This window comes from Acanthochromis polyacanthus, chromosome 11, assembly GCF_021347895.1.
Source record: "Acanthochromis polyacanthus isolate Apoly-LR-REF ecotype Palm Island chromosome 11, KAUST_Apoly_ChrSc, whole genome shotgun sequence".
Classification (NCBI taxonomy): domain Eukaryota; kingdom Metazoa; phylum Chordata; class Actinopteri; family Pomacentridae; genus Acanthochromis; species Acanthochromis polyacanthus.
The window spans coordinates 33,668,137-33,907,794 of record NC_067123.1 but is presented as its reverse complement, the minus strand read 5'-3'; the positions used below and the strand labels follow the sequence as shown (position 1 = coordinate 33,907,794).

The following is a 239,658-nucleotide window of genomic DNA, read 5'->3' as shown; positions in this document are numbered from 1 at the left end:
CATAGTTTCGTATGTCATCCGAAAATGATTTTAAAAAACGCCATTTTTCATCTGAAAATGGAAAAAAAATACCATAGTTTAGCATGTCGTCCGAGAATTGACAAAAAAAGTCATAATTCAGTATGTAGTCCGAAAATGGAAAAATACGTCATAGTTTAGTATGTCGTTCAACAAAATAAAGGCGAGTCACCCAGGTAGTGTAACTGGTTGAGAAGACAGTTTATCAACTGAATTGGATCGGAGACCCTGGTTCAAATTCTGCTCATGGCCTTCTATTAAACAGTTAGATTCTAGTGTGGGAAAGAAATTGTAGCTTAGTATGTCACAGGAAAATGGACAAAAAATGTCATAGATTAGTGTGTCATCCGAAAAATGATAAAAAAACATCATTTTTTGTCCAAAAATGGACAAAATTGTCATAGTTTAGTATGTTGTCCGAGAGTTGACAAAAAACGTCATAGTTTAGTATGTCGTCCGAAAATGGACAAAAAACATCATAATTCAGTATGTAGTCCATAAATGGAAAAATACGTCATAGTTTAGTATGTCGTTCAACAAAACAAAGGAAAGTCACCCAGGTAGCGTAACTGGTTGAGAAGGTGGTTCATAAACTGAATTGGGTCAGAGACCCTGGATCGAATCCTGCTCATGGCCTTCTATTAAACAGTCAGATTCTAGTGTGGGAAAGAAGTCACAGCTTAGTATGTTGTTCAAAATGTAGGGAAAAAAACATCATAGTTTAGTATGCCGTCTGAAAATGGACAAAAAACGTCATACATTTTCGGATGGCATACTAAAGAATGACATTTTTTTTCCATTTTCGAACGACATACCTTCGTATGTCGTTCGAAAATGGGAAAAAAATGTCATTGTTTAGTATGCTGTCCGAAAATGGACAAAAATGGCATAGTTTAGTATGTCATAAGAAAATGGACAAAAAAACATCATAGTTTAGTATGTCGTCCGAAAATGGACAAAAAAACGTCAGTTTAGTATGTCATCCGAAAATGATACAAAAAACTGCATTTTTCATCCGAAAATGGACAAAATTACCATAGTTTAGTATGTCGTCCAAGAATTGACAAAAAACGTCATAGTTTAGTATGCCGTCCGAAAATGGACAAAAAACGTCATAGTTTAGTCTGTCGTCTGAAAATGAAGAAAAATGTCTTAGTTTAGTATGTCGTCCGAAAATGGACAAAAAACATCATAGTTTAGTATGTCATCCAAAAATGATAAAAAAAACTGCATTTTTCGTCCAAAAATGGACAAAATACGTCATAGTTTAGTATGTCGTCCGAAAAAGGACAAAAAACGTCATTGTTTAGTATGCCGTCCGAAAATGGACAAAAAACGTCATAGTTTAGTATGTCATCCGAAAATGGACAAAAAACGTCATAGTTTAGTATGTCATCCGAAAATGATAAAATAACAGCATTTTTCGTCCGAAAATGGACAAAATTACCATAGTTTAGTATGTCTTCCGAGAATTGACAAAAAACGTCATAGCTTAGTGTGCCGTCCAAAAATGGACAAAAAACGTCATAGTATAGTGTGTCATCTGAAAATGAAGAAAAACATCATAGTTTAGTATGTCGTCCGAAAATGGACAAAAAACATCATAGTTTAGTATGTTGTTCAACAAAACAAAGGCAAATCACCCAGATAGCGTAACTGGTTGAGAAGGTGGTTCATAAACTGAATTGAGTCAGAGACCCAGGATCGAATCCTGCTCATGGCCTTCTATTAAACAGTCAGAATCTAGTGTGGGAAGGAAGTTGTAGTTTAGTATGTAGGGAAAAAAATGTCATAGTTTAGTTTTTGTCCAAAAATGGACAAAATTACCATAGTTTAGTATGTCATCCGAGAATTGACAAAAACCTCATAGTTTAGCATGTCGTTCGAAAATGGACAAAAAAGGGTTTTTGTCCAATTTCGGATGACATGCTCAACTATGATGTTTTTTGTCCATTTTCGGACAAAAAAATAACGGTTGTTGTCCATTTTCAGATGACATACGTAACTATGACGTTTTTGGTCCATTTTCAGACAACATGCTAAACTATGATTTTTTTGTCCATTTTCGGACGACATACTAAACAATGACGTTTTTTGTCCATTTTCGGACGACGTGCTAAATTATGACCTTTTTTGTCCATTTTCGGATGACATACTAAACTATGGCATTTTTTCAACAAAAAACGTCATAGTATAGTCTGTCGTCTGAAAATGAAGAAAAACGTCATAGTTTAGGATGTCATCCGAAAATGAACAAAAAACGTCATTGTTTAGTATGCCGTCCGAAAACGGACAAAAACGTCATAGTTTAGTATGTCATCTGAAAATGATTAAAAAACGTCATTTTTTGTCCAAAAATGGACAAAATTGCCATAGTTTAGTATGTCGTCCGAAAATGGACAAAAAAACGTCAGAGTTTAGTATGTTGTCTGAAAATGGACAAAAAAGGTCACAATTCAGTATGTAGTCGTTCAACAAAACAAAGACAAGTCACCCAGGTAGCGTAACTGGTTGAGAAGATGGTTTATCAACTGAATTGGATTGGAGACCCTGGTTCAAATCCTGCTCAGGGCCTTCTATTAAACAGTCAGATTCTAGTGTGGGAAAGAAATTGTAATTTAGTATGTCGTCCGAAAATGGACAAAAACCGTCATAGTTTAGTACGTCATCCGAAAATGGACAAAATTGTCATAGTTTAGTACGTCGTCTGAAAATGGACAAAAAACGTCATAATTCAGTATGTAGTCCGTAAATGGAAAAATACGTCAGTTTAGTATGTCGTTCAACAAAACAAAGGAAAGTCGCCCAGGTAGCGTAGTATGTAGTGAAAAAAATGTCAGTTTATTTTTTTCGTCCGAAAATGGACAAAATTACCATAGTTTAGTATGTCGTCAGAGAATTGACAAAAACCTCATAGTTTAGAATGTCGTTCGAAAACGGACAAAAAAGGGTTTTTGTCCAATTTCGGATGACATGCTAAACTATGACGTTTTTTGTCCATTTTCGGACAAAAAATAACGGTTGTTGTCCATTTTCGGATGACATACTAAACTATGACGTTTTTGGTCCGTTTTCGGATGACATACGTATTTGGTCCATTTTCGGATGACATACTAAACTATGGCGTTTTTTTGTCTATTTTCGGACAACACGCTAAACTATGACGTTTTTTGTCATTTTCGGACGACATACTAAACTATGGCGTTTTTTTGTCCATTTTCGGACGACATACTAAACTATGACGTTTTTGGTCCGTTTTCGGATGACATACGTATTTGGTCCATTTTCGGATGACATACTAAACTATGGCGTTTTTTTGTCTATTTTCGGACAACACGCTAAACTATGACGTTTTTTGTCCATTTTCGGATGACATGCTAAACGATGACTTTTTTGTCCATTTTCGGATGACATGCTAAACCAGTGCTTCTCAACCCTGTTCCTCAGGACCCACTGTCCTGCATGTTTTAGATGCTTTCCTGCTCCAACACACCTGATTCAAATGATCAGCTCGTCATCAAGCCTCTGCAGAAGCCTGATGACGACCTCTCAACAGGGTTGAGAACCACTGGGCTAAACTATGACGTTTTTTGTTCATTTTCAGACAAAAAGTAACGGTTGTTGTCCATTTTCGGATGACATACGTAACTATGACGTTTTTGGTCCATTTTCGGACAAAAAATAAGGGTTGTTGTCAATTTTCGGATGACATAAGTAACTATGAAGTTTTTGTCCATTTTCGGACGACATACTAAACTATGACGTTTTTGATCCATTTTCGGACGACATGCTCAACTATTACGTTTTTTGTCCATTTTCGGATGACATACTAAACTATGACCTTTTTGTCTATTTTCGAAGGACGTGCTAAACGATGAGGTTTTTGTCCAATTTCGGACGACATGTTAAACTATGACGTTTTTTGTCCATTTTCGGACAACATACTAAACTATGACGTTTTTGGTCCGTTCTCGGACGACAAACTAACCTATGACGTTTTTGTCCATTTTCGGACGACATGCTAAACAATGATGTGACATGTCATGGAAGACTGGATGGTAAAACAAATTTGGTCTATTACACATCTAATGGATGGGACTGGAGAAATACTTGGATTGGATGATTTTAATGCAAAATATAACACTAATTGCTCAATTGACACCCACAAGAAAGTCATACAAAACATCCCAAAATCCTCCTTCATTCAATAAAGAACATGTTAAACATACCAACTCCCAATCTACACAAAATTAAAATAGAGGATTTGGACCTTGTTAATAAAAAATGTAACAATAAATTTTAAGGCAGTACTTAATTAACACTTTCTATCCAAGCATAGCCAAAAGCACACTTACTCTTAAAGATTATGATAAATCTAAAATATCAGCTATTCGTACAAAATGCCTAAAATTCCCAGTTCCTCTAGCCTAGCCGCGCCTGACAACCCACGGCAACGAATTTAATTCTCTGCCAGGGTTGGTCTAGTTACCCTCCATAAGGCTCGAGGTTGGATGCTCCTAAAACTGGCCGGACGAATCACCATGAAGTGTAGAGTCAGAAGGCAGGCGTAACTAAGTGACGACAGAGGTGCGACGATTCTGACAGAAACAACCGGAAACAACTAGCCTAGCCACGCTAGACAACCCACGGCAACAAATTTAATTTTCTGCCAGGGTCGACAACAAAAACGACAACAGTCGTTGAGCTCCATTAGCACCGACTCTGAATAATCTTTCTGTTAACATGTCTGTAATATACTTGAGCTTCACCCATTGACTGTATAAATAAGGCTTCACCGAACCCCCGCATCCTCTGATTTCCGGCGCTCTAGGAGCCTATTCGTTGCGCTGATTGGTTGTATACCTACCCAATTGCTGCAGAGTGATTTGACAGACAGCCTTTTAGCCCGCCTCCCTCCCTGTCGAGCGTGACTAAACCCTTGCGTCTTCAGAGCATGGGTCTAGCGCGGCTAGGCTACAGTTCCTCCCAAATATAAAGAAATACATTTTAAGACCATCAACAATATTTATCCCTCAAATGAATTCATTAACAAAAGATTTAAATTAGTGGTAGATAACTGTTCTGTTTGTAAAACGAATGTAGAAACGACAGAGCACCTGTTTTTTGGATGTGAGTTCATTCAAGATATATAGAAGTCGCTTCATGATTTAATATCGTCCAGCTCCATCAACATAGATTTCTGGTCCTTTCAAAATATTCAAGTTGGTGGAATTCTTAAGAATAAAAAAAAGATTTTTAGTGAATAATTTGATCACACTATATTCACAAGTGTCGCTACGCTAAGGCCCCCCCCCCCCCTTTCATGGACTGCTCTTTAAAATGAAATTTCTTTATTTCAACAGTGTCTTAAACACATAAACACTCCCCTTGCAGTCAAACTGTATAATCTCATTACAACTGTTAATTTATCCTGAACCCCTTGTATTAGTTAATATAACCTCCCTTCCTTATTCACTATTTATTTATTTATTCTTTTTTCATTCAATTATTCATCCGTCATTCATTATAATTTTTTATTATTATTTTATTTTCTTTTTCCTCTATGCAATCTCAATTTAATAGGTGGTGTGATTGTTCTAAATTTTTGATGTACTTATGTATACATTTGAGTTTGTCATGTTCTTGTTAAATAAAGTTAAAAAAAACTTTAAAAAAAAACAACAAAACTTGCTGATGACCACTTCCGGTCTCAGAAAATGAAGAAACTGACTTTTTTTTTTTCCATTTCTGTCTCTTACTTATTTTACTTTTTTTATTCTAAATGTAAAATGAAAATCGAAGCATTTTTAAAATTTCGTATTTCCATTTTTGATCATGAAAAGTAAGAACGTTTGTATTTCAATTTTAATTTTTGTATTTTAAAACAAAAATCAAATAACCACCCGATTTTTGTTTGTCATTAGCCGTTTCAGAATGGAAAATCCAACTGCCAAAATATACACGGACCTTGCTGTCTAGTAAAGGATGCTTCTAAACTTAGAAGCAGCTGGAATGGAGACAAGCTCTGACAGTGTTTCCTGAAGAAAGGAGTGAAGGACAGAAAGGTGAATTTGTGTTCAAAATAAGGTTGACGGTTGAACTCAACGTGTCTGGTTGGGGTTTGCTCCATACTTGACCTAAATATGTAGTGAGACTCAGAAACACCCCACAGTTTAATCATTTGTTCCTTGTATCATTTCCAACTGATAAATCACAGTCAATTTGTAGTAGGATTGCAATCATGTGATTGTCAGCAGGTCACTGACACAGTGTTCAGTTGTTGTCATGGTTACAGTGACACCGTGGCGGTAGCTATATTTCGCAATAGGAAATCCTTAACAAAGCCATGGATCCAAACTATAAGCTGCATCACTGTGAAAATTTAATGAGGTGGTCCCTGTGTCATTTCTGACTTTACCTGAAAATGTAATCCAAATCTGTTGGTCCGTTTTTGAGTAATGTTTCACACAGACAGACAAACAGACAGATTCACAGACAAACGTACATCGATCATCACATAACTCCGCTGTTCCTTAGTGGAGTAATAAATAACTGAAATTCTTTGGATTTTTCGAGGCACTGGCTGAAAACTTCAGACTGCACTGCTGCTTTTCTAAGTCAGAGTCAGTGGTGACTTTTACTCTGTATATAAATGCAGAGAGGACAACAGTTTCAAATGTAGGGACTCACATGCATCAACAGGGGTGTTTTAATTCTCTCCTGAGGACACCATTTCCCCACTGTATCTTTACACAGCAAATAGTTGTTTGGCTCAATGTTAATGTTAAAAAATCGAAGGGTTAAAATAAAAAACAACATGAAGGCCCTATATATATATATATAGGGCGTCAAAAGTGACCCATATTGAATGAAATATTCACTGGAATACGGGTTATTTTTGACCCATATTGCATATCAAAGGGTTAAGCAAATAATATGAAATGTCAATACAGTATTTGTTCTCTGAATATTTTGATCTGGAAAACTGTACTGGATATTTTTTCCTTTATGTTTTACATAGAAGTAATTTTTTTCATCAAGAAAATAACAGTCAGTTTTATCTGTAATGAAAACAATTGTTAGTTATGGCACTAATTTAGCCCTGCTGACCTCACTGTAACTGTCTGTATTGAGACTATCTACAACAGTTGTTGTTCCATTTAAAACTGACAGCAGTGATTTCTCGTGTACTGTTCAGAAAAAACAGAACACCTTTTCTCAGCAAAGATGCATTCATGTTAAATATTTTATAACTTTGCAGTGAACACTATAAACAAGATTTCATGCATCCCACTGTGTTCAGGTGGAGGTAAAAGCCCTAAAAGCATTTAAAGCTACAGTGTGGGACTTTTACATTTGAGCTCTTACCAAACAAGTTCACACAGTAATGCTGATTAAGTCTATCAGCACCATGCAAATCTGTCTGTATTTGAGGGTATAGCAGAGTTTTAAATTTGTAGTTACGTTATTACACATTGGTGATGATATGTTTAACACCAGAGCTGAGAACTAAAGGAACCATAGCAACAGAGATGGAGTAGACTTCAGCAACTAGTGGTGGAACAACTTAGGAAATATTTAAGAAAAGGTTTGGATGTTCCAGGTAAACCAACAAACAAACCTCAGCATACAGAAGAAGAATTACATTTTAAAAACAAAACAACAGATAGTGAGGACCACTTTGTACTGTATCTGTGTAACTACTCGGGCTGCCAAAGGGGGGAGACAAAAGTTCTGTGCTGGAGGTTTAAATGCAGCGGAAATAAAAGCCAAACCACCTGTGTCTGCATTGATAGATGAGTGCAACATGAAGGAAATGAGAAAACATGGGATTTATGTAAAGAGACTCTTTCATGACAACACAAATGTCAAGAGACTACAGTGAGTGTTTTTATACGCAAAAGCTGTGAAGGGTCCTCCTCGCCAAGGCATTATGCTGTTCTATAATTAGAAGGAGAATGAGATGTCCTTTTCTGTTCAATTAACACAGACCTTCTCACTGTACTCACACAATGTATCGACCCTGCAGCTCTTCACAACCTTGAGTAAAGTGCACTGGAACAACTATTTCCTATTTATTTTTCCTATCCGTTTACTCTCAGTGTGGCACTAGTATGTCTTTTCCTCAACTTTTAATTAAAAAAAAAAAACTGTAAGTATAATAACGAATATATATATATGTAAATGGTAAAATATTTTCCCCAAAACAAAATTCCTGTATTTCAGCTCTCCCCCCCCCCCCCCCCCCCCCCCCCCCTCCTTGTGGTGTCCACTTTGCATTTGTTTGGTGCTCAGGCTGTAAATAAAGAACAAGTGGCTGTTAACAAGTTAAACCTTTAACTCTGCTCACATTTCATTCTTGTAGCTGCTCCTGAAATGCTTAAGATGAAAATTAAACAGCACTGGGGGAAAAACATTTATTACCAATGAGTCAGAAATTGTAGGCAGAGGAAAACGAGAGTAATGCTGTCACATCGCACAAATGTCAACAATTCCTGACAAAAAGGTCTGAATACAGTTAAACCTTCCGGCCTTTGTCCAGTGCATAGCACACAGTCCACAACAGGGATTTGGTCCTTGTTCAAAAGGAGAAGTTCACCCAAATATTACTGATCAAAGGAATGGCAAAGGGTCACTCTCCTGCCTGTGTGTGTGTGTGTGTGTGTGTGTGTGTGTGTGTGTGTGTGTGTGTGTGTGTGTGTGTGTGTGTGTGTGTGTGTGTGTGTGTGTGTGTGTGTCATTGAAATCATTATACCTGAACTTCATCAGTGTGTCTAGCTATACAGTACTGTGTCAAACAACCCACTGCCAGGTGGCTGCCAGCTGTTACACCCTGTGTATCACTGCCGATGGCACAAAAGTAGGAAACTGGTCGTTCATTATTCAAATATTCTAGAATCTAGCTCACCAACCAGTAAAAATAATGTTTTTTGAGTTTCATTTTATTCACAAAATTATCAAAGTTTCACCTTTTTGACCGCTGCAGATCATCTGTCAAGCACCCTCTATTAACTATTTTGCATTTACTGTATTAAATCGCCAATTCACCCATATTATGAAAATAGTTTTTAGAAGCCCACGTTTTGAGATATCAAAGAAATAGTTTCTGTGGCATCTGCTGACAGAGAAGCTTGTAAATTATTCAACACCATCAGGATGCTTTTTTTCCCCTTTTTCCCAGGAAGACAAGTTACAAAGATTTAATGTCATGTTTCAAAGCTGTAAGCACAAAAAGATCTCTCAGAGGGGTTGCAGTTGAAATCTCTAAGTACATATATCTGAAAATCCGAAGATGTTAGTGGAGGTACACTAAAAAAACAACTACTTTTTGGGTGAATTTGGGTGATAACATGAAGTCCAAAAAGTCTTACTTCTAATGATTAACAACTTATTCCACCTGCACTAATATTTTGTAATGCTGACAGAGCTGGTGATTGCCTCTTAATCTCTGCAAGCAGTTAAAAACATCAAGTTCCAGCAATCTCCAGCACAAGTATATGCAACACATAGAACAGTTGTGGTCTATGAGCATAGCAAATGCTAACATTTTAGCATGGAGCGTGAAAGGAAACTACCTCAAGGGGTCATATGGAAGATTTTAGTGTATATTTATGTCCTCATCACTTACTGTATCGGGCTTCTCCCAGTCTCAACATGCACTTAAAACAGAAACACAACATTAGAGTCTTTTCTGAAAATATTCCTGTGCATGTTAAGCCATTCAGTGCCATTACGCTAAAGGGAACTCAAACCTGTTTACAAGATTCAATTCAAATTGAAAACGTCAGTGGTCTTTTAAGGCAAGGTCATATGGCAGTTAGTGCAACCTCAACGTATCTTCTACTGTATGTATGAAAGGAATACAAGAACGAAGCCAATACTTGTTATATATCAGTTTGATTTGGCAGCTGTGGGTGTTTGAATCCAGTCCTCAAACCTTCGCCCTGCTCTCCTCACAGTCTTTGCTGGTCTGCTCCTCCTGATCCGCCCTGTCCACCAACGCTGTGTCGGGCTGCACCTCCTCTTCATCCAGGGTCACTACCACCGGGGGTCTTCTCCTCCTCACTCCTCCTCCCATTCCTCCAACACCTCTACTTCCTCCTCCTTGCTCAGTCTCCTCCTCTTCGTCATCTTCGTCGTCCTCCCCTGCTTCCGTGTCCTGGCTGGCCGAGTCGGTGCAGGTGGACGACAAGGAGGACAGCTTGTGTCGTAGCTCGGCCTGGGTGGGAACCTGGAGGCTGATCTCTGTGGTGAAGGACTCGACATCTGGACCTGAGAAGAACAGTAGATGGAGAGCTTCAGACTCTGCATTAAAAATATATATGCTCAAGGTTGACAGGGTGAAAGGTGGATAGAAAATAATGCTCCTTTTCAGTGTTTGTACAAGTCCATGGGGAACTGTGCTCCTTTTCTCCTGAAAAACCCAAACGATTCTATTATTTATTAGTCTTCAATATTTATGTGCTATCTCAGGGAGGGGCTGCAAATAAAAGGAGGGCAATGTTCAACTGTTTGGAATTACTTCATAGGTTTAGCTATAAATCAACCGAGCTCAGTCATCTACAGACAAAAAAAAGTAGTAGATTCACTTGATTCAAATTATTTTTAGATGAAGATGAGCTGTCAGACGCTCTAGAAACAACAAGAAGTTTCCTGAGCAGATATGAACAGATGCTGCTGGTGCATCATGTCTAAATAATGTGCTTGTCCATCTTCTGAGTCATATATTTCTGCTTCAGTGATTTGGAAATGAATTAACTTTAGCAAGTTGTTTACACTGAACAAAAATATGGACGCAGTGTGCAAATGGTCTTCTTTATTGAGGTAGGGAAGAAGTTAAAAATAACACTTCAATCGTTGTGATTAAAAAAGGCTTAAATTTAGCCAAATGTCTCCACAAAAAACTACTGAGCTGCTCAACTGGTGACAAATTGACAGTTAAGCCACACCCTATACAATTATCAGATGGGTCTATATATAACTGATGAACTTTTGAAGTCCGTGGGAAAGATCTTGCATACATAAAAGTAAAATATAATGTTTTTCGTGTTCATTATGATCATCCATCCATCCATTCTCTATACACCGCTTTATCCTACTAGGGTTGCGGGGGGTGCTGGAGCCTATCTCAGCTGACTCGGGCGAAGGCAGGGGACACCCTGGACAGGTCACCAGTCTGTCGCAGGGCTAAATATACAGACAAACAATCACACTCACGGGCAATTTAGAGTACCGGTAATATTTTTGGACTGTGGGAGGAAGCCAGAGTACTGGGAGAAAACCCACACATGTACAGGGAGAACATGCAAACTCCATGCAGAAAGATCCCAGGCCCACCCTGAGATTTGAACCAGGGATCTTCTTGCTGCAAGCCGAAAGTGCTAACCACTACCCCAGTACATATTCCATCATTATTTATTATGGAAACAAGGAGGAGGTTACTTTGAAGAAAGCAAAGTCTAAGCAAGAAAAACCCAAATACTTGACAACAGAAGTAAAAAGATATTCTGATGAGTGACTCTTTATATAATAATCATGCTTATTTTGTTTCACAGTATGCCAATGAAACAATGCTGTTTTTATACAAATTTGATCTCGCTTCCAAACTTTTGGTGTGTAGCGTTCATGTGTTTTTCCTGTGCTGTTTCCTACCTGCGACAGGTGACGCAGCGCTGTTGTCCTCTCCCCCAGAGTGCAGAAACACATCCAGAGCCTCGTGGTCAGACATGTCCATCAGATCCATCTGCTCCAGCATGTCCACATTCACCTCCATTGACGACATGCTACCTATTGGCTCTGGACACAACATGGGATATTGAGATGTTAGCAAACACCCACAAATCCAGATTGGTGTGGCAAGAGGCTGAGTCCAGGAAAAGTTTTTTTTTTTTTTTTTTGTCCTCTCCAAAAACAAAAGCAGAAGCAAATGAGCACAATCAAGCTGGATGGCATTTGAAATGGGTAAGCTTGTGCACAATGCAAACAAAGAATTTTGTTTTTACCTTTAAATCCAAAGCATTAGTGTGGCAAAGAATGGATTCGCATGTATCACTATTTGAGGGAAGCTGTATATGAAGAGGACAAGCAACACCTACAAAGCAAGCAATTTGTAACATGGGAAAAAGCTAACCTGGCACTGTTCGGACCAGAGGCAACAAAATCTGCCTTCAGCACCTGTAAAGCCTGAACATTAGAGTCTCAAGCTGAAGCAGTAATTTCCTGAAGTCTTGTTGTGGCTGCAAGGTTTCCAGGGAATCAGCGTCGACTCCAGGATGTGACTACTCCTGGACAAGATGTAGTCCAGCTTAGAAGCTCATCTGTAAAACCAGGCTAATCTTTAACTGTTAAACAGAGCCAGGGCTGCTGTTTCCTTATTACCGGCTGTTCTAAGCTAATCTACCTGGCTGCTGGCTGATGCCTTGGGAAATCATGAGAATGGTGACAATGTTCTTACCAAAAAAGCAAATAATATTTCTCCAAATTTTCATCTCTTGCTTTAAGGCAGGGGTGTCAAACATGCGTCCCGTAGGCCAAAACTGGCCTGTCAGAGTGTCCAATCTGACCCACGGGATGGCTTTGTAAAGTGTAAAAAATTCAAAGACAAATGCAAACACATAAACTGAAATTTGCTAATTTCTAAAACTATACATTAAAATAATTTTGAGACCCTAACAAGTTGCTTTAATCATAAAGTAAAATACTAGATTTTTTTTATTGTTCTTTTGTATCTCATTTTTGTAATATTTAGTCTTCTTCGTGGTGTTTTGTGTCTTTTTGTGTCTGACTTTTGACATGTCTCCTGTTTTTGTCAATTTGTTTTTCCGTTTTGTCTCACTTGTGTTTTTTGTCTTATTTTTGTCATTTTGTATTTCGCTTTATTCGTTTTGTGCACTGTTTTTGACATTTTGTGTTTTTTTGTAGGCTTGTGTTGTTGTTTTTTTGTCATTTTGTGTCTAGCTTTTATAATTTTGCATCTCATTATTGCAATATTTTGTCTTGTTTTTGTTGTTTCGATCATGAAGTAAAATACTACATCATTCCATTCCAGATACTAGTGATGAAATGTTTTGTGTCTTTGTAGACACTTTCTGATCTGTAAGTTGTAATGTGAGAATGATAAACTGAGGCATAAAGTTGCTGGAACTGAATTAATTTTTCTCAAGAAATTTCATTTTATTCATAATTTTCTGTAAAAAGATCAGAATGCACTTTTTTGCACTAAAACAAAGGAAAATTTTGGAGTTGTCATTAATTGTAGGTTATTATGCTCCGATTTTACTGGTCCGACCAACTTGAAATCAAACTGAGTTGAGCGTGGCCGCTGAACTGAGATGAGCTTGACATCCCTGCTTCAAGGTACATTAGTAGACAACTTGCAATTAACCACCAAACAATATGTTGATTTAAACTGACAGCTGACAAATTTAAGACATCAATTAAGATTCCTGTCTGTTCAACATAAATGTACGGCTGATTTTACGCTGTCCACAATTCAGGATTTGACTGTTTTGCTAATAAGGAGGCACATCAGGATGCTTTGTTCAGCTATTTTGTGTAATATGTAGCTGAAACAGCATTAAAACTGGCATCCTATTCAACATAGACACTATATTAGTACATATTTGAATCAATGGAAATTCCTCTTGCACACCAGCTAAGTCGCTCCTGGATTCACCACCTTGCAGGGGAGCGAACCCCCCCGTTTACTATCATGATGTGCTGCATGCGTCACAAACAGCCAGTCAGTGCATTGAAGGGATGGCAGGGGAGGGCAGGGGGAGGAGGGGGGTTGCGAGTTGTGAGCACGAGAGGAAGAAGCGACATGATTGGTCATCACAGAGCAGTGAGAGAAGATGCCATTGGCTACCGTACCTCAAGGAAATGAGGAGAGCAGGAGAGCAGAAGAGGGCGGCACAGGGAGGGAGAGCAGAATAGAGAGTGAAGAGAGAAAGGGGAATGTTATTTCCCGTGGAGACCGGCCCAAAGTCTCCCTGTCCTTTAAATAGTCACACAAATAGAAAAAAAAAAGATCACACACAAACACACGTGAGAGTTTTCAGATGCCTCTACTTTGGCAATTCATCTGAATGTCCACACATGTGCATTAAACATACATGTAAACTGACTCCAAAGACACATGTACACTGACAAATGGACACACGGTGAATTTGTCAGACTTATAGGAATCACTGTTGCACGCACATTGTTTTTTCTTTCTCAGGAGTACTTTCTGTGACGCAATTTAGAGGTTTAAATCTCCCTAATGACTCCACAGTATGCAGCTACTCAACCCCATAAAACATAGTATGGAGGATGCTGATTCAGTTTTCAGCCGCAGATGGAGCAGCACGTAAAGCTAACAACACACCGCCTCTGTGGTTGTGTTGTGAGAGTCTTGCTCCAGGAAGCACTGCATTGAGAACATCATTTTCGTGTGACTGCCTGCAACATGTTCCTCTTTTAGCCCCACTGTGACCTTGCCTAAAAGGTTCCCCTGCTGGGAATTACAGTTGTTTTTTTTTTTTGTTTTTTTTTGCCAGCAGTGAGATTGTAGAGAGTACATGTGTGTGTGAGAGAGAGTGAGTATAAGATCTTTGAGACTAACATTTTGATGGCTCAGTGGCTTATGACATTCACAGCTCTTTCTCTCCTTTCCTTCAGTAGCTTCTTGCAGATTATTCCCCCATATCTCTCTCTTGGTGGCTCTTCAGTGGCGCCGCCCTGCTGCAGGGATTTACAGCTGCATCGAGGGTAATAAGTCGCAGTGTGTTGGCTTCTGACACAGCAGATTCACGTGGTTCACCAGAGCCTAAATGCAAATATCTCCACTGTCTTTATTCATCGTGAATGGATCTACACTGTTCTAACTAGCCCCTGGATAATGGGCTGTGAATATTTCACTCAATCTGGCTTTGTTTTTGTTTTTAAGGCTTAATAAAAACAAACACTGCATTGATAAAATAAAAGCCATTTTGAGTGACAGCGAAAACATAAGCTTCCCACATTCTCTCCCTCTCCCATCCTTAAAGGGGAACTTCGGTTTTTTTCAACCTGGGGTCTGTTTTCATATGTCATTTCATACATGTGAGTGATGGAGAAATGAATTTTCAACATAGCTCCAGTATTTAGCCAGGCAGGCAGCTAGCAGCTCAGCTAGCAGCTCGGCTAGCGAAATCGCGCGATAGCTAGCACCAAAACTGGCGTTTTGGCGCGAGCTATCGCGCGATTTCGGAACGAGATTTGCTTTCTAGCGCCCTGAGCTTTGGATACAGACCACAACAAAGAGCGATCGCCAGGTAATGTGGAGGTTTTCGTTCACTTCTCGTCTCTAGTATGTTGTGGGACACTCGTTGAGACTATCTGAGCCGGTCGGTGTGGGGGAAAAAAGCACGTTAGGGTGGACTTTGACACGGGGGGGGCCACTTGCCCCATACTTTTCGCTAGCTGAGCTGCTAACTGAGCTGCTAAGCTGCCTGCCTGGCTAAATACTGGAGCTATGTCGAAAATTCATTTCTCCATCACTCACATGTATGAAATTACATATGGAAACAGACCCCAGGTTGAAAAAAACCAAAGTTCCCCTTTAAGTCTCTTTCTTTTCACTCCGTCTCTCCCTCCTTCCTCGCTGCTCCAGAATCGTCTCTAATAAGCCATTTCCAGGGGATTAAGAGAGAGGGATAGATGAGTAAAAGAAGAAGAAAAATCACATTACAAACACTGCCCTGCAGAGTCCATAACATCTTCTCGCGGTGGGGCGTATTTCTCATGCAGTCCCTCATCCCAGCACATCCTTTGGGTATTTTAGCAGACTTTTGGCAGCAATATATGGGATAAACTCCAGCAGGATTGTACTATAATCCCAGGGGAAGAGTACATTTATATGGCATGGTGGCATTTTTCAAAGTAATGACTCTACTTGTGTGCTAAGCAACAGGCACTTGGAGTGTGGAGCCTCACTGGAGAAAGCTATTACGGCTCAATCTTATGATATGCAGTTGAAGTGTGAAGGTTTCAGCTGATAGTTTCGGGAAATGAATTCATTTGAATGCTGGATGGTTTTGCATTCACCCTCGAATAAACTACACAAACACAACACTACCTGAACCTCAACCCCTCAACATTGTCCCTTTTGCTCTGCAGGCACCAGAACACAAGAAAGGATAAATTGGAGCTGCTTGAATGTCATCACAGAGCACTCCGGGATCCATGAGGAACTTTCAACCTCTCTCTCACCTCTCCTCTCAGCGATCTGCAGGTAGCCAGTGGACAGATATTGCTCCATGTCTTGCTGAAAGGCCTCCTCAAAGAACTTCTGCCTTTCTTTCAGCTTGACCTGGGGCGGTGGGACCCCTCCCTGTTCGGCCCCAGGGACCCTCTGTGCGTGCTCTGCATCCAGCTCCACTGGAAACACAAGAGAGTAAAGTTTTCAAAGTGAGAATTTTACAGCAATTAAGGATACAGACTATGTTAACAAGATCAGGGCAAATGATTATATTACAGTATATAACTTAGCACAAGCAGCAAACAAGGTGCTTCTTCAGTTCTGACTGGTGGAGAGCTCCAGGTAAATACTGTCATTCTAAAATTACATGGCTAATGGTTCATAAACAAGAAGATTCACATGTCTCAAAGTGTGAATAGTTGTGAAATTGGCAGTTAAGAGGTGTTAATGATGAGGAATCTTTGTAGAGACGAGATCTCAAGACTGCATTACAAATACCTGATAAGTGGTGCTGTATCGGATTAGAGGTGGGTTTCTAATTTTAAACACAGATGGCCTCCTTTACTTGTCTCTTCAACCATCCCTCTTCTCCTTCCAGGTTGCTAATGGACCATTAGCCTATTATTTCAGGGTGACAACATGTACCTGGGACTCCGTATGAGTCAGTTAGAACTGAAGAGCATCTCTGGGGAGAAGTGAAACATCTTCAAGAGCCAAAAAAAAATAAAAAATCTTCTACTGCTCTCCACTTAATTTCCCATAAATCTGCTCAAAAATATTTCACTAACAGCAATGGGCAATTTAAAAATGTGAAAAAAAGCATCCTTTCAATTCTGTGAAAGGAATAGTGATCTTATATTAATGACTAGTCAGACAGGAAGAACTCATCCTCCACTGGCTGAGGTCAGTCTTTACTGAAGCAGAACGACATCGAGCTCGGTGCTCCTGAAGCATTCACACACATTCCCCAATTTACAGCACTCTCTGTAACACAATACTCTGTCTCCTGGGTTGTACAGGAGGGACCGCACTCTCTGAAGTCTCACACATAAAACCCCCAGTGAAGCTCATGTCAGTAAACCAAGACTCATCCCCTGCCGTCTGTATCCTCAGTGGTGCTGTGGCATCAAAGGAAGGTTCAGGATGAGAATCTATCACTGCTGTGGAGGAGAACAATGACTGCTGCCTTACATATATTAAGGTGTAGATGAAAAGGGTCTGTCATATAGATGAAAAACAAAATAGAGCTGTAATTTTATGGATTTTTTCATTTTTATTTCACATATTTTATGTATATTCTTGAAATACAATAAAATATTAAACAAAACAGACTGTAAATGTCCATGTCTACTGTAAAATAACAAAACTTAGAAGTGTGAATAACCACAAAACTGACATTTGAGGATTTGTGTTTTTCTTTTTTTGACATTAAAAAAGGTTCAACGACATTAGAAAATGTATTGTAATTATTGTTAAATTCAACTTCACTATATTTCTAAAATTACATACAATTTGTGACAGTGAACATGAAATCTAAGAATATAGTTTTACCTAGATTTGTTTGTTAAATGAGATACATTCTGTACAATATGTTTTATATGCACTATAGCTTATATAAGTATATAAAAACACTAAAACGCAACAAGATCCTCCTGATATATGGAGGATCTCTTGTAAAATTAGGTCTAGTCAAAGCAATTTAGTACAAACAGTAATCACTGAAAATTATTATACTTTTTGGAAAATACTTTTAACTTTGTACAGTATTTTTGGTGCCTTGGATGCTCGTTTTTCCTTCATATAGCTGGTTCTCCCAACAGCAGCATCAAAATGATTTTTTCCCCCCAAGTAGAATAGACATTTTTGTTCATCTAATTGTCAGAATTGTCTTGAAAAATGCATCAATTTTTAGGCAATTGTACAGACTGATCTAACATTTGTGTGCAACTGCAGCCCAAAATCACAGCCAGGAAAACCTCACTTAGCCTTCTGATTGGTCCAGGTACATTATGGGGACCCGCCTTCCTCTTGGGGACAACAAGCAAGTCCCCGCCAGTTCAATCATTACATTTCAGTATCAAGGATAAAGAAAGTGTAAGGGTTAACTTCAAGCAACTAGTATTAACTACAACTTTGAGTGAGTAAGTCTCCAGGAGACAAATGCAAATGACTGTAATGTCCTCTGAAGTGGTGGAGACATGACTGTGTGTTTGTTTGTGTGTGTGGGCACTGCTGCAGCCTGGAGTCTCGGACAGCTTGTCTCTTTAGCTCTCTCGTCTCCCCCTGGTAGATGACAGCATTATATAAATCCACCCACTAACTACTGAGGAAAGAGCCAGGTCACTACATGCAAAATGTCTGATGTGACCCTTATCGTGATCCTAGTTTAACATGCTAAAAAACATCCTATTTAGGAAATGATGGGTTAAAAAGAAGCCTTGTCTTGAATTCACTCTTGTTCATTTTGTTTATTAGTCCACAACGAGATCAATCGATAATGCTGCAGTCTCTCTTCTACTGCTCAAAGAAAGCTCACTGTGGAAGTCTATAATGAATATCTGAAGCCTGGCTTTTGCCACACTGCCAATTACGAGATGATTTGCAGGATTTCATGTTACCAAGGCACTCCCTGGGAGCTGCACATTGAAGTGAAGTGTATTTCCATATATATAATTCTACCCAGGCGGTCTCCCTACTGCAGGATCTGGGATTGGGCACCTTCACACAGGCCAGAGCTCCGATAAAAGCATCAGCAGATGGACACAGAGAAAGAACAATGAGATCCCAGCAGAGCTCACACACAGCGACAGTCCTCAGAGGCTCGGAGAAGAATAGCTCCATCTCTCTCCCTGTCATTCCTCACTCAGCGTCCAATCTATCTCATTTATCTGATGACTCGTCTTTGTCCCATTACTCCCTCATCTTTCCCCCTCCAGACTCCGTTCCTTCCCTTAGCTGCTGGCTGTCCTGTAAGTGTGTGGGGATGTCTTGTAGAGACTGCTCTATTAGATTACGGGGCCTCGGGGAAGCTTTGTTAAGTTTGTGAAGCATTGTGTAGGGAAAGGGGACTAAGGGAGACGAAGGGCAATGTGTTTAGTTATAATTAGGGCTTGTGGACAGACAGCATCAACGATGGAGCTGGATCCTGTTTTTTCTCAGTGTAATCCAATTCTCATTCCATTATTAGCCTGCGTGGACTATTTATTTACATCATCCATGTACCTGCTGACTGAATGCATCTATCTGTTAGACTGTCTGCCAGTCTCAACACTTTCTTCCTTTTTTTCCCATCAAATATACATACGAACAGTTGTTAGAGTTGCCAAGAGGACGACAAATATATAAAATATCAACAAAAATCTAGTAGTGTCTAATACATTCCAAATGACACATTTCTAAAACAAAAAACTCAACTTCTTAACCTAAGAAAGACATGAAGTATAGATAGAAACTGTGTATGCCAGTTTCCCCCTTTTTTTCTGTTTAATGGTGAACTTTTTATCTATCTTTCCAGGCTTCTTTAGAACAAAAAAAAAAATCACCTTTCGTATAATTCTATCTTATTATTCTTAGTCTTTTCTTTCCGTTTTTTTATCTCCCCTTTATTCTCTTGGCCTTTTCATCACCTTATATCAACCAATCGTATCTTGCTATGCACAGGAAGTATTTTCAGCTCTCACTGCTTTAGCCTGCAGCGTTAAGTTTGTGCCGATACATTTAGAGTAATGAACACAAATCATTTTAGTCCAACAAATACGGTTTCAAACAGACATACCTTCCGAATACATGAATGCAGAAGTGGAGTTGTAACTGCGTCAGTATAGAACTGCTCCAGTCAGAAACACCCTCATGTGGTTTGATTCACACGTACAACGATGAACGCACACTCACCAAGACATACACATCTGGGGATGATTCATAAGAGCTAAGCCAACTGCGTTATGTTAGTCACAGCAGATGATGTCAAATGAAAGAACATCACTTGATCCTATTAAAAAGACAGATGATTCTTAACTGCGCTCGGGTAAGAATAGCAGAACCACCCCTTCTGAAATTCACACTCAGAGCAATTTCCTTCTTGAGAAAAAGACTTAATCAATGCACGAATAAAAGTCACTAATTCCTAAATAATAGATTTACTATTGACTATCTATGATAGTAGATGACGGAATAGATAAATGGAAAAATCTGTTGTACTACCTGAGTTTGTCTTTGCCTCATTACATGATGCGTCTGTTCCCACAATCATTTTGCTCAGCATGCAAACATATACATCAGGAGCTGTCCACTCTCGAAAAAGTAATGACGTAAACAACATAAAACAGCCTTGGTGAGATAGCTATTTGTGCAGATGACATGAGACTTTTAATATCGTGTCTGTTCAACGGTAGAGAAACATCTGCTATGAGGTCTACAAATGCAGGAAGCAGAACAGGAAGAGAGGCTGCTGTGTGTCTGAGGCTGTGTGGGTGATCGTGCACCTGTTTGTGTTTTTTTTATGTAGCCATTTTATTGACGATAAAAACAACTATTTACCTGCACTGCCATCTATTCACTCCATAAGCATGCAGTCTGTTTTTGATTTGCCTTACAAGTGTGTGAGTTTGTTGGATCTGTGAATGTTGTTTTTTTTCATGTAAATGTGTATCCATATATAGAAGCGCAGAGACCAAACCTCACTAGCTCTGCCCTTCATTTGCAGCTACAGTGTGAGAAGTTGCTACAAACTGTCTGCAGGTGAAAGTAAAGAGGAAGCACGCCATCAAGGGCAATTCAAATCTTTAGGATCAACTCGAGCTTTAGATTTGACAAAATTGAGTCATTTTCTCACATCTTGGCTCGCACGGCTAAATGCAAATCGTTGTGTTAAGTGTTCATCGTACAAACTTGGCCACCACATCTCTTTTGTGTGGGCAATGCTAAATTGAGCTCACATTTCATCAAGGACATTTGAGGGCCCTTTTCAGCAGGATTTTTGAAGCTGTAAACTCAATTAGAGCGCTTTCAGATTTTTGTTTGGTAAGATTCCTTCCTTCGGTTTAAAGAATATTTAGTTAGAGCACTAACAGGCTCCATTTAAGTGGCTGCGGCAGCAATGATAAGTAACACAGACAGACCGCTTTTCAAATGGAAATATATCTTTTTATAGAATAAGTCATCAGCAGCCAATTCAAGTGACTGCTGAGCCACTCGTTTACACTTTGTAGTGTGGTTCACATATCAGGTGCCGCTACAAGCTGTGCCAGTGGAGGGAAGTTGTGTTTGAAGCCTGGATGGACAAATGGATGGATGGATGGATGGATGGATGGGTAGGTAAATAGTTGAAAGTGTCAGTGGACTTGCTGCCCTTTAATTTCTGCCAAAGGCCTGGGAATAGAGCCATCGTTTTTGTACCTGTGTGAACACAAAGTATTAACTAAGAGCCTGAGGCTATTCTCAGAATAAATTTCAGTATCTGTACTTTTATGCTCTCATCTTGGTCACTACAGGGACTCCTCATACATGCTGTGTCTTGTTTGTCTGGGCTATCCAGACCTTTCACAATGTGAAATGATAATGCTTGCATACTTTATTTAGTCTCCATCACGGACATTTTTTACATTGTGAAATGCTTTTACATGTGTTTTACAATAAAATGCTGTCAGTTTTCATAACTGTGTAGTGAAGACTGCCTGGAGTCTGCCAAGACAGTATCACGATGAGATACAGAGATACGGTTTGAAACAGGGCAAAAACACATGCTTACCCTACAATACCCAACAAAGGGCCCCTAATGGCTACTTTGCCTCAGGCCCACCAGAATCTAGGATCAACTCTGCCTTCCAGCACACAGGCTCATCTTTTGACCTCAACTTTTAAATCAATGCAGCACAAATCCATTGCTCTGTATTTATTTTTCACATGAAATAGGATATAATGTCAGTCCTCTGTTGGACACAATGCAGATATCTGCTGGGATTTCAAAACCAGATTACTCTTTTGAGACACAACTCACTTATCAGAAAGGATAAGTTTCTGTGTTTGGGCTGATATATGGCACACTTACTTTATGAAACAATACGGACTTTGTGACTTTGTTCTATATAGCAGCAGGAGTGTGAAAATGTGTGAAGAAATTAGTAAAGATATCACTGCATGTGGTGTGATTTTAACACATCATGGGAGTCTAAACCAAAGTAACGAGCACTGAGTCGTACATCAAGTGCATCACCAAGCTGCTAACAACAGCTAATACTGCTTGAAAGGAAAGTCATGTGGTTTCATTTTATATGTCCTACACTTAAACGAAAAAAAATATTTCAACCGAGAAGAAGAGATGTGAATCTAGACAAGTTCTGAGGGTTCAACTTGCAATTCTCCTCTGAGGCCTTTCTATGTATTTGTATATATGTTGAGGACAAACAGAGCACGACACTGACAGACAGAGACAGAAAGTGGGAGTGGCGGTAAGATGCATGATGTGTGGACAGTTAATGTTTTCATCTTTGTGTTCCATCTTTTCTTCGAGAAACGAGATGACAAGAAAACAGGGACACGGCCACAGGGCATGACCTTCAAATCAATGCTGGAGAAAATTCAAGAGACACTCTGAAAGGCTTATGTGACGCTGAAAACAGTTTCATAAAAGAGTCTGTTGAGAGACGTTACAGACATGAAAAAAAATCCCTGCATTTTAATTATTTTTAATTTGTCATAACAAAGTGTTTGTGGCATCACTTCAAGCATGGATGAAACTCTAATATCTATTCTTTATGAGCTCATATGATCTATTTTTTTCTGTTTTGATGAACACTCAAACAATCCATCCACAATCTCATTATAGCTGTTTCACACACTTTACATCACAACGAATCGCTAAACAGATCAAACGTTCAATATCTGATATAAAAATCCCTCTTGTTCCATCTGTCACTTTAAATTAGCTGTCTGGTCTCAGATGGATTTGTTTCTGTTTGCCTATAAAGGCCTAATATTTCATTCTGAGACAGCAACGTGCAGCCTGAAGACCAGGAGGCAGGGCTGACAGTAGACAGCCACTGCCTCTTCTTCTCCTTCTTCTTCTTAAGCCCTGCTCACTCAGCCGTGGTATTTTTAGATTCTGTCCGCCTCGCTATATCTCGCAAGTGCTCAGGTTTCTGCTAAAGGCAGCCCCCATGCTGTAAATAACATAATCACTTCATTCTCTTTCCTGCACGCTCACACACCCATCAAAATGCTAAACAAATACGCATGATAGAGAAACTGTGCATTCCAGATGGACTGGATGAACTCCATTGTGTGTATAATAGAAGAACACTCCAACATGCACCACTGACCAGGCGCATTGCAAACAAACAAATAGTGAGTCATTATTGTGACTAAAGTGTGACTTCACTGTGTATTTTCTAGCATAAATCATCCACTCATTTATCTGTGCTCCTAAGCAGTGTTACGTAACTGCTTTATTGGCTGCTGATAGTCTGACTTACTTTGCTGGATGAGCCACACATGCACGCCGTACAGTGAATTCTTTCATCTTCAAACAGATCATCCTCACATTTTGTGGCTCACCAACACAAGCTGCACGGTGCCCGTTTGCCGCCCCAGCCTCCCCCACATCTACATGGGAGTATCAGTCTCATTTCTACAGGTCTATCTCCTCTTTCCTGTCAGCAACACCAGCTTGCTGTCACTCTGTTAAACGGCAGCAGTGGCAGCTTCATGAGCTTTCTGTCCGGTGTCTGCAGGCTGCAATGCATCAGCTGCTGCCTTCACACACTCACTCAACCACAAACGTCTGTGAAGCTAACAGAAGCCTTTGTACTGTTTATTTTAAAAAAAATAAAAATAACATGGTGTCATCATGATTAAATTATCAGAGCTCAGGAACGACAAAACCATTATGTTATTATATGCGTCGGGTTCCTTGCACATTGCTAGCACATTTTAAATCTAATTTTAAGCCTCCCACAGCCTTCAATCATTCCAGTGTTATTCCTGAATAAATTGTTTTCTTAAAGAACTATTGCCTTGGGGATGCGGGATTTTAAATTGCAACTACAACTCTTTTGCTTTCTCTGTTGAATATGGTGACATTTCTAGGAACAAACCTGTACAGTAGCTTTCTGCAATATTAAAAGGCTTTTGTCAAAATGTTACACAGTAGCTGCTGGCTTTACTTTGTTTCCAATTTCCAGGGAAACAAGAAACCTATCTGGACTTTATTGTAGGTTTCCGACTGAAATTGTGTGTAAACAAAAAGAAGACTGATGACTGTGGCTCCTACTATCATTCAGTTCAAAACAATTAGAGTAGAATATGATTTAGTCTATGTGGCTACTGTGGCACATCAACATTTGTATGTGTGGCTTTATATTTATATGTGTGTGTTGCTGCAATTAAAATTGTAAAATTGTTTTACAATTGTGATTCAAACAGCAGCAGTGAAGATGCAGTGTTGGGCTGTGTTGTTGACAGGGCTACAGCATGCACTACACGCAGTGTGGGTGTCAAACAGAGCTACCACGCAGTTTTCATGCTTTTTTTTGACCTTACAGCAGCAGAGGGCAATTGATTTCTTCTTGGTTTGTGTTTTTTCATCTTTCCCAACTGTGTCAGCACAAAACAACCATTAGATTTAGTATTTAGATATCTAAAAAGAGACAAATGTTCATTTTAAAAGAGATAAATGTTAGGCTACGCACACAATAAACTTAACTTTGAATAGAAACTGCATAGTGGAATTATAAAGAGAGTATTTATAACTTGGTATATAAATAATTACTGGTTCACTTAGAAACATCTTGATTGTAGGTGTTGTGTGTAAACTAACTCAGAGTGTCAGCTGGGAGTGTTATGGTGAATGAAAGTACAACAAAACATAAAGTAATATCCTTTTAATAACTTACTACTGAAGATCAACAGCTCACAATGCCTCTGCATTTAGTCATTTTATAAAATTTGGGACAGAAGTCTTATTTAAGTTGTTCCCTTCACCAGAACACACCAGTCTCCACCGCAGACTCTGCAAATATTCACAGTCAATTTGTCTCCACTAATGTGGCAGTGCAGTGGCGTACAAACAAGCACAATTGTTATTTTATTTATCAAGCATCCGCAGCTGGCGAGCATGCAGAAACTAGTTTTTGCTGGTTTGTAATCAAATGAGTGTTTGCAATGATGCAGCAGCCACAGTCAATGATGGGTGTCTAATGAGGGGCCTCATCTGAGAGGAAATGAACACAATAAAAACACTGAGCATACTGCAGGGACATATTGAGTTGGAGATTTTTCCGCCACTTCTGCTGATCTATGTGCCACATTATAACATGTTGCAGAGCCATATTCCTGTCTAGAATCATGAGTTATGTTAGAAATAGCGAGTGGCACCACGTACTTACACTTCAAACACTTTTTTATGCTTGAAGCTATGTTTTGAAGGTAAAGACGCAGGCACTTCTTCTAGAAAACAGGGGAACTTGTTACACATATTTATTATCTACATTCATGATAGAACAAATTATAATCCTTCTCTCTTTTTATATCAGTAACCATCATCTAATTTGAGTGAAATCAGTTTTCCTAACTACACATGTAACCAAGCAACTGCACACCAACATGTAAGGCAAAGCTCTGTAGGAGGGCTTCTTGCGTGCTGCTTAGTCACTCGCAGTGTGAACACAACCAGAGGATAGAGCATTTTTCATCACAAATAATGCCTTATTATATGTGAAAAGGTACCACACAGCTTCAGAGACCCGACACCAACTGTAGCTCTGAGTGATCTCATTAATTCCTTTTGACTCATTCCACATGAGCACATCGAACTAATGTGGCAAAACAACAAGCTGCCACTATCATTTACCTGGTTTGCTGTCTGTAAATTAGCGACACATAAAGAACAGATGAACAGAGAGAGATGAATTGCTTAGACAGGCTGTGAACGTGTGCAGATATCCACCGGAGCACACACACATCAACAGACAGAGTGAACGGGTCACGACTAGGCCTAGCAGCAAATCAGAGGTGTCAGCTACTGTCGCAGCCGGACTGTTCACAGCACAAGGCTGCACACTGGAATTAGGAATGTACCAATTACATTCGAGAGGGGTGAAGGTCACATCTGTAGCTGTGAGTCTAACCTTGCAGAGTGTATTTGGAAAAGGCTCAACATGTGCTCCTCAAAACATCCTTTAATTTATTCTAAGTTACAACCTTGTGTGATTACATGCTCTAATAAAACTCAAAAACCTCCTAAACAAAACAATGAAAGCTTTCAAATCACCATATTAGTTATAATTTGTGAGTGAGCACTCATATCTGTCATTATGTGAGACTTTAGACCTTATTTATTATGTCAACAATAAAACATTTGTGGTTGTCTGTGCTGCCCTGTCCTCTCCTCGGCTCTAATGCTGCTCATGCTTGCTGGATAATTTCTGGCAATTTTACAGTGAATGCACTGCGGGGGATTTAAAACCAGCCTCGTTCTCCAACATCTAAGGAGCTTAAAGCCAGATTTGATGAAAATGCAGGTGGCTAATAAAGTATTTCAGCTCTGAAGCAATCAAACCATCAGCAATATCAACTGCTTCAGGTTAAGGAGCATTAAAATAAATCCAGTCTTGGTGAAAAATTAGGCCTAAAATGACCACTTTGACTATAAATGAACAATTGCCTCTGACTTAAACTGTGTAGTATACCTGCTCTAAGAAAGATGCATATGCCAGTCAGTTACATAATATTGCAACACACACAGCCACAATTACATAATGTGACACATTAAGGCACATTTATTATTTTGCCACATTTAATCTGACTTGACACAGCAGTGAAGCAAGAGAATCTGTATTAGGCTTTTATATGATGTGAAATATGCAACCTGGAGGGATATTCAATCACCTTTTTGTGTACAAATCTCTGTTGTTGCTACAAAGCCACACAGTCAGCAGCTGCCTTTGTGCTTTTTCAGCTCTGTCTGCATGTGTGTTTTGTTCTGTGAACATGAAGAACATGAAGTGAATGAGTTCAAAATCTAAATGTTGTGGGTGAAAAAAAAAAGAGCCTGAAGCAGCAGTGGTGGATATGAGCAAATGTGCTTTGTGGATGAAATTTGAATATACTTTTTTTTAGCTTTTTGCCTCCCCCTGCCAGCTGACATTCCCATTGCTGCAAGGCATTTGGCCTTTTAAGTGTATATAAATGTGTATTTTCAATACCACATGTGTATGTTAGCCTGCAGCCACAAAACAGACAGGTTGGAAGAAACAAGTTTACATCAGCAGGGGTCAGATGGGTAGAAGGGTTGTCAGGGAGGAGGAGACAAACACTGAAGGACATATCTAGGGGATACATTTACAGATTGTCTAAGTGCACATGAACATGAAGCAATAAATTAAGGATGGAAAAAAGATTGTACATACTGTCTTATTGTTAAAAAAAATACATCCTAAAGTTGCCAATAGTGATCAATATCAGTCAAAATATTGGTCAACCAATATATCAGTTGGCTCTAATGATAACAATTTCAATACACATGGACACCTCTTGGCCGAATGGATGCTGACTAATATAATCTAAAAACAAGCTATCAAGCATTAGAATATTCACTTCATCTTTCATTTCTATGATCAAATGGCTTTCTTCTTCTAAACAAAACCAAGTTAACATACGTGTGACCTTCAGTACCAAGTGGCCCATTCCCCATTCTGTGTTTACAAAGGTACTGTGGCCTTGAACCAGTCTTGATAACTGGTGACACAGAAAGGCACTGAGAGACTGTGACTGGGCTGTTTTTATCTGGCAGCACTTAACAGCACATTGTCAAACAGAGGGTGCATCCATCAAGAACAGAGAGGAGGGGGAAGGGAAGTCTACATCTTCTCATAGGTCTATCAGCTCTTCAAAAGCCTGTCAAACTACCCACCTTGCACAATCTGTTCAAAAAACAACTTTCTCATTTGCCAACAAAATGTACTGCCCACACGAACCCTCTTAATGCTCACTGATGCAGTTTCAGCTGACTGCGTCTGACTGCAATTGGTGATTCCTACAAGGACACTGAACACTGTTACACTCAAACCCCAGTGTAACTAATGTCTGAGGCATGGGTGATAAATGATGTTACCTAATATGTGGAAATTGAATTCTTGGCCTAATCTAAATTTTGCAGTTCCAGTTTTGCTTCATTTGCCTCTCAAATGCAGCTACACACATCCTTTTCGATAGGGATTAAATGTCTGTTAATGAATAATAAAAATGACATTTTTCATACTCTTCCCTGTGCTCAGAGATAAATATGGGAGAAAGAGACTTCCCGGCCTGCCAAATAAATCAGTGATCAGCCAATGGGACTGTAAGCAACTGACAAAGAGGAAGCAAACTACAGTGGAGCTGAATACAAATGATTACCTTCACAAAGGCTTTACCCGTACACACATACAGTACAGCTATGTCACGCTGTACTGTTGGAAATAGATAAAACAAAATGCTGCTCCCCAGGAGACAATTAAAAATGCTTACATCACAGCAAGCTCTGAACTCCTAATAGAAGCTGAACGAGCTGTCGAAAAAAAGGAGGAGAGGACGAAAAACCGTGGATAAGAGGCATTTTCTAACAGGTTAATTGCTTGCCTTGAAGGGAGCTTTACTCACACCGATAAGGATGTGTTATTTAATGATGCTAACATGGTAATGACTGGGTGTTGGCCTCTAAATTAGGAATCCTAGCCAGTGTGATCCTCACAACAAGAAGGGGCAAGAAGACCGCAGTGACTGAAATACACTAGAAACACACTCTGAGTGCAAACACGCCCTCCAGCATTTTATACAACCTGAAATACTGCAGGCAGGAAAAAGCTGGAATATTAAGATGGCACTGCAGATGAGTTAAAATACTCAGTCTGTAAATAAACATCCATCCATCATCTATACACTGCTTAAGTCTCATTAGTGGGGTAGGGGGCTGGAGTCTACCCCAGCTGACTTAGAGCGAAGACAGGGAACACCTTGAACAGGTTGCAATACATATACAATCACATTTGCATTCACACCTACGGACAATTTAGAATCACTAATTAACCTCAGCATGTTTTTGGACTATCAGAGTAAGCCGGAGTACCCGGGGAAAACCAACACATGCACAGGAAGTACATGCAAACTCCATGCAGAAAGATCCTGGGAAGGCAAGGATGCGAACCAAGGATCTCCTAGCAGCAAAGTGCTAACCACTGAGCCACTGTATAGCCTGTAAGTAAACATGACATTTGAAAATGAAGACCTGAATGCATGTAGATACTCACATCCAAAATGCACATGTATTGAAGAGCCGTGCACACACAATGTTTGTTTTGGGAGGAAGAAAATGTGGCAATATTCCAGATTTCGAGAACATTTATGCAGGCTTTGATGCATTATGCAGGATTCTCCTCTTTTCCCTGCACCGCAACAAATACAGCCTTACATCAGCAAAACTCACCCGCTAGTCTTCGGTGAAGACGCCACTCAAAAATGGCCTATTCACTCTTTCCTTTTTTATTAAAAAATGACAAGAGGGATGTAGGAGACAGAGATGTGGGATGACATGCACCTGCGGCTATGAGGCAAACTTAGAGAAATTCAGTTTCCTCGCTGCTACATCGACAACCTAAGAAGTGGCCTGCACACGGTATGCTGTATGTGATAAATAACAGCTCGACAGCGAAGGCCTTAGCGTATCACCTTGTTAGTACCCCCGATAAGACAAAAACACGTTCAGCTACGAATAGTAGCATGTGCTGTAACACAAGTTTTATAACAATCAGTTGCGAGACAGTGGAGCACTACGGAGCTACACGAGCATGGCAAAGCCAGCAACAAACGGCACAAGATCAGTGAAGCAAACGCACACTGTGGGATGACATAAGCATAAAGATGTAAAAAAAATCTCCTTGGAAAAAGAAAATCCCAAGAGGAGATACTGCATTTTAATAACTCTGAAAAGTAAAAAATTACCTGTCTTTAAACAAACGTCTACTTCCAATATAATTTAACAGGAGGCATCTAAGAAGAAAATCTGCCCTGCACTAAATTTTGAGTCTCCTTCACCATGAAGACGCCATTTTCTCAGAACATGTGTTTTTATACATAACACAGATGCTACACCGTGCGTTACAGGCTCACACACATGTTCCCTTTGATAAATTTTTCATCAGCACTCATGTCAGAGCTCGAGTCAAAATGGGTGTACAAGCATTGTATGCAGGAGTTTTCATTTAGGGAAGATGATAAATGATAGATTCGTTTAAACACAGAAAGTCTTGCTGAACCAGACTAAGAAATCTCAAGCAGGTGTTGCGACATATGTGCAACAAGGTTGTTGTATTATTTAAAGTGTATCTGATGAAGGGGATTGTTTTGCAGATGAATTTACTGGCATCGCTGACTGATGTGTGGTTGGAATTAACGTTGTGATCTGTATGTTTTCAGTGTTGCATTTGTTCATGGATTGAGTGAAAGTGTCTGAGATTTCATGATGTCAAAACATTTTACAGAGGAACTAGTGAATTTGACATTTCATTGAAGTTGATGTTAGAGTAGTACGTATTTTCTCTAAGAATTTCTCTGTACTGTTCCTAAAATGTGCAAAATGACATGTTCATTTTTTAAATTTCACACCAATAAAGCATTTCAAAAAGCAGTTTTCTTCTCAGAATATATGTATATATATATTTATTATGTGTAAAATTGATGCACTTAATATCCAACAAAATATACAAATAAATGTTTACTTTTAATTTAAAATATTGATCAGTTAGACATCTTAATTCCTACATTTGAATCTAAAGATGACTTATTTCTTTCGCTTGCCATCTGAAGGTGGAATGCTTCTCTTCATATCCAGGTTGCTAGTATAAACATTAGAACTGTCTCTTGTTTGAACCATCCCCAACCTTTGCATTTATTTATCTACCTCACTGCCTTTTTGCACAGATCAACAACAATATGGGAGAATCCAGCTGCGAGGCGGTTGTGGTGGGAATGTGTGTGCACAGATTTAGGTTAAGAGGCACCCAAGGGGGATAATGTAACCATTGTAGGAATCTATACAAATGTGATTCCCTGATAGCTGTTCTACTATCATCCTGTGATGACAGAATAAAACCAGAGGCAGAGACAGAGATAATCTATGTGTGTGTGTTTCATGTATGTGTGTTGATGTGAGTGTGGGAGCAGCAAGAAAGTGATTAAAACTCTCATTCTATTGATTTCTTCAACTTAGAATAAATAAATTAGGGTATCATGTAATTTCATCTCAAATGCATGCCAGTCTCTTTTGAAAAATGTCAAGAAGTTCATCATAAAGCGTTGGATACATCCAGACTGGCTGATGCCTGGTTGGTATGATGTTTAGTTACTGATATCATTACATTAACCTCATTACATTACTGTGAAGTATCCACAGAAGCTCAATCACCACCACTGAAGTCAAGATTGAGCAAACTCTGTGACCAGGTACTTACCACAATTGAAGGAAACACCAAAAATAGTCAAAACTAAATATGCTTGGGGTGTAAACAGCCTGTAGTTGATCTATGATCTTTACTTGATCCACATTTAAGGTTCAACACACGTATGAGCAGCAGACTAATTGCATTTGATATGTGGGAAATGCTAGTTTGTCGCCCAATCCTGCTTAGAAATGGTTTTGACAGCATAACTTGGCTACATGTGTTCACATGAATGGGGCACAATATAAGCAGTTTACAGTGACAATCATGGAAGAATCTTTTGGTGTTTTTTTTGCTGATCTGATTAAATAATCTGATCGAAAGAATTGATTCAATCTGAACTATGAGTATTGAGATCTGTTGCATCCTGACATCATGCTGTGGATGACTTATGAGGATGAAGGTGTACAGAAATGCTTATGTTGTCAACTGATGTTGCCATAAAAAGGTTCTGTACTCTTTTTATATTTTAGAAAACATGTAGACATACCAGGCTCTGTACACTGCTCTGACATTTCCGTATCAATGACACTCAAATGATATTGTAAACAAGCGTTGTATGCACATCCCTGAGCAAAAAAAAAGTAGGTCCTGCACAAAACGTTTCTCGCTCACCCTGAAGGGGTGCCATTCTTGTCCAGATACTGACATTAAGGTGTCATAATAATGTTCTGAAACTAAAAACACCAACGTGTCACACTGATTCTTTTTCTAAAAAGGCAACACTGTCAGATATCTGAGTGAACATCTGGGCAGAGAGCTTGTTCTTCTCATCTGCACTTAAGTCTCACTAAATATTTCAAGGGTGTTTTCCTTATACCCTGACAGAGATTTCAAAAGCTATCAGCAACATCTCTTTGGTTATGTCAAGCTCCAGTTCCTCTCTGTCACTGCAAATTTTTCACATATTCTGCTCTTCAACCCCGTTTTGTTGCTCTCCTCTGTCTTCCACACCCTCACTCATCTGCAGCCGTGGTTTGCCCTCCTGTTAGCCCCAGCATGAACTGCAAAAACCCAATCTTTTGGAAAGAACATTGCAAAGAGTATTTGCGCTGTAATGATGCAACATCACAAACAAGCACACTCTCACTCACAGATCTCCCTTCAGCATGAGCTTCTTCATACTGTACTCCCTATTTTGTTTATCTTCCCTTGATTATTTCACTACTTCGCTTTCTTTTGCTCCAGGCTCATCGTATACTCAGTTCAGTATGTCCTGGGGTGGTAGAGTGCAGCTGCTTCGTCATGACCATGAAATGGAAGCCTGTGTCCTTGTAGCTCCGTGTTGAACATATTTTTACAGCTCACAGGATATTTTCAAAGTTCTGGGCAGAGAATATTTCACTCAGCTAAACTTTGGAGCCAGAAATGTGGCAGCTTAACCAATATGAAGAATGACAAATTACTGAATTACAATTAGATCTTTGTAATGCGATAAGTGTAGTTTTGATACGTGCAACAAAGATTTCTAATATTTAACAGTCAGTGTGAGGTGATGTGTTCTGTTTTCTTTGCTTGTGGCGAGTAGGTTTTAGCAATGGAATCACACCTTGGGATGAAACACTTGATTAGCGGCCCAGTGACTATGCTGTGTTGTCGATCCATCTGTTGTTTTGTTGTATCTGACATCCAGTTGGGCCTTGCACAGTCACCTGGTGCACAGTGAGAAAGCCTTTCCTCCCCCACACAAACCTGTCTTGCAGTCTCCTATTGTTTTTTGTGTGTCATACTAACACACACAAACTAATTACAAATGATAAGTCTGCCAAGATGCAATATTAGGAAAAGACATATTCACTGGTATCTGCATCTGTTCTGTACATGTATACACATAGACACAGTGCAAATGGCCTAATGCTAATGTAAGGAAGGTACAGAGCCGCAGAGATGAGAAGAGAGGAAGCAAGAGGAGGGAAAAAGATGTGTTCTGTGACCCCAGTCCAAATGAGAGGTTTGTCTGTGGCTGACCTGAGTTATACACCCTTACGTAAGGCAGCAGGTGGGGGTGGGAGGGTTGGAGGAGAGAGGGAGAGTGCAGCAAAAGGAAAGCCTTGGAAAGAGGCTGAACTGCAAGACACAGAATTACGGATTCCCTCAGCATGTTGATGAGAGGAGAGAAACCTGACTTCAGAGGATACGCAGAGCAGAAATACAGCTGGTCAGACCCTAACAGACACAGTAAAGTGTCAATGGTGCAGGAACACATGCAAAAAAGGTCAACAGAGATACTATCAACCCCCAGGAAAATAGAGGAGAAACACCATAACAGACTCCCCCTTCATATGAGCCTACAAATACTGTTGGTTCAAGCATGGACCTAATTGGAGCTTCTCTAGCTGTCTGACCACACCATCATTTTCTCTCCATCCTCTTTCTCTCCATTCCCCAGAGGAGTGGGAGGAGAGGAAGGAAAAAAGTGATAACCCACCTGCTGAGGTACATCACGCAGGGATGAAAAATGCAATTTCTAAGCCATCTGTGACTAGGATTGGAGACAAAAAACACTGGTTGTATCGGCTTCTGTTTTGGATGAGACAATAGATTTTACATTTTGAGACGCAGTATGAGAACGCATGGTGGTCTTTGTTCGTCTTTGTGTAGAATATAATTCAAGGCAGGCTGTCATCTTCGTCCCTCAGTTTTACATCATCCTTAGGCACAAATGAGAGAGAGTTTGAAATCATCTGACAGCTTAAATTCAGATTCATCCCTCTCGCTCTGACTTCACCGCCGATGTAACGGGGCCCACCCTTAAAACAAAACAACTGCCATAACTCTGTGTGCAAAATTATACATCAGTCACTATTGTCCCTTTAATTACAGTCATTATTCTCCTTGTGGAACTGTCCAAGTATTTATTCTTTTGTTATGCCACACAGCTCGCGGTATAATTTCTCAGCATGATTAGCAGAGGGAGATTATTTGTTGCTGTGAAAAATAAAGCAAAGCAAACAGATTCTACAACTTCTTCATTATGGTCATTAACTCATACATGATCAGGTGGAAGTCTTTCTGGTCTACTTTGATATGTGGATTTTATACATTACGACGAAAATCTAACCTAAATTTCAGGTGCTGATTTCACTTCAAAAACTGTGGGTGAACTTAGACGTCTTCAGCATCCAATTCACATCGGAGATGAGGGGAGATTGTCTGAATCGTGTCTCAAGCTTCCTGCCACAGTAGACCTTCACTGACTAAGTTCCCCATTACAAAAACACCTCACAAGGAAGTGTGTTAATTCCAGATCACATGACCTGCTCCACATGATGTCATTTCCTCCTGAAGAAAAGACTGGAAGACTCCAAGGCTTTCTGAATTATTTAACATAAAGTAGTGTGTTAGTCAAGAGTGGATTTATGGCATGTCAACAGGTTTACTACAATATCTTTATAAATAACTTTCAATTTCACTCAATTGTATATATAATATTTAGAAGAATCTTTCTGTAAAAACGCCATGTGCTGTTTGGTTATAGGCAGCCGTGTTGATTTTAAGCCTGAAAACAGCAAAAATATCAACTATCATACCTGTTAACTATGTCACAAAAGTCCTGAAATTATATGTTGACCCAAATAGTACTCAGCTTAAAAGTCTGCATTGATGACAACCTAATCATACAGGGGGTATATAACATTAATGTAACTGTTGTCTAGTGAAACTAAAACGTCTCTGTAACAATGCTGGTAAGCTATGATTAGACATCGTAAATGATCACCTCTAGTAGTCCTTATCATTGTGTATTGTGTACACATAAATAAGCCTCATGTATCTGTCTTCATACCCGTCTACAGGTCCACTTGATGATACGCTGTAATTAAAGGTAAGATTTGTTATTGCACAGATTATTTGCCAGCTAACATAGAGCACTTGCAAAAGGGCTGAGATATTGAAAATATTAAATGTGTTAATCTGCACTCAGGAAGCACACAAAGCCAAACGCTCTGACAATATGTTACAGCTGAAGTAATCGTAGCACTTATTGTATGTGACAAAATCCTAGCCTTTTTCATTTTCTACTGTCATTAACTTTTTTTTTTTTTTTAAAGGATGAGGCATCCTGAGAGATCCTCCATTCCTGCAGCCTGTGATCTCTGTGCAACCTCCGTGCCGCCACCACAACCGGCGCCAATTAGAAGACTTCTAGATAGTGTGGAGGCCTGTCTTTCTCTCCTACGTCTTTTTATTATTCGTTTTCATTATCTCTAAGTGTTTCTGGATCTGGCTCAGTCTTTTAAAAATCCTCCTCTACCAGTTTTCTCTTTCTATTATGCTCAAGTCATTCTCTTTACCCGCCTCCTCACCCACTCTCCTTCACCATCCACCTGTCCTCCATTTATCCTCCTCTGTTCCTCTCTGCTCTCTTCTTCCTCTGCTGTCTCAGTCGTCCTCTTTCCCTGTTCTCTGTTCATCTCATTTCTGTCCCCTCTTTTTACCTCTTTCTTCCAGCCAACTATATCCTCTCCCTCCCTACTGCCAACACCACCTGTTAAGCCAGGTGGACACGGCTTGGAAAGAAGCGAGGTGGAAACGAGTGACAGACAGGGGGAGGGAGGAGGAGAGAGAGGACAGTAAACATGAAATCATCATTGTCTGACAGGCGAGGAAGAGGCAGAGATGCACTTCCTACAACAATCTAAAACATTCAGGGACATAAAGAACATACATCTTAACTACCTCAACCACTACATTTCAGATTATAACCCTCTTAAAATTAGAAATGCATGGCTTGTTGCCCAGTATATGCAAACATGCCACAACCTGAGGGACAGTGAATGACCTCGACACACACATCGTACATAATAATTTATATCAAACTTAATGTTGCATTCATGTTTGACATTTTTGGACAAATTATGCTTTGATGCCTTGGCATACTGTTTCAACTTTCATGCAAACAAAGCTCTCTGAATAAAACTGAATTAATGAGCTATCCATCATATTTCACTGTCAGCTCCTGATTGACAGCTGATATGTCTGTGACCCCGGAGAACAAGTAGATAACAAAAATAAATGGAGGGAACATTAGCATCATTGCAAAATAACTGATGTATGTTCGCGTTGCCAACTGCAGTCTGTGAATACCAAGCATTGTGAGGGTGCTATACACAGGCGAGGAAATGTCACTTTTTCATGTCATTCGGCACAAAAATAGAAAACATAAAGGGGAGTCAGTCAAGGGTAAAATGTGATAATTAAGGCTTATCTAAATCAAGCCATTCTCTATCCCAAGTTTAATTTTTAACAGCACAGATTCTTTCATCTCCTAAACAAAATCCATCTATTAAGGCGATTAATCCCTTTATTCCTAGCGTTAACCTTCAGGTGCCTCAAAAGGAACAAGACCTCCTTGAAAATGACAAATTAAGACACGTTTGTCTGAGTGCACAGCTTCCACGTTTACATGGTATTTGAGTAGCAATTGTACACGCTAATTAGCGAGATGATTGCTTATCGTTTCTGTGTGACAGAGGTGCATGGGGGAAATATATGCACGCACAGATGTCAGCTTACTCACACACAGATCTGTCACAAGAGACGCTGGAGACACACCTGAGTCAACGCAATACTCAAACAGCAACTGTGTCAGTTTTAGTGTTTAACACAAGCAAATATTTGGTTGAACTTCTACAACTTCTGCGCTGCCGTCTGCTCAGTGCCACTTCTCAGAAAACTGCTTTTGTTTGTCAGTTTCTCACCAAAATGTGTGGACTCCAAGCTCATTAGCATTGTAAATGTCAGTCAAAAACAATTCTCTTGAAACATCATTACCCTGTCAACATACACATACAGCACATACTGTATGTTGATATTTTTAACAAGCTCCTTTGAAATCTACCCAAAATTACTTTGACAAGATTTTCATGCTGTGAGAAGGAAGACCAAATCTTTAAAACTAAGCCCAACTGAAGACACCAGAAATATAATAGTTTTGCATTAATACTGAATACTTAACTTCAAAAAGTGTCTCTTCATTCAGCATTAAAAGTTGGGTTTGCCTCGTGGCTTTAGCCATCGGAGACAGTACAGGTGTCATACAATGAGCGAGTTGGACCCGAGCAGAGAACCACGTCTCCAAGACCAGAGGAGATGTAAAGGATTTATTGGAGGGGATGAATAATGGTGGGTGGGAAAAGCCAGGGAGCAGAAGCAGGGGGGTTCCAGGCAGGAGTGAGGCTCCAGGCAGGAGTGGGGGTCCAGGCAGGAGTGGGGGTCCAGGCAGGAGTGGGGTATCCAGGCAGGAGCGGGGTATCCAGGCAGGAGTGGAGGATCCAGGCAGGAGTGGGGAATCCAGGCAGGAGTGAGGGATCCAGGCAGGAGTGAGGGATCCAGGCAGGAGTGGGGGGTCCAGGCAGGCGTAACTGGTGAAGGTTTGTTGGGGAAGCCGGAGGGGAAGGAGGATGGCGTGGGATCCCGGACAGCTGATCTGAGGGAGGCAGGAGAAAGCAAGGTCAGAAGTTGGCAGAAACTTAACAAACAGATCATGAAGGGGGCTAGAGAGCAAACCGAACTGCGTGGTTCTTGTTTAACGCTCTGGCAGGGAGTGGAAGGCTGAGCCGGTCTTTATTGCAGGGGTGAGTCGTTAGTGAATGATCGTCAGCTGTCCGGGAGCCGTGCAGGTAGTTGATTGCCTGAGTGGAGTCAGCTGAGGAGCTAGACTCCACTCAGGCACCGAGCTGTAGGGGAAAGACAGGGCAGAAGAGCGGATGGGAGACAAACAGACAGAGACAGACAGGACAGAGGAGCGGATTGTGACAGTACCCCCCCCTCAACGGGCGCCTCCCGGCGCCCCATGGACCCAACCAAACCCACCGGGGCAAACAAGGAGCAGACAGAGACACGCATACAAACAGGGACCAGACCGAGCGGAAGGAACCAAAAAGGACAGGAAGAGCAGAAAAAACGACAGGAGGGATGGGAGGGAGGGAAAGACGGGGGGGACGGGAGGGACAGGAAGGAGAGAAACGAGAGAGGGACTGAAGGAAACTCAAGGCTGGGACTGGACCTGGCACAACTGGACTGGGAGAGGAAATGAACATGGACAGGACTAAAGACTAGACTGAGGACAGGACTGAACTGAACTGAGGGCAGGACTGGCCTGGACTGAGTTGAGCGAAGGAAAGGACTGAACTGGACTGAGCTGAGCGAAGGAAAGGACTGGACTGGACTGAGCTGAGCGAAGGAAAGGACTGGACTGGACTGAGCTGAGCGAAGGAAAGGACTGGACTGGACTGAGCTGAGCGAAGGAAAGGACTGGACTGGACTGAGCTGAGCGAAGGAAAGGACTGGACTGGACTGAGCTGAGCGAAGGAAAGGACTGGACTGGACTGAGCTGAGCGAAGGAAAGGACTGGGCTGGACTGAGCTGAGCGAAGGAAAGGACTGGGCTGGACTGAGCTGAGCGAAGGAAAGGACTGGGCTGGACTGAGCTGAGCGAAGGAAAGGACTGGACTGGACTGAGCTGGACAGAGACTGAGCTGATCGAAGCTGAGGACTGGACCGGACTGAACTGAGAACAGGGCAGGACAGGGACTGGACCGGACTGAACTGAGAACAGGGCAGGACAGGGACTGGACCGGACTGAACTGAGAACAGGGCAGGCCGGGGATGGACAGGGCGGAGGGTCCGCTCCGGAGGACGGACCGTAGGCTGGACAGGCCGGGGATGGACAGGGCGGAGGGTCCTCTCCGGAGGACGGACCGTAGGCTGGACAGGCCGGGGATGGACAGGGCGGAGGGTCCTCTCCGGAGGACGGACCGTGGGTCGGACTGGCTGAGGATGAGTGGGCCGATGAGTCCGTTCCGGTCGGCGGAGGGTCCGTTCCGGCGGGCGGACCGTGGGCCGGACTGGCTGGGGATAAGTAGGCCTGAGGGTCCGTTCCGATGGGCGGAGGATCCGTTCCGGCGGACGGACCGTGGGTCGGACTGACTGGGGATGAGTAGGCCTGAGGGTCCGTTCCGATGGGCGGAGGATCCGTTCCGGCGGACGGACCGTGGGTCGGACTGGCTGGGGATGAGTAGGCCTGAGGGTCCGTTCCGATGGGCGGAGGATCCGTTCCGGCGGACGGACCGTGGGCCGGACTGGCTGGGGATGAGTAGGCCTGAGGGTCCGTTCCGATGGGCGGAGGATCCGTTCCGGCGGACGGACCGTGGGCCGGACTGGCCGGGGATGGGCAGGACGGAGAGTCCGTTCCGGTGGACGGCCTGGGGGTCGGACTGGACGTGGACGGGCAGGGCAGAGAGTCCGTTCCGGTGGACGGCCTGGTCGAGGCTGGGCAAGCCGGTGGGTCCGTCTTGGGGAACGGCCCGAAAGCGGGACGGTTTGAGAAAGGTCAGGGCGGAGGGCACGCTTCAGAGGGGGGCCTGGAGGCGGGGCCGGCCAAAGCCGGACTCGCCGGAGGGTCCTCCTCCGAGGACGGCCCGGGGTCCGGACAGACAGGCGGGGCCGCTCCGGCGGGCGGCCCGGGGGCCGGACAGGGCAGAGGGACCGCTCCGGCGGGCGGCCCGGGGGCCGGACAGGGCAGAGGGACCGCTCCGGCGGGCGGCCCGGGGGCCGGACAGGGCAGAGGGACCGCTCCGGCGGGCGGCCCGGGGGCCGGACAAACAACTGGGTTGGAGGTGGGTCCTCCGGGGGCGGAGCAGGATGGGAAGCGCAAGGCCTCTTCATGGACTTGGGGAAGGCTCCAGGGAGCGGAGGCGGGGCGTCGATGGCCTCCTCGGGGAGCGGAGGTGGGGCGTCGACGGCCTCCTCGGGGAGCGGAGGCGGGGCAGGATCCAGGGGCCCCTCCGGGGGCGGCGCAGGATCCAGGGGCCCCTCCGGGGGCGGCGCAGGATCCAGGGGCCCCTCCGGGGGCGGCGCAGGATCCAGGGGCCCCTCCGGGGGCGGTGCAGAAGGGAAGGCACAGAGCCTCCTAAGGGGCTCAGGGATGGCCTTATGCCCTTCTAAGGCCGCTGAGGTCGCGGGGACTGGAGGCGGAGCGTCGTCGACCTCCGCGGGGACTGGAGGCGGGGCGTCGTCGACCTCCGCGGGGACTGGAGGCGGGGCGTCGTCGACCTCCGCGGGGACCGGAGGCGGGGCGTCGTCGACCTCCGCGGGAACCGGAGGCGGGGCGTCGTCGACCTCCGCGGGAACAGGAGGCGGGGCGTCGTCGACCTCCGCGGGAACAGGAGGCGGGGCGTCGTCGACCTCCGCGGGAACAGGAGGCGGGGCGTCGTCGACCTCCGCGGGAACAGGAGGCGGGGCGTCGTCGACCTCCGCGGGAACAGGAGGCGGCGTCGTCGACCTCCGCGGGAACAGGAGGCGGGGCGTCGTCGACCTCCGCGGGAACAGGAGGCGGGGCGTCGTCGACCTCCGCGGAAACAGGAGGCGGGGCGTCGTCGACCTCCGCGGAAACAGGAGGCGGGGCGTCGTCGACCTCCGCGGAAACAGGAGGCGGGGCGTCGTCGACCTCTGCGGAGACTGGAGCCGGGGGGCCACGATGCCTCCTGGCCTCACGTCTTCGACGGCCCGGCCGCTTGGCAGGTGGTTCTAAGGACGGCAGGGAGACAGGGCCCGGTTGGCTGCTTGGGGAGCCAGTAGGCGGCTCGCTCAGAGGAGCACTCAGGAAGTCACAGATGTAAGCAGGTAAGTGGTTGGCTAATCCGGGTCGCTGGCCTGCTAGCTTGCGGCCCAGGGTTATGGTTGCGTCTTGGGGATCCTCCCTCCACTTCTCCCACAACTCGTATAACGTGTTGAAATAAACGCTGTGCTCATCGCAGGAGGAGAAGATGTCCCAAGGCGTGTCTAGGGGTTGGGTCTGATTGAGAGGAACGGAGGTCCGGTTCTGGAGAGCAGAGGTCGGGGTCGGGGTCCGGTTCTGGGGAGCCGAGGTCAGGAGGATGGACGACATGTGGACAACGGGTGGGGGGTCAGAGAGGGGCGGTGATGGGGCAAGATCGCGGGAGCCACGGCACCTCCTGGTATGGTGTCCTAGGCAGCCAGGTCGTTCAATGACCGGCTCCACGATTGGCGGGGACTGGGTGTCTCCTCTCCGGGGAACATGCTGCTTCCTAGATGGTGGTTTGAGAGCTAGTCGGGTTCCCCAGAAGGGAGAGGAGGTGTCGTCGGTTAGGGTCTGGGTGTTGGCTGGGCCTGGGGCTGGTGGGGGGGAAGATGGCGCGGGTTGGGCTGCAGATGAGGAAACTTGAGTGAGCAGGGCGATGTTTTGGTTCAATTGTGCCTTAGTGGCGGCAACATCCTGAAAGGCTTGGTTGTATTGAACCAACAGGGCAGGGTCGGGAGCTACCTGGGATACCTGGCCAGTTAAAACAGTGAGTTTACTGAGTATCTTCTGGTACTTGACCGTGAGCTGACGAAAGGTTTGGTGGACTTGCCTGATGTCGGGTGGAGTGAGCCAGTCCGGCTTTGACAGCGAGTTCTCCGGGTCCATGTCTGGCCAGAGCGTTCTGTCATACAATGAGCGAGTTGGACCCGAGCAGAGAACCACGTCTCCAAGACCAGAGGAGATGTAAAGGATTTATTGGAGGGGATGAATAATGGTGGGTGGGAAAAGCCAGGGAGCAGAAGCAGGGGGGTTCCAGGCAGGAGTGAGGCTCCAGGCAGGAGTGGGGGTCCAGGCAGGAGTGGGGGTCCAGGCAGGAGTGGGGTATCCAGGCAGGAGCGGGGTATCCAGGCAGGAGTGGAGGATCCAGGCAGGAGTGGGGAATCCAGGCAGGAGTGAGGGATCCAGGCAGGAGTGAGGGATCCAGGCAGGAGTGGGGGGTCCAGGCAGGCGTAACTGGTGAAGGTTTGTTGGGGAAGCCGGAGGGGAAGGAGGATGGCGTGGGATCCCGGACAGCTGATCTGAGGGAGGCAGGAGAAAGCAAGGTCAGAAGTTGGCAGAAACTTAACAAACAGATCATGAAGGGGGCTAGAGAGCAAACCGAACTGCGTGGTTCTTGTTTAACGCTCTGGCAGGGAGTGGAAGGCTGAGCCGGTCTTTATTGCAGGGGTGAGTCGTTAGTGAATGATCGTCAGCTGTCCGGGAGCCGTGCAGGTAGTTGATTGCCTGAGTGGAGTCAGCTGAGGAGCTAGACTCCACTCAGGCACCGAGCTGTAGGGGAAAGACAGGGCAGAAGAGCGGATGGGAGACAAACAGACAGAGACAGACAGGACAGAGGAGCGGATTGTGACAACAGGAGCGAGCTGCTCTGCCATATTTCAATAGTCCAGACCCTCTTATTAAAGCAGCACAAAAGACTAATTATATCTGCAGTGCTTTGATTTACATGCAATTAAAGTTTCATGTGAACCTAGATAAAGCAGAGATGGGGGGCAGGAGGAAAGGAGAGGAGAGGAGAGGAGAGGAGAGGAGAGGAGAGGAGAGGAGAGGAGAGGGTGTTGATGAGAGAAGATTAAAGAGCAGATGAGACACCAGCAGAGAGGAGAGCAGATGTGTACAGCAACTGGGCCCAAAGAGAAAGAAAGGTGGGGCCAGAGAGGGGAGCTGAGGAGGGGAGATAGACGGGGAGAAGAGAGGAGAGGAGAGGTGAGGCAAACCATCATTTGGCAGGGGAAGTGATGACACAGCACATCCATCTCAGTGGCAGGTGCCTGCTGTTGCTCCTTTACAGAGGACACAAGCTAACAGGGAAAGCGAGAGCTGCACCAGGACTACACTGTGAAAACACCACACTGAGTCAGGCTGCTGGAACAAAGATTAAAATGCTGCTGATTTTCTCGTCTAAAAATATTTCTGCCTTGCAAAAAAAAAAAAAAAAAAAAGAGTGGAGGGCGCTTCAAACACAAATCCATAAATAGTCCATAACTATCCTCTGCCTCTGTATTATTGCTGATCATTACGGAATTATAGTACATACTGCAATTTGTTTGCAAAACCGGTAAAATAAGCCCAGTAAGCATTTAATTTGGTGGTTTAATGGGTTTGTATCATACATTATTCTAGCTAATCTTGCACTGTTTGGGCATGCTCCTTTGATATTTACACCAAAGTACTATTGTATTTTTACAGCTTGTGATGTGGTAACAAGATAAAAAAAATGTTCCTCTGTTTGATTAAATATTTTCTTCACTTGTTTAATCTTCAACTAATCTTTAATCTCTATTTTTCCTGACTTGTGACTTGTTTTCTCAGACGCAGCATTTGGTTATGTAACATTTTGGTTAGTAAATCAGTAATCACAGCCTGGAGCCACTTGATATTTCCATTTGAAGGAGCTGCTGTATAAGATAGTAATGTGATGGATGTGTACTGACAAGGAACAAACTGGTTATGTGCAATGCAAAGCAGCCAAGAAGTAGAGCTAAATATGTGAGTCAAAGGGCATTTTTTTACACAATAATAAGTTAGAGCATTACTCAGTCAAATAATTGAACACACAGCGACGTTATTATATAAAGAAATAGCCCACAGTCACAAACACACAATAGGTATGAGGGTAGGTGTGTCATTGTGTGATCATTAACACATCACCCTGACACACAAATGGTTTCCAGGCCTGTTATATGCGAGGTTGGGCAGTAAATAACATCCTGAAAATAACAGAGGGGAGAAGGGGAATGAAAGCGAGAAGAGGGGGGGATGGTGCAATAATAATGAAAGCAATAAAAGGAGACCCATTTTCCCAGCTGTGATCTGTGCCTCAGTCAATGTCTATGTCTGTGCATGTGTGCATCTGTGTGTGTGGATGTGTTTGAGAGGGAGATTTTCTGTGTGTATGTTCCCACTGAGCTCTCAAATGAGTCAAAATGACTCACATCATCTTATCAATCACCCACTTACAGTACAGCAATCCTTTAGTTTTGTGTGTGCGAGTGAGTGAGTGAGTGAGTGAGTGAGTGAGTGAGTGAGTGAGTGAGTGAGTGAGCGAGCGAGTGAGGGAGCGAGCGAGGGAGAGAGAGAGAGAGAGAGAGAAAGAGAGTGTTGCTTGAGGCCAGAATGAAGTCAAACATTAAAACTGCAGAGGAGGCCCACACACACCCACTGAATAACACAATGGCTTTATTCCTTTATCATAATCCCAAAGTTACTCCTACAGATACAGTACAAACATACAGTCAGTGCACACACTCCTAGTGCAGCGTTCCACTCTTAGTCAATAATTAATTTAGCATTACAGAAACCAAAAAAAGAACAACTAATCCTCACAGACTGATGTGTGTTTCTTTTTTTGGTTATGATTAAACCAAACGTGTGCTGTGCTGTTTTCCGGGATAAAAATACTCGTGAGTTTGACAGTAGTGAATGACATCAGCATGTCATCTGGTCCTTCCTGTGACTGAAAAGATGCAGCTGGCTTGGTTGTCAATTGATGCACGGCACCTTCCCAATAGATCGACAGCTGGAGGTGCTCCAGGGAATGTGTAAACACACTCACGCATGCACCCACACACTCCCACATCGCACACCTCTCTGCACGCTCTGTCCATCATGTAAACATGTACCAGTATGCACACATTACACGCCTTTACTACTGTACATCGACCTAAATGCACACTGTACTGGGTTACACAATGAAACTCTTGGCATTTTCAGGCTGCTGCGTTTCTTCTGTCACACACATTCTAGACTTTACATACTGCTTGTAAAAAAAGAAAGTGCATTCTTTATTTCTCTATTGTATATTTTCTGGTTAACAATTGCCTTGAGCTACATGTTCTGCTTCTCTCTTGGCCCTGCAAGCCCCTCTTTAAAATCAGATCCTCTATTTGGATGGACAAACAGACGACTGGTTTCAAACAAAACCATCACCACAGACCTCAGTTACAAAAGATGAAAAAAAAAGTCACTTACAAGAGTTCCTTTGGCTCCCGTCTTTTGCACCAGGGGAGGTGGACATCCTGGCAGGATGCTTTTTGTCCTCACAAAATAATCAAATTGGAGGAAGGGGAGGGCAGACAGCACAACGATACACCAAAAACTCCACCGATCACGACAACACCTGCCCACCATGCATCCTCTCACTGTCTCTCAGTCTGCACACATGCTCCTCCATACAAAAGAAGCTCCAGAAACGTTCACACGCTCATTCTCATGCAGATCAACTCGCACACTTTTGCGCGCTCGAACGTTGAGCGTTCTCGAGAAGCTGGCACCCACAAAGCGCACACGTGCATGTATGGATTGGCGCTGCACCAGTGTCTAGCTCCGGTGTGAGGACTGCTGAGGCTGACAGTGGAGAGAGAGAGAGAGAGAGAGAGAGAGAGAGAGAGAGAGAGAGAGAGAGAGAGAGAGAGAGAGAGAGAGAGAGAGAGAGAGAGGAGCAAAGATGATTGGAGCATACCACTGGCTGCTGCCGAGCGAGGGAGGAGGGGGACTGGAGTAGAGAGGAGAGGGCGAAGAGGGGGTGGGAAGGAGGGTGTATGTGAGGAGGGAAGGAAATAAGGAGCACAGATGATTCTGAGTTTGTGTGTGTGTTGCTGCACATGCTTCCATAACTCTGACCTTTACACACACACACTAACTCCTCTTAACCTGATCTGCATACTTCATACACTTTCTTTGTTTGTATGACTCAGTGGCGACAGAAGCTATTTTCATAAATAGATCTGAGTGTCTAATAAAGTGGAGACGAAGTAAAGATGTCAGGCAACAAAACAGAAACGCTTTCAAAAGGTTAGGTTTCTTTATTCTGCTATTGTCCAGGCACTCACACATACACACAAGTATCCTTACGCACAAATCACAGCATCAAAAGTGCAACACACTTGTGCCCACACCCACTCTGTCTGCCTCCACTGCCTAAGGGGGGGACATAATAATCCTCCTCATTAGCATGATGCTGTGAAGAGCATCACAAATCCACCTAGCTGTGTCTCCTTTTCCCATGTCCTTCACTAACTCCGCCCCTCTTCTTTTCTCTGAAATGCCCCCCTCTTCCACTGCTTCATAAGTGCAACTGATGGGAACCCCTAAAGGCTCATCTCTTGCAAGTATCACTTCTGAAGTAAGCGAGTGAGTACAGCATTGGGAATTTTCAAATCACTCCTTGTAGAAATGAAGTGCGATTTGCTGTATTGATTTTGTTAAAAATCTGTTCAGTTGCAGCTGAAACTAGGCCAAAAGAATACTGAGCCACATTCAAACAACGTGATTTAAGAGTCAAAGAAAGCATATTGAGTCACTCTGAGAAGAAATTACACCCTCAAGCTTAAGCACACATACAGAGACACAAACACACACACACTGAATCCTCATAATGTCAACCATAGTCTTCATGTACAGGACCCTTCATACATATCTTAAGGGTTGTTGTACATGAAAAATAGGCACCATCACAAACACCACCATCCAAAATCAATAATTTCTGGATGCAGCTGCACAAGTCAGACTGCGGGGGACTCGACGGAAATACCATAAGCTCCTTAATTAGCTATGGGTGATTATAGCTGTGTCACAGAATGATTTTTGGAGGGTTGAAAAGTGCACCGGCTGGACTTGAGGATGGACTCCTGGAGCATGACATCATGCAATATGGGAAGACAAATTATTAAACAGATACTTGCAAACCTGCAGTGTGGAACTTTTGTCTCCCCCTTTCGGCAGTGGGAGTAAAAACACCAATACTATTGCTTAAGACGTATTATGCGTCGCTGTTCTTTTCTCTCTTTTTAGACCCAAATCCTTCCTCTGAGCTCAGATTATTTTTTTATTTGGGGCATTATGAATTTTTCTTGGGTGTTTTCCGGGTTTTTCTGCCATATGCTTGTTACGATTGCTCACCTCCTGAGCCCTGGCAAACCTATCATTGCGAGTTGATGTAAAATGCATCGCTCTCAGTGCACCAGCATGGGAATGTGACCACAGAAAACAGATTTAGAACTAACATACTGATATACACAGAGAGATTTATCTGGTGCTGATAGGCTTAATCATTGAAGTAAACTCATCCATTAAGGGCTTGAATGAACATGTACTTAGATGTTTTAATTTTATACTCAGGTTTTAATTTGGAAATAACTGCATTAATCAAAAACACCGCAAAAGTATTGGCTGTTTCATAACTCAATTGACACAATTGTATGTTGTTTTTATTAGCATTTTAATTTAAACATGATCATTTTAACAGGCCGTAAAATATATATATATTGAATAGCAGAGGGAAAATATCAGTTTTTATTATATTGTTGTTGACACTGGTAAACTCTGCAGAGATTTTTGGAATGCATAGCTAATATTGTGCTGTGGAAACGGATTTAAGAAACATTTCAAGGATACAGCCTGAATTTCTTGTGCATCTCGCACAAAGCCAGTGACTTCTGACCGTGACACATTCCACATTCCCTGCCTGAATCTTGCAACGAGCGTAAGAGAAGTCGCTGCCCTCCTTGTACTACTTTGCTTTACAAATCCTGAAAGCAGCATACACCCAAGTCCCTTTATTTCATCACTTCTTAACCACTGACTAATGCTAAGGCCTTGGGCTAAGTATGAAAACGTTAACCCGTACATAACCGTGATCTTTCAGTGAGTAGAAAATGTGTGATTCATTAACCACAGGATATGACCTTTTTCTAGTCGAACAAAAAAACGCTCCTTACATTCATCAAGTACTTCTATTTCTCTCATCAAAATACAGCACAAGGTGAGAAATCCAACAGCAGCAGCGAGGAATTTATAAATGACAACATTTTCAGACTCGACAGAAGAAGTGAAGTGTGCACAGGAATGGCTCTGAATGCGTCTGACAATTATAAGAGGAGAGAGAGGCTAATTTCCCAGGAGAGAAACCTTTCATATTTGGTTGCCAAGTGGTTTAAAACTTGACAGTAACAACTTGTGGGATCTTTTCCCACATCTTACTGGTAGTGGAGAAAAGGACCCTTGTCACATGCACTTTGAGTAGTTGTGCTTCCTTAAATATGGTATAAATAGTGGAAATTAGGAACACACTATAGTGGATTATTGCCATTACCAAATATGCAGATATTTTTCAACTCATTTTTGATGGATGCCAATAGATGGACATATTTATTCAGCCTAATTTTCAGAGAACATGAAGTCTCTCCTGTAGAGGAAATAACATTATTATGTCTGTTTTAATCAAGATCACCCACTGGCAAGTGCAGATGCTAATAAAATACAAACCTTTTGCAAATGCAAACATTTAATATGCAAAACTATTTTTTTTTCCCTGACAAAACTAGCCCGTCAGACATTATCTGTGCATTAGTTTTAATTTTAGACCGAGCTGTTCTAAACGTACAAACATTCCTCAACCATTCACTTGTTTTACTTTCAGTTGAAAGTACAAAGAGGCTCTATTTAATATTTACAACCAGACAAAACACATTTTGTGGTGTGGAAATGTGTGGGTGTAGAGAGAAAATGAACTTCACTGCATTGTCAACTTGAATATGTAACTCGGCTGTGTGCACACTGCAAATGTTACACAGTCATGTTAATATTTATGTTTTCTGTTCATCTGCTATCACATTTTAAATATCTTAAAAGTCCCTCTTCTCCTGCATACGTAGTACTGCTCCATAATTAGAATATCATCCTTACATCATCATTTAGTGGTCACAGAATAAACTACAGAGGAAAAGGCTTTTGCATTACATATATTGGTTGAAATGTTGGCAATCTAGACTGCAAATTCTATGAAAACTGTTGTAATGCAGTTTTCCTTCTAGGTAGAAATGTGTTAGCTAAATCACTTCAATCTTATGTTTAAAACCTCCTTCTTTAATTTAGAGAGATGCATCATTGTTTGGCAATTGCATATGACAGGCCTCGTGTACAAAAATATGGACATATTTTAATATAAAATGGAAGATGTATGCATGCATAAACACTCATAGAGAAGCATAAATACAAACAGAGAGCAATTACACATTGTCTCCTACTAATACCCTCCCTCATTTTCTGTTCTTTTCTGTGCGTCAGTCTTTTCTATTCACACAAACAGCTTGTTCTCATTCTTTCTGTGCAGCCACAGCCTCGTTAACTATATTGTCCATTTGAAACTTAACCAACCATTGCGAAAGCTTACAAACACACAGAGGACTTAACTGACAAAACTAAGCATAGTGAGAGAAATGACAGATGAGAATGAGAGCAAAGACACACAAAAAATGCAGTTGCCTTGGAAACTGACATTCTGCAATTCAGCTTCATGTAATCTATGCTGAGACATGCCAAATTCTCCAGGCTATCCGTAAACTTTTCAACTCTTGTCCGGAAGCCTAACAAGAAGCAAAATAGTGCTGTTCTCTTTTCCCATATTACTGACGTCACACATATAAAGCACCTGGGGAACTGGGCTAACCTACTCTATCAATAACACACAAAAAATGACTAAAAAATAAGAAGAGCATTCATCTCTCATCACTAATAGACCTACTAACAATACCTACAATAAGCAGTGATGTGGAGACCATGCAGAGCTAATGGAACATTAGTGAAATTTGGCAACATGCAACAATAACAGGTGAAATAATCATTGGTGATGCAAAGTCTGACTTAAACTAACCTCAACTTTGAGACTGAGCAGTTGAGTTTACTACTAATGGATGTGGACGACACTGATTGACATATGATAGCATCACTGAGTTCCCCAAATGTTCACATCTAAAGCTTTTGGTTCTTTAGGACTTTATGCACTAAATAATAAAATATTTGCCTGCAAGACTAAAATATGCATTAATCTCATAAAGTGTTGACACCCCTTTCGTGGAGTTAAACAATGAGAATAAATGCAGACCAAAAAAAAGGACTTTATTAGATTACTTCAAATGATCCGATTTTAGAAAAAGACCTAAAAAATGTATAACGTGTGAGCTAAAGGAAATTAAAACATGGGTGCATCGTCACTGTTAAGCTACTCATTCTGAAACATTTGAAGTGGAAAATATATAACATGACTACCTCGGGTAACCAGAGCCTGGAATATCCAGTAGTGACTGACTGTCAATTGTTGGAAATGTGGATGGAATTTTAGGCAAAATGATTTCTATACAATCCCTACACTTTGACTTTATAGTCATATTTACAAAAGATGTGTTACCAGTAGTCCTCCTACACTGTAAAAAAAAAATGACCATTTTATTGTTATTTTAGAGATAACAGCCAATAAAATGACAGAAAAACATATTGACAGGTTAATGGTAAAAAACTTATACAAAACTTTAAAACTGAAATAATGTTCAAATCATAAATCGGTACTATACAAAGGGCAATAACTTTTGACAAAGTTTTGAACTTTTGAAAAAAAAATTATGGTATTTTTACAGCATTTAAATCAACCAAAATAATTATTTTACAAATACTGGCCATTATTTAAAATAAGAACTAAATGTATTAGAAACTGAACAATGGCAAATCAACTGTTATAAATTGTTATTTTACTTATTTTCAATGTTTTGTTAAATTACAGAAAATACCTTGTAAAACAAACTGTACAAAAATGTCGGTAGTAATTTTTGTTTAAGATTGTGTTTCCATAAAATGACACTATTTTACTGGGCTTAAATTTGTTAAAAATGCAGTTATTTTAAGAATATTTGCTATTCTTGTCACTGGTTTTCTAGTTTGAACGCTACAGTATTCCACCATTTTTCCATATATTCTTGGTGACAGATTTTCATTGTTAAATTACAGAATATTTTTTCACAATGCTAAATGTTTTCACATCAAACTCAAAAGATAGTGTTTTTTATATTAAATAGATGTTTAAGCAAATGGGTGAAAGTCTGAACAGAAGTAGTAAACAGCTTCTGTTGGAATAGTCTGATAATAGTCAGCTCCATTTATAATCACGTTTAATGTTTGATTGTATTTAGAAAGATGCCAGGTGTGATAGTTTTGTTACCAAAGGTCTGTTGAGACATGAGTAGTTGTTCTCACAAAGTACGAGATACAGCAGTCATCAAAATTCCTGATATCTCTTCTTTAATCAGATAGCAGTCTCATACTAAAATGTGCAACAACTATGCTTGTCCACAGTGTAAAATGTATTAGATGCCTGTGTACTGTTTTCTTTTCCTGGCTCATTCTTTTCTATTGGCATGTATCCGCATCACGTGAATCTCAAGCTTCTTTCACTGTGCAGATAAAAATGAATGCAGCTTTCACACATTTTGGTGTGAACCTGGGCTGAACATGTCGATAGTAAGTGCACTGTGTTGTCATTATCCCCTTTTCTAACCCACTTATGAGCTCACCATTAGCACTTGGAGTGCCAGAGGTTGGGTGTGGTGTGCAGGCTTACAGCAAGTACAGTGATGTTGACATTGCACTAAGCTGCAGAGCTTCAAAGCCACAACAGATGTACACTGACATTGATCAGTCACTGAATGTCAGAGGCCTGTATTTTATCTTATTGATGCAACGGGTCGATATGATGTCCTTCCAGTAGGAGGACATTTGTGTCAAGCCACCGCTTTTTCCATACTTGGAGGAACAGTTTGATGTGATTCAGTCGCCTGATGGCCCCCCGGGTGCTTCCTTTTCAGTGTTCGGAGCGTGACTGAACTGGAAGAGACCCTGGAGCACAGCCGGAGGGATTACACCTCCCAGCTGGCCTGAGAATGACAGAAGGAGCTGTGGGGCATCACTGTGGGAAAGTTCATCTAGTCTGCTCAATTTGATCTACTACCAGAACCACCCTGATTTGGATCTATGATTTAAGATTGACGGAATAAACTTATAAAATTCTTGCTGGTTGGTTGTAACTTATGATTTTATGACGAGGACAGGAATGCATTTACTTTACACATGGAATACAACCCTGATGCAATTCGATTCTCATGAAGTTACTTTCTATCATATTTGCTGAGTGTTAATTTAGCCTGTATAGCTTAATGAATCTAAGTTATAGCAGATACGCCCATTGTATATAGAAACAGTGCTTCTGCACAACCTAATAAAACCAGATATTTTTATAGAAGATGACCTGCAGCTGTATCAAAAGTCCATGTTTTGATTTCTGCCATCAAACTGATTTATTTAGCTTCCATTAAAATTGTCTGAATTAAAGCTGTGATGTACCGTTACTGGAGCGGAGGAAGAGATTTGTGTTGTGCATTACAGGCACAAAATTTTCACAGGAATGAGACATAATGAAAACTCATCCTGTTTGCCTTCCTAATATGTTCAAAAATTGTGAATAAACATTCACTCACTGCTAAAATCCCACCCAGGTGTTTGTCACATCATGTTTACTTGACCTTCACAGAATTTTTCCTCCAATATTTTCATGCAGTTCATTAATAACTGGGTTTTTGCAGGTATTTGTGTGGGTGGTGTGTACCAACTTGAAAAAAGGGTCAAAATCTCAGGAGGGAAGCGCCACATATTTATGCCAGAATTTTTGGACATCTTTGTACCATCTAGATGTACTGAAAAGTACAGTGAAAAAGTGCTAAAATGCTTTTTAAACATAACATCATCTGCTGCCAACAGAATGCAGGGACTGCTAAAGGATAGAATGCGTAAAAAGGACAGAGAGAAAGTGAAAATATGCATCGTGTGTGAGACAGAAAACAGACTTGATCTGAATAGCATTTTTCCATAGTTCAATTGTTACCAAATGCTTCACAGAAAAAGAGAACACAAAAAGTTCAGAACAAATTAAACATAAGATAAAATGCAAAAACTGGATACAAAAGACTAAAAATATACAGTCAAATGAAGGTAGCTAATATTAAGAAATAGTATCCCATCTAATCACCATGACCAGGTGAAAACTGGACGGAAGAAACAACTATCCTATATCTACAATGGTGAGGGGTCTCAGTGGATGTGGCTCCTTATTTGGTGACACCAAAAAAAGAAAGAAAGAAGGAATCAAGCATTAAAAGATCAGTAAGGAATGACCTCCATGGCTTCCCTGTCCAGTATTGAAGGAAATTATATCTTTAATGAATGACTGAAACTTCAACTCTATCTGAATCTTCATTGTTCCTTTGGTTTAGGTCTATGTGGTATTACAAAATAATAGTCCTATGAAATGTCTCTTCCAGGAGAGGTACTATGAGGCACAATCTGGCTGTATGGCACCACAGACTGTAGGAGGAACACAACGTGCCTCTAACACTATATGAACAGTCTAGTTAGGAACAATACAGCAGTGGCCCTCCAATTGTGGAGCCCTGAGTCCATGGGAAATAAAAAACAGTTTCCATTAAGCTAAGATTCTTACAGTGAACCTAGAGGCAGAGTCCCACCCTGTGCTCTTCCCGGTAACAGTAGGAATGTAATTGAAGAGAAACCAGATAAGTTGGTAAAAGGAGTAAGCGCAACAATACACATGCTAGTGAATGCCTGCACTATGTGGATAACCATAGAGTGCATAATGTTACACTTATCAAACGTAAAAAGGACCCCCTGTATTCTATATATTAACCCTCTGAACCTCAAACAGTTTCTGAATATTTGCCCTCAGGTAATACTTGAAAAAGGTAACTTTACATACTATAGAAATTTCACTAGTTCATTTGTTTTTATTTGCTTCCATACTTGTCTCTTACCTTCTCTGTGTCAACACTGTCTGCAGTTCAGCCCAGTTCAACTAAAAAGTCAATGAATTTTTGTCACATGGCTGTTGGCTAAAGCAGAGCCACTGATGGGTTCACAGTTGTGCTGAAGAATGCAACGTTTGTTTTGCCTGTTTTTTTTTTTTTACAATCTGGTTAGTGTACTTTTTTTTTGAAGGAATCGCTTCAATGTGACACATAGAATAAAGTGATTTTAAAGAAGTATAGCAATTTTTAGCTTAGATAGCACACATGGTTGTTTCAAGGACTATTAAAATGCTGAAAATCTTTTTTTTTTTTTAATGGTGTAATTTTGGCAGTTCTAAAGACATAACATGATTAACCCTAACCCTGAAACTCAACTTTCTACATGTGAGGTTCAGAGTTGAGAACTAAAAAACACAAATTCTCAGAAAGTTGCAAGAACTGTTATGTCTTCTAAAAGAAGGAAAAAGGGGACATCAAAGAAATAAACAAGATTTAATCACTAATTGGCACACAAGAATGAACCTCCTCAGTCTTCAATTTTAACTTTCTTCAAAAGTCTGCATACATGTTCTTTAATCATAATGAAGCAGGCAGAGAAGAAGTTAGAAAACTTTGATGAAAAGCTTAGTTGCATTAATTATGGTGCTAGTAACATTTTTGCTTAAATACAAAAACCAGGAAGACACAAATACTCCTGCAGCTAGCAGCATCTTCACTGTGCTGGGCCTGTGACCCAAGTGGTTACTGACCCTTAACCTTTAACCAGAGGACCTCAGGGATGAGTCCATCATCCTGCAGCTACAAGCTACCCTGAGGTAAAGCTGTCCAACAAATAGACAGCCCGGTCTCACGGGGATAAACATGACGACATCGTGTTGGTGCGCACGAAACCGAAACAAAAACTGACGTGACAGTTTCACGAATCCCCGTGAGACCGTGTTGAAATAGAATAGCACCCGCCTAACACTCATCTGTCATCAAGAAGGAACAAAAAACAGAATGCCATGATGCAAAATCCGGCAAGATGAATGAAAAAAGTAAACCAACATGATGTAAAGTTGGTCACATTATGTAGTAACACATTCTTCAACATTTTTTTCTCCCATACTGCATCTATTTTTCTGTAGTTCCAGACTCTCATCTGCGTGTGCCAACCAACTTTTATGCTGGAGTATTTCTAAAGGTCTTCACTGCAAAGGCATGAAGGCCAACTCATACAAAGGTGGAAAGTTGTTGCCAGGCAACTCTACACCTCAGGCACTTCTCTTTATTTCCCCCTTTTCCCCTGTTGGATCACACTTTCTTTGTCATCACCACAAAGTAAGAGCAGTTTTTTTTTGCTGGTTCATAGTCCCAGAATATCTCATTGCCAATGAAGTCAAACATAAAGAAGACAGAGGATTTACAGGGAAGCTACCTGGAAGGCTGGCGAGGCCTGCAGGGACTGGATCCAGGAAAAGGTAGATGGAACAAGGGACTAAAGACGGGGACTGAGGAGGGATAAGAAAAGAGTAAGAAAAGTGAAAGGAAAGACCCCTGATAGACTTTTTAAAAGGCATTCACATAAGACTAAGATGTGAGAAATTACACATACATTACTATTCAGATCATATCTGGGTTATAAAACATTGTTCTTCTGTTTAAATAGTACTGCCTGAACATCAACCTCCTGTTTAAAATGCAACTGAAGAAGGTCATATCGCATTCCATTTATCAAATTTTAACAACTTTCCTCAGCTTGACTTTCTGTATAATGAGTTCAGATCAATTCTAGCAACAGCTTGATTCCAAGCTCTTCTTTTGTGAAGCAGTATCTATGAGGGAAACTAAAGATGTCAGTATTAATTAAATTTTTGGATTTAAATGCCTATTTTCTTACATGATATCACTGTTTTTTACCGTGGCATCTAAATACAATCAAACATAAAAGTGATTGATAGTGTACATGACTAATACTGAGCTAATCCAACAGAAGCTGTATATATTACTTGTATTCAGACTTTCACTCACTTAGCAAAAACAGCGAAAAGTTAAATCATTTTCCATGTAAGTGTGAAATGGAAATTATAAGTTTTTTTGATGATCGCAGTCTGGGATGTGTTGGTACTTTTACTTAAATAAGGCATCTGAACAATTCTTCCACCACTGGTCATTCTTCTACTATGATATATTTACTGGGTGTGTTTAGCATAAAAACGTATAAGTTGTACTTTTGTCTATTAAACAGCTACTTCCTGATGCATCGCATGGGTCCCACTGCAGCTTGTGCACTTTTACTTCATTCAAGGATGTCTAGTGGAACTTCAAAAAACAAACCCTAACCCTGTCAATCAGCTCAAGAAACATGTTAAGAAGTAGAATATATATTTATGTATGTTCATGCATAGCAGTATCTTCCACTTTTCTACCCTTACTTGTGTCATTAAAAGGGTTCCAGACAGCTGTCATATTCCAGGATATGTATTGTACATATCATTTTATTTCCTCTGAGTGATACTGTTATCAGGCAGCTGTCACAAATGATAAGTAACTGAAGTGCTTCCTCCTTTCTTTGATTCATTTGTTTCCCTACAGCTACTTGCCAGTGGGTCTCCTATTCATCACTGCAAGATATGTTGTTAAGATCCATGTCTGGGACACTATGTACAACCTGGCAAAGTTCATCACTGTTATTGTTACTGTTATTTCTCTCCTATTTAGCCCTCCAAAATGTGTCTCTTCATCTAGCTGCAATTTTGCGCCTCATAGCAACTAGTGATATTTTCCGACAGCACAATTTTGGCCAAGGCACACAGGGACAGACGAGTGTGTCTGATGCCAGTGCATCTCTCTTTTGGAGAGGACTGATGACATCGACCTTCTCGCCAAACATCAAAATGGGCCTTTTAGTGCAGAGATTTACATCAGACATGATTTAATTTCATCAAACCAAGTGTAACTTTCAAATAATACTAAAAATGACCAACTGGGCCCTTAAATCTTTCCCTCTGCTGATTCTTGTTACCATCAGTAACTTCATCATTCATCAATATTAGTATATGTCAGTTCTTAATGCATATTAAATTGCATATTTCAGGCTTATAATCCCCAGAGCAGTTATTCTACCAATGCATTGGTGGCTGCACTGCTCCACACATGCAGGTAACAGTCCTTCTAAAGGCTCAGTCCTCATGATGTTAGATCTGCATGTTTGTAACCAGATGAGACAACAATCAGGTGTATTTTAATGAACCAATGCACAGCTCTATGACATTGGTTTGCAAAACTCAGTGTGACTTTACTTAACATATCAAAACATGCCTAACAATCTGATTTTTTTCCACCCCATGACCCATGTCTCCTGTTACATAATTATTTATTGTAGCCTTCATGGATAGTCTTGAACAGGTTAAAATGACATATTATACAACACCTGTGACGGTTTCTGACAGTCACTGTTGTGTCAAACACGCGACAGCAGCTAGCACACTGTGAGCAAACAAGCAGAGGAAGTGATACAGACCCCTACACCTGCTCACTTGTATTTGATGGAGATGGAAAAACACCTACAGACAGGAATCGCACTCATCCTCCCAAGACGAAACAAACAACTCCGCTGCTACGTTTCTACAGTGACAAGACATGCAAGCATAAAACTGAAAATAAATAAATAAATAAAAACTCCTAAAACGTGCAAACAAGCTGTTTTTTTTTTCTTATTATTCTTATGTAACCACACTGGCTGACTACAAGTACATTCATATTTAAAGTGATGGCTTGCTGGATGCAAATGTTGGAAGAAAAGTACAACACACACTGTGAACACATTCCCATACACACAAATGTTCCGACATAAACTGACTCATATACTCACTTTTCAAAGTTGTCACAGGCACAGTGAGTGTGTCTGAAATTCTACCCATGGGGCCATCTGTTCCTGCATTAGCCAATTCGAGGAGACACAAACTCAGGAATCATTAAGGATGCAATATGGCTCTCATGTTAATCACCAGCCTTCGTCATTTCCATTGAAAATTAGCCACTGGGCGACGGGGAAGAGGGGACTGTTTGTTATCCACAATCTGTTCAAGGAAGTAACATTTTATAGGCCATTTTTTGAGCAGTGAGATAGACTGTGGAGACTATGATATGATACGAGTATGATTCTGCCATGATATACTGTGCGTGTTCTTCACAAGTGTATGGAAACTTTTGCTCACGACTGTACGTGCATTTCAGCCATTTACCATATTTTCTTTTCTTCAAATGTAAACTTTTGGTTACAACTCTAACTGTGACATTACATTACAGTGCCAATAAAAAGTATTTACCCCATTTAAAGGCTTTCTGCTTTAATTGCCTTTCAATTTTTTTTGACAAGAATTTACAAAAAAAAAGCCTTTATTGTCAAAGTCAAAAATGACATCTACAAAGTAATGTCAAATATAGTTTTATATTTGTATTAATTCACATTACTTTGTAGGAAACCATTTCCACATGAAAATGAAAGCGTCTTTTATTGGAAATTGTCAAAAATGCAGAATTTCATTGACCACGATTAAATGGTGAAAAACAATTAAAGGAGAAAACTTCCCAGCTGGGTGAATATTTTTTATAGACGCTGTTTATCATACTTCAGATTTGCCTCTCTGGCTAGTCGAGTCCTTAACCAGAAACCACATTCTGAACTAAATCCAACACATCCTGTTTCTTCCTCCTGCTTTTATAGCACAGTGACCTTCCATCTCTTGGTTCTGCTACCGAACACAACTGCTGCAGGCAATGATCTGACCTGTTCCCTCTGCCCTGGTTATCACTTTGAATCTTCCCCATTTCATTCCACAGGGAGCCTTTTAGATAGAGACCTTAAAAAGCCAGGCTTTTAGAACCGACGTGAGTTTCCTCTCCTCTCACGTCCCTTTAAAAGTGGCCCAGCAGCTGTCATGTTGAATGGCTCCTCCCATAAAGAGTGCTCTATTCTAGTGGGAGTAATAATGCTAGATGTGATAGTGCTGCCACCACAGGGTTAATGATTACCTACTGTACTACAATAAGTACACAAATTTGATGAAGTCAGAGTGACACAAGCACCTTTATCATGGAACAGATAAGATAACTTACTGTATATGCAATTCAGGTATGACAGTCCAAGAATCATATGTGATATCTTTATTCATAGAAACTGAATAAAATACTCATTTGTTTTTCCTTATAAACAAGGCCAGCAGGGATCAAAAAGACATTATATATCACTAAAATGGTTAGTTCAGCTTTAAAAGATGACTTTCAGCACTTAACTGCAACTTAGACCGCTGCCTTATAGGTTAAGTGATTTAAGTAATTCAGATCACAACACAAAATGTCTCCTTTGAAATTATTTCAAACATTTACAGAAAGGCGTGAAAAATACAAATCTCTAATGCGAGACAATAATAATAGCTTATGTAAAATACATGAGCTGCATTTTCTGCCCTGATAAAAACCTGAATAGGCAATAAGTCAGTATCACAATCCAAACAACATTCGGCGGTATCGTAAAATTTGCTCTTTAACACAGGTCCCAGGTCTCCTTGAGAAAAAAGCAAGAGACGGAAAAAGGGATTTGGTAATTACTCTCAGTGCACAGCTCACTGCTCCGTGCGAAAAAGAGCCCTCCAGCTCTACTGCAAATTTTAAGGATTCCACTGACAAACAGAGTGTGAGGATTATCTCTCCTTAATTATTCCACTTGTTCTACCTGGTGCTTATTTACTGCTACTCTAACAATACTGTGACCTCCAGCATACAGCTAGTAGGAAACCGGTTTGTTCCTGAAAACACTCTCATTCTTCCTATTCTAATGAATGGATGCTCAACCTAAACAGCCATTAAACATGTTTAATTAGAAGGTTAATGTCATGAGCTCAGGATGAACTGAACAGAGAGCAATAGATTAAATTAATTGAGCTAGTAGGAAGGGTGTTTCTTTCTTTTCTTATCAGCTTTAGAAATATCACACTGCACCCAGGCACACTGCAGAGCAATGTGGGTATGGAAAATGGAAAAGAAGGTGGCATAAGGCCTACTTAACTCAGACATCTTAACGAGTGGAGAAACGTTTTTGTGGAGAGGATCTCTAAATGTTTTGGATACTGCACAAAGATGCAAAGCTCAGTATTCAAACCAGACATCAATTCTAGCTTCATGACCACAGAGATAAGTTACTTAACAATACTGTATTATTTGCAAGCTGATGTTAATTTCATAGAAATTTATTTTCAAGTCAAAATAAAGAGAAGCCCTTTACCTGCACATACAGTAAAACATGCTATCGAAAGTTACATTATCAGTTAATGTCAAGCATAGTTCTATATAATTCTCAATTGTTGGGCTAAGAAAATAAATCTCTAGTGAATTAGTTTTAAGTAGGACGAAACCCTTCAATGCCTTTCAATTCTCATAAGATAGCCCCGTCTAGTGTAAGAAGGACAACATACTTCAAAATTAAATCAAAGATATCGGGCAACTCCTCTGTATTGCTCCTTCCGCATGATGAAATTGTTCCATATACTATTACATCCTTAAATCTTCACTTAGACAGCTGCAGAAATCACAGATGTGTAGTTGTTGTACTATTTTTTAGCGTGGTTGGAGGACAGATAACAACACACATACTACTGCTCATGTAGTGTAGGGACTTCTGCATCTCAGAAGAGTAAAAGCAGTTTAGACTTCAGCCTGCAATATACTATAAACTGTATGCTGACTGATCCCAAATGCTACATAATGACTGCAAATTTATTCCAACTTCATCAATACTAAAACAGAGACAGCAGTCAAATTTGGTGTAAAATGAATAAAATCTTTGACAAATTTTAACAAGTGACCCTGACAGAGTCAGAACAGAATATCAGTTGACAGAAGATGCCAACAGCAAGACAGACCACTGTGGAAAGATGAGGCCTGAATGCAAAATGGAGCAAAGGATTGCTGCTGTCTTGAAATGCTGCAATGTCACTCAGGCAAAGCTACCAGAAGATCAGTGAAAAAATAGAGGCTTAGATAACGACCGGCTTTATGGCCTCAGAGCAACTCTTTCTATGCTGTGGGCACACAGCTGTGTTCTTTCTTTACCAGTATTTTTAGATTCATTCAGTTTGATCCCAGCTCTGTCACTGAGCTACACATGCATGGCTGGAACTACACTACATGTGCCTACAGCAAGATACGGATATCGTTCCCCGACAAGTTCCAGAATTATGGAAGTGCTTTTATAGAAAATGTAGCAGTGCAGGTCCAGTTCAACTGAAGCTATGATTTTCTGTTTGATATTCAAATGAATCAGAACATTTAAATTAAATTGAAGAACTGATCCAATCAGCAGAATTGCCTATTAAATTCTGGTGGACAGCAGCACATCACACATTCAGAACTATAGACGGTGCAAGATTCAATCAGTATGATGTGCAGCGGTTTGCAGGTGCGGGTCTAACCATATATTATGGAACCTTTTTTTCTGAATACAGAAAATGAACATTGTCCTTTGTTCTACTTTTCTACTTCATCTTGTGGTTCTAAACCTGTCAAATATATGACAATGTTTATGTACATGCCATGAGATGAGACACACAGTAAAGCATTACATTTGGTGTCAATCACATGCTGCTGTCAAGACATTTCCCACATCAAGAAGCTGCATGCTTCTTTCACAGACAATGACAGTTGAACTTAATTTCCTACGTAGTAGTATCACATAAATCATAAAGGAGAGTCACCACTTTGAGAAACCTGAAAAGAAATTCATGGAAAAATTCTATAATACTATAGATGACACAAGTCCTGGTCAATCATGTGGTTTATAAAGGCGGAATTGGGGAAAATTCATCCTGCAAACCTACAAATACCTTAGTTTTAGGAAAAATTAAGGAACTTTTTAAGTGATTTTTTCATCACATTTTACTCATTGTTTTATAGATGCAGTAGCAGCCATTAAAATTGCCGTAATGGCTCATTTAAACAGGCACATTGCCTTGTTAGCCCCAAATAAATGTCCAGAGGTGTCACCAAGATGGCTGGCAAGTGACTAGACTTGACTATCAGGACTTTGCTAATAAGTAGTATTCACTTAGTTGCCTGTAGTTTCTGTTTGTAGCCCAGCTGGATAAATCTCATCAGGGAAAGTCAGTAAAACACACACATTAATACAGCACAATATAAATGACAAACACCATTTGTTAAAATTTTCTTTGGCAGGAAACATAACACAAACTCCCTCAGAGGCAGTTAACAGGATAAAACTGCCCTGGACAGCTCAGAGGTCTCGAGTGTGAAGCTGAATGGTACTGACACAGAACAAATATGTTTAGTCAACCTGTCTAAAAACACTCATTTCATTTTATGAAGACAAATGCATGAGGACAGCTGGCAAAGGGAACGACTGTGAGCAGAAAAAGGGAACAGGGAAAAGAAAAAATGCAGGATATCAGCCACATGGAATCAGATCCTTAGACTCATGTCTTTGACGTACTGAAGCATTTCATCCACAGGCAGCGAATTCCCTGCTCACTCAGCCTGTTGCTGTAGAGAGCTCATACAGAAGTTGACTCCCCCCCCCCCATCTATTACCATCGCCGCTGACTGTGCGCAGAGAGGCTACAGACCGATTCAGTCTCTCAAAAAGGATGAAGTCGGTGCTCAGTGCATGATACATTATGAAAAGGATGCTCTCTAATTGGTGAGGAAAGAACATGTCGTCCAAGAGACTCCAGTGGAGGGAGGCAGTGATATGACAAAGCAAAAAGAAGATGGAAAAAAATTGCGAGAGGGAAAATTGTCCCTCAGGCTTTTCATGCAAGCAACTCCGTCTTTTCCTCATTCAGAAGAGGGTCTGTCACAGTGAATTCCACCGAGACAACCCTGCCACACTCTGAATCAAAAGCCCTGCATGTCTGTTCTCCAGGGTTTTACACACATACACTCACAACTACACACAACCACAACCACAAGCAGCATGATTGCGGTTCACTAATACCATGATGCAAGACGTCATGGTGATATTTTCTTCCGTGTGCGATGTTTTTCTGATTCAAGTTAAATCTTTTCATGCCCATTTACCTTTTTTTGCAATGTCATTACACACATTCTATCTACTTAGTGGGATTTTGACAAATACATCTCCAGTGGTGAAAGAGAGTTAATTCAATCCATAATTTATCCATCACTTGAAAGATATATTCAGATGTGACATTCTAACTGGCAGAGTGCAATAATAGTATTGGATATGACAAAAATTAAAGTTACATTCCTGCTGGGAAAGTGATACTTAAAATTTTTATATTTTAATTATCTTCAATATCCTTTCAAGTCAAGCTTAATTTGTGAGCCATTACTCATCTTCTAAATTAAGCTTTTAGTTTCCCTATCTTTATTAAAATAAGTAAATAATATTTAAACTGGAAATCTGTCTGAAGTCAAAATGATGAAGGGAGGTTCATCAAAAGTTTTGGCTAAAGTTTGACAGTCCTTCAATTTATCAACTTTATATATTTCTATTTGAACTGCACATAGAGAACATGAAAACAAGACAGTATTTCTGTAAACAATAACCGTAACATACCTGTATGAGCCAAGACTTGTACCTTTGGTATTAATATTCCAACTCCTTTTGACTCTAATCTGGTCTGTCTGGTTCACTTTAATATAATGCAACTCTGTGCTTGATGGCTAATCTAACAGATCATGAATTATGATCCAGCTGATGATGCAAACTATTGCGTTAATGAGAATAGAGATGATGGTGGATTTAAATGGATCAATGTCTCCATCTACTGGTGGTCTAGGACGGGCTCTGTTGGTAAGATTTCAACAGCAAAGGTTTAAACATTTTTAATTAATTTTGCAAAATTATTTTTAGTATTTGAACAGAAACAGGCTTTATCAGGGTTACAGGGCAATACACCATCTGATCTATGGTGCCTACACTTGTAGATATAGTCCATAAGTTATCCTTGGCTCTCCATTTCTTTTGTGTGCTCAGCAACGATTTGGAGATTTGGAGCATATGTTAAAGGAGTAATCTAATAGACCTACCTAACAAAACAGATGAGGCCAGAACTCCCGATTTAACCCTCTGACTTCCAAAACCTGCTGGTAGGTCTAAAAGACATGTTGTCTTCAGAAAAAGAAGGTCAGTTACACAACATATCGGCGCTAGATATTATTAACAAAGAGAACTGTGGTGACATTTAATCAGAATAACTATCCTACACATCTCATTTAAAAACTAGCCAAAACATTTGCTCTAACCAGATTCTGTAATGCTCCTTGGTGCAGCTATGACAATCACAAAAGTTCAGGAACTTTGCAGCTGAACTTGGCTGAACTGCAGGCTGTGTTTATGTAGAGAAGATATGAGACAATAAACTACTGTACACTGAGATAATAATAGATGTGCTACACGTAGAAGAAAAAAAAACGCAAAGACATTTTCTGAGCAGCATTTCTTCGTATGCAGCGTGCACTGTCTGATTAAAGCCCTATAATGAGAAGAGGTCTTGCAATATTCATTTATATCTTCTAAAACTAAATATCGACCAATACAATGTTTTAATTTGACATGTAGTGAAAGGGCTGCAAAATGTTAGCAATAAAAATAAAGAGCTCAAATACAATTTTAACCTAAAGAGTTCAACCAACTGCTCTCTGAGGGGAAAACTACCAGCAGAGTGACATTTTCCTTCTTCGTAGGTCACCAACATTACATCACTCCCCCTCAGGATGTGCAGAGTTTAGATCAAAGGATTCCATTTACATCTTTGTCTCTCAGTCTGTACTACTTAAGAAGCTCTGTCAAATATTTCAAATACTGCTCACTCAATTCCAGCTTCAAAAATGAGAATTCACCCTTATTCCCTGATGAGGGCAGCAAAGCCCAGATAATAATGTTCTTTTCTATGAAACATCTCCTCTTTCTTTCTCTCTCCATTTCATATATATTTGAGGTTATTTTTATGGCTCTGTCTGGATCAACTGTTATTTTTTAATCAGTAGAAGTCAGTAATGACAGGCTGATGAGACCACTGGTTTGGCCCTGTTAAACAGAAAACCAATTCTTGACATACTCTAGAATATTGAAACCGCCAGCTTTACAAGCAAAATATGTACTCTGGCAAGTCATGTGTATGAATCTATCTTTGCATCTATTGGATTTGGATAAATAGTGTGTTAATGTTGCCATAATAATAAAAAACATCCTATATGCACACCTCATATGGTTAGGATATTTGATGCATTTAATATATTGTTGTTTGTACGCTAATAGAATGTCTGTGTTTCACCCTTTAACCTATTCATTTACACTTAGCATTCAAATGAACCACATAAAGGGAAGCAAGACATTTTTAATAACTGTATGTCATTAAATAAAATGAAATGGTGCCATTTTTCGTGACAGCTAATTTACAGTGTGGCCACTTACAACATTTCAAATCCACATAAAAAGGATATGCATATTTAAGCAAATGCTGGTTTTAACAGTTTGGCTAAAAATAGAGCTCATTCTGAGTTTCTCCTTTATAGAATGAATCATTTACCATTGGCATGTTAGTTTAGTCATGAATAAGAGATTAAACATGCAACAAGGGACTAGATTGCTCCAATGAGCCAACAGATAACCAAGCTAAATAAAGCATACCACACGCTCTCCATCTCTGAGAGACGCTGTGAAATCTACAGTGCATCTGAAATATACACTGCTCCTTGTCTGTTTCACTGACCTAGAAATATCCTACTGACTCAGTGAACTCAGATCTAATGTGAAGCTTACTCCATATGTGTCAGAATGGACTTGTGTTTGCGCTTCATTCTGGGGAATGTGGGACGGATGCCTACTCAAATGCATTAGTCAGGTTTTGGAAAGAAGCGTATTCCAGGGTGATAGCCAGGATGCTACTGGAGAAGTGCAGTAGAAGGGACAGCTGACTTATACTGTATAGTATACAAAAACTCAAAATCTTACCATTTGTCTTATTTTTAGTCAAAATGTCTCATCCCACTTGATTTAAGATAAATTCACTTAACAAGTGACTTTTCAGCAAAATGGAGGGACTTGTTTGAAGACAGTGAATCTTAAATATCTTATTTCTTGTTTTGAAAGGAGCATTTTTTTTCCAGTGAAGAGATTATGGATTACAGCTGCTGCTGCTGCTAGAAGTCACATATGTTTCTGAACTGCTGTCTTAGACTTGTGCTCTGAAATTCCTTTTCTTTGCTCAGTGAGTAAATGGGGGAACCAAGGTGTTTATCCCCTCAGTTTTGCATGAATAATACTCATAAAGAATATGTGTCAGTTATTACAAATATATTCACTTTTTACATTGAATGGATACTTTGGGGCCTGTATTTTTAACATTGTCTTTATGAAGAATTTCTTATTAATTGTTCATATTAGGAAATACTCCACTAAGAATGCTGTACTTATTGAGAGGTGATGCACTTTTGAATCATCTGACATTTAAGTGATATTGTACAGCAATGTACACACTTCTGCTGTATATGCTGCACTATCTACACAGTAGCTTTAATAATGGTCGGCTAGTGCACTCTACTGAATGTCTTTGTCTCACTCTTAACTTCTAATTAATTAGAACATGGTCCATTTGCATATCAGTTTTCTACTAATTCCTAAGGACCATAGGGTGTTTGTCAGAAAGCAGTGATAAGGGCAAGGAAATACAGGTCACTAGTCCATTCTTCGAATCACTTTAAGTCTAAACATTTTCAGTTACACTGTCATCAGTCTAAAAAAAAATTCAGCATAATTAATTATCAATTGCGATAATATTTTTTCAGTCTTTAATTAGCAGCGAATTAGCATGAGCTCCCCACTTTCATTTGTAGCTCGCCTATGCCAAACAATAGCGGCCCTGAGAGGAGATGTGCTTTGGGATTTCAACACAATGTGAAAAGATTGATATGTGGCCTTCTGCTTTGTTGAAGTCCACACTGCATATCATGTATCCCTATAGGCTGCAGTTTTGGCAGCTGTCATAGTCACTAGGCAGTGAGCCAGTTTGGACCTGAACCAGCAGAAAACGTCAGACAGGCAAAGCACAGTTACCGTTTCATCTTCCAACCAGAAGGGGACTAAGCTGTTACACACATATCATGTGTGGAATATCAACAAAGCACATGTGTGTTGTACAATTACCAAACCACTTCTTTATCCAGTAGCATATTTCATTCATATGATCAGCACCATCAGACATTTCCCTCCTCGTGGAGATGTGAGCAGAATGGACTCCATGAGCAACTGTAATTCTTGTTCAAAACACTCTACAGAGGAATGAAATGATAGAAGAAATACTACATACTCTCAGTTAAAAGAATAAGCATAACCCAACTATTTTCTACTTTAAGACATTTCTTCCTTGTGTTTGGTCATACCAGCAAAATTTTAAACAACCGTGAAATAATTTCATCTGACTTGCTCATTCAGGCAAGTGATTTAAACTCTGGAGAACACTGATTGATAGTTTTGTGTTGTTGATCAATTCCAAACAACCTAAACAGTGTTCACTTTTAGGAAAAGGAAGAAATCAAGGCTTTTCAAAATGGAGAAAGCTTTCAAATTAAAGGTGCAGTGTGTAGGATTTTGTAGCAGTGAGGTTGCAGATTGCAGCCACTTGAAAACTCCTTACCTCACCATGAAAAGTAGGAATTTATAGTTCTGTTCTGCCAACAGATCAACAAATGGACTGAAACTTTAAGCTCTCCTGTGCCATCTAAATATATTTGTCTGTCCTGTGATGGAGTATGAAAAGCTTTATATAAGAAATGAGAAAAGGAGTGGCTTTTACAAATATGTTTCCATTAATAAACTGTGTTAAATTTGTGTCCGTTTAGAGAAAGCCCAGCATGAACCATGTAACAAAGACTTGACATAAATATTGCTGTGACCCTTTTTAGTGTAGCTGTTGCACTCAGACTACAAATACTTTACTATACTGTCAAATGTGATGATTGTCATATTGACATGTAGATTAAAGAAAAGTATTGCAAGTGTAACAACATTACATTAATAGTTATTTGTCAAAGATTATAAAATGTGTTTTACAGGCGTATGTAGACCATCTACTGCCTCTATCTCCCATTTCTAATTCCTGCTCCATTTCTCCCTGATGCTCATCCAGTCATGAATATTTCTCCCCCTCTTTCACCCTCTCTCTGTGTCCTAAGGCAAGGAGATGTAGAAAGCACTGAATAAGCTTTAATGTGTATCCAGACACAGTTTGTCAGCTTTGAACTATACTTGTCTGACCATCTTTTCCATGCCTATCAGCCACCACTAGAGAACTCTTATCCTAAATTGATTCTGTGCGCCAACGAACTATGAAGAAGGCCCTATACAACAAAGCAGGGACTGACAGAAGACTTGAGAAGTACTTATGGCATGTGAAAAGAGGCTAGAGAGGGGAGGGAGATATAATGGGTGAGATATGACAGTGATGTCTTGTTTAGCTGCAGGGCAGGGGTTCACCTCATATATTCACATGTGTCTTTGCACTTAACCCGGTGTGGAGGCAGTGCTTATGCTGGTGTGTGCCTGTTTCCTGATCTTGTTGCTGAAAAGAGAAGTGATGACTCTGCTTTGGTTGAAACCTGTGACTGAAAGCTCTCAGGTTTAATCCTGACTTCCACTAATGTGATTTGACAAGTTCCTTGGGCAATACACCGAGCTGTTACCTCCTAAAACACTGTACTAGCAGTGTCAGGTGAAATGCTAAAAATGTAAATCAGAACTTTAAGATTTTACAAGAGGGTGCCTCAGCAACACACTCACATCAGATTGTTAATGGAAAAATGTTTCACTTTGGTTTTTGGTTTTGATGTGCTATTTTTTGTAGTTCCTGTATATGGCTGCAGGAACAGACAGTGACACACAGTATGCTGGCTGTCCTTGAAACCGCAGTTTAAAGGGGATTGGCACACACACACACCTCAAATATTTGGCTTCTGCAACACTGCTGTCTGAAGATATTAGACATTAGTTTTAATGTCATAATAATCCACGCTTGGCTTCAGTTATCCCAGCATTAGCTAATGTGTTTCTCTGGATTTCTGCTAATCAATAAGTCTCTATTCAAAAGCAGCTTACAGGGATTTCTGTCTGGATAGAGATTGAGATGATAGCAGCGTAGAATGCCCACAAACACAGAGAATAAAGCGTCATCTGAACTATTGAAGTGAAAAAGAAACAGTTTCACATGCAGAAACCATACCCTGTTGGCTAGTAGGCTGGCTGCATTATAGATCAATACTAGACATCACATTATGTAATCATGTATATTTGCTAGATAAAAGGTATAATGTCACGTATTTTTATGATAAATACATAAAATATCACAGGTCTACTAACTGAAATCTCTTGCTCGAGCTTTGAATTTAGGTATACAGGTCACATGCATACAAAAAGAAGCTATGGTGGACATACATGCTAAATCACACACATGCTTTAGCAGTATTTTACATTTATCAAAGGCTTGGCTGCTCTCCAGATGTTGTTATATAAGTCAGTAGTGACATGAAAGGTGCCAGTATGTTACTCATAGCATTTTATCTATCCAGGCTAAGTGCACATTGCCTACATGCACACACACGTGTGAGAAAGTCAGTGCAAAGAACTAGGGAAGTCCAAATCAAGGTTGCTTTGCTCCTCATGCATCTATGGGAGTTTAGCAACATACTACCGGAAACTTACTGACCTCAGACCAGCACACAAGTGTTTAAATAAGCTGAGATAAAGTAGGACAATTACTGTATGCATCAGTAGAATGAGTAAAGATTATTTTGGCTGCTGTGAGTCACATTTCTATGTGACAACAGACATTAACAAAGAATCGAGCATAGATTCAAGCTGACACTGATGAGGTTTTTGACCGCTGAGGGTGTTGCAATGGGCCCCGACATTCCTACAAAGAACCATACCAAAATATGAGCTACTGTGTTACAGTGGGTCCTATTAAATTTGAACAAAACACCAGAATACTCATCAGTACAGTGGAACAGGTGCAGCACGGAATGCATCAAATCTTAAAATTCTCCATCCTCCTCACAGACATGACAGCTCTGCGGGGTAAAGAAGTAATTAACAGGGAAAATGATTAGACTGATTGAAGCTAGAGAGAGGCAGAGCACATCAGAGATAGGAGGAATAAAACTTCTGACAATGACTTTGTGACACAGACTTTGCACACACACTCACAAGGGACTGATTTCCCTCAGAGCCTTCGGGCCTGGACCATAGCTGCCTTTACAGATAAACCACCCTGCTATCACTTAGAGATTCACTTTCTTATAAGTTCCATGAAAGCTGTCGCATGGGTTTTTTTGAAGTCAGCATGTCTAAAGTGTGCCTTACTTCACTTGCACGTTTGAATCTATCTTTGTAGTTCATAGAATTCATTCTTACTTACTGGAACAACCAATTTGCTGCATTTCTTGAATGTTTTCTGCAAGATTGTCAATCATCGTGCACATACACTACCAGTCAAAAGTTTGGACACACCTTCTCACTTAATGGTTTTTCTTTATTTTCATGACTATTGTCAAGTGGAGTACATATGTTGAGGTCCCAGAAGCAATCAGGCCCTAAGGTAACAAGGGTTTTAAGCAGATAAATAAAGATCTAATGAAGAAACATTCTAAGTTAACCATATGATTATGCTTGCTGAAATATATATTCTCGACGGTTGATTTGATGGAATGATGATTCAAATGATTTGTTATATGCTTAGACTAAGAAAGAATAATCATAAGAAGTGATTCTGTGTGTTTTAAACTTACATTGTAGATTCTCAGTGAAGGCATCGAAACTAGGAATGAACATATATGGAATTATGTACAAAAAGCGAGAAATAAGTCAAAACTTGTTTTATATTTTAGATTCTTCAAAAATAACCACCGTTTGCTTTAATTGTTGCTTTGCATACTCTTGGCCTTCTCTAGATGAGCTTCATGAGGTAGTCACTGAATGAGACGATGTGTCCAAACTTTTGACTGGTAGTGTAGGTCTCAAAAGTGTTATATGTGCATATATCTGCAATAATATGCATGCAACACTGTGAAATATTGATTGATTTGCCCATCTCCTACATTTCTCAGCCTTGAGCTACGATGCTTAGCTGACAGTATCCAACCTGGTATGGTGACAGCCCATCTATTCTGGTGGCACACAGGTAGTTTCAGATAGTGAATACAGTATACTGTAGCAGACATTTTAGACTGCACACCTGGGTGAGAGAACATATCTTAACAGACTGTATCAGCAAGAAAGTGTTTGTGTTGATTGTGTGATTGTGTGTGAGCGTGTGTTTGTGTACATTTGTGTTGCAAGTGATATTTCAGTGACATGTATAACTCTCTGCACTGGAAATGGAAATAGCAACAATACAATCATCATGGAAAAGGAACAGTTGTGTATCTACTCAAATTCCATTTCACACAATAAATATCTAAAGGATCTAGACATTTTATTCTTTATAAAGTTGCTTTGGACATACCTGCATTATTTTAGGCATGAAATGTAATGGGTTGTGTGCCAATTGTTATGCACATGGTTTTAGCCTTGTGCATCATAACAAGTCTCTTTGCTACATGTTGAACAAATCAAAAACATACACAAGCTGACACACACAGAAATTTAGGGGGGGAATAGACAATTTGGTCTCTTAAATGTTCTTCTTGCAGTGATGCTTACTGGAGATCCACATTCAGAGCAAGATGTGTGTTGTGTACCTGCTACTGAAGCGTTTGATCCGTTCAATCCACACAGACTTTGACCTCCTTTTGGTGTCTCTGTCCACAGAACCAGCTGTCTGTCTGTCAGCATTTCTTAAGGGGCTGAAAGAAGAGCAGCCAAACACACTCCATTCAACAAGGCAACTGACTGTAGAAATTTAGGAGATTTGAAAGATTAAAAAATAGACAAAAAAGCAAGAATCTTCTTCTATAAATATTGGTATTGTGTATTGGCCTTTATAGGAGAACTTGCCACATTTTGCCCTAACTGATGGAGGGACAACTTTTGGATCATATCTGGATAAACAGAGTGTGAGTTTTTGTATCAGTAAAATATAATTGCGTAACTGGTATATGATATTCGTACATCTTAGCAAGGTAAGACACATTTAACTAGTGAATTAGTTAATTAACACATTTAGGAAATTTATTGGGCATCATTACATTTTTGTAAGAGTTTGTAGACAGCTTTTGAAAACAAGTCCAACTTAGGAAATTGCAACAATGATGTATTTGACAGATCTTGCTTTCTATGCAACAGTTGCTAGTATATAGCAATTATATCACATGAAACAGACACATTCATAATTGACAAATGGAATCTACATAGACACATTTATGATTAAACCAGTATGTTGTTGTTAGTCAACATATTATACAGTGAAACATTGTAAACCAGTTGTTTTGTAATATAACAGACATTTGCCTTTGTTGGTTCAGTGAATCCTACAAAGACGGTCTCAGCTGGGATATACAGACAGATGACAAATGAAAGTGAAAGCCAACATAGTCTTAGCAAAAGTTGAGCCACTATATATTCTGAACAACGTCAATCTACCTCGGCATCGATTCTCTGAGGGTCAGAAACTCTGATGGAGGGAGGGAGCAACATTTTTCTAAAAGATATTCCCTCATTTGGCCTTCACCCTGAAAAAACTAAATTTCCATTAGAAGAGAAATGTTTCATCAGAGAATAAAAATCATCCAGAACAGGCTTAGATCTAAAGCATGCTGTTAAAATGTCACCCAATGCAGCCAGTGGGTCCTCTCACTCTACGGCTTAAGGGTTCAGGTTTGAACTTTGATTACCTCTGTACACAAGTTTTGGTTTAACTCTACTTTTCTAGTCCTATCTGGTTCTGTGAAGATCACACCTTTGTTTGTCTTGAAAAAGACAGCCTGTGAAATGAGAAGGAGCATGTCGGCCCCAGGTTATTTGGCCCCATCTGGTCTTTTCCCCCCTCTTCATTTGAAGATATCCACATGTTCCATCACTCTAGCCCTCCTCTACCATTTGATCCTTGATGTCCTAATGAGAATGACAAGGCATTACACAACTCTGACTAAAAATAATATCCACCCCCTCTCGCACAATTTCAAAGTAGCAGTCATGTTTGTCCTTACGTAATCAGGAAAAACATATTGTATGTTTTTGATGCATGTTAACAGAAGAGTGATCACATAACCTGGTGCACGGTGAAGTGACACTGAACAGTTTATGAGCTCTTACTAAAAGAATGTATAACATTGCTATATTGTTGTTACTGAAACTGTTCAGCATGTATGTCAGAATCTTCCTTGTGAAGTACATGGAACATACGTAGAGCTAAGTACTGCTTATGGCAAACAAAAGTAGTTCAGTGGGTCAGATGTTAACATCATGTATCTAAAGAAGCCCCAAATGAGTTCAGTATGGATATAGGCACACAAACATGATCACCAAGGAAAAAGTAAAAGCATATGCATGTACTGTGGATGTGATATGTGCTCTGTGGTTGAGAACCCATAGACTTATGTGAGTATCTTAGCCTCCCAGTTCAGAACAGTCCTATCCTTGTGACTCTCTCACATGTGACCTACTACAGGCTTATATATGACCAGTTAGCCCTAAGGCCATAAATTCACCTAGAAAACTCCTCTACAAAGATCAGAACGCTTCCTGAAGTGACTCTTCAGACGCCTCCTCTTTCACCTTGTCAACAGTTCAACAATTCACAGTACTTCATGATGTGTCTGAGTGTGCTTTATGTGAGGAAAAGATACTATAGTGAGAATATGGCTGATATCTAAATCACTGGATGGGTTGCTATGACAGCAAATTTTCATTTGATTAGCTCTGGCTGCAAGACCTGCATGTGTTCATTCTTTCCAGCAAATACATAGATAGCAGTGAAACATTACAACATGGTCCTTATCATGTCTTATGACGATTTGACGCATTTTTTCAAAGGGCAGTAACGTCTGGCTCTATACATCCCCTTTAAAATTTGCAGTATCACAAAGCTGATTTTTCACTACAGCTGCTTGTGCAACTGGAATCCATCTAGAGGCATTTCTGAGAAAAGAGCGGCCACTGTAAATGATCCCAATCCATTTTTAAAAAAAGCATTCTTTGAGCTACTAACCAGAATTGATTATCGTGTTTTGACTCCTGAACACTGAACCATAGAATAAGATTCCTAAAACTATTTTATAACTTTTAAATAAATCATGGCTGACTTTGTTTAACCTTTCTGTTACATCATAGGTTTTCTTTAAAATACAGTACTATTTCTGAAAGAGCCAAAGAAAATATTTCTTATCTTCAACTGAAGGAGGACACCCTGTATATAAAACAGACACTGTACAGGAAAAAAAATCCATGAATCTTGCCATACTGCGCAATGAAAGTATGTGTAATCGCTTTAAAATGTAGCCAGAAAACCAGTTATGCATTTATCATACTGTTCGCCCACATAGTCTTACCTGATGGTCTGCAATCACTGATTCAGATTAATAACGGGTATTCAAGTCTTACTATCTCATAGCTCGGGGTTTCAGTTCTTTATGGTGACATTATGAATTATTACACCTACCCAAGTATGGATTTCAGCAACTTTTTTCACCTTGAAAGTGAGATAATCACCTACAGAAGTCTCACAGGTTTAGTTTATGCAGTGCCAATTTACATAGCATGAAAAGTCTCATTTTAAATCCATAGTGACAGCCATTATATATTATTACAACATTCAGTTAAGTCTTTATATAAAGGACGGTTAAATACCAACTACTGTATTAGGAATGCAAATTGTTTCTTCCACCTGTTCTTGTGGAAAATCTCAAGTCTAATCGCTGAATTTTTAATTCTAATGGATACAGTGAATTCTTAAGCAACTAAAAGTAATTTATTTCAGATTAAAAGACAAATTAACCTTTTTTGTAACAGTGCTGACCAGCTATACAAGCAGTGAGACAGGTATTAAAGAAGTTTCATTCAACCAGTATAATTCAATTATCCATCCATTCATCCACCCATTCTCTGTACACCATTTTATCCTCATTGGGGTTGTGGGGAGGTTGGAGTCTATCCCAGCTGATTTGGGGTGAAGGCAGGGGACATCGTGGACAGGTCGCCAGTCTGTCACAGGGCTACATATAGAGATAAACAAACACACTCGCATTCCCACCTACGGACAATTTAGAATAATTAATTAACCTCAGCATATTTTTGGACTGTGGGAGGAAGCCGGAGTACGTGCCCCACACTCTGTGGGGCGGCATGGCCGTCTTGCAATCGGAGGGTTGCCGGTTCAATCCTCGGCCCGTCGTGCTCATGTCGAGGTGTCCCTGAGCAAGACATTGAACCCCTAATTGCTCCTGGTGGGTCGTGGTTAGCGCCTTGCATGGCAGCTTCCGCCATCAGTGTGTGAATGTGTGTGTGAATGGGTGAATGTGATGTATCTTGTAAAGCGCTTTGGGTACCTTGCAGGTATAGTAAAGCGCTATATAAATACAGACCATTTACCATTTTAAACGGAGAAAACCCACACATACACAAGGAGACATGCAAACTCCATGCAGAAAGATGCCAGGAAGGCAAACCGGGGAACTTGTAGCTGCAAGGCGAAAGTGCTAACCACCACACCACTAATTCAATCATTTCAAATTAAAAATTAAACCATTCTTTATCATCTAGGCCATGGAAGCATATCAAAACTCATCTAAAATGTTTTATTAGTTCTGATGAGGAAAGTATGATGAAGCCTTGCAGAGGAGACAAGAAATTTCTGACTGTACAGCAAACCCTGTTGCCTCGGGCTAGCTGGATTGTCTGAACTAGAATGGAGGAAGAGTATTATTACTGGGAATTATTAGTAGAAATTAGTCATGCCCATCCCTCTCTCAGCAGCAATGTCCGGTATGGCTTTGAGGAATATAATCCCCCCGCTGAGGTTGATTTCTAAAAATGTGAATAAAGTTCTGGTGATGACTGCAGCCCAGTAATATTAACCACCAAACAAAGACTATGTATCTTCCCATGTTATAAAGGAAAGCTGAAAAATACCCTCAACACCACTGGTAATGCCTGTATGCAGTCTACTCTGCTAGCATGGTGTTATAGGAGAGTGTGTGTATACGTGCAGCTGATAGGAGGAGGTAATACTGAGCGGTCTCATGATAGCGATCTATCATATAGTCAGCCAGCCCTGTGCTGTAGCATAATGCCACCTTGGTGTTCCATACACATGCATGTGCGCATACACACGCCTTGAGTCAGCACACACCAAGCTACGAACCCACAAGGACAAACACTTCTCACAAGAATCCCAAACAGCCACAGATGTCACCAGAGCGCTTCTGGCCATCTGCAAAGCCTCTGTGCATGTGTGTGTCCACAGCTGACTAATACAACACCCTGCTGGAATCATCCATCACACTCTTCTTTGTCCTCCACAGACACTCACCACACACACACACACACACACACACACACACACACACACACACACACACACACACACACACACACACACACACACACACACACACACACACACACACACACACACACACACACACACACACACACACACACACACACACACACACACACACACACACACACACACACACACACACACGTTCCAACTACAATTCATCATCCTGAGTCAAGCATTCAGTTTGTAAGTGTCCCTTATGCCCCCCTGTGCCACTATTGGTATTGTTTTACTTCAGCAGGTTCACATCTGAGGCTGAGTCATAGCTACATTTTTTTGTATCACAGGCAGCACCTTGACAAGCCCAACACTAGGATACATCTATAATAGATAGAGGAAGCAAAGTGAGCTGGAACGAAGTGGATTAACCTCGCTTTACCTCGGTTAAAGCTTTACACGCAGGTGCAAATAAGGATTTATCTGCTGACTTCGCACCAAGTTAAACCAATAAAAAATCAACCTGCACAGTCTACGCATGCATGCAATACACGGGCATGTGAAAAAGTGCGCACGTACACGCGTTTGTTGTTTTCCCAATTCAAAGATGTTAATTTTGACTACATCCTCCTGTGATGTGGAACTTTTTCGTTTTGTGCCTTTTATGAGGTTATTAACATTGTATGAAATGCAGCAGAGCCGTAAAAGTAAACCTTGTGCTCATTTCAAGGAAAACTTTACAAAAATGTGTACAAAAGCAGTTGCTCTTGACAACACTTGCCTGTGATTGGCAATATTTTTGTTATTTTTAACGACAATATTCTTTTGATTCTAGTTTTAATCTAGTCCAGTTTATATCGAATGGTCAATAGAAAACAAGCTGAGTGACAACGTCGCCACTCCATCTGACCTGTATGTCTGGGAGGAACAGCAAAGCCATATGAACACAAACTCAGCACAGAGCTAACAGAGGCTGGAAATTCAACTTGTGGCCTAATGTTTCGAGGTGACAGTGCCAGTTGCTGAGTCACAATCACTGCCTCCACAATATAGTGTAATGTGATCTGATTTTTGAAGACTGCCAAGAGGAACAGAGGTCCTCCTTTTTAACTCTACATTCCCAAAGAAGTTAGGATTTCAACAGTCCCAGACAAATATTAACAGCATGCATGTAAGACAGTTTAGTGTGTACTTTTCATATCCATTTCATGTACTGACTTAATATGCATGTTGAGATCAACATTTTGGCCTCTGACAATCTTCAACAGCCTTAATGCAGTAGCAAAGCAGCAATGGTGTTACATTTGGGAGTGAAGCACAATGGCTTTTTGACAAAGCTTTACATCTAGTAGAACATAACTAAAAGGCTACAGAGATAAAGCAATTATTGGCTGGCTGGCTTCCTAACACCTCAAAATTCCATGAAGTCACATTTGTCCTTAGGCGGCTGGAACGTGTGTCCTCTGCTGGGATTTGCAGTCCATCACAGTTATGTAACTATCTTTGAGGACCATTCCTTCCAGCACAGTTTACAAACACACTTATATGTCTGTGAAAATGAACCGGAAAAGAGGAACTCTGTGTTCTGCACTTTGTCTCACTTTCGAAGACAGACGAGGGGCTCTTCATCACTCAGCTTGAGTCATTACAATGTTGAAAGCCTTCTGCCTGCAGAGGTCAGGCTGTTGATAGTTACTGGAATAGCTGTGACAATGTCAGACTAGATGGGGAGCAGTTGGTAAGTGCCAGCATAGAAAACACTATTCTGACACTGTCAAAATCTGCTCTGCTTATCTACAGATCATGTCACACTGTACAGCAAACCATCTGTTCGATGGAGATGTTACACAATCATAAAGTAACTTACTTTGATTGTGAAGTAAAGCCTGTACAGTATTTAGTTTTTATCATAACTGACAGTAGTGATTACATATAGAACGTAAATAAAATATATGTCTCTTGGACTTTTGCAGCCCAGTCAAATCAAAGACAAACAACTTTTAAATCTTATTTCATTACCTAATTCATCTAGCATGGTTTCCTGCATAATGTTCTACAGTAAAAAGTTTAAATTATTTTAACTTACATTTTTAGGGCTTTGGTGATTCATAGCAAAACTAAAACTATACTAATTATATTTTCCTCCTATGTTATTAGAAAGGCTAAGACTTCTCCAAGGGACTAAAAGTATCACTTAAACTGTATACAATATCAAGTGAATTCCCTATGGATATCCATCCATCCATTCTCTATACACCCCTTTATCCTCACTAGGGTCGCAGGGGGTGCTGGAGTCTATCCCAGCTGACTCGGGCGAAGGCAGGGGACACCCTGGACAGGTCACCAGTCTGTCGCAGGGCTACATATACAGACAAACAATCACACTCACGGGCAATTTAGAACAGTCAATTAACCTCAACATATTTTTGGACTGTGGAAGCCGGAGTACCCGGAGAAAACCCACGCATGCTCAGGGAGAACATGCAAACTCCATGCAGAAAGATCCCAGGCCCAGGCCGGGACGTGAACCAGGAATCTTCTCGCTGCAAGCCGAAAGTGCTAACCACTACTCCACTGTGCAGCTAGAAGCAATGGATATGGGAAACCTAAAAGTCAGAAAACAACTAGCAAAATTAATGCACATACAGCATATCAAATGTTTAATTGCCACAAAACATGGTTATCTAGCAACCTCAAAAAGAAGTTAATTAGTCTGTTTTTGTCATGGTTACTTATCAGTCTTCTGGTTGCTATTTTTCCTCTTTCATCTCCATATGACTCAGAGAATCACTGGAACAGTCACATTAAATTCTGCATTTAATCCTACTTTACCCAAGAGGAATCGACTTATCATTGAATACTCACTACTAGACTCTGTCATCATCTGCAGCACATGTGCCATTTGCCTAATGAGGCAGTCATTACTGATGGGTTGCCAGTTATGTGACTCCAGGGATGAAACTTCTGCTTCACAACAGATGAGACTTTTTTTTCCCCATTTTTTCCATCCCTTTCACATATGCATATATCGCCTTTAGAGACAATTTTTTCCACCCCCCTACTTACGTTTTCTTTAATATAAACTCACAAAAGAGTACAACTTCAGTAGAAATAACTAAACATATTTCAGAAAGGTGCATATCTCCATGCTTTGGCTTACAGATGCATAAATGCAGGTGTCCTTTCCGTGGACGAAATAGGTTTTCTGAAAACACGCGACTCAAAGAGGTAGTAAAGAATAAGCTAAATTTGCACTTTGAGCAGAATACGCACAGTCATGGTGTTTGGTGGGTCCTAATGCACAACACATAAAATATACATTCCACACATGGTAAAACATGCGGTCAGGGTTGACTAGCTGGCTGCTCTCAAATGGGCCAGTGCACGTGAACTTCGAACTCTAAGCGGATATATTTATCCCCCTTCTGTTTACCCAGCACTCCTCCTTAAAGTGACGAGGGTAACTGGCACTGGCAGTCACTGCCAAGTAGCCATCACACACCATGCCAGCTCCTTAATTCAAATATGCTCTGAGTCATGAATATCAGGCATAAGAATGAGAGAACAGAAGAACTGATCCAGCAATAGCGATATTTGTTTTAGGCTTCATATTGTAAGCTGTCATTTGCGTGACGCACTGCCAGCACTAATAGTGTATACAAAAAAAAAGCATGTAAAGTAAGTAAAAATGAAACTGAACAAGAAAGGCGTTCAATTTGATGAATGACAGAGAGGCTAAAGGCTTAAAAGCCTCAGAAAACAAAATGAAAAATGTACATACAATCCTGCATACTTGTCTAAAGCAGCTTAGTGAAATGAGATACAACTACACTGTGCACATGCTATATATAGCCCTATTCGTAGTCTTTGTCAAAGCACATCACTGTTAATTAAAAAGGGTTAAGCCATGCGCGTGCACTTTGAAAATAGCTGTCATCTATGCATAGAAACACCCTCTGCTCTGGAGAAAGCAGCAATAATAGCATAGCCACACACTTTCATACCGCATGCGATGGCTTTCAGAAATGTAGTTTGACAGTCAGAATTTGAGGGAGACTGCATAATTCCATTTCTTTTGTCTCATAATGTTGTAATGGAAGTTTTGATAAACCCCTCGCTCTCTAATTCTCTTCAGCTGAGAGCCCGGTGAAAAGCACTTTGGGAATGAGGTTACTCGGAAAGACATCTTGAACTAAATTTAAATAATTCCCATCCTGTTCTCACTCATGCAATTAAGACATCAAAGACATTAAGCTCATTGCTGGGGACTTTTAAAATACAAATCAATTAAAACCTCTGTGGTATTTACTAAAGACTGCTGACACATACTGACCATGAGAACTGCATTTGGGTTTAGGCTATAATCTATGCTGAATTTTGTTGGTGTCTTTGAACAAACATATTGCTTTACTATTACTATTCTGATCTAAACTTTAAGTCCTATTTTCAAAATCTTACCATGACTAACAATTTTCTGTGTTTTCATTGCACACCGTTAACATGTATTTACAACAGAGTAATCAAAAAATAAAATCCATATTACAAGAAGGCTTTTATTCATAAATGCACAACATATTCTATTAGATCTCTCTTCCCTCCCACGCATGGAGCCAGCCATGTGTAAAATGTTCTCCGAGAGACCCAGAAAGGCGGAAAAATAAACATTAACACTAACTGTGCAGTGTTGTGTTTCTGAAAATAGCATCTCTAATTAGTTAGCTACAGTCACTGCATTTTTATCAGCACAGTCTGTATCAGCACACAGTGGTTTACACAGTCATCATGCAAAACCAATCTTGCTGATTATTCACTGATATCTAGGCCATTTCTAATCAGTAGTCACATCACAGTTTACATTATTATAATGGCAAACCTACTGATGCTTGCAATAGCCAGTCTAACTTGATGGGTGCGTGGTAAAAAGCCAAACCCATCCAAGGCAACCAAACCTCTAACTTAATAGGTCAATCCATCTTTGTTTGGCTTCGAGAGAGCCACACTCCCTCTGCCAGTTCCTTAGTTCTCTCTGACAACTTCCATTCTGCCCGGTAGCGTAAATCATCCCTCTCCTCGCCTGAGTCTACCAGCTCAATCCTCAGGAACATTTCTTTCTCCAGTATCATTGAAGCTAACACGGAATCAGTAATTTGTCTGGTTCTTGGTAATCTGGGGGAGGAACAAGAAACCCCTCGACGAGTGAGCGGACGACTTTTAACCCCTTTGCTTCTGACTTTGTCTTCTTCGTGCTTCACCGGTGACGCATCTTTATCTCCTGAGGTAGATGTGCTAGAAGAGCTGTCATTGGTTGTGTCGGAGCTGCTCGATGACTGAGTGTCCTCTGATTGGTCAAGATCCACTTGGTAGGCTAATTTCCTGTTACTTTGTCTGTTAATGGATAGACAGGGAGGCCATCGGATAGAGAGACATCGCGTCATTGCCAGCCATAACTCCTGAGGCCTGAATAGACCTGACCTTGGTTGATTTGTGTCACAAAAGGTGTCCTTTTTCTCCATTCGCATGCAATCTGCTGCTAATTCTGCCTCCACCGCCTCCGTGACGGACACTCCATTAGAGTTCTTCGGTGACAGTTCTTCTTCTTCTTCTTCTTCTCTGCCCTCATTATTTGACTGTAGCTGTTCATCTTCCCCAAAGCTGAAGGAGCTGCTGAATCTCTGACTCCTCTTCATCGCACTGTCTGCCTCCACATCTGAAACTGACAGAGAATCTTCATTTGACGAGCATCCACTGAGTGACGACAGCTCCTTTGAATCCGTTGACCATAGCCGTTGATTCTCTTCAGACTCAGAGGAGCTACTCGCCCTCTGGCCTCTCCTCATACTTTGGCAAACAATTCCACTCCTTTTCCTTAATCTGTCAGCTGCCCAGCGCTGCTCTCCTCTCGGCTCGACACCGATAGGTTGGAATAAATGAAGGGATGTAATCAAGGCTATCAAAACAACAACAGCCGCAGCAGCTCTGCTAGCATGGCACTTTCTGACATAATCTCTGCTTCACACAGCTTTGGTTATGGAGTTGGGCAGTGATGACGCCGTGATGTCACATGCCCACATGCACACACACACACTCACAGTCGCACACACAGAAACCTCTGCATGGCTATGTGTTTACGCTCCAGTCGAGTGAGCGGTGACTTGCCTCAGAGGGAAGTGATGTCACATTACATGATGTCATAGCTAGCCGTGAACCACGGGTCTGCAAATGGTCTGTGTTTGTGCAACAGCCCAGATGGCAAAAAAGCGATGCCCTTCTCTCAAATTGACCTAGATGTGCAAAATAGGAGCCAAACGAAAATGTTCTCTCCTGTATTCATGTCCTGTTTTGTTACTGTGGTACTGATCTGCATTCAACACAGTTTCTATTTGCTATTTTGTACAAATAATGTCATTTATTTATCAGTATCAGGATGCACCAAGTACAATGTGCAACCCTCTAAATCTATACGAACAAGAAATATATATCTAGAAACAGCTGTGTTTCTGGTATTGATCTCAAATTTCTGAGTTAATAAAGTAAATAAGTAGTTATAAACAGAAGAACATGATGAATAAAACCACTGTTAGCTGCAGTAGATGCTTTTCAGCTTGCCACAAATACGTCATTATTTGCCTGACTGCTTTGAACTTGCATGCGTTTTATTTTGAAGGGCTATAGCACAGAAAGAGAAAGTTTGAAAGACAAAACCCCTCAAAGACTCACACTGACTCCACGCTCTGTACCTGTTGGTGTTTTGTGTGTAGTAATATGAGTGGACGTCTGTGTGTGTGGCCTGCTCAGTGTGCACATCAAATCCCATGTCGACAGTAGATGTTATGTCACTCACTATCTTGCTAGCTTTTCCATTTATGGTTGCGGTGCTTGCTCAGACTTCATGTCTCATTCATTGCACACTTTCTTACATCACTGCAGGGCAAATGGACAGTGTCCTCTCCAGGCTGACACACACACACACACACACACACACACACACACACACACACACACACACACACACACACACACACACACACACACACACACACACACACACACACACACACACACACACACACACACACACACACACGTTACAACGGTGTGTAGGAAGCTGAATATCTATGAGGCAGAGAGATAGTGAGTCATCTCTGATATGAGAATACAGTCATATTTACACACAACCCAGCTTTTACATGATACTCCAAAAAAATAGATTACAGCAGAACTGGAATACTTGGTCATTTCACTGATTTGCCATTCAGTGTAACACTTCAAGTAGAATACCATAATGTAACACAGGGGTTCTCTTTATAACTTTTTAAGTACAGAAGCAAGTTATCTTCAAAACATTTATTTACAATTCTACACATGTGGGTCCTAGAATTTGGGTTCAGTTTTCCATCATATAATTTCTGTACATGTGAAATGAGTACACAGTCTATTATCTCTTTTTGTTTTTCTCTGATTCTATTTTTTGTAGTGTTGTTTACTTTTCTTCATTGTTTTCTAGCTGCTCTATCCTGTGAATTTCTCTGGTGGAGGCTCAGTGAAGTTTATCCTCTTTTAAATTTGACTGTTTCGATAATCAGTGAACGAGTTTGAGCAATTTTCTAACTCCAGCTCCTTAAATAAGAATGTTTTCTGGTTTATTCACTCCTGTGTAAACTTAATATGTGTGGGTTGTGGACATTTGTCACTTTGGTCTTGGGCAAACACTGATGGACATTTGTTTAAGTTATTTTTTGGCCATTTTTTGCTTTATTTGACAGGTTAGTAAAGAGCCAGACATGAAAGTACAGAGAAGAATGGGGGGTAGACCTGCAGCAAAAGGCCGTAAGCTGGAATCGAGCCCTGTGGTCTTTTATTGTGGGTCGTCTAAGGCACACCTGTGCACTAATCATGGTGTCTAATCAGCATCTTGATATGGCACACCTGTGAGGTGGGATGGATTATCTCAGCAAAGGAGAAGTGCTCACTATCACAGACTTAGACAGATTTGTGAACAATATTCGAGAGAAACTGTGATATTGTGTATGTGGAAAAAGTTTTAGATCTTTGAGTTCATCTCATAAAAAATGGGAGCAAAAACAAAAGTGTTGCGTTTATATTTTTGTTGAGTGTAAGTAAATGCTTAACTGGGCAATGGAGTGAATGTGTTTAGGTGCTTCTCCTGGATCTCTTCTGTCTGTATCTGAGTCACTGATCAGGAATACAGTCGTGGAAGAGAACAATAACAGTGAGAGTCATGCTAATTCTACTCTGAAACGTCCCCTGGCAGACAAACATGGAGCTTGGCCCAACATCATGCCTCCCTAATTTAAGTGGAAGCTGCAGTGTCTTTTTAAACTGGGCTGTCTCCCACTGTGGAAATCACCACACTTTGCTGCTGAATAATATATCACAAAGTAGTAGGTGTTGTGAAAGTGATGAGGCAGAATAAATTTTGAATTATTAAGCTTCTCTGGGTGGGTGAAGAGGTCGCAGAGAGAGAAACAGCTTCAACCAGCAAGTTTAGACTGTAGCTGTATAAATTTTACATACAGTCTATGCTAGCAAGGCAGGAAACACTATTAGGCTGCAGGAAGGCATCACTTCGGGTGCTTGTGGAAAAAAAAATTGTAAATAATGTTCTATAAATGTGCCCTTTGCTCCCCACTTTGTTATGAAATAACTCAGCTCTTTAAAAAGTTTGTTATTGTCGAAAAACAACTTGTTTAAACTGTTACACAAGCAACATTGTTATACAAACAGTGGAAGTGAGTTGGAAACAAAGCTCCTCAAGATGAAAAATTCATGAAGGCTTTGGACAGCAACAGCAAACTAACCAGGCGGAATGTTTCCCCGTTATAGCGGCTATTTTTGGACTCTATTCCCATACATTATTCACCCAAAAAACCCTTATACAAGCCATTAAACTCACCCTGAGATGTTCTGGAGTTTGAAATGTCTAATTCATTAGCACCAGGTGAGTAAAAAGCCTTTTTTCCGTGCGTGCAACAGGCGAGCCAGACGAGGGCGCAGCGGACTTCTCACACTTCAAGGCACGGGAGGAGAGCCGGAGCCAGAACTGTGCGCGCATGTACCGCGACTTGTGATTGGTTGATAAATCGCTGCGAAGATATAAAAGCTGCTCTGATTGGTGGGCTGCAGATAGGCGGTGCTGTGCATGGCACTTCATTGAAATACGCTACAGCTGGTGGCTACAGATCCGCCACACGGAGTGAAAGGAGGATAAGAAAGTGATGAAGGCTTGATGTTAGAGTGTTTTTTTTTTCTCCCAAGAAGGCTCGAGAACTGTTTGGTTGTATTAAAGAGTGGCACACCAAAGATTCACAGCAGCCAAAATGCTCTGCCACGTTACTCGTCCGGATTCGGTGGTGATGGAAGTGGAAGTTGATGCGAAGGCGAACGGTGAAGACTGTCTCAATAAGGTAGGATCAGTGCATGTCACGTTTTATTATTGTCCCTCAAAACGCAGAGAGAAACTTTAAAATGTCTTGATCGGATCGGATATTCCGGTAAACAGAAAGATAGTTTAGTTGCATTTTATCAAGTGACGCTTCTTCTGTAAGCAGCGGCAACTGAAGTATCATTTTACAGTTTCGCTTAAAAACCGAAGAAACAAAATGTTCTGTGCTACGGACAGGGGAAAAAACAGATCCATGTGGGGATTCGGAGCTGGATTAGATATTCATGCAGAAAAGTTTGGTGGAAAACTGCCGACGGCCACATCTACCTGCACAGATGAGTGAGAGGCAGATGGCTTTGTCCGGGTTACTGGAGTTCATTCTTGTGCGCTCAACGAGCCGCTCCACGCAAAGTGAAACTTCACGCTGAACTAAGTTGTGATCCCTTTATCCACCCACACCATCACGCAGTGGCAGTAGATGAAGTTTTTTTTCTTTCAAAATGTAAAGCTAATTCGTATGCATTGCATATGTTCCCGACTTGCCGCGAGTATGAATGAGTTTTATCTCAGCCTCCGGGCTCCCTGCAGACCATCGGTTATGTAAGAACCCATGGCCGCAGCCGCTGAGGGGGCGTGGGATTGAGGGGTTTGATGAGCCCCCTTTTTACCCCGGGAGAGCCTCCAAGTTCACTTCCAAGCAATCGTGAGCTTTAGAATATTAATGGCTTTTATATGCGTGAAAGGAGCAGCAGAAGTAGCCAGCCTCTCTTTTTTTTATCACCATAAGAAAACCAGACACTAAAGTGTCTCTAGTAGGGCTGTGATGGAGCAGTCACATGGCAGGGAGTGTAATGTGAGTTAAGTCAACACATCATGCTGCCAAAAACTTGCATCCTTCTCATTTTTCATGACTATTCTGCATGAGAAGTCTGATGGAACACAATGTACTTGACTTTAAAGGTTCTTGGATACACTTTTTGTTTTTCTTTGTACAAAGCACAGAGTTTGTTGATATGCAGGATCCTCAGAACATTGAGTAATGCACTGGAGAGAAACTCCTGAAAAAGTAAGATCAGATTGCAAAAAGAAATTCAGCAACCTTTGTATGGAGACACAGACAAAAACAGCTACTGTCTTCCAGTTGTCTCCAGCACATGACTAATTTGTTTGCCCATTTAAATCAGCACCACAAAGCTCTGTATGCGTGCAAAGCCAGATCTGAATGTTATCCCAAGCAAAAAGCCTTTTTGGTTGTCTTTGCCACCATATGAGAAAGGTTTCAGTTAGATATTTTCTGCTTATTTCTCATTATTTTTCATTTTCTATGCAAAAGCACTCCCATCCAAAATCATTCCAATCATCCAAGCTTGATTAATTCTTTCCAAATAGTTATTCAGTTCATCTGGTGCAAATTCTTCTGGTTTTTTTTCCCCCTCATATTGTAGTATGTGTGTGTGTGTATATATATATATATATATATATATGAAATGTGGCAACATCAGTTTATTGTTTTTCCAGTACTACTCTCAGGCTAGTGCTGGTTAATAAACACGTGAGCACAACAGAAAGGTGGGGAAAAAATCTAATAAAATCACCAAGACCCTACTACATTGTCTATGTAAAAACACACCAACAAACATTACACACAATATTAAACAAATGAAAGACAATTATGACGTACCCGTCTTGGATTATGTGCAAAAAGAGGTTATTTTGGGGCCTTATGTCTGACTCATAATGTCATTACTAAGTTATTAACTAAACTCTGGTCGTGTCACCTGGTACACTTAATGTTCAAATAAAACATAAAAGAACGTTCCATATAATAAAAACCATTTTTAAAGTAGGATGTCTTAGACTTTTTTTTAAAATCAGTGTTACCCTTTTTTGTATTTATTGCATTTCTAATCACTTTTAATGGCTTTATGAACTCATAATCATGAATTTATGACAGCAACCTAAAATCATCTCAGTGAAAGATATGAGGCAGTTAAAACTGATAAAAGCACTTTGCAGAAAGTCTTGTGAAACCTTCCTATTGGCGGATGCTGCTGATTCATGCCACATTTCACTGAAAATAATAGCCACTGTGGTTTCACTTATTCAAGCATGTCTCTGCCTGCTGTCCCTTACATTTGGCCTTTCTTTACTGCTTTAAAAAGTCACTTTTTGCAGGCAACTTTTCTAATAACGGCGATTTGATACGTCTCTTAATGCGCTTTTCCGCACGGTTAGTTCAGGATCCTCTCTGACTTCCTTTGTATAGATTCCTCTTTGGATTGGTGACCCATTTCTTTCATCTCTCTCCAGGTTTGCAGAAAGTTGGGTGTAATTGAAGTGGACTACTTTGGGCTGCAGTTCACAGGCAGCAAAGGAGAGAACCTGTGGCTGAATCTGAGGAACCGCATCTGCCAACAGATGGATAATGTGGCGCCCTGTCGGCTGAGGCTGCGGGTCAAGTTCTTCGTGGAGCCCCATCTCATTCTGCAGGAACAGACGAGGTGCGTTCACCAGCTCACGTGCTGCACAGACAATGATGTTTGTTCGTGGCCATGTGAATAGATATAATTATATGAAAGCACTTTCTTTGACACCTTCTATCTTGAAGCAGCAAATTAGCTTGGCACCCTCTCAGCAAAATACTATCTCGCTTACGAAAATATATTTTGAAAATATTTTTACGCATGACTCCATGTGACCAGCGATGAGGGACATGTGCTGGAAAGAAGCCATCAGTAATGAGTTCCCAGATCCTAATCTGATCACTTTGTTTCCAACCCAGTCAAAATGCCCTGTAGTAACCTCTTCCTCAAGCCGTTCCGGGGTTACTACAGGTCATTCTGGTGGAGCTCCAGGCAGGAAATGTGATCCAGCAGCTCTGGGGCTATGTGTTGCTGTGCGCCTGCCCCCACGGACCCTCTGTGCGACAGCCAGGACCTCTTGTCACTGCTCCCATTCAGCTGAAAATAACTTTTTGTTCCAATTGTTTGTGGCCATTTTTGTTTGAACAAAAGCCCCGCGTTTGACATTTCTGCAGATGCGGTATGGAAACAGGCCAGTATAGGGTGTTTTCCTCACAGGTTTTTGTTTCCACAGAAATACAGCATCATTGTGAGTCACAGTTGCAGCGACAGTCTCTCAGTATAGATTTTATGTGTCTGAAATATGATGGCTACATTTTCATTTTAGATGCACAGCAGCAAACAGAAAACCTGTCACAATAAATAACATATTGGACTCCCATCTCACCCAGCTTTCTGTCCACTCTGTCAGATTCACTTAAACCAGACTCCAAGTCGGAACAAAGCAGCAAGCCCTGACGAGTCTAGATCCTGACTCGGTATTCCCCTGCCCCAATTCTGTTTGAACTTATAAATAGAAAGTGCATTTGCGGCACTTGGAGCCAGTCCCAAAAACTTGTTTCAGACAATCCTGTGGATGTGATATTCACCTCCGGCGGTGTCTCGATTGTTTAATACTGCAGGACTGAAAGCATAGATGTGGCTCAAGGGCACACTTGAGAGGGAAAACCTGTCTGGTGTCTTTTTAAAGATCCACCATGCTGCTCTGGCCATCGCTCACACATGTGCAGCACGTAACTAGAGGTGTAAATTGAACTCAGATGTATTTGCCTTGGCCACATTTTCTGTATCCTCTCAGCTGCTACCCACTGCCCCCTCCACTCTGCTCCGTCCAGCATGAAGATATCAACTTTACTCTTTTGTTGTCCGTTAGATAGATATAAAATGCCTGCTCACACTTCCTCTCTGTCTATCTCTCACCCTCCGCCTCCTTCTTTTCCACCTCCCCCAACCGTGGCCCATATTTGGTGGCAACCTTTGAAGAGGAAAGCAAAAGCAAAGTGGGGGTAGTGGGAGAGACGGCATGGAGGACACTTGGCTGCCTGTGCTCTGACCTCCACTTAATTAGCAGGGGTTATCAGCAGATGGCTGGTGTTGGGTGTGTGGAAAGTGGGGGGGGCACAGGGTTGTGGAGGAGGAAAAAAGTTGAGATAAAGATGTGTGATGGCAGGCAAGGGTACATGGGGTTGCTGCTGACACTCACACCACTGTACTGTCAAGATATGTGTTTAATTTTGGCCCATCCATCTGCTCAGATGTGATATAATTGAAGCAGTGAGGGTACAAACACCAGCATCAACTCTGCAACAAGGACATTCCTACATCAAGAGTCACGGCATTACTTTGAATTACTGGAACATGTTGTTTTTATGACTAAATGTGGTGGTAAAGAGGTTTTTCAACTTGAATTTAAAGCACCTACTTTGCCTTATGAGGAACATGTTCATAATTTGAGTAAATTAGTCATTTGAAGACTTGCTAGGGTTCAATTTCTGCCATTTCTTATGCTGTCACCTTTGACCTAGTTAAGCCAAAACGGCATCCACGCTCTACTGCAGACACACCTCATTATGACTCAAAACCTGCTTCTATTGCACATTTGTATCATTCACACATCTGAAAGCCACTTTGCTAATAATTCCGTGGAATACATGTGGTCCAATTCTGCAGAAAATTCACTCCATTTCTTCATTTGCTCCATAACTCCATGCATAGCAAGTGCACATGTGAGCTGGAGTAAATGTTCTCTGAAAGGTTTGGATTTGTTCAGATGAGCCGAGGGGCTGGCCCCTGCCTCTACGTCCCTTCTTATAGGCCTTATTACATAAGCTGCTGAACCCGCACAGCGCTGCTTAAATAAGCCGCTGTGTACTTTGCTGCCACGTAAAGCCTTGCAGGTCACTCCAATGTTCATGCTCACATGCAGCTGACTCTTTGGATGCATTACTATGGTGTTCTTGTGCTGGAAAGGGTGATACAGACTGAAAACCACATTTTCATAGTATTTAACCAAAGCATCAACTGCTCATATACAGCTTTAATACATGTTACAGTTGTATGGTATGCATTTTTTTATATATATAATTATATAACCTTTTGGATGAGTTCCTTTTAATGCTCCCAACCAAAAGGGCAGCCATACAAATTTGAGCTGCAAGGCTTAAGTTTAGCTTGCATCTGTAGCAAAAACCTTTTAATCTCATTGCTTTGATATTTTCCATTTGCCCTTCTCACAGGCTTGTTTTTTTTTTTAATATAAATCTGGTTTTTCCCAGCTTGCCTAGGACACTTTTTTTTTTTTTTTTGCAAATGCATAAAATTGGCTCTGAGGATAGCTTTCTCTCAGCTTTTGTTTTTGAGCAGCACACTGCTTTGAAGGCGCCACAAGCTTGCAAAACTGAAGCAGAGCTTTTCAAACCTTTATGTGGTTTCAGATAGTTTTGCACTGTGAGGTGCTTCCAATAGTTTTCTTGTAGTTGCTCATAAACCATCTGACATGTCAAGTCATGTTTTTTTTTTTTAAATTGCTTTACTACCAAATAACAGTGTTTTAGTGGTTAAGGGGATGCTGACCCAAGGGCCCCAACAACAGCATGTATTATCTGCATCATTAAACACCACTTGCTTGGGGGTGTTTCTGGTTTAAATATGTGAATGTTTCCCCTTCATTAGCCTTGTATTTAGCATTCTGATCAGGAAAACACTGGATACCCTCAAAGGGCACAGCTATTAGCACAGGCTGTGTCAGAGATGCTGATTGTCAACCTGTTTACCTCTTTGGGGTTAAGTTTATCTTTAACTTAATTCCAAATGAGATTTAACTAAAGCAGAGTAAGTTTTAATCATTACACCTGCTAATGTCAGCAGTTTTCACCGGACAACATATTTCCATAACCACTGCAATTATGTGTTAAGGAATGGTTAACACTTGTGACAAAAGAAAGACCAACACTCAAAGACAAACATGGCAGACTTTTGCTAAACAGTCTGTTCTGTGATGAAACGCAGCACTTGGAACAATCGCAGACTAAAAATATTGCAGTCTAACCTTAAAGACTGTGCTCTATTGACTGCTCTCACAGGACAGTGTTCTTTCTTTCTTATATAATTCCATCGATTACGCAACACCCCATCGATCCAGGATGCTTCCTTGTCTCACCCCTAATGCATGGTCTTGTAGGTTCAACCCTATGCAATATGGATCAACTGAGAGGGGAAGAAATGGCAAAACAAACTTGACTTTGCATGAACGCACCCATGTTCTGTCCATTATTCAGCTCTGATTAACTGCAGCAGCCTTACAGTTCTTGTGCAGGGTCTTCACTTGACCACACTTTTATTTTCTGCACAATTCAGCTTTGTGTTTTTTTTGTTTTGTTTTGTTTTTTTCCCAAACATGAAACTGCAGAAGTAGTTCTCCCATGGAAACTAGAAAGAGGGCATCATCTCTGACAAAATTCATGCGCTTCCTCGCCAACTGAATGTTCTACAAAAACAATTTGAGGTAATTTATTCAGGTCACACACCAAGTTCTCATTTTCAGCTCACTGTGTGGCAAAGTACACAGATGATCAAACCCAAGATCACATAAGACGCCTGTGGGTCTCCTAGTGTTCGAAAACACAGAAGTTTTTATCGGCATGCACCACGGTTGGTAATTATTCACTTTTAGCTTCCCCGTGGGTTTTTATATCCTCTGTTGTGCACTGGAGTAACCTGGGCCTGGTTTGTCTTGGGTGAAGTCATAACATTAGCCTTTTGTCCAACAATGACAGAGCTGTTATATTTGTTTGGCGCCCGAACTGAGGATTGATACTGGGCCGTAATCACCAGTTTACCATCCAGTGCAGAGCACCGGTCTGTAGCCCAAGGAATTAAGCACACAAACAGCTTCTTTGTTTTGTTGCTGTATAGCTTTCAGTGTAACTTGCCACAGTGAAAAAGGCACATGTGTTATATTTAGTGCAATCGCTCTGTGACTTTGTCCCAAACAAAACAATTGCATCTGTTCTCTTCATTCAGCAGACGACGTGGGAGAAGATGTTGAGCAAAGTTAACTACAGTTCATTGACAGATAGTAACCTCACAGCGCATAGCTTCTGGCAGTGTGTTATTTGACTAGCTTACAAACCGCATTGTTGAGTCCAACCGATGAGGTCTGAAGCTCTGCTGATGATTGGCTGCGTGAGGCGCAGTCTCTAGGCAGAGGTGTTAGGTTTCGGTTTGTGGGAACGTTTTGTTCTGTTGTGTACTGAACCGGCTGACATTCTGCATGCTGCTGAAATGGACACTGGATTGGGGCAGAAAACATTAAAATGAGACAATGGTTTTTATAGCTGGGAGGAACAGACTGGAGGGGAGTTTAATTGACTTGGTAATGAGTCTCTTACTTCAAAAAGCATGCCTGTTTTTTTTTTTTTTGTTTGTTTTTTTCCTCTGTAACACCAGAGTACATTTAAAAGTTGATTTGAAAGGCCCACACAAATGCTGCATTTTGGGATATTTTACTTATAAACGGTTCACAGATTGGGCAGAAGAACCTGTTGAAGCATGAATTATTTCATCCCCTTATCTCAGCTCTGTACTCAGTGCCCTATTTTTAAGTATTGTGTCTCAGGGTTCAGGCCTGCTTTAATTGAATTATTCCAGCCAGGCAATCAAGCACTGAAACATTCCTGCAGCCCCCTACATGACCTCTTCCCTCCTCCATGGCTGCTGTTTTGGATAGCAGTTTATTTCACCTGCGCATTCACAGCAGTGTTATGACGGCAAACAAGTAAGCCTCTTAAGACTTTGATTATGGGTGATCACCATGAAGGACACAGCAACGTGGTGTATGGTGCATTACAGCAGAAGTAGGCCAGGAGACTTTGGTCTCAGCTCAGACTTCCTGGTATTCAGTCTGTGTTGGAGTGTTAGTAAGGGTCCGTTCAGAGTACATACAAAGCTGTGACAGAAGCATACCACTCTCCATCGTGATGATGTTGCACATATGTCTGAATAGGATCGTGTGGCTGTCCTTTTATATGGTGAATCAAAAGGACTGAGTCATACAGAGAAGAAGCTTGGCAGCTGAAAAACGGTTTGAGTCTGCTGTATGGCATCCTCACACCCCAGCAAGAGACAGATTTAAGTCCCGTGATTCAGTGTAGCCGAGGCACTCTAAAAAGAGTCACAGTGACTCAGTTTCTGTATCATCTGCCTGGAAACCCATTTACTCGAGCATGAGGCTCATTTATTCATCCTGTTGTCTCCTGTCGCCTTGGTTACTGGTGTGCAAACGTGATGGGTTTGTAAAAAGATCTTTTTCAAGATGCATCTTTACACTGTTGATTTATGGATCTTTGCTAGTCTACCACCCTGCATATAGGATGGAGCTTGACAGGTGCTGAGACAGCACTGCAGCCTGATCCTGGCAGGCGGTCTGAAAAGCATCTGTGTAATGTAAAGGTCAGGCAAGTAGAAGTGTAGTTGTTTTGTAATTAATCGGAGCAAATGGGACGAACCTTGTTTTGTACAATCTGAACAAAGCATTTATCGTGGCAAGAGTTTTCATTTTGCCAAGCTGGTGTTTTAAGACTCACGAGGACCTCAGGGGCGGGGGGATGTTTTCATACATCTGCACGTGAAGCGGCTGCATGTGGTTGTTCGTCTCGGGTTGTTTTGGTGGTAGCCGAGGGTGCATCTGACACCTCATCCCTGGAGCAGTCAGACAGGAACGGCTACCGTTGATCTATAGTTACCTCTGTCACAGGGCCTGTTAACCTGTTCTACTGTATGGCTCGTAATAGATGTTTTCGTCTCAATTTTATGATTGTAATTTTATTGAGCTCAGCAAAGCAGGCACACCCGTTTACAACATGTGGGTGACCACAACACGGGAAATGCTGCGGTCTGATCTGTTTCTCAGCAGATCAGAGACCGAGAGCGCATACCATAGCCCACATTCGTCACAGACAAAGCGGAGGTTAAACTCAGTAGGTTTCTTTTTTCGTCATAATCAAACCAACAGCAGGCAGGGACTTGTGCTCCAGGAAGCTCTGAAGATATGACATGCATCTGAGTCTCACTGATACATGACCGATCTTAACCTCTTGCCAATCCCCGCCTGAACTACAGTAACCTCCGCGGCTTGCCCTATAGTAACCCTTTGTTGGCAACCTGTAGTAAACTCCCAGTCAAGTCGGCCCTATTGTTTGCGTCAGGCAGGTAGCTAACTAGCAGCGCTCCATCACATGATGCCTGCTGGGCCTGACACAATGGAGCGCAGTGTTTGTGTGTGTGTTGGAGGGAATGGGATGTTTAACACCATATCAAAGCACTGTTTGTTATGCCTGAGGCTAGTCAGCGATGGGGCTCCGCTGTTACAGTCTGGCTTTATCAGGGGCGGTGTAGACTGACTTTGTTTGTGTGCCACACAGCTGCTTTTACCGTTGTTGATGCTCCTTAGAAGAAGTGTGCGTTTCGGATGAGGTGTGTCGGTGTTGTTGTGTTCTGAAGCAGCTGCAATACACGTGTGTGATTGTGTTCCGTCACCAGGTAGGGGGGGCTGGGTTTGTTTTTATTCAGTCCCATAGGATGACACAGGAAACGTCACCTCTGGATCATTCCTGTGTAGCTCCCATGAGGCACCTCAGCAAGATGCATTTTCGGCATAAACAAAACACAAAGGATTCATATAGTTAAAAGCGTGGTGTGTGCTATCTTCCTTCTCCACTCAAAGTGTCCCTCTAAACCCTCTCAAATATCCTCAAGTCACGGTATGACCTGATTTGCACAAATGAAAATGTCTTTCTTAGCCTCATGCTTCAAAGAGAACTGTAGCCCAAGGGAGATTTCCTTTAGTTTAAATAACAAGCAGCTTCAGGAGCAGTGTGCTTTTAGCCGACCACATCATGTGGATGGCAAAAAGTATTTGGTGAGGGAAAAGAAAATGAAGTTGCTTTAAAAGTAGAGGGACATGTGGTAAGCAAAGTGGCACGCAGCCAAATAAAGATAACAGAAGAAAGCTGCCTGACTGGTTTGTGGTCAGCCAGGTGACTTAAAGCAGGCTGGTTTACAATCTCCTTACTGTGCCATAGGTCACTTCAAGGAGGGCTCCACATGGGTTACTATAGTTCAACGTTCTCCATGATGTAAGGATTGCCTCAGTCAGGGTGTTACTGCTGTTGACGTCTTGTGTCCCGCCGTGAGAAGGAAAGAATTCCTCACATCTTCTGGTCAAAACAATGGAAAGACCTGCCATGGCTTATTTTTTGGGAGAATTTAGCTGTTTTTCTTGGCCACACCAGAACTCCATGTTCTCTTTTTAATCATGCAGCCCAAACAATAACAATTGTTGTTTATAACCGCCATTAATCTTTTGAACCGTTTTCCCGACTGTCACTTCATAAACCCGCCTCAGTCTGAGCAGGAACGGTTCATATCAGGCAAAAGAAAATCAGTAGTGCCTTGTCTATATAAGGCCACGGGGCCTTCATGTCAATAAGCCACATACAGAGCCACATGGAGCGGTCACTGTGCTGTTGTCCCAGCAGCCGGTCAATGAGTCACAGGTTAAAAGTCCAAGTACATTATCCACTGGAGAAAGCTGCCATTCAATCCTTTAATGTCTTTCCCTTCCTCTATTTCCACTTTCAGAGCGTCCGGTGAAATCATTTAAAGGAAGTTCTAATAGTATATTTTGCGGAAGAGGCTGAAGTAGAGAAAGCGAGTCATTGTCGCTACTGAACAAATGTCAGTTGCTTTGCCTTCTGCTGCATACACACACACGCTCACACACACACACCAACACCTGCTGTCTGTGGTGACATTCAAGCTTTGCAATGACCACCTGCTGTAGATCTGGACTCCTTAACCATCACACATAGAAGTTAGTTCTACCACAAAAGCCGCCCTTTATTTTTTTATTTTTTTTCCCCCGTCGGGGGACAAATGTAAAGAAAAACATTGTCTGGGTTTGTTAATTTAGCTGCAGTGCATTCAGAACAAAATGTCAGAACTAAGCTTTTCCTTCTGTTTCTCCTGTTCTTTCCAACAGACACATCTTCTTCATGCACGTGAAGGAGGACCTCCACAACGGTCACCTGCGTATGGCTTCGGAACAAGCAGAGGAGCTGAGTGCACTCCTGGCACAGGCAGAGTTCGGTGACTACAACCAAAACACAGCCCAGTACTGGTATTCGGAGCTGTGTGGAGAGGAACCCAGCACTGCCACCATCAACAGGTACAACACTCGCTCAAGAGCTTTTAATTAAAACGTTTGAGTCTTTGGGAACATTTATTCACTGCTTTGCCTCTCCTAAGTAGTAGGCATTACTCCCACCTGAAAATATCACTATGAATGTTAAGAAAATTGAAATTTAAATGGAGTCAAACATACAAATTATCACACAATGTTTGATTAGACCGTCTTGAAACCTGCTGACCTTTCTCTGGTTCAGCACTCCTGAACCTCTGTCCTCACACTATTTCTGAGGAAGATAAGAGTCCATCCCTAAAAAGACATGATAAAAGTAAATAATGACGTGTGGCAATGAGCCAAGGGTGATGTAATGTAGCAGCTGGTGTTCCAGGGAAATTAAAAAAAAAAAAAAAAAAAAAAAAGAATTTAGGAACTCAAAATGGTGTTTTAAGCAATAACACTTGAACTATGGGCTGTCTTTTATATTTTTCAGCATCTTCTTTTTTTTCTCAGTAAGAGTAACATTTTTTTTCTTGATCTGAGGTGAAAGACTTTAGATAAGAGTACATTACACAGGCAAACAGCAGTGAGAGCTAATACACCCACACACTTATCAGGAGATCAGATAGCTTGTGTTTGCAGAGTTCTTCTGACAGAACCTCCCACTGTACATCACAAATGTCGTCTCCCTAACAAAACCACAGTGACAGAGTTTTACTACTACAGCATTTCAGGGGCTGCAACCCATGGGCATTACCATATATCTGACAGTTTGACAAGCTTTCTCTTTTCTTCACACTTCTCTCTTCACTGATACACCCTTCCTTCTGTTGCATCAAGTCTTTAAAGTTGCTACTGGAATGAGTTGTGCACATGGAACTGTATCCTTCCTGCTCAAACACGCTACAGTAAACTCTGCTCTTAGCTACTCAAATACTCAATCCCAAGCCCAATATTTTTGCAAATGCATGCATTTCCTAGCAGTTATTCTCTATAAATTTCATAGAATGTCCATAAACTGTGGATCAGTATGGTATTCATGTGTCATTATGCATTCTGTAGAAGTGTTCCTGCATGCAGCCTAAGCATTGGTCTCATAAGGGAAGCTGTCAGAAAAGCTTTGTGCCTGAGGGTGTGTTCAGCTTTGACAGATAAAACACACTCTAGTCTTGCTTGTATAATACACCCGTCAATGTAGGTGGTTCTTGATGTGTGATCATCTGGATGATAACCTTTGTGTCATTTCCAGTCTGAGCCTGAAAGCTTATTAAACTACAGCCGTCTTCCTCTCCACTTCTTCTACAGTATCATTTCTAGGCACAAAGCTCTGGAGGGCTTGAGCCAGGGCTCGGTGGAGTATCAGGCCCTGCAGCTGGTATCTTCTTTGGAGCACTATGGCGTGGAGTGGCACTGGGCTCGCGATGCTAATGGTCAGCGGTTGGCTATCGGAGTCGGACCAGAGGGCATCGCCATTTGCAAGGACGACTTCAGTTTAGTCAACAGGTACACTCCACCTAGATGCAAGGTCTTGCAATTTTTCCCTTGAAAACTGCTTGTCTTTTCTTGTATGTATTCAGTATGCAACAATTTTCCGTCGTTCCTTTTTTAGGATAAGCTATCCCATCATCCAGATTGCCACCCAGTCGGGGAAAAGCGTCTACCTGACAGTTACCAAGGACACAAATGACAGCGTGGTGCTTTTTTTCAAGCTTATCAGTAACCGGGCAGCCAATGGTCTGTACCGGGCCATCACAGAGACCCACGCTTTCTACAGGTGAGTGCTAAAGATGGTTTTTAATCCCAGCTCAGTGGCTCACATAAAGCACACTCTGAGGCTATACACTGCAGCTGTGTAATCACATTTTAATAGAAGAGACTTCAGGCTTTCCAATAACTTAGCAGCGTTCCGCAAAGTGAATACCTCTAAATCATTAGAGGCAGACTAAAGACTGTAGCTCACCTCATGTGGTGAGCCAAGATAAGTTCAAATTAATTTTAAGCACTGCTGCACAGAGTTCTATGTTCCTATATGGATGTCTGTCAGGAGTCTTGGCAAGAGCTCTTCAAAGTTTTTTCAGACTCAGAATGGGTTTTTAGGGGTAACTATGCACCAAGGTAACCGTGATTAGCACATGTACAATAAAAGCAATAAGTCTGTGTTTAAATCTGCTCATTTTCCTCTTAATTCTGACTGTACAATAAACAAAAACTCTCAATTAACTTTCTTATTTTTTACTCTTATTCTCCGTTCTTTTGGGGCTGTTGACTAAAAGGTGACAAAAATTCTACTTTACAGGAAAAAACCTGTCTGTTAGTCATTCATCAATCTGACCTGATTCTGAATGTATCTCCTAACCTCTAGCTTTGTTGTAGCAAAGTTTTTAGCAAAGTTTATTTATATAGCACTTTTCACAGAAAAGAAATTCACAATAAAATCAGAAAAATCGGCAAAATTAAAATCGGCAATAAACAGGGAGTGACACGACCATGTGCACAAACACAATAACAGCAAACACGTCACAACACCACCACCTAAATAAAAGCCTGACTGAAAAGCCAGGTCTTTAGCTGCCTTTTAAAGGACTCCACAGAGACTAAAGTGCGCAGAGATGGTGGCAAAGCATTCCAAAGCCTAGGAGCCACTACTTGAAAGCTCGATCCCCTCTACTCTTAAACTCTTGTTGTAGTAACAAATTACAGTTTATTGTTCACTGTCCTTCACCTAACACTATGAGAGAGGTGGAGGAAAGCCTGACCTGAAACGTCTTCTGTAAAAACACGTTCTGCTCTATTTAGTAGTTGCTGACATGGAATGCAATCTCTCACATTTGTACACATTAACTAAGTGTTCACTGGTTCCTTTTTAGCTGTTTTTTATGGTATAAATACATGCAATGTGGGGCACACAATCGCAGAAAAGCACGTCCTTGACCTGAATGAATGTTGATGGAAATATAGATTGCTTAGGACAATCTTTCATTGGTTAGAAAAAGTGTTTTCTTCTCCCATAGACGATATGTCTGTGTGTGCGCTCAAAAAAAAAAATTGCGGTGAGCGGGGACAATTCAAATGGCTGAGCTATGAAATTGTTCTCAATCACAATAGTACAAAAGACAGCCCTGTGCTTTTGTTTCAGGGATGGGTTTTAGCTCAGAGTCTGCAGATTTTTGCTGCAGGCATGTCTTCATCGTGCTCAGTCAGAAGCAAGTGTACAGTGTTTATCTTCCAGTGGTGAATGTGGCTTTGGAGCACAATAAACTTAATACACAGTGCAAAGGGAGTATTAAATAAACACACACATGCCCAGAGTACTGTTGCTGCAGAAATCATTACTTACACAGATGCTTGGGTCAGTACTGGATAGTTTACAGGTTAACCCTCCTGTTGTCCTCATTTACAGGCACCAAAAAATATTGTTTCCTTGTCTGAAAAAAATCCAAAAATTCCCCAAATTTCTGAAAATTTGCAAAACGTTCATTAAGAAAATTCCAACAATTCCTTAAAAGTTTTATTTAAAAAAAAATTCCCCAAATTTTTCAAGAAAGTTCTTGTATTTAAAAAAAAAAAAAAAAAAAATGAGTAAAAATGTTCCAAAAATGAGTAAAAATATCTAAAGTGATTACATATATATTCGTAAAAATTATATTTTCTTTAGAACATCAACAAAAAAAATCAACCGAAACTCAGTGAAATTTGCTGGATTTTGGTTGATTTTTTTTTTTTTCTCAATGTTTGAAAGAAACATTTTTAACATTTCTTTTTCCCACTAAAAGAAATGTTCAAAAATTTGCACATCAGAAGTTTCACTGTCAAAATAAACCTTTTCCCCACATTTTCAAACTTTAAAACGGGTCGATTTGACCCGCAGGAAAACACAAGGGTTAAATGCTCTGTTTATTTCCATTAGTAATCAAGTGTCGTATTCATTTCCAGGTGTGACACAGTCACCAACGCAGTGATGATGCAGTACAGCAGAGACTTTAAGGGCCACCTTGCTTCACTCTTCCTCAACGAAAACATCAACCTGGGCAAGAAATACGTGTTTGACATCCGACGTACCTCCAAGGAAGTGTACGACCACGCTCGCCGTGCGCTCTACAACTCCGGCGTGGTGGACCTGGTGTCGCCCTCTGAAAGCGGCGAGCGCTCCTCTCCTTCACGCTCCCCAAACAGGGACGAGCAGCAGGACGAGGGGCTGGACTGTGGCAGCTGCCAGCAGAGCCGGGCCCTGCAGGAGCGGCTGCAGAAGCTCAGAGAGGCTCTGCTGTGCATGCTGTGCTGCGAGGAGGAGATAGACGCTGCGTTCTGCCCCTGCGGCCATATGGTGTGCTGCCAGACCTGCGCAAATCAGCTTCAGGTGAGACTCTTGTCCACAGACTCATCCATGAAAGACAAATGAGTTTGTTTATTAGCCACAGCAGGTGGGCTTTTCATCAGTATGGTGAGCATTTGCCAAGTCAAATACACTGCAAATGCTTGGATCAGCACTACTCTATTAGAAGTACTTCATAAAAATGAATTAGAGACCAAGTCAAAAGCTTCAAAATTAAGTTTAGTTTCGTTTGGTCCTCAACTCAAAGAACCTCATCCTACTTTGAGTCTGCAGTTTTACTGAAAGCTCTTTAATTACACTTTAGTTCTGACTTCCTATCCTTTTATGGTCCTTTAAACAACATCCAAAGCCTTGCTTACACTCTGCTGACCTGATTGTCCTCACACTTAATCAGCTAAATGTTGCCCATCTTGTGGAAGCAGATGGTGTGTGTGTGAGTTTGTCTTATGAAGGGATTATAGCAGCCAGGCAAATCTCCCTTCCATTAACTCGACCAGGAAACGTGACCCAGCTAATAGACGTGTGAATGAGTCAGTAAAAACTTGAGGAAAAGAAAGAAAGCTTGCTGCGTTCAGAAAAGAAAAAAATGGTCTGATGTGAGAGCTGTTTCTATAATTTGACTGAGTTTGTGTCGGTCTTTTCTAGAAGATATTTGTCAGAGTTTCTGTTTTAATGCTGATGTGAGATGACGTGAGTTCCAACTGCCTGATAATTGCCTGAACAGGACATTCTGTGTGGGTCTGCACTGGATCATTGTGATTAAGTTTTCTCCTAGCTTGCACTTGTCTTTCCTGGCTTAGATGCCTCCTGCTTTTATGTCCTGTCTGGATGCTGTTAACAGTGTGCTTAGTAATGCATCTAGTAATGAGTCTTTGGGAGTCATTATTATATTATCTGATAACTCAACTTGTCATACAGTACAAGGATTTTGCATTTGCAAGCTTTTTTTTTTTTTTTTTCTAAAGTGAGATGTAGATTCTCAGTTATTCAGGTCATGGTAATTAAAACTTCAGTAGAAAGCAAATGGACTTTTTCGTGTTCTTAATTATGTTTCCCATGTTGTTTAAGAGGGTCTTCGGTTCTAAATGATGAGCAGTCACCCCTAAATCACATGGTTAATGACTCAAGACTTCCATGCCCTGAGGTATAAATGACTGTGAAACTGCCAAGTCAAAGGATGACTCAAGGTGTTAATGATGGTGAAGTTTTCAGAAGGAATCTCAAAGACTGTTTTATAAATGCCAAGTCAACTACAATACAATACAGCTTTTTAGCCTTTCTAGAAACTAAATAATACTCTTTATTTGCTGCTGGTTAGCTCTAATGTTTCTCTATTAGATGATAATGTCCATAATTTATCAGAAATCCAACATTAGCAATCTGCAGCTTCAAAAATCATTAATAACCCTTGTGGTGTTTTGCAAATTTTCAGAAATTTGGGGATTTTTTTTTTTTTTTTTTTTTTGCTGAATTTTTGGATTTTTTTTTTTTTTCCAGACAAGGAAACAATATTTTTTGATGCCTATAAATGAGGACAACAGGAGGGTTAACTCTGACAAGTCTCACATACTACATGAGAAGTTTATACAGTTTTTTTTTCTTTTTTTTTCAAACTAGAACTTGGTGCTAAATACTCGTCTTTCTTTACCCCCAGTTGTGTCCTGTGTGTCGGTCGGAGGTGGAACATGTGCAGCACGTCTACCTGCCGACCTGCACCAGCCTGCTGAGCCTGACGCTGACCAACAACCACCACCAACGCAGCAGCATTCCCGCCCCCATCCACAGAGACATGGCATCTCCTCACACCTGCTCCACCACCGAGTACGAACACAAGCTCTACCACACATAGACGCCTGCGGTCCACCTACCAAACTCCACTATGAACACTTTAAAGCTAAACCAGCCAGATTTCATGTGTTTCCTGTCTGGACTTCACCAACTACCAAACGTATAGAAGCTCCTGAGCATAATCAAAGACACTCAGCTTTTGTGTGTTTTTATTGTTCACTTTTGGACTGTCAGTTTGTCTGATTTGGTTCTTAGTGTTGTTGTTGTTGTTGTTTATGTATTATTCTGTTAAAGTTTTCTTTGTTTGAAACCCCTTCTCCCCACCACAGCATTGTTTTAGATTAGACTCTCATTGTCCTCCTTGTTAATTAAGTTATTGCGTCAGTTGACCTGATACAGAATTATGCTTTTGAATTTTTATTTTGGTTGTTTGCTCCATATCAGGCTCGTAGCCCCTGAACCTATGTGTTTTAGAATAGCTAAACACTGTACATAATTTTTATTTTTAAAACTTCCTGATATTTTAAAACCTATGTTTTGATTTGAGGATTGAATTTCATGGTGGAATGGAGTGAAATGCATTATTTTTAAAAACATTTCATTGTTTTTCATGTTCCATGTTTTCCATGCCAATGATGGGGTTTTTAGAGGCTCAGCAGTACTGCTCCTGAATATACCGCATGCTTAGACACAAAAGGAAACATCGCTCTTTTTCTGGTAGTCTCGAGGTCACACTAGAGTCTTGAAGGGTCTTTTAGTCTTTTAAAACTGTATCTTGCTCACACTCCCTCAACCTCTGAATCTCAATAAAGGGCTTGATGACTGACTGCCATTTCCAAAACAACAGGCCCGGTTCCATAAACTGCTCCACTTCCACTTATTATCTAAAACGAGATACTAAAAGGACTAAAAGACTGTTCTTAGTAAACACACAACCACAATTCTCTCCAAAAAAAGGAATTTGTCCAACAGCAGCTGCTTCCTCTGAACACCCCAGCTCTAAATTTCTTCTCTCGGGTGTACTAGTGAGCTCTTTTTGATATTTTAAAGGGTACTAGGAGATCTGTACGTGCAATACTTGCTTGCTTTTTTGCCAAGCTTTTCATTTTCAGTTTTATTTAATTTCAAAGACTGTATTTAATTTTTTTTTTTTTAAGCGACATTGTCACTTTACCAAGGAAGTTTTCCACACGTCTGTCGGGGGTTTTGGCCTTAATGTAGCAGCAACACATGTTTATTTTTACAAACTTTCCACAGACTCTTTTTGTTTTCTGGTAAGAAAAGGAAAAACCTTGTTTCTTTAATGCTGGCACAGTTATGCTCAGTCACTGCAGGGGAAGGACTTTTATTTTTCACATTGTACAAAGTAGCGATTTGTTTCTGTTTTCTGAAGCAAATGCCACTATCTGTTCAATAACTCCTAAGTCCTTTTTATATATTCTGCTTTTAACAGAAGAGAAAGTATTAATAAAGTTTTTAAAAAAACAAAGTGTCGCTCTGGAGCATCTGTTACAGTTTTGTGGTCATCTCTAAACACTTGAGGTTAGAACAAGCAGAACGCCACTGAAACTGAGCGTAATATGATAATTGTAGCGTGTTTAATTATTAAAGGACACTATGTTTGGGTGAACCAGTGCTTTCTGTGAGAATTGGGCTGCAGGAACCTCTATGCCAGACGTTCCCCTACCCTGAAGGTTGGTACATCTATTAAAGGTCTCAAAATAAATCTAAGTGGCCATCACAGAAAATGGGGAAAAAAGCTTTTCTTCTATTACTAAAATCTTTGCTTTTTTCTTCTAAATTTAAAATGCATTTCCCTCTTCAGGAGTCAAACAATCCTAATGGCATTTCAAAAAAGAGGAAACTGTCCTTTCTTTGGTTGAACTAGTTACAAATCATGTCAACTAAGGTCATAACCTTTTGGAGAAGCAGTTAAAAGAAGGAATCAACCCCAATAAACCGGGAAAAGACGACATTCACACGTTTGGGGCTTTTGTTTAAGGAGGCAGATTTACTGATAACTAAAGGGAAGATTTTGCACAATAACACCATGTGGAAGTCCTTTAAATCAAACAGTAGTTTAGTTAAGACCAGTAAGGCTATTTTGAGTACTTGCCATGACTTTCCTCCTCACTTCTCCCACTTGTATTGTACACTGAAAGGTCAAGCCATCACTGGGAGGCTGTGGAAGAGAGCTGAAAGTTGTCTCTGCAGCCGCTGGGAGAAAGAGGCGCTCTGTGTTGATTAGAACTGACAGGCACCACTGGACCTTGATTAGAAAGTTTGGAAGGGAGAGCTAAAAGTACAGAAGTTATTGATTAGCCTGACTTACCTCTCTGAAGCCTTCAGTCTGTCCATGTTCTTCTGCATGAGAACACTTCTGTCTTTTCTTCCCCTGTTTTTTCAGTTCGCTCTCAGGCACCACTGCCTAAATCCAAGGACACTGAAGAGAGCTGGGAGGGAGAGACATATGAGGAAGAGTGCTGCGATTCCTCACTCGTCAGCCATTAAAAACTGCAGGTTAAAAATACCACAACACAATAAGTAGAATCACATTCTTTCACACTGTTTCCCCTCCAGGTATGTTGAATATAGTATATAAAAACTCTGCTGCTATGAATAGTAATCTGTCTCTAATATGGATTTTCCATGAAAAACTTTTATTTCTCAGTAACAATCCTTCACAGATTCTGCTCATGGGTAAATAGTTTAAACTGAATGAATTGAAGTATTATTTTAACCAGAAATTCTCTCTCACGCATGCTTTCTTTCTTCTTTCTTTTCTTTTTTTTTTACAACAAACCTCAAGTATTTTTCAAACTAAAATCTGTAAATGGGACAAGAAGACAAAACAGCTACACATGACATCCAAATCACCGTTTTTTTGCTCATTCCTGTTACAAACTAACCTGCATGAGAAAGTGTTGCCACAAACGAGGCCAAACCTGCAAAGTTGCATTTGCCTGTTCGTAGCTGCCGAGCAGCAGCTGTGTTAGAACAGGAAATCCATTGTGTCTGGTAAAAGGTGTGTAAGCTTGTTGTAATATATCGCTGGAAGAAAAAGCATTGCATAACTGCAGAGACGTTAAGCTCTGAAAAGTGAAAATGGAAGAATATATTCTTTTGTTGCACTAATACCACACACAGCTGCATTAATCTCTTGTTGAGGAATTTCCCTCAAAAATATGGATTTTGAAAGATGAAAATTCAAATGGCTTAGTGGTTCACTGAAGAATTTGGAGCCTGGATTTGCCTAATCTGCTGCATATTTATGCTCTGCTCAAATCGTGTTTCAATAAAAGGCCCTTAGCATGTCTAACATCAAAACCTATATAAATAAAGAAGTCACACAGACAGACAGACAGACAGACAGATACTTTATTAATCCCAAGGGAAATTCAAGCAGTAGATATAAACATACCTGCTACTGTTTAACCATTTTTTTTTATAGTGGACCAGGTTTTATTTGCCTCTTCAGAAAATGCCAACAAAACGAGCTGAAGGTGTGGACTGTGACCCATTTCTTTATCAGTAGGATTTATAGACTTGTCTGTCTAAATTATACCATGAACTACTGTGTGTTTTGTAGCTGGTGGATAAAAGGCACAACACAAAACCAAAATTGTTACTAAGCTTGTGGCTAGAATTCATAAAGTATGATTTGTAGCTGGGAGAAGAATGTAGAGCCGACGCAGGCGTTTCCTTCCTGTAAATGCATTTCCCTCTGTAAATGTTCTAATTTATGAAACCTATTCTTGGCGTCATAACAGATCCTTATCTATCAGTTTAGCCCTGCTGGACCCGTGTGTGTGTTTATTGGCTTGTGCTGTACTTTTCCTCTGCATGCAGTGTCAGAGATGTTTTCCAGCGGCCTGCCCTGCTGCCATCAGTGTTAAATTACTTCGCAGTCGCAGGCTGGAACAGCAAATGTCACGTCACTGTGTGCTTCTCACAGAAACATCTGCTTCGCTAATGACTGACTTGGCAACTTGGTCGGCATTTGTGTCTGAACCCAGTGACAAAAAAATCGACTGGTGACTAAATTGACCAATGTGAAGAATTTAGTGACACAGACCGACAACACTGGCTGCAGGATTGTTCAGGTTGGGAGTCTGTTCATGACTTATGAAAGACTCTTTTGCATTTGAATGTCCAGTTGTGTAATATTTCATTCAATAGATAAGATAAAGCTGCAGTTATGAGACACCCAGGAGAGAAGTCGATGTGGGAAAACAGCAGCACAAATAAACAAGCTCTCAGTTCCTTTTCATGTCTAACTACAACTCTGACGATTTACCCTGCTTTCATGTTCACCCAGGATGGCCTCTGACATGCTTTTCTGAAGTTCTTTTTCACTTTACACCAATTCATGTGCAAAGCATGTAGAAAACCAGAGGAGAGAGAAGTCACACACTGAGCAGCACACGATGACCTGGATGCAAATTCTAGTTCATCACTTTGAATCCTACAAACACAAAGCTGCGGGTCTTCCCTCATGGAACAGATTCATCCTCGTTACCCGAGCCGCTCAGGTGGAAAACAAATGGAATTTTTAAGTTCCGATCATTTCATGTCATGCCTGGAAAAGTACATCAAAGATCCTCACCAACTTCACCCTCCCACAGACATGTGGTTTGCCCATCTGCTCGGCCCAGTGACACACTGCCGAGGGGAAGCACAACTTGTCTGAGTGTGTTTGAGACACGTCTCCTCGGGGCAAACAGAGCCCACGTCTTGGTGTCACCGTCAGCTGGTAGCGGAACACAAGGAGAGACAGCCAGGCCTCTGTGTGCATGTATGCGTGAGTGCATGTTCTCTCAGAAGTTGTAGACGGGTATAAACAGCATGCCAGACAAGTGCCAGGCTACACAATGTTCTCAATGCAGGGAATCTGCACGTCATCATTTGGATGTCCACTTCAGTGTGTTATGGTGAAGTCTGGTGGTAATGTAAACTGCAAACGCCGCCACATTCATTCTCTACATGCATACCTAAAAGATGTTGCCATATTAAGATGAGGTATTTCAAAAGTCTTTCTAACTTTTAAAATAAGAAACCAGACTGTAAAAAGCTGCTACTGGGTCAATATATCATTGCAAGTTTTATTGTATCATAGCTGACATTTTTGTGGCTTTCAGGTCTAAAATCAACATGGCCGCCTAGAGCCAAACACCACATGGCATTTTTACAGAAACGTTCTTCTAAATATCATATATACACTTGAGTAAAATTGAAATTGAAAGTTATTTCTAAAGATATTGTAATAAACCTGTGGACATGCTATAAATCCACGCTTGACTCACAAACTACTTTATATTAAATAACTCAGAAAGCCTTGGAGTCTCGCCAGTCTATCTATGGCTAATGTATTAATATTTAGTATTTCCTATATCAAAGTGCATACAGGCAGGAAAATTGCTCATAGACATACCATTTTCTGATACAGTTCCCATAAGAAGTATGAGTATTCCTCTTTTATGGCTTTTTAATATTGAATCATGGCCAATATAATTTGGATTATTTTTTTAAGAATTTACCAAAAAAACAGACTCTTTCAGGTCAAAGTGCAAAAACTGATTTCTGCAAAGTAATGGCAATTAATTAAAAATATGAAGTGTAAAATAAGTATAATGTGTAACTATTCAGGCTGCACAGTGGAGTTGTGGTTAGCACTTTCGCCTTGCAGCTAGAAGATCCCCGGTTCAAATCCTGGGGTGGGCCTGGGATCTTTCTGCATGGAGTTTGCATGTTCTCCCTGTGCATGTGTGGGTTTTCTCCGGGTACTCCGGCTTCCTCTCACAGTCCAAAAATATGCTGAGGTGAATTGGTTACTCTAAATTGCCTGTAGGTGTGAATGTGAGTGTGATTGTGTGTCTGTATATGTAGCCCTGTGACAGACTGGCGACCTGTCCAGGGTGTCCCCTGCCTTCGCCCGAGTCAGCTGGGATAGACTCCAGCACCCCCCGCGACCCTCGTGAGGATAAAGCGGTGTATAGAGGATGGATGTAACTATTCATCCTCTTTAAGTCAGAATTTAATAGATGCACCTTTGGCCACAATTACAGCATGGAGTCTGTGTTCATCGGTCTCATTGTTGAAAAGTAATAAAAAGGGAGAGCCTTTTATGAGCACTGTCAGTATGGATGGGTTTATTGTCTCTGCCTGCCATCCAGCTCACAGTTTTTCAACACAAAGTTTAAACATTACAGATATTAGTTCAAATACAGACAGTGACCTATGCCATATAAGCAGTAAAACCTGTGCGTACCTAGCCTGCAGAGGTTGGCTGAACTTTCACCCACTTCCTACATCAGCCTATAGCTCAGATGAACACCTGGGAGTCCAGCTGTGGCCACGACAAGCTGACACAGGAGACTTGGAGTACACCAAGTTCAGCCAAAATGTTCTTTTCTTATCAGTTTTAACTATCATTAAAGGGGTTAAAAGGGCTGACCGCATTCAGCACGTCTTATCAATAGAGTTCGGTGTGACATGCACCACGGGTTAAAGCGCAGTGGGTTTATAACCGCTGCTTTATCTCAGAGCTTCGGGTTATCAGGAGCTTATCAGTTATGTAGTAAATGTTGGTGTCTATGAGTCCAGCGTCACAATGTAATTATGGTATTACACTACATTATAAAACCTGTAGGCTCAAATTTGATAAGTATGGAACAAAAAACTGCTATATAGTGAAAAAACATTCCAAGGATTTTAAATGCAATCGCTCTCAGTTTACTTCCATCCAACAGATTATTTCGGTTCAGCCAGCTTGTTTCCAAATAAATCTAATTAATATTACTTCCCTTCATTTCAATATTTAAATGGACATGCAGACTTTATGCTGAAACGTTGTGCTGAATGAAATCTATTACTGCAGTCCTTTGTTAGGGGCTTCTAGAGCAGGAGTGTGTCTTTGTGGGAAAAAAGTTAATTTTCACAGTTTTTATGCTTTCAAGAGCAGCAGCCTTCTGCATAGAGTTAAAAAAAAGACTTCACACTTTGAAATAACGTAACACTACTGTAAAAATAGAAGTCATTAATTCTGGTCACCTGTCAAAGGCATCTTTTACCAGCTGTAGCTAAGGAAACGTGGAAAGCACCGAAGAATACATCAGCGTGTGGGAAAGGAAGAAGAAGAAGTTGGCAAGCTAGCAAACATTGTTCTCTTCTTTATTTCATTGTATTTTATAATGTCAACTCATGATGGATCACGATTATTTCAGTGTGATGGTTTTGACCACAGAAAACAGCACTGGGCGACTCCATGACTGAGGTCACCATGCTGACACTAGTGACTGAGTCCATTCAATGGAAATTTGTTTATTGAAGTAAAAGTCCAAAAGAGAGGAAGAGTAATTTTCTCTTTAACTTCTGTACATCTGAACTGGTTTTTGCAACCAGAGAAGTTGTCCCCTGCTAGCTGTTAGTAAGAATGCAGGTTTAAGCTAGCACTAGTTTTTGCACTGTCTTTGGCCTGACAATCAGCCTGAAGAAGACTGAAGTCCTTCACCAACCTCCACCCAGCCAAATTCTTGGGGAGCCATCCATCTACATTGATGGGTATAACCTCAGTCCAGTGAACAACTTCTGCTATCTTGCTAGTATAATGGCATCTGATGGGAGACTGGATCCTGAGATCGAGTCCAGAAAAAGAAAAGCCAGCATGGCATTCAGGAGGCTCAAAGGCCGTCTCTGGTCACAAAGTGGCATCAGACTATCCACCAAGTGCAAAGTCTACAGGGCAGTAGTACTTTCAACTCTGTTATACGGCTGTGAAGACTGGTGTCCATACCAGCGACATATCAAGCAATTAGACAAACTGCAGCAACGCCACCTCAGAAGTTTAATGCAGATAAGATGGCAAGATAAAGTTCCTAACATCGAGGTCCTCTCCAGAGCCAACATGGCATCAGTATCCACCCTAGTCTTGGGGGCACAGTTACACTAGGCTGGGCATGTTGCCCATATGAAGGACGGAAGGCTCCCCAAGGACATCATCTATGGTCAACTCGAAGAAGGTGCACATAAGAAAGGCAGACAAATTCATTCAAAGATGTCCTCAAGAACAACCTAAAAAAGTCAGACATTGCAGTTGCATCCTGGGAGGAAAAGGCCCCAAATCGGAATGCTTGACATGCAGTGTGCAGCAGCATATCTAGAGTAGAGACTGGTCGAGAGGAAGCATACACCTGTCCTAAAAAAAGGCGAATGAACTGTCCTCCCAGCCCCCTCCCGACATTGATGATTTCACCAGCTCAACTTCTGGTCGAGTGTGCAGATCCAGGATTGGCCTAGCTAGTCGTAAACGCAGGCATCAAACATTACCTTCAAATCTGAGGTAGTCATCGTCTCATAAGACGGACAGCGAGAGAGACTTTTTACAATGTCAAACCATTTTCTATTGCTGACAACACAGTGTAGAATGGTCTGTCTACACCTTAGTATCATTCTGTAATTGTAATCTTGCATGCAGGGAGGCACTGTCATTCAAATGCCTAACTGTAAAAACCTAACTGATTTACTGCATGATCTAAACCTTCTGCAAAACTTCTAGTTTCAGTGTCGCTGGTTGCTGCTCTGAGGTTTTTGCTGTTGTTTCCTGCTATCGAGAGGATGTCAAAAATGGTAACACGGAGACAGCGGAAGGGAAAGGAGAAGCGAATGACTGTTTTATATCCACAGTCACAGTCAGACTATTATTGCATTAGCTTCACATTTCAGATGCTCCACACCCATATTTAACATACAGTCTGTATCAATAATTATGAACTAATAGCCTGTGAACCTTCAGAAACAAAGCTGCTGGCTATTATCTGCATAAATTTGAAATAAATTGTGTGTGAAGGTGTGCTTTCACAATGTCTCCACATTGTTCAGTAAACAAATCAAACCTTGCTTAATAGTCTGCTGCCTGTCTCACACTTGAGGGTGAACTGCTCCATCAAATGTTGCCGAGAATTTCCATTTTCTTCATGCTCAGCCTCCACTGAATGAGGTGAGATTCAGAAGCTTCATCTGCATTTAGCTCTTTTTTGGGGTCCATTTATCCACCATGATATCTCAAATAACCCAAAGAAATATACTCGAGTAAACATAAAATCCACACAAAGCCTATTTCATTCCAGTAACGAGAGTACATTTGGTCCTTTAAATACATTTCTCTACTTAGGCTTTCCTACTGCTGCTCTACTGACATTTTGAATGGAGGCCATTTACTTGCTACACTGCTGCAGTGGTACTTTTACTTCAATGAAACCTCTGAGTACTTCTTCCAACACTGCACATAAATACCACAAAAGAAAGTCTTGTTGCCAGGAAACACTTTAACAAGGACTTTGACCCTGCTGCTTATTTTTGCTCTTTATGTAGCTGCTGTTTTCTTGAACTGTGCTGACATCTGCTGGTTGGACTTTGAACAGTTAGAACTGCTTGGACGCTCATAAGCAAGCACATGTCAAATGGACATACGACTCGGGTTTAGTATAAATTAGAAAATGAATAATGTGAGTACGCTGAACCTCAGTAAACTCAAAGATTCACTGATAAGATTCAGGGACATGGTTGCACTGCATCTTTTTAGGAAGCTCTCATTATTACATTTTGCATGCTATGCTATGTTGTTATGGTCTGTCATGTTGTGTTTTATTATGTTGTGTTATGCTATGCTATGTTACGTTACGTTATGTCATCTCATGCTATGTTGTGTTATGCTATGCTGTGCTATGTTATATTATTTTCTGTTATGCTATGCTATTTTAATTATGTTGTGTTTTATTATGCTGTGTTGTGTTATGTTATGTTATGCTATGTTAAGTTATGCTAGGTTATGTTATGTTATACTATGCTGTTGTGCTATGTTGTGTTTTATTACATTGTGTTATGCTATGCTAATTTACATTATGTTATATTTTGTTGTGTTATGTTACGCTATGTTATGTTATGTTATGTTATCTTTTCTTATCTTATCTAAAATAAGGTTTCAAAGGGTCAAACTATGAACTAGACTGGAACATTATTTGAAGACCAGCGGACAAGGTTCTAAACCAGAACAAAAGCACATCATCAGAAGCATCAACAACTGAAAAGAAACATGAAGAAAGAGCTGAATAAATAAAAGAAAAATCCACAAACATATGTACAAAGAAACAACAAAACATTATGTTCCTGAATCCACATGCCCTTCTTCTTCTGTCAGTGCACAGCCTCTTTCCTGTGTTGTCTGTCCTTCTGTGTTTCCATCTCTCTCTTTCTTTCTTTCATGTTATCAGTCTCTTTGCCTCTCTTACTGTCCCGTCTGCCAACAGTGAAGGCAGCGATGCCCCGACTGGACAGCAGGTGTGCTCTGTAGCACTGCAGCACACAAGCCTCTGCAGTGCTTCCATGTGTGTGTATGTGTGTGTGTGTGTGAGTGTGTGTGTGGATGCGTCAGCAGATGGGACAGCCTGCCAGCTCAGCCACTGCTGCTGCTGCCACTCTGCTGAAGGAGAAGGGGGAGAGAGAGACCAGGCTGGAGGAGAGGAGGGAGAAAGAGAGAGAGAGAGAGAGAGGGAGGGAGAGAGAGTCCAGGCCCAAATAAAGTCATGGGGGCCAGGGCTGGGCTGGGCACCCTTTTCATATAAATACGCTGGCCGCCTGGAGGTTCGGGTTTGGTGGTTGGGGCTTGGGACCGGCGACCACCACTGCTGCTGCAATCCTCCTCAGGGGAGTCTCCTCCTCACCATCCTCATCCTGGTCATCACTGCTCTGGCCATCCAAGATGCCTCGAGTGGACGCAGACCTCAAGCTGGACTTTAAGGATGTCCTGTTCAGACCCAAGAGGAGCAGCCTGAAGAGCCGCTCAGAGGTGGGTGCCTTGATTTAGTTAGATTCTTGTAATTCAAGTGTTTTATCCACACTTCAATCAGAGCAGGACAATTCTCAGCAGCAGTGTGCTCAGTGTACTGTTGCATTCAGGAAGTATGCTTATGCCTCTGTGGTTAGTGACGTAACAGAATAATGTTAACTATTTATGCTTTGGGGGCCCTCTGAGTCTGTTTGCTCCACTTTTAACATGAAGATTCAAGCTGAAGAATTGAAATAATGTACCTGTGCAGCAGCAGCAGCAGCAATGACATTCATTAACCCAATAATCTTGAAAGAATGTCTTGTCTCATTGTAGCGGAAAAGTGCACATTCAGGGTAATTCTAGATTTCTGCTTCCACTCATTGCCTGGTTTTATGTCATCCATCAGGTGTACACTGCCTTTGTATCTCAGTGAGCTCAAAAACTCGCCTGACGGTCCACGTAACAGTGCAGTGACCTTCTTAAAGGTGACAGAAAATAATACTAGCCAGCCAGACAGAAGCAGCAAACAATACCTGACGAAGAAAACAGGAAAATAACAGAGGTATCACAGAAGGTTTAGATAATTTTGGGCCTGATCTGGATAATTATTATCATCCAAAGCGAGTTAAACAGGTTACTATGTGACTACCGGCCACTCATTTGACGCTCTGGGACAACACAACTCCGTGTCTCTTGTTTATAACTCCCTCTGATGTGTCACTAGATCCAGAACTGATACCGACCCACGATCATGATACTGGCGCCGTGGCACCAGATGTAGAGAGGGAAGTGGAAGTGGGTGGAAGTCGGCCGCCGAGAGGTGGCGAGCAACATGAGATACAGGAGACTTCTCAGAAAAGCTGTTTAAAAATAGGACTGTGTGTGTTACAGGCAGCCAGAGCACATTCCATACGCCATAGTGATATCAGCATAACATCACATGCATGCATAAATACATAACCCTTAAAGCTGCAGACGTAGAAGAGGACAAATAATGTGTGCTGTCAGTCTAAAAGTGCGAACTCTCTCAACAAAACACCTGCAGAAAAGAGAAGATGACAGTAAATGTACTTAAATCCTTCAACCTCTGGCGGTACACATCTGTATGAGCTTAGCCAGATGTTTTGAGAACACAACCCTAAGCATATTAAACTCAATTCATTACAGCACTTCTCAGATCCTCGACTTTAATCCAACCAAGTGGGATTTGTGCGTCGACACCTGATGAATGTCACTTGTTTTTTAGGGATTTTGTTGCTTCACATCTTAAAATATAGCATAAATCTCAACAACATGTTACAACTGGGCTCACTGGATTCATGCTTTGTCACTAGTTAGAGGTGACCAGAGAAGAAATACACTCAAAACCCTGAGTCAGTTTACTGGATTGAAAAAAAGAGGCGTTCTATGTATTGATATGCACGTCCTCCCCCCTAATCTCTTTCGCTACTTTCCTTCATGTCATCCTTATGAGTTATAGCCCAATTTTTCCCTGAGGCTCTGCAATTGATTCCACTTGTCAAAGTTGTGGTGTACTGTTTGCTGTTAGTCTATTTCGTAGCTTTGCATAATAAATGTCTTGGCTCTAATCAGGAAAGGCATTGAGCACTAAGTGAAGGGAGTCATTTTATAATATGTTTTAAGCAGATGATAAGTTTTTCTCCATTAGAGCCCTCTTTTTAACAGCCTACCATCTGATTCACAACACTAGTTTCCAGATTGACACAAGATTCTAATTTGGCAAAGCTAAAAAATATTTTACTTTCACATTGTTTATTTGTGTTACTGCAGCAGGGTCAATATATAATTGAAGGACTTTCGAAGTCGATGGGATTTTTATGTTCATTATGATCACGTCTTTACAAATTCCATCATTATTTATTATGGAAACAATCACTTCTTAATAAAAAATGACTGGATATCACTAAAATGTCAACTAAATAGCCACCCCAATTTAATAACAAACACCTTCTAATTAGCTGAACAAGAATAAAATGAGCTCATGTAAAAATGTTTTGATTGTGTTCTTTATCTTAAGTTGAGATAATCATGACAGATATTTCTTTTTTGGCAAAATAAGAAGAAAAAAGACTGGCAAGACTCCAAGGCTTTCTGAGTTATTTCATCTAGTGTGTGAGTCAAGTGTGGATTTCTACGGGTTTAATACAATATCTTTATAAATAACTTTTAATTTAATTTTTACTCAAATGTATATATAATATTTAGAAGAATGTTTCTGTAAAAATGCCATGTGATGTTTGGTTTTATGCGGCCATGTTGATTTTAGGCCTGAAAACAGCAAAAATGTCGACTACGATACCTGACAACTATGTTACAAAAAGTCTTGCAATTATATGTTGACCCAGCTGAAGTAGAAAATATAAAACAAAGTACAAATTGTAGTGTTCATCTACATCAGAACAAGTAAGCTTGTAGCAGCAAAAGTGCAGTGTACTGCATTAAAAAAATGGTGTGATTTATTTCTTATGAGTTCAATATTTCATTTGTTAGAAGACGATGCATTACTTTATTGAAATAACAGCTCCACTCTCTCATATGCTGAGCAGCTATCAGTCTGGTGGTCAGAACTTACTACAATAAGATTTATTTGTAATGCTGTCGACCTTCTCGGAAGAAATCATTCCTATGATTTCCACTGTGAGTTCAGACAAACACCTTCCTGTAAAGGGAGCAGCTTGTGTGCCATAACAAGCTTAGCCTGTTTCATGTTACTTATCACATTACAGGCAGCAGCACTAGGAGCTCCCCATTAGATCTAAATGATTCAGTGCATCCCCATTATGACCGCACACACTCTGAACACGAGCCGCATGAGCTGCTCCCATTTTCTAACAAAATCTGCAATGTCTCTAAGTCAGCTTTACAGAAAAAAATAAACACCTTTTCTCCCTGTAGGTGGATCTTCAGAGGACCTTCACATTCCGCAACTCCAAACAGACCTACACTGGCATCCCCATCATCGCTGCCAACATGGACACCACAGGGACGTTTGAGATGGCACAAGTGCTCAGCAAAGTGAGTGAATAGAGGGGAAAAAGAAGCATCATTTACCCTCATGTCGTCCTGCGGGTCAAATATGGCCCGATTTAAAATTTGAAAATGTGAAGAAAAAAAAATATTTTCACAGTGAAACTTCTGATGTCCACAGTTTGACCATTTTTGGGAAATCTCTGAGCATTTTTTGGTGGCAAAAAAGAAATGTTAAAAATGTTTCTTAAGCACATTCACAAAAAAAAAAAAAATCAACTAATTTTTATGTGAATGTTCTTAAAGAAAATATTTGAAGTTTTACTGGTATATATATATATAATTTTAGATGTTTTTTGGGCAGATTTTAACTCATTTTTTGAAAATATTTACAAGAATATTCTTGCCAAATGTTGGGGATTTTCTTTTAAATAAAACTTTTAAGAGAATTTTTTAAGGAATTAATGGAATTTTTTTCCCTTTTCATTTTCAGAAATTTGGGATTTTTTTTTTGCTGAGTTTTTAGATTTTTTTTCAGACAAAGAAACAATTTTTGGTGCCTGTAAATGAGGACAACATGAGGGTTAAAAATTATTTCCCACACCCATATTCCTTTGAATATGCCTCACTTGTGACCCATGTTGTGCATCAAAGGGTTAAAAATGTGTGAAACAAAGTTGGAGATGTGACCAAATCATGGGTTATTCGAATAATAAAGTGAAACATTCTGGCACTGAGTTGCTCACATAGACTGTATATATAGGTTGCTCACAGCATCTAAACAATCCTGTGCTCCCTCACCTTGTCTGTTTTGTCCTTGCCTGTTTCCCTCTTTAGCACACCCTCTTCACAGCTATTCATAAACACTACTCTGTAGAAGACTGGAAAAACTTTGCTGCTAGTCATCCAGAATGTTTAGAGGTGAGCTCGCCATTGTTTCCACTGTTACTCATGAGCATAACGGGAGCACAATTACACTCATTCTTACTTCTTATTCCTTAAAATGAACTGCCATTTTTTCCCCACCACAGCATGTAGCTGCTAGCTCAGGAAGCGGAAATGCAGATCTGGAGAAGCTGTGTGCCATCCTGGAAGCGGTCCCTTCCCTTAAGTACATCTGTCTGGACGTGGCCAACGGCTACTCCGAGTACTTTGTAGAGTTTGTCAAGACGGTCAGAGGAAAGTTCCCCAAACACACCATCATGGTAAGAATGAGAGTGCCTGGTGCCCCTGGTGGCTGATGGGATGTCGTGTGTCTGATGTAAACACTGTCTGCCCTGCAGGCTGGTAACGTGGTAACGGGGGAGATGGTGGAGGAGCTCATCCTGTCTGGGGCTGACATCATCAAAGTGGGCATCGGGCCAGGTGGGTGGAACAACGGTTCTGAGTGTCTGAATAGTCTGAGAAGTGTGTTCTCTGTAGGTTAACATAAAAAACTGCACGGGTCTCATATACAAGAAACAGAAAGAATAAAAGGAAGAAAGACAAAAAGTAGGAATCAAGCAAAATGTGGCTGCTTTTATAGAGTCAAGTGATTGTGAAGGTAACAGCCATTGAGCCAAGGTGTAGAGAAAGAAGACTGGTGTTGCGAATATATCTAACATGTTTATATTATATCTAAAAGCCTACAATATTATTTATGATGTGAATTTACTTGAGTTGTTTGCATCTATGGTTAAAACCCTACAATATTACATAAAGAGTAAATTCACCTGACAGTCAGGTGAATTTGTGAGTAATAAGGTTAAATCCTTGATTATTCTCTGATTTATCTGAATAGTTTAAAACTGAAGTTAAGGTCATACAAAAATATCAATGGAAAACCCAACAAATCCAGGGATTCCTTTTGAAAAGTCATACTGGTGACAGTAGAGAGGAAGAGCTCCCTTTAACTAATTACGCAAATTAACACAACTTTTTAAATGTAAACATTACAAATGAGATCCTTATGGGGATGGCTAGTGTGACGTCATGGACCACTTCCGTGTCCAAGCCGCGGCGTACCGAATGAAAACACAATGGCAGTAGCGAAAGAACCGGTCACCTTTTTCACTGTGACATCTTATTTTGCGGATTTTCCGAAGTCGGTAAAGCGAGGTCTTAACTCTTACAACTCAAACAGAGTTGTAAGAGTTAGTGTGCTGGCAGGTGGTTTTAAAGGGAAAGTGCAGGCGTCAATGAAAAGGAAAACGTACAGTGTTGAGGTGAGTAGCTAAGTAGTGTAAGCTAACAAACACAGGATGTCAGAAATAAAGCTAGCTTTATCATCTGTGTGAGGTTAAATGTCGTTTACTTGGCTTTGTTAGAGTTGTTATGTTAGATTTGAAAAGTATACTCTAAAGATACCCAGCAGCACACTCTAGCGCTAACTTCTGCCGGGAGCACATGGCTAATTTGCATATGTAAATAACTACGCATCTCTTTACACTAATCATGAATCCATAACAGTTAAAACAATCTTAGTCAAACATTTTTAGCAAGTCAGTCCAAGTATTGGACTCAATTAAATCCAAGTCACATAGACCCATATCCTAGTCAAGTCGAGTATTTTGGGCAGATTGGTCAAGCAAGTCCAAGTCCCCAAAACTGGGACAAAAGTCTCTCTCGGCAGACTTTATTCTTATAAATTAAAAGTATAAACTTATTATCAGAGACTTTACTCTCGACCACTTTTAGTTTCTTTTGTAATGTGGCCCAAACACTCCTCATAACACAAAAAGATAACATGATTCAAGCGGCTAATACTAGCTAGCGCACGTTAGCTCCCGGCGCTAAATGTATTTTCTAAGATTAGAAATCCGACTTACCTTATCAGTGTCAGCCATCTTCTCTTCTCCTTTTCGTCCAGAGGAAAGTGGTTGAAAGATATCGTTTTATTTACATCATTTCTATTGTTGCAACACAGGACACAACACAGCACCATTATATCGTTGGTTTGGTAGGACACGGAAGTGACGTTTTTGGACACGATGACGTAGTTACTAGCCATCCCCATAATATTCCATATAATACAAATTAACCAGACTAACTGAATTGAGAAGGTGAAGAACCTACAACATTATATACTATTATTGCCATTAAAGTTAAGACTCTTCAAAAATACAACAAAAAACCCAACAATCCAAAGGATTCACCTCAACTGGTTGGGCTGAAGGTAAAGTGGAGAGAGAAAAGGATGGCAGAGACAAACAGACAACAACAAGAGAACACTGGACAGATCAGAAAAATGCAGCTCCAGAGCCAAAAATATGTGCAGAGAGGACAGACAGAGGACAAAGCACAAACTACAGGAGAGAGAGGACAAAAAGTTAGTAGCATGACAAGAATGAACACGTGAAGACAGACATGTGAACAGGACAGCAAGATAAAGGATGTCAGCTAGATTTAAAAAAAGACGTGGATCTATAAAAGCAAAACAGCAGAAGAGAAAACTGAGTGAAATCCAAACCAAACAGCAGGTTCATAAGAAGGACTGAAGGTTGACATGACAAGGGCAGCTCAAGGAAAAACTAAAACCAATTAGGAAAAGGTGAGCCTTTAATTTTGACTTGAAATTATCATTAATGGGAGAAGATTTAATGCAGAAGGAGAGACTGTTACAGAGAATGGACACAATAACTGAGGAAGTCTTGTTGCTTTTGGTTGTGAGGCTCACATGGGACGGTGGGAAGTGGCCTGGGGGGAAGTTAACATTTTGGAAATATGTTGTGGAGCTAAACTATGAAGGGCTTCATAAAGACTTGATTAGTTCTCTGAAGGGCGTACATGTACAGTATGTAGTGTATGTCCTATACATTATGCAGTATAATGTCTCTGACTCACTGCAGGATTCAAGTTACGACTTTCAGCCTGGCGTGGAAAAAGCAGAACATGGTTTTACTGGTGTAATCAATGAACCAAACAACAAACCTGAACTTAAAAGCCATTTATTTTATGGACTGCAAATGTTCTGGTCCTCTGGTATTTCTGTTCAACTGCTTGTTCTACATGATTCAGACAATACTTTGCATAATCTGTTCCTTTTTACTGCCTCGTGTCTGAAGACCACATTCAAAAGTCTGCAGGTGCTTGTCGTTACAACAGCAGCTATTCGATCCAGATGGGCGTCTCTCATGTCCGCTTCTCTAAACTGTCTGTTGCAGGTTCTGTGTGCACGACAAGAATCAAGACCGGCGTGGGCTACCCACAGCTCAGCGCGGTTATAGAGTGTGCAGACTCAGCTCACGGACTCAAAGGACACATCATCTCTGTAAGCCCACAGCAGTGCACAGAAATAACTACACAACAGGTGAAGGGCAGTCAGAGTAACTGTGTAGAGGATTAAAGTAGCAGAATTACATGGTGGTCAAAGCTATCGTCAACAAGCTACAATGTGGATTAAAACCCATTCACAGTTTGGTGAGCAATAATCCAAAAAATAAACTGTGATCATTGTAAGTATGGGCAAATTTTAATAGATTAGGAAAACTTTGTCTGTGAAATATCATCCAAATATGCAAGATATTGAATTAAAAATGACAGACATAACATTGCAGTGTTAGATACTTTGCATTTAAAGAAAACATTTGCTTTTAATACAGATCTGTCCTAATGCAAAACTTTTTCTGTGTTGCACACTGAAGGCTGTAGAGACGTGAGGATCACTGGAAGTGGATTTAAGAGAAGCGAAAAAGTGTAGCAACGTGTACAAGTGGTCTTGAAGAAGATCCAAGGGTCGAAAAGATGGTCAAGTGTTTAGAGCAACTTCACAATCTCTGATTTGTCTGAAGTTTTGATAGCTTGTACCGGCAAGGGCGTCAGTTTGTTTTTAAAAGTGGGGGGGATGGAGACCACAGGGACGATATTTTGTGGCCCTCTACTTGAGATCAAAGTTAAGCATTGGTGCGGCACGCCTGCTTTTCTCATATGCTTCCGTGTCGTTGGTAAGACAGCACTTTGAGAAAATGTCGAAGAACGGCGGCAAAATGCCACAAACTGGGCTCGAACACACAACCACCGCATCAAAGGCGGAGGCTCAACCTGTTGAGTTATCGGTACATCCAGGTAGAGGGGTCTGTGGGCCGCTATAGTACAAATTCTCCCGGGCCGAAATTTTGCCCCTGCACGCTTCTGGTCGGAGCTTCCACTTGGCACGGGCGCAAATTTAGCACCTGCACGTTTTTTTTTTTTTTTTAACCTCACGGATGGTGCGTTCATGAGCGTCGGAATTTTCTATACTGCTGGAAAAAAAACGGGGTTTACAACGGCTTACATGTGAAGAATTTGAATGTGTTGGAGACAAAATGACCCCTGACAAAAAGTGTGTGTGTGTGTGTGGGGGGGGGGGGTGTCCCCCCTAAACTGACGCCTATGTGTACCGGTAATAAATTCTATTATTTTAGATTCATGACGAAATACTTACGGAATGAAAAAACCCATCAACGTACTTTCAGCACAGTTTGTCCTTGTGTTTGAATGACAATATCTCAGGAACTATTAGAGATGAAAGCCTGAAATCTTCGATTAAGTAGTCTCAAACTAGTCTAGAATTTTGCTCAGGATTAAGAAAGTATCTGCCTGTCTGTCTATAATTAGCTAAAATGACATAAAATAATATAATTTGGAAAGAAATTAAGAATTAACCTGAAATGAAAATTCCCATCTTTGAGCACACATTAACAATAAATAGATGATGCAGAAGTCAACTATCAATTCTTTTCTGAACTATATGTAGCTGCATTTCACCATATTTAATAGGATACAATACTTTAATAGGAAATACTTTGTCACAAAAATGAAAAGAAACTTGCTTTTGTTACTGATGACAAAAATATTACTAGATCGCTACATCCAAGCATGACAGAGTTCTTGAGCTTCAAAGTGGTTCTCCAATGATAAATAAGAATTTTTTATCTTTTAGGCTCACTGTGTGATATGTGATGATAAAGGAAAATAATTTCAAGCAAATCAGAGACGGTTGAGCAGAAGGACCCCGATGTTTTCAGACAAAATAATCTAGAAGCATATAAAGTCAAATCCTGAATCCTTTACAGGTTTGATGTGTGGAGCTGAAATACAATGAGCACAGTTAGTGAGGAAGGTGAAGTGTATTTTTCATCATAAACTCAACAAAAATTGCAATATTTTCTCAGAATAAAGGGAATAATGAAGCATTGGAGCCAGTAGAGGGCATCCTCAGTCTTTAAATGCTGCTAGAATAAACACTGTGGAACTTTCACCTGTTTCTCTGATTCAATCTGAGCTCATAGATTTATTTTGTTCTCCATTAAGGATGGTGGCTGCAGCTGCCCAGGAGATGTAGCCAAAGCCTTTGGTGAGTGATCAACCCACATTTTGTTAATATTTTCTGTCTCTTCACACCTCTCTGATCTGCCTTTTTTTTTCTCTTCAGGTGCCGGGGCCGACTTTGTAATGATGGGAGGGATGCTGGCGGGCCACGATCAGTGCTCTGGGGAGGTGATTGAGAAGAACGGGAAGAAATACAAACTCTTCTACGGCATGAGCTCTGACACAGCCATGAAGAAGTACGTCGGTGGAGTTGCTGAGTACAGGTGAGAGATCCTGAGGTGGATAATAACCGTGAGTCATGAAAGGATGCTCCAAATGTGCTTCAGGGATTCCTACACTTCTTGATATGACTAATACACACATAACTCACAGGTTCCTATTTTCTGTGTAATGCACCACATGATGATACTTCTGATGATTCATTACCAGGGCAAAAAGGAACTGCACAAATGTTGTGTGTGTAGGACATCCACTTTGTACTCCTATGCTGTGGTCCTACAGATTTTTTGCTTAGTCTAAATAGGCATGAGGGGTAAATGAGTACGAATAATTCCGACTTCTTCACCTTTTTCATGGCTCCTTAGGGCATCTGAGGGGCGGACGGTGGAGGTTCCCTACAGAGGAGACGTGGAAAACACCATCCGTGACGTGTTGGGAGGACTCCGCTCCACCTGCACCTACGTCGGTGCTGCCAAACTCAAAGAGCTGAGCAGGAGAACCACCTTCATCCGAGTCACACAACAGTCGAGCCACATGTTCGCCTAGGAGGGAGAACAGCCATCGACACAGCAGGCACAGGATGCATAATGTGTATTGTACACTACAGTTCAAAAGTTTGGGATCACTTGGAAATGTCCGTGATAACATTAATCAGAAATACAGTCTAGACATTGTTAATGAGGTAAATGACTATTCTAGCTGGAAACGGCTGATTTTTAATGGAATATCTCCATAGGGTTACAGAGGAACATTTCCAGCAACCATCACTCCTGTGTTCTAATGCTACATTGTGTCAGCTAATGGGGTTGAAAGGATAATTGAGGACTAGAAAACCCTTGTGCACTTAAGTTAGCACATGGACAAAAGTGTGAGTTTTCACAAAAAACATGAAATTGTCTGGGTGGCCCTAAACTTTTGAACTGTTGTGTACATGTTGTGTGCAATAAGCAGGACTGTGTTGTAACAGATACACACGCTCACTTCATGATCACCCAACCTGTTTCTCTCAGGATATCTGCTCTCACAAACCTCCCAGCCCCTGAAGGTTGCAATTAAAGAAAGTTCGACTTGAATTCTCCCAGAGGGATCGCAGGGCTCCATTCAACTTGTTCTGGACATGAGTGTGTTTACATGCTTACACACACACCATCATGTGCTGTTGTAATGTGAAGATACTGTGTTTTGGATGCCAATTTACCACTTTCAAACACCTGGATAAATGCTTCCTTGTTGAGGGAAATGGGAACAAAAGAACATTGGTATTTCAAAAATCTTCACAGCAGTTGGGATTTCTCTATATCCACAGCATATACGAATGTGAACCAACACATGTAAACACACTCAGCACGAGGAAGCTGGAACTAGTGCTAAGATCATTATGGGGAAACTATTCTACTGAGCTGTATTTTGAAATGAATGTGCAAATGCAATATGCAAGAACCAGAGACTCCTCCCTTTAAGTGTCACTGAAGAACTCGTGTCGCAATAAACTGCATGCAGAACCCTCTGCTAACTTCCTCACTGCTGTTCGTCATTCTGTCAAGCTTCTCCAGAGTCTGCATTCACAAAGACATACAGCGCTTAACCAATTTATCAGACCGCCTGTCATAAAGACGAGAAAACATACTTTAGAAATCTGTCAAAAACGTGTCTCAAACTAAAAAATGTATTATTTATTAAGCAAATAACAAACTGGAACAGCTAAATAGTCCTTATTCACATATATTAACTGAAAATCTTAGTATTTTGTTTGTGAGAAGGCAAATTAAAGAAAAATTTCTATTCAGGAATGCAAGCAAATAACTGTAATTTGGCATTTCAATCAAAAAACTAAAATCTGCTTTACTGTTTTTTTTCCGGCTTTTTGTAAAACAGTACATTTAAAAATTTTGTGGATAACAACAATAATTATATTATAGCATTAAAGATGAAGATAAAGAGACTTTATTGTCATTGTGCTGAAGTACAACGAAAATCTCTTTGATCAAGATATCATTTTGATCAAAGAGCTCGCACATACTGGTGGATTAACCATTACAGAAACATAACAAAACATTTTGCTAATCAGTAATAGTGTTAATTTAGGGCAGCGGTGGAAAACACCTTACAAAAATAAATTCAAGCACTGTACTTACATGTGATTTGTGCCCGTGTGCATGTGTTTTACGTGAGTTATGATGAAGATAAAGACATCTGGATGGGTTATTTAAGACCAGCTGGGTTTAAAATAGTCACATCTTCACTGATTCCACTTTGCCTGACATTTTAAATCAAGGACATATGAAGATTTCTGCTGCACTGAAGGGCTGCTCTCTTGAACTTTAAGCCAAAGACGTTCACGTAAAGTAATGATACACTTAAACTCTATTAAATAAGACCTCCAACCTAAGTACATATTTTCAAGAGCAGTTCCGCTGTTTACAACAAGGAAGACAGAAAGAAGAAGAAGAAGCTAAATGTGGAGGGGTTGATCCGTTTCCTCTTTTCGGATAATAAACTGCGTCTGCTTTTTAGCGATTGAGCTTTAATTTCACATCTAAATTGTTTAATCCCAAATTCAAATTGGTAACGACAAAGAAATACATCCAACTGTGAGACCAATACGACGTACAACTTCTGGAACATTTTTGATAGCACTGTTGCCATTCCTTCTAGCAGCATGAGGTGATGGGGAACATACTGAGAGTGAATGAAACATAAATCGCAGAGAAAATACACGCCGTTTCTACTCTATTGCTGGCTATTTTTATCCCCTGCCGTGGTGATTGACGGAACTGATCTTTTAAAATCAAAAATAATCTCCTTTTCTTGCACTGAAGTAACCCATTAGCTGAAACAGATACGACACTGTATACTTGTAAAAACCTCAAAACTTCATATCCAGTGTCACATACAATATAATTTAACATATTCTCTGATAGCTTTGTTGTTATTTTAGTAGCACATGAGTTCAGACTAGAAAACAAAAGTCAAAGATTCCTGAAGCATGAGAATGACTAGAAAGGCCACAGAATTTCCATCACATTCTAGCTTTTTCCAAGAATTTCCACTCTCCTGAATGTAGAGCAGCCTTGTTCTACATAATGCTGCCACAAGAGGGGGCTGTTATCAGCTCAATTAAACTGCTCAGTCAAGTCATCTAGCATCTCATCAGCTATACTCACTTCATCCTGTAGACTCTTCGGTGTAGAGGGTGGGAGGAGACCTATCCTAGGACACATTCCGGACCAGTCGTCAGTCGATCACAGGGTTAACACACACACACACACAGACAGACGGTGAATTCACAAACAACAATAAACCTAGCACAGCCCAGAGACTGTGGGAGGAACCTGGAGAACCCAGAGAAAACCCTCACAGGCACAGAGAGAACATGGAAACTCAACGGAGAAATGCAGCAGGTGGTAACCCGATACCTTCAGCGAAAAAAAAAAAAAACAATCAGAAGGAAACTATCAAAGCTAATGCTAAATGTGGAATTACAGGCAGTATATGAACACTTAGCTGTGCATGGAAGGTATGGCGGGTGAGATGGGTTGTACAGGGGGTCCCAAAAATTTAACATCATTTCACAGGTCAATAATTTTGTCAGTTCTTGTTGAAATAACCTTAAAATTTCGCAGAATGTATTGAAATAGATCAATATTTTATATTTAATGTTTTATTTTTGTTCGGTGTTCAGGTTGAGCCATGCCATTCACTCCCAAAGAGAAGTCATTTTGCGTCTTGGAATATGCTCGCATACAGTCACCCAAGACTGCTTATGCAGGGCTAAAGGATCTGGTAGACCATCATCAACATCAGCATATTCCAAGAAGTAGAATGACTTCTCTTTAGGAGTGAACGGCATGGCTCAACCTGAAAACAGAGCAAAAATAAAACATTAAATATAAAATCTTGATCTGTTTCTATACATTCTGTGAAAATTTGAGGTTACTTCAACAAGTTTTGCCACAATTATTAGCCTGCGAAATGATTTCAAATCTTTTGGGAAACCCTGTACATTTGTACGCTGCTGTTCAAATAAAGACACAAACTGTCATTTTATTCCCAGATATGTCAAGGTTTCATTTTCTTTTTCAAAGAGGTGCATTTGTACAGATGTCAAATACATACACCAACAGGGTTTCTCCATTGCTATAGAGGAAAGGGGTGGTGAGACACAGGGACTTGTGAGTACAATATAGTACAAACAAGTTGGCTGGAACTGCTGCGGCTCCCCCCCTGCAGGCCAGACTGTCCGTGCAGGTCTGTGCTCATGTCCAAGTTCTCTGCCACCTTCTCAGAGGCCAGTAAGTTTCAGTTTAGTACTTGGTGTCACAGGTTAGCAAAGAAGCATCCTGACAGACCGACCGCGAGCCTCGGGCTGAGCGTTCAGAGCAGGGGGGAGGAATCGACTGAGCCACAGCTGACAGACGAAGCTCCACCTCCTCCGTGGCAGTGGGCAGAATCAGAGGTCAGGATCCAAACAGCCTGTCCCCCGCTGAAAGTGTTTGTCGCCGTGCACAGAGAGGCAGACCAGAGACGTTCAGTACACTGAAGAGTAATCCAAGCCATCTCCAGCATAATACACAGAATATCATAATAATAATTTATAGTTAACCGTCAATAATGACATTTGTTAATCATCAATCAAATATCAAATTATGTGTAATAAATTTACATATCTTATAACCCATATCAAACAGCCCACTATGCAAATTGATTGGGGTGAAACTAAACTGTTAAGTGGGCCTCTAAAAGTTTTTTTTTTTTTTTTTTTTTTCTTTCTGCCTGAGTTGGTTATCCAGCGCTATGGACATTGACGAGACATCATACAAAAAAGAAAACAAAATTAATGAAAAAAAAAACAAAAAACAAGTGGAATCCTGATCGAATTCTGTTCACTTTTAAAACACAACAAAGTGCCAAAAAACACATCCTTTTTGCAAAAATGAAAGTACAAACATCACGAAACAAAGAGCACACATGCCTTTTTTTCTGATCAAAAAGTCAAAGCTCACACACCAACATTCATTTTATTTGTCAAGTTGTGCAAGAAGCCAAATTAAAAAAAAAAAAAAAAGAGTTGACATTAGCAGTGCTCCTCCAGCGAGGAAGCTTGTCATAAAAACTCAACAATGACACATTCTCTACATACTGTAGTTTTAAGTCCCCTGACATAATATTGAGTGCTACAAGGAGACTGAAAACAGAAAAAAAGCTCCTGCCACCAAAGATAATGCAAACAAAGCAAAGGTTTGCCATTTTCACACCTCACAACCGAACCGAGCCGTGCCGACTCCTGACAAACACGTCGGCCTAATTACAACTCAATATGTGACCATAACGGATTAACAGCACAGCCTGGTCAGTGTTGGGCGGAAAAGATTTCAAACAAACCTGAACACAACAAAAGAAGGGATGCTTTCCATGAGAAAGGTTTTTTTTTTTTTCCCAGTAGAAAAGAACCAAGGAATCACCTAACACCTCGGCCCGTTGGACCCAAGAACGCGCCGGGCGCCAAGTGAGATGGAGCACAGACAGATAAACACAAGGTTACGGCAAGGTGATGTGCAAAAACTTGAGCCATCTCTCTTAGTAATCAATATTCACCCCCTTTCATTTTTCCATTCTCATTCTCTCTGTCTGTTTTTGAATGAATGTTGCCCCCAGGACGGGCTTCAGTCTGAGACAGAGGGGTTAGACTGAGCCCGTCCTAGGATTAGAAAGTGCTGAAAACATTATCAAGTCTTTTACATCTACTTACATGTGCATCTCTGTTGGTTGGTTGTCTTTTTTTTACTCTTTTTTTTCTTTTGCTTTTTTACAAAAAAAAGTGGTCCCCACTAGCAATGAGGTTTTTGTTTTTCCTGTGGGTCTCACCGTGAACCGTTGAGGGTCAGGGTTTATGATCTCACAGACGATTAGAGGAGAAAACACTCCACTACACACACAAACACACACACACACATTTCACTTAAACCCTAACACACTCACACACGTTTGAACACCAGGTGCACACGAGCACACACAAACATACGACACATGGTGCAGACTCAGAACGGTAAAAATTTAGGAAGGCCGCAAGGACAAAAAAAAAAAGGGAAAGAGGGTTACAGGAAAACTCTTTGCTTCTCTTCACAAACATCCTGACTCTTGTTTTACAGATGTGACACACATCATACAATAAAATACACAAGCCATTAACGAGGATGAGACACTGGAGTCGGGACTATGCTACATACACTTGGCACGGTGAAGGAGGGGAAGGGGACAAAATGTAAGTATTGCACATTGTGGTATGTTTCAAGGGGAGAGAAGGGTTGAACTTGGGATCATTTAACCCTCGTGTCGTCCTGTGGGTCAAAATTGACCTGCTTTAAAGTTTGAAAATGTGGGAAAAAATATATTTTCACAGTCAAACTTCTGATAAAAATATTTGAACATTTTTTGGTGGAAAAAACGAAATGTTAAAAATGTTTCTTAAGAACATTCACAAAAAAGTAAACCGAAATCCAGTGAATTTCGCTGGATTTTGGTTGACTTTTTGTGAATGTTCTTAAAGAAAATATTAAGAGTTTTACTCCTACATATGTAATCACTTTTGGATATTTTTAGGATTTTGTTTTGGAAGATTTTTACCCATTTTTTGAATATATTTACAAGAATTTTCTTGCCACATTTGGGGGATTTTTTTTAAATAAAATTTTTAAGGAAACTTCTAAGGAATTATTGGAATTTTCTTCCTAAAGATTTTGCACATTTTCAGAAATTTGGGGATTTTTTTTGCTGATTTTTTTTTCAGACAAGGAAACAATATTTTCTGGTGCCCGTAAATGAAGACAACAGGAGGGTTAATGAATTCAAAACTACATTTAAGCCATGAAAAATGTTTGAAACCTTGCTGTGATTTGCTGCGCCCTCCATCCTGCGTTCAGAATGTGTTGATTTAATTTGTGTTAGAATCTATAATTAAGCATGCATTTCCCACCAAAATAGAAACAAAAATGGCCTGTAGGAGTTTGTGAATAGGGGGGCCGACTGTCGAAAGATGACGCTACTAAGGGGAACAGGCAGTAAGAGGCCAGTTCTGTGATATCCAGGTCAGGCACACTGAAAGGTAGCTAACGGTTGTTAAGGGTTAACTGATTGCTTCACCTCAGGAGGAGGTGCTTGCGAGGCTGGCTGGCTATGATTGGGTACTGACGCAAAGTTAACGAGGTCACTACGGGAGTCGTGGCAACGAGGCAGAGCTGGGCGGAGTCAGAACACCTGCTGGTCACTTCAGGTTCACCTTCAGCGTAACAACAGAGTTCATGGCCGTCCAGCTGGGACAAAAGGAGGTTTTGTGGGGTTATCTTCAGTTACTGCATATATGAGATACTTCCCTGAAAAACTAGCAACTGGTGTTGCAACTGCATTTTCTACAGATTGAAATGTACTTCATAATGAGGGGAATAGTGTTAATAAAAGCAAGTTCAGGTGTCTGAGCACTGGAAAAACATTTCCCAGTAGATGACAGAATTGGATTTTCTCTATGGGCAGAAAGAGTTGTTTTTGGTTGCAGTGCTGGAGGATCATTATTAAATGTTTATTGCAGAGAATTTGAGTGGATTCACTCTGTGACTGAGTGTATGCCCCACTCAAACAAAGAAGAGTGCCTGAATATAGTTGTACTATTGCTTTCTACAGTAACCAAAGCAACAACAGCATCATTTGGCTTTGGCTGAATTTTTTTTTAATGTTCTACCTGATCAACAATAAAAGTTTGGATGGTTTGAGTGGCTGACAGGTCTGGTGTGGATGTTGTGGTTCTGCTTTTTCATTGTTGGTAAGGGGGCTGGACAAACACTTAAAAATGGACATGTACATACATGTAGAAAACACAGGCACACACACACACACACACACACACAGACTGCAAACATGCACCACACTACTGCTATTTCTACTACTGATGAACATGATGTTTCAATAGGAAAAGGAAGAAACGAAAGCACTACTGTGGGTGCATTGATCTGAGGACCCTGTTTTATCCATAAAAAAATAAAAGCATTTTCAAATCTTGTTTGGGGTCTTTTCATTCACTTACAATCCTTATTTGCCCCCCTACTCAACCACCAATCTCTCATCCATCTCAATACACATCCGTCCTGCCTTCACCCTGGTCAACTCCCACCACCTGAAACATTGTTGCCCCCACAGTCAACCGCACGGTGTTTCATAAGTACAGATATTACCAGCGGGATGAAAATACGACCGACTCACTTTCTCAGTGGTGAGCAACGACAGCCATAAAACAACACCTAGATACAGAGGCTGAACAGAAGCAGATATTTTCAAACAGATATGCCTGCGGGCATATTGCCAGCAACCTAGACGTTAATCTCACAGCTATGCATAATAATACCATACCTTTAGATGACAAACATGATGCCAATGGGCACTCTCACTGATGTTAAATGTAGTACATTTAAAACCGCCAACCAATTACCTTTACCTTTTGCAAATCATCAAATGCAATGGGTGACCAAGAACCTCCAAGCCACAAAAAGCAAAAACCATACCTAATTTAAATTTGGGCCTCTATCCCTGTTGTGCAGTTTTGTTGCCACATTTGGAATGCTTCCTGGAAATTCTTGCACTGACCCCTGCTGTTTGTATTTGTGATTTTATCATAAAGCGCTTTACAATGAATCCATTATTCATTCTCACTCTGGGGTGGTAAGCTACATTTGTAGCCACAGCTGCCCTGGGGCAGACTGACGGAAGTGTGGCTGCCAATTCGCGCCTACAGCCCCACCAACATTCACACACATTCATACAGTGTGAGAGCACGGAGGCAAGGTGGGTTAAGTGTCTTGCCCCAAGGACACAACAGCAACATGACTAGGCGAGAGCGGGAATTGAACCGCCAACCCTTTCGATCATTGGACGACCTGCTCTACCACCTGATCCACAGCCACCCAAATTGAAACAACAAATTCTGTGTCCAACCTCATCAACCTTCAAGTCGAGGATCATCACTGGTGACCCCAGGTTCAAACTGTCAATGCCAAGCTCTAGTGCATCTTGTGACATCTAGGAGAGGAATTGGGTGCAGATACCCTGAATGTGACTCTATCATCATGGCAATAATGTATGCCTATTGCCTTAGTCACAGCAAGTTAACCCTTTGATGTGTCGTGTGGGTCAGGAGATACCATTTCTCCATTGGATTTGGGTCACTTTTGACTCATAAAAATGCAACCAACACAATCACCCCCACCCCCCCACCTGCTCGTCAGATTTGAATCTCTTTGACCTTTTTCCCCTTCCTGAAATTAAATTTAAGTTAAACTTGTGTTGCAGATGAGATGGGTATTCTAGACATGCTGAGGACCGACTGATGCACCGTCTTAAGTCTTTAGGAATTCCAAAGAGCGCTCCAAACATAGCAGGAGCACCAGGAGCTGTGTGTCGCTGCACAAGGCGGCTACTTCAAAGTGAATAGTGGCCAAATCAAATCATGCATGCTTTTTGCCATTTACAGTCGCAGTCCTGGAACTTCTTGATCACACCTGCATTAGTACAATCAGTAGGTCTAAGGATCAACAGGTTGCACACACTACATCTAAATAGCCAAGCTCAGAAAAAGGACAAAACTTGGACTTTCATACATAAAGTTAGATCCTGTGAGGGTGAAATAACCCGGCTTCTTTAAAGATGTAAACTGTCCAGCCAACCAAGCACGCACATCTGTTGAGGAACTGCTTACCTTAGTGACGTTAGGGTTTTGCTTGCGAAGCACGGGCCTCGTTCACTGCACACCCCGGTTTCAACAGCAGGGAAAGAGTCTCCTTGAACAACAACAGAAATGGTCATCTTTAATTAAAGTCAAGTAGGCAGGCACGTGTTCAAATTCTGCTCTAAAGCTCACGTGTGTTTCATCGTAACTCAATTAATTTGACCCTTAACTGTGCTGATGTAGAAACGTTTCCTCTACAATGTGGTAAGTGCCTGTTGAGGAAGAAATCCCTGCTCTCCTCCAGTGTGTTACGTGGTCTCGGGCTTGTTTCAGGACAGGGTCGTCAAAAAAGTCATGTCTCCAACTAACTCCTTCCTCCTCATGTGCAAATTGCAGATTCTCTTAAGTAAAGACTCCAAGTAGAAAACACTGGACATTTAGCATTGTCTATGTATCAAATGAGTATATCCTTTTTCCTATACACAGTACTCAGACACTCCTATACAAAACTCCCGTCTATACACAAACACACCACAGAGCACTTGCTGTACACCTGTACTGTTAGCAGTGTGCATTCATCCAATGCAGTCCACTAGTGTCTTTGCAGTAGGGACAATTATGCACCTAAAATGTGCATCTGCACTCATCTAAATGCATATCGACAAATACAAGTACATTTATAGGTCATTCTAGGGTTCATCTGTACAGTTTTGTGTCTGTGTAAGCGTGTGTGTGTATATGGACAGACACAGACCGGCATCACACGCACACACACACACACACACATTACAAAAATATGATGACCTTCACGATTCTGTGGCGTGAGCTTATAATCATTGCTCTCAGTCTCAGTACAGAACATCACTGGGATATTTCAAAGCCCTTTTCTTGTTAGTCTTTATGCCAAACTTCCAAACACATTCCAACACTTTTCCCTACGTTTTGCATGGCAGACTGACGTCATGTAGTGCACGTGCTGAAACCACCATATTTCTAACTCACTTTTATCTCCATATTTATTTCCGAACTGATTTTCTTCTCCAATACCTGTCACATTCATCCCTTGCTTTGTTGATTCCAATGGCACATCTGCTCCCACATTACCCAAATGACCCCTTCACTTTTTCAAAAAGCTTTCCAAAGTGCTGTTGCTACTTTCTACCATTGTCTAAAAAAAAAATAATAATCTAAAAACATACAAGTACTGTGTAAATAAAGAGACAACAAAAAACTTGTTGGCTGTATGGTGAGTGTGACAGGTGTGTTAAGTGCTTTGAAACATCCTGACCCTTCTCAGAGCTGACGTGCAGATTCTCTCGGTTCCTCTCACACAGCGATTCTGGATAAAAAAAATATAAAGTAATTCATCGAAATAAAAACGACGAGGATTGTACGCAATCATCGCTTGACATTTTTGAAAGTGAAGTTCACCAACCCAGTGTGTTTGCACTTTACGTAATAGGTTTAGGGTTTCCCACATTTATACACTGACCCACCTAGGCTCAATTTAGGACTACATGACCCCTGATTAAGGTTCTTGACAATCATTGAAAACAATTATCTGGTGAGCGAGGAGACAAGGGTTAAAAAAATAAATGAAAATGCTAAAGATGAAAGTAAAGACTCCACTGTCATCAAACTGAGCAGAAGTAAGTGTTGTTCCGTCTCTGCTGTGTGGCACACTGGCGCTACCTGATGACATTCTGGTTCAGGTCCGGCCATACATTGATGACACAGTGAATATCACATGATACAGTTGCATTAAAGATGTGGACATTTTTCAACTCCTGCACTGAATTAATAAGGAAAGATTTTCATGATTTACCCACAAATCCTTCATGCTCAGGATCAGCTGACAATTATACCACTAGTGTTGCAAGTGGTGGTGGGAAAGTGTTGCTGTCCAGTAGCAGTGCACAGGGAATGAAATTACTGTCAAGAAGCCAGCCGGGAACTAATTCAGCTTGAATTTACATATTGTGTAATGTGGCGCGCCAAGCAGAGCCATCAAGCATTGTGCCCGTGTGCCACAGAGCCACCAAGAAACATTTAGCACACTTCACAAATCGCTCACCATAAGTCATCTCATGAAAACCACTTAAAACGGCACCGATTGCTCATATGATATTAAAATCCATCTATAAAAAATGTGTTATAAACTGCACGGACTTAATGTAAGGTGAATAGCATGTAGGGTAAGTTTACCTCTACAGTACAGTATTCAAGATAGAAAAAAAAACAGAAAACAAAACCAAGACAAATGAAACATTAATGTGGGCATTCATGTTTTTTGTAGAATCCTTTTATGTATATTTTTAAATCCCAAGGCTATTAACAGTCCTGCTAGCCTTCACTTGCCAATATTTGACCTTCCCTCAATGCTGATTTTCACCTCTTGAGGGATGAAGGAAGGTTTGGGCAGGGTCAGAGGTGGCTCCTCCTCTGATTTTTCTACTTTTCGCCCCTCAGGCGCTGACCATCTCCGCTTCCTGCCTCCTGATGGCTTACCAGAGCCAGCGTCTTTGCTGCTGGCACCCTGACCTTTAGAAACAGACCCTCTTTCCCCAAACATGAGATCCCCGTTTTCTATGTTGGAGCCTCCTCCACTTCCCGTTTCCCACTTTCACCGCTCCCTCGCTGGCTGATGCCATTCTCCCGCTCTCTGTGCCTGGAGCTTCCTCCACTGCAGCTCTGGGGAGGTCTGAGACGGCTCTGGGGGGTTTGAGGTGCCCGTGGCTGGAGGGTGGGACAGACATATGGGTGACTGGCTCCAAAGGTTGAGTCTTCTTCAGAGATCCATTCCTCAGGTTCTTGAGGGTGAGTGAAATACAAACGTCGCCCACAGAAAGCTTGGTGCAAGGCAGCTCCAGGAGCTGGGTGGTCCGATCCGGGCAGCATGAAGACCAGCCTTGGCCAAAGACGAAGAAGGGGTACTCCAACAAGACCTCCACACTCACCTGAATGAGAGCAAACCAAGGAACAAAACAACATTTAAACATTTTGTGTAACTTTGTCTGGCCAGGCTGTGTTTTTAAAGCCTACATAACCCATACTACTCAGCTTGTATAAACAGTTGTACATAATGGAAAGATATGAAATTGATGCAACTGCAACAGAATATACTTTTCAGAAAACAGAGAAGAGAATATCACTGCAGAGACATATATAAAATTTAGTCTAACAAGATTCCAGACCTGACTTGATGTAGAAAAATCCTGATCACATTGCCACTGCCTTAAATTCCTTTCAGGAAAATGCTTGAAGGATTAAAAAAAAAAAAACTTGTTTGCAGCAGCCTTAAGCAAAAAATAATGACAATGGCACAGACAAATGTCAAATTCTCTGGTATGTCAAAAGTACAACAAATAATTTCATTTTCAAAGTGATTTTTGGAGATCCTGCTGACTTATTGGTTCATAACATTAAATGGCCACAGTCAGAGTAAAAAAACAGCAACTTTCTCATCATTTTTCTTAAGACGATGTTAGACAGTACTGTCCTGCTGTGCTGTCTGAAAAACATTATGGAGGCTTTTAGCATTTAATAGCCGATGTTCACTTTGGAGTGGTGTCACAGCTTGAAACCCAAAACCCTTAAAACTCCGGCAAAGTCATTTAAATTCTCTCAGTATTAATAAATACAAAATCTTTGTAATTTTCTAATGTTTCAAAACTGAAAGTCTGGTCCACTATTTTAATATAACATGAAATAATAGAAAATAATTATCATAGATGCAGGTCAATGCACAAACAAGAGCAAAGAGCTTCAGCTCATCATTTGTTAAGACATTCTGCTGAAATAGGACCAGGAAGGAAGTTTCCTTATCTCCTATGCAAAATCAAAAGGATGAATAAATTTATGCAAAGAGAGGGATTTTTTCCTCCACCTTATGCATTACATGCTTAAAGCATTGATTGGAGGCTGCATTATCATTTGTATGTGAGACAGAAAGAAGATATAGCAGACAGAAGGAGGGGAGGCTTTCCATATGATCGAAAGAGCGATGGAAAAAATATACCTGAGGAGAAAGAAGATGAAGTGAAGGAAGACTTGCATATTGTAGAGAGAAAGAGAAGGTGGAAGTGGGGGAAGTTACAAAGATGGAGATGAAAAGGCGAGTTTACAAAAGGGAGGGTAGGCTGAACAAGAAGAGGAGTGAGGAGTGAGTATGAAAAAGAACAATGTCAAGAACGATGCAAGTGTAAGATGTATCAAGCACCCTTTCAAAGCAAACGTCAGGCAATATTTTCCCTCCCGTATTATATAATTTTTGACTTCTCAGAGTAACTTTTCTGAGTGTGGACTCAAAGCTGCTAGCACCTCTCAAGAAAAAAAAGAGAAGCAGAAGAGCCACTGAGGGAGTACAAGAGAGAAAGATAAGTCTTTGAAAGACGGTCAGCTTTTTGTGGGGTACAGTATCAAAGAGCAGCCGCGGGTGGAAGAGATGGTTCAAGATGCGCTGTGTGGGCGGACGAGTCACAGCATGGACAGATGAAATAGATTAACTGGCTTTAATGCAGACCCTCAAAGACAGTGAGAAGGATGCATGTGCGTGCATGAGTGTATTTGAAGAAGATGGAGAGACACTAAATTGGAAGATAAATTGTGGCTTAATCTTACATTTAAAAGATTACTGAGAGACTCGAGCTGTGAAAGAGTGAGAATTCTGTATGACAGTTAAAAAAAATGTTTGTGGAAACATGTAAAATAAGCCTACACGGGGAAAAATAAGTACATCTCATGGAAATTATTAGCTTTTTCTGAGCATGTTTGAACAAAAAAAAACCTTAATCCCCTTTCAAACGGTGCCTAAAGATAAAGGTGATATTTTCCAACAAATAACACATTAAACTAATATTTTGTAGTCCTACGATTATCACTCTGTCAAATACATATAGTTAGAATCAGGGGTTCCAGATTAGATGCAAATGATTCCTTATGCAGTGTTATTTCATTTTGCTATTCAAATTACAAGATCTAAAGAGCTCTCTCAGGCCTTCAGAAAAACAAGGTTGTTGATGCCTAAGAATGTGCCAAGGGACTTAAAAGATCAACAACTTATATGAGAAAATTGTTTTCTTTTGAAGAAACCATCTGCAAGAGGTGCTGATTTCAAATGACACGGGCACACGGATAAGTGCAAAAATAAGTCCAATGAAGCCCAAAATTTCATCAAAGACTCTGCTCTTAACTCTGTAAGTGCTGTGTGTACAATCCGAAAGAGATTGCACAAATACGACTTGCATGGGAGACATGCCAGGAAAAAGTCTTTGCTGTCCAAAAAGAACATTAGAGTGAAACTACAGTTTGCCAATGAACATACGGGCAAAGACCAGCAGGGCTTTTAGAATGTACTCTGGACAGAGCAATTACAGATAAGGTAGTTTGCCACAGTAACAGTAGACATGTTTGTAGCAGACCAAAGGCAGCTTCATCACCAGCTTTGAAGACAGGAGGTGGAAATGTTCTGGTGTGGGACTCAGGAACTGGGCAGCTTATCGCTGACTGAGCATAAATTCTGATTGATGATAATGTGACGCCATCTGTCTGAAAGCTGAAGTTAAACCAGAAGTTGACCTTTCAACCGGATCTAAGCACACTGGCAAATCCAGCCAAGAATCTTAAAAAGTAGAATTTAAGGGTTTTGGAATATACCAAAACCTCCTGAAATGGAGTAGTGGGTTTTGAAATATGCAGAACGTGCAAGGGAACTGTCAGACACCTTACAACTGAAGGAAGTACATTGAAGAGTGGTGATGCTAACCCCTGAGGGCATAATTACTTTACCTAAATATTTTTTGTTGAATAAATGATTTAAAAAAAGCAAATTATCCTTGTGCTGTTGTGTAGGCACTGCTTTGACGGGAATGAGGCATTTGCTTGTTCAAATACGTTTAAAAAAAAGTCAGCAGTTTTCATGGGATGTTATTAATATTTTACACATCTTTAGTCATAAATTAGTACTTCAGGTGCTCACATTTCTTAAAACATACCAATGAATTTTGATGTAATTGTTTGGACTTCAAACACACAGGGTATTACATAAAGCAGAGGCAATGTGCTGCTGTACTGTACCTCTCTCTCTATATGTTCCTGGTTCTACTGAATAATTAAGGCAACCTGATGAGTAGATTCCAGCACTCAACCATTTGAACTTCTCTAAAGCTCATAATCAGATCATGCCTGTTACATGACTGCCATGCTGGTACATTGGACTTAATTACAAAGGGAATAGCTGAGTCCTGTGAGATTCATGATAATAGAGTAATTAATATGGAAGCAGCTCAACACTTGTCATTCAACATTAACATCACCAGCTAAGAATACACATAAAAGCCATCTTGGAGATGGAGTTAAAAGTCATCATTCAGGTGCACGGATGAAAACCACAAGTGAAATGTTCAGCCTGGCAATAGATTCACGTGGTATGTGGTTTTGTCATTTTTCCAAGGGCAGACCACAGGGGTGGCTCTGGGTGGCCACCTTAGATTAAAGTCTGGCCACCCCTCACAAATAATAGTAAAGCCAGTGAGAGGGCTACGCACACACAGTCATAAAACTGAACATTTATTCTTGCTCTAATGTAATTCACATTGTAAATCAAGAATTCAAACAAGTGCATGAACAAGTGAATAATAAATGCAAGTGACCAAAAATGAAGCATTTGGCCTAACAAACTCAAAAAACCTTTAATAAAGCACCTAAAGGCACATTTATAATTTTGGGAAATCCACTTGCTCACATTTTTGTAAGTTTAACACCAATGTTATGTTTTATGAAGCTAAAGTTGAATAGCTTAGCCTGGCAGAAAGACAAGTGGGGGTGGGGAGCTAATTTGACTCTTGTCTTAAGGTTAAGAAAATTCTGCAACCCTAAAGTACATACTATATTTGGTTTGTTTGATTCTTACAAAAAATGGAGTAGAAAAACAAGTCATTGCTTTCTAGGGGTTGTGTCCAGGACTAGTTCTTGGTAGACAGCAGTTAATTCCTGGAGTCTTACTGTTATTAGAGGGTTGCTGGGCAATTACATAAGACTACAAGAAGCCTTTATGCTAAGCCAGGCTAATCAGTTGCTACTTCTTATGAGACAATATACGGACCTTCAGAATAGTCTTCAATAAAGGTTTCTGATTTTTTCTCACCTGTGAACGGTGCTCACCAACGGAGAACTGAACCACTGCAAAGTTGGGTGAGGTGTGGCTCCCTTCAATGCGCTCCACTGTGGACGAGTCGATCTTCAGTTCACTGCTGATCTCTGCACTCTGGATGAAGTCCTCTGTCTTCAGGTCCTCCACGCGTTTCAGCTCGCCATCAGCGAGCTGGATGATGGACCCCTTGATGAAATATGGCGGGAGTGAGGGGGGCACCATGGTACTGGAGGGGGGAGGAGGAGCAGAAGGCGCAACCAGCCCCGGAGGAGCAGGACCAATGGGAAGATGAAGCTGGGCTTGGACCATTGCACCCGAAGCATCCTGGTGATACGAGCTGCTGGGGGTTTCCAGAGTTTCTCCTTTAGGGGCAGTGGTAGCGATATATGTGTGTGGGAGTGTTGTAGGAAAAGGTGTGCCTTGGGTAGATGATGTAACGTGGGAGGCTACAGGCTCCAAGGCGGGAACTCCACCTCCACTAACAGGGATGATGACCGGTTGGGTGCCTGGAATGAGTAAGTGTTGTTGTAGGCTGGTGTGGTAGGTGCTTCCACTCCCCCCTGCGATGTAACCAATAATAGGCGGCTGAGGGTAGATACTGGTGGAAGGTAGCCCCATTGACAGTGTCTCTGTAGCATTGTGGGTGGTCTGGATGACGGTCTGGGGTGACAGCGTGCTGACAGCAGCTTTCAGGCTGTCTACACTTAGTGGGGGTGGAAACGTGAAAGACGAGGTGGTGTTCGATGAAGATGGTGCGCGATTGACAGGTTTGCCCAGGATGATACCACCTTTCTCCAGGTGTGCGGGGGCAGAAGTTGTTAGCTTCTCAGGGCTGGCTCTGGGTGGTACCAGCTGGTGGTCCCCGTGGTTGTTGGGCATTAACATGACAGAGGTTCTCAACCCTGAGGGATCATGAGTAGAGTAATCTGATGGCAGAACCAGATGGCGGGCCTCATAGGAAGACAAAGAGGAAGTTGCATCCCGTGATTTGCTTCCTGACTTGGAGAGGCTGGACTCAGGGGACACCCCAAACCGCCGGCCTCTTTCCAGCTCTCCATTGTGGAGCTCTCTGGGTCTGGAACCAACTTCCTCCTTCCTTGTGAGTCCGTCCGTATACTGCACCACAACCTGGGACATGCTGTGCCCCAAAGTATGGTGGGGATGCAGTGACTGGGATGGAAGGTGAGTGCCTCCTTGGTGGTGAGGCGACGGCACAGTCCGTGGGGACGTTGACATTTGAACATGGTGGGGGACGGGGTCTGTAGGGGGAGGCATGGAGGTACGCCCTGTGGATGCTCGCTGCTGGTCCTGTTTGGAGGCCTGCGAAGGAGCAGAAGCTGTCTCTGTGTGTGAGGGTCTCTGTGCAGCCAAAGAGGAAGAGGAGGAGGAGGAGAGGGGCGGAGGTGGAGGAGGAGGTGGAAGCAGTTGAGGGGAGATGTAGCCGGTGTACGGAGCAGTGTAGGGTGAGGCTATAAACTGCAGATTGGGAGGCAGTTGGGTGTAATGGACAGTTCCTCCAACTGTGGACTGTGACAGGGGGGATGTGTACACTGTAGGAAGGGACGAGACTAGCCTCAGTGAGGAAGAGGACGAAGAGTCTAATACAGAGGAGGGGGATTTATACTGGGGTCCATCAGACTGACTGAAGGTACGGTGTGCACCCACACTGCTCTCATTCCCACTAGCCACACTGGCAAGCCAGGCCATGTTCTCTGTGCGCTGGTTGTCGCTGGCAGGTGGGATGGTCGGGGAGCGATTTTCCGAAGGTAACGTACTTGAGGGGATCTCCCTCTTCTTTGGGGGCAGACATTCATTACTGCGTTCCTGGTTGGACTTCATTCTGACTTCACCTCACGTCCCTCAACTGTACTTGCTTTATCTTCCCTTAAGTTTTGGACAATAGCTTTTTCTTTCTTTTTGTTCCCTTGCTCTTTGACTTTCTTTCTCACTTTCCTTTCTCCTTTTCTCACTTTTGATGTTTTGTCCTTTGTTTCACATTAATTAGCTATAAATTAACCTTCCCAATCTTGTCTTTTTTTCCCCCGCTATCCAGTTCACCCAAGGCCGCTGATTATCAGGTCTTTTTCTTGATAACAAAGAAAATCCAGGCCCTAACAAGCAGGTGAGTGAGGATTAAAGATGGAGATGAAGATATGGAGGGATGGTTAGAGGGGAGGGGTAGGGTGATCTCTTCCGTCCAGGGACCTTTAGCGGCTGAGGGGGGAGCTCAGTGTGGTAGGGGAGAGTGTCACGCCGTCACACCTACTGCTGCCGCAGAGGACGATGGGGGGTCGAGTGCGTTGCACTTCATGTGGAATCATTTCCCTGCAAAAGAAAGTCTGCCCACACGCAGCACAATCCTGTGGAAGAGAGAAATGCAGACTGTCAGGAAAGGTGTGGCTCTCAAGCAGATGAATTGGTAAATACACACAAATTTGAGGTTACTGAAATATAATTTCAAAAGACGGCAACCAAAACAGACAACCTCTCAGAATTCCCTGCTTCTAAGGCTACATTAGAGCATCAGCTGACTGCTTCTCAATGACAATGAAATACACACTATGCCAGGGGTACACACAAAGGAGCACTAGTGAAGTGTTAATACTGTTTCTGAGCAAAACAACAACTTCAACTACCAAAGATTATGTTTCTCAGCTTGGTGCAAATTCAATTCAAGCAGTGTGATGTGGAGCGCAACCGATTTTCAACAGAGTGCATGAGAATGAAAAGCAAGGCATAGAGGCCCTAGCAAAATATTACACCAATAGATTTTGTTATGTAGGAGCACAACAAAAGGCTCCAAGAAGTGAAACGTACGAGTAATACGTTTACTCACACAAAGGTCCAGAAACAGACCATGAACCTATCCGAAAAAAGAGAGACCATGAACTTATGCAAGAATGCTCTGCAATGAAAAAAAAGAAACGCTTTAATAGTGAACAGTGAACTCAGTGTACAGAGATGTTCTGAAGGACAAAGAAAAGCTGGAAAATTAAGGTTTGTAACAAAAAATCAGGAGGTCATCAAGTACAATAAAATAAATGTGACAGACGTAATGAAATAGGCAAAGAGCTGACAGAAGGATTCAATGCAACAAGTTGAGTATATATGTGCGTTACATGTTGTCACAACAGCACAAGACAACTGAGCTAATTTGTAGTTTATGTAAAACACAACAATGAGATCCCAGAGGAACTGGTGACAAATAAATCTATCAATAATTGAAAGCAGTTCCAATAATAATACTAATACTCTGAAGTTCAAAGCAACTGCTGTACTTGCACAACTGATTACCAGCAGTGCTGTGCATAATTAAGCGCGTGTGTGTGTTTACCACATGTGTGTGCATGTGTGTGTGTGCGCCATCTGTCAGCGAGGACCCCCCTACTGCGAAAGATGGAAAGCTTGGTGTGAATCTCATACATAATGTATTTCAAGCACATGCACCCACACAGACACACACGCTCACGCACAAACGCACTTAGGAACACACCACTTGCTTACTCACTGACACCTGGGCATATTCAATTATGCTGACATGTTCTTTTCTTGAAACATAGTACAACTTTTTAGACACACACACACTGACATGCGCACACACACTAAAGAGTATACATTGACGTGTTGTATATTTAAAATGGTAAATGGTTGTATTTATATAGCACTTTTATCCAAAGCGCTTTACACGATACGTCTCATTTAGCTATTCACACACTGATGGAGGATGCTGCCATGCAAGGCGCTAACCACGACCCACCAGGAGCAATTAGGGGTTCGGTGTCTTGCTCAGGGACACCTCGACATGAGCTCGACAGGCCGAGGACCGAACCGGCAACCTTCTAGTTACAAGACGGCCACTCTACCCACTGAGCTATGCTATATTTGTCCAGCTAAACGACAAAGTAGCCTTTAAAGTAGCCTGAGTTGACTGACTCACTATAAAGTTGGGCTTCACATCCACAGCAGAGTAGAATAGCAATTTTTTTTTCATTTTGCAAAGTCAATGCATTTAAATTATGACTGTTTCATGCAACTGTGAAATTTGAGCAAGTCTGCTAAACTAAAATCAGAACCAAAATGATGGCATTAATCAAAAGCAAGGCAAGACAAGCTAAAGAAAAACACTAAAAGCACGAACAATCGACACGGACAACTTTTGCAAAAGTATAGCAGAAGACTTTAAGCCAAAACTGATGGAATATGAAAAGCGTTTAAGGCAGATAAAAGTTTCATGAGCAGCTGATTCCAGCAGTGGGCAGTATATCGGCAAGAAGTCAAACAACTTTATGATGGTCCTTGAGCTAATAATGTGCAACATGTAGGTCTGATAGGAAAACTGAACCAAAACAAAGCTTTAAATGTTTCATTAAAATCACTTTATTGTACATTTCTCATTTAAATTTTTAAAAAATAAACCACTTGATTTAACCAGATTCTTGCCTAACTAAAAACTCTGTGCTCTTTGTCATATCCAACAAACAATTGGTGACAAATAAAAAAAACAAAAACAAAAACAAGTCTGGGACTTGTCTGCTGAATTGCGGGCTGTGCTCCTACAGAGAAGATAGTTTGGAAACAAATTCAAAAATGGAAACAGTGAGATATCTATAGTATGTAGAGTTCAGTTTTCCTAGTATTGGTAGCACTTGTAGGGAACAGAAAAATGTTGAACATGTTGGGTACATATATTTTTTCATCAATTTCATGCAAGGAAATTCCTTTCCTTTTTTCTTTATTTTTTTTGGCACTGTAACATACTGCACAAAATACTTTTTGACTCATTTCTGCTTCTAGCCATGGCAGTGCTGTTAAAGGTGCGTGACTTTTTATTGCAGTGCAAGATGAACCCATATTATATATGAATGTGACTGGAGTACAAAACACCCACTAACAGCCTGAAGTTCAGAGGTTTTATACAATATGATTCAGAGAAAAAAGGTAATATATCAATTCTTTATTAGAAGGTAATTTTTCTTTGCCCAGACAGAAAACTTATCTCCATAGTAAAAGTGTCTTGACATCACACTGAAAGCCTTGTATGATATCATTACCTTGTGGGCAACAAAGATCTGAATACACAGATCTGAAAGATATAAAAGCAGGTCACAGCAATATTTGTGTGTCTGGTCAAAAATCTTCACTAAATATAAGATTCACATTCCACTAATGTAAAAAGAGTCATCTTCTTTACTGATGAGTCTGATTATCTGATGTATGGAGCTGTCAAGACACAAAAGATTTAATCTCTCAACAGGAATGAATGGGTCAGAACCTCCAAGGCTTTCTAGGTCTCACTTGCCAATTCCTGCAGAGTGACAGCAACGGCACACACAGCTTGTACATACTTTGTGCGTGTGTGAGTGTGTTTGTGTGTCCACGATCTGTAGGAAGAGGGACATCTTGCATCTCAAGCAGATTCTTGTGATTTAAGAAGTGTCGCAGTGCTACTACAACACTACTGCAGAGACGGGCGTAGGAGTAAACACACATGCAAATGTACATGCACATAAAGTACAAGAGCAGCCACAGACACACAAACACACACGGGCTTTGTTTTATGGCAATGAGCACACACACACACACACACACACACACACACACACACACACACACACACACACACACACACACACACACACACACACACACACACACACACACACACACACACACACACACACACACACACACACACACACACACACACACACACACACACACACACACACACACACTCAAGTACACACCATCTGTTCAATCAAGCAGGCATGACTCAGAGGTGTGTTGAGAGGTACTGTTGATCGGTGAGCTTTTAGCACTAAGATGCACTCTTCTCTGCCTCTCCCGGCTTCTCCTCCGTCACTCCACCTCCACTCGACTCTCCTGCCTCAGCCTGCCCACCTCTCCTACTACATAGCTCCATTCTCAGTTATCGTTCTACCATTTAAACAGTTTCATTTTCTTAATCTTCTGTCTCTCAAAGTATTTGCTTCCTGTTTCCTGGCATCCTTTTGGCATTAATCTACTTAGCCAATGTCTACAAAACCAAAACTTCTCATTCGCTGTACTGTTTATTCTGCATCACAAAATAGTTGATATACAGTAGGTTCAGAAGAAAAAAAAACTACTACTTGTATTCAACAAGCTCTTGTTCAAATTAAAACTCTGAGATAAGAGGAATGTTATGTGTCTGAGACATCTCAGATCAGAGACTTTTCATATCAGCTGTCACATCAAACACTGACAGTGTCGGTACATCCAGCCACAGATCTGTTCGCGCTGCCATCAATGAGAGCTTTTATCTTCACAGTGAGGCACATCAATTCTGACAATTCACTCTGGCATGTGAAAACAGTTGTTGGAAATTCTAAGAGAAATACTTTATGCATGGTGTTCACTAATGGTATACCATGCAGTTACAATCAGCATGCGTAACAAGTGTGCAGCTACTAAACATTTCCTGCCCAAAAACTGGTTTGTCATTTGCATTTTGATTGAGTTATACAATATGGGAGATTATACAACACAGAAATATAGGGATTTGAATAAAATACTGCAGGGACAGAGGGTGAGGCACAAATACAGACACATACAAACACATGACTCCCTTGGGATGAAACTGAACCTTCATGTTTGGGTATTGTCTCTTCATCCTGCAGTGTTAGTGAGAGAGTAAAACAGAGAGACAGAAATGTTCAAAGTGCAAAAAAGGAGTAGCAAGAAGGAGCCATGCTCGCTGTCAACCCTTTTCTGGCACCTAGGGTGGGGAACTTTGGTATCTTCAAGTGAAAGAAAAGGAAATCTACACAACCACTAATGAGGGAGGAGACCGAGGAGGGTTACCAGAGGAATGTGAGGAAGTGATAAACAGAGACAGGAAGGTGAGGAACATTGAATAGCAGGGGTATGAGAGTGAGGAGAGGATTAAGATGCATGGGAGACATGAAAGGAGAGGGGGAGAGAAAGAGAGGCAGGCTCGACTGACCTACATTGCAAAAAGAGAGAGTATTGCTTCACTGAAACTGACACTCAAACACACATTCACTGAAAAGCTAAGTCACCTGAATCTTGCTGAGCTTGCAAGTGCGTGAGTTTGTGTGTCGTTGTGGGTGTGTGGATATCAGATGAACTGTAACCCGAGTCGCCTGCCCTCCATGTGCTTTAGTGTCTTTTACACACACATCCACAAACACAATGATCCACCTTCACCTAAACCTGCGTGTGTATGTGCGAGTGTGTTGTGGGCAAGAAGTCTTTCGCGTTTATGTTCTCTATGCACACACAGTCATGTTTTCTTTACTTCAGAGGACATTACATTGACTTACACTCCTACTGAGGACTAACCTTAAATGATAATCTATAATTTATAAACCCTTCATGTTTTACGCAGGCAGTAATGGAGTGCTTTGTGGTTATGGCGCCAGTGCTGCAGTTATATGACCACCATGCTGGTTTAATATCACGATTACAAAGTGTTTACACTCAAAGATACAAACACTGGCTTTTAAAGTTATATTGTAGATCTCTAAGCAACTGAAATCCTTCCTAACTGTCACCAAACAGCCAATATACTCCATACAAACAAGTCAGATAATAAATTTGTCTGAACTAAATGTGTAAAACTTAGGGAAACATATGGTACAAAACTTTCAGCCACTTAAGATGTTCATTGTGATCCATCACACAATGCAAAGATCAATGAGACCTCTGACATATGCCAAATTGAAATAGTCCCAACCTGACTCACAACTTGAACCACCCCAAACATGCAGTATAGCCAGAGTGAGAAAGAAATAAACTATCTGCAGCGATAAAAAACAACAAGGAGTCCTGCAACAGATTGTATGGTCAGAGCTCTGACATTTGCATTATAAAGCTAGGCTGAGATCACGGAGATGAACTGTGGCAACCTCTCCGTGTACCTTGGAAAACTGTGTGTGTGGAGGCTGATGGTGACATGACAAACCTCTGGACAGTACTACATAGAGTATAGACACTTAAAGACTTTACCAAATCTTTCCAGGAGGCCTCTAAAAACACTTCAGACAAATTAAAGGAAAAACCTGGACGCTTTGCCCCTACAGGGAGGGGATTTGGTGATTCTGTTAAGCTGTTGGGAGCATGTTGCTGGTTTGGTTTTGGAGTATCTTTTGCAAGAATTTACTTTTATCCCTCCATTAGAGTTCTGGAGACTTTGGGAATCAACACCCAGCTAAAGTGAAGCTGCTGCACATGGTGGCCCAACACATTACTAAGACACTTTATGTTGTTTTTCCTTTAATGTGTCACCTGTCTATATATCCCAAACATGACACTCTCCACTGGTTATCATGATCATAATGTCAACTTTTCTAAAAATGTGTCCCCCATCTGTATATATTATTAGTAATGCTGCATATGATGAGACAGAAATAAAAAGGTCTGGTTCTAACGATGGGTTCCAATGGTCAATTCTGTGACATGTTCCAAGATAGCAAAATTTGTTAGGTTTTGCAGTCACAGAATACTTTACCAAAACTTACATTTCTGTTTTCTGCACAGTTATTCTCTCTTTTGTCTCTCTGACTGATGCCACAGATGTTCACTGATCAGCCACAACCTTAAAACTACCTTCCTCTAGGTGGGCTAAGCTCTGATATAACAGATCATGGGCACAGGACCTTTGAGGGTGTTCTATTTGCCACCAGGACATTGGCAGTGGATGTTTTATGTCCTGTGGGTTACAGAGTGGAGCCTCCGTGGATCAGGCTTGTTCCTGCAGATCCCCTGGATGCTCAATCAGATTATGATCAGGAGAGTTTAGAGGACAGGTCATTGCCTTAGGCTTTTGTTCTGGCATTCCTCTGCAGTTTTGGAGGTGTACCCAGGAGTATTGCCCCGCTGGGGGATGCTGCTGGTGCTGAGGAGGTCTGTAATAATGTTTAGGTAGGTGATATGAGTCAAAGTAACATCCACATGAATGCCAGGAACCAATGTTTTCCTGCAGAACACTGCATTGTAATGAGATGACCGAGATTATACATGTTATCTGTCAGTGGTTTAAATGTTGTGTCTGATCGGTGCAGACAAAGATCTGATATCTTGGCAACATGTAGGCCAACAAAATGACTGACGTTTTTTCTATTTAAACATCTGATCTTGATGTAGAACATTCCCCTGTGGTCACGCCAACATTATTAAACATTTAGTGGTAGTAAGGACATGAACTTGCCCTAACTCTCTACCCCAAACCTCATCACTATACAGTTCATGAACAAAGTCCAATTAAACTCCATTTTAAAGCAACTGCATCTCAGGATTTAAAGAGAATTCAGTTTCATTAAGATATCAGTGTCATTAATCACTATATTTGTTCGTATTTCACATTTGAAAATGTTGCTATTCATGGGTACATTTCAGAATATCATACATCAGAAAGTTAAATCCAAAACAGTATCTTCGTGCTGTTCTGACAGTCATCTAACCAACAAGTAACTATTTATTGTGCAGAAGCATACAAACAAATGTCAGCAGCGATGTAGAAACTGGCGAGCATGGGGTACATGTGCATTTAAGTCTGTGTGTGCATGATTGCCCAGTCATAATCATAATCACGATCAAAGGGATAAGTCCAACGTGATGTGTTATCTCACTGCTAAATATAGTTCAACTGGAAAGTACAGTGTTGCTGCAGGCTTATACTTATCAGTCTCTCTCTACTTCTCTATTTCTTCATCTGTGCCTCTCTGTAGCTGTTTTGTCTATGTGGTTTTTTATTAGTGTGTGTGTGAGTTTGCATGTGTGCATATGTGTGTGTGTGTGCTTGCATATGTGTGCACACTACAGGGACCAAGCTGGGAACTTTGACAAGGCTGCCACTTTATTCACTGTCATTCTCTACCAGTAATTACACGCAAACAATAACAAACACACACATACAGGAGTATGGTCAGAGAGTGAGGGAGTAATGGAGGATCTGCTATTGACAGATGGAGACAGGGAGTTAGAGAGGCATAGGGGGAGAGAGGAGGGAGGAAGAGAGGAGGGAAGGAGGGACGGAAGGAGGGACGGAGGGAGGGAGTCAGGGAGGGGAGACTGAGAAAAAGAGAAGAAAGAGTGAGAGAGAGAAAGAGTGGTTAGGAGTTACAAAATAAAGAGAGACAGCGATGGAGAGAAACGAACGACTGTGAGAAAAAGAGAGAGTCTCTTTCAGAAAACAAACACTTAGGCAGCGTTGCATGACTTGCACTTTCTCACCCCTCAACAACCCTGAGGTTGGCTGGAGGAAGAGGAGAAGAGGGGGGTAGACAGACAGACCGACAGACAGGCAGGCGGGCAGGCAGGCAGAGGGAGCCAATGGAAGAAGGAGAATTGGAAAAATGTGAGAAGAGAAGAGAAGAGAAGAGAAGAGAAGAGAAGAGAAGAGAAGAGAAGAGAAGAGAAGAGAAGAGAAGAGAAGAGAAGAGAAGAGAAGAGAAGAGAAGAGAAGAGAAGAGAAGAGAAGAGAAGAGAAGAGAAGAGAAGTCGGGAGGGGGAAACGCTTCAGGACGACGACTGAGAGGAAGAAAGGAGCAACAACGTTTGTATGAAAAACTAGGGCAGACGCAGTATGCAATGACATACTGTGATACAACAACACAAGTGTTCGGGACACACAGACTGACTCTCTCTCGCTTCCCACACACACACTCTTCATTCTAAACTGTGTTAAGTGTACTTACCGGGGTAGCAGGAGTAGCCCACTTCTGCAGCAGCATGCTTTCTCTCCCCTTCTCATTCCTTTTTGCTCCCTCAACTCCTCTCCTCTGTGCTCGTAAAGCACCCCAAGTCTTTCTCCGTCTCCCCCCCTCGACCTCAAGCGGAAAATCCCAAGCAGATTCTCAGTGTGCTACAAACTGCTCTCGGCCTTTCTCGCTCGCTCTCCCTCTCTCTCACACCCCCCCTCTCCTACGAAAACACACATCGCAAACACTCACACACACAGCCCTCTCCTAAATCTTGACAGCGAGGCAGGAAGCTCCCTCACTACCACTGACATACAGCACTCAGGTGATCACACACACACACACACAAACACACACACACACACAAAATTGGTAGCACACACTTGCACACGCCCACAGGGAGGGAGTCCCGCATGCAGAGCTCCAACGTGTATTATGCAAGGGGCTGAATGCGAGCCAGAGCTCTCACACTGTCTGCCCTACACTAACACACACACACTAACACACACTGGGCCCCTCCCACGGCTCGCTCGTCCAACTTCATCAGGTATTCATTCAAAAAACACACACACGCCAGCTGGCTGCACGCCCAGAGACCGCTTACAAGCAGAGAAAGAGACCGACAGAGAGAGAGAGACAGAGAGACAGAGAGAGAGAGGGTGGGAGGGTGTTACAGTGAGAAGGGCAGAGAGGGAGAGTGTGGGAGAGATAAAGGGGGAGGGAGAGAGTGAGCAGTAGAGATTAGAGAGAGAGAGAGACGGAGAGTACATGAAAGAGTGACACATGGAAAACTCATCTACACACAGATATGCTTGTATGTAGAGCTGCAAGTATGATCTCATGTTTTTGGCAGTTTATTGGTTATTCGCGACCTACAAGAAATCACAAAATATTCACATTATGGTTATGTAAAAGTAAGACAAGCAAGCATGAGTGAATTTGTTTGGTTTTTTTTTGCTTCATTAATAATAGAAATGTATTCAAATCTGCATTATTTATTTTTCCCTCAATTAACACTTTGACTAATCCATGTTCGGTCACACATAAACACACACACACACACATATGAACAACACTACATCCACCCTCACATGCATGTCTACACACACTCACATGTGTCTATAACCTCAAGGTGCAGCCCTGAGAATGAGATCAATAATAAACACAGGAAAGCTCAAAACCACTGTTTGTTTCTCCTCTTTTTCAGATCCAGCAGGCTTTTATGCTCAGATTCAACAAGGCTGCAGTTCCTGGATTTGCCCACTAGATGGCACAACTGATTACCGGTGCAGAGCAGTCTATTTCCGTTAGTTAGCTGACCTAGTTAAAAGACCATTTGGAAGTAAATATAGATGAAATGTGCTCCTCAATGCTAAGAGATGTAGCACGCACAGGGAAGAAATGAGCATGCACTCCTAAGATGCAAAAACACACACACACACACACAAAATTGTAATGAATCCCACAAGACCAAGTGGGTCTAAACATGCACTAAAAAGACAGACATCCTGTTTGTGTTGGTTGGTCTTCTTGTCAGCTTGATATCAATCCAATGTTCCAGAGACTTTTCAACGTTGACTGTGAGCGTGGCAAAGTGGACCAAGAGATGATTGAAAATGAGAAATCTTTGTTATTTTTTCCTTTTGTTTCAAAACATAGTAAGTACAAGATCTGCTATGTTTTCACAAACAAAATGCCATCAAAGACCAATCAATCAAGCAGCAACCGTCTATTAAGTTTCCTCTCCTGCGCTTTCTGCTGGTGTAGACTGACTTTTTTTTGCGCTCTTTTGGTCTGCTGATGTCGCTGCTGTTCATGTTAGCAATGCACTCGTTTACATACAGTAGAGATTCGGCAGACAAGACTGTGTATTTGTTCTGTCAAGTGACCTCAACAGCTCAGCAACACTTGTCTGTTGCCCTGGCAGCTAATTGGTGCCTCTCTGCATTTAATCATAATACATTTGTGGGTTTGTTTACAATCCGCTGTCAACTGAAAGCAGGACGACAGAGACACAGTGGAGGACAGAAAATGAGCACAGAGACGACAGATTTAGTCGGGAGAAATTTTAACTTCTTACATTGTGATTTTTGAGCCTTCTCTGCATGTCCTTTCTTCAGCTGTTCTATCTCTGCTCCCTGTGAACAACAACAACTGGAGACCGTCATTAACCATCCAAACTATCACAACTTTAGTGTCAATTCTTCAGCAAAACTCATGTTTTATCGTCTCTGACCCTGAAACTTGCTCTGTGACCTCTTCTTAAACACTAATGGACTGCATGTGTATAGTAGGGTTGGCCCGAATAGCAGTTTCTGGGCTCTGGATATTTGGCCACGATTAATGACGAATATCCGAATATTTGGTTCGGCACGTAACGTGAGATGGGGGGCGGGGGGTGCTGGGCAAATTGATGAGACGAATACCGAGCGGAATTCGACTATTCGGATCTTAAAATAAATGTATGGATACCGCCATCATGACCAAATATTTGGATATTCGGGTCCAGCCCTAGTGTATAGCATGAAATTATAATTATTTTGCACATCTGAATCTTGAGAATGACATGAAAACTTCTAAAGTGTGCATGAAAGCAGATATTCCAACTTTATCTTTTACAGATATCATAAATAACAAACATCTGTGCTCGTACTAAACACAACTCATTGCTAACACATGCAATGCAAGTAAAACATTCCCTCAAAGTCTTTTTATGATGTTTTTAGAGTCATACATTTCAGAAGTAACACTCCTTTTGAGATCCATCAGAAATTACCAAAGCGAAATTAAACTCAAGAAGCAGGCAATAGATTTTCCAATAGGACTCACTCTTAGAATCAAAACTAGTCAATGACCTCCTCGTAATAAGAATCAATGAAATGTTAAGTGCACTGAAAAATTTCCACGGCGAATGCTGCCTTGTTCTCGCCGTCGTCTGCCTTTTCTGCAGAGCGGAGTACAGTCTCAGTCACAGCCAGTCACTAAGGAAACTGATGAAAAGCTTCTATATATATACACCCATATACATATCACAGACTTCTCTCTCTGCTCCCTCTCCATCTCACACACACATTCTGACTCTCTCTCCTGTCGCTCTCTTTCCTCTTTCTCAGGCGCCCACGCAAACTTCACACATGCTGTGGTTATGACAACAGCAACCCCCGCCTTCCTACACTCTCTTTACCCATCTATCCCCCCTCCACCTCCTTCTCGTCTCGGTCGGCGAAATTCTCAGCTCTCTTGTTTACCCGTGTCTTTTCCATCCGTCTCTGAGTGCATGTGCGACGGGTTTGCCAGGCAGCAGGTGCAGAGCCATCAAGTGGTCACATTCCAACCCATGAATGACGACTGCCAGACGGGCTTGAGGAAGGCACACCCTGATTACGCTTTAATCATATCATACCCATGTTCCCTTCCTAACCTATGATTCATAACCTTTTGCAATCACCGCGTAGTCACCTTAACGCCGCCCTCTGAACTTTACACACTCCACAAATATCTGTCACTTTTTTTCCTCCCCCTCCTTGTACCCCCTTCATCTCCGTTGCTCTCACAAACCCTCTGCCAGGCTGTGTGAACTCGTTGGCAGTGTAGTGTGCTACTTCGGCCCAAGCCACATCCCATTCACAAACCTACTAATCCACACACACTATTAGATCCCTGCTAGTCACACACACACACACACACACACACACACACACACACACACACACACACACACACACACACACACACACACACACACACACACACACACACACACACACACACACACACACACACACACACACACACACACACGAAGCATGTGTGTGTGAGTGCAGGATTAGGGAGGGAATGGAATGGATGGGCAAATCACTGCTAAGCTCCTCTATTGCTGTATAATCCTACTGAGTACACACACACACACATATGCAAACACACAAATGTGTAAATATACAAACATGCATTCTGAAATGCACACACACAAATCTGAACCGATGCTCCCTCATTCATTTTGGTACAAAGTATGTATTTGCACACACCCACTCGAACAAACAATAGTAGTCATCGCAGACATTCAGACACACAAATTTGCAGGCAAAAGTCCAGCACACTTATCGAAGAATAAATGCAGACATAAACACCCAAATATTATTTCAAAGACAATATATAATCCTGTTCGGAGAATGAGTGTTGCGGCACAAAAGGGAGTAAGAGAGAAATGCAGGACGAGAGGCAGTCGGAGAGAGAAAACAAGAGGAGCGAGAACGCACAGATAGATGAAATTCAAACTCCATTCATCGCTGCACAATCTGTTCATTCATTCTACCCACACAACTATCACTCCTTTGTTAGAACCCCAACCCGTATTAAAGAGACTGTCACTCATTTAAGAAAAATGCAGTGCAGACAATGTCGACACCTGTTTACTTTTTTTAAATTGACTTCACTATTATAAAAAAGCACATGAAAATATTTCTCCACAAGCATCTACACTGCCCATGACTGCGATGTGTGATATGACAAGAGCTTAGAAAATGTAGCTCCTCCACATGCTGGACTGCTTTACTGATTTAATCTGGCCTTTCATTCGTCTTCATCATTCACAGATTTCAGTAATGATCAATGTTTCTGCATGGATCACATTTCTTAGTGTAATGTGTAAGGGGTCAACATGACAAACACGCAGGATCTGAACCACAGCGGCGCCGCCTTCAGGTGTTTCTGGTTTTGTGTTATGCAATCATTTCACTACAAAAAATCTGATAAACCAACCGTACATGACATTCTCATACCGAACATTACATTCATAAGATGGGCACTAATATTACACAAATAGTTAACTGTTTTGCTAATAAATCAACTTAAATCATATCATGTGGTTTTGGCTTGTTTATGCTGCCCCCATGTGGTCTAAAAACTTACCAATGCATGATTAAAGCCATTATGTGTTTAATATGTCTGATTTGAACTTACTGACAGTCTCTATAAAGCTTATTCAGTCCCTTTTAGGTCATTTCTAATGTGATCTTTAGCTGCTTCTTCAAATTTCAGAGACAGATCAATTTAGTGGCCAAAACTAACTTCTTCAATTAAGACTTCGAGCCAAAGTAAAGGCTCATCTGTCTCCCAAATATTTTCAGAAAGTTATTAACGCCTTTATTACAACATTGCTGAACTATTTTAATTCTTTGGATGTGGGCGTAGGACAGTCATCACTTCAGTGTCTGCAGCTGGTACAAAACGGCTGTTTTTTGTCTTCGAACAGAAAAAACAAAGTGTGATCACATAACAACGATACTGTCCTCCCACCACTGGTTTCCTGTCTGCGCTGATGTAAAGATTTAACTTTTTGTTTTTAAGGTTTTCAATGGGTTGGCACCTCCTTATTTAGCAGAACACTTGCATTATCATATCCGTTAGAGCACCGAGGTCGATTAAACAGATGATCTTGGATGTTCTGATTAAACCTTCACACTCTCTGGAACAGTTTATTTTTCACGAGAGACCTGTTCAGACTTTAGAAACCTTTAAGCCGCTTCTAAAGACCACCTCTTCTGTTTGGCATTCGATTCAAGTACAGCTTGACATCCCGATGCCATCCCTCGTTGTGTTGTATCATTTATTCTCCACTATTTTATGTCCTTTTAAATCCTTCATACCCTTTTCATCCTCATGTTTTATGTCTTGATATTTTAATTGTACAACATTTTGCTTCAACTACATTTTTCAGTGTGCTTTATGAAGAGATTTGACTTGACTTGATTTATCACCTTACTGTCCCTGACTCATCTTTGCAGAGGAAGAACAGCAACATGTACTGCTGCGTACACTACAACACTACACTCGCACCAAAGTCACAATGCTTTAAATGCTACGCTTCAAATACAAAACACAGCCCACATTAATATGCCTGATTTTTTAATTATATTTCACGCTGCAGTCTTGCATCACACCTATACACTCCATACGCGGGGTGTCACTGACTGAGCCTGTTGGTCTTAAATGGATTCTCGCCCACATTCTTCACATAAAAAGTCCATTTGTAATGCTAATTTAAAACAAATCCTCTTTAATGTTTATAACACCTTCATGCCCCCATGAATCCGTTCACGTGGGTGAGACATGGTGAGGAGTGCAAGCAGGAAACCAGATGACATAAGTTAGATGATTTTGAAGCTGCAGTCGGGTTGAAGGAAAGGTGACAGGTGTGGGATGTGCGACTCTGAGGGGCTGCAGGGAGCGCAGCGGAGGCAAATGTTAATGTAAACACACTACGACACATTAATGCTGCTGGATGTGCTTGTTGCCACACACACACACGTTACAGACTGGAAGAAGAAGAACACACACAAACAGACTTTTGTGATGATGCCTGCATGTGTCCATATGTGGACAGAGAACCACACTGCTGTGTTTGCTGAAGGTGAACTGTCCTGCTGTAATAGGCACAGGCAGGCAGATTGGCACTAATTGGCATGAATGGGCATGGCAGTGGGCATTGTGTGGATGAAGGAGAGGTGAGCGACTGCTCAGCGTGTGTCCTTGTCTGTGAATAATGTGTTCCACCTTTTCAAAGGCACACGGACAAAAATGTCAGACAGGCAGCAGCACTAGTTGAGCACACATTCATCAAAGCTCTGCGCAAACACACATCCAACACCCCTGAGACTCAACAGGACACACGTGCAGTACACACCGGAGTCATACAGGACTCAGTCGTCATCCAAACAAACAAATTCCACAGCCAGGCACACACACAACACAATAGCAACACACTCCACAGGTGGCTGCATGCTGCCCAGCAGCATCACTCCTCCTGAGGCCAAGAGCTAAATAATGAACACAGTAATAGACTTTGATAAAGTACTCAAACCCATACGGCTGTCCAATCATGCTACTGTATACCAACAATCATGTTGAACAGGCATGCTGATTGCTGTCAGGCTCCCAGAATGGCATATGGTTTTGTGTGCGCTGACAACAAAGGGACCATGTTTAATGTTCTAAATCTGCGATCAAGCTGAAATACTGCGACGGAAAATGCAGTGACTTTGTTAATGTTTTCATACATGAAAAAATAAAATATTGATGGCAACTTCTTCACTTTAAAGATGGAGCTCATAGCCAAAGGGCAAACTCTAGTTTTTAAAGTCAGATAAAGAGAAACACACAAAATAATATTTTTCCATTAAACCCACACTAGACATTCCATAAAATGGAGCTTTAAACAAATGCAGGCACAAAACACATGGGGAAATGCATTTACATCTGTGAACACATTCAGTTTTCTCTGTTTTGTCTAAACATGAAATATGTTGATGAGGCACTATGATGTTATGATTCTATGACTAGCTATGATAGTGTCCTTTGTGTAATGCTAACTATTTTTAATATGTTGCTTTTTAGGTGCAGCAAATACCTTCACAGCTGTATTAAAATTTAGGCGCAGACATAAAATACTTCTAGATATAGAGGGATAATTGCATACATTCACTTAAATGCTTGCCATTTCTTCCTTTATCAGTTGCTGATAATAATGGCCAATGTACTAGTTGGACTTCTCAATATCTGTATCTTACATTCAAAAATACTGTCCAGCTTAGACCTCTCTGGATAGAACCAAATAATTTGCATTCTGTTAAAATACTCAAATACATACATACTCCGCCTGTGTTGAATTTGAGGGTGCATAGCTTCACTCCAACAGTATGATGGCTTAAGACTTTGCAAACTACAGACTAAAAGAAAACAGACAGACAGCCTGGCCACACAGACTTGTCATCACTTCACTTTTTTGCCTCACTTTTCCAACTTTCTGTCACTTTCTTTCAAAATCACTATTTTCAGTAGCTGGACACAAATACACAAGAAAGACCAGCCAGTTGTGTGCAGTTACCAAAAAGGACTTATTTGCATGCAATTTTCTTCTGCATGCATGCATCTGTCTCATGGATGGAAAGTAACATGTTTCAGAACGCCCAGTTGTGTTGAGGGTGGTTGTATGTGACACAAAACCTTTTGACCCTGACCCCATTTCAATGCCAAACCCAATCTTTGCCTCGAAGTTCACATAGTTTGACTGCAGTTATGTAAGACTTTGCAGGGGTAGAGAGAAAAAGGGCAGGAGGGAAAGACATGGGGATAAGGAAAGGGAAAGCAAGAGGAAGGTGCCCGTAAATGAAGGAGGAGGAGGAGGAAGAGGAAGATGAGAGACGGTGATGTCAGCTTGTAGCAACGCTGCAGTGAGATGGACAAAGAAAGAGAGAGCCTGAAAGAAAGAGATCTATTAGCTGATAGAAGTCATGCAGACAGCCTCTCACTCCTTAGGCAATTGATTTGCGGATATTGTGCTGAATGCTCTGTGTGTGTGTCTGGGTGAGTGAGTGACGGTGAAACTCTGGCTTTGGGCCTCAGGGCATAATGTAGTACTACGAGAAATCTCTCTTTTGAGACTGCACTTAGTCTTTCTCCTGTCAGTGTGGGTGTGTGTGTCAGAGAGAGAGAGGCAGAGAAAGGATGAAAAAAGCAGCATAAACTATGCAGTCGGGACTTAAAGAGCATGCAAATGCAAACTTTAGCCACTTGTGTGTACTTCTACTACTCATGCTGTAGGTGATGTTCGCACAAGGTATTACATTGTTGGGTAAAGCCCTGGGTTTTGTTTAATGTGAGGCTAAGGTTTAGCGCATAGTGATTATGGTTAGGTCTTAAGGGAATAAATATAAGTAAATGCAGTGTCCTCTAAAGCGACGAAAACAAGTTTGTATGTCTGTGTGTGTTTCAAGAGGACAGCATAATGGAATGCCTCGGTTCAAGACTTGCCAAGAGCACTTTTCCCATACGCCAGGGAGCCAAGACTTCCCCAACCAGCCAAGAATAGCACCGACTCTCTCTCTTTTCTACTCTCTCCCTCACCCACACTCACACAAGCACTCACACTTTTCACTGTTCGGATTCGAGAAAAACAGTGATAGTGCGAGAGAGAGCGAGAGAGAGAAACTGCCTTGTATGCTTAAATCCTCACAGTGAAAGAGACAGATAAAGAAAAAGAGGGGCACTTTCTGAATTATTGTACTTACATTGTACAACAAGCACTGCAGCATGCTCACTGGGACTTTCTGGACAAATATACGCTTGCTTTTGATCAATATGACACACTAATAAAGCTTCACTTATTTGAACATGAATTAACTGAGAGCACGTAGGGGGAGGAAAAGAGAGAAAGCTACTGAGGGAGAAAGAAAAGAGAGAGAGAGAGAGAGAGAGCTGCATTCAACATAGAGGCAGAGATTCCAGCAGGGAAACCGCAATACTCCACAAACTCACCGCTCCCTGTGGAGTAAATGGAAGTGAATGTGTACATATATGTGCATGAGTGTACACTCAAACAAGCATGTTTTTTTTTTTGTTCTTACGTGCAACAGCAATAAACTGGCAGACAAAGATGAGGGCCAGAGTGCATTTTCTACTCCCATGGCACTATATGCTGAGGCAACAGATCAACAACATGGTTTCTGGAGCCCAAATGATGCTATACTTTAGGGACCAATGCCAAGTAAAACTCTTTGATACTGATATATCCACCAATATTCTTTATATATGCATTTTTATTAGAGTTATATTGAGAAGGGAAAATGATAATAGCACTTTTATTTTTAACTTTCAAGAAATCTATTTTACCGACCACTTGACTCCGCACCACTCTCTGCTACCTGTGCTGCAGACAGTGCTGGCTGTATTGTAACCAATGGAGTCAGAGCTGCTCTACTGGAAAAATTGTGTAATGACAGCATTTCTAAATAACCTTGAGCATCTTTCTGCAATATGATCTACACAAGAAGAACAAAAAGCTAATCGGCTCATATTAGGCAACACGTGACAATATTAGTATATATGATTGGTCAATATCAGCTAATAATATCAGCAAACTGACATACTGGTTGGGTCTAATGGTGTCTTCTCCAAAAATGTGGACATACTGTATCAGAAACTGCCTCATTGATAAGAGAATATTACAACAATTTAATCCCTCAAAATGGTGCACGAGTGTTTCCACTGCAACGAAGCAGTGCATTACATCTGATTTCAAACGATCTGTTTAAAAGAGCAGAAAATTTTCACTAAAACGCTGCTTTATATTGAGTCGTATGACTCTCTGGAAAAACGCCTTAGACCATCCATCAAATAGAAGGCCTGAGTTCAAATCCTTGACCTCACACATTTGCTCAGCTGAGACGTCTGTGAGCAAGATAATCGCCAGCAGCTCCGGTGGTGCAATTCTGTAGCTGACCCTGATATCTTACTTCCACGTGAAAGGGGGAGAAAGTGAAAAGAGAATTTCTCCTCTGGGGATCAATAATACCACAGAAAAGGCTGCATTTGTGTTACGAGTAATTTGGAGACAAATCAAAGCTATTGCAGTTTGTGGTTTTTCTCGTGATTTAAAGAAAATCTGATGAGTTTGTAGAGAAATACAACACGCACAGAGAGCCAAACGCACACATAAAAAATACACAAAGCAATAAACTGCAATACATTTCTGCCTTCCTCAGGGCTTACAGAGACATTATTTATAGGCTGTTTTTTGCACTCTCAGCACTGCCAATAAGACTTCTATTCTTGCACGAAGACCCATCACTGGCTGGTTCCTGACGGAGTTATGCATGAAAATATATTGCTGCTCCAACAAAGAGGCAGCCGAAGAGACAAACTCACTATCATTAGGCAGACTAGGCTTCTCTTACAACAGAAACACAATCACCCAATCGCAGTGGAGGCAGGAAATACATTCCGTTACCTCAATTAGCTGAGGCTCATTGGCAAGATTTCAGCAGTCGATTGACGTCTTCTTATCTTTCTAGCTATTCTACTTTAAAGATGTTTCAAAAAAAGTATACATCACATTGTTTGGTCAACTCTTTATACTGTAGTTAGTTACTAATTTGAACCAAGCTATACTTGTGTGATGTGCTGAGGTTCAAAGCTACAGAGAGGGACAGCTTGGTTCATGAGTGGCCACTTCATGCACATTAAAAATCAAATGCACTTTACTTAACCACATCTGTGCAGCAACCAGGGTGACAGGTTTATCAGCAAAACAGCCCTCCTGGCTATGGGGAAAACACGGGGCTGAAAAGTCCTTGATGCCAGAGCTAATAACGTTAAATTAAACATGACAGTCAGACTAACAGCTTTTAGGTTGGAATAGCAATGTGATTACAGTTTGTCGGTCACGATTCACCGCTGTCTCCGGGCTCGCAAAGCACAATCCCAATTTAAGCAACTACAGACATGATATGCAGCAGGTCAGCATCTGAACTGACAGAGCCAGCTTACAGAGTTGATTGTAAGTGAATTTGTTTGAATGAAGAACATGGTATAAATACAGTAGCACGTGTCAGGAGGAACAAAGATCTTCTCACCTCATTCAACACAACTCCTCCAGACCCCCCTGGTTTGTCAGCAGGTGGTACAGCCCATGGAGAGGGTTCCAGACTATCCCAGAATGCAGTGTGTTGACTCAGGGACTCAGCACTCCCTGGCGAATAAAAACAACGAAAGTTAAACAAAATCACAAAAAGAGCCTTTCAACCCTCTAAATCCCCTTCCCCATTCATTTTCCGGTCAAAAATTAATATTTTTTTACTAACCAGACTCTGTAAAAAACGAAAATTTCTGCATTCCTTGACACAACAGTGATACCATTAGTGACTGCCTGAAATTCATGCTTCAGAATACAAGCATTTAAACTATCAAAACATGTAAATTGCAAAATATCTTTAGTACATAGAATCATCTTTTTCATCTGTGTGCAGCATGGAAAATTGTTGATTCTGAGTTTTTTCAAATTTTACAAAATAAAAAGTCAATAAATTCAACTTCTGTTTTTCAATGATACATGGCATTTTAACTGTGTCATACTGTAAAGAAGACATTTTTGAGATCTTGCTACTTCTAGCCATGGTGGTGCTGTTTCCATAGAGGCACAGGACTTTACATTGCAGTGAAAAATGAGCCAACAGTGAGTAAAAATGTGAAGGGAGCACAAAAAGCCCAGAAACTGCTCAGGGTTCAGTGCTTAAATCTTTTCCTGCAATTATGTGTAATATCTCCACGCACATGGCAGAACACACTGATACATACTGTGTTCTATCAATGAGCAAGAACATCACATCACATTGTAGAATGGATCTGGACACACAACTGAGTATGTATCACACAGTCTGTCATCAGATCAACACATTACTTTGCTTTGATTCAAGAGTGCAAACTGGGATTCTCATATCTTGCTTCAGAAAACACTGTGGATGCAAACAGACAAACAGCATGTCTTTCCCATTCAAGCCTCCTCCGGTTCTCTGTAGGTTCAACAAATCTAGTGATGGGGATCGTGATGCTGATGAATATTAATGAGAAGTTAAACAGAACAGGCCTGCAACTCACTGCACACATAAATAAACTAAGTAAAGCAAATGGTTTGTTATTTAAAAGGTGAGGCATATCTATGAAATGAAAGTGTCAAGTGTTTTTTTTGTTTTTAAAACTCAGATGCAAATGCGGGTCATTTTTATAAACAGGACCTGTCATACGCACACACACACACCCCAAAAAAAACAACAACAACAACTCCACAGCATCTTTAAAGACATCAAATGTGCAACAAGCTGACTTGAGCCGACACCCACACACCGGCATAAGAGACAGAGCGGCTGATTGTCGACAGTGTGTACACACTCTTAGGGACTAATTAGGCAGGTTGTGGTGGAATGATGGGTATGTTATGGGGATAGAAGACACATGTTTCCTGCTGTTAGCTAGCTGCAGTGTGTGTGTGCGTCTACGAATGTTTATGAGGTGTGTGTGGGATGCCAAACATCCTACTGACCCACTTCTTACATGTGTGACAAGAAAAGAGGTGGGGAGGGATGGGAGTAAGTGTGCTCACAGCTGTCTTGCTGGGGGAAATGTTTTATTGCAGCTTATAGGAAACCAAGAGGGGCATTACAGTATGTGGCTGGTTTTGTGTGATACATTAGTGATAGTAAAATGTGCCATTCCCTGCACATTTTTTATGTCATGCTTCATGGCTCTGCTCTCCATAGTTCTCAATCCCCCGTAGAGCATGAAATATGATAACAGAAGAACGAAGAAACAGAGAAAATGAATATCTTATGTCAGCCATAAGGAAATCTATAGGATTCCACAGTGGACTACAGTATAGTGTCAGGCTAACGCATGTATGGGTGCACACAGAAAGCAGTAGGGTTTGTGTGAATTAAAGATGTTTGTGATGTGTAAGGAGAAGAGAGATGAAGGGAATAAATAGATGTGTACTAAGGCCACGGATTAGCAAACACCAACTGGCAAAGGAATCTATCATATGGTATTAAAAAGATGAGGGAGAAAGAGGGAGAGCGATAAGAGACGAAGAGATGGCAACAGAGAAAGAAGACATGGCAACAAAGAGTGAGAAACGTTACAAGAGGAAAGCAAAAGTGGGATAGAGGCAATCCAGAGGTGACGAAAAAGGGAGACAGATGGAGAGAATAGAGAGGACGGGGACGTAAAGCAGACAGAGAGGAAGAGAGGCAACAGAGAGGCAGAGAGAGAAACAGATGGTGGCAGAGAAGAGGCAGATAGAAACTCACTGGGAGGACAACACTGGCACAGCCAGCGAGGCACAGCAGGGAGTATAAAAAGCTGAAAAATGTCAGCAAAAAGGGAGGAGGAGGAGGAGGATGAGAGGCAGGGCAAAGCAGGATACAGAGTGAGGATTTCATTTAAAACTCTACCAACTTTTAGGGAAACCACTACAGTATGATACCTAAAAGCAGGCTTGGGTGGTATGGTGTTACTATATACAACTGTATTCAGAAATCCTGACTTACATACAATACTTATTTGATTATAAATACATTGCAGCATATTGTGGTGAAAAACAGTTGCCACTAGAGGTCAGGTAGGATACAAATAACTGGCAGAAGAGAGATGCAGCTGAGCTAAGAATGATCATGGGTACTGGTGGGGACATGGCAATTTCTAAGAATAAAAATCAGAATAATATTTAGCGTTTGGATCTAGTGAGTTGTGGTAACAAATCAAGCGTTTATTGTCCTGAGTGGTGCACAAATACAAATGTGTGCTTCAAGTGCTGCTTCTAAATAAATATTTAGCATATATTCTTGGCTAAAAGTTGGCAAAATAAATTTGCTCACAGCAGAAAACGTGGATAATTAGATCCACTAGAAAAGATCTTTTTGGCTAGTCTATGTAGACAAGGGACCATGTTAGTAGTACAGCATAATAGATGTCAGAACTATTTATGTTTAGCAAGACAAAAGTAACAAGCAACAGGTAGCAGACCTTGGTGGTAGCGCACCATAGCCTACTAGGATGTCATGTATGTGCAACAATGACTTTCAATTAAACAATAGTGAAGTATTGTGAAGGTACGTAGGTATTCAAAATATCCTGTCAGCCTAAACACCAGTCTTTACAGATCAGTGAGGTTTAGAATTACTGTAATTCTAAGAGCTTCTAAGGAAGGACTGTAAACTATTTGTCAAGGTGCTTGTAAAAATCCTAATTTTAAGGAGTACGGATATCCTTAAAATGAATGGAAATATTTGTGTGCTTAAGAAGATAAAACATATAATATTTTAAATAATTCATAGTAACTCCTTACACAAAAAATGCATACTCACATGCAGTATTAGGTTATTGAGTTACTTAATCAAACTTTTCAAGAAACTAAGCCAGAGTGTTTCATTACAGATGCTCAAGTTTTGATCTAGTGTTCATATTTTCAGACTGAAAATGTTAATTAGGCCTACTTTATGTGATGAATACAAGGTAATAGCAATCAAAATGACATGTCAACTGAGCCTTTAGGACTTCTAGATAAAACTGATTGTTAAAAATGAGGAAGAGGTATCTTAGAAAATTCTGTAATAATTTGTCTTTCAGTCAGTTTGATATGTCATGAAAAGAACAAACCTATTAAAAGGTAATTTTGTAAAGATAAACAAAATGAATGGTCAAGTTTAAAATTTACAACCATTCAAAGTACTTGTTCTGCAGTGTATAACTTACATGACCTTAAATTCTCAGTACAGTTGCAGCAAATGCAATAAAAATGCTTTTCAACCTCATTTGAAGCTTCTCCCTCTGAACATAAGCACAACACGGTGTACACTTTCGGCCTCAGACACACACACACACACACACACACACACACACACACCACTAAAGACACTTTGTCTCAATCCATCATGTCCAATCCAGAAATCAGCAGGCTAAATTAGTCAGGAACGGTTCAGTGTAAACCACATTAAGTGAACGGCTGATTGAATTGCAAAGCACAGCGGAGTAGACAGCGGCTGAGTGAGAGTGTACGTGCATGTGTACGGGTTATTTATGCCATTGTGTGTGCTCAAATTCAGTGTGCTTTGAGGTTTTTCAGTGTAGTGTAGCAGAATTACACTGCATTACATTCATTTAGCAGATGCTTTTGTCTAAAGTGACTTGCAATAAGTGCTTTTAACCTCCAAACAAACACAGAGCCCATTCTCTGCTACAATGCACAAATTAACAGAATACTTGCAGTACTTCTTGTCAGTCTCCTTCAGTAAAGTGAAACAACAGGGACCAAGATGCTTTTTGAATGTTGAAGCGTTTAACTGACACTGTCATCAAGACAAACGTACAATCAGTTAACAGGTGAGGGTTTGGTGTCGTGCCCAGGGCCTTTTGACTGAACGGCTACGTGCTGGAGGCAGTGACCAGATGAGTGGTTTACACACTTGAAACAGAATAAAGCTGCAGTCTGTTGTGCGAATGTCACGCTGTTGTTTTCTGTCACAGCGGGCAAATGAGTTCACAATGATCTATGCATGTGTGTAACCATGTGTGATGATCAAAGGCGATGATATTCAACATATCTGACAAATGTTCTCTGTGTGAGTGCTGCTCTGTACTTGACTACATGCTGGCATGATTTCACTACGGATACTTTTGTCCACTCCACTGTCACTTCATCTGTTTAAGTGCTTGAATTCTTTGACAAGTGTATCAGAAAAAATGTCACGGTTGCCATAGCCATTGCCAAATCCTTTGCCTACTGCACTAGTTTTACCCAATGGTGTAGTGTTTTTTGTTTTTTTTTTAAATGCTGTAGACTGTGGAACCACAAGTGCCGGGTCCAAAGGCAAACATCAGCAAAAGCTTCACCCGACAATTCTTCTCAGAACCGGTGCCAGAGGATGAACTGACTGGCTTGGCATTTGGTTTTCATGGGCAGGCTCTGACAAAGTCTTTGTTTTTTTTAGAGTTTTTAATGCAACAACAGATTCATATTGAATATTTGAATATTTAAATTAAAAGATTACCATTAAGTATTAAGTTTAATTACTGTATGTTTTAACAGTGACACTGAAATTTGACTTCAATTGATACTAGATAATTGTGACCTGACAATGTAGCATAAGTATAGCAAAGTCGGCTAAGTTGTGTAGTCTTCCCCACTATGAAACCTTGTAGTTTATAAGCAAACAGTCCAAAACTTACTCAGTTTATAATGCAACACAAATCACTAAAACAGTGACAGCTGCATCAGCACCATGGACAGCACTACAGATCAATCAAGCAACACTACGTCTGCCCACGACTCTGCACACATCGTATGCTATTATCTCACATATCCATTATACTCTAATTGGCAATATTCCCTGCAAAGAAAACAAAAAACATAGCTTGAAGAGTATTCAGGAAAGAAAATGCACAAACATGACTCCATTGATGGAACTGTGGTATCCTTACTCCATTAAGGTGATGAAGCATTGAAGAGCCAAACTGGAAAACTATCCAATAGAGCCTGTTGGGGTTTCTCAATGCCAAGGTCACATGGATATAAACTGCACAATTCTCCAAGGTGAGAGATGTACAACTGTCTTTTGTTTGTGTGACGTAGCTACTGGAGGTAAAAACAATGATTCAGGCCCTGGTAGTAGTGATGGTGGAAGAGAAGGGAGGAAAACGGCTCACTTGTCTGTGCTTTGGTTGGTGGTGATGTCAGTGCTTGTTCCTGGATGCATTACTAAATCTAAAAAACTGGCTGATTCTTGTTGTATAGCTGTATCTGCTTAATGAATATAGTCACTGGGGGAGCTATGTTTGTTGCTGAACGCTTTCATGTCCATTTCTATAAAGAAAGATGAGAACTAATACCAAGCTAACCAGACGCTGGCTAAAGTCAAGCACCTGACTGAAAAAAAATGCATAAAACAATCAAGAAGCTGACTTTATATTGTTACATGAAACTCAGCAGATCACCAGCAGAGGTTATATTATAAGAAAGAAACCAGTTCGATTAGACCTTCAGCCCACAATAAAAACAGGATCATTCATACACTAATATTGCCAGTTAGTTCCATATAAAAGAAATCAAATAAATGAAATCGCAACAAAGTTATTTCCTAGGAGGGACAGATTGCTGTAGGCCAACTCATAACACTGAGTTTGATCCTTCTGGTGCATTCACCACGAAACATTGTGCGGAATGCTGAACTCTGGATTGATAAATATAAGCTTAAAGGTTAGAATCAGGTAACAGTGACTTACAAAAGCCATTTAAAGATTCATAAGATTAAAGTCTAAATGTTTGTACTTAATTTCGTGTGAATATTTTTGCTGTAAACAAAGTGACATGTGAGACTATTTGGAAGCCTCAGGCATTCGGTTTGTCTTTCCCCATACTTAGAACAATTACATTTGCTGCAGCACACAGTTCATTTGTCATAAATATGGCAGGCGATCACGCTCACAGGAACACATACGCATAGACAGAATACTTTGGGAGCTGACGTAGTGTCTGACAGCTGCTTGGTTGCTTGAGGCAGAAGAATGCATCGAGTCTCTTTATGTGTGTGTGTGTGTGTGTGTGTGTGTGTGTGTGTGTGTGTGTGTGTGTGTGTGTGTGTGTGTGTGTGTGTGTGTGTGTGTGTGTGTGCGTGTAGACTGAGACTGACCGTCACTGTAATGTAAGGGAAATGCCTTCCGAAACCACAGCCTCATTTTCCTAAACTCCAACAATCTCGCCATACCACAAGTGAAGAATCAACCGTCTGAAGCTTCAAGGTGCTCACTGCAGGAATGTTATCTTGGGTGCACACATGTCTGGAAAGACCAGTATCCTTTACTAATTGCCATCTTTTACTCACCACTCGTTTCTGGTTACTGGGAGTGTGTACGTGGCAGCTGTGGAGGGTTTAGTGCCAAAAACAAAAATTCCTGTTACAGGAATCCAATACTATAATATACTTTGGAAGGTAGGAAGAGAGGAAGAAGGCTCATTAGTCACGAAGCAAATACAAATCATTCAGCAAAGAAAACATCCGGGGTTACTTTTGCTCATTCTTTTTCCAGCTGATATTATTATCTGCTTAGAAACCTTACTGTCTAAAGGAACATAAGGACTACAAGATGCCTGAGTGCAACACAGTCCACTCTTCTACTTCATATAATTTAACTGATTGAGGTCAAAGTTGACACCCACAATGTTAAATGACATATATAATGCATTTTTCTACTGGATGCATAAAGAGTACTTAGAATGAAGTGTGAATAAAGGTTGGAACATCATAACTGGATCTGATCATAGACCCGCTAGCCTGGCTAAATCCTAGCAATCAAAGTGAGTGAGAGAACAATTGTGTGATACGGCAGACATAACAGGTGTCTTTAGTTACGCAGTTTTCTAGTCTGCTTGCAGGACATGCTCTGCACATTCACAGTAGATCAGTGTCTAGGTATTCTGCAAATGCAATCTCCTGTTGAACTACAGATCTTGTAGGCTTGCAGTCCCTACTTTTGGCTGGACATCCCCAAAAAGAGACAGTCTGGACTCTTGTGGATGGGGTCAGATGATGCAGGTTATGTCACTTGAACCAAAGCAAATTTTCACATACAAATTTCTAATGTATAACACAACCTTCATGGTTAAACTTTTTCTTAGGCGAATCAATTAGAGGAAAAATAGGGTTTCTTGCAGCATACTATAGGGCAAAAATTCTGACATAATCTGGAGAACAATTGTTGATATTTAGATAGTTAACATGTTTTGCATCTCCTTGCTTTATTGTCACTACTTCTGCCCTGCTCCTTCTTGTTTCCCTACACAGGCAAGCATAGAATTTGCTGAAAAAGTGCTGCGTGAATTGGGGTAAGCCACTCTGCTTGTTTCTTATTTATAGAGCCAGGGTACAAACACCAGATTGTTTTCCCAGGTAACTAGAAGGTGGCATGGTGTTGCAGTGGTAAGGACTGTTGCCTCACAGCTAGAAGGTCTGTGATAGATAGTGACCTGTCCAGAGTGAACCCTGCTTTTGCCCTAAGTCAGTCGAGAGCCAACAGAAGATAAAGCAGTATATAGAAAATGGATTGATGGACAGACAGCTAGCAGAACGTGAATTTGTGATGAATCCTATCAGTTCAGAACCTGAGCATAGAGTATTGTCATTGTACAACGAAAACAGTTATCTCCCAGTTTCATAGTTAGAATTTCTTTCTCTTTTTTTGATAGACTGAGGGATTAAGTGTTCTTTTAGGGGTTGGGAAAATTCTCAACTTAATTATTACACAAACTATTTAAACCCCAATGGATTATCTGTACAAAAAAAAAAAAAAAAGCACTGGCCCTAATTTGAGAACGGCTGATCTTCAGTATTTAATGCCGGCGAAACATCATGTAACTAAAACTGGTCATGAGACCAAATGCAGCTCTGCTCAACAGATGGCAGTAAACGATCAATCGCAACATATGTTGGCTGCACTGTAATTATATCAGCATGTTACAGTGACAAAAAAAGGGGGGGGGGGGAGAGAAATCTTTTATGTGGGAAAAGTTGAGTCAAACTGTTGAATCAGTCACACTCAGCTGGGGATGCGATCACGCTGCAGTCATGACTTTGCACCACTCACTGTCACTAAAATCATGATAAGGACGACAACTAATTGACATGAAGTATTTGCTCATTGATCAAGATCTGAACTCATGATCAGCTGAGTGAGAAATTACAGTTTTTTCACTTTCTGCTGTTACTCATCCCACACAGAGTCACAGGTGAGTTGTTGTGTCTTCTCTTAGCTTTACTTTGTAAAGTTATAAACCTACACTTGTGTGCGCACATGCCCACACACACAAACACAGAGAAAGGGCAGGCGCTCATTTGCCCCAAATAAAGACAATGGGGTAAGACAAATCCATGACTGTGTGAGTGTGTCTGTAAGCTTTTGCGTTAAGAGGGCATGCTGAGAGAATAGGAAGCGTGCTTTCTGTGCCAACCCTCTTCTTGGCAGTCAAACAAGGACACACACACACACACACACACACACACACACACACACACACACACACACACACACACACACACACACACACACACACACACACACACACACACACACACACACACACACACACACACACACACACAGCAGTGCTGAGCGTTTTAATTGGCTCCTGATTTGCCAGTTAGTGTTCTTGCCACTCTCTTCACCTCACTGTGCTGGCCCCCTGCCCTAGAGCCTGGCAGAAGCACAGCTGGACTCAGAGAATGTGTGCATGTGTGTGTCTAAGTGTGTGTGTGTGTGTCATCCCAAGGTAATTAGTTTTACTACCATATGTGTCTGTTGGTGTGTGTGTAGGTGTAAGAAGGAGTCCTTTCAAATGAATACACTTGACATTTGTGTGTCAAATTGTGTCCACAGTTTAAGGAAGCTCAGTTTCAAGGCTACACTCCTCAAATTCTCTAAGCCTCTATAAACCCTCTCAAGTTAAGACACTGCTTCATTCAGTTTATTGAAACTTCTTCACCACTTCAGACACTTGTTTGGAATTTGTCACAAAATCTGGTCTCAAAGAGGCACATTTTGAAGAACACCCTCAATGCTGTGCACTGTGATTGTGTGGTTGAGTGTCTTTTTAGGGCCACAAGGTTTTCTACATTGGTAAAGAACATATACAGATCTTCAGCACACTGCACAGTCTCCAGTTTGAAACTATGCAGTGTTCATACAGAGAGAGAGTCTGCCTTACAAGAATGCATCTATTGTAAATGTGTGTGGTTAACTGCTAAATGCCAGAATACTCTTGAGGCTCTTAAAACTTATGTATAAACACCTCATGCACTGTGGTGGGCTGCAGCTACACAACGGAGATATATCACCAACACTTGGCCAAATTTGCCCAACACAGGTTCACATTACATTCAGTGGTTTCTTTTGTTCTTTCAAACAAGCCAGAACAAAAGGATTGCTGTCCAGCATCCCCAGAGGTGCTGCTCAGTGGCTTCCAGAGCACAACCGTTTGTACTGAGACTGTTTAATGTGCGACTGTGTGTAACCACATGAGTGTGCTGCGGAGCATTTCAGACAGAAGAGATAGAAAAAAAACAACAAGAACAAAAAACTAGCTCAGACAACCTTGGCTTCAATTATAGTCTAAAAGAGAAACTTGAAATGGACTGTCTGGGAATCAAGGTGTGTGTGTGTAATGTGCGTGATGTGTGTAAGATTTATGAAGCTGATATCAGAAGCAGATTGCATCCTCCACTGCAATATTTTGCAAAGCAATGACAATCAAAACTCATTCCTCTTGCTCTGTGCACATGCTCAGACAGCCACAGACGCGTGCACATCTACGAGCAAACCAAGGTCAAAACAAAGAGGACGAGATAAGTGTGTGGTGAGTGGCCTGTGTGTGTGTGTGTGTGTGTGTGTGTGTGTGTGTGTGTGTGTGTGTGTGTGTGTGTGTGTGATGACATCATTACTAGAGCAGTGCACTCTATAACTGATTGATGGAGAAAGGGTTGTTATGGTCGACTGCTGTGAGCCCACTGCCCGGCAACCAGACACTGTGTATGCGTGTGTGCATGCGTGTGCGTGTGCATGCGTGTGATCTCAGGTCCTGCAGCTTACAGTGTGAAGCACTGAATAGGAAGGACACATTAGTCATTTGTTGCAAAAGCAAGTTTGTGACATAAGTGCCAGTTGTCAAAACATTCATTATTGCAATGATGGATAAGAAAGCAATAACAGCAATTGGTCAAATGGAAAACACACATAAATCCATGTGAATACAGAACAAATGCACACAAATACATCCACACGCAGATACATAACGTACATTTACGGGCCTCTTTTCTCTCTGAGCTGATGGAGAATGAGAATAAAATCAGTTTCTGTACTTTTACCATGACCTGTCCTACACAGCTTGATTGACAGAATTACATTTTTAGACATTTCTATAATCACATTAGCCTAGCCGCGCTAGACAACCCACGGCAACGAATTTAATTCTCTGCCAGAGTGGGTCTAGTTACCCTCCATAAGGCTCGAGGCTGGATTCTCCTAAAACTGGCCGGACCAATCACCATGAAGTGTAGAGTCAGAAGGCGGGCGTAATGAAGTGACGACAGAGGCGCGACGATTCTGACAGAAACAACCAGCGCACAATAAACAGTTATCTTTGGACTCGGCTTTGGCCACAGCCCTTAAAGATTTGAAGCTAAAATTCAACTTGAAAGATAAACAAAGGACGGCACTTAAGTGTTTCATTGAGAAGAAAGACGTATTTGGACTTATGCCGACGGGATATGGCAAATCCTTAATATACCAGTTGGCTCCGCGGCTCCGCTGGTTGGGAAGCTAATGGGACTTAGCCACAATCCGCCGGTGCTCTTGGAACTACGTCAGCCTATTCGTTGCGTTGATTGGTTGTATACCTACCCAATTGCTGCAGAGTGATTTGAAAGACAACCTTTTAGCCCGCCTCCCTCCCTGTCGAGCTTCCCTAGACCCTTGTGCCGTCAGAAACATGGGTGTAGCACGGCTAGGCTATAATCACATTAGATACTTTCATAAAATAAAAAAGACGCTGCTCAGTGCAGTGCAGCAGCTTTGACTGATTCGTAAGAAGATAGTCTGTCCAACCTCTCACATGCGCCCTATCAGGTTACCCATCACACACACACTCACCAACATGCTTCTCAGATGGCCGCCCATTGAGAAGCAAACAAAGGGGACACAATACTACCAGCGCGTCACAAAAAACACACAATCGTGGCTCAGTCTTCTCTGATGTCACCTGCGCAGTCACAACTTATCAGGCTCTTGAGCAGACTTCACACAGAATGAGCGGTCTGAAAGCATTACAGGAGCTGACAGTGATTAAACACCAGCTCAAGGGGCTAAAAATGAAAACAGTGATATTTTTAAGCACTTTTACTGAAAACAAATGCCTCACTGAAAGCTCTTCTTGTTCTCCTATTGTTGCTGCTTTTGCTTCATGTGAACAGAAATCAGGAATCCGCATATATGGCCACTGAGAGTCAGGAAGGATTCACAACATGTGGAGGCCCTCTTCAGTGTGTCTCTAATACCAAAACTGTAACAAACACATGCTAATCTTGGTAGCTTTCCAAGTGGATTACAACAGAAATCCCATTCTCTGAGTTGCATTAGGTCTTTAAGGAACAGAGAAACAAATAATGATGATAAGAAGGACTTAATGATTAGCTCTGAGCGTGCTCAGAACATGAAGGTGAGATGTCTCTGGTAGTCACTGCACACTTCATTGAGTAAAACATCTCACTGTCAAGGTTAGGGAAGGTTATTTCAACTGAGATCACATACTACACAATGAAAAATCTAGTAGGTTCTAACATGAAGTCTCTCGCTGACTGTGTCCCGATTTAGAAATGGGGCAGCAGTGCAGACTCACCGTTAGACTTACCTTCTCATAAAGGAAGGTCACGGGTTAATGTGAGAGTCATACATCCTTCAGTTAAAGAACACGCTCTGTTTCTTTATCTCTACCATAAGTGTGGCGGCTAAACTGTACATTAGGTCATCAGCTGTGTGGCGGGTCACATGTTATCGGTGTTTAATAATGCAGATGGTAGCCCAACTCGTTTTCTATCTGCAGTGGAAGGGAAACTATCAAAGCAGTTAAACCCAAGATTCAAACACCACTGCACCACTTCAGAATGAAAACAGAGAATCTTTTAACTCCAAAACAGATAAAATAAAGACAGAAATGAAAAGATGCTGTGACGGATGAGGGTGAGGTGATAACAGAAGGAATGAATAAGAGGAAGAGACGAAACACAAAAGAAGAAATAAAAAAAAAACGAGGAGAGGCTGAATATGATAAAAGTAAAAAGGACCTCGTCTGAGTGTCTCAGTCTCTCTCTCTTAGTCTAAGATCTTCAAAGACTAAAGCAGCGCTCCTGAGACGTTGCTACCAATACTGGTGGGACACACATATACATACACACTATTACACTCTGCTGGGAGACAAGCTCTGCACTTCCCTCCTCTGAACCAAAGTAATGATACACTAGAAGCTCAGACAGACAGATGAAGGCAGAAAAAGTGGCTGAGTCACACAGAGAAGAAGTGATGGAAAAGAAGGAAAGAGGAAGAACTTAGACAAGATGTATGAAACCTATGTGCTGGGAGAGCAAGTGTAAATCTGAAGGCAGTGCGATATGTTGACAGAATCAGTTTACAATGATGTTAAGTTTGACATATTTTCCCTTAACTTCATACAATATCATAAAAGACAACCATTAATGCTGCTCCTACATGTATCACTACGTGTACATCATCAATGGATCAGTGCAAAAAGTGTGACTGGTTCTCATACAGTCAACAATCGTTTTGTAATGCTGATATCTAAATGTAGGCCTTTCATTTCACATTTTTACTCACTGTGAGCTCATTTTTCACTGGACCGCAATGGCAACAGCACAACCCTGACTAGATTTAGACAGAAATCAAAAATCTATTTTGCACAGTAAACCAAAGTTATAATAGCATAAACACTATAAGAAAAAAATAAGGTTGAATTTCTTTATTTATTTTCCAAAAATAGAAAAAAATGCAGTCAACATGTGGACTTCTCCAAATTCCCACAGGTGTTATCAATACTGGAAAAAAGGTGGCTCTATCTACATACTATAGATATTTTACTGCCCACATTTTACATTTTATTTTCATATTATCTGCTCCATGCAAACAGAGTCTATAGTTCAGCCAAATAGTCAGTGATTTTTTTGTCACGTCTGTCAGACACAGCTGAGTCACTAAGGACGTTTTACAGAATGCACCTAAACTGAAAAAAATATGTTATTTTTACGGTAAAATTCCAGCAGTTGTGGTTGCCAGAACACTACTGTAAAATCCCTGTAAAACATTTTCTTTATTTATGATAAAGAAATGCCTTGATGCTGTTTTATACGGTGCTTCATTCTAAATTTTGTTGAGTTTTAACCTTAAAAGAAATTTTAGTTTTACATGGAAATTTTGAAACATGAACCCACCTATAAAAGCACCTAGCATTTTTTCCATTATCAGTACAACAGTTTGTGTGTTTTACATTTAATATGTGTATTTTTAGCAAACATTCCAGTTATAGCTGTCATAAATATTAAACCATATGTCCATTCATCAAATTGACAAATCGAAACTGTATTTCTTACATGAAATAAATGCAAAACTCTCCACATTATTTATTATAAATATTCCAGCATGTTTCCATTATCAGTAGAAACTGTGAAAACTGGTATTCTTTTTGAGAAATAAATGAAAAAATATACAAACTGTGTCAAACTATTTTAGAGTTTACAGATTTTTACTGTCATGGTCTGACAGTTTTTCACCGTAAAATTCACAAGCATTTTTTACAGTGTAGACCAAAATTTTAATCGCATGTGAGACATGTCATGTGATTTTGATTAAGTATCATGATTTTAAGTTCAGTTTCTCAACCAAATGGCATATCGCAGGTGAGTAGTTCAAGGACTGTTGGAACTTTTTCTTGTCTTTACAGTTTCTGGTTTTGATAAATGGTGTGTTTTGACATTTTTGTTACACACAACATGCTTTCCATAACTGCCAGAGGCTTTCAGGGTTCATAAGGATCACCTCAGATGCTCGACTGTTTTCACAGGTGGACATAGACCACGCATGCTTGGACATCATCACTGTGTTTTGCCAAGTACTTGACATCTTTACTAGCATTACTATTTCCATAGTCAGATATTTTCTGCTATCCTTTAATAAAACATAACAGACATATAGACAGCACAGAAACATGCCTTCTCGGGCCAACCGAAAAATGCCGTGCCTTCTCTTTATCTTCACCAAGAGATCTAAGATCACTGTATTTCTTCTCACAGCCTTGAAGAGGAGTCTCACTCGGCAGCATGAAAAAGTGTGCAGTATATGGCTTTATCACTTATCTGCACGGCTGATAAAGTTGGACTCATTATTTGCTGTGGTTGTTAATGTGGCTGCTGGGTCTAGGGAAATAATATTCTTGCACGCCTTGTTAACTCTGTTTCTCCTCAGTTCTTTCATCCGCTCGTAGCTTCTTCTTTGCCTCAGTGTTTCCCTTCACAAACCTCCTCACACTCCCGTCTCCCTCGCTGTATTTTTACGGTCGTCATTCAAACCCCGCTGCTCAGTTTGGCTGTAGGCATCTTCCTCATTTGACCTTCCCGCTTCCCGCTCTCTCCTTCCCACCCTGGCGGATTCAACAATACTGTGGCGCTCAGAGGCAGTTTACTCATGTATGGCCCATGAACACTGAACACACTTGTCAAATAAACACTGGAAAGATGTTTGACAAATAGCTATTGCATGCTCAACTGGTTAACTGACAGGGCGTAAGCAACCGTGCACACTCTGTCTTTGATGAAGAGTAGCATGTTCACGGTGACAGGGCGGTGCACGCTCAAAGTAACTGAATAAATAACCTAAAGAAGAAAGGATTTTACGCCTTCCTGCAGCACCAGTTGAGCTGTCACAATCCAAGCTTTTGCAAAACCTCTGAGTGATTTTACTATGTGCAGAAGCGAAGGCCTGCCTGTGTATGGATGCAAATTAAGGGTAGTTAAATTAAGCAACAAGGTAGTTTTTTGAAACAGAAAACTGGCCTATCCAAACAAAAAGGCTGCTAAATTTTCAAGTCACTACTCTGCTACTTTTGTAAATCAACCAGGAAGATGATGAAGCTTAATGCAGATGAACAGAGGCGCGTTAAAAAGCGTCATGTTCCTTTAAGAGTGTGTTCTTTTCAGCAGTCACACACTGAGCCACATCTATTAATAACGCTGCTGTTTTTGAGTACTCTGCTACATCTACATCGAGACTGTATGTACACACAGAGACGCACACATTCTCAGTGACACATTTGCATACGTGCAGTCACGCTAGCTGATGGTGGTTTTCCTGCTGCGAGGTGTCGCAAGGGTGTGATTTCACATGACTCTGACAGTAAGTGTTCGGTGCTACTCCACATTACAGCACAAGTTCAGAGGTTCCCGTGTGTACAATTACGAGAAGTGCACTAAAAAATGACTAAACATGTTTTGCATGTTTGACTTCTTCCCACAGCATACATTTGGTCTTCACATAAGGGAAAGCACAGATAACTGAAGTCTCTCTCTGGTCGCTGACTGAACAACGAAAAATTCGTCTCTGTGAATCAGTTTCATATTTAAAAGTTTTTCCCTTGAAAATAATCGGATCCTGTTGTAAAATGACTGAGCTGGAACTCATTGTCCTGTGTAGAAAGTGCAGATCTGTGAAGTCCCACCTCTCTCTGCATCCTGAGCACATCAGCTCACCAACGACTCTGTTCAAACGCTGTAAAACTACTCCACGCTACACAACAGTAAGCTTGAATAGAGGAGCTTTTTCAGCTGGAGCTTTCATTGTCTCGTCTCTGAAGAATTCTATCCATTTTGCTCTCGTTGAAGGCCAAAGAGTTGTTGTTTTTTTAGCTGAACAACTGTTTTTGTCTGCAGCTTCTTCTACTCTGTTTATTACAACCCAGCATTACAGCTGCCTTCTAGTTTATTCAATCGAAAGCAGTTAATAGAAAAAAAGCCACATTTCCTCTCTGTTTTTAAGACATTTCATAAATTTGCTTGGTAATTTTATGGAAGCCCAGCTATTGACCGGTTTCTACGTGTGAGTGTGTGAGACGGAGAGAGTAGGAAAGGATGACATCATTACTATGACTGGGTGCTGGCTGATGGAAGGTCATCATGGCTTGCTGCCACGAGCTCTTAGTTTATGGGCCTGTGTGAGTGTGAACACCACTGTGCCTGAGTGTGTGTGTGTGTGTGTGTGTGTGTGTGTGTGTGTGTGTGTGTGTGTGTGTGTGTGTGTGTGTGTGTGTGTGTGTGTGCTCTTCATTGCGATAGTGGGAATTTTTATTGCGTTCATAAACATAATGTACACCCACACAACCTCGCTCTCCACATGAAAGTCAACATGACATTAAAACCCTCCTTCCATTTTTCCCTCATCATTTACTTTTCTGTTCCCTTTCTTGTTTCCTCAATTTGTCTTTCCTTTCTTCTCTATCGACTCAATGCCAATCAAAAAAAGGCTAAATTAATCTCTTTAATCTTAACTTTGAGCATAAGTCCTTGTAAAAATGTGTTACTTTTACCAGTAATAATACATAATTTGCCAAGCAATTCACCGTAAATGTTCATGTCGGATATGACGATTCTTACTCCCTCTTTAAATCTCCTTCCTCTGATTTCTAGTCTAAATGTTTCCTTTCCTATCTCCCTCTCAGCATAGATATCTCCCTTCCTCTCCCTCCTCTATTCACCTCTTTTCCATGCTGTGTGCGTGTCCCTCTTCTCACTTTCTCCTCAATCTTTCCCTCATTTGTTTTTTCCCCCCCTCCTCCGTCACTGTCCTTCACCTCCCTGTATCTGCACAGCACACCTTCCATCCACTCCAACTTTCTGCACCATCTGCCATTCAGCAGTTGGCTGAGGTAATCCTAGTTCTAGTCAGGAAGTCTCTCCACACATACTATTTGAGCATAAACAGTACAATCATAAAGCTGACACCGATGTCATTCAGACTTACAGAGCTGGACCGAAAACACCAGGAGATAGAGCACACAGTAAATGTGAGTGTGTGAGTGAGTGAGTGAGTGTGTGTGTGTGTGTGAGTGAGTGCAGCATGTGTATGTGTGGGCTGAAGGCTGGAGCACAGAGGGGAGCCACTACAGTAATTTATTGCAGGAAATCCAATGAAGGGAAAACTCAAGTGTTTGACTGGAGGGACTTTCCTATATGCTCAATTCACTCTTAGTACAACAGCTCAGTATATACGAGTGTGCGTGTGTGTGTGTGTGTGTGTGTGCGTGTGTGTGTGCATGTGTGTTTGTGTGTGCGTTCAGGGGATTCCGCAGTTTGCACCGATCAGTGTCTCATTACATCATCACATGGTGCTTTGGGCTCGCACACACACACACACACACACACACACACAGACACACAGACACACACAGACACACACACATAAGCTGGTGCATGCACACACATACAGAGATTAAAAAAACAGTGTGTTCAGTGTGGCTGTGTGTGTGTGCTTGTTCGTCTGTTCGGATATACTGTAATGAAGTCATATGATTGCAGGGGCACACTGGTCGACTCTCAAAGAGCTTTTATAATACCTTTTTAATATGACTCTCTTAATGCTTGTAAACAGAGAGAGAGGCGGCAGCCAGGAGGGGTGGAGGAACAAAGAGAAGCAGGGAAAGTGAGACAGAAAGAGGATCAGTAAAAGAAAAAGAAAAAAGAAAACAAAAGAGGAGAAGAGAAGACAGAGTGAGTGTGGTGACAGAAGCACCAAAACTCTGCTGTTGAGGAAAACTAACTGCAGGACAATTTTAAAATATGCTGTTCACAGTAAGACAACTGCTTTCAAAATGAATTATTATAACCATATAATTGTTCTTAAAATGCAAAATGTTGTCAAATAAAAAAGTAAAGAAAAGAAAAACAGTCAGGATTGTTTTATTACAGATCTAACTGTACTACTGCGTACTGCTAGCTTCAAACAGGCGTAAACTAACCGTGACGTCACCCGTTGGTTTCAACGCCGAGAAAATGAAGCCCGGATTTTGCTACTTCCTGGTCGCCGTTTTGGATTTTTTGGAGCCAGTGATGTAAAAAGCGTCATCAAACAGGCTGGACCGGAGAGCAACTAGGGGCAGGATTGGCTGAGGACTCTCTTATCCCACCCACATTTTACCGCAGAGGCTTCTGTTGCTGTCTATCAAGTACAGCCACGCCCCCTGGCTCCGCCAACTTTAACTTTAAAATTCAGTATTGATTTATTTTAAGATCGGCCACCTGATCTCTCATTTTGACCATGAAAACTAACGGGGAAAAAATCCTGAGCTGTAGAAAATCAGTCTATCAAATTTAATTTTTTCCAAAAATGAATTGGGGTCTATGGAGAAAAAGCTTTTTGGAGCCAGCCAAAGCGGACGGCGTGATATTGCAAGTTTTTGACACTTCCGGATTGGCTTCAATTCGGGAGCCAGATGCTACGTCCACTATATATACAGTCTATGGCTTCAAATCAATGTATATCTATCCATCCATCCATCTATAGTTTTATATGGAAATTTTAATCTGTAATGCAAAAAAATGCAACTTTAGTGTGCTAAAAAGTAGAATATTATTATGAAACACTGGAGTAAAAGTATTAAGAAGTATTCATCGTATAAGCCACTGACCAAAGGCGCTAGCTAAAGATTATGGTCTAGAGACAGAAAACAACATCTGCAGCCTGATTCGGATCACTTTACTTGTAAATTCTGCGTCAGTTTTGATGACACTGAGCAGTTGAGGCAAAATATTTTGTTAAAAATGACACAGAGCTTTGAATCGCTTTCCATTCGGATTCATCTCGGACTGGGCTTTTATAAATAGCAATGCTGCCCAAGCCTGGTTATTAAAGGACTTAGATTCAGTTCAATTCAAACAGGGCATTTCACATAGTAGCGTCAAGACTTTACATTATCATATTATAGAAAGAAATTATGCAAATCAAATGACCATTTAGGAAGCACTTAGCAACAATGAGAGGGTTTACAGATGTCTGCCTCGACCGGTTAGAGAGAAGGGAAAGTGGAACAAATCTGTCCTCTATGTCAAATGATGGACGAAACGTGATTTCTCTGCAACACGACTGAAATAATTGAAACAAGTGGTCAGAGCAAAGCCAAAACATCCATAAATTATCTGTGAAAGTGCAATATTAAGATATTGTTAAAAGAAAAAAAACTGAAATGGAATATGTAATGGAAAAAAACTCAACCTTGTAGTTCAAGTACATCACAGCTGTACTTTTGCATTTATTTCAAGGTTACTTCTGACTCCTGGACAGCAAAGATGAAGACAGTACAATCATAACACACCTGTCAGGATCGATAAACAGAAAGACGACAACCTACATGAGGAGGTGTACAGCCAAATCTCCTGCGTTCCACCGAGGAATGGAATGTGGTTAAAAAAAAAAAGGTCAAAACACACGAGGACAGAGCATGAAAAGGTTACATTCCTCAGCAAATACTACGACTACAGACAGCAGAAGGACAGTATCAAGGTTACGACTAAATATTGATTAAACACGCGGTGGCAGGGTTCAGAGAGCAGGGTCATATTATACGGAAGAGAGAGAGATAAAAGGAACGATTAGTAAAGAAGAAATCAAAAAGGGGCGTAAAATAAACAAAGAGAGAAGGGAAACAGAAAGAGAGTCAAAGTATGGGAAAGAGAAATAAGGAAAGAAATGGACAGTGACTCAAAGACACCAGAGACACAGAGACGGAAAGTAAACAAAGTGACACTGAGATAAAACAGAGAAGCCAGTTGTGCAAAGAATAAAGCAGACACAAAAACAGACCACAGCAGGAGAGCAACAGAAACACAGCTCACTCCTTGTTGTCAGATGAACTGATAAAACCATGCAACACTCTGAAACTAGAGTACAGTTAATAAGTGTACATGTATGCCGCACTGCATCTGCGATCCCGTGCTAATGTTCTGCACCGTTTATGCTACACCAACTATGATTTGAAGTGTCTTATTTCATGCCTGACGTAATTTGCTGGCAGATGTGGTCTAAAATTGAACAGAAACCTCATTTAAATCAAGCAGATATTGCATTAAAAAATTTGCATGAGACTATAATTGGCCAAAATTTGAATTTGTGCTGCTATACATGGAAAGTCATTTAAATCTGTAACTGAATGAAAATGAGCATGTCACACCTTTTACTAAGTAACTAAAAATGTGTCTGACTGACTGCACAGCTGTTTGAATGGCTGACATCCTGGCTAACTGAACAGCTGTGTGACGCTGCACAGCTGTATGACTGGCTAACAGACAAATTTATTATCCATCTCACTGGCTGACTGCCTGGCCAGCTGTCTTGTGGACTGATCAAGGTGTCTAAGTGGCTGGATAGAGGTTTGCTAACTGAATAGCAGAGAGACTAACCCACTGAGGTGCCTAATAGAGCACAGACTGTCGAAAACGTACAAGAATTCCATTACGCTTCTATTTAATTGTGCATAGAGAGACAGTGAATGCCTACATCTAAGTGTTGCTGCCTGTATCTGTAATAGAATGACTGGATGTGTGAGTATGTGTGTGTTGTTTCAGCGAGGGGGCCTGTTGCTCCCTACTGTTATACAATACATATTGTATAACAACTGGCAATGTGTGGGCGGCTCCCGCCATCTGGAGAGATGCTACCCCATATCGTGCCTGATGCTACACACTGTATGTGTGTGTTTGTCAGTGCACAGCTTTTCAGTGTGTTTGTGTCCACCCTGCAGCTAGAAATAGACAAAGCATCATCTACATTAGTTAGGTTCCTGAGTTCATGTACATGACGAATTAAAGGAAGGTAATTGAGTGTGGTGCTGTGTAAATACTGTATGTTTTGCTGAGTAAGACTGATTATGATTCATATTATTTTGTTCACTCTCATTAATGTGGCAAAGGTGTTATTGTAGAGATACATGCATAAATAATTGCAAACACATACAGACTGTTCATTATACCTATCTGCTAATGTCCTGTGGGGGTCTGACAGCAGTCAACAGACAGTGAGGGCTTCATTATCAGGCTTAGCATGAGACAAAGTCTCACTGTTTCACTCCTGGTTCTGGGTTTCCACAGAGATGGACTCAACCAAACAAACAATGTCTTGGAACTCTTCGTCCACAAATAAACAATGACACACTCAGAAGAAGACATACGGTGTGCATACAAACACACACACACACACACACACACACACACACACACACACACACACACACACACACACACACACACACACACACACACACACACACACACACACACACACACACACACACACACACACACACACACACACACACACACACACACACACGACACATAAGGTGCTGAGAGAATCCACTCCATCAACTCCAAGTCGGTGCTCAACTGTTGCTATGGAGAGGGAAAGCATGGCTTTCTAGTCTATTTTAAGGTAACTGGTGTTACTTTTTTTCACTGCACATATCAGAGTCAAACAAGCTGTGATAGCAAGCGTTGTCACTACACTAAGGCAACTGCTTCCTTTTGCTGATCTGTGATTGATCAGTCCATCCAAATTCAATGATAAACATCCGAAGAAAATCAAAGAAGCAAAATGGCAAAACTATGAACTAAATGATTATGATCACAATATAGTAACAATTCTGCAACATTAGAATAAACAATCTTAGCTGAAGCCATATACATGCATGCACACAATTTCACTGAAACCGTCACACTACAGTGTATGTCGAGACTGTTCCTTGTAACTGTAGTTTATTTTGTTTACATAAAGTACATTTGTGGGCATATTGTGCATGTGTACATCAGTGTGTTTGTTCCTGGATTATCGTCTCAAGGTGAATGTGTAAGATCCACACAGCAAGTGAGGTGTTACACTGCGTCTGTTTTTAGCACAACTTCACACCTCTAGAGGAAATCAGTGCGGCTCACATCCTGCCAGCAGCAGTAGCAAATTCCATCTTTCTCCTCCTGCAACTATCCACTGCAGGTAATTACTTCCTTAACATATACTTTGATCTGACAAAACTGTGGTGCTCCTGTGGTTGATGGGTTGATATATTTTCTGCCACGCATTGTTAGCATCAAAGAGAAGTAAGGGGAAAGAAGAAACAATTGATTTGCTAAGAAAAAATTACCATTCATTTATTTAATTCATTCAAGTACGTGTATTTACTTAGGTTCTGAGGTTCTCTTGTTAGTTATGGTAATTTTATTCCTCCTGTTGTCAGGTAACAACCACCCATAGAGGTGAAAAGCAGGAAAAATGTGTAATACGTGGAGTTAAATAGTAAACAAAAATAATTGCCTTTGGTGTGATGTTATCTGGTGTAAAGAGGAGGAAATGGAACATCTCACAAAATGTTCTTGTTATCTTCACCACGTTGCATTTACAGATGCAAATGCACAGACACAAATTTTAACCTTCACCTTCACCGTAAACACACCAACCGGCTTAAAAAAGCATGTCGTCTTCATAAAAACGTTACAAATATCTATATTAAACACGTACAGAGAATTTACCAGAGCCAGAAACCAGAAACATCAACAATGGATTTTCAACTTCCTGACAGTCCTTGAAGTGCTCATTTCAAGTTCTCTCAATGTAACGACATCTTACCTTAAAATCATGGTGATGACGATGAATGCTAAAAATAATAATAAAAATAACTTTGTTTATACACCATCCTAAATAACAGCGTTCACAAAGTGCTTTGAGAGTTAAAACATGCAAACACAGAGACAATCAAACAAGCTATAGGAGACAAGGCAGAGCAGTCAATTAAAAGGAAATAGCAAAAATGACAATAAATTAAATGAATAATTAGCTAAATTAGCACGCAACTCAAACAAGGGAACTAGGCAGTTTGAAAATTAAAGAACAAGATTGAGCGTTAAAATTAAAAGTAAAAAAAAAATAGAGAATTAAAGAATTATAGAGATGACATCACACCAAAGAACCAGGAAGCTAAAATTAAAATAAAACAAGAGGGAACATCTAAAATAAAAAGGACATAATATAGAATAAAACACTAAAACTAATTAACTCTTAAAGTAAACCTAACATAGAAGCAAGTCTATAAAAGTGGGTTTTAAGAAGTGATTTAAAAGAAGTTACTGACTCTGGAGGTCTTATCTCTTCAGGCCGGTTGCTCCAAAGTCGAGGTCCTGATGGAGAAAGCTCGGTCACCCTTAGATTTAAGCCTCGACTTCGGAACGACCAATAGGATCCACCTGAGGATCTAAGGCTGCGAGCAGGATGATCACATTCATTTCATTTTATATGTCTCGTTTGAAAATTTGGCAGAAGTTAACTGCTATCTCTGACTACATTCTGTAAAAAAACAAAACAAAACAACAACAACAACATAGTCGGTGTTTTTCCACTCAAATGTAAAGGAATTAGTTACACAGCTACATCCAACAGTCATATGACCAAAATGTAGGGGCTTTTCAGCTGAACCGGGCTGAGCTGCAGGCCATGTTTACATAGAGCAAATAAGAGACACAAATGGAAACAAGTTAAACATGTAAGTAGCAAAATATCACAACACAGCATGTAGAGCCACCATTTTTCTTATTATAGACAATCAAATACATTCAACCTTCATTTTTTATTTAATAAAAAATTACCATTACTCAATGAAAAATGAGCCCATGGTTAGGAAAATATGACAGAAGCTAAACTGACCCCAAGAAAACAGCTATTCAGTAACTTCAATAAAAAAACAGGGTCTGGTCTCAGTGTATTAAGTAAGTAAATATTCAGACTTAATACTTAGTGTTCTGCAGCATTTCTATTATCACTGCATATATACAGATGGGAAGACATCCAGTCTATTGGTGTCTTCAGCCAAAATTAAAGCTAGACCAAACAGATGGGTGTGTGTTACACTGCAGACACACTAGATACAGTTTCACCAAATGTGCAACATATGAGCTACAAATTGCATTAGGAGGTGCCTTCCTCCCACTCATTTCAAAATGTTTTACTAATGAAAACAAAAGTGACGGATGTGATCCATCTACGAGCATATAATCACTCTGTAGTACTCACAGATCTATCTGCAATGTGAGTGACGGTCGTTTGTGTGCTGCCACCATCCTGTCCGTTTGCCCTGAGGATTACTGACCTCACTGGGCTACTGACAGCTTCATACACAAGGCCCGTTAATGGCCATGGAAAACTAAAAGTCTGGGTAACACCCAAGTTCTAGTAGAGCACACAGGAAGACCACCACTGTTGTTACATCATATTTCATCCTCACTACTTCCCTTCGCTCCCTAACCCCAAACAGGAAATAGTTCCTACATAAATCCCTGGGGCCCGTGTAATGAGGCATGTACAGTACAAGTGTGTTTGTGTGTGCGTGCTGACAAAAGTGGGTGTGTGTCCAAGTCTTACATGGCTTTCGATCCGTCTCTTATTTAAGACTTCTGTGCAGAATCCCACACATATACACACAGGTCTGAAAAGGTTATGGGAAAGAGCCTTTGGCTGCAATTCGAGCAAGGAGGGAATGAAACGGAGAGGAGAAAAAAAACAACAAGAGAATGCAAGGAAGAGCGTGAACAGCCTGAAAAACATCCACACACTATATACACATATAAACTAAGCATACTGCTGCTTTACTCATATCAGCTGAGAGACCGTTTTTGACTTTGCTGTTGAACGACTGCAAATCAGGCTGCTCTGGATTAGATTTGACTAGAGAAGAATTTTACTGTAGAGCCGGAGCCAATGGAAAAATACCAGGGAGGGGACTCATAAATAACTGGACCAATGACAGCTCATATCAATATTGAAGAGGACAGGGAGGACAGAGGAAGCAGTGGTAGAGAAGGAGACATGGAGGGAGAGGGACAGCGTGTGAGAGATAAGAGTAAATTCCCTCGATACTGACAAGATACAGTCAGACTTCTGGAAAAATGTGATGGATTTTTCTTGTTTCAATGACAGAAACAAGAAAAATCAAGAGGCAGTTGTGTTCTATAATACATAGTTGTAAGCCTACAGCTAATCATGAGTAATAATTCTCCTTAAAATAATAATATTAAAGTAATGTTTTTATTATGAACTAATCTGCCGTTTACCTTGATCATTGGTTGACTATTTTTTCTTTTAGGTGTCAGGAAACACTGAAAAAACGACAATTTTCTACAGCCAGATTTGTTTTCTGTCTTTAAATTCGTTATCCTGTTTACTGTCCCAGAAATCGGTTACTGTTCAGTTCACTGAGCCTCAGCTTTAACTTACACTGTAAAAAGATCTGTAATAAAGCATATGAAAATCTGCCAGCAAGGGTGCCAAAAAAATATATTTATTTACATTCAAAAGTGATATATTTCACTGGTTTCAGTGTGAATGTGCATACTGTTTACAGTTTTGGTGTTTTTTAAACCCTTTTGCACTTAATGTATAAATTTAAACTTTTTTTCACTGATTTTATCATCAGTTAGTACTTGGAACTTGACAAAACAATGAAAATCTATAAAATAACAGGAAATTGTTTCAAAAATACTGCTATAAATTGTTTAAAAGTATAACTCTAAAAGAATGCAGTTGCATTTAGATGTCTGCCAATTTATGCAGAATTAAATAAAGTAAATGAGTCAGAAAGCGAGTTAGAGTCTAGAAAGATGGATAGTGATTCTATGAAATATGTAGGCGAGATAGGGGAGTAAGATCGATCTGGATCGATATATTGATTCACAGATCAACCATCTAACATGATTGATGCAAAGTGAAAACATCTATCTGTATCATCAGCTTAAAGTTAACTTGTGATAAACATTTGCACTGAAATGTCAAACCGAACAAGAGCAGGTAGAGTTTTTCTTTGTAAAAGAATGTTTTTTTTTAATTGAATGTCCATAAGATTTCCAAAAGAGAATTGTCAAATCAAAAAAACTGCTTTTTCTGAGCCGATATCAGTGAGTTAAACTGGCCTATGACATCATCTCAAATTGATCACAGATTCTGGAATTAAATAAAACTGATATTCATGGCAGACTTTGTGATATCAGGAAATATCTGTTGTGCTGACCTAAGAATTACAAAAATATCACATGAAGCTCGTAATAAAAAGAGGCAGACGGCAGTTGATCTCTGACAAACAGTGACTGTTCCAGAGGCCATAAAAACACAAAACCCCAAAAATCATACTTAACGTCAGTGCAAAAATTCCTTTTTATCCACTGTGATCGTCATTTCTTTCCTTTTTCTAACTGTTACAACATCAGCAAAAGAACACAGTTGCTGCTATTTGACAGGTTCAACATTAAATTTATTCCCCGTAGAGTCAGCGCTGCTTATTAGTGCACCATTCATCAAGTCCCGTCATAAAAAACAAGATATGGGCCGATCACACTGCCAAAACTACAACCACAATATTCCTCTACTACACTCAGGTATTTATTGACTCCAGGTATTGATAAGTGACGCCATGTGACTCACTAACGTTCTTCATGTAGAACATTTTTCCCAGAAGTCCGTGGGGCAGGCAGGGAAGGGAAAAGCCGAGAGCACAGTTGCTGTCAGCGATAAGCTCTGGATGATAAACGACGAGGGTGATGGAGGAATATATGTAAAAGTATTTTCCCACCGGTTCCTGCACTACATGTCTGCTGATCAGTCATTATCAGTGGGTGGTATATGGTGTAGTAACAGCCAACATGACCTCTGGTTTATCAGTTACAGCTGCAGTGGTGGGAGGTGTGTGCAGCCTGTGTGTGTGTGTTTTATTGTCACTTTAGATAAGATTGGCAGCTTTTCTTTCTCTTTATAATACTTTGTTTTCTGTTAAAATGTCATTTTGCATCTGATGTTGTAAGATTTGGTTGTAGATGTACAGTACATTGTTAAACGCCAACTTCCCATCTGTCTCTCTGTATTTGCTGTTGCAGAGCAGGGTGGAGCTGTATTAAAAATGCTAGTGAGGGAGTTGGGACGACGAGCGGCAGTAAATAATGACTGTCTCAATGCACAGGAGATTTTAGTCACAGTAATAGCCGGCTGTAATATGGGCCAAATCTGTCCCCAAGGACAAAACTGGATTAACCAACATCACTCAAATCGCACAAATGCACACACACACGCTGAACTACTGGTTCACAAATCAATCTGACCCTCCTCCCCGCTTATTTAATAGAGAGCATAAAAGAGGGGGAAAAAAACGGAAGGAAGGGCAAGGGAAGATAAGAGTGTGTGTGCGAAAAAGGAATGCGGAGAGCGGAAAAAAGAGATCTAAAGAGGGAAAGAGGAGAGAGAGATGGAGACGGAGCAGAGAAAAGAGGACAGGCGTTTCAATAATTCACAAACTCCCGCTTCATTTAGAATAGAATCGCCGCTCCGACTGGACCTGTGTGCCCTCTACACATGACACATCATCCACAGTATCCGTGACTTGTGTTTACAGTAAGAATGTGTGTGGATTTGTGCGGGAGCTTGTAAAATTATGCAAAGGAAGACGTGTGTGATCGTGTGTGCTCTGCCAACCAGCAGACATGGGTTTCTATTAAAGGAGCAATGTAGAGTCATTATTGGAGCTGCTGCAGTGTGAGGACAGAAGGGCTCAGAAACAGACAACACTTCTTTATAGAAGTGCTCTTCTCTCTATTCAAGTTTACAGTGAGCTTTTTGTTTGATGCTTGAGTGTGTGTGTGTGTGTGTGTGTGTGTGTGTGTGTGTGTGTGTGTGTGTGTGTGTGTGTGTGTGTGTGTGTGTGTGTGTACATGTTTAACTATACCGGTGGGGACTTGGTGGGGACTTAGACCTGACTCTAGGCTATCTCGGTTGGGACTCGTGTCACGGTGGGGACCTAAAATGAGGTCCCTAAGGGGGGAAACAGTGTTTTCTTGGCCATGTTGTTGTTACTGAAAAAGTAAAAGTGCAAAAACGTTTCTTTAGGGTTAGGCATTGTTTTGGTGTTGGTTACGGTTAGGGTTAGGGTAAGGGTTAGGGGTTAGATATGAATGGGAGTCAATGGTAAGTCCCCACGGGAATAGCAGAACCAGACGTGTGTGTGTGCGTGTGAGTGTGTGTCAGTGCGTACGTGCAGCTACGACACATGCTGGTATTCGTAATGATGTACATGTGTGCGAGTGTGTGCGCTCACGTCGTTCACGGTGACCTGCAGCAGCAGCCATCTCTGTTATGTAATCCTTGCTGTCAAACGCATTCACACACTCCTCCACACATGCCGAGACACACACACACACACACACACACACACACACACACACACACACAAGTGCCTTCAAACAGCTCAGAGGTTATTCTCCAGTCATGGTGAGAAAACTCTGCATGGTATCTCAGCACAATCAGGAACGGAGCGTTTCTCCCTAGCAGGTAAATAACTAACCAGTGTAATTAAGTTAATGGTTCAAGTCTGAGGTCTGCTGTGCTCTCATCACCATTTACACTAATAGCTCTATTATTTTAGGGATGACAGCCTGCATTAATCCATGCACGTCTTCTAAGAGGACTTTACATTACAGATGCAGACTTATAATTATGGTATTTTAGAACTCTTATAAAAGTCTGCTTTTCATAGTAACAGTGATTGCTCTCCATTATAATCATGACAATCTAGTAACAGAACAACAATAAAACTGTCCCTTTTCCAGGCGAAAACTCTTCTTTTCACACAAATATTCCCAGCGTGACATTATGGCAGTTCTTTCCTCCCTCACCGTTTATGTTCAAGCAGCCGCCCACACACCAGTCAACACAACCTACAGTTCTGTACAGTGGCAGACTCACGGCATTGTGCCACGCTCTGATGTGTGCATCTACGGCTATCACAAAACTGGATGAAGTCCCATCAGAGTGCAGCACAGCGGCACTGAATTATTGCTGAGAGGGCCTGTGTTGTACAAATGCATTTCATGAAAGGTCTAGGGATTTCAGTCCAACAGAGAAATTTTATTTGGAGGAGAAATTATGAAAATATGTAAAGGACAGAGCATCTATCTTCAAGAGCCAAATCATTTTCAGGGAGGTATTGCATGTGCAATATCGACTGAACAGATATATAAAGGGGCACGTCTGGAGCTGGACTGATTAGTGTATTAATTGGCTAGTCAGTCGTTCCAAAAAGAATTGGCACCACTAAGTAAGTGAATCATTTCTCAAAAAAACATCTTCGACATTTGATGGTTTCAGCATCTCATATGTGAGGATGTGCTGCTTTACTTTATTCTAGATAATAATATATTGAATATCTTTGGATTTGGTCTGTATTTGGGTTGAAATAAACATTTTAAAGACGTCTATTCAAGCTCCAGGGCAGCAGTTCTAAATCTTCTTGACTCACAACCCACACACACACACAACAGCACTGGGACATATAGCGCACAACAACCCAATGCAAACACCTTGATCGCTCATGAAGTGTATGCAAACAACCTTTCGTCACTATCAAAAACTCTACTGGGAGATGCACTGTGTGCTGACAAGCTGTTCACTGCTTTTTGGTGCCCTGATGTTTTCGCATATGATTACTGTCAGCCCCACAGCTAAGCAAGTAGGCGTTAGTGCTGTGAAATGGAGGAATTCGTATGACTGAATTAGGGGATGTATGTAGCGCTGTCCATAGTACTGAAACGGAGCGGAGGACCTCGATAAACAGGCAGGCAGAACACTTACTTCAGTTTTTCAATTACCGCTTTGTTTTAGCTCCGTAGTTCTCAGCTCCTTAGGTTGAAACAGTTCTAAGGGTTTGCTGATGTGTGTTTCATTTCCAAATGTATCGTGAGTTGAACTGGTTTTAGGCTTTCATATGCATGCACTTCTAAACAAACAACACAATATGAATATTCTGCGTTATGTTTACCATGAAAATCCACTCTGCAGGAAGTCAGGTTGATAACTGACGGATCTAATGGAACTGGGGTTTTTTTGTTTGTTTAAGTTGATGTTGCTCCTATTTGACTGTCAGATGACACAGCTGTTGGCCCGAGGCTTGAACTGGGATATTTTTTCTGAGATGTGGTCACTTAATAGTCCTTCCATGTAATAACTGGTTGCAGCTGCTTGGTTAAGTCTAACACTGTGGCGGAAAAGCACAACAATGAAAAAGTCTTTTTTTTTGTCTTCTTGTGTCCAATCAGGAATTCAGGTTCAATGAATTCCTGATTGGAGCATGTTTATGAGACATTTCAGGTCTCATAAACATGCTCAATATTCTTTTAGAATTCAATTTATATACCTGTTACAGGTGAAGTAACGTATAAAAAACATCTCTGGTCTAAAATATGCTATTTTTTATTGTAAACCCTCTGAACCCAAAACCCGTTGGTTGGTTTGAATAGAATGTTTGTTTTATAAATTGACAAAATTACACCATTTATCATGGGAAGAAATTGAAAAGACTGAATGTTTAACTTTCTAACAGCCAAATCTAAGCTTATACATTGAAATAGTTCATTAAAATCCTTTCCATCAACATTGCTCACTGAAAAATTCTCTCAAAGTAAACAGTTTGCAGTAACACAATTAAGTAAAAACATAAAAACTCTCCTTGGCAAAACCAAGAAGCAATGGCTTTTTGTCTAAACTGGGCTAAGCTCCAGGCTGTTTTTACACTAAACAGATAATAGACAAGTTCAGAAACAAATAAAAATGTAAAACGTAATAAAATATCTAAAATGTGTAGAGGCATCAGTTTTTCTACAGTACTGATAACACCCGTGTACACTTGGAAAAAAAATGTTCCAGATGTTGATTCAAAGTTTTTCCATCAAAAAAATCTGAATGTTCATTTTTTTTCCTTCTTTAATGATTCATGGCATTACAGCTGTCACACTGCACAGACAAGATTTTAGAGTTCTCTCTACTTCTAGCCAGGATTGTAGTGCTTCCATACAGGTGCAGGACTTTATATTATAAAAACGACCCCACAGTGATGTGGCAGAAGCAAGAAACACCCAGAAGCTGCTTGTGGAATTATGTTGTGACCCATTCAGGATTCAGCTTTTTTTTTTTTTTTTTTTTTTTAAACATTTTTTACTTTTGTTATTTTACATTATGATCTATAATTTCTAATATAAGAATGTGATATTTTATCAAACAAAAACTGCAAAGTATCTGGTAATGACAACAAACTGAGTCTTCACTTCACTTTATTACTTCTTATTTCAATAACAACAGGCTAGAGCACCCAAAAAGCACAAGTTTCAGCATTTTTACAGAAGGTCCAGCTGGTAATAGTTGGACTAGCATTTACTCTAAACCTGAACATGTCTCAAGTGGCCATGCAGAATACTGTCTTCTGGCTATCACCCTGAATTATTCCATTAAAATTCCTCAACCAAAGCCCATACGCCTTTGCTACACAATTCAGGAAACCACAGGGCCCCAAGTTCACTGTACTCCCCAAAGTGAAGGGAAACTAGTTTAGCTCAATAGGCTATTAGCCTCCACCTCTCCACACATTAAAGGATTGAATTCAAAGCATAAGTCTAGAGTACATATAGGAATACTGGTAAGTGGCCATCCATCAGCACTTCCATTCAGACCGAGCTGACAATTTTGTGATGGGTTGGTACAAACAGCGCTATACAGAGCGAGTGGAATGGTTTGATGTTTTTACAGTCTATAGGAATCCCACAGGAAAACTTTTGTTTGTGTTCCATAGCAGAGATCTTTACAGGAGATAAGCTCTTGTAAGGAACAAGTGTGATCCTGCGGCCATTGGAAAGTCACCAAGGAATATATATATATATATATATATATATATATATATAAATATATAACACTGTATATATAGAACCACAATGAACTGCACCTGACTGTTTTTTTCAATGGAATTATCACATATGGTGGGGGGGTCGTGATTGAACGCAGCTGCTCAGGCATCATACAGCATCAGATCACTAGCATTGTACTTACTTGCCAACCTGTTTTCCAATTTAAAAAGTGTCTGCTTACCCATGCTGACCATTGGCTGTTGCGCTTGAGAACAGGAAAATCAACATGAAATACAGTGGGGGGGAAATAAATACAGTATCGGCTAATGTCAACAGTACTGCGGTTAGCGATTAAAGCGAGGGGAGACACGAGGGGGAAGAGAGGGTTTGGAGGGGAAACAAGAGGAAAGTGTGGCAAAGTCAACGACAGCGAGTAAGGGAGAGCCGTGCAGAGAAAAGCAAAGGGGAAACTGACAGAAAAATAAGGACACATAGAAAGATGAAAGGGAGGAAAAAATGAAAGGAAAGCTGACAAAGAGGTGAAAAAAAGAGAACAAGATAACAAAGGAAACAAGGCTCAGAGCCGGAGTAACACAGAGAGAGAGACAGTGAGATATGGAGAGAAAACGGTAGGTGGGAGTGAGTGGGTGGCGAGAAAGATGGCACTTTATCATGCAGCCTAGTTGTAAAAGCAATAAACTCTCTATAGGTCTCAGCATAAGGACTTCCCAGGCACCACAAAGGCCATCCCCATTCATCTCACTAAAAGCTGAAGTTGCTGAACTGAGCTCGACTCCTCCTGGGGAAAAATGTTTGTCATCATGAACTTCTGACTATTTCAGAACACCCAGGCACACAATCCACAAAAATAGCTGACAATATTAACCGGTTTTCTTTGTTGCTTTTTGAGCTGACGGACCATTTGCTCTTTTCTTCTTGTTCAAAGGAAATGAAAATGAATGAAAGTCTGATATGGAGCTGAAATCGAAGAACAATTCTTACTGTACCTAATTGCTCTTCTGTGTAGAAATGGAACCTTTAATAGTTGAACTAAAGTCCAAAGCAAAACTTCATTGCAGTGCTTCAGATATAGTCTGTCATGACTTGTATCTAAAGAAGTTCCATGCATAACTGCCTTGAGAACTACGATAATCAAAATAGCGTACAGACACAAAAGGAAATTATTCGTTCCAACGATCATATAGATGACATTTGAGCCAAGAAAGTGTACACCTACTGCTTGACTGACAGCCAAACCTGTAAATTATCTAATTTGCATGACTTTTCAATCCTGTCTGTAGGTAATTATCATCCTTTGATGTGATCACTCCTGTCAGCTGCCACCCACCTCGTTCTCATCGCTCCTCTCAATTGTCTATATCTCTTATGGTGCACTTATACCAGAGGTGTGATTGCATTAAGGCGCAGAGAGCGAGGGCATCCCAGGGGCCGCACTAATGTACAGAACAGAATGTACAGAGTGGCGACTGTGAAGGAGAGCGAGAGAGAGGCTGGAGTAGGGGGGCATCCATTACTATAATCATTTTACCTCACTTGAAAAGGTGCCTCTCGGAGCAGGTTGTGTGATAGGGAGAAGACAGAGAAATACAGCGAGTGAGGCATGGAGAGATGAGCGCAGGAAAAAGCCTCTTATGACTGTTAGTAAATCTAAAGCGCAACTTCATTTTTCAACCGTTATTGCTTTCTCGCACGAGCACCCAGAGCATCTGCACAATAACCAAAGACATTTCAGCGGTATATTAGCGTCCCCATAGCGCATTTGTAATATCCTTGAGGTATCCGGAGACGTGCATTTTAGATGATAGCAATTAACAAGACCAGTCACGGCTCGACAGCAATCGCAGCTTTTAACATTATTTTCTTTTCAGGTTAAAACACACGACTCATAAATCAAACACACTAATTTCACAACCTGCTTACTACCAATGGAGTTTGTTTCGTGCTACTATGAATACAATAAATCCCAAAACAAATGTCTCACTAAAGCAATATGTTGCTCCATGCAAACAATGAGGGATATCTTTCAAAGCGGGGGAGGAGGACAGGGAATACCCTGAAGGAATAACATCTAATGCAATCAGATTGCTCTGGCCAATTAGTCAGCACTAGCCCAGCCAGAGATGATGTCAGCCATCATTACTCACTGCTTAATGCTATAAAGCAGAAGAGAATCAAGAGGAAACAAAGAAAAGAGCAACAAAAGTGGGTCCGAGTTAGGACGGACAGTGGATTAGTCACACAAAGACAGACTGGCACCCACAAAGAACAGAATAACACGTCTTACTTTCCTAAAATACAAATTTTATCTGCTCTTAAATAGAAATGTAGCAGCAAATGCTTGGAGATATTAAGCCACGCAGCATAAAAACGATAAAAAAGATGCAGGCGTTCACCCTCATTCCCTCATACAGAATGTTCCGGCGCACGTATGGTTCATTAGTTATGACCTACAGCAACATGTTTTTTCCACGCCGACGGGTGAATTGTAGTCAGTACCCCACAGCTCCAAATGACATTTTACTTGCATATGTATTCAGCATGTTACGGTGCGCAAACTACTTCCCTCTAATATGTTTACACACTGTGCAGTAAACACACACACACACATACGGATGCAGACATGTAAAGATGAAAGCATAAGCTGTATTAACAAACATGCTGACAAGCATTCGGAGACTCACACGCTTTTCTGAAAGACACACAGTGATGTTTATCAGGAAGCAGTAATGGAGCACAGTGGTTACGCTGACTAGCTGATTAGCTCCTGAGGGGGAGGCCATTGGACCTCTTGTATTATTATAAAGCCTGACTTCAACATCTTCCCTACATAAACAGAATTCTACTGTATGGAACATAATGAGCTGCTGCTGCTGGGGTTTACTGTAAAAACAGCTTTTCACAACACACAGCCTTTCCTACCCCCAGAAAGCTCCTTTTATGATTCCATTAGCTGTAATGTGATATTTGCTCACAAATGTCTTTACAGTGGATCTGTGTTTTGTGATACATATTTTTTTTTGGAAACAAAAAGAATAGCCTTGGTGGAAACATTAAAAACAAATTTTCATTCCTCTTCTCTCGGTGAGAGCATTCAATCTGCTGAGAATATCTCACTTTCTATTCATTCCTCCACGCTTCATTTCTCTGCCTCCTCTCCTTTTTGTGATTCAGCCACATCCAGCAGTCTGGATGAACTCAGTGACACTGGGTAAGGTAATTAACTAATTGTTTAGCGCACAGAGACAGCCAAAGTATGTGTGTATGTCGGAGAGCGTTTTTTTGTGCAGAGCGGTGCCATGACAAGTAAAGACATCGACACAAAAGGGAGACTGAGCGAGAAACTTTGGGGTGGGTGGAGGGGACGGAGAGGCGGAAAAAGAGAAGGAAATAGAGAGACACAAGGAAAGAAGAAACAAAATCTGTGATGAGCCTCGGTTTAATTAATTCTTTGTCTGTCCACTATAAACTAAAAGCGGATACTTTCATTGTAGGATAAAGTTACCTCATGCTTGGTAATTCCACTAACTTCTCTTTTAATAGCTCTTAGCTCATCCTCTCTTATCTTTTCTTTTTTCAGTCCTGATCTCCCTCCTTCCTTTCCTTTCAGCTGCTGTTGCAGTTGGCAGTCTCAGGTGTGTGTATATGTGAGAGTGTGTGTTTCCTTTGCTCTCCAAACCCAATTCAATCCTACTATGAGAGCGGGGGCCCAGATCAAATAAAGCAGAGCGCAGCTATTACAAGAAAACAGAGAAGGGGAAATCCATGCTCACACACGGAGAGGGAAGGGATGACCTCTCCATGTACTTAACCCTCTCAAGGCAGCAACGTGCCTCATGTGCAACATGTTCCTCACTACAGAGGACCTTTAAAAGGCTAAAACAAACACCACGTTTAGTTTAAGTGGAGCACTTTTCCTGAATCTGCTTAAACTTTCTTGGTGTCAGCCTGTGACTAACCTACTACAGATGTCAAGCAAAATTCCTTTTGTTGGTTTATTTTATATTGAGCATTCAAGGAGCGACACCCGCTGGCATCGCTGGATATCTAAAGGCTCCTGTGAAGCTTTATTATAAAAAAGCAACGCTGGGTTAATTAGTAATTTGACATCTCTGAGATTACTGCGAGTCGTTGCTGCAGGGTTGCGTTGAATCTAACCACGGGAGAAAGAGTGGGCGGGAGTAATTTCAGTTTCAAATGAAAAAAAGGAAAAAAAATCAATCTGTGAAAATTGACTGAATTCATATAAAAGCTGTCAGATTCCCCCTGCAAGACATAAATAAGTTTATACTCTGTCTCTTGGCATAGAAAATGTCTTTCAGTTCTAGAATAATAAAGTCAAGCCCATTTTGCAAACTTGCCCCGAGGATGATCTGAATTTAAAGTTATAGTCAACTAGTAATGTGAGGAACTCAATGAGTGGATCAACAAAAAGCTTCCGGTACAGCTGACAGAAGGAGGACTTTGTTTTTAATTTGTGTAAAGAAAGTACATTCTGAATAAAGTAGACATCTGACAATGAAATAAGATTTTAAAAATTGTGACACTTGTTTTTTTTTTGGACTATAATGTTCTTTTATCCATATATAAGGAAATGGCTTTCCCTATAGGATCCAAATTAAACAGCTCTTCACAGGAAACTAGTAAAATAGATAGAAATAGATAAGAAGAGCTCAGAGTCGAACATACAAATGCTGTGAAAAATGTGCTTTGTCTGCATGTTTCCAAGTCGTTTGGTTACAGTGCTATCTCTTTTCCTTCTTTTGTTTTCCATTACGTGCTAAACTCAACTCAAATCCAAACAATCCATTTAAATATTTATTTAAAGTCCCACTCTAGTCACTGATTTAACCCCTGAAAACTCCACTCATCTCTAAACCGTTTACAGTAACAAGATTTTGTAAAACACAAAAAATTCCGCCCTCCTTGGTGCATCCGAGAAGCCATGAGTGACTCAACTGTAACCAGCAGTCACATGACAGAAATTCTGCAACTTTTTTGGCTGAACTGCAGGCTGTAGTATTGGGAACACCTGTGAGAACTTGGGGAAAACGTTGCACATACTGACACCAGGTTTTTCCCATTTTTGTGCAATAAATAATCAAACAAATTGAACTTTTGTTTTGCTATTCATGGCATTATTATTTTGTTACACTGCAGAGAGGACAACTGAAAATCCCTTCATAGTTGCGCTGTTTCTACAGATGTGCAACACTTTTACATTGCAGTGAAAAATGAGCCCACAATGAGTAGAAATGTCACAGAAGCTGAAAACGCTCAGAAACTGTTTAGCATTCAGAAGGTTAAGCAGCATTTATTGTTTTTCAGCTGGAGCAGGCTCAACATGGACTCACAGTGGCAACACAGGAAGACACAGTAGCGACATCTTAATAACAAAATAAAAAAACAAGTGCACTGCAGTATGCGACTTCAGCTGTTTAGTAACAAGTTTACTGTATTCTGCTGGTGAACTCAGTCTGAGTCATGCAGGAAACAACCTCAGGCATGTGTCAAACATTATAACTCAAATCTCAGATGATTTATACCACATATTCTGACTCGCCGTCTTTAACTTCTATACAGCTTTTCCAGACAGTCTCTATATGGCACGCCAGCAGCTATGCCTTAAAGACCACTATTTTACCGCCCAGTCTAATTGTCGGAGCTTTTAGACTGTCACCCTTCCATCTGCTCGCTTCTGAGGGTTTCTGCTCAGAGAAAGGCAACTGTCAAGTGTGAATTTACACAAGACAGAGAAAGCATAAAAAAGCAGGAGGGAGTGAAATGTGTAATTTCCATTCAGAAAGACTGATGGCTGAAGAAAGAAAGCGAAAGAGAGCGAGCAAGACAGCGAGAGAGAGAGGAAACCGAGGGAGCAGTTCAAACTCAGAGAAAAAACATCCAGTAAGGATACTTTATATTCAGCATTTTTACTTAATTATCCGCTTTGTTTCATCTGCATCTTACCTTGCCTTTAAATTTTCTCTCGGCAGCTCTCCTTTCTCCCCACCGCTCCTCTCTGAATTCTTACAACAATAAATTAATAAACTAATTAGTCTGTACTTCAAAATATATTTGTAGAGTTATGAAGCAAGTCCCTCTGCACAGTGAAGTACCTCACAGCAAAATCTAACAAAGCTGTTGGTGAGTCAAGTACAACTGCATGTTGCTGTGGGGCAATAAACAGAAAAAAAAACTATTTCGTCAAAATCTAAAGCAGGCACAGCTCAGAAGACTGCAATGTTTGCCATTTCTTTTGACCTAATTAAACTTCTGAACGTCTTTAGCCTCATTGAAAGTGATGCCAAAAATCCTATCCTTACTATTCTGTTCGGAAATATATCTTCACCATAAATATAACTTCCCATCTGAGGCACAGTAAGCAGCAGGAGGCAAAGGAGACAGAATTGGTCAGAGTAGAGTTTTAAGGGAGGGGAGGGGAGGGGAGGGGAGGGGAGGGGAGGGGAGGGGAGGGAGGAGAGGAGAGGAGAGGAGAGGAGAGGAGAGGAGAGGAGAGGAGAGGAGAGGAGAGGAGAGGAGAGGAGAGGAGAGGAGAGGAGAGGAGAGGAGAGGAGAGGAGAGGAGAGGAGAGGAGGAGAGGAGAGGAGAGGAGGAGAGGAGAGGAGAGGAGAGGAGAGGAGAGGAGAGGGTGTCGATGAGACGAAAGGCCGGGATTGGCTTTCTCACTTCTCTTTCAGTAAAGCCCCTCTATTCATTCTCCTATCCCTCATAGGATAGAATGAAGCTTCGACATACAGCTGGTGAGACGGAGATAAAGGACTGGCGGAGGAGCTTCAATAGACACAGTGGAGGGCGAGGATGCAGAGAGGAGTCAGTTCAGTTAGAGAATGGGTGGAGAGACGACGGGTTAGAGGGAAGAAGGGACGAATTTATGTGAAGGCTGAGTGGAAATGCGTCATGGTGGGAGGGTCAAAGTGAAGAAAACAAAAAAAATCAGACATAAAATCACATGAAAGAGAGAATAGGAGTTTAGACAAGCTGTAGTTTATTCTCTGGGCCACAGAAACCCACACACAGTCCACCCAAAGCACAACTAAGTACCTCGGTTCTTACGACTATACCACATTAGAAGTGTACTGGAGACAAAACTGACATAATTTTTAAAAAAAGGAGTCAGGTGAGTCCCATTTGCTATCATTGGTCGCTTAAGGAAATGATACAGTTTAGTGTTAGTGCATGTTTGTCCACGAGGAATATTACAAATGAAACAAGAGGTGTAAACACGAAGAAGAACAAGCACCTCAGTGTCCCCTTATGGTGCACCTTATGTATTTATCTTCTCTAGCTTTACATGAAAGTGCCCAGGAAAATTTAAAAAAAGGCTGAGTATTATTAGATGGAACTGCAATTTGATGTTGTTTGTAATAACTAATGATGAGTAAGGATGAGAAAGAGACATTGTACATGGAAATATGAACAGAAAAGTTACTGTGTGGCTGCTTTGTTTACTAGCTTTATAATCGGAGGCTGCCAAAGTACAGACAGACATAAGCAAAACAACACACCATTTCAATAGGACAAAACTCCAGCAATCAAATGCTGATTCATAAGTGTTACCATGGCTACCAAATGATGTGGCAGAAAAAAAAAAAAATCATATATGCCTCATAGAAGACATCCCTAACCCCATCACAAAAGACTGTGGTTGACTTTCTGCAAACAGGCAAAGAACCACCACAAGCAAACGCACAATCTTGTTTGACGTAAATCATACACCTGTACACAAGCACCTCGAGTCCTACCTGAGCAGAGGAGGCAGAGCTACTTGGGCGGAGTAGGTGGAGCCTGCTGCTCAGCTGACAACTGACTGGAGCTGCACTTCCCGATGTGAAGTCTGAAGGGAAGCGTCCCAGATGTCTGCGCCGTCTGTTCACGTCCGTCTGTCTGCAGGTGTGGTCACCATTCACTACAGAGAGACAAAGAGAGAGACACAGAACATTAACATCACCTTCAAAGTGCTCTTTACTCTCTTCTACACATCAGCAGGCAACATTATTACCCCGATATGATTACAGAAATCTCACATCTTGCTTTTTCTAGTTCAATTATTGCTGTATAATAACCAAATTCCATGCTACGCAATTACAATCATCAACTTAACCTTCAGATAAGTGTTTCTTTCCACTAAATGGTTCACTTTCAGTTTTAACCCTCTAAAAACCAAACAGTTTCCAGGTGTTCATTTTTTCTTTTTTGCTCCTGTCGCATTTTTACTCATTGTGGGCTCCTCTATGGAAACAGCACGAACATTTGCAGAAAATAGAGAGAACTCAAAAGCATCTTTTCTGCAATATGACAAAAGATATTTTTTTCTTATTTGTTTAATAAAAAATGATAAATGCCAAGAATTACTATGTTTAACATTTCATTCCAAGGGCCCACAGTTGTTGTTAATACTACATGGTTCTACATACTATAAATGTTTTTCTATCGACATCTGTTTGGTTCCATATCAGCACAGTGTTTACACAGCCTGCAATTCATCCAAGTTCACCTAAATAAAGTCCCTACATTTTAAAATTTTTGTCATGTCGCTGTCGAATTCTCAGTCGCTCTGATAAATCTCGTGTAAATTAGGGCTGGACCCGAATATCTGAATATTCGTTCGCTACGGCGGTATCCAGATATTAATTTTGGTATCCGAATATTCGCCCACTTCGGCTCATCCCGTCGTGTTCGGTTCATCTCGGCTCATCCATTCGTGTTTGTAAACACGACCCGAATGGCCAGGTGGCTGCCGACTCTGACGTCACGCTTCACTTCGTTGCATAAACACAAGACAAGATGCCGAAGACCCCCGCTGTTTGGGAATTCTAAAGTTTAACTGAAGACAAAACGAAGGCAGTGTGCAAAGTTTGCGTCTGGGAGACCAGACGAATGTATCCAAATACTCAGGTGGGTCTCCTCCAGTCTGGGAGACCAGACGAATGGATCCAAATACTCAGGCGGGTCTCCTCCAGTCTGGGAGACCAGACAAATGGATCCGAATATTCGGGCCGTCTCCGACACATCACCCCCGCCCCTCCAGACGTTACGGCGCAGAACGAATATTCGGATATTTGTCTTTAATAGGGCTCGAATATCCGGAGACCAGAAACCACTATTCGGGCCAGCCCGAGTGTAAATGGTTGATTTTTGATCAATTTTAATTGAGACGCAGAATTAAGTGAATGTAAGCACAGAGTTGAATAATTTTGGTGAATCATACATCATTCCTGCAAGGACAGCCAGAAAGTTGGAAATCCAAACATTCTGTCCGTGTGATAAGTGGTGTCATTTTGGTGATTTTTTAAAAGATAACACGCTCTTCAAGGTTCAGAAGGTTAATGACAGTTACTTATTAAGAAATGTGAACACACCACGAAAGGAGATCTTCAAAAACAACTTGTTCAACTCATTACCTGTACCCCGATGCCATTAAAAAATTCAATATTCTGTTTGGTTATTTCTCAAAATAAGCAAAAGAGCAAAACTAATCTTTCAGCACTGAGGTAAACTGAATTAATAAAATAACACATCAAAACAAACAAACCTATAAAGTCACCATTAGTGTGGTGTTATGCAAAGTATTATGATGCGATTACAATCAAATTCTACACTTGTCTTCAGGAGTAATAATGAACGGGTTTGCACATTCATACTAGTAATGTGTCGGCTAATACTAGTTGCATGTCGATTGCTGCCACTGGCGACATGTAATACTTGACTTTCTTGACACAGTCTTTGGTAAAGTGGACAAACACACAACCATCACACATGCTAGTGCAACTTGTTCCTTCTTGATCCTCATGTGAGTTGGTAAAACTCAAACCATGTGCATTTGTTAATGTCTGTACTTGTGATTTTGTACAGTAGTGATCACCCTCTGTCTGCTATTCCCTTTCTCTCTGGCTCTCTTAAGAGTATTCAGAACAAACACCCATGCTATTTATACGCTCACGCCCATCAGCATGGCAACCACGCTTTGTTTACCCACATGAGACACTGGTTTGAGGCTTATGTCCTCTTTTTTTTTTTAACAAAAACATAGCTATTTGGAGCCATTTAGGGCTCTTTCATGAACTTGGCTCACTTTCCGGTGAGGGCAATGTTTCACTTTGACCAAATGCCTCCGGTAAGCTGAGAGCTATTATGATGAAATGGAAAGCTGGTAATAAAAGTAGTACTTTTGTGGAAACAAAAATTAGCTTCTGTGTCGATTCCCTCATTGTTTGGCTGCTTCATAGCTGACAGAGTTGTAAGTAATTTTACACCACAAATGGTTCGTGGTTTTTCAAGCACTGATCATCAGTCACCAAATATGGGTCTAAGGACTCACTGATGTCATCTGGTTTCGTCATGACAGTTTAACAGCTTTGTAAAGACATTGTTACAACACATTTGTGTCCAAATGGCTAAAAAACACTCTCTTCTGCTTTTCTACTGTGCATTTACATTATTCAGGCAAATAATGCGATTTTAGGCCCCATACATCAAACACTTAAACAACCAAAAAACATGGTTTAGAAGTACTGCACAAAGCAGTCAACCTTCAATTACTCGGGTGTCATAATCTGAAGCAAAATACTATCAGTTTTTAAAGCCTCCAGGTGTGAATCTGATGCTACATCCACATTAATACATTACTGTTTTAAAACGCTTAATTTTGGCTACATTCATGCCCAGCGTCCACACTACTCTGTCCTGTAAGAGACACTTCTAGAAACACTTTTGACTTTGCTTTAGTTTAAAAACCACAGCATTGTGTTGAGACGTTCGGAAACAATGACGCAGACTCCTGTAAGTCTTATCAGTCCACCCTTGTCCCTTTCCTGATTCGTCACGTCTCTATCAACGACTCCCAATCTATATTTTCCATTGCCATGACTGTTGTATACTTGTTAAGCTGAGTCATATTAGAAGTTGCTTCTGTTGCTTTTCCCTGGTTGGTAGTTGGCAAATAACCCAGTGGTTCTGGGTGCCAGCGTCCAGGAGTGATTTTGGGGTTGAACTAATGGGAGAGTGAGAGATGAGACTTTGGAGCAACTCCCGTCTTTGGTTTTAAGGACAAACTGCCAATTACCTCAAGTTCCATGTAGTTTTGGACAACCCACCAACCACATAAACAAAAAAGCCTTGAACAAGAACTGTCTATGAATGCTATCTGTGCCAGCCACTAATTGGTTGCACTCAGTCAGAGGTAGTCGCTGTATACTGACCAAAAGGAAACTCACACAACCCAACGACAACTAAGAATGTGGGTTTTATGTTTAGAGCCGATACCGATGTTGACTTTTGGTAATGAACAAAGGCCGATAATTGATATTTGGTCCCAATATAATATTGGTCTAACAGTTTAACAGTATGTGATAACAGAGAACCTGTCATTCAAACTAGACTTTATCAATAATAAGAGTGATTATAACTGACTATGTATAACAGAAATAGGAGTTTTTAAATTAAATTAAGTTTTTAAATGAGGAAACTCTCCTCTGTTTATGTGGGATCAACTGTGATTGAGTAGTTTGTCTAATGCTGTTACTTCTGCTGTTCATCGTTATTTTTAAATTTTTTCTTCTTACATTTTTTCACTATCCTATCACTTTTATTGTCCATTAAGGTCCATATCCTAAAGCATTATTAATTAATGCTTTCCAGACTCTCTTTCAGGGTAATATGCGGCTGTCTTCTAACTTAGCTGCTAGTAGCCAATTTCCTGGTTTGTGGCAACGGCTTGTGTTTCTTGTCCAGTTTTTGCAGTCTCTGCTTGAGAGACTTTGCTGAGACCACACAGTGACAACAGACAGAGATCAAATCTGAAATTGAGCATTTAATTTATCAATAGTCAGCAAATAAAGATATCACTACCGCTAATCACAAAAATGCCAAATATCGGGCATGATTTTCGGCCAGGGCCATAATCGGTCTATCCTTATTGTCAACCAGGCTTTTCTTAGCATGCACACTTTATGTTAGGGAAGAGATTAGCCTGAGAAACACCGCAATTCAAACTGACAGTCATGCGCATAACACGTTTGTGTTGTTTTCAGTAACAAAGGAATCCCTAGTATTACTGTTCTTTCTCCATAGGATTTATTTACAACTAAGCAACCAACTCTCTGCTTCTTTCCAGTGCACATGAATGATCATATGATATTAGTTTCTAAGCAGGTTAGTATGGAAGGAGATCATTTCTGACACAGTCCTAAAACAGAGATCATTTTCATTTTAAGACAACACACTGGAGATATATTGGTCCTAACTTAACTTTGTGACTATGTTGCGAGATGTACGTGAAAAGGAGTGAGTTAATGTTCCCTGAGCAAATAAAATGAGCCATAGTGCCTAATTTGATGCACAAGCACAGAGAAAAACACTTAGAGCACCCATCCAGTGCACTCCTCTCATTTTCAGCAACCCCGGAGGCTGTTACCACAGCGACAAAGGCATGTCCCAAGGTCACAGGGCAGAGCCGAGCATTAAGTTGAATGCTGAGACAACGCATCGCCTCGGCAACATAAAATCAGGTCAGTTGATCATGTGACAGCAAGGCCCTGGGGACAGAAACTGATACTAAAGCCCACTTTTTTTCTTGTTTGTACTGAGTTGACACAAACTTCAACAAATATATACACACACAAACATGCAGGCATGTGAAAGCTGTCAAACACCTGGTGTGCACATGTATGCAGGATCACATACAGGCTCACAAACCCACAACAGCAGAAAAAGTTGCACAAACAGGACAAAAGAAAACAGACATTAAGATGAAACTGATTATACAGTTTTATCAAAGATGACACACTATTTGTCTGACATACTATGAAGAGTCTTTGAGCGTCTCTGAGAGAGTGAATCGTTGTCTGTCACAGTGTGGTTGATAAACACAAGATCAGCTCAGCATCTGCTTCATAACCCCTGACTTGTTGTGACTGTCATGCTATTTGTGTCAGTGTATTCATACATACATATATATATATATATACACACACACACACACACATCTAAATCGCACTTATCAGGAGATATAGTTGATGTAGCTTTTTGCACGCTTGACATTTTCAGCACATACACAGTGGATTATTATCTACGATGTCATTCATTTAAGGTTGGATATTAGCTGCACACTTGTTTTCCCCTCAGTTTAATATTCTGAAACTGTAAAAATTTTAATTCAATTCAAAAAATCCTCTGACGAATAAAGGAGAGGAATCAGTAAAGACATCCAATCTGATCTTTGTGTGACACTCAGTGCCACATAAAAAGACCCATTCTAGCCAACAGCATAGAGGTTATTAAGTTCTTTCAATGGAACTTGTGTTGTAGTGACTGCGTACAATAAAAAAATTCCTGACCTTCAACCACCAAACTGTGTAGCTATATTTATCTATTCTATTTATGGCTTCAAGTGTGAAAAGTTTGCAACCGGGACTGAAAACTGGTTGCCGACTCTGCAAAGACACACCAGACGTGGTCTAAAATGCTAACATGGACTGATCTGGCTTTAATCTCTAAACCCAAAAACAAGCAGCAGTTTGAAAACTATGTAATTCTTTTTCAAAAAAGGCCAAAATTATATGATTTATCACAGCCAGAAACAGTATAAATAGAAAGAATCGCCAGATCATCCACTGCGTCCTCTCTGATGAGCTGTTCCAGCAGGAAAATCTAACCTAAGAATCACTTTATTCTACATGTTTCGTTTTAAAATTCACTACAAATTAACAGTTTTAACTAACCAGAGTCTGGAAAATTGAATTCTGCGCATTTTGGTGCAAGCATGAAGCCATTAGTGACCCAGATGCAACCAACAGTAACCTGGTAAAAATTCAGACACTTTTTAGATGAAGTGGCTAAAACTGCAGAGCACACAGGAGAGAATGATGGCATCACACTGAAAATAGAAAGAGTGAAAGAACTACAGTATGTATAGTCACCGTTTTTAAAGTATTGGTCATGTGAACAAAACAAAAACAATGCTGCACAGGAGAGATATTTTTCTGCTTCTAGCCTTGGTTGTGCTGTTTCCACAGAGGTGCAGGATTTAATATTGCAGAAAAAAAGAGTCCATATTAAGTAACAACGTGACCGGTGCACAAAAAAAAAAAAGTTCAAATCCTCTTTTAACCTGTCTCCTCACATAAATCAATGTCTGTCTCTGGTCAGTTTGGGGAGGTCAAATCAATATGGGACAGAACTTTCACCTGGATTCACCTTATCTGTCTGTTTCATGTGGTCCAACTGTGGTGTAAAGTTTGCACATGAACACAAATAAACACACGCATACAACCGCAAGTTTTTCTTCCTACTCAGCAACCTCGGATTCAGTTCCCTGTCTGTTGCAAACGGCGCTCAATAATACTGACAGCCGGGGAGTGTGCGAGTGTGTGTGTGTGTCTCCATGTGCACCTAGGAAATTGTGCACTGCCCCTTTCAGTCTGCTTTTCTATTGGTCTCCTGGCTGCTTGGATGGACACACTTGCATGAATACACACACACACAGTGAGCACAGCTGTCAGCAGAGAAAACAGAGCCATAGGTGTAGCATACCTGTGTGTGTGTGTGTGTGTGTGTGTGTGTGTGTGTGTGTGTGTGTGTGTGTGTGTGTGTGTGTGTGTGTGTGTGTGTGTGTGTGTGTGTGTGTGTGTGTGTGAAGACCTTGGAAGTGAGGACCGTTTTGGAAAGCAAGGGCACTTTAGGACAGATGTTCAAAGACCTATTTGAGGGTTGTGACTTGTTCTTTGGTTTTTTTTTTTAAAATTCAGACTAGACTTAGGTTTAGATTAGAGTCAGGGTAAAGGTTGAGGTCTGTTTGGGATTTAGTTGTGATGGTTGAGGTTAGGGCTGCAACTAACAACGCGTCGACGAGTTGTCTAAGCACGATACGTCATCAAAAGCGGAAGTGAGTGTGCAATGCACACACACAAACACACACACACACTTCTACTTCTATTTCTGTAAAAACAATTCTGAATCAAATACATACATTCCCTTGCCTTTTACTTTAACCTCAACTAGGGCTGTACCTAACGACGCGTCGACGAGTCGTCTGAGCACGATACGTCATCAAAAGCGGAAGTAAGTGCGCAATGCAACAGAAATTCCCTTCCGACCGGAGCGCGGAACACGGACGAATGTCGGTGCTGCATCGTGCATGGATTATGTATGCACGCTGCAGCGCGGACGTCCGCGTTTAGATACAGCTGTATGGGAGACGCCAGCGTGTCGTCAGTTGCTATGGTCACGTGGTACAAGACTGCTACTGGTTGGCAAGAACCGGCAGTAACATAACGGCTTGCTACGAGAACGGTATCGGGTTTGAAACAAATACGTACAGTTATCGCTTTTCATGAATGAAATTGCACATGTATTTACCACAGTGGTAATAGCGTGTGTAGTTGTTGGTTGTACGAAGCGTTTTGAGAAGGGATCAGGCTTGAAATTTCACCGAATACCGATGTCAGGAGAGAGAAGATGGCGGTGGCTTCAGCCATCAACAGGAAAAATTGTACCCCAGTAAGCAGCAGAGATCGTGTTTGTGGCTCCCACTTTTCTTCAGGTAAACTATTCAACAGTTTAGCATGTTTAGTATGTCTAACTTGAGCGTATTTACCAAAAGATATTGATTTAGTGTCGCATCCTTCGCGTGAAGCGATCTCTACACTTTCGGTTTGGTTCAGTGTTGTCATGTGTTACCGATCGCTTTTTAGGCGATGAAAGTACACTAAAGTCGAATGAAGCATATTCAATAACATCTCCTTAAGCCAGCAGCCTCCTATTTGTAACCATATTTGTTTCTGTATGCGTCTAGCGATCGTTTTTTAGAATTGTCCTATTTTCGATCACCAATGCTGTTCGTCTGTTACTGTTACATAGAAGCCATACTGGAGACAAAAAGTACAGCAACTTCTTGACGTTTCTTTGACATCTTGTTGAAGATTAACAGACAATATATTATTTTTAATTCATAATTATATATTTTTGGGTGGGAGAACTGCCCAGCGGTGTCAATCAATTAAAAATAAATGTCGGTGAAGGAAATGTCCGGCCACAATGAAGGATCGTCAACCCGCCCAGTCTTCAAATTGTAGGGATCTGGCAAGGTTTTACTGTTTCCCTGATGTCTCAGCTTACTCACGTATATTTGTCGGGCCTCAGGTGATAAGGATTGAGCATAATCGGACAATTTCACGAAAGGATAGTTCGCATTGCTATCATCAGCCATTGTTCCTCTGGTTCCTCTTGCCAACCAGCGCCGTAATCACGTGACTTCGTGACGTCACTATTTGTAAACACTGGCGTCTCCCATAGTAAACGCTGACATCCATGTTTACGATAGAACGCGGACATCCGCGCTACAGCGTGCATACATAATCCATGCACGATGCAGCACCGACGTTCGTCCGTGTTCCGCGCTCCGGTCGGAAGGGAATTTCTGTTGCATTGCGCACTTACTTCCGCTTTTGATGACGTAACGTGCTCAGACGACTCGTCAACGCGTCGCTAGGTACAGCCCTAATTGAGGTTAAAGTAAAAGGCAAGAGAATGTACGTATTTGATTCAGAATTGTTTTTACAAAAAAAGAAGTAGAAGTGTGTGTGTTTGTGTGTGTGCAATGAGGAACAGGGCAGTATCTGTAGCAGAATTACACCCTGACCTAGCTTGTGTTGTTACTACTTCTGTCATTGACACCACTGACACTGCTACTAGATAAAAGGCACTCAGAAAACTAAAATGCTACCTACAACTTTCTGTCACACTTCATGCCAGTTCAACTCTTCTACATATGTGATTAAATTCATTAAATCTTTTTTTGGGGGAGGCTAGCAGGGCACTCTGTTCTCCCTTGTGGGCATGTTTGGCTAAGTAAGCATGTCTTTCCTTGTGCTGTTTTTGTACTTCATTTGTACTATTGTAGATGGGAAAAAAGTTAATCCCAGGAATAAAAGGAATGGACCGAATGCCAGAAGGCAACTGGCCTCAGATGGGAATTCTCATGAACTGGTGATTAGTTGGCCATTCTGCAGAATTGTTACAAACAAGCAGTTTTTTTTCTTCTTTTAAATGTGTCATAAGAGTAGGCTTCCAAGGACTGAGGAAAGTGCAGCATTGCAAAGTTCTTGGATTGCACAGTAGGCTTTGGGTTCACTGGCTGAACATAACAAGACAAGCAACCAACTGGTCGGCAATAGGATAGTTATTCAAACACAAGCCAGTCTGCATCTGTTCGCCTCATTTCATGCATGTAAGAGGTGTAATTATTACGCCAATGACTGGAGTAAAAAAAAAAAAAAAAAAGTAATGAACATATACAATGAACCGTATCTATGCTGTATAACATCAAGTTAGCAAGTTGTAATAATTAGGCTGCTAATAAAATGTTTACAGAGGAACAGTCTACACGAATGACTGCAGAGCCCACACTCTCAGGTTGTTTTTAGACATGAACTGCAGCCCTGAACTTATCTAGACATTACCCAGAGGAGCTTTAAATGAGAATGCAAATATCTGAAACAGCTAGACCCAACAACAAACAGACTTTACACTGCCACCTCCCTAATACGCAGTCCATGTACCAGTTGACCCATGCGTGAAGAGAGTGGGTCATTGTCAGGAGAATTCAAAGCAAGTGAGTCAGAGCGTTGATGATGTTTTTATCTTGGTACTGGTGTAAAACTGGAAGAATACAAACACCCAAGGGAGAATGAGTAGGACCACTTACGAGAAGAAGCCAGGGAAAATGTCTAGCTCAGGGGTCGGCAACCTTTAACACTCAAAGAGCCATTTCGACCCGTTTCTCACAGAAAAGAAAACACCGGGAGCCGCAAAATCCTTTTGGCATTTAAAATGAAGACAACACTGCATATATCGGGGTTTTTTTTTTACCTCTATGCCTTTGTTAATCAGTTGTGATTAATTCATTACAAAGCCTCTAATTAGATGGATTCATTTTTTAATTGTGTCCTTCCACTAATATTTATCTTACTTGGTTAATGTCATTTTTGCTCCTGGACCTCATATGTTACATAATGTTAGCTGGAAATCAATATTTTGCGAATGTCTATTTAACTTGTAACATCTATTTATCTTAAACTAATAACTTTTCTCCGGTAAGTCGCTGCCCTATTTTCCAAGACGACACTCCTCTGACTCTCTGACCTGCTGCCTGGACATCGAGCCGTGTTCTTGCGAGTAATGTGTATCACCCTATCATGAGTACTTCTGACTCAAAGACAAGATGTGTCTTTCTTGGAGTGGAGCTTTAATATACAGGCTTGCCATTCTTGAGCATAAAACGATGTGAAACTACAGTCGTTGCTTCTCCAGGAGTAAAACAAAAAAAAGGCATGAAACGTGTGGGAATCAGAAGCTCTGTGTTGTCTCTCTGCATCAGCTTTGCGCTCTCATGTCACAGGCGCAGCACATCCGGTGGAGTGACACGTCAAAGTAAGAGCGGTAATTTCACAATAAAATTCTCTATATTAAAATGCATTGAAACGCGCCTGAAAGGCAGAACAATGTATTTTCCAAAGTTACAGGGAGCCACAACAGAGGGCTGAAAGAGCCACATGCGGCTCCGGAGCCGCGGGTTGCCGACCCCTGGTCTAGCTGGAAAGATTTGAGAAATTCTGTTGGTAGGATCTGAAGCCTAAAACAGCGGATTCAAAGAAAAGGGAAAAGACCCGGTTTGTCTGTGGAAACTCTGAACAGCAATCACACAGATGGTTTGAGAGAGGAGTGACAGAAGCAATCTCTGTTAAACTGAAACAGCCATCTTTAAATAGAGGAGGGGTCTACAGCTTGTCAGGTACTTATAATGCAGTCTTGGAAATTCTCCCTAGAAATTGACCACGATTAACATCTTGAGTTATCCTCACCTGACAGTTTCACAAACATTCACACGTTAAGGCATGAAAATCTTAGGTCACTAATGAGTCTTAGCCATTAAAGCTCGGAGTGACGTTTAGGGATGTCCCAAGCATAATCCCAAGAGAGAAATAGGGGCAATTAAGGAAATTATTAACCGATCAATGTTGGCATAAACCTAGGCCTGATTCTTTGTGTACATCTGTTTTTTTTCATGGAAAAATGAAAATAGCTACAACAATTGTTGTCAGATGTACCACTGGGAAGTAAGATCACCGTCCTACTTTATTCTGGCTTCACAGGCACTTGTTCACTGGCTTGATGTCAGTGAGACTAATCATAGTCTTTATCTTGGTGCTTCTTTACTAGACAAACTCCCACAACGCTCTCTGCTTGCCAACACAGAAGTGCCTGCTTCTTTGGTACAGTATTACACACAAAGAGGCTCCACCTGGTGGTGCAATCAGATGCTAGAGCTAATTTAGGATACTTTAAGAGTGTATTGCACAGGAAAATAGTATTAGATATCATCAGCGACAAAATAAGAAATGAATCAGATAAGGAGAAAAAAAAGCATCCATCAGATAGAACAGGAAAAGTCTTCTGAATGTTAGGTATAACGTCTTCAAGAACCAAAAAGGACAGGGTGCCTTCTACTGAAGCCCTGAGGAGCAAACTCAGTTGTTCACCAAATTACACACCAGCTATCTGACCACAGCCTACTTTTTGCATCATGTCCAGATTCTGTACGTTTAACAGAAGCACCATCCCCAAACCACATGGGGAATATCCAGTACCAAGAACGTATCTGACACCAACAACCTCCTGTTTTATACAAATGTGTGAAAGGACAATAATATATAAAAAATATATCTGGAAATAAGAAAGTGGCAATGGTGAATGTATGTGAACAATATATCAGTTATTAAGTTTAAAGGAGTGAAATAAAATTCTATCAAGGTATCCTTACCATCTAAACTGATAACATGTATTTACAGTACTGCTGCTGAACAATTATGTCAGTACAGCTCCATAAACTGAAACAGAGAAAAGCTGTGGCAATACAACAGAGGGAGAAAAAAAAGACCCATGGATACAACGACTCACTGAAAGAAACATGAATTACCTCTCGGTTACGCAACTCACTCACAAACCCTCTGCACTATCACTGTGGGTTAAAATTCAGCACTCTTAAAAGCTGCCCAAATGGGCTTCCGTGTATCAGATGATCGAGCTTTTTCCTGCTGATAACACAGACATCTCCACTGCCATTCATACAATACGCATACATGCCCAATCCAACAGCATGCCTAGCAACCCAGATAGCCTGGCAGCTGAAATAGTCAATAACACTCTGACACGTAGATAAGGTAGACTAATGTACAGAGATATAATAAGAGCAGAACACACCTGCATGTATTTACACAGCTGAGACTTCATAAGAGACCTGCTGTCTAGAGAAAAAGCATTTGCTCACAGTCTAACTCCTCTTTTTGAGGCCTTCACAAGTGGGGACGTTAAGTGAGCATCTCCTGATGTTGTTACACCACTTATAAAATAATAACCGATGTTTAATGCCATGAGATGATAATATTAAGGGAATTCAGAAGAAGGCCAACTACCAAGGTTGTGTTTATCATTTTACAAAAGCTCTCTGCTATAAGAATTCAGTATTGACAAACTGTATGTGTCAGAAAAGAATGTTTTCAGGCACCATACACTCGAACCAGAGGATGTGAATGTAGACTAAATCAAATGTAATCAAATCCTGCTTTTTTCACTTGTTGTCCTCCTCTCACTTTGTCTCTTTTCAGTCAAAATACCTTCTCTGCTTTCCTTTTATTTCCCTTTTCTATACATTCCCTTCCTTTCCTCTGAGTATTCTCCAGGGCAACACATCACAACATGAAAACATCACAATGACACGTGACAGAGTTGTGAGGGGAATAAAATACAAAGCAGAACACACACACATGCACACTCCACACAGTGCGCTGCATGCAGTGTGTGAAAGACAACAAAAAAGGGTGAAACAGAACAAGCCAAAAACAAAAATCACAGAAAGACCTTCCCCTGCTTTTTTAAGAGGCAAATATGTACAGTATCATATTTACCTGTGAACATACATGTGTGTGAGGAGGTAACAAGTGTAAGTGAGACTGACAGAGTTCACTAACATCAGAGCACAAGTTGCCACCTAAGGGAATTACTCAGCATTCCTCAGTTGAGCAACAGAGGGCCTGGAGATGCAGGAGATGCAGGGAGCCCCGCTTTGATCGCCTCCCTGAGATCCCAACACTAGGATAAGGGGAATATGCTGAGAGGGGGGCCTGCAGGGAACACACACACACACACACACACACACACACACACATCTTCAAAGATGCATGCACGCACACACACACACATTGCATTCTTACATTTTTCCAAACATTCAATAGACACATATGCTACCCATGTATGCATAGTAATAATCAACTGCCTTTGATCCTTTTATGAGTCTCACTTGCACACAAACACACACACACACACTGGAAAACTGTAGAGCCCTCACAATGTAATCTTCACACCATAAATCATATCCCCTTCACTTAAACAAACTCTCTTCCCAGCACACCAACATGAACTCCATATGCACCGAGCTCGAGAAGACAAGAAAATGAATTCAACTAAAAATCTAAATCGGCCAAACAAGCAATTAAAATTAAGTAATGAAGATGCATGTGATGTGAAGTCTGCAAGGACAGTGAACAGTCCTAATGCGACAGGCCTGTTCCCCAGCACTAATCTCACGGTGAAGCCAGACAGCAGGTACAACGGCTGGATTACGGACGTTCTACACAGCGTTAATGCGAAGGAATACAAGCTGTTGCCGTGAGCAGATTTCATGAGACCTCATTCAACTCTTTGACATAAACTTTTAGTCTGACTCGCCCCCACACTTTCATTACTGTCAGAGCGTGCTGAATGACCAGTCAACCTCTACTCTTTTTCTTGTCTGTCATGATTTTTTAACTGTGGCAAAAGAAAGCCGTTTCCATTTGATGGTTTAATCGCTTATATAAGTCAAAGTTAAAGTTCAGTGATTGAGGGCAGAAAATATTCAGCAGTTATAGCAAATGTTGATGTGGCGTCCTTTAGAAAATTAAAAGCTGTGTGAAAATCAAGGTGAGCCACATTTGTGGATCGGAAAAGGGAAAAGGCATATCTTTCAATTGTTATCGCCACTGAAAGATAAGCTCAAATTAAAACACAATGCTTCTTCTTTTAAAGGTAAAAATAATTTATTAACCGGCACATGGTGGAGAGGTACAGGGAAGATAAGATGAAGTTTCTGAATGAAACTCGAACAGACATGTCAGAAGCATGTCATGTGCCACAGTACAGTCACGCAAAATTACAATAAATACACCTTATTTGCACATTTTCTTGTTTGAGTGGCGACTGATAGAAACTGGGTCAAAAACAGCTGCAGACAAGAACAGCTACTGGCTGAAAGATTAACTTTGAAGTGGAAAATGCAAATATCTAATTATGAAGGCCTGCAGGCTTTAGCTTCAGTCTTTTAGGTTAACAATTGCCGTCTTCTCATTTGTAATTATTCTTTATGCTAACTGATCAGGATGCACTGATACTGATACTACATTAAGGCAACGAACTGCAGCTTCCTGTTCGTTGAGCTGCTAGGCAGAGGAGGAGCAATGTCAGAGGTTGGGAAATGTTTTTCGGCAAGCGATGATGATAGAAGTAAGGAAGACTGCAAACCACGTTGTGCTAAGTTGTCAAAAGTGTGAAAGAAAAAATAGATCCGGCAATACAAGCAAATTGGTAAAACATGTCAAAACCAACACAGAGTTCAAAGAGTTTGCCAATGCTAGCGGCAGGAAGCACTGCAGAAGCGAAAGAAAAGGTCCAAAGTCAGCCCACCATCTGTAAATACGACATAAGCTCTTACATAGTAGATTGCTCTTGATGACCAGTCCTTATCAGCTGCAGAAAATACAGACTTTCATCGTCTTCTCAGCGTACTGGAACCTAAGAATGAGATTCCCAGCTGTCGCCACATCACACGCACAGTACTGCACAAGCTGCACAACTTTCTGAAAAAGCACTTTAACAGCTTGTTGCGGGACATTCTGGCCTTCAGCCACATATATTTGGACTAGAAGCGTCAGCCTAACGTCTCTCATCAGTTTAACTGTGTAGTGGATTGATGAGGATTTCATTCCATCAAGAGTCGTTCTACATGCAAAGCGGTTTCACGGTTTGCACGCTAGCCAAGGTGCAATGGATGATATAACACCCAATGTTAGAACTATAATTTTATCATTAGCTACTCAAATTTGTCCTCAGTACTTGGACTGACAAAAAGAGGTATCAGTGCATCCCTACTGGCTAAGTTGTTTTTCAGCAATGGAAAAGAATTATCCTTAAAAGAAAGTAAATATTACAAATGAGAAAAAACTTGGATCATGCCATAACTGTGCTTTGATTGTACAGACAAACTGAAGTGCACAGTAGAGGAGTGAGTACATGGCCGGCCCTTAGGGCTGTGCTGACATTGTGCTGACACTCTCATACTGTAACCCTGAGCTGTTGGGAAAGCTTTGTGACTGGATAAACAACATTTTTTTTCATAGAAAAACCTGTTTAACACTGTCACAGCTAAAGTAACGAAAACACGTCAGTTAAAAATAATTGTGCTTTGGTGCACGTATTTGCATTTATCTGTCATGCATTAAATATTTTAATATCCTTCTCTGGTCAATGAGGAGAGTGAGACAACTGTAAGGAAATAGTAGTTATGGGTTCACAGCACGACCTTAGGAAGTCACCAGCATACGTCAGAAAGCACCACGGCTGTGGCAGGTTCCTGCTGGCAGCACAGGTGCTCGCATCCACACACTAAGCACACACACACACACACACACACACACACACACACTGATGCAAGGATACTTGGCCAGGACACTGCAGATACCCCCTCCTAACCCCTCTGATATGCATAACTACACACGTAAAGATGCACACACACACACACTGCACACACACACACACAAAGTGCAGGTGCTCACACTGCCCCACCAGCTGTCCCTTGAAATGACCAAGACAGAAAGGACAAAGGAACAAAGAGACTACAAGAAAGAGGACTGAGCAGAGGCCAGCACTGACAGGCATGTGTACTATATGTGTGTGCATGTGTGTGCATGTGAGTGTGTGTTAGGTCATGGCTCACTTCCAACATACTGTACTGCCCTTAACCCAAATAAGGTCTTTGTTTAATCTGGACTGCTAGTGCGGTGTGTATATTTATAATGCATATGTACATTAGTGTTTATGTGTGTTTGTTTACAGTGCCTTTTGGTGACCTCTGGGAAGGTGTGCATGCAACAGACACAGTAAAGGCTCATTTACAAATGCAAAATCATTAAAAAACAGGTCCAGGTCAAAGACATAAAAATAGTGGCTCCTTCAGAAGTTTAAATGTGGAACTTAAATAACTTTGAGAATAATGTGGTGCTTCAGGTCAGCGTGGTCGATTCTTGTGACTTCAGATTATGTCATTGTCGAGTCTTGTCAGCTGCACGACGTATCATAAAAAGGTGTTCTCACTCGCTGCTACAAAAGACTGACAATCAGTTATGTAACCAAGGTCAGAGGGTCAGAGTAGCGAACACAGCGAGGGCACACCCTCCCTGGCTGTTAGCATTCCATAGTGAGCTGCACTGTCAATACCTGACACACTGGAGATGTACAGCACTGCTGTCCTGGCTCCAGACATGTCTAGTGTGACATCTCTCCCTGCAGCTGCACACAAATGGACAACATCCCAAATACTGCTATTATAAAAAGAAAACAGTAAAGGATAAATAACTTAAGTAGTTATATGAGCAATTACAGCAAAGAGAAACATTTTGCTTCCTCTTGCTGTTTTCTTTTCAGTTCTCTCACTGGGACCTACAAAGAAGCAAACAGACAATGGCTCATTTTAAAATGCAATGTGTACTTTCCTTTTGTAAGGCGCTAATCCGCTGTCCTTAACTCCTCTTACAGAGTGCGTACTGCTCCGACAAGGGAACCCATTGCTCAAATACTTCTGCGGTGTTAGGACTAAATGCTGCTCTATTTTTAAAGATGACAGCTACCTTGAGGTGACATGATAACCGATGAGACACTTTGTCACCCTTTACGGCAGAGCCAGCGATACTAATCCAATACAGTGTTTGTGAAATTCAGTGAATATTTCCTCACAGTCCGCTAGATGTCTGCTCTGTGTGAACGCTGTAAAAAAATATATTCTGATGTTTGTGAAGTCATGGCTCTGTCAATGGGAAAGAAGCACAGTGACATGGGCTGATAGACACGACAATAATCTAGTATGTCTTGTTTCTGCTCGTGCACACTCATGCTCAAGCACAAGAGAGGTGGAAAGCAGGCAGTGGGTATGAGTTGGATAATAAATATTGCACATGATAACTATCTCAATATGCTAAGTAGCTAAAGATCAGCACAAGCCACACCAAAAGCCAGCTATAATCCTCTGAACCCCCAAAACCTGCTAGCATGTTTAGGAGGCATATCATCTTTTTAAATAAAATAGATAAATTCTCCAAAATGACACCATTTATCAGAGCCAAAACTGTAATAACAGAAAGAATGATAGAATTTTCAGCCTCTTTGTTGGGAAATTAAACCAAATTTAAGCTTCAAAATTTGTTTAATCTCCTTTAAAAATTGTCAAAAACGCACCATTTGCAATAACTAGATTACGTAAGAAACTAATAATTCTGTTCTCCTCAGTGCAAGCATGACAGTATTAGTGATTCAGCTGTGACAGTCGCATAACCAAAAATTGGCAAATCTTTAGTTGAACTGTAGGCAGTGTACATGTAAAGCAGATATTAGACAAGGATGGAGATAAATAAAACATGTAAGTGGCAAAATGTCCTTCCGCTTAGATAAATTTTGTACTTGTGGTTCCCAGGTTGCTGGTGTTTGTTTTTTGGTAATTAAAAAAATATATATCTAAGAAAAGAAATTCAGCTTTTGTTGCTTATTTGTAATGGTTACATTATAGCTGTCACACGGCACACAGGGCGTTTCTGAGTTCTCTTTACTTTTAGTCATGAGTGTACCGTTTCCATGGAGGTGCAGGACTTTATACTGCTGTGAAAAATGAGCCCACAGTGAGTGATATTGTGACAAAAGAAAAAAAAATCCCCAGAAACTGCTTGGGGTTACATAAAAATAAATTATTTTGAAGATTGTATGTCCTTCTGCAACCGCTCTATACATTGCAGAATACAACACGGTATAGCTCACACACAGGGGAGGCATGTGGAAGCCTGCTGCCGAGCTACACAGAGTATTATATTGTGTTCTTGTCAAGTACAATAGTGCAGTAGCTTGTGGCAGCTTGTTAGACTGGGTGTTAGTCACAGGGATGGGCACTGTGGGGCTACAAACTGCTACAAGGTCATACTGAGATTACATTGTTGGAGGGGCTAACAAATAAAATGCACAGTCACTCAAACACATACAGCCCTTGTCCAACAGGGATTGTACTTGGCTGATGATGGCGACTTCTAAGCAAATTTCCACACGTAAAGTCCTTGTGAAACAGGCACAGAAAAAGTCGGAATGTTGACTTTTCTCCATCACGTCTAACTTTAATATATCTATCACATTTGGCTCTTACATTCTGTCAGTATTTGCATCAAAATCCCAAAGTCCAATCTAGGGAATCACTGCCAATGAAGCCCGCAGCAGAACTAAAGGTTTAAATGAGGGCAGCGATTCTGTAGTGACTGAATCTGCCTTTCTATACAGATACAAAAAAAAAAAAAGAGAAAGGATCTGTGCATTAGGAAGTACATACACACACAGAAACACACACAGGGTTGTCTCAGGTCAGGGAGTTCTAAGTGCATTCTCTTTTGACACATACTGTACCAAAAACCCTCACACTCCACTTAACACTGGTACTCCACACACACGGTGCGTACACACTGACACACAGGAGTGCCCCGAGTGTCTATACATGATTAAAAGACTGAAAGTGGGGCAGGCACACAGTTCTCGCTCTGTGAAATTACTGCAGTTCCTTTTAGGCTACCTCAACACACACACACACACACACTAACATCCAACCAATTCTATGTCCAGTAAACGTGCGCGGATACATGCACACAATCGCACGTCTGCAACCCACATAGCTTTGGTTCAATAATTGAGTGATTCCCCCGATGAAGCATCAGCGGAAAGCAGAGCAAAATACCCAACCACTTACTGGTGCTGCCCAGACGAGAGATGACCTTTTTAAAAAAATAAATCAGTCTTTCCCTTCTGTTCATTTCCCCTCTGAAATGATGCTTTCCTGTTCCTCTGCATTGCACATGACGGCGGTTATAATTATTTTATGGTATTATCTGAGAACCCCAAACACCAGACATTAGGCTCCCCAACAAGGGCTCAGTGGGTGCCTATGAAAGTGGGCGAAGATTTTTACGTGAAATCAGCTTTTAATGTAAAAATCCCAGCTAACTTTTGTAATTTTAATAGTTATAATTGAATCAGGTTTCACTGTTTAGCTCTGCATATTTTAGGAACAGCTTACACAAAGCTTTTCAACAGCGCACAAATTAAAGGATCAATTTAAAGGATTAAATAAAACATCCAGGGGAATTGAAAGGCATCATTAAAGTGAAATCAGTGGCCATAATGCTTGCCTTGCTGTTGATACGTAATTGCAAAATGCTGCGTGCTGAGATATTATTTGGAAATAGCACAGTCGTACACAGAAGCTCTCCGGTTTGCGCCCAGGCCTGGGCCTGGGATCTTTCTGTGTAGAGTGTACATGTTCTCCCTGTGCATGCGTGGGTTTTCACCGGGTACTCCAGCTTCCTCCCACAGTCCAAAAACATGCTGAGGTTAATTGGTGTTTCTAAACTGTCCGTACGTGTGAATGTGAGTGTGATAGTTCAGCTCTATGCGTAGCCCTGTGATAGACTGGTGACCTGTCCAGGGTGCTCCCCGTCTTCACCCCAAGTCTTCTGGGATACACTCCAGCTGCCCCATGACCATAATAAGGGCAGTTAATGGATAGTCTAACACTCATTAGAAAATTATGCAATTGCAGTGCATTGCTGTGATATTCTGTGCAAGACTAGATTTTTCTTTGAACTCATTCTCCACTGTTACAGGATCATCTCAGCATTTGATTTATAATGTCTGAATTTTTCCTAGAAAACATTTGCAAATTTTCCAAGCACCATAAATAGGTCTCAGGGAATTCAGATGCCAGAGTGGGTTTGCAGCACTCTGAACTGCAAACATATTGTCTGCTTCAATAAATCAATTCTTTTATTCAGATATCTAATGGAAAGGAGACAACAGTCAAACCCTGGCCCTTGGTCTGATTCCTACATTGTTACTTCAGGCATTACACAAGTACTCACTGCAGATTATACTAATATATGTGATACTACATAAATAATATTTTTGCCTTAAAAGTGAATAGTCGTATTTTTTTGACAGACAAAAGATTTCCACTATCAAATATCAGTAATTAAACACAGAATTTGGAACAAAGCAATTCAATTAACTTCAGTAGTCCTTCCTCTGTGCCCGACCAGAACTCAACAATCCTTAATTAAACCCCAGATATCTCGAACAAGATGGTCAGACACAGACATATTTTAGGCAGATCCAGCTCATACTTAGTCATGTACAAATGTTAGGAATCAGGCTGGAATTGTGTTCTGACTCATTGTACCTTGGTCTGGGAAACGCAGCTGAAAAGATTTCCAATATATTCAGCTGCACAGATCTACAAGAACAGGAACACAAGACAAACTGTAGCACTTAGACTGAATTAAATTTGCATTTGCATGATTTACAAATACTAAATTTAATATGAGGAACATGTACTATGAGAAATGTTTTTGGTTGCTGTTTATTATCTGTTTTATCTCTCTTATAGAGAAAAAATGGCTCACGGCATCATCATATTTTTCAGTTAACCAAGAAATTATGTCTTAAACATATGCTCTACAGTTGGGAGCAATTGATCTGAGTTGTGTTTCCTGGAGGACATAAAAAAAAAGGAACACTAGAGTTCAGGTTACAAATCTCTGTGTACAAAGTCGTATTCTTTAGGAAACTAAACAACCTAAGCTAAGCCATATCTGGTCATAATTTCTTTGTTGGTCTTGTGAAGCTTACAAACAAAAAAACATAAATGAGTACAGGACACAAGCTTACTACTTTTACGAGGCATTATGAAACTGTGCCTCAGCTTTAAAAGATTACAAGTAAACAACAACAATATAAACCCAACAAATCTCTTCTCCAAAGCTGGAGCAGAGAGGACTGAGTAGAATTACTATTGGTGGACTCTAATCATGTGTTGCGCTTGGCAAACGCACTTAGGAAAGAGAAAAACCTTTGCAAAAAGTTCAAATAGAAGCCTGCAAATCCAGCAGCTTCTTAGCAGCCTTGTGCAAGTTTTCCGAGAATTAGATCATAGGCCAGGAGAGGGGAATTGGGCTTCTATGTTGCGATTTGGGGACCAAAAGAACACTTTTGCAACATTTATCTTTGTACTTGTGATGTGCCCAGCTTTTTTGATTGATCATTCTGTTTGAAAATGGGTTCCTCTGTTTCATCATCATCACCAGAAAACCAGGGAAAAAAGATGCAACGCTATAAACGGTCAGTTCTAAGAGAAGCTTTCCTGAAACGCAGCTAGCCTGTGGGTCACGTTGATAAAGCAGACACTTGTTGCAGGTCAGCAGATTCAAACATAATCATATTTCACATTAAAACATACATTCAAGCTCACATGCAATTAATGTGCTTGTAAATGCATTTTACAAACACGCATAGATAGCAAACAATGCTAATGCTGACAATGTTTTGGGTATTTTGTCATTTTTCAAACACATTAAGCTCTTATTAAGGGTAAAGGCTGCAGTATCTCTTTGAATAGACAGACATTGAGCAGTATTTTGCAGGTATATGCTGTACAGCGCTATAAAAAGTATGCAACCCCTTTCTTTTTTATTTCTCTTTAACACTGATTCATGGTCAATATAATTCTGCTTTTTGGACAAGAATGAAAAAAAAGACAAATGAAAACAGATTTCTACAGAGTAATGTCAATTATTTGAAAATATAAAATGTAAAATCAGTGATTGTATAAACAGTAGTAGTAGGTTCATGTGATTCCACACAGGTGAAGCCAAATGGTGCTAGAAGTCACACAGTGAAACTGAGATCATCTAAGTGCAACGAATGATTCATCGGTGAATCAGTAGTCCTGACTACAGCTGAAGACCAAAAAAAAAACACTCTGAGAAACTCTGTTCAAAGGTTATCAAAAAGCATAAGTTGGGATAGAAACAAGAACATTTCCAAAGCACTGAATATCAACTGGGGAAGCTAAATTCATCAATAAAAATGGAGGCAGCAAGGTGGCTAACACTATCACCCAGTTCTGAATCTCGGTCTGGGGTTTTTCTGTTTTTCTGAGTTTGCCTGTGCCAAATTGCTATCATAAAAGCCTGACTAAATTCATTATAAATCACTGTTGAAAAGTTATAAAAAGACAAATCCTCCACAGAGGGGTGAATACTTTTCAGAGGCACTGGCATTTAGCCATTTTCTAACCTAACATCTGCATTTCCCTTCCTGTCAATATACTGACATCACCAAGACAACCAAACACAAACACCAGCAATAGTAACTATGCAGCAAGACAGTATTAGCTGACTCATAGTTTGCAATCTTAGTGACCAATGCCTTCTCAAACCTTTAATGTACTGCCCACATCCAAAACAAAACACCTGCCTAGTGCCTAATGTTCACGTACTATAACAGGCGTATGCTATGCTACTCTTACACAGATACAAACATCTTGTTAGACAAAGCTATGAATAGCAGCCATCACATACCAGCAAATATGTGTGACGCAAACAATGAGCAGCGAGCCTGTCAGGAAACCACAACTGAATCATGGCGAGAAATGGCTGTAATCTGGCTGTAGCTCTAAAAACACACTCTTACTGACAGGATGGTTCTTCAAAATCTCACTAGAAACATGCTGATCAGCACTGGAGAGTACAAGCAGTCTGCTGTGGGTCTGTTGGGGTCTTACATGTGCTTCTCAGCTGAACACAGTATAAAAAACATGCTGTTCTGCATTAGTGGTAGCTGTTATGACAGGTGTATTCTGTTCAAGTTCGATGTCCTGAGCAAACATGAATTTTGCATGCTTTAACTCATAATGACCTGTCCCTTGACCCATATGCACACACGAATTCTGGTGCCTCTCCCCAACACACCAGTCCTCTCACTGAGGGAAGAGTGTTTTGGTATCCATGAAATGCCTCCTAAAAGGTGTACACTACCTCTGTACTCTCGCCCCCACACTTTCACTCTACAGTTAGGTAGCGTGTCCTGTCAGGTTGCAAATGCACTCAGCTATCCATCTCAGGCAGCCTCACTAAAGGTAGTGTGGGGGCAAATAGCTAGCAGAGATAATGGCACGTCATATAGGATTAAAGCAAGCTGACTGGGCACTCACATCGAAAACCAAAGCACTGCTGGACTAACAGAGAAAGGGGAGGGGGCAAAACATGTTTTCACTCAAAAAGATGATCTATTTGCGGGTTTTGAAGCTAATCGGAGGTGAGAAGTTTAACAGGAGGAGTTCCACTCTTCTGAGCAGACAGCAATAGTAGGAATCCATTCAGAAACTGCCTTGCTGTGAGAAATATTTTAAGACTCGCAGAACACATAAACGATAACACAGTGTAGTAAATGCAGCATGGAAACTCGTAACTGTTTTATCTGTGTAGCAGTGCAGTGGCATTTATAGGGCATGCTATTAGAGGAAAATAGTAGAGAGCACAGAAGCAATGTCAACGACAGACAATAAAGGTTAAGCCCAGTAAAAGTTATTAGCAGGGCCCTTAATCACCGTTATGATCTTATACCTCTGCACAACGCCTACATAACTAAATGGAAATAACATCAACGTTCAAGAGCAAGTTAGCCTTTGCATTAAAACCTCATTTAGAGGGATCCAACTACAGGGCGAAGCTTCCACATCCACATTGTCTGTAGATTTATTGCTCTCACAGACTATTACATTTATCTTTTTACATTATGTGCTACGACCATACATTTTGCTTCTTTATGGGTAAAGAAATTAGACACCGAGTTTCCAAGAAGGCAAGTTCCTCAGCTCATCATCCTGAGATACCTACTTATCATATGATAATGACGACGATGATTCCAAAACCACCTAATGCTATAACTATGGCCTACAGAGATCTGACATCTGGGAAGTTAAACAAGTTCCCGTAAGAGCAATTAAGGTTATGGAATGTACAGAAAGCAGAGTTATTTTGATCTGTTGAGGATGCATAGTAATTTCCCATTAGGTCAACTTTCTTCTCCTACCGCAGGTATTTCCCGTGGGCAAGCCCCTGCGGATGGGTGTGTACTGTTGCTAAAGCACAGCTGCACAGAGTGTATTTGTGAGTGCGTTGTACGCTCATGCAAATATGTGTCAAGGATGTGTAAATGATGTAACTCGCATGTGAACCTTGCAAATGTGTGAGATACATATGAGTCGTGAGGTTGCACATGGACATCTCTTGATTGTGCATTAGGGGTTAAATGGCATGAGTGGGGCTCTCTTGTGCATTACTCTAAACACCTGTGGCAGCTGATAGTAAATGACAGTGTCAGAGAACCGGGCCTGGCCTGGCCACACTGAAACCTCACATTAACCTCATTTATCTGTAATGTAGCTCATCACCTGACCCAACTACACAGTCACTTGCTGATTAATATGCTGCCACAAAAAACACAGCACACAGAAAAACATGGTCACGCTCTAATACTTGCAATGAATGTACATGTAGACACAGAAATATACAGTCATAAAAATGTCTAGATGCGAATACACACAGCAAACATGCATGCATGATGTATACAGCTTCTGAATAGCACAGGACAGTAATTTTCTCAAGCTAACACAATGTGTAAAATTGCACTATAAATTATTTTTAAATGTCAACTTGTGGAAAAGATTATACTGACCTGTAAAAAGGAAAATCTTCATTATAAAGCACCGAGTGGAAAAGAGCAGAAAGATGTTGATTTCTCTCTATGTATCAGTGTGGTGCCATACACAACACTAGACAGAAATTAATTCTGTAGGTATATTCTGCTGTAATTGTCTTGCACAGCGCTTTTGTCGCCACACTTGAAGCAGGAGTGATGCCACCATCTTACAACATGTCTATGTAATTTATAGCTCCAATTAAGTCGCCTCTCCTCAGCCAATAATGCATACAATCCACTTAGTTTCAAGGGATGCTTTGGTGCTCATCAAGCAACAGCAGCGGGCCACTGGAGTAATTTTGTGAAAACAAATTATCAAAGACTCTGTTGTGGGCCAGTGAGAGAAAATAGAGAAAGATACCCTTTCCAAAGAGGTCCTGATACTGTAATTGGTGACGGACTCCTGGGGATCAGTGGCAGGTGAAAAACATCCTGGCTCACTCGACTTTATCTCTCAAGCAGTGTTTTAGCACACCTACCCGGCTGTCATAGCCAAATGTCCCTGTTCCAATGTCAGGAGCTTACTACATACTGTAGCGAACGGAAGGGCCAGGAATAATAGCCAGTCAACCAGGCAGCCAGACATGTATCCAGAGAGCTTGTCAGCTAGCTATCCTTCAGCCAAGCCTCCAGTTAAATGTCCAGACAGATGAGATTGATCCACAGCCAGCAAGCCAGCCATCCAGTAAAAAAGGTGAACCGGCCAAGCCATAACTAGCAGCCAGACAGACAGAGGAAGAAGGCCAGGAATCCAGCCACGCATTCAGAAACTTGCTCTATTCAAACCACACCACAGTTGTGTCAGAGAGGAAATAGTTTCGGCCTTACAGATGCTGTTTTAAATATTGCTTGTGGTTTGGCTGCACAGGCCTGCCTCAACCTGTCATAGAGTGCTCACCCATGTATGGCACTGACCATATGGTGACCCAAGCCCTTTGTTTCCATGGTCGATGCATTGTCAGAAAGAGGATGGAGACAGCAATTAGCCCTTGAAAGACTGGAATTCAAGCCTTCATTACACATGCTGCATGCCAAACCATGAATGAAATTACATGTTTTAGGATGCACTGCAGTTTACCTGTCCGTACTGCCATGTGCTGTGTCTCAACATCAGCATCCTAAGGAGTAAACAGTAGTAAGGGAAAGGAAAGTTTTGCCAACAACAACATTGGTGAAGGGTGGGTTTTGGTATTCCAGGGATTGTTTCTATCACTGGCCATTTTCCTGTTATTGAATTCCTCTCACTCAGTGCATATCCTTCTGGCTCAGACTTAAGTCATTGTTGATACCCACACACCCACCTTGCAGCTAAAGATCTGGGGAGGTGCTGCTCCTAACAATGAGGGTAGAGGTACAATTAGATGAACATGAACAGTCATTTTTAAACTGAAATGCACATTTCTTTCAGATTAACCACAACACAGTGGGTCATTTCTGTGACCAGACACATTCAATTCCAGCACAAAGCTTCAGCTACCACTTAACATACTTAAGGCTGCAAATTTCAAAGAAGTGACCCTGAAGAACGGGGTTAAATTATAAAGACACCACTGAAGAGAGCAAGGTTGCAGGACAGATTTAAAGCGAATAAGTGTACTTTTGAAGATGTCAACTGAATGAACACAAAAAGTAGCTTGCAAGAAAAGACTCTCATGCATTGTGTAATTGAAATTAGGAAAATTCTTCTGAGGTTTTCTGACCATGAGGCAGAATTTTTGTTTATTCAGCTGTCTGGGATACATTTTGTGATTGTTGAGGCTAAACAAGACAAGGGCTATGAAGGTGTTTGGACATGGAGGCTAATATGGAACATCGATTAGTAGGGATGGCCTGATCAAAGTATTTTTGCTGCTGTTCCAATCCGAGTCATTTGAGATTTAAAGGGGAACTTCATTTTTTTTCAACCTGTCCGCCCTAACGTGCTTTTTGCCCCACACTGATCGGCGCAAGAGCTCGCGCCAAAACCGGTGTTTTGGGGTGAGCTATCGCGCATTTTCGGAACGAGATTTGCTTTCTAGCATCCTGAGATTTGGATACAGGCCACAACAAAGAGCGATCGCCATGTAATGTGGAGGTTTCCGTTCACTTCTCGTCTCTAGTATGTTGTGGGACACTCGTTGAGACTATCTGAGCCGGTCGGTGTGGGGGAAAAGCACGTTAGGGTGGACTTTGACGCGGGGGGGCCAGCTGCCCCATACTTTTCGCTAGCCGAGCTGCTAACTGAGCTGCTAAGCTGCCTGCCTGGCTAAATACTGGAGCTATGTCGAAAATTCATTTCTCCATCACTCACATGTATGAAATGACATGGAAACAGACCCCAGGTTGAAAAAAACCGAAGTTCCCCTTTAACGTCTGTCGATCCAATCTGTCACCCAAGTTAAACAAAATGCGTTCTTCCTACAAGGGGGGGGGTTTCTATGAGGGAAGTTCTCTAGCAGTCAGTCCCATTCATTTCATTCTAGGAAGCTAAAATGATGATCAATATTAGATTAATCTGCAGCCCAAGTTAGTTGTTACATTATATCTTAATCTTTACACAGACAACACCTGTGAATATAATACTAATGTGCAGATAATATAAATCATTACTGTTGTGCACCAATATATGTACATGACCCCAATTTCTAGTATTCTTCTTTCATCTCTCTCCCTTATCACTATCTAACTGGCTGTGTCCCAGGTTGTCAGCTTATCCCTGTCCCAAGCCTGCAGCTCTATGGGGAAGAGAGGAGTCTGCAGGAGCTGTCTGCCTGCCAGTCAGTGTCAACTCCCCCCTGTAATCCTCTACTGCCTCTGATAAGGACAAGCGAGAAGAGAAGAGAAGAGAAGAGAAGAGAAGAGAAGAGAAGAGAAGAGAAGAGAAGAGAAGAGAAGAGAAGAGAAGAGAAGAGAAGAGAAGAGAAGAGAAGAGAAGAGAAGAGAAAACTACAGAGGCAGAAATGTACATACAACTAAATGTTTTTTGAAGTGTGGAGATGAATGCAAACATTATTTAGAGACTAGAGTAACAGTTTAAGAAGCAAAACCAGATTCCAATCCCTCCAGCAGAGATGTGGTTTTGTCACTGAGCAAGTCACAGCTGAAAGAGCTTTGAGAAACTGCCGTGTTATGAACTATATAATGCAAGACGAAGTAATTCAAACAACATTTGAATTCCCAGTACAAAGTGAACTGTTATCAGTCAGGTTCTCCCTCATTTTTTATCTTGACCCTCAAACGGCCGATGCCTGAAACCGTTCCCTCTCTGCCAGCCTTTGCTCCCCACATGATCAAATATGAATCAAAGCAGTGAGATCACAGGAGGAGCATGCTGAATTAACTATAGCATGATGACTTAACACGAGGTATTACATTTGATGTATAGCTCATGCACAGTAATAATCTTTCCAGGGAGAGTTTATGAAACAGCTCAGAGGATCTTGCTCATTTGATGAGTTGCTTAGTTTAAAATTGATGCTGGAATTCAAATTTGTAGCTCGAATGATTGCAATTTTCCTACAGTAGCACTCATTTAGACACTAGACAAAATAGAGTTTGCTCCAATTCAGTCTTTTACGGCAACTTGTCTGGCATATAGACAACTGTATATCATGTCAGCAACACTGGCAGCCATTACAGAGCCAAAGCCAACACACGGCTGAACTAAGTCCCAAAGCCAGCTTCCCTTTTTCACATGGTTATTGAGCCATGCGGCGGCTTATCGACCCAACAGTGTAACACAAGTTTGTAGGATGGCTTCAGTCCTCCCTCCCCTTATTTCTCTTCCTCCATCTCTTTCTCTCTCTCTCATTCAGACACTATTTTGGTCATTCAGAAGATTGGTATGGATTAGTTTGCCACTTGAAAATAAAGACGGTAAGCACAGAAACAAGGTCACAACAGACAAAGCAAATTTATACATGCACTCATTTCAAATAAAAGCAGAACAGTGACGAATATGTCTAAGATAATTATATACTTTTTTTTTTAAAAATGCTCGCTGGAGCGTCAATTAATGTACTTGTCAAATTCACAAGAGGTCTCCTTGACATTTATATTATCAAACCCCCCCCCATTCTTGATACATGAATTGCAGATTTAAGTGCCTGTCATTGGATTCAATACAAACAATAGACTAAGAAGCACAGGACTGTACACTAAGCAATAGAAACACATGATAATAAACGGTGGAATGTTCTTTCACACAAAATACAAAAAAAAAAAGCGCTCATTGATCCCCTGTAAAGGCGAAACACTGTGTGTGAGTGTGTCCTTTCTCTTGTGTGCATGCATGTGTACTCGGTGCACTCATGAATAGAGGAGGATGAAAGGAAAAGCTGAAAAGGTCTGAGCACACTGCATGGTTCAACGAGACAGCTCAATCTCTTGATCTGCCCCCATCCCCACCCACCACGCTTTACTTTTTCAAAATCATTTTTCTCACACACTCGTGTTCTTTTTTGGTCCCACTCACTGCTCCCCGCACTGTTTTTTTGTTTGTTTGTTTTTTGTCCTTCTTTATTCAGTTCTCCTCCTTCGATCCCGCACTTCCTACATTGTTGTCATAAAGCTCCATTTCTAGGCAACGCTGCTCCTTTTCTCTCGCTGTAGCTCACGGGCAGCTTCTAGCAGAAAAGGAGACAACCGGGGATTAACTTGTGACAGCAGTCTGGTGTGAATGTAGCAAAGAGGGGCTGACATCATTTTAATTATCCCACATCAAACAGGAAAATGTTTGTGTGTGCAAGTGGCACGAGATCAGACAGAAAGGCATGCGGTAAAGCAATGGGAGAGCAACGTCTCATCGATACGCTGAGCATTGTCGCTTGCTGAAACACATCGTTTACCCTGTAATTTGTGTGAAAAACTATTCATATGCATGTTTTTTGTCTCTTCTTTTGGTATATAAATTTTAAAAGCTCTCATTTCTGAAGTCAGAGTGGGGGCAGCTACATATTTTTCTGAGCACGTTTGCTTTATAAGTGTCTTGTGTTTGGTTACAGCATGCTTGCCCTACATGTACACTAGAGTTTACAATTAGGGCTCTTGTAACAAATAAAAAGAGTTTTTTTTTACTGTAATAGTGCTGTTGTGAACATATTAATTGATGTAGTATCATTTAAATATGAGTTAATGTCTATTATCTTTATCATCTGTTCCACCACCATGATCAGACAGAGGACATCACAATTTTTTTTTTTTTTTTTGAGTTTATATCTCAGGTCATTTGTGTAAGATTATTTCATATTTCAAGAGGCGGGTCCACATATATGCACAGCATACGCCTGCGGTGTATGCCTTGTCAAACTTACTCTGTACGCAAATGTTAAGTGTAAGTATTGTTCCAGCTAATTTCTCTACAAATATACACAGACACCTGTTTCACACGCTGTTTGATCTATCCGACCCTCCACCCATCACTCACTCGGCCCATATTTGCAGAGTATAGAGCCATTCCTGTCGCTTTTATTCATTCAGCCGTGAAATCTCCACCCAATCATTACCTGGAAATCTCTCACTGTCTCCCCCTCTAAACAACACACTCTCACTGATACAGATTTCCCTCTTTTCCCTGACACAGGCAGCAAATTCCAAAGACAAAAGAAGACACTCTGGCATGATCTAGCAGATGTGTGTATTCACGTGCGTTTTGACCGTGCGGATCCATGTGCACATATGGCTCTGACAAATGAGCCAAGCGCAGTTAAATGGCTTGTGATTAGGACACATTGGCTTCTAATTGCCTCTCATTACCATTTGAAAGTGAGTGGCAGCTGGAATCAAAGGCTATGGTGGCAGTGGTAAAGTGCATGTGTGCGTGTGTGTGTGTGTGTGTGTGTGTGTGCGCGTGTGCGTGGTAAGTGGGTAGGTGGGTGGGTGGAACAGCACATCTGATTCACAGCGGCACGACTGCACAAAAGCATGCTACAGCTTGGTCTTTCCTTCATGTTTGCCCTCCTAACTAAGGCTTTGCTTTGGGAAATCTGTAATACACTGAACCTGCTCCTCTTATGGACGTAATCAAAAGCTGTGCTCCGTCAATCTGAAACTCCTTGAAACTCCGAATCCAACTACTCCGTCTACTGTTCCTTCTCAGTTCTTGGTATGCCCAAAACAACTCTGGGTTTCAGTGTTTCATCGTGACAGTTGTGGACACTCAGTACCTGGTTAATCCTTACCTCCCCACCTCAATCCCCACCAGACCCTCTGTTTACGTACCTTTTCAAAGCCTGTCTATCTTCACCCGCCTCCCATTGTTAACATATCTCCTCTCGTCATGCACCATCCTTGAGTCTTCCAGTCGTAAGTTGTCAAATCCCATCTTGAAAGTGATGAGTTTAACTTTTGTTCCACCCCAACCCTGAAATTCCTTTTCTAAAATCCCACAGTGTACTATCATAGCACCAACGCTGCCTTATTTAAATTCACGGTGCAGCTGACTTTGGCCCACGCTCAACTCTCCACTCGTCTCAGCCAAACTGTAGCACAGACTGTCCTTAGAACCGCCTTAAAACAAGCATCATCTCCTGTAATGACCAATTCTGTGCACCAGTGATGAATGATGGATGTGACCAGTGATGGATGAACTCTTCAGCAGAGCATCACCGTTAATAAACAACAACAAAAAAAAAAACCTTTCCACAGCGTCCCACAGGGATTAATGCTGGGTCCCATTTGTTTCATCAACCTCCTTGCCATCGTTCCACATGAAGGTCTGCCTGGTTACAGAGTTAACGCTCATCTCTGTATTTCCAACTACCCTCTACTCATAATAAAACTTTGATTTAGCTACAAAAGAATCCACAAAATGATCTTAATATATCTTTGATTACATGTAACTCTCTCTGTTTTCTAACATTTACTTAACTCGCTTTGATTTTTAAAAACACCCTGTATAAGACTAAAGATAATACTGAACAGTTAAAGAGCAGATGTGTAGTCAGGGATTCTTTTTATATTGCCATTTCAATGAATATATAGGCTATTCACATCACTGAACATGAAAGATCACTCCAACATGATCTGTGAAAATATAGGCCAGTTATTCATTCATTACCAACCGCAAAATGAAATGATAAAAAGAAAAAAATATCTACTTTTAGGCTAAACTCATATAAACTACAGTATCTCTATTCAAAATATCAGTGTTAAAAGAGCTGCTTCATAACAACCACAGGAGATCACATAAGATTATTTTTCATTTCTGTATAGATGGATCCCTTTAACCCTAATCATGGGCAATGCAGATAACATCTTAATTCTGCTAAACAGATTTATGCCAAAAGAAAACTCTTGGTGTTGCAATTAGTTTGCATCTCATAGACAACTGGCTTTTGTCCATTGTACTGATAGTGAAAAACACCATGATCCCTGCTATTGCACAAGACCTATGGATAACAGCAGACTTAAATTGCCTTCATAACAGCATTTTCTCCACACAAAACTGCTGAAAAACGCTGAACATCTTATGGTGATGTTTACTGTAGAATGAAAAATGTGTTTACTGGATAGAGCCACAGCAATCAATTCAATTAATCAGTCACTCACTCCCATAGCCTTAAAAGTTTCTGCTCACATCCTTCACAGAGAACGAAGCTCCCAAACGGTAGCAATTTCTGTTAGAATTATATTGACTGGAGATCCCTTGCAACAACAGTGGAGAAACAGAGATGTCCAAAACCTAATCATAAAATCAACACAGGACCCGGGGGAGGCCTTTTTAAGTGAGCTGTATGGACTATTAAGGCACTCCAATGCACTTTAAACACTGCAACTGTTTCCTAACACAGAGTGTTGCAAGCGAGAGAATCACAAAGCAGCAGGAACAAAACTATAATTACCGCCTCGCAGTTGTGTGCCTCCATCGAGCTGCAGTTTACATCCCTGTCTGTCCAGGCTCACATAATATATGTCGAGGAGACTTTGAATTCCATTGAGAGAAACAATTAGAAAATCAGAGCCAAATTTCTTTGTGTGTTCCCATGCTTGGCCAATAAAGCCGATTCTGAGGGAACACAAAGCTGTTGCCATGACAGTAGACGAAGCTTCAAACATAGATGTTGCTGCAAATAAGCAACAAATTCTAAAAACGTTCATTGTTCGTGGGGCACACTGACATCTTCAAAACAGGAGAACAAAAGATCTACACAGTCAGTACAGTTGCATGGTGGCCACCTACGATCAGTGTCACCAATTCAGTATTCAATCAAATGCAAAATATGGTCACAGACTGTCCTTTTGTACCCGGGTTATTGTGTCAAATAAGAGCTGATAAATGTTTCTGGAGAACATGATGATGAGGCCACAGCAAAGTTGACTTCTGACCTCTTGGATAGTAAAAATCATCACTTTATCTATTTATCCAATTAGACATCAGTGTGAAAATTTGTCAGAATCAATGTGCTATGACCAAAAGTGTGTTTTGTGGGGTCAACTGAGAGGTGAACTTAGACCACCAAATTGTAACCAGCTCATGATTTAACACAATTTAATGAAAATGTTCTGGTGATATTAGTTTCACAAAAATGAGACAGACGCACCAATGGACATCCTGAAGACGTAATAACCCTAGCTATGGTTGCTGTCAGCACAGAGGCGCTAAACTGATACTATCCACCAGTAAATGTTTTTACAAGAGCCATATTATTATAAATATTATCTGGGCAGATATGTAGAATTTCAAGACTTGGATCAAGATTTCAGTGAAAAAAACACCTTTGAGATCTGTGAAAAGTTAATAAAACCCTCCAAAACACTAATATAATGTGCATATATTGTATTGGAATTTTGGAATTTGTGCTGCATTTTCCCATGTGTTTAAATCAATATTTTTAATAGCATATTTGAAAAGCATTGGATTAGCAGTATGATAAGGGGTGCAGAGTTACATTAAGTCGCCACTATATTAGGTACACATCTGAAACATAATGCAATCAAAGACAGTAGCTCTGCAATAAACTCTATTTATGCAAAGCTAAAACGTGATTACAGGCAAATGATCATATTTGGTAACTTCTGCACACATTCAATATGGCATTGCTCCCGCCTCTTAATGAAGAAGTGTGTGGTTTTCACTCAGCCAATCAGCAAAGATCACAGCACACTACACTGTAGCATCCGACCAATCAGCAGAGGCCTTGAATGCGTCAAAATTTCCCTTTTCTTGGAAGTTGGAAAAAGATGGAGTTTCGGCTCGGTCCTCTTCCATATTTGCAGTCAAAACATCAAAACTAACCACGGTTAGGTGATGAAACTCACACATTTTACGGTTGAGTAGTTGTGCTAAGTGATGATGTATGCATTTCTTGGAACGTTTTTTTTTTTTTCCCATCACTTACAGGCAATGAACCATATATGGCAACTTCACTGACCTTAAATTTGAACATTAAAAATTTAAATTTTGAAAAATATCACAAAAGCAACAAAGTCTTATGTCCTCCAATAACATTCAAGGTTTGAAATTTTGAATTTGATCGGATTTCAATGAGTGGTCTTTAAGGGATTTAAAAGATGGTGGTGATGGTGGTGGTGTACTGGACTGCATTACATTTAACAGTTCCTAAAATTTTGTTCACCTCATTAGCACACATGAGGGGGTAAAATACTACAAACCTTTTTCAGAGTACTGCAGTCCAACCCTAACTGTCACAAAAATCAACTAAAATTAAAAATGTAGATGCTCTGCAAAAGTAGAGTGTTTGTGTTGGATTGCACTGGACTTCACATGTGCACCTAAAAAAGTGGATACAATGCATTAAGCCCCGTAGCAGCAAACATAACTCAGACATATCAACACTTCTATGTTTGTTGTGCGCAATGGAAACTTAACACTTCTGACACGCATATATATTTATGGTAGTTTATATTTCCTATATTCCAGGCTTTGGTTTATGGGTATAGCTTAGTGAAAATTATTCAATTGTGTGATTTTTCTCACAGATATTACAATTTGATTTTCAATATAAGGTTTTAAAGTCAAATAAATTTGGTTCAATATTCACTGCAGCAGATTTAAAACATGTCAAAAGTGTGATTTTCACACTAGTAGGACTTCATGTATATTTAAAACATTGCCAACATATATCCTAAACTGCAACCTTTGGAATTTGCTAAGTGTATTACTTCATATTGTATTTTTAATTTGAAATCAATCATCCCTATTTCAGCTGTATTACTAATAAATGCTGTCATACTTTGAGTTTGGCTTTCTGCTGACATGTGTGCAGTATTTATGCAGTCATTGCACACTTCTGACATGAGAAGGCACATAATCAACAAGTACAGCATAGCAGACTGATTTCTTCTTTTTTTTTTAAGTTGGAAATCCACACAGCCACCATGAGAGAAAAAAGGGGAACATTTAAAAGTGTAAACACGCTGCTGGTGGAGGAGAAGAAGTGTGCAGCTTTTACACCTCCTGCAGCTACTATCCTGTCCGTCCACTCATTTTTGGATGCCGTATTAAATTCATAATGTGAGTGAAAGCATAGGCTACCACTTGGGACGCATAGCCTTACCCTGCTCCGAGGTGTAAACAGAGTAAAAATAGCCTGCTATCACAGGCTTCCCTACAGTCCCGTTATATAATGGTCCAAGCTAGGATGAATGACATCACGGGTAGTCCTGCAATCACAAACCGTATGTCCTTTACAACCAGCTGCCAATGTAAAACACACTGGAGTAACCTATATGCAACAATATATCGCATTCAACCTACATGCAAAACACACGCAACTACGTTTCGGCTCATTTACACGGACTGTGCTCAGTAGTTGTTCGCCTCTTTTCTCGTGTGGAGAAAAACACTTCCGCGATGGTGAAACGTAGATAAAAATGTAATTCTTGCCTTTGACAGCCCGTGTCAGTCGCAAAAGAGTTGAAAAGAACACACAAGCGACACATTTCAGCCGGGTGCGACAATGTTGGGCGCTGAGAAAGCAAAGAGCAAAAATGTTTGAGGTCGAGTGGCGCAGTTAGTGGAAGTAGCATCGCTCTACCCGACACCAACTCGACCGGCGGACGCGCTCCTCGCTCGGTCACATTCCAGCCGAAGCCCCGCTCCCGTTTCGGGGCGTTAAAACTACACTTTGCGTTCGCGTTTCGACATGACAAGTACACACGGCTGAACCCCGTGCTTCCCCGGTGCTGTTTGGGCACTTATAAAACAGGTCAGAGTGTGAAGTAAACATTTTTCCAAAAGGCTTTGAAGTAAACCAGAGCGCCACCCTTTCCCAGTTCTTCCAGCCATTTTTTTTTCAAACCTACCCAGAAAACACGAGAGAGAGACAGGAAAAGTGACACGGCTGGAGGCAGTGGAGAAATAGTTTTGTGTGACTTACTGCGGGGTGTTTAGCGGGCTGCTGAGTTTGTGTGTCTCCTTGTTGCCAGGGCTCCCCTGCTCTGCTCCGGCGCTGACGGTGGAAGCGTCTCCCCTCCTAATGATGTCTGCAGCGCGCAGCTAATAGCTCTCTGCCCCCACCTCTACAGAGACAGCAGGCAGAGAGAGGAGGAGAGAGAGAGAGAGAGCACAGACAAGTTCAGAAATGGAGCAGTTTGTAAGCTACTCATGCAAAAATATGAGAGGGGCTCAGATGAAGCAGAGCAAACAGAATTACAAGAGAAGTTCACTGACGGTGCCAGGGCGTGGGAATACGCAGTACATGAGTTCAAGCAGTTTTTTTTTTTTTTTGCACACTTGCTCCATTTCTAACAGCAAATGTGTGTGTTTATGCAACTATTTGGTGTAATTTTTATTCATTCTAATAGCATTTAATTTAGCTTCAGGTTTTAAATTCAAGTTCAAGGTGCAGTTGTGCAATGAAATCATCACTCCAGCAAGATTTTAGTAGCTCTGAAAACATTCTGAGAAAGTTCTGCCAAGTTCAAGTCATGTTTTCATAATTTTTTTATCATTAAATTCGTTTTAG

General features: G+C 41.0%; 4 protein-coding genes across 5 annotated transcripts; 2 read left to right on the top strand and 2 right to left on the bottom strand.

Moving 5' to 3' along the window:
• Window positions 1–8,421: 8,421 nt before the first annotated feature.
• On the bottom strand, window positions 8,422–45,886 carry dtnbp1b (dystrobrevin binding protein 1b). Of its 2 annotated transcripts, none has more exons than XM_022210042.2 (4): window positions 45,499–45,886; window positions 16,252–16,419; window positions 11,671–11,814; window positions 8,422–10,290 (listed from the first exon to the last, which is right to left on the bottom strand). In XM_022210042.2, the coding sequence occupies exons 1-4, from the start codon at window positions 45,542–45,544 to the stop codon at window positions 9,950–9,952; spliced, it is 699 nt and encodes a 232-aa protein (XP_022065734.1). In that variant the 5' UTR covers window positions 45,545–45,886; the 3' UTR covers window positions 8,422–9,949. The 2 variants fall into 2 exon arrangements, with proteins under 2 accessions (XP_022065734.1, XP_051811166.1); XM_051955206.1 differs by lacking the exon at window positions 45,499–45,886 and adding an exon at window positions 20,441–20,504.
• A 39,927-nt stretch (window positions 45,887–85,813) lies between these two features.
• Window positions 85,814–104,677, top strand: mylipa (myosin regulatory light chain interacting protein a). Its single transcript, XM_022209762.2, has 7 exons — window positions 85,814–86,043; window positions 88,332–88,522; window positions 96,924–97,109; window positions 98,373–98,570; window positions 98,677–98,841; window positions 101,001–101,424; window positions 103,055–104,677. Exons 1-7 carry the CDS (start codon window positions 85,957–85,959, stop codon window positions 103,247–103,249), a joined length of 1,446 nt encoding a protein of 481 aa, XP_022065454.1. The 5' UTR covers window positions 85,814–85,956; the 3' UTR covers window positions 103,250–104,677.
• An 8,882-nt stretch (window positions 104,678–113,559) lies between these two features.
• Window positions 113,560–125,029, top strand: gmpr (guanosine monophosphate reductase). The gene is made up of 9 exons (XM_022209638.2): window positions 113,560–114,031; window positions 116,930–117,049; window positions 117,839–117,922; window positions 118,033–118,206; window positions 118,285–118,366; window positions 121,144–121,250; window positions 123,272–123,314; window positions 123,393–123,552; window positions 123,874–125,029. The coding sequence occupies exons 1-9, from the start codon at window positions 113,945–113,947 to the stop codon at window positions 124,052–124,054; spliced, it is 1,038 nt and encodes a 345-aa protein (XP_022065330.1). The 5' UTR covers window positions 113,560–113,944; the 3' UTR covers window positions 124,055–125,029.
• A 10,472-nt stretch (window positions 125,030–135,501) lies between these two features.
• On the bottom strand, window positions 135,502–239,223 carry atxn1a (ataxin 1a). The gene is given in 7 exon segments (XM_022209441.2): window positions 135,502–135,831; window positions 135,834–135,916; window positions 135,919–136,174; window positions 140,362–142,727; window positions 162,479–162,594; window positions 202,513–202,676; window positions 239,071–239,223. Coding segments are annotated over 4 exon segments (2,448 nt in total). The 5' UTR covers window positions 142,207–142,727; window positions 162,479–162,594; window positions 202,513–202,676; window positions 239,071–239,223; the 3' UTR covers window positions 135,502–135,567.
• Between the last annotated feature and the right edge of the window lie 435 nt (window positions 239,224–239,658).

What these genes read in the sequence shown, in the direction of transcription:
- dtnbp1b (XM_051955206.1), bottom strand. Translation starts at nt 20,501, where the DNA reads ATGCTGAGCAAAATGATTGTGGGAACAGACGCATCATGTAATGAGGCA. An exon ending in GCAGATCGCTGAGAGGAGAG is followed by an intron (nt 11,815 to 16,251) that starts GTGAGAGAGAGG and finishes TGTTGTGTCCAG; the next exon opens with AGCCAATAGGTAGCATGTCG. An exon ending in CGCTGCGTCACCTGTCGCAG is followed by an intron (nt 10,291 to 11,670) that starts GTAGGAAACAGC and finishes TGTTCTTCTCAG; the next exon opens with GTCCAGATGTCGAGTCCTTC.
- mylipa (XM_022209762.2), top strand. Translation starts at nt 85,957, where the DNA reads ATGCTCTGCCACGTTACTCGTCCGGATTCGGTGGTGATGGAAGTGGAA. An exon ending in ATTCTGCAGGAACAGACGAG is followed by an intron (nt 88,523 to 96,923) that starts GTGCGTTCACCA and finishes TCTTTCCAACAG; the next exon opens with ACACATCTTCTTCATGCACG. An exon ending in AGCACTGCCACCATCAACAG is followed by an intron (nt 97,110 to 98,372) that starts GTACAACACTCG and finishes CTTCTTCTACAG; the next exon opens with TATCATTTCTAGGCACAAAG.
- gmpr (XM_022209638.2), top strand. Translation starts at nt 113,945, where the DNA reads ATGCCTCGAGTGGACGCAGACCTCAAGCTGGACTTTAAGGATGTCCTG. An exon ending in TCCCCAAACACACCATCATG is followed by an intron (nt 118,207 to 118,284) that starts GTAAGAATGAGA and finishes TCTGCCCTGCAG; the next exon opens with GCTGGTAACGTGGTAACGGG. An exon ending in AGATGTAGCCAAAGCCTTTG is followed by an intron (nt 123,315 to 123,392) that starts GTGAGTGATCAA and finishes TTTTCTCTTCAG; the next exon opens with GTGCCGGGGCCGACTTTGTA.